General features: G+C 36.5%; 7 protein-coding genes and 3 long non-coding RNA genes across 61 annotated transcripts; 6 read left to right on the top strand and 4 right to left on the bottom strand.

Moving 5' to 3' along the window:
* Positions 1-42,696: 42,696 nt before the first annotated feature.
* On the top strand, positions 42,697-118,256 carry LOC127842428 (anaphase-promoting complex subunit 4-like). The gene is made up of 27 exons (XM_052371926.1): positions 42,697-42,718; positions 43,156-43,282; positions 43,978-44,077; positions 45,670-45,880; positions 46,912-46,938; positions 47,224-47,268; positions 49,840-49,945; positions 55,190-55,291; positions 56,813-56,896; positions 57,710-57,805; positions 59,472-59,533; positions 61,162-61,204; positions 63,216-63,292; positions 65,978-66,130; positions 67,630-67,685; positions 68,471-68,517; positions 69,342-69,407; positions 73,389-73,475; positions 75,807-75,894; positions 77,500-77,597; positions 78,324-78,385; positions 83,469-83,507; positions 86,634-86,735; positions 112,855-112,947; positions 113,479-113,658; positions 115,725-115,830; positions 117,072-118,256. Exons 2-27 carry the CDS (start codon positions 43,166-43,168, stop codon positions 117,318-117,320), a joined length of 2,496 nt encoding a protein of 831 aa, XP_052227886.1. The 5' UTR covers positions 42,697-42,718; positions 43,156-43,165; the 3' UTR covers positions 117,321-118,256.
* LOC127842429 (uncharacterized) lies at positions 103,425-103,859 on the top strand. The gene is made up of 2 exons (XR_008031620.1): positions 103,425-103,561; positions 103,718-103,859. It is a non-coding gene; the product is annotated as an uncharacterized LOC127842429 (long non-coding RNA).
* A 2,655-nt stretch (positions 118,257-120,911) lies between the features above and the next one.
* On the top strand, positions 120,912-122,373 carry LOC127842865 (uncharacterized). Its single transcript, XR_008031937.1, has 2 exons — positions 120,912-121,062; positions 121,939-122,373. It is a non-coding gene; the product is annotated as an uncharacterized LOC127842865 (long non-coding RNA).
* Positions 122,374-138,507: 16,134 nt separating this feature from the next.
* Positions 138,508-142,787, top strand: LOC127842505 (uncharacterized). Its single transcript, XM_052372036.1, has 4 exons — positions 138,508-138,640; positions 138,807-138,860; positions 140,877-141,132; positions 142,223-142,787. The coding sequence occupies exons 1-4, from the start codon at positions 138,599-138,601 to the stop codon at positions 142,615-142,617; spliced, it is 747 nt and encodes a 248-aa protein (XP_052227996.1). The 5' UTR covers positions 138,508-138,598; the 3' UTR covers positions 142,618-142,787.
* An 18,297-nt stretch (positions 142,788-161,084) lies between these two features.
* LOC127842568 (uncharacterized) lies at positions 161,085-162,421 on the bottom strand. The gene has a single exon (XM_052372132.1). It carries the CDS (start codon positions 162,343-162,345, stop codon positions 161,374-161,376), a length of 972 nt encoding a protein of 323 aa, XP_052228092.1. The 5' UTR covers positions 162,346-162,421; the 3' UTR covers positions 161,085-161,373.
* A 6,665-nt stretch (positions 162,422-169,086) lies between these two features.
* LOC127841352 (protein O-GlcNAcase-like) lies at positions 169,087-221,583 on the top strand. Of its 50 annotated transcripts, none has more exons than XM_052370131.1 (17): positions 169,087-169,313; positions 191,489-191,540; positions 191,706-191,803; positions 192,056-192,186; positions 198,711-198,879; positions 199,308-199,691; positions 200,227-200,996; positions 206,052-206,226; positions 207,073-207,126; positions 208,487-208,572; positions 209,989-210,093; positions 211,048-211,139; positions 217,777-217,969; positions 220,095-220,656; positions 220,694-220,730; positions 220,768-220,804; positions 220,879-221,583. In XM_052370131.1, exons 1-14 carry the CDS (start codon positions 169,247-169,249, stop codon positions 220,386-220,388), a joined length of 2,670 nt encoding a protein of 889 aa, XP_052226091.1. In that variant the 5' UTR covers positions 169,087-169,246; the 3' UTR covers positions 220,389-220,656; positions 220,694-220,730; positions 220,768-220,804; positions 220,879-221,583. The 50 variants fall into 50 exon arrangements, with proteins under 50 accessions (XP_052226091.1, XP_052226088.1, XP_052226114.1 ...); XM_052370128.1 differs by having other exon boundaries at positions 220,768-220,841; XM_052370154.1 differs by lacking the exon at positions 220,768-220,804 and having other exon boundaries at positions 220,095-220,545; positions 220,694-220,767; positions 220,953-221,583.
* Positions 221,584-224,619: 3,036 nt separating this feature from the next.
* Positions 224,620-235,786, top strand: LOC127842540 (caspase-3-like). Of its 3 annotated transcripts, none has more exons than XM_052372079.1 (5): positions 224,620-225,102; positions 229,495-229,684; positions 231,203-231,338; positions 231,733-231,919; positions 232,799-235,786. In XM_052372079.1, exons 2-5 carry the CDS (start codon positions 229,587-229,589, stop codon positions 233,413-233,415), a joined length of 1,038 nt encoding a protein of 345 aa, XP_052228039.1. In that variant the 5' UTR covers positions 224,620-225,102; positions 229,495-229,586; the 3' UTR covers positions 233,416-235,786. The 3 variants fall into 3 exon arrangements, with proteins under 3 accessions (XP_052228039.1, XP_052228037.1, XP_052228036.1); XM_052372077.1 differs by having other exon boundaries at positions 224,621-224,935; positions 229,498-229,684; XM_052372076.1 differs by having other exon boundaries at positions 224,621-225,102; positions 229,498-229,684.
* On the bottom strand, positions 227,908-228,783 carry LOC127842541 (uncharacterized). Its single transcript, XR_008031694.1, has 2 exons — positions 228,674-228,783; positions 227,908-228,246 (listed from the first exon to the last, which is right to left on the bottom strand). It is a non-coding gene; the product is annotated as an uncharacterized LOC127842541 (long non-coding RNA).
* A 9,245-nt stretch (positions 235,787-245,031) lies between the features above and the next one.
* LOC127842409 (uncharacterized) lies at positions 245,032-257,068 on the bottom strand. The gene is made up of 7 exons (XM_052371897.1): positions 256,971-257,068; positions 256,006-256,230; positions 254,675-254,930; positions 250,908-251,042; positions 249,588-250,242; positions 249,266-249,443; positions 245,032-248,055 (listed from the first exon to the last, which is right to left on the bottom strand). Exons 1-7 carry the CDS (start codon positions 256,973-256,975, stop codon positions 247,809-247,811), a joined length of 1,701 nt encoding a protein of 566 aa, XP_052227857.1. The 5' UTR covers positions 256,976-257,068; the 3' UTR covers positions 245,032-247,808.
* Positions 257,069-259,806: 2,738 nt separating this feature from the next.
* LOC127840874 (uncharacterized) lies at positions 259,807-272,441 on the bottom strand. Its single transcript, XM_052369303.1, has 5 exons — positions 272,341-272,441; positions 263,523-263,642; positions 262,341-262,589; positions 261,003-261,102; positions 259,807-259,992 (listed from the first exon to the last, which is right to left on the bottom strand). The coding sequence occupies exons 2-5, from the start codon at positions 263,629-263,631 to the stop codon at positions 259,950-259,952; spliced, it is 501 nt and encodes a 166-aa protein (XP_052225263.1). The 5' UTR covers positions 263,632-263,642; positions 272,341-272,441; the 3' UTR covers positions 259,807-259,949.
* Between the last annotated feature and the right edge of the window lie 10,592 nt (positions 272,442-283,033).

Here is a 283,033-nt window from a genome sequence, read left to right as displayed (position 1 = left end):
ATACTGAATACACTGTTGAACTCTTAAATAAAGTTGCTAGTATTTTTATTTTTTGCTTGAAAATAACCATTATTATTTATTTTAAGTCATTTAGAAAAGTTAAGAATTATTTTCCAAAACTAAGTAGAAACGTTAAGAATAAAATTTCAGACTTAAGAATTATTTTTGAAAATCTGGTAGTTACGTTAAGAATTTCACAAAACCTTATCTGGAGCTCTGCCAATATTCAAAAAGGGTAACTAGGCTGGTTATTGTTCCACAGTGCAACACATATTTTATGCTAACGACATTATCCTTTATAGACTGAACAATTCCGGACAAGTCATTTCATTGGCCCATAACAAAATCTCATTGCTTGAAAATCATGCACTTGTTTTTTTAAATATTTTTCAGTTAATAATTTAATTGTTCATTCAGTTGTGTGACAAGTTCTGTGATTACTGATTTGTCAAAGGAAATGTCAATTGTGATACACTTTTATTGAAAAAATAGTAATAAAATATTTAACATATTCTTCGCAGACAAACTCTTAGTATTTCTTTGTCTAAATTTAATGACTTGGTAATCACAGTTTGTCAAATGTGACTGCTAGCAACAATGTTATGCCAAGAAGCATCTACTCCAAACTTATGTACGGTACTTATTATCAATGTTGTGTGTACAATGTATAAACAATATACACATAACTGTGCAGTGATCTTGAAATCTAGCAAACAACTCCATTTCTGGCTACATTTGGAATACAAAACTATGGAAACTTAATCCTTCAATTTATTCTGATCCACGGGGATTAACCTGTTTAACCCTTTAAGAAGCTAACAGCTAGATCAGTTAATCTAAGTGAACAATTGTATCAGATGTATATCCTAAACAACACTCTTTCTAACAGTAGGAATGCAAATCTTGCTATTGAGTAGCCATGTCATTCTTTTTTGACTAAAAAATAACTAACAAAAGTAAGTCAGTCACCTTATTATGCCTAGTTTTCATCAAGGGTGCTTCTATAAGCATAACACCATCTTTTGTACTTAAATCTCTTAATTCCCTACTTATGAGGTATGGAGTTCAACAACCGATTACATTTGTCAACTGAGGTAAAAGGTGCACCAGCCATTATAAGAGGCCCCAAATTTATATACAAAGAGAACACTACAAAGCTGCCAGCAACAATGCATTATTCAAAACATCATCTTAATTACCCTTTCAGTGCGGGAACCGAATTTTGAAGGCCTTTGCAAGGCACAGAACGTGGCGTCTCATCAGGATCCAAACTGTTTGCTATTCTGATAATATTCTTTGAAAAAAAATCGAAGAAAATGCTAATTTTAGAAATTAAGCAGACGACATTTTAGCAGACGACAAATTTCCCAGCATGCAAAGGGTTAAATAACTTAAGTAACTCCCAGTCTGTTCATCAGGTTTTATACTGTTTGCTGCTCATCTGTATCTTAAATGATTGGAAATGAAGCCTTTACAACTTGACTCTAGTAAGAAAGGTCTTATATCAAATTTAACTTTATAAGGGACTACAAATGCGTCAAAATATGAATATATATATGTGGTAAAGGGATAAGACACAACAACAAGAGTCTAAGTGTGCACTTACGTCTTTGGTTGCTTACAAAGATCCGAATGATTTCAGCTGAACTTCTCCACAGAACCATGGTTGTACTTTCCACAGGCGTTCACCAAGCGCACAGAAAATAATGTCAAATATTTGTCTGTCACTGAACACACATTAATGAAATAATTATAAAATGGTGATAGTAATCTTATATTATTTTGGCAGCTAAATATTTACACTGAGTAAACAAACAACACAGTTGTTGTTGAAACACCTTTTAAAAGTCACAAGAAAAGGTCTGCTTTTACGCGTTGTTCCCGTAATTAAATGAATGTTATTGGGCAGTCTTATTTCTCTCAAGAATGAAATTATAATCGAACGTTTTCAATGATGGCCTTTACACAAGATGAAAATATCTGACCAACACCTTTCACAGAATCTTGCAAATTGTGTACTGTCCAGTCTTTATAGACTTCAGAAATCTCCAAAGGTTATCATCAAGCCCTGAATTTAACACACTATTCAAGGTTGTGTGCAATGTTTCTCCAATAAAAATATTAAGCACTTAATTATCTGTATACAACACAAGTCTTTACTAGCAATGATCTCAGGCCTCTAATTAGCTTTCTGTTCTGAAAGCATGCAAAAGTTTGTACTTTATACCAGTTTCCAGCCAATTTGCTTTCCTGAATGTTAAATTAAATTTGATTGGGTTTTAAACAATTTATGACCCTAAATCTCTTGTAAAAACAAACATTGGTGAAGGTCAGAAATATCAAAGACAAATTATACCATGGCCCCTAATAAACTGTTCATACACAGGGTGGGGATATCAGGGATTTTATGGCCCTCTTCCTGGCTGGTGCCACACTCCTGAAGTGTGGCCCCTTTCATTATTTATGACCCCTGAGATAATAATGAGGTTGATCACCAGGGGTCATATTGATAACAGAGGGATTATATATCTTATTTCAATATCAAAGAAACAAAGAATTACCTATAAAAATACAAACAGTCAACAATGCTTGTCCAAACATTCCAAATATAAATATCTTGTTTAAAGCAAATAATTGCAAATACATTTATATACATCAAAAACATATTAAAATAATGTAAAGTATTTTTTACTATTAAAAAAAAGTGTTTTGAAAGAAAGATATTTTTGATATAATAAAATATTAGATAAAAATGCATTTAATGCTGATTTTCCTCAATTTGAAGATTTAAACTTTATAAATTATAAAATTTGTGACTGTTTTTTGGGGGGATCAAAGTATTACAATTTTATTTAATTTTATATTTTCTGTGCTCTTTGGTCCATACTTAAAGTTGGTTCAAATGTGTAATTAAAAATATTCAGCATTCATGCTTAAATTTACATTTTAAAATACCATTAAACACAAATTAAAAAGCATGTATCCATTTTGTATCATTCTAAATTGTGATAAATTCTGTAACAGTGTGTACAGCCTTGTTTAGATATACATGGTCTCGTTCCCTTATAAATTTTTATATCTTTATTAAAATTAATTGTCAAAATGCAGGGCTTATCAGTGTCTCCTTTAGACCCCGTGATTATGCAATTCACAGTTTACAAAAAATAATCGCAATATGCCATAAAAAAGAGAAATATGTGCACTTGATATTAATGAGAATTTTTTAAGATCAAATCTGAAAATATTGAGAGCCGGTTGTCTGTCTATTACGTTAAAGATCTATAAATACACTAAGATTGGAATCATCCATTAACCCGTTCAGTGCGGGAACCGAATTTTGAAGGCCTTTGCAAACAGTTTGGATCCAGATGAGACGCCACAGAACGTGGCGTCTCATCAGGATCCAAACTGTTTGCTATTCTGATAGTATTCTTTGAAAAAAATCCAAGAAAATGCTAATTTTAGAAATTCTGCAGACGACATTTTAGCAGACGACAAATTTCCCAGCATGCAAAGGGTTAAGACCTATAGAAAGTATCGGAAATTCTCCCCATGAATACGAGACCTGCATCCTCTAACATTCGCTATGGCAGCTTGTTTCCAATAAACAAAATTTCACGACTTCAAAGTTCACAAATTTGAAATGAAAACATGTGAAACATTAAAATGTTCCGATATTTATAGTAGTGTTGATATAAAAATAAAAATAAAACAACATATTTGAAAAAATACGTGTCTCTGAACCAATATTAAAAGTATTTAAGCACCAATATTAATAGTATTTAAGGCCGAGTTAGCTTTTTAACAAGAAGACCTTTCAATATGCCATTCCCTTAAACTTAATTATTCTTTTTGGAAATAATGAATAAAGTATAAGTACATAGTGATATCAAAATCTATTGTCTACACATTTGTGCTTGTAACTTTAATATTTTCGCAGGTATGAAATAACAATACTTAGAGATTTTAGGCAAAGTTAGACTATTTAAAGTATATATCTGCCTTTGTATTGTTTCTTTATAAATACTTCTGATATATCATTTTAAAGATAATATAAAAATGTACACCACTACGAATTTGATTTTAACATAAATAGTCTCGAAAATCTTCATAGGCAAATCTTTGTAACATATCAGGTCGATGTTTATTTTCTAATTTGAAAGTACATATCCGCCTTTGCCTTAAACGGTGTTGTTTCTTTATAAATATGTCTAATTTATGTATCATTTTAAAGTAACAAGAGCCGTGTTAACATGGCCATCCCCGCCGAAATGTGTTTCCTTGTATGAGAACATTTGTTTTTGAGAGTAGAATAATATTTGTAAAACATGGCACCTGTGTCATCTGTGACAAAACGGATAGAAATTTACTATGAAATTAAATAAATGGAGATAAGAAAAAAACTACGGCTGATAGTCATGGTTCATGTTCACTGCACTTTGCCTAGTTGCCATCTGTTTATATGTCTAGTTTAAAGTAAATCCCGTCAATAGATTTAGAGTTATGCTCCAGACAAAACTTTACTTTGAAATTAAATAAAGGGAGATAATTCAATAACTAAAGTAGATAGAGTTATGGTTCTTAGACATTGCACTTCTCCAACTTGCCATTTGTTTATATTTTAAGTTTGAAGTAAATCCCTTCAGTAGATTTAGTGTTATGTTCTGGACAAAAATTTACTATGAAATTATATAAAGGGGACTAATTCAAAAACTAAGGTAGATAGAGTTATGGTTCTTGGTCACTGCACTTCTCCTAGTTGCCATCTGTTTATATTTTAAGTTTAAAGTAAATCCATTGAATAGCTTTGGAGTTATGCTCCGGACAAAAAATTACTTTGAAATTAAATAAAGGAAGATAATTCAAAAACTAAGATAGATAGCGTTAATATGGTTCTTAAGTCACTGAACTTCTCCTACTTGCCATCTGTTAATATTTTAAGTTTCAAGTAAATCCCTTCAGTAGATTAAGAGTAATACTCCAGACAAAAATTTACTTTGAAATTATATAAAGGGAGATAATTCAAAAACTAAGGTAGATAGAGTAATGGTTCTTGGTCACTGCACTTCTCCTAGTTGCCATCTGTTTATATTCTAAGTTTAAAGTAAATCCATTGAATAGATTTGGAGTTATGCTCCCGACAAAAATTTAGTTTAAAATTAAATAAAGGAAAATAATTAAAAAACTAAGATAGATAGAGTTATAGTAATTAGTCGCTGCACTTCTCCTACTTGCCATCTGTTTATATTGCAAGTTTCAAGAAAATCCCTTCAGTAGATTTAGAGTTATGCTCCGGACAAAATTAACTTTGAAATTATACAAGAGCTGTCAGAGGACAGCGCGCTCGACTATTTGAGTGCTTGACAGTATAACGTAAGCCATTATGGGGAAATTGTTCATATTCAATAATATATTAGACGATCTTTCAAAAACAAAAACAAAAATTTTTTTTTGGGGGGGGGGGGGGGGGGGGGGGGGGGGTTGAGATGGGGCGTGGTCATTTTTCAAAAATAAAAGGAACAACAAAATTTTTTTGGGTGGTAGGGGGAGGGGTAGGGGGGGAGTAAATGTGGGGTGTGGTAATTTATAAGATGATGTCTAAAAAAAAAACAATTTTTTTTTGGGGAGGGGGGGGGGGGAGGTTGGTGGTATTCAGGTTAGTGTTGTTTTGTCAAAGTAATAATAAAATGTAGGGATGTCAACGAATATCCGAATATTCGAATATTCGGTCCCCCACCAAATATTCGAACAGTTTTTTTCCGAATCAAATATTCGGAAGAAAAAAAAAAAAAATGAAGTAATTTCAAAGACTTTGTATTCGTGAAATTTGCTTTAAACATTGTTCGTGAAATTTGCTTTAAACATTGTTAAAAAAAGTTGTTTCTCATCTCATAGTGTTTATTCTGGTAGTCGCGATAATGCGTCGCTATGGTGATGACAGTACACATGTCATAAATCCCACTAATTGCCTACCTTTAGGAAACTTTAATTGACCAAAGACAGTCACTTTGTGTCAAAATTTTGATAGGTGCAAATCGCATCGGTAATTAAAACACCGACCTGCATTTGATCTAATGACTCGAATTACATTTAAAATGATCAAAGATTAAATGAGTAATGGAAAAGCCGACTTGGTGTAAAAAACAAATACGAACTTATGCAAAAGATTTATGATTGATGTAAATCCCGTTCTCCAATCAAAAATGTTTTTTTGCTCTAATTAAATTGAGTAAATGCGTATCGTATGGTAACAATCACGTTGTCCAATCAAAAAAAATAATTTACTCAACTTCTAATGAGTATTTGCGTATCGAAAGGTCAAAACTTTAATTAATTACTCAATATTCAATCAGGTACTTTACTTAAAGAAATGTTTTTGGTATTTCGCCCAATACGTTCAATATTAAACGTGTAAAAACAGTTTGTATCATTCAGATTTTAACAATTACATATAGCTATAAACAGTCTCAATATCAAAACAAGAGCACCGCCTTGCGGGTGCAGACCGCTCATCTGGTGTACGGAAGAAACCCCCTCCGGAAGAAACCCCCTTCGCTAAAAACGGCAGGGTGGAAGAAACCCCCTTTCATAGTTTGCATACGCGGAAGAAACCCCCTCGCTAGTTTTGCATAGGCGGAAGAAACCCCCCTCTCTAGTTTTGCATAGGCGGAAGAAAACCCCTTCCATAGCGGAACAAACCCCCTTCCCGACGATTTAGTTACATTCAAACGCACGGTAATTGTTTACAGAAATTCACTTTCATTTTCAGAAAGTTCACGGGAAGCATGATTGCATGATTCAATTTTTTTTAAAAGACGAATGCTTCGGTTATTGAAGGAAAATATGTACAAATATCTTCGTCACTATCGGCTCTGGGCGCTAATTTTGTGTTTTTATTATTTTTATCAATCTAGTACAAGTTAACGCATATAAAATGGTATAATCTCACTGAAACGAGTGCAAGACAAATTCACACGAGCATCTTATCATTAACAACTTGTGAACAAACGGCCGGTACACCTCTTTACTCAGCACATAACAGTTTGGAAAAAGATTTTCGCACCTTCATTTAATTATATAAAGCAGGGGACAAAAATATTCCTAAACTGCACTCGTCCTGCAGGACGAGTGCATTAAAATTTTCACTCGTCCTGCAAACACACGCACTCGCCCTTCAAATATGTGTGAAATAAAGATTGCAAAGGGCTGATATGACTTCTAAAGTTTCCTAAAGTATATCACTGCTAAGCAGTGAAATAAGTTACTTTATTAATGAGGAACACAATATAAATAATTTTTTCTAATGCTCGCGTGCTTTCCGTTTCGGATGTTTGAATATCGCCCTCGCCCCTTTTAAAGAACGCTCGTATGTCAGACATTTTTCAAACGAAATTCAGACTGGTTTTAAACCGTACTTCGCGCTTAAATAATAACAGTGACTGCAATCGCATGGTTCCCTGTCAACATGTACGCGCAAAGCTTACATCAAAAAGCCAATATTTACTCGGGACACAAGTCTCGCATAACAACGCGCACCTACTCTATGAAATTTACAATAACAATTTCCATTTCATTTGCATTCTACTTTCGGAATCGATATGCTTTTAGAAATTGATTTTATTTAATGAAAAATAGTCATACTGGTCAGAAAATTCATTTTTGAACATCAGCTTATTTTCACTTGTCCTGTAGGACGAGAGCTTTAGGGAATATCACTCGTCCTATCAAGATTTCACTCGTCAATACGAGCGGACGAGTGGAATTTTTGTCCCCTGTAAAGGGTCCTTTAATGTACCGGCTATTGTAGATAATGATGAGAAGTTGTGTCATGATCGGCGCCTTTGTGGCTCGTGTGAAGTTATGTACAGTTTTGTTTAATTACATTAGCATTCGGCTATATATGTGTGATTTTAGCGAATGATTTGATCTTTGTAAATAAATGTTAATATATGCCTGTTTATCGTTAATAATGCGTGTCTTTTGTCAACAACAAATTGTTTATTACTTTTTAATATATGCTTGTTTGAGATCTTTGTAAATAAATGTAAATATATGCCTGTTTTATCATTAAATGCGTGTCCTTTTTTGCAACAACAATTTGTTTAATGTTTTCTAGTATATGCTTGCTTAATCTTTGTACATAAATGTTAATATATTTCATTCTATTTTTTGTCTATTTTATCCTTCAATAATAATTCTTTCCCTCATTCATACATTATTCGTTTTATTACCATCTTGATTAATTCTTCACAGTAGCAAAAGTAGCAAGCATGCAGTAATAGAGTCGGGTTGAAACGGATGTACTGGGGAATTGTTCGAGTCGGGATTTTACTACCTCTGCGGGAAAGACTTAACACTTAGGAAGGGGGTTTATTCCGCCTCTCTGAAAACACGAAGGGGGTTTATTCCGCCTGTCTGAAAACTCAAAGGGGGTTTGTTCCGCCTATGCAAAACTAGCAAGGGGGTTTCTTCCGCGTATGCAAAATGTGAAAGGGGGTTTCTTCCGCTATGCTGTTTTTAGGGAAGGGGGTTTCTTCCGAAGGGGGTTTATTCCGGTAATCTGCTCATCTATTTTCTTTTTAAAGGTGAAGAGACTCTCATTTTCAATCACAAAGGAGGGAGGGGTGGAGTGAAGAGGGGTGTATAGTGTGGGGGTGTGGACATTCATTAAATTATCTTCCAAAAATGCGAAAAAAATGAGGGTGGGGGGGGGGGGGGACGGTGGGGATTCTTTGGTGCGATGGTTGGACGGTATTTCAAACATAAAATAATAAAAATAAAAAATTGTGTTTTTTAACCGTTTCAAAAAATAATAAAAAAATTTGGGGGGGGGGGGGGTGAGGTGGGGTATATTATAGTGTGAGGGTGTGGTGGTAATTTGTGAGATGATCTTAAAAAAATAAATAGGGGGGGGGGGGGGGGTGAGTGGGGGGGGGGTATAGTGTGAGGGTGTGGTGGTAATTTGTGAGATGATCTTAAAAAAAAAAAAAAATCGGGTGGGGGGAGGGGGGGGGGTGGGGGGGATTCTTGGGTGCGATGGTTGGAGGGTATTTCAAACATAAAATAATAAAAATAAATAGTTGTGTTTTTTAACCGTTTAAAAAAAAATTGGGGGGGGGGGGGTGGGTAGGGGGTGGGGGGGTATAGTATGAGGGTGTGGTGGTCATTTGTGAGATGATCTAAAAAAAAAAAAAAAAAAAAAAGGGGGGGGGGGATTTTGGGGGGGGGGGGGGGGAGCACGGGGGATGGTTTGGGCGGAGTCTATTGTGGTATGTCAGGTAAGAGTAGTTTTGTCAAAGTATCAATCAAATCTAATCATAAATAAAGAAGTAATGGCAATTTTAGCAAAATTTAATAATTTGACCTTGAGAGTCAAGGTCATTCAAAGGTCAAGGTAAAATTCAACTTGCCAGGTACAGTAACCTCATGATAGCATAAAAGTATTTGAAGTTTGAAAGCAATAGCCTTGATACTTAAGAAGTAAAGTGGATCGAAACACAAAATTTAACCATATATTCAAAGTTACTAAGTCAAAAAAGGGCCATAATTCCATAAAAATGACATCCAGAGTTATGCAACTTCTTTTACTGTACCCTTATGACAGTTTGCGAATGTTCCAAGTATGAAAGCAATATCTATGATAATTTAGGGGTAAAGTGGACCAAAACACAAAACTTAACCAAATTTTCTAAGTATAAAGGGCCCATAATTCAGTCCAAATGCCAGTCAGAGTTACATAACTTTGCCTGCACAGCCCCCTTATGATAGTTAATAAGTGTTGCAAGTATGAAAGCAATAGCTTTGATACTGTAGGAATAAAGTGGACCTAAACGCAAAACTTAACCAAATTTTCAATTTTCTAAGTATAAAAAGGGCACATAATTCTGTCAAAATGCCAGTCAGAGTTACATTACTTTGCCTGAACAGTCCCCTTATGATAGTTAGTAAGTGTTGCAAGTATGAAAGCAATAGCTTTGATACTTAAGGAATAAAATGGACCTAAACACAAAACTTAACCAAAGTTTTCAATTTTCTAAGTATAAAAAGGGCACATAATTCAGTCAAAATGCACGCCAGAGTTATCTAACTTTGCCTGCCCAGTCCCCTCATGATAGTAAGTAAGTGTACCAAGTTTGAATGCAATAGTATTGATACTTTCTGAGAAAAGTGGACCTAAACGCAAAACTTAACCGGACGCCGACGCCAAGGTGATGACAATAGCTCATAATTTTTTTTCAAAAAATAGATGAGCTAATAAACAAAAGTCACCCAAGATTATCAAATTTATATGAACGTTTTTAAATTTTTGACGTTATTAACACTGAACGCTTGACGTGGCTGTTACCATTCAATTCAAGAATGAACCCACCTACCTTCCAATTCGCCGATTTCCCTACACATCTTTCTTTCAATTAAAGAAAAATTCCAATTCATTTGATCGATCAAGCTTTTAAACAAATATTCACGAATATATGATCAACATGTAATAAAAATAAACAAAATCAACAGCGACTGCAACGCTGTGTCAATATTTAGTCACTTCAGGTGAACTTTTGTTAAAAACGAAAGTAGAATTGATAGAGTAATGGTACGGTAAACAAAGTTGATTTTGTTGATTTTTTTCCTACAGATGTTCACCAAATATCCGAATATTCGTTCGGAAGGATGACCAAATATTCGAATACCAAAATGGTATTCGTTGCCATCCCTAATAAAATGTGATCATAAATAAGAAGTTATGGCAATTTAAGCAAAATGTTCAATTATCTAAATATAAAAGGGGCCATAATTATGTCAAAATGCTTGATACAGTGGTCTGCTCTTGTTTATAGGTTGGGGTCATTTTGGTAAACAAGTATGCAAAATATAAAAGCAATATATCAAAGGATATAGGAAATATTTGGGGTAGTACACAAACTTTAACATAGATTTATCAATAATATGCATATTATAAGTATAAAAGGGGCAATAATTCTGTCCAAATGCTTCATACGGTTGTCTACTCTTGTTTATAGGTTGGGGTCATGATGGTAAACTAGTTTGCAAAATATGAAAGCAATATGTCAAGGGACATTGAAAATATTTGGGGTACGCAAACTTACATTTGCTGCATATTCTAAGTGGAAAAGGAGCCATAATTATGACAAAATGCTTGATAGAGTTGTCTGCTCTTGTTTTTAGAGTGGGGTCATGTTGGTAAACAAGTATGCAAAGTTTGAAAGCAATATGTCAAGGGACAATGAAAATAATTGGGGTAGTACGAAAACTTTAACATTTGCACACTAACGCTAAAGGAAACGCCGACGCCGGGGTGAGTAGGATAGCTCCACTATATATATATTTCATATATAATAGTCCAGTGTTTATGGCAATTTCGGGGCCGATATTCAGCCCCATTCCCTTAAAAAAAAAGAGAATTTTGTAGAAAATAGAAAAAATCCCCTCCAGAAATTGTTTTATTTTTTTTATTACAAAGAACTCTTGAATGATAAAAATATATCTCAAATTAATTTCATAAACAACTAACAAAGTATATAAATCAAAGCGCTGAAGGCACTGAAGATGTTCGCTATTGCATAATTTAACACGCAATTCATTTTTCAAAATCAATCGCAAGTTTGAAATGAACACTAGCCATTCAACTTTATAAAGTGTGTGTCATAGCGCACGGGTCGAGTTTTGTGTGCACTTTTTATCATCCTTATTATTTCATAGAAATAACCAAGACAAAATAAAAACAGCATGCTTTTTGGAAGTTCTGAAAGCATAGAAAGAATGATGAAAGTGGTAATGAGAACTTAATATAAAGAAAATTTGCAGTCACCATCATATTAAAGGAATATTTTTTCTAATATCAAATGACTATCTCACCAAGAATATAAATTCATAATGAAAGTTCCGTGTACAAAACTTTTGATTTTTGAAACACCATATACAAATTTAAAATATACAATAATCTTCGTATCTTGTATATGGAGGAATAAAAGTATATAAACATTGCTGTTTATGCTTTACTTGTAACCCGAGCAGTTCACACGGTGTCAACAACGCTAACATAAACATAGGTATAGAGCACTAATGCGCTTTTAGGCGAAGCTGTTTCAGTTTTCATCTTAGTGACTTATACATAAGGCCAACAGACACGCATGAATATTTTCGAATACTTAATAAGCTGATTCGAGATACAACCTCTGAATTTTTGCTACATCACTGCGTACAGTACAGCTAAAGCGGCACAAACATAATCCGCGGCTACGCCACGGCCAGATTATTAGTACGCGGCGGCCGAATCGTGTGTTCACGCGGCGTATCGCCGTGGCACTCGGCATCGATCCGCGCAACGACGCAGAGTCTGTGTTAACCTCGCGTACTTTCGCGGAGTAAATCCGCCGCATACGTACGCGGCGGATTGAGTGAAAAGATATCCACCTACATGTACATACATGCATGTGTAGCGTATAATTAATTACGCGCAACTGTTAATGTTTCGTTCGATTATCATTATTTAATATGTAATCCGAAACACACTTCCGAATTTTAATGCTAACGCGACCTTTGACAAATTCTAGCGTCAAATAAACAGTGCTAAAATATCCTTTGTTTCATAAAAAGCGCGCGAAAATTATGCAGACATGTAGAACGTCGTTTGGAAAGTTTGGGTGTATTTTGTGTTGTATAAATACATGAACATCACGTCAGGCGTAAATCGCGTGTTCAGTTGAAAAAAACGCCCCGATTAGACGTTATTTCATCATCTCTATAAATAGTAACAAATGCCAAAATGTATTTGATACTTAAGGAAATATCGAGAATGTTTGTGTATCGTAAATATTTACCAGCATTTGCTTTAAAACTGGAATATACGGGATTATCGGGTAAATTAGTAGCGATATTAACTGTATAATATGAACAAAATAAAACGTGTTTATATACGCATATTCAAACAATAGTTATAATATATTAGCTGATAATTAACAAAACAACAAATACGTCGTCAGCGTCTTGATTATTGATGTGGCTTCAAACTGCTAATTTTCTCAGCTTAAATTTAATAGCAAAATCAACATGAATTAATTTATAAATCCACCATATGCTGGAGCCTTGACTACTTGTATGTGCGAAAACATAATTACGTGACCTTGTTTATGTGTGAAATACATTCATTACGGGCGGGAAACAAACTTAATTGGAAAGACACATTAACTATGCTTACATGTATATGCTAATACAATCCGCGCACAATAAATTCATTATGATTTTAATTATTATTATAATTGTTCTTTCAAAATTTGTTAACTACATGTAACTAATTATTTTAAAAAGATTTTTTATTTCATGATGCGCATCGACTCGGCATCATGTCGCGGATAGCGGCATGCCTCGGCGGACAGATGCAAAGTTTCGCGGCGAAATGCGACTTGCCGCCGCATACTGATGCGGCTTCAACGACTGACGCGGCATCGCCTCGTTTCGCCTTGCCGCCGCGGATCGCGAAATACGTTTGTTCCGCTTTGGCTGTACTGTATGTGCTCAATTCAAAGGATGTAGCACTGTTCAGTGTAAGGAATTCCGAACTACTCTCTGTATGTTCAAACGACACAAATTGTGGCCCTGTTACAATTACGCGTCACAATCCATCTCGCAGAATTTCACTTTCGCCTCCAAGGTGAGAAAACAATCATTAGCGAAATAGTATAGTGTCAAGATAAGAGAAAATCGTTTAATTATCATACCACAATGTTTGCCGTACTTGGTCAGCACGTCTGGAAATCATTCCTTAATGTGTGGATAGGCTGCCATTATTAACAAGTTTGCTATTTTGAATTCAATTTTGTATCAAAAAGCATTGTTCTTAAATGTGGCATTTTCAATTCGCAATGAGATTTGTAATGACCCTCGTCATGTGAAAATGGGTCTTAACCATATGCGCCCATCATATAAATAGCCCACTCAGCTATCCCTCCTTCTGGTAAGGAGAAACATAACATATTGAGTGATTTTAAAGCGAACAGAATCGCCTATGGCCTGACTGCGCAAGAGCACATGTTGGGTTTAACAAACGCTTGCCGAAACGCATAAGACCCATTTTCGCATGACGGCGCTATTGACGTATGATTTAAATGTGTCGAAAGAAAGCTGCGTTTAAATCAAATATAAACATACGATATATTTCGATAGTGAAGAAAGATTCTCATAACAAGGCATATGAGGACACATATGAAGTGCTCTCCCGTAGTATATTTTTTATTTACTCAAACTTATGTGTGGTTTGACAGTGCTAACACACATTTCATGCCGTGAATATGCAGCTTACAAGTGAAAAACACAACACAATAGTTTAACTTTTGTTTAATTGTATTTAATTATTTAGAAAAGTAAATTGCTAACTTTATTTCAAAGTCAGCGTATACGCCGACTACATTTTTAAATGACATTTATTGTTATAAATATATTTAATATATTTAGTTTTTTTCGGTTTCAGCGATTATAAAGCATTTTCGAGGTTGCCTATAGTATGCCTGTAGTAATTGATGAACTCATATCCAACTGTCTATGTATTGAGAACTGTGAATATAAACAAGCTAAACCTATTACTAACCTTCTACTATTGCGTTGCTAGGACCCGTAAATACAAAAGATCGCCGCTATCTGTTGAGAACCAAAGAACGTTTTCCAGAAATACCCGCTGTAGTAGCATGAACGAGGTTATGAAACAGGTCATTCGTATTATTATTATAAATTGTTTGTTATATTCGGGTTTAGCGATTATGAAACATTTGTTTTGTTTTTGTCTATCATATCGCTGAAGTTATTGTTGAACTTATGTTCAACGTTTTATAAATTGAGAATATAAATAAGCGTCAACTTTTTCCCAAATCTCTCAATTTACGACCTGTACTACGTCATTGAGTTGTATGTGAGAGCGTAACCTATTGCGTTGTTATCGCCCGTAAACTTTTCTTTGTTTATCGACAGGCATATTTCATATCATGAATGCCAAAACACCCGCGAAAAAGAACCACGTGACCAAATAGGACGCTAAACGCAAATACCATGCGACTACGACTTTTATCATGTAAGAACGCTCCACAATTCCTTTGAAGCCGGGGCCTTGTGATTGCTATTACGTAAAGAATTGACCTCTAACTGAAGTAAGCAAAGGAAAAACAGCACGTAATTGACCCATTCCTTCTATGTGCGAAGGCGGATTGAATTTTACTAATGTATGGTTTGCCTATTATAACACACATTATAATGCGGTTAATATGCGACTAAAAAGCAAATAACACTATAATTAATTTGAATTAAGTTATTTAGAAACCAAAATTCCAAACCTTATTTCAAAACAGCAAGACTACATTTTTTAGAGAATATTCTTGTTATATTTAAATGTTTTTTAACAGTTTCAGCGATAATGAAACATTTTTTATTTTGTCTATCGTATCCCTGTAATAATTGTTGAACTCGTGGTCAACGTATTATTAATTGAGACCTGTGAATATAAACAAGCATAACCTTATACTAGTGCGTTATTCTCACCCGTACTCCCCTTTGTTTATCGCCAGCCTCAGATTTATGATTTAGATGAGCGAAAATACTACGTCACGCAGACGCAGCAGAAAGTGGACTATTTTAATCATTCATAAACAATCTCCTTCGCGACACGTACAATACAATCATTGTTTTTTTATTCTTTTCTATAAAACACCATTCGAAACTATTGCATTTAACACGATATTAATATAATGTTTCCATTTGTGAATAAACATAATTGGAGAACTCAAACTTCTTGCATAAATTTACAACTCTTTCTTCGCACGTAGTAAGCGGGAATTGGGCTAATCATACCTAGGCCGTACTGACCTGAATTTTACACTAAGCACTTTAGAAGGTTGCTTAAAAATTAATTTGATTTTGAATTATTATAAAGAGTTATATTAAATTAGTTTTTCCCACCTCTGTGGACTTTTCATATGAATTGCATTTTTCCCAAAATGGCCAGGAAAAGACAATCATGATGTATCTATATTGTGTCAATATTTATGCCCCCCTTCGAAGAAGAGGAGTTATATTGTTTTGCACATGTCGGTCAGTCATTCTGTCGGTCCGTCCACCAGATGGTTTCCGGATGATAACTCAAGAACGTTTAGCCCTTGGATCATGAAACTTCATAGGAACATTGATCATAACTGGCAGATGACCCCTATTGATTTTCAGGTCACTAGGTCAAAGGTCAAGGTCACAGTGACTCAAAATAGTAAAATGGTTTCCGGATGATTACTCAAGAATGCTTACGCCTAGGATCATGAAATTTCATAGGTACATTGATCATGACCGGCAGATGACCCCTATGGCTTTTCAGGTCATTAGGTCAAAGGTCAAGGTCACAGTGACTCGAAATCGTAAAATGGTTTCGGGATGATAACTCAAGAATGCTTAGGCCTAGGATCATGAAACTTCATGGGTACATTGATCATGACTGGCAAATGACCCCTATTGATTTTCAGGTTACTAGTTCAAAGGTCAAGGTCACAGTGACTCGAAACAGTAAAATGGTTTCCAGATGATAACTCAAGAATGCTTACGCCTAGGTTCATGAAACTTCATAGGTACATTGATCATGACTGGCAGATGACCCCTATTGATTTTCAGGTCACTAGGTCAAAGGTCAAGGTCACAGTGACTCGAAACAGTAAAATGGTTTCCGGATGATAACTCAAGAATGTCAAGGGACATTGAAAATATTTGGGGTAGTACGCAAACTTTAACATTTGCACGCAAACGCCAACGCCGGGTTGAGTAGGATAGCTCCACTATATATATTTCATATATAATAGTCGAGCTAATAATACAAGTTATTAAAGGGTATAAAGTGGCAAAAAATACCGGCCTCTGTATGGACGTCGCCATCTTGATAATCACGTGATTACCCCCTCTGGCTTTTTCATTGATAAATATATGTTTGTGGCTAGTTTTTGTAGTTTCATTATGAGTTGTCATATAATTTAATGACTGGGAAATATTTGTCATCAAAATTGCTTTGTGCTTTAAAATTTAGTCTTTTAAATTATGCAATTGATATCTCACATGTGTTCTGTTGTTTTAGATACCTTATTGATTCCTAAAAAGTATTAGTTATTTTTGTTTGTAAAAATAATTTATTTACATTCTTCAGCCATTACCACACAGCGCTCTCACACTACTTAGGGGGAAGGGGTCCGCAGCCCTTAAGAGTGGGAATTTTTTGTAAATGGGGGATTTTTATATAATAACAAAAAACAACAACTGTGTTGAATTGCTATAAACATATATTTCTATAATTGTAACTGTCTATAGTACAGAAAGGTGGACTTTTACTCAATCTATATAATAGTAATCTTATTAAAAAGATATAAATTGTCAGGTTATTCATGCATGTTTATGTATGCATTAGCATTGTTTGGCAATCTCAAAACACGCTATTTATGTACCTTATTGAAGTATGTGTTATCCATATGTTATTCATTGGTATAAAACAAAACATTATTCCATGTAAGTATTTTCAAATGGGTATAATTAAATTTGTAATCCAAAATCAATTGCCAAGTTTTATTGTTCAATGAAGCATGCACAAATTAGACCCCCAATGTACAATATGATGTCATCTTATCCTCATGGAAAGCATGGGCTTTAATAGTAGTGCATTTTGACAAACTGAGGGAGCTTTACCTCTAAATTAAAAGCAAGTAGTTTACACTGTATATAATGCGCAAAGATTGTTGAGATAGGTCAGTATTGACTTGTGACATTTACAGTTATAATTGTATACACCTTCATGTGTGCACTGGTGAGTTTCTGCAGTTCAAAGCAATTTCAAGAGAGAATGTTAACACCCCAAATGACCAGTGATCAGTGTTGTTATTGTTCATTGCAGTACACAGGTGTTACAGTGATGTACAATGAAACCAAACAAACTGGTCAAAACTGGATTATGAATGTCAGATTAAACAGAAAATTAAAGTGGGTGAAAAAAATAGTAAAATACTAGCTTGTTACTGATTTTATCTGATTATGCTCGTCACATTTTTGGGAGCCATAACCATAGCCGATTTGTGATATATTGGACAACGCAATATAACTGACAGTGATATATTGGAGTCAATTTTCAACTATAAATCAGCGAATTTTTTCTCATTTCTGAGGGGGAAAAAAATCAGTTTTTGGGGAAAAAAAAACAAGAACTTTTCAGATAGGGGACTGCCGCCGAAATTTCGGCGGCAGATTTGATAGATTGAGGGCCCTGCCACACTTAACTAACAGTATCTGAAAACGATTTTATAGGACAAACGGCACCCAGATGATCGGCACCCTATGTTTTTTTGCATACCCGGACAGTCGGCACCCTGTAAATTTGTCGACCAGGAAAATATGCAGCCGATAAAATTGTTAACCCAGACAAACGGCATCCGATTAAAAGTGATGAATAAAGCCTGTCAGCACCTTGTTGAATAGTCCTGTGGACTAAACCCTTTCCAACTCAGAGGCAAAGTTAAAATGGCTGTGTGCAAACAGCATAAAACCAGAACAGCCTGCAAGTAACTCGCAGTCTGTTCAGGTTTTATGCTGTTTGCTGCTCATCAGTATCTAAAAGTTGGAAATGAAGCCTTTAAAACTTGAATTTGGTAAGAAAGGTCTTAAATTAAATTTAACTTTCCAAGGGACTATAAACAAGTCAAAATAGGTATTTAGGTGGTAAAGGGTTAACCTATTTATGCCTAGCGTCTAGAAAAAAGGCAGAAAAAACAGCGTAGATCCAGATGAGACACCGCATCATGCGGTGTCTCATCAGGGTCTGAGCGTAGACCCAGATGAGACGCCGCATCATGCCGTGTCTCATCAGGGTCTGCGCTGTTTGCTTAAAGGAATTTCTGTAAGAAATACTCTAACAAGAGCACCGCATAACGGGTGCCACACAAGAGTACCGCATAACGGGTGCCACGCTTGGCTGCGAAAGCTTGTCAGATTTTTTTTTATTTTTTTTTAGAGGTCACAGTGAACTTGACCTTTGACCTAGTGACCCAACAAGAGATGTGTTGGTCAGAAACACAATGCCCCTACTGCGCCACTTTGAAATAAAATTTATATTTATCATTTGGCAGGTATAGAAATCATCTCCCTTTAAAGCTTATTACTTCCCTTGGATTTTGACCTCCAAACGGGGGGGGGGGGGGGGGGGGGGGGGGGGAGATTTATAATTATATAAATTACTTCCCTTGAAAATAATTGTCTCTAACAAATCTCTACTTTTAATTAAATTCCACTACCGTGACTGTAGATTCACCACTCAAAATGTGCAGCTCCATGAGATACATGCTATGTTCAATATTGAATAATTATCTCCCTTTAAAGCTTATTACTTCCCTTAAAATTGTAATTTTTACCGTAGACCTTGAAGGATTACCTTGACCTTGACCTTTTACCACAATGTGTTTGTCAGAAACACAATGCCGCCTACTGCGCTGCTTTGATTTATTTAACAAAAATATATACGTGGGCAGGTCAGATAACTATGTCTATTTAAAGCTGATTACTTCCCTTGACTTTGTTTTTTCGACCCTAGACCTTGAAGGATGATGTTCACCTTGAAATTTTACCACTCAAAACGTGCAGCTTCATGACATACACACGCATGCCAAATATCATGCTATCTTCAATATTTGAAAAGTTATGGCCAATGTTAAGGTTTTAGCACGACGCCTATGGCGTACGTCGGACGACGAGCTGGCTATGACAATAGCTCGGGTTTTCTCTGAAAACAGCCTCGCTAAAAATAGAAATAAATATACCAGACATCCCATATATTGGAAATAAATTGATCCAATTTAGAAGGATGGGAGAGTCCACTAGGCAAGGGTTAAATCAGTGTCCAACAAATCCATTGCCCGGAGCCCGGGGGCTACCGAAATTTTTCATCGGGCTACTGAAATTTCCAGCTGACGCCCGCCGGGCTACAATAAATCTATAAGAGCGGTAGCCCGGTTTATTGACAGACATACGTAGAATAAACTTGCTGACTATGTGTTTGTACACTGTGTATTGCTTATAATCCGATAACAAACTGCAATCTATTATCTAATCAGTCACCGATCACTTGCGGTAATGTCGAATATAAACAGTAACAGTGTATTTTAATCATCCAATCAGAATCAACATTTGTCGTCTGCTAATAATATAATGAGAGCCGGTTGGATAGTTGGCGCACATGATTCAACATCATTTCGCAATTGGGAATATCTTTGTTAACCGCGACAACGTTTTTGATGTCGTTAAATATCCAAGGACGCCGAACATTAAATAAATAAAAACAATAGCGGTTTCTTCAAAACGGTAATGAAACCAAAAATGAATATTAATTACAACGGTGTGAACACGTTTAACACCTGCTAATTAGTTTGCATTGTCAATTAATAATTGGATCAATCAACTGTTAATCGATAATCCCATATATGCCCAATTTATATTTTTTAAACCAAATTATGGGTGGGTAATATAGACGATAAAAGTCATAAACACAAATGTTTGAAGTTTTCAATGTGTCAAATGTTTAATTTCCATTAAAAATTTCGTTGTGAATTTCAACTAAAGTACCGGGGTATCTAGCAAATTATTTGGCATTGACATTTCCTCTTAATAAAATATCATGTTAACACGTTGTATTGTTACCTTTACGCTGTATCAGTTTCTTCATTATTGAAACAATTATTGTATTGTATACTGACTGCACACAAGTGTCGTAACATACGGATGCAATACGTAAATTCGGACAGTACTTAAAGTTGGACACAAGTAAATAAATGATTTAATACTCTCTTGATTTCTTTGAAACTCGATATTTGTTGTTAAAAAGGGCAATTGAATTGATTAACACCATAAGAGTCAATAGTATTGATCATCTAAACGATTTATTTACGTTTCCGACTTTACGTACTCTCCGAATTTCAGTACGCATACAAGTGCACATACATGTAATATCTACATGTAGTATATGATTTTCTTTTGTACATTTACATTTAAGTACACAGTGCCTGTACTGTAACATTAATTTATGATATTGACTGTGTACATCAGACTACTTGCTGTATTATGTATATGTATATGTATGTATACATATTATGTATATGTGAATGAAGAAATAAAATAAAGATGAAAACTTGCCTCTTATAATTTTGTAGGTAAATTATATGGGTTACCAAATATTTTTATTGGTAGCCCAGTTGGCTACCTGAAAAATAAGAAATTTTTCAGACACTGGTTAAATTAAAATACTTTAGGGAATGTCAACATATAATCCTCCAAGGGTGGATCTCCTTACCCAAGCCCCACTGTGGTATCATGCCAAATGTTTTTCATACCAGCCCCTATCATTAGTCAATGACAGAAGAGGGACCCCTCTATCAGCATCCATCACATAAACAGGGTCCCACGCAGCAGTCAAATACTCCTTAATTATTGCTAACAGCTGCCTTGGGATCTGGCTGTAACAAGGAACACATAAACACCCATTCAGAAATTTGTGTCTGTCAAAAATTGTTATCTTCAAGAGGAATGAGTAGTGCTACATAAATGCCATCATGCCCGTAACCAAAATGTATCCAGTATTTTATGGATTAGAGAATCTAAAATAAGCTGTGACTCTGCGGGGTGGGGAGGGGTTGGGGGGGGGGGGGACTGGACTTTATTAGCTAGCTGCATATTGTGGCATGTTTTGCAATGCCCTATGTGAGTAAAACTGTTCACTCATTTCAACGCTTGCCCACTTGGGCATCAGCCATGTAGTTTCAACTTGCCTTTATGAACATGGTCATTTAAAATGACTATAGGTATATTTGCTAAAATATTCTGCATTTTTTTGGACATAAATACTTCAATTGACCGTTATCAACACACAATACAGTGCTGGTATCTCACCAGGTATATAAATAAGGAACAAAAGTTACACTCTCCACTCTCCATATTGAATATATTGTGTGTGTTTCCTTTTCTTGTTACTGACAACTTGTTCTACTTTCCTATTTAGAGGAGATGTATGGGGTGAAGGGCTGGTGAAATAATTTGATGACCATTACCCACACTAGTTATGGAGCATGGCTTGGAATAAAAAAAAACTTACACTGATCCTCCAATTTGTAGACCAAGCCTCTATGCCCATTTGGTTGAAGGTGATTTATGGTCAATGTACATGCCAAGACATTCAAATGTGCTCATATTTAAGTTCACATCTTCATACCTACTAGGGCTTTTCTCACAATTTTTGGGAAATTACCTATACCTGTGAAATTGGACATTTTAGCATCATTTTATATGGGTGAAATTTAAAATAGCTTTGTTTATAACTTTTGAATAATAATAATAATGATTAGACTAAACTAATAAGTGAAAATACTACACACAGATATCATGTAAATGGATATTAAAACTTCAAACTGCTTATTCCTATAGATGTACTTAACAGCTTTATTAAAAACACCTGAAAGCCAAACCATAAATTGGGAATTTTGGGACTAGATTTGAGGAAAAGATATTTTTTGCAAATAGGAATATGACCATTAATATCATATTTAAATTCAGCCAAAAAAGCCCTTCCTTATAATTTACTGGCATCTTGACAAAGCCAGTGTCCGTATGTGTTTTATGCCCCACAGATTTGAAAATGCGCAGATTTGTCACACCACCGATATCTTAAAATATTAATAAAATATTAGCCTGTGACGTTATACAAATTATCAATACATTTGTATATAGATATCATGGATGTATGGAATATTCGTATTTCCAATTGACCTTTCCCACTCAGTGGCAAAGTGAAAATGGCTAGATGCAAACAGCATAAAACCTGAACAGTCTGAGAGTCACTCGCAGTTTGTTCAGGTTTTATGCTGTTTGCTGCTCATTCGTATTATAGAGTTGGAAATGAAGGCTTAACAATTCGAAACTAGAAAGAAAGGACTTAAATGTATTTGCTTTCATGAGAGACTACAAAGTTTGGTCTGAGTGGGTATGGGTTAACCCTTTCAGTGCGGGAACCGAATTTTGAAGGCCTTTGCAAACAGTTTGGATCCAGATGAGACGCCACAGAACGTGGCGTCTCATCAGGATCTAAACTGTTTGCTATTCTGATAGTATTCTTTGAAAAAAATCAAAGAAAATGCTAATTTTAGAAATTCAGCAGACGACATTTTAGCAGACGACAAATTTCCCAGCATGCATGATCAGTATCTTAGGGTTGGAAATGATGACTTTAAAACTTGAATCTAGTAAGAAAGGTCTTTTATTCAATTTTACTTTCGAAGGGACTACACATGCGTAAAAATACGTATCTGAGTGGTTGAGGTTTAACAATATTTTATTTCACTGTGTGGATTCAGCAGATATGGAGGATATTTGTTGGATGTGATGGAATATCGATTTTATTTCACGAGTGATCATATAAAATAATATTTTCACGATTGGCGCAGCCACGAGTGAAAAAATATATTTTCTATGATCACGAGTGAATGAAAATAAATATTCCATCGAATCTTACAAATTTTCTTTTTATATTATGCTTTTTTCACCGTTTATTCAAATTGTAAATTTGTTTAACTGGATAATTTGGCTGGCTTTATGAAGTCATTTCATCGAAAAAATGAAGTCATTTCACAGTAAAACAGTGATTTTTTTTCACTATTTCAAACAGTGAAATATCAGTATTATTTCATTTATATTTCTCTATAAACCACCTAAAAGCATAAAATCAATGCTCTTGCAAAAGTGAGTCTTATTATGACAAGAGGATCGCTGGCTGTCACTTATTTCTTTGTAAATCGTCACAAACCAGGAAACTGAATAGCGGTTCATTTTGCTGATGGTTAAAAGTTATCTCTGGTGCTGCCTTAACAGTAATTACAATCTAAAGTCAGGTCAAAGGTCTTAAACTGGCTATAAAAAGACGTAAATCCCACAATGCAGCTGGCTTAAATAATCCCAGACTCAATCCTATACCATCAGAGGGATTAGGCTGCCATTCACACAAATGCAAACTTCAAACTAAAGGTCAACAGAAAAGAATTACCTCAGATGCTATTTAAGAGCTTTGACATTCTTTAAAAAAAAATCAACACATCAAAAGAAATTAAATTACTGTAAACCTATTTTCCATCAGTGAAAAGGGGCTATCTAGTGGGCTCTAATTATTAGACAATTAAACTACAGTTTGAAATGAGTGACCATGACATCTGCACAGGGGGTTGAGGGCCCATTGGGAGCATCCAGAGGTCACAGTAGCTATCAGGGGCTGGCATAAGGGATTTACTGACCCCAGACAATTTAAACATTTAACAACCTAAACCATAATTGCAGTAGCAATGAAAATGTCCTTTTAGTTTAAGATGAATTGTAATATGGCATGCTTAAAGTTTTAACTAGAGGTAAACACAGTACCAGTATGTGTACTGTGGATGATTTTTTAATATAACAATTGCACTAAGCATGAACAAAAGCCCTCTGTGACAAAAAATATACACTTTTTTCATAACATTGAAACTACCGTATACTTTCGCTTATAAGACGCATTTTAAAGTTACAGTGGGGGTCTCATCTTATAAGCGAGATACTGGTGAAAATAAACAAAATTTCTCAAAAAATCGAGTTTACTGGATTTACGCTGGCCAAATTGGACACTTGTCAGTTGTTTAGAATCAGCGCGGTAGCCATTTGCATTTTCTCTTAAGTCTGTATAGGCCTGTACCGTGTACCGGAACGCTATGTTCAGTTACCGATATACTTGTAATAAAATATACCGTAATTAATTTTGTTTTCTCTTATTTCTAATTTGCATTTTGTTATTTTTGGGACGTAAGATGTTATCTTTTCTGTGATTATATATTACTTGAAAAGTTTGTATCACCTGATTGTCTGCATGCTATGTCATCAATTGTCAATAATAGATTGGCCATTAGAGTATATGTGTGAAAGCGGCGACACGATGCCAAACATGCTGAAAACAACAGCAAAATCAGTTCTCAGTTTGAAACTGTCAATTGTTAAATAAACACGCTGCTGATTACAAGTGCTACTTGAAAAGTTTGTATCACCTGATCGTCTGTGTGCGATGTCGTTAATTGTCAATTAAGACTTAATTGGCTATTAGAGCAGCGTCTGAAATCTGCAACTCGCCACATATGCTAAAAACAAAAGCAAAATTAGTTTCCAGTTTGCGACTGTCAATTGTTAAATAAACACGTGTAATCAGACGACCCCCTAATGCCAATGACACCTTATTTATTAGGGGCCAACGACGGCTGGATCAAAGAGCGACCTCATGCAGTTATGCAGGTGGCTTTCTTGTTGACACGTGATCTGGATCTGCGCTTCTGAGTCTATCACTCTATCACGGGATTGGCTAATTTTATGAAAGTAGACATTACCTTTTTTTTAATAGACACGTGGCGTAAAATTTGCATAATCAATGTAATAAAACTGAACAATTTTAAATATATCCTATTAGTTTTCAATACCTATCATACAATTCAATTATATTTACAAATTACAACTAATGGAATTGTCGAAATGAAACAAAAACATTGCGAAATTCGTATATTTTCGATCTTTTTTCTAATTTCGAAATTACTTGCAATATTTATCCTTTACAAAATAACAATTATTGAAGAAAAATTGATGATTTTCTTCAACCTTCAGCCCATGAAAACGGCAAAATTTGACCGCGTCTTATAGGCAGGTTGGTCTTAAATCCACCCATTATAAAGTCCGAAGGCGGCTTGCGTCTTATAAGCGAGGGCGTCTTACAAGCGAAAGCATACGGGGTACACCTCTCATAACTCAGAAGAAGAACACAATCTGGCTGGATTAATTGTAGGAAGCTCAAAGTTATGTTGAAACATCTTTTTTTTTCTCATTGGTCATCTGGTGTTCGGCTATCCTTTTAAAGTATTCACCTGAGATCTATACTTCCAAAAGGATCCAGACTTTAAGGTATTATTTTTCAAATATATCTTCAGTTTTCAAATTGAGTAATAAGAAGAAACAAGTCAAACCTCTGCAAGTCATTCTCTAGCGACATTTGCAATTATCTTGTTCATTATGCATGTCAAAACCAGAACAAAAAGCAAACACGAATAATGTGACCAATTTTACAACAATTCAACCCTTTAACAACTTTAAAACACATCAGAGAAACTATAAATCTGCCAGACACACAAAGGCCTCCCCCACGCTGCCTGACAGCAATTCCAACCAACCAAGCACAGTTCATTTTGTTGTCGGACTGCAAACGGCAATCCACTTCAGTGCAGCTGCTGAAGGGGCTAGGGTAAACAGACCCTTTTAAGGTTTTTAGGGCCCAGATGCCTGTCTGCACTGAGTTTTCATTAATCAAAGTATGTGCCTGCATGCATAGGCTATAATTTTTTATGGCTCTATGGTGTCATTTTACAAGATCATACTTTCCAATTAAAAATGTGGCTTTTGGTATAAACATAATGGTGAGCTGTATACAGTGCATATGCATTTCCCTGGTGTGGAACGGACCGTCATGTTTGTTTTTTTTAGTTTGTGTGCGTGTATTTAATGTGTTTCAGAGTTTATGAGGTCCTTTTGCAATAATGGAGGACCCAGAGTGTGTCAAAGCACTCCTACCTAATTAACTTAGTAGACTCATGAAAGTTGGGAGCAATTTTGAATTATTGCTGCAATTTCCAGCTATTTATTTGTTTCTCAAATTTTTTCCATTCTTGTTTTATCTGCCAATCCCGGACAATCGCTCCTACGGACAATCGCTCCTATGCTAAATTTGACAGGGCGGACAGTCGCTCCTACGATGTTTTGACAGGGCGGACAGTCGCTCTTAAAATACAAACTGCAGATCTGGTTTATTAAAATACATTGCGTTTTTTTTTTTTTTATTGAGTTACTTAAATGTGCGCCTGCTATCTATAGGCTACCTACCCCCCCCCCCCCCCCCCCCCCCCCCAATTTTTTTCAACAGATTTACGCGATTTATAAAAATGGCCTCGGCGGCGAACCAAAATCCGGAATTCCGGTTTCATCGTTCAACCAGAATTCTAAACCCTAAATTAAAGCACTTTTCAAGGCCAAATGTTCATTTTCAAGGCTGAGAACCGTACGTCAGTTTCCTTTAAAAAATGCATTTTCAAGCCAGATTAACACAGTATTATCAAACACATTTAACATTCCACAATAACTCATACATGTTATTTCTAGTTATTACATACAAATGCATGTTATCCATCCTTTACTCAATAATGAGCCTCACATATGTATTTACTTTTTAATGTTATTAAAAACAAACACATTGTCTCTTTCTATGCTCAAATCAAACAGACTAGTTCATTTCATTTTAACAGAAGTCAGTTACTATAACATTTTGTCTTTCACAGCTTTGATTTCCTTTTCCAGTTCTTTCAGCTGTCTCCTTACAACCCATCCTTAAAATATTGCTTTCTGTGACAAAAGCAAAATTTCTAGTTGCTTCAGCTTTCTCCATCAGTTTTTCAGTTTTCTCCTCCAACATGACCACATCATTCTGAAGTTTTGCATTTTTGTCTTTCAGTTCTTCAGTTTCTAGTTTCCTTTTTATATCTTTTCTTCAGACATTTTCTCTTTTTCTACAGACAAATTTGCATTGTACTTAGCATTCGAAGACTGAACTGATTTCAGCAAATCCTTAGTTATGTGAACATTCAAAACACCCACCACATAATCACATATAATATTTTGTCCAATTACAGTTTCCTTCGCAAGATTTTCAACCACCAACTCTTTATTTACAGAAAATCCCCTTTAAACATTGGTCTGACCATGGCAGAGTTGTTGTTATGTCTGTTTTAGATTTAACAGTTTTAACAATAGTAGCTTCCTGTTCCACAAAAAAAACATCGCAAGAACCCTGTTTGCTTCTCAGTTTCATGTTTTCTTTGTGGGTTTCCCCTTTCTCGTTGCTTTTCAAAGCGCTTTCCCCCATCCCCGACATCAATGGTCTTCATACAGACCTGACAATGTGCTTTTCGAATGTCATTTGTTTTCTGTACCCAGGAATATTGAGTTAACCACCCTGGATTGAAACGACACTTCCCCATCGCTGCGTGTTCACTCGCGAAAATAGATCACAATGGAGAACTTCTGACGTAGTTCACATAATCTGTGACGTGTACACATAACGTTTCATACTCAATAGTGTACAAAACTTATATTTCTTACTCAACTTTTTGCGCAAAGAAATTTATGATAAATTTTCGTAATATTTCCCTTAAGAACGATTTAAGCTTATAATTAAAGCGATGATAAAAATAATTTTGAGCAGAAATAAACATTTTCAAGGCTTTTTTTACATGAAATAAGCACTTTTTAAGCACTTTTTCAAGGCCAACCTTTATTGCAGGGCTTTTCAAGCCTAGGACTAGTTTTCAAGCACTTTTCAAGCCCTGTGCGAACCTTGGGTTTAAAATGATATGATTGGAACCAGTGTTTTTTTCACCGTTCGGAATGGGGCCCGAGTCCCTTTTGATTGGGAAAATTTGCGGCATTTTGACTAAAATTAGGAAATTAGTGTTCTTGTTATTTTGCTAAAAAAATGTTAAAAATTGAGAATACATGTGTTTTCAGTATTATATTTACTAAGGTTGAACTTATATCCATTTGGGAAAAATATATACTTTTTTCCGTTTGGAATGGGGCCAAAACCGGACCTTATTTTGAATGAAAAAACGCTCACTGAGAACTATAAGAGCAGACATTGTGACTTTGGAAAATTTGGATTATTCAAGTGCAATAATTCATAAGTATTTCAGAAAGTCTTGCTGGTTATCAAACTTGGTGGAGAAAATGATCCTGCAAATATTGTCACAAAATTGTTCACGTAAGACAGCAGACAAGGTAAAATATAAATACGTCAATAAATATTGGTATCAAGCTCTATGTTGGTGCGATGAAAAATTTGTTAGTAAAAGAGCAGACAAAAAACTTTGTTAGTAAGAGAGCAGACAAGGTTGATTTGGCCATTATTTGTATGATTCAAAAGCAATAATTCAGAAGTGCTTAATGGGATCTTCATCTTTCTAGATATCAAACTTGGTCTAGTTATGCCCACAGATATAATCACATGGTTTCATGATTATCTAATTTGAACTCTTTGAAAAAACGAGCGAACAACAATTTACTGGACGCTGCCTGTCCAAACACCAGCCTATCTCCCACAGATGTTCCCATTATACAGCCAAGTTTTAAAAGGGGCATACAAAAATGACCCAATATAATTCAGGGGCGTCGGAAGCAAATTGAAATTGGGGCGGTGAAGGGGGTGGCAGTGGGTATAGGAGGGAATATCCCCCCTCCCGTTGGTGGGTGTCCGAGGGCCTCTCCTGGATTTTTTTTTAATTTTGGCGCATTCTGATGCGTTTTTATGCCTGATACCTGACCTTATACACGTCTATTGCAGGCATATTCTGAATGACAAAAGTTGTGACAGACAAACAGACGATGGAGAAGTGATCTCTATATGTCGCAGTTTGCACTTTCTAGAAGGCGACACAGCAAAAGGGATCATGTGCTTGGAAATTTGAAATTCGTTGGTTGGTTTGGAGTAGACATATTGAAATGACACAAAAAGTGGTCAAAACATTAACTATTTTTTTAGAATTATTGATTTACTTTGAGTTATTACAATTAATGAAGGTATCTTGAGGTATCTTTAATTTTGTGATAATTAAGGACTTTTGGATATCGGCAAATTTGTTTCATGTCATACTTTCCTTTATATTTATAAAAAATAGCAAAGGCTTAGATCATACCGAAAATTAAAGATTCCGAGGTTTCATTACTCAAGAATAAAGGGATTATCGTTATAAAAGAGACCGATAAATTAACAACATACTTGACACGTACATTACAGCGGGCAGGTGATGACAATCAACAATACACGTGTCATTATCGCAAAAGCGTGATAACCTTCGTGGTAAAGATATTTTCAAATATACCGGTATTGAAATGAACAAAAATGTCTTTGCCGAAATTTCATTTTTGCCGAAAATATTGGGGCGGCGACTGCCGCCCCTGCCGCCCCAGCTCTGACGCCTCTGTAATTAGAGTTTAGGACTCTCTTAATCTGTGTTTTCAAATTAACCATTTCCACAGCTCAGGAAATTATGTTAAACAAGAAATGTGTTTGTCAGAAACACTATGTCCCCTTCTGCACCGCTTTGATTATTTTTTTGACCTTGATGGATGACCTTGACCTTTCACCACTCAAAATGTGCAGCTCCATGAGATACACATGCATGCCGAATATGAAGTTGTTATCTTCAATATTGCAAAAGTTATGGCAAAATGTTAAAGTTGGGGCAAACAAACAGACCAACAGACAGGGAAAAAACAATATGTCCCCCACTATAGTGATGGGGGACATAAAAATTGGACAGTTCCTGCAGTCAATGGCATTATCAACATCCGCTTCATCAAGATCTCTCACGCAGATAAAATATTGCAACAGTAATTCTCTTAATTGACTTTTTTGCAGTTTAAATATCAATAGGCCACTGACAAGCTATCAACATCCCTGTCATCCTCCAACATTCATCACATTGCAATCCCCTACAATTGTGGACAGGAATTTACATTACAATACCTTACCCCCAGCATTGGCTGCATTAATGAAATGTCACTGTGGACCAGAATGTCTCCCTTAGTTACAGAGTTCACCTAATAAATGATGCAAAATGACAGCAGTAACCAACATGCCACCCCCAGCAGAAACTGCACCTCAAATGAGGCCTTGTTTAATTTAAGGCTGAGACAAGAGTATTTCAACAGTAACGGTTGAGTATAATGGCAATTAATTTAGCAACTCTCACTTTCCTGGGTAAGCAGGTTAGCTATTAACTAAGTGCAGATTTTTGTGCAAGTAACAGACAGATGCCCTACCTACTTGAATCAGAGGTTGGTGGAGAATTGCTGACAGAAGGAAAGGTAACATGAGGCCGGGCCGTGCATCAAACTCATGATCCTAAGATATGTGTTCATGCACTCAACAAAGTGAGCAGGTAATACTGAAGATCCATAGCACCTCTGAGCCCAATGTTTAAAATGCTGCAAAAGCCAAGTATTTAGTGCTGAACAAAAATTAACATTGAGAGCTGCAGTAGGGCAAATCAACCACTCTATAAGGCTCTATTTTGGATTAACCCTTTACCACTTAGATAAGTATTACGTATTTTCAAGCATTTGTAGTCCCTTAGAAAGTTAAATTTCATTAAAGACCTTTCTTACTAAATTCAAGTCTTAAAGTCTTCATTTCCATCCCTACTGATACTGATGGGCAGCACACAGCATAAAACCTGAACAGAAAAATAATGCGAGTTTCTCGCAGGCTGTTCTGGTTTTATGCTGTTTGCACATAATCATTTTCACTTTGTTTCTGAGTGGGAAAGTCCCTATTGAGTAAATAATGTAGAAGTAAGAACAGAATCTCCAAAAGTTTGATTACCCAGGCTTAAGTACTTTTAAGGTATGGCAGGATGCAGATTTTTGTTTTCCTATTATTTAATATATAACCTTCGCAACTTCAACATTGGTTTCACAAAAAAAAAGAAAAAGAGAAATAACCTGCAATTTCAAATAAATAATGAGGCAGGCTTCAGATTTTAGTTTTCACTTTTTCTGTAATCATTCCAGCCACAATTTTTGTCAGAAAACAAGAGCTGTGTTTGTGAAACACTATGCCCCCAACAGTACTGTGCTTTGAAGCCATATATTCGACCTTTGATCTTGAAGGATGACCTTGACCTTGACCTTTCCCCACTCAAAATGTGCAGCTTGATGAGATACACATGCATGCCAAGTATCAAGTTGCCATCTTCAATATTGCAAAATTTGACCTTTGATCTTGAAGAATGACCTTGACCTTTCACCACTCAGAATGTGCAGCTCCATGAGATACACATGCATGCCAAATATCAAGTTGCTATCTTCAATATTGCAAAAATTATGACCAACCTTAAAGTTTTGGGACAGACAGACACACACATACAATGACAGACAGACAGACAGACAGACAATCCAAAACCAATATACCCCCGATCATTCTATCCCGGGGCATAAAAACAACAATACACACAGGGTTCTCAATAACTTTTGAGCCAACAGGCCCAAATGTGAAACCAACGGGCCTTCTAGGTGGTCCCATCATTGGATACCCACGTTCGACCCATTTCGTTACTCTCCATTTATCGACCGTGGGACATTACAAGCTCTTTTCACCGTTTTAGGGTGTGTTAAATCCAGTAATTTCATTGGATCCCTCACGGTTTCATGAGGATATTTTTTACCAATGAAACAACTCGTACTATAGAGACTTCAGGTTTGTTGTCAAAATTGCGTTGTCCGTAGCAATGGAATTTCGTCGTGCATGCGTATACTTTAAAATTAAGAATTAAAACGACTTTCAGAGTAAAAGTATCTCTTACATGGGCGCGATGTCTTTTTAAGCACTCGGATAGGTGGATGGAAAAGCTTGGTGTATTAAATCGCAATTATCCAGGCGAAGCATTGACACCTCCAAAGCGAAATTCTTTTTGTAATCTGCGATTTTGTTGGTCTAATGAAAGGTTACAGTTAAGGTCAAAACAGCGTGTATTGCTTATATTGTCCCACGGCTAATGCTGGAGAGTAACGGAATGAATTAGTCATGGGTATCTGACGATGGGGGGGGGGGGGTCCGGGGGGCATGCTTTCCCTGAAAATTTTAAAATTAAGCACTTGATTTCCTGCATTTTGAGCCATTTTATGGCTATTTTAGTGCTCAACCAGGCACTTAAATTTGAACATTTGTGTGTGCATTTTATGAATTTGAGCTTTTTTAACTATTAAACAAAAGATAAATGGAAAAAGCTCTTTATTACTTTTGTAAAATTTTAACTCAACATGTGATGAACAGAACGTCAAAATAATTTACTGCTTTTTGACCGATTCCAATATGCGCCTTTTCATTGTTGTTGTTGTAATGCGTTAAGGGAGATAATGAAGCGATGTCTTTGCCTAATAGCAAATAGGAGCAAAATTACCGAAAAGACACGCAAATTTGGAAAAGTCAATTGCCGATTTTCCAAAACTAAGCGATGTTTTAGCGGCCAAAATCTGATTTCAAACGGCCGATCTGGCCAGCGGCCGGCTCTTATTAAGAACCCTGCATACAACTGAAATAGCAAGTATATATAACAATATGGCTGTTTATAATTTATGTATTTATTTACATTTAAGGTCAATAGCACATACACATGTATGACACATAAGACATAGAAATTATCACAGATTTACATAGAATATATCACAGATATCAAGGAATTAAGACTAGGCTGATTTAAAAAAAAAGCACAATTTAAGAGCAAAAAAAAAACGCTGTAACTATATGCATACTTTTAACAATACGTGAGTTTTTTTAACAGTAGTACGTTCATATGAGCATGAATGCTGAGGACCTATGGATAACCCATTAAGCTGAAAGCTTATTTCCAATGGGGTCCATTGTTTATTCACATAATGAGTTTCATCAACCTAGCTGGAGTACTTTTTGAGTTATTGCAGCATCCAGAGTTTTTTGACATGCAGACTGATGGACAATCAACACTGAAATATCATTTTAAATTTCAATTATTTCTGTAATTAAAGCATGTATAACCATAACAAAAACATTTTTTGTCTTGTCAGATGAAAAAAACTGAAATAATGAGAATATTTCCAAATGGCCCTCTGTCCCCATACCAAGTTTCATAAACATAGCTTAAGTACTGTCATGTACTTATTGCAGTATTGCTGGATCCTAGTTCGAACAGGCACACTGACAAATCACGGGTAAACATCAAGACTCCTCTGGTTACAGTTTAACATACTAATAGTAATAACTAATAATATATTGTTTAATTAATCTTAATGTGCACTAGATAAATCATACTTTTATACAAAGTCCTTGATATAATTATTAACTGAATATATTGATAATGAATGCTAATTAAATAAGCATATTTCACCAAATAGCAAACTAACCTCTGCAATTTTTGACTTGTATTAAGGGCTTTCATTGAGGGCTTGTCACCCGTGCATGTGATAATGAAAGCAAAACTGATGCCAGAGATTTTTCCTAACCTTTGGGAGGTGGTAAGGCCCTTTACATGGGGAGTTTTATGACAAAAAAGGGAACTTTAAATAATAACTTTTTTTAAGATCTGCACAATTGCAGGTTTATTTTATTCTTTGTTACGAAAAATTAATCAAATTTTTTACCTCAAAACGCTTAATAAAATTATGATTAACTTAATTTGATGAAAATATCAGGGATTGCTGACAAAAAAGCCTCCAACTTTGTCATATTTTACTCTTTTTGTATCAAAATAAAGCTTACATTAGGAGCGGAATTTATTGGTTATTTTGGAGGGAATCCGAAAATATTTGTTTTGAGAAGGGGAATGGGTCGGTTTCGGCCTCAAATTAGCCCTCAAACTATCACTGGATGCCCAGAGTTTGTCACTATAATTTACATGCCACTTTTTGCAAAGTTTGCACAAACAGTAAGAATGGGCTGACGTGTGGTGTTTTCACCCTTCTAACTCAAATTAAAAGATAAAACCAGTCCCGGGGCATGTGAAAGTGGGGTCAGGTTATCATGGGTGAGTAGACTGGTTCATCACCAATCAATCAGCCCCAGTTGGGGGCCTCAGTCCAATGAGAATAGGGACAAACCAGTCTGGGTTGTGAATTCAGACACATGCCTAAGTGTTTGCTCTAACACCAACCACTATGAAAGAGGTCCTTCAAGTACAGGGTATCACTTCAGACAGTGTTCAATTTCACATTTTGATTTCTCAGTAGACAGGACAAAATTTTCCCCTCATTAAAGTATTGAGTGGTTTTTTGAATGCCAGAAGCTCAAGTAATAATGAAATTCTTAAAATTTGAGGGTTTCCATATAACCAATAAATTAACCTTCAAGTCAACATTGGTGTAGAAAATACAAATCATTAAAGAGCAGTTATTGTATCATTCGCAACAGGTTTACCAATGAACAGAAAAATAATGTTTACAATATGCAATATAAATTAAAACTAAGCAAGTTATGTTCATGATAACAGATTGTAACTCTGTTATAATCGCAGTATGTGGGGTCCTTAGATCGTGATTGCCACAGAGTGCAATTAAGGATTGTGCAATTAAGTACTAACAAGTAAAAAAGACCCAAAATTTCGAATCGGTAGATTTCATGATGCGATTTTTTCCATATTTTTAAGAATTTTGCGTTAATTGTCCCCCATAGGTGCTGTAGCGGTACTTTTCCCAAGTTGGCAAAAATGTGTTTACGTGCTTCAATGCATTTCTTTTGTAAGCAGAAGAGGTTTTTCTCAAGTTAGCAAAGTCTATGATTAAAACAAATTAACTAGTGATCATGCTCCTCTAATATTTAGGGGCCAAGCCACAATATATTGAGAATTGCAATATAACAGTTATTGTGACAGTGTATATGTCCAAAGAATTTATTGTGAAAAACCCAATGCCAACAGAAATTTCATAACAAAATTCCTTGACAAGAGTTCAGTTTTACCCAACATTTAGATTTGTTTTACTGAATTGAAGGTACAATCAGGGCCCTCACACTACTTTGGGGGAAGGGGTCCGCAGCCCTTAGGAGGGGGAATTTTCGCGGCGTTTCCCTTTTTGGGGGATTTTTTTACTTACTCTCTCATTATTTCATTTGTACATGTTTGCACTATATTCATTGCATTTTTCATAATTTAGTAAGTTTGAAAAAATTAAATTGAAATAGAATTGAGATATAATAATCATGAGACACATCTTTCTATAAAAAAATTTTTTTTTTTTTTTCTTTCTAGGGGGAATTTTTCCCCCCTAAAGGGGAAAAAGTATACTTTTCAGGTGGGGGACTGCCGCCGAAATTCGGCGGCAGATTTGATAGATTGAGGGCCCTGACAATTAATGAATATATAATAAATGTCTGTGTAAAAACATACTTAGGCAGGCACTCTCAACTCAGTCATTTCAATAGTAATTACATTTTTTTTATTCTAAACAAAAAAGTTATAAAAAAAAAGACCTTTTAAAAGCAATGTTTTCAGTATGTATTCAAAATGAACATCACTACAAAATAAATTGTTACCCAAATGACCTACACCCATGCACTCCCAGGAGTTAAACAGCTTTTCCCAACCATAATCATTGAATGTATATCCAAGACTAGAGCCCCCTTCATGGGGCCTGACATTTCCCATCTCTCATTTCCGACATGGCTGCACTATGCTGAATGTGGGCAATCAACCTTGAAGGTCAGTTAAGCGTTATTCCATTCAGGGTATCATAGCAAAGTAATATGCCAATGCTTTGAAGTTGGAACAAATGTCCAAGATGATAATGATGTTGTTTTCCATGGAACAAATGTCCAGAAAAACTTCAAATGGGTTTTATTACCATCACTTGAAATGAAACACTGACCATTTCAAAGACAATTTGACAAGTGACTGACCAGTTGAGACTTAAATGCATACATTTTTCATTTTTCAGTGAACTTATGTTGTTATTCAGAGACAATCAACAACTTTTTAATATTAATTTTTCTACAGCCTAAATCGCGGCATTTTGATTAAAATTGGGAAATTAGTGCTGCCGATTTTTTGCTTACAAATACTTTAAAATTGAGAATATTAGTGATTTTAATATTAAATTAACTAAGGTTCAACTATTAGAGCTGGATTTGAGGTGAATTAAACGATGAAACTTATTATAATTTTTTTTTTTTAAATCTTCAATTGGGAATTTTAAGGTCTTAATTGGGAAAAATACATAATTTTTCAATTGGTAATGTGTCCCCTACCGAAACCGAATTATAACGAAAAAAAAATCACTGCAGATATGATAGTGTTTTTTGTATTTGCCCTTGATGTATCAGACAAATTTAAAACATTACGAGTAAACATATTAATTTTAATGTTAAAAGAGAAGAGGCAATTAGACCCATACAAAAAACAAGAGATGTGTTTGTCAGAAACACAATGCCCCCTACTGCACTGCTTTGAATATTTTTTTGACCGTTGACCTTGACCTTTCACCACTCAAAATGTGCAGCTCCATGAGATACACATGCAAGCCAAATATCAAGTTGCTATCTTCAATATTACAAAAGTTATTGCAAAAGTTTAACCAAGGTTAAAGTTTGTGACAGACAGACAGACAGGCACATACAATGACAGACAGACAGGCCAAAAACAATATACCCCCGATCATTCTATCCGAGGGCATAATAAGGCCAGTTAATCTTTTGATAATATCATATACATTAATAGTTAAATCTTAAAAGTGACAACATAAAATTAACTCTTTCCCAATCAGAAGCAAAGTGAAAGTGGCTTTTGCAACCAGCATTAAACCCGAACAGCCTGCGAGTAACTCGCCTAGGAAATGAAGCCTTTCAAACTTTAATATATTAAGAAAAGACTTAAACTAAATTGATTTTCTTAAGGACTTCCAATGCGTCAAAATGTGTTTATAAGAGGTAAAGGGTTAAAATTGTCCACCAGGCCAGAATTAATTGTTTTGAAGTAACTGAAAATACAAGTGGAATAATTCTAAAGTAAACAAACTCCTCAGTTTATATGTTCTTCGAACTATACAAAGGAAGACCTGAAAGTTAAAGCTTTATAGCCCCCCCCCCACTACTAGTTATCCAAATACCCAAATACCAGTAAAAAACAATGAAGTATAATACTAAACAGGTTTGATCCTGACAGGTTATGATGATATTATTATTTGACCTTGCATAAATTAATGTATCAGATAAAAGTTCAAAGTTTTTTTTAAAGAATCTAAGAAACTTAGAATCACAATAGTGTTTTTTTCATTCAAAATTGGGTCCGGTAATCGGCCCCATTAATGCCTAATGGAAAAAAGTCAATATTTTTCCCAAATGGGAGCTAAAAATTCCCAATCGAAGGTTCCCCGCTAATGTTTTTTTTTAGATCTGAATACAATATATTTTTTTCATCTCCCATCCATATAAGTTCAACCTTAGACAAGGGACAAAATTGTCACAAAACCAGGTTTTCATTGTGAAAAAAAAATCTGATAAAGGGAGAAAACTCAAACTGAACTTTTGAAATGACCAAAAATAATTAACCCCCTTTGTAAGTTTTTTTTTTTTTTTTAAATCTATTTTTAGTCGTGGCGACCTTGACATTGGAGATATTGACGTGATTCTTTCGTGGGACACACCGTCCCATGATGGTGAACAAATGTGCCAAATGATTTTAAAATCTCACAATGAATGACATAGTTATGGCCAGGACAAGCTTATTTATGGCCATTTTTGACCTTTGAACTCAAAGTGTGACCTTGACCTTGGAGATATCGACGTAATTATTTCGCGCGACACACCGTCCAATGATGATGAACAAATGTGCCAAATGATTTTAAAATCTGACGATGAACGACATAGTTATGGCTCGGACAAGCTCATTTATGGCCATTTTTGACCTTTGAACTCAAAGTGTGACCTTGACCTTGGAGATATCGACGTAATTATTTCGCGCGACACACCGTCCAATGATGGTGAACAAATGTGCCAAATGATTTTAAAATCTGACAATGAACGACATAGTTATGGCCTGGACAAGCTTATTCCGCCAGCCCGCCAGCCCGCCAGCCAGCCAGCCAGCCCGCCAGCCAGCCAGCCAGCCCGCCCGCATTCGCCAATCTAATAACCAGTTTTTTCCTTCGGAAAACCTGGTTAAAAATATAATACTGAAAACACTTGTTTTCTCAATTTTGAAGCATTTTTTTAGCAAAACAACACTATTTTCCAAATGGATTGTCAAAACGCCGCAAATTTTCCCAATCCAAAGGGACCCGACACCGTTCCCAAAATGGTGAAAAAACAACAACTGCAAGAACAGCAATATTACAATTATTCCAATTCATGAGGCTGCTTCTTGTGTTTCATGACTACAGTAGTTACACCTTCCTGAATTAGGTGAAGAACAAATTTCTTTTAACAAAAGCAATAAACAAATACAATTACTGACAAAATAATTGACAAGGCACTTGAATTTGTCTCTGCTATTGACATACCTAAGTTTAAATAATACGTTTTTTTACAATGGCTTGACTTCAGTGGTTAAAAATGTGTGATGGAGTTTGCATTCCAGAAGCCAAACATTTTTGTCCTAGGAATTATAGGCTTTTTTCAAGAAATAAGCTTACACATTGGAAATATGTTTCATAGTAAAAGTCCTGTCACTTACATGTTGGTAGGCATGGTTTTTTTAATTAAAAACATTTTATTTCATGCAAAACTATTTGATGTGTTTATTACTTTTGAGAGCAAAATTTGTGATACTTTCAGTCTGATCAGAACAGGGTTGTGCACAGAAGTTTTGATGGTTGTATCCCTTATACATATTGATTGTATACAAGGTTAGATCTTAAGTGAACAAGACTATTGCCAAGCAAGAAAAGTCCCCTACCGGCTCCACCATTGTCAGAAATTCCACCATTGTCAGAATATTTTTTTATTTGTTGCCATAGCAACCAGAATTTTTGACGTAGGAACAAAATGAAATGACGTGCATAATGTCCATATTGCCATCTATCCATGTTCCAAGTTTCATGAAAAAATATTAAGAACTTTTAAAGTTATCGCAGGATCCAGAAAAACACCATTTTCAGCAGTATTTCTAGTCTATTTGTTGCCATAGCAACAAGAATTTTAGACTTAGGAACAAAATGAAATGACGTGCATAATGTCCATATTGCCATCTATCCATGTTCCAAGTTTCATGAAAAAAAAAAGAACTTTTTAAGTTATTGCAGGATCCAGAAAACCACCATTTTCAGCAGTATTTCTAGTCTATTTGATGCCATAGCAACCAGAATTTTTGACGTAGGAACAAAATGAAATGACGTGCATAATGTCCATATTGCCATCTATCCATGTTTCAAGTTTCATGAAAAAATATTAAGAACTTTAAGAGTTATTGCAGGATCCAGAAAAAAACACCATTTTCAGCAGTATTTCTGGTCTATTTTTTGCCATAGCAACCACAATTTTTGACGTAGGAACAAAATGAAATGACGTGCATAATGTCCATATTGCCATCTATCCATTTTTCAAGTTTCATGAAAAAATATTAAGAACTTTTAGAGTTATGGCAGGATCCAGAAAAAAACACCATTTTCAGCAGTATTTCTAGTCTATTTGTTGCCATAGCAACCACAATTTTTGACGTAGGAACAAAATAAATGACGTGCATAATGTCCATATTGCCATCTATCCATATTCCAAGTTTCATGAAAAATATTAAGAACTTTTAGAGTTATCGCAGGATCCAGAAAAGTGTTACGGACTGACAGATACAAAACCATAAGTCCCCTCCGGTGAAACCGGTAGGGGACTAAAAAGCAGGGCATTATGCCCTGCATCTTTTGGCATCAACAGTTATTGGCTGGTGAACAATATGAGCAAACATGAATAATTTGTTTAATCTGACAGGGACTTGTTTACTAATTTTCACACTTCAAATGTGATTTACTGTTTTGCGTACAAAACAGTAAATATTTGTAATAGTAACAAGGGACAAAATTGTCACAAAACCAGGTTTTCATTGTGAAAAAAAAATCTGATAAAGGGAGAAAACTCAAACTGAACTTTTGAAATGAACAAACAAAATTAACCCCCTTTGTAAGTTTGTTTTAAAAAAAAATCTATTTTTAGTCGTGGCGACCTTGACATTGGAGATATTTACGTGATTCTTTCGTGCGACACACCGTCCCTTGATGGTGAACTAATGTGTCAAATGATTTTAAAATCTGACAATGAATGACATAGTTATGGCCAGGACAAGCTCATTTATGGCCATTTTTGACCTTTGAACTCAAAGTGTGACCTTGACCTTGGAGATATCGACGTAATTATTTCGCGCGACACACCGTCCAATGATGGTGAACAAATGTGCCAAATGATTTTAAAATCTGACAATGAACGACATAGGTATGGCCCGGACAAGCTTGTTCCGCCCGCCCGCCAGCCAGCCAGACAGCCAGCCCGCTCGCATTCGCCAATCTAATAACCAGTTTTTTCCTTCGGAAAACCTGGTTAAAAATTATAACAAGGAAAAAGTTAAAATAACAAAATGCGACTGTCCCTGGGTTTCAACGAGGGTCCTCTTGAGCAAAGTCTAACGTGTTAGGACTGCACCACACACGCTTTCTAGTTGCAATTATTCAACTCTCAGCTTTATAACCCAATGGGTTGCTGAGAGTTGCAATGCGCTCTCTCTTGTCCATGGGTGCAAAATGTTATCAACAATGCAAGGGTTAAGGAACACTGAAACTGCAAGAACTTATTAAAGTTTACCTGTCTAAACCACAAACTCATCCAAATGGTACCATTAAAACAAGAAATAATTGCTTTTTATTGACTTAGTTTTTCTTTCGTACGCTGTATCCGCCATTTTGGAAAATTGACCCAATATTGGTTAGGTCGCAGTACACCAATATTTTGCACGTCTGGTTATGTGATGGAGCCTATTAAAGTCAATAACTATGTGGTATTCGATACAGAATACACTGTTTCAAATTTAAACATAAAAATGTTAGCGAGAAAAGTGTGTTGAAACATCGTCGTGTTTTTATAGGGTGCATGCAAAGGATAACATCTGTAGGTTGCCATTCAGGTAAATTTAACATGTTTATGAAGTTTATTCATTATTTTCCTCAATGTTTATGAAGTTTATTCATTATTTTCCTCAATTTGTTTCGAACGACGTCTGTTTAGTGAAGCAGCGCACGGATTCCGTGCGCTGAACTGCACCCATGTTTATGAAGGAGTGCATATGGACTACCAGAGCCGCCATAGCAAAAATTATCAAAGGCTCTGGGAGTCCGTTTATATGGACTAACACGCTTTCCAGTCTTGTTTTTCCACCATTTCGGGAATGTGGCAAGGAATTTATTTTTGGGGGAAAACCTCCCATTTGGATTTTTGGGCAGTCATTTTGGAATAAATTTACTTTTTGTGAATATTTCAGATTTCAATAAATTAAAAAAAAAAAATTGAATCTCTAATCTTTATTTTTAAATTGTCATTTTGCAAAACTGTTAACCCTTTAATTACATGATTGTACTAAACTAAGATACACTATGGATTGGGTTATTCATTCGAAGCATCAACATACTTTGATAGCTTTCCACCCTCACCCTTTTTAATTGACCCTTGCGTTGACGTGGACAAAAGGACAAGACACCAATGCAAGGGAGAAGACTCCTGTTGACTATGAACGACTTATGACAATGTTTATCCTTGACTTCAATATTGAGTCAAGGCATTTATTGCCGTGGTGATATTTTGCTTAATTATTGGTCTTACCAATACCTGGTTAAAATTAAATACTGGAAACCATTGTTTTGACAGCAAATTCGGCTTACGCTTGACAGTTACTTTGTTAACAACTTGAAATGGCCGCTTAAGATCTGTCATAAGAAACCGTTAAGTTGATTGGTAAATTACCACTGTTAAACGTAATCTCATTGGCCTAACCAGCACGAGCTGCTGAAAGCAAGAACTGCCAGAAAATAAGGGGGCACGGAATGCGGATCTAATCGTTGTTCGCGTACATTTGTATGACGTGTTTGTTAATTTTGTATTGCGCATGTACATTTGTTTTCGAAAAGTATTTATTAGGACATTCGACAATCAGTGACACCGATTTATTTCTGTCAAAATGCTCTTACTTTAACAATGACACTTATTTCGGACAAATATATTTTCGGATACGCTTTAAAATACTGTTATCTAGGTTTCTTCTTCTTTGAACTCGAACTCAGCCTAAGCTTAGTAAAGGTCCCCGTTAAATTCTGCCTTAGTAATATTGTTATAACTAAACTTTTAAACCTTTTGATTGGTATTTGTAATTCGATTTTTACCTTGACATGGCAATGTCAATGGTCTTATTTGTGCTGAATAAGATCAAGAAAAAAGTCTTTAATTAGAATCTGATAATGCAGGACTTGAAGTTTATTTTAATGTTAATTGATATTTATTGTAATCCTTTGCAGTTGATTTGCAATGCCAGAGCTAGAGGCGTTCCGCCAGGTAGATGAGAAGTATGTGTCAGTTGAGGCAGAGCTGATGGAATGGTCTCCAAAGTTTGATCTCGTTGCGCTCTCAAACATACAGGGAGAGGTGAACAATAATTATATCCAGGAGTGCAATATACCGCCTATAAACTGCAGTTTCTTTATGACCACATGAAGCTCTGAAGGAAAAAATGCTGAAGCTTACATAATTTTGTCTGCTATGTACAACTACACAATAAAAGAGAGCAATACAATGCACCAAAACACCATCAGCATAAATATTCCTTTAATTATAGAAATACATTTTAGTAATACACCCCCACAAATTCTGAAACTCATTAATAATCTTATTGCTACATTTAAAAATGTTTAACTAATTGGATTTAATAAGTTGTGTCAATTTTGTTCTGTCTATTAATAGAGCTGGGGTTTTCCCAATTTTGCTCAAGACAATCAGAAAATACATGATATTCAATGTACAGATCTAACAGTAGGCTTTTTATTGTGTACTACAGACTTATGTTTTTAAGTTTGGGTAATGGAAATTTTATTTAGTTTTGAAAGACTGGTATTTCAGTCGGACTATCTGTAGGTAAAAAAGTACGTGTTTGAATTGTGGCCGGGTATTTCAAAAAGGCTTTTGTTTTCTAAGATACAAAAAAGAGCCGTCTTGGTTTCTTGTACAAAAAATATATATCTTACAGTTAATCATTTAATATTCAGATACATAAAACACATGTGTTGAGATGACAGGTTGTTTTGTATTGGTTGACATGGCAGCTTTGATGCATCTGTTGGCAGGTTGTGTTGCACCGGTTGACATGGCAGAAGGTTTGGTCTTTGCCAGCCCAGAATGAAGAGACGAAGGTGAAAGCCATGGCTTGGAGACCTGATGGCAAAGGTAACAATCCAGGCTCATGCAAGTCAGGGTTGTCATTATGATTTCAAACAAGGGATTATTTTGGAATAGTAACCAAGTAGGCCGGGGGTCAAGGGGGCTGCCCAGGCCCCCATGTGGGTCCAGGGCAACGCCTTGGTAGGGTGCCAGGGGGGCAAAGCCCCCCGACCGAAAACAAATTCTAGACATTTTGAGGGACAAAATACTGATATTCTCAGAGCATTAAAAGTTAAAATGAGGTCTAAAAAGAAGAGAAAATTTTAGGTTTTCACATTTAAGTATACTGTACATGTTAGTAAAAGCTGTCATCTTCTTGGTCTGACTCCCCAGCCTCTTCCTTGAATATTGTAACAACAGAACAAAGCATTAAAAAACGCCTCCCCCCAAGAGTGCCTTGCAAAAATCGATGCAAAAACACAACTTGAAACAAACACTTTGTTCAACAAAACAAACTCGAAACAAGTATGAACACCCCACATTATGTTTTTCATGTTTTATTTTGTTTATCACTGAAACATCATATATCGGTTGAGAATGCACAGTTCATTATTATTTCATGAGGCGCAACGCTTTTGCAGTTTTGGGTCTGCGGCTGAATTATCGTGCAGTATGCATACGCAAGCATCTGAACAAAAGGGGAACAATAAATAAACTGTTGTGCAAGTCAAAATTGATCTCAACAGGTTTCGGTTTATGCATAAAACCGAAGTCTTCAAGACTTTTAATTTTCTTCTTCTTTGGTTCAGCCATTTTGAGAAATGTTGATTAATTTCTACGTTCCACATGATTGGCCGTATGCCGACGCGATAAACCAATCAAAAGCCATTTTACAAAACGCGGCAAGCTATCGGTGTGGCGGTAGCTAGTCAAAAAGGCCCAAGGTCAAAACGCTCTATGGTTATTCCTCGCCAATTATTGTCGGTTAGCGAGATCAAAACTTCCAATCACAATTTTAATGAATCAGGAAAAACAATCGATTTTCTGGAGATTTTAATTGTTGAATTTGATCGGCAATCGGTTAATAATGACAAGCCTGCAAGTCAGTGCAACTTTTATCCGATATTCACCAAAATTTATGATCTTATTTGTAACTATTATAATGTATTGGTCACATTCAATGACCAATAAAAACACCAAGAATTTTGTTGAAGAATTATTTGATATTGCCCTTTAAGCTGTTTTGCTTTCATAGTTTTATCAATGGTCATTACGTTGTTAGTAATTCTTATATCTTCATGTATTGACACAATTTTCCTAGTAACTGTCCTTTAGAATATTAACTCATCTCAAACAAGTGTCACTTATTATTCACCAAGGTTGATATTTTCCTAAACGAAGCTTTTAATCTTGCTGTGGAAAAAAACAGCTTCATGTGTTTAAGAAAAGTCATTAACCCTTTCCCACTCAGAAGCAAAGTGAAAATGGCTTTGTGCAAACAGCCTGCGAGTAACTCTCATCCTGTTTATGCTGTTTGCTGCTCATCAGTATCTAAGGGTTGGAAATGAAGCGGGACTACAAATGCATCAAAATAAGTATCTAAGTGGGAATTTAATGCTTACTCTTGATAAGTTGGATATTTCGCTTGCCATTGTCAGTGCTGGCAGTGGGGTACAGCAGTGGTCAGGTGGTCCTATGTTACATTGAGAATGCTGAGGTCCTTCATACGATAGAGGTCGGCAGCCAAGTGACCTCCCTTTCCTGGGTGTGTCACGCGGCCCCTAAATGCGGAGCTTCAACCCTCTCTGACCCCTATCTACAGGACAACACTGCCACCTACCTGCCCAAGCTGCATCCCCTTAATAAGAGGTAAGATTAATTGTATTTCACTTCCCTGAAAATGATTAAATAAAGGAATCATATTAAATCCAGAAAAGTATTATGCTGCCTGTTAAATCCAGTGAAATAAGTGGATAAGTTTAAATGTATTTAGGAAGTTTGGCTAGAATATGGTTCTCAGTAATATCGAGTTATTAAATGTTACAAAGTAGAGTCTGTCCATAGGCCAGGCCTTCTTGTGGTCATTTTGGGTAAAAATGCTGTTTGGGTATTGGTCATTTTTTGATTTTAGAAAAAATAATTTTATAATACTCTTTATAATGATTCAAATTTGAAGTCATATAAATAAAATTGTATAGATAAATACTTTGTTAGATGTAATTGAAATAAAATAAATAAGATATCATTATTTAAAAAAAAAGTTTTTTTATTGAAATTGAGATTATTTTTTTATGCCCATGAAGGAGGGCATATAGTGATCGCACTGTCCGTCTGTCCGTCCGTCTGTCTGTCTGTCTGTCACACTTTGCGTTTAGGTTTCGAAAAATGCTCATAATATCTATGTCCCTTGAAATATACCCTTCATATTTGGTATGCTTGTGTATATGGACAAGGCCTTTCCATACGCACACAAATTTTGACCCCTGTGACCTTGACTTTGAACTTAGGGTCCGCGCTTAGGTTTCGAAATCTGCGTTTAGGTTTCGAAAAATGCTCATAACTTCTATCAAAGCGTTTATAGGGGGCATATGTCATCCTATGGTGACAGCTCTTGTTTCAAATTGGACTGTATTTTACCATTTTGGTTTAACGGACTCGAAGATACGCCAGGGAAACTAGTAAGACCAAGTTCTCCTATGGTTGTTGACATTCAAACCTGCATTCATTGTTCATTATAGCATGAAGTTATGCATGTGTAGCTATTATTGTCCTGCAACTTTGGGTGATATTTTTTCACTCGTATACATTTTTAAAAGTGAAACATAGATCATTGTGTTAAACGTTCCTATAAGCTTGTTCCTACCTTGCTACTGATTTATTTTAGTATGTTTTCTTTGTAGCTACGGAAGTTTGTCGAAAGGAAAAAGGTATGGTTTTTCTTCTCTGCTGTAAATAAGTTGGTGTATATAATGATGTTGAAAAAGTACTAAACTTTTGTAAATTTATTGGATCTTTTGAAAGAAAAAACTAAGCATTATTTTGATACACTTCCATACAATTCCAATTAAGATAAAAGTTATACAATTTTGTTTTAATTGTTTGTATGTGTCAGCAACACAAGTTTCGTTATTATTTCTAAGAAAACTTTATCTGAATTAATTCACATCTGGCTCAGCTGTATAAACCCTTTCATGTCGGCTTTTCTACTTCAGTGAGGACAATGTAGAAGATAAGAAGAAGCTCCAAAGCCAGAAACAGTGAGCATAGTTTGAACACTTATAGCGCTGGAACCGAATTTTAAAGGCTTTTGCCAACAGTTTGGATCCAGATGAGACGCCACACAACGTGGCGTCTCATCAGGATCCAAACTGTTTGCTATTCTGATAGTATTCTTTGAAAAATAATTGAAGAAAATGCTAATTTTAGAAATTCAGCAGACAACATTTTAGCAGACGACAAATTTCCCAGCATGCAAAGGGTTAATTAACACATCAACTGTCGCTGTGGCCCTGTGGAAAGAACGTTATTTACTGTGGTCAGAGGTTTGAGTCTCACAGGGGACATGTTTTGACCAAGTTTCAATTAAATTGGCTCAAGCAGTTACGAGAAACACCTCCGGACACAAAAATGTTTTGGGCAAACTGAAAGACAGATGGTCAAGGCCAAAACTATATTTGTCCGCCTATGGCAGGGATAACATACACATACCCTTGTTACTGAATATGATATGAAAGATCCAGTGTATTCATAAAAAATGATATTTTACAGATTTGTTTATTTTTTTGTCCGGTTCTTTTAGTGTGATTCTTTTACTAGTAGTAATTGTCAAAATAATGATATAATTGCACAGTTTGAATTCTAGAATCATTGATGCTCCATTTCATTTGTTGTTTAAATCAGGAACCATAGTCACAAAAATACCAATTTATCTTACTGATATTTTTGTCCATTAAAACAATTTAGTGAAGAACACAAATCCTCAACACAACTCTGGGTAAGTAGGTTTCATTTGCATACAACAGACGGCAGGTGTTACAAATGTCAACATGAGTAGATCATAGTAAGAGAACAATAAATGTATTGTGAGTGCAGAACAACTTAGGACCTACAGGCATGATAGTGACTGACAGACAACTTTGAATGGGCTGAAACTAAATGTGTACAGACTGGAAGGTCAATTTTATTGCGCACATTTTTCATTTATACTTAACCCTTTCCCACTCAAAGGAACAGTGAAAATGGCAGAGTAACTCGCAGTCTGTTCAGGTTTTATGCTGTTTGCTGCTCATCAGCATGTAAGGGTTGGACATGAAGCCTCTAAAACCTGAATCTAGTTAGAAAGATCTTCAATTAAATTTAACTCTTTAAGGGTTCACAATCACGTCAAAATACGTATCTAAGTGGTAAAAACTTAAATCATTATGACAATAAACAAGCTGGGATATTTACGACATCCCAGTGGTATAATGGATATAGTCCACCTAGCGAGAGGTCAAGGGTTTGATCACCATTCAGGTAGCAGTATCTAGATTTTTCACAAATTCTTGTTTTACCTAGTGACAGACTTGAAAGTGGTTATATAAGCGTTTGACTTTTTGTCAAAGTGCTCATTTTAAATAAAGGAAGTAAATATTTTATTAAAGTGACATGTGCAAACATATATAGAAATAACAACAGACAATTACAAAAAAGCATGCACCCGGCCCAAGGGCCCTTGTTTGGCCGTTTTTGGGTTTTTTGAAGTGTTGAATGGTTGGTGAAAAGATCTTCTAAAATTCTCTTTTTCGTCCAAAACGACGCAAATTCCCCCCTCTAAGGGCCCCTGCGCCAATCCCTCAAAGAGTAGCATGGGCCCTGCAGCCCAAACGGGCCTATAAGTCACATAATATATGTAAAAACATTAAGCATGAAAACAGTAAGGGATTCAATGGTCATTAACATAGTCCGTACATGTATATCAAGAATTCTTGACAAGGTCATATCACAAATTCAAACATCAATCAAAATAGTCTTCATTGTAATTAGGCAAAATATCTGTGCTAAATTGTCATTAAGTAAAGTAAATGAATATATTCCTAAATAAATGTGATTAAACAATAATAATTGGAACATTGATTTACAATGTTTTGAGGACAAATGCTGCATACTGTTCTGCTTGCAGGCTGAATGTGTTGGTGGTTCTGCTTGCAGGCTGAATGTGTTGGTGGTTTTGCTTGCAGGCTGAATGTGTTGGTGGTTCTGCTTGCAGGCTGAATGTGTTGGTGGTTCTGCTTGCAGGCTGAATGTGTTGGTGGTTCTGCAAGCAGGCTGAATGTGTTGGTGGTTCTGCTTGCAGGCTAAATGTGTTGGTGGTTCTACTTGCAGGCTGAATGTGTTGGTGGTTCTGCTTGCAGGCTGAATGTGATGGTGGTTCTGCTTGCAGGCTGAATGTGTTGGTGGTTCTACTTGCAGGCTGAATGTGTTGGTGGTTCTACTTGCAGGCTGAATGTGTTGGTGGTTCTGCTTGCAGGCTGAATGTGTTGGTGGTTCTACTTGCAGGCTGAATGTGTTGGTGGTTCTACTTGCAGGCTGAATGTGTTGGTGGTTCTACTTGCAGGCTGAATGTGTTGGTGGTTCTGCTTGCAGGCTGAATGTGTTGGTGGTTCTACTTGCAGGCTGAATGTGTTGGTTGTTCTACTTGCAGGCTGAATGTGTTGGTGGTTCTGCTTGCAGGCTGAATGTGTTGGTGGTTCTACTTGCAGGCTGAATGTGATGGTGGTTCTGCTTGCAGGCTGAATGTGTTGGTGGTTCTACTTGCAGGCTGAATGTGTTGGTGGTTCTACTTGCAGGCTGAATGTGTTGGTGATAGGCAGCTGCAGTCAGGAGGTCCAGCTCTACATCTACGGGGTGTTCCCTGTCGCCAAGGTTACTGTTGGAGAAGAGATCAGTAGCGAGGTAGCATTGCGAACTTTGTCTTAATATTAGGGATGGGAACAAATACTGATAATCATATTCAAATATTTGTTTGTCATTATTGGAATATATCCGAATATTGAATTTTTAAACCTTATATATTTAAATGTCCGAACTTATGACCATCTGCAGCTATGTATTATTCCATATTGCCACTAATAATTTTTTTGTAAAGATCATTAATTATTATGTTCTTGATTTAAAATAAAAACTGTTTATTTTCATAAAATATTTCTGGAAACAGTAATTCTAATTTATTATGCTCCCCCCAAAAAAAGCATATAGTTGACGCTTCGTCTGTCCGTGTGTGTGTCCGTCCGTCCGTGCACAATTTTTGTCTGGGCTATTTCTCAGCAATTAATCACAGGAATTCAATTAAACTTTATGGGAAGCTTCACTACCAAGATGAGATGTGCATATTATCAGCCGGTTCTGGTTGGATGATTTTTCACAGAGTTATGGCCCTTTGAAATTTTCTATAAACTGTACATAAAGTGCAATTCTTGTCCCCCCAACTACTAGACGTTTCCTTTTATCTGAATATATAGTGCAATATTGTGACATCACCCGTCTCCGATGGTTTCTTGTTTCAATATTTCTAATTGATTTGGATTTCTTCCCCATCGATAATATTTATGCTTTTGTTTTCGATATTTATTCTGAAATTAAGAACCACGATGGTTTAATTGGTTAAAAGAAACAAATGCGAACTTCGACTCAATCAAGTCCAAAGATACTGTGTTATATACCACCTGAGGTTAAAAGACCTGTAAAAACACAGATTTTGAATATCAAACAAATTGAATGCTTTGCGAAACGCATTGATGTTTCACACAAAATAATTTTCATTTTCGACTGATATTCAGAAATAGTTTGTTCATATTGCATCAATATAAATTTTCAGTAAATTGGCGATCTGTCCATCGCCATATACCCTCCCGTTTGCCAATTATCATATCATTCAATTATGGCAGCTGTTATCCAAACCATGACTTATAAGGAAAGTCATCTGCACTAAACCAAAACTGCTACTTTGTACATGTACATATAACTTTTTTAGAAGTATCTTTGCATAAAAATAGAATATTCGAATATGAATTTCGGATCAGAATATGATGCAGATTATCGAATTTTCGGATATTTGGTCCCATCCCTACTTCGTACAGTGTCTTGGGGAAATACCTTTTACAATTTTGCAGAGTGTTTAATTTCTGATTCAGTGTGGGACAAGTTACTGTTGTTTTTTTAAAGGATAACTTGATGATGTGCAATTTTTGTAATAGTGCGAGGTTTCTTGTCCTTAAACTATCTCCTTGTTCGTTTGTTAAGAAGTTGCATTTCATGAAATATTTCTTTATCAATTTTATCACACTGACCTGAAAAAACACACTATGTATTTAAAAGAAGATGTTATTGGCATACAAACTGCAGTCCATAAATTCGGTCTTTTCGAAACTACATTAGTTGTCTCCCATTGGGGTAGGTATCACGAGTATCCTAGGTAAAAAGCGGTCCGTCTAAAATGCGTATATGACTCACATCCACAGATATGACCGAAAAGTGCGGATATGGACGAATATAAGCAATATCGACACTTTTTCTGCAATGTTTATTTCAATGTTTAATGAAAAATACACAATATGTATTAAATATGCAAGGTAAAAATATCTTATATTTGATTGTTACTATATATTATAGTTTATTGGTACGTAAAAATATACACGTTATTTTATTTATTCAAATGAACACAGGATATCGTAGTGCTACATTTTTATGTTTCAAGAATGATTATAACCATTATAGTTGCGCTGTTATTGAAAAGCAATGCATGTCCCGGTAAAAGTTAAGATTTTTTGTTAATATTTCAACAGTTCATTTCCAATACCCAGATAAGTTAAAATACGAAGCCTATATGTTTAAGATTAATATTACAGCTGTTACATTCACTTATAAAACATGATATTAACAAAAAATCTAAAATTTTAGCGGGACATGCATTGCTTTTCAATAACATCGCAACTATAATGGTAAAAATCATTCTTGAAACATTTAAATGTAGCACTACGATGTCCTTTACTACTTTGCGTTGAGGTAAATTTTCAGTAGGAATTTTGTTTCGGTCAACAGAGTTTGGACCGATTCCGTCTCGAAAGTGGTCGGAACAGACGCGAGTATATGCCGTTGGACAACAATTTTTCCGGCCAATTGCTATCATCCAAGCTTTTCTTGTACATGAGTCTTTAGGCAATTTATGTAATTTTACTTTTGTTTCAAAATTTACCGATTATACAGCTAAAATTATGGCATTTAACGATAGAACAGTAGTATTTCCCAATTGTTTTCCTTAATACTGGAAGTAGGTATACCTACCCGCACGAACGATAACTCTGTCAAGACGGAATTACGAAAATCTGGACACATTGTTTAAGGGTTTAACTAAAGATTTTCGCTGGGATAATGACGTAATTTCGTCAAAAAAATGACGTCATTTCACAGTAAAAAGTGAAAATCATCGATAATTTTCACTGTTAATTTTCACTGATTGAAACAGTTAAATTATCAGTTTTCATTACTGATATTTCTCAATAAACCACCGGAAAGCATAAAATAAATAGTGACAATCAAATGTAAGATATTTTTACCTTGCATAAAGTTATTATAGCACTACAAATATAGATCCTTTATTCGATAAACCACATTTGTCGATTTTATCATATTCGCGCATTTATTTTCAAGTGAAAAATGCCACAGTGACATTTCAGACAATATTTACTGCATTCATAACATTCAGTATATTTAAATGAATTCAAAATTTTGTATTCAAATTAAAATATAACCAGTGTAAAGAAACATCATTAATTACTTGTGGTCTGGCGATAATCGGCCCCAAAATACTTTGCTATTTTCTAAAGCTTATTGTATATCTAAATACTAAAGTTTTCAGACGACATCAAGAATAATAATACATTCAGTATATTATATAAACATTATGTAAACAAAACATATGTGGTGTCGGCGTGGTTATATTGTTTGTGGAGTGTAGCCCTAAAACAATCTTCTGGCACTTCTTCATGATCGCGGATATGAATTTAGAGTTGGAAAAATGATGTCTATTATATTGTTAGCTCATCTATTTTTTGAAAAAAAATTATGAGCTATTGTCATCACCTTGGCGTCGGCGTCTGCGTCGGCGTCGGCGTCCGGTTAAGTTTTGCGTTTAGGTCCACTTTTCTCAGAAAGTATCAATGCTATTGCATTCAAACTTGGTACACTTACTTACTATCATGAGAGGACTGGGCAGGCAAAGTTAGATAACTCTGGCATGCAATTTGACATAATTATGTGCCCTTTTTATACTTAGAAAATTGAAAATTTTGGTTAAGTTTTGCGTTTAGGTCCACTTTTCTCAGAAAGTATCAATGCTATTGCATTCAAACTTGGCACACGTACTTACTATCATGAGGGGACTTGGCAGGCAAAGTTAGATAACTCTGGCGTGCATTTTGACAGAATTATGTGCCCTTTTTATGCTTAGAAAATTGAAAATTTTGGTTAAGTTTTGTGTTTAGGTCCATTTTATTCCGTAAGTAACAAAGCTATTGCTTTCATACTTGCAACACTTACTAACTATCATAAGCGGACTGTGGAGGCAAAGTAATGTAACTCTGACTGGCATTTTGACAGAATTATGTGCCCTTTTTATACTTAGAGAATTGAAAATTTGGTTAAGTTTTGTGTTTAGGTCCACTTTATTCCTACAGTATCAAAGCTATTGCACTTATTAACTATCATAAGGGGACTGTGCAGGCAAAGTTATGTAACTCTGACTGGCATTTGGACGGAATTATGGGTCCTTTATACTTAGAAAATTTGGTTAAGTTTTGTGTTTTGGTCCACTTTACCCCTAAAGTATCATAGATATTGCTTTCATACTTGGAACACTAGCAAATTATCATAAGGGTACAGTAAAAGGACAAGTTGCATAACTCTGGTTGTCATTTTTACGGAATTATGGCCCTTTTTTGACTTAGTAACTTTGAATATATGGTTAAATTTTGTGTTTCGATCCACATTACTTCTTAACTATTAAGGCTATTGCTTTCAAACTTCAAATACTTTCATGCTATCATGAGGTTCCTGTACCTGGCAAGTTGAATTTTACCTTGACCTTTGAATGACCTTGACTCTCAAGGTCAAATTATTAAATATTGCTAAAATTGCCATAACTTCTTTATTAATGATTAGATTTGATTGATACTTTGACAAAACTACTCTTACCTGACATACCACAATAGACTCCACCCAAACCATCCTCCGTGCCCCCCCCCCCCCCCCCCCCCCCCCCGATTCCCCCCCCCCCCCCCCTATTATTTTTTTTTTTTTTTTTAAGATCATCTCACAAATGACCACCAAACCCTCACACTATACCCCCCCCCCCCACCCCACCCTCCCAAATGTCTTTTTTTTTGAAACGGTTAAAAAACACAAATTTTTATTTTTTTAAATTATGTTAGAACTACCGTCCAACCATCGCACACAAGAATCCCCATCCCCCCCCCCCCCCCCCCCCCCCCCCCCCCCCCCCCCCCCCCCCCCCCCGATTTTTTTTTTTCACATTTTTGAAAAATAATGTAATAAATGTCCTCACCCCCACACTATAACCCCCTCTTCACTCCACCCCTCCCTCCTTTGTGATTGAAAATGAGAGTCCCTTCACCTTTAAAAAGGAAATAGATGAGCGGTCTGCACCCGCAAGGCGGTGCTCTTGTTATATTTTGAGACAATACTAACATATTTAACACACATTGTGTTTTTTTTTAATTATGAAATAAACATTGCAGAAAAAGTGTTGATATTGCCTGTATTCGTCCATATCCGCACTTTTTGGTCATATCCGCGGATATGAGTCATATTCGCATTTTAGACGGACCGCTTTTTACCCGGGATACTCGTGATACCCACCCGAATGGGAGACAACTTATGTAGTTTCGAAAATCCCAAATTATCAGTTAAGCCCAAATTCTTTAATAAGTAAGAAAATGTACAAGCCCAAACTTCACCAGTTGAGAGCAGGTCAGTGCAGAGCTTGTTACCCCTAAGGAGCTTGTTACCAGTACAGACCTTGCATGCTTTTGCTGATTGTGATCAGTGGCAGAGCATGTAGTAAATGTTTTGTCTGCTTATTATCTAACTCATCGTTTAATGATTATATTCTGTTACATTCAGTCCGTGGAGATTGTGAATGCAGTCCTGTCAGAGGACCTGACCAGTCTTCTTGTTGTGCTCAAACAGTCCAGCAGTGGGGACCAGGAATTCACCCTGCACACGGTATGCCCAGTGGGTGATAGCCCAGTGTCTAGTCTAGACTGCAGACCAATGGTTGATAGGCCAGTGTGTATTCTAGACTGCAGAGTTCTAGACTATTCATGAAATTAATTAAATATTAAAACTAAAATGCATAAAAATGTTATTTTATAATTCCCGGCCCCTGGTTCTGAGAAATAACATAGACACTGATGAGATGTGCATTGGGAACCTTTAAATGGTTCTCTATTTTCTACACTTAAACAAATGTGTACGTCCTGAATGCTAGATAACTGGTGTTATAAAATTCTTTATTCTGATCTTTTATAAGAAAAGTCTAAGGTCAGTTCTTTATTGGTACATGTATTCACCATTGCTATTTTTAGCCTTCTGTACAAAGAATTATTTGTTATTGATGTGAGCGACATTTGTACCCGGCATTTTTATCAACGCATACATTCGGAACCGTTTTGCGTATACAATAATCAAGGTGAACATGCAACATCTACATATCACTTTTTCTACTACAGGTAGTCTGTTGAAACACTATCTACATATCACTTTTTCTACTACAGGTAGTCTATTGAAACACTATCTACATATCACTTTTTCTACTACAGGTAGTCTATTGAAACACTATCTACATATCACTTTTTCTACTACAGGTAGTCTGTTGAAACACTATCTACATATCACTTTTTCTACTACAGGTAGTCTATTGAAACACTATCTACATATCACTTTTTCTACTACAGGTAGTCTATTGAAACACTATCTACATATCACTTTTTCTACTACAGGTAGTCTGTTGAAACACTATCTACATATCACTTTTTCTACTACAGGTAGTCTATTGAAACACTATCTACATATCACTTTTTCTACTACAGGTAGTCTGTTGAAACACTATCTACATATCACTTTTTCTACTACAGGTAGTCTATTGAAACACTATCTACATATCACTTTTTCTACTACAGGTAGTCTATTGAAACACTATCTACATATCACTTTTTCTACTACAGGTAGTCTATTGAAACTTCAGGCACATTGTGTGATGTCACCGACCAAGTTTTATAACTCTGACCTGTAATTATGCAAATTTATGCCAATTGCTTTACTTAGTAAATTCAGGTTAACATTTAGTTTAAACCTAATTATTTAAGTTCATTTCCATAGAAAGCCTAATGTTTATTTGAAGTGCCCTGTTTCTTAGGACTAGAACTAGTACTTGGTGTCTCTAGGGGTGATGAACAACCTAATGGACAATCCTACAGTGGGGATCGAACCCGTGACCTCCTGTCCAGTCTTTATGAGCATTCACTGACCAAGACCTATACTTGTGACCAGCAACAAGATTTTTAACAGCTTTTTAACAGGATTTTGCCCCATGTTAAATTCTGGTTATCGTTTATTTGCAAGATGCATGCAACAAGCAAATATCTTTGTAATCACCCAGATATTCAACTAAAATCACCATATGTCTCAGGCTGTCCACCTAGAGTGATACTTCACATATTGGTATCTCTCGTTGTTCTCTTTCAGTTTGACACCCACTTGCTCACGTCACACGACAATGAGTTGAAGCTGTTGGCTCAGAAATATGGACAGATAGCCACCTTCATTCAGGTAGTGCTGTCTTAGATATCTGCCTAGGTTTTATACACAAATCTCACAAGGGAAATATTATTATCAATCTTGTTATGGTTGCCTAATAGGCAATTAAATCAAAGGATACAGATTGTCCTGTGGCCCACCTTATATATATTTTCATCGAGATGTTAAGGAATATGAGTTCTTTATTAAAAAAAAATTAAATTCTTTATTCCTACGCATCTTAATTCACGACATTTTTTGAGTGGTGAAAAGATAAATACAAAAAAAAAATGCCTAGGGCCAAATAAGTTTAGTAAAAATCATGACATATGATGATAAACACCAGAGCAAAGAAATAGAAGTGGTTAAGGCCTTGTAAACTGAAAATAATTATATGCATCTTGAAAAGTCATGATGTCTTATGAAAGAAAACAACTTATTTCAGGGAAAAATATTTTGTTTCATTATAAGAAATGCATTTTGTTTGTGTTTGAAAGCGCTTGTTGGAATGAAATCTATACTTTATGTACGCTAGGTTACTAATAAAAAGCATCATATGCTATTGCATTTACAGAAACTGTGCCATGTATACTCTACAACTCTTCAATTGTTGACATATTTCAATGCATTTGTTGTATGTTTTGGTCGGTAAGGTGATTATCATAATCAATTTTCAAATGTTATTTGTGGACTGAGGATTGTAGCAGAAAACAGTTGGATAGTTACAGCAAAAGGGTATTTTCATAGCCGAATAAGGAATTGTGTAGCCATTGTGTATGATGGTAATAGTAGACTTCAGCCTAACTATTGACTTTCATCTGTTACACTTGCCTGTTTCTCCCCCAGTACCTGGACGCCACAGTACAACAGATGCAAGAGGCGTGGGAGGACATACTGCTGGAGATGGACTCCAAACTGTACACCTTTGCTAAACAGAAACAGGTATAGGGCTTAAGAGAATTGGAGAGTATGCAATACATTGTTTTTTTAAATGAAAATCGAGGAATAATTATCCCCACGTTTTTCGGAGAAAAAGTGGGGATATTGTGGTGATGTGCGTCTGTCCGTCCGTCCATCCTGGCCACCTGCTCCTCCTACACTATTAGCACTAGAACCTTGAAACTTACATACATGGTAGCTATGAGCATATGTGGATGGTGACAGTGACCAAATTTTGATCTGACCCTTGGGTGGAAAGTTATTGGGGTTGGAGCGGGGCCGGGTCAAGATTTTCACTCATTTTTTTATGTTATTTTACATTAACTTCTTCATTTCTGCACCAGTTTACTCTAAATTGATACTGAGCCTCTCTTATGACAATACGGTCAATCTCAACTATGCATGGCCCCATTACCAACCCTGGGGCGCCCCGACCACATAGGCCACGCCCATCCAAAATTGCCTTTAACTATAATTTCTTCATTTCTACACCGATTCACTTCAAATTGATACTGAACCTCTCTTATGACAATACGGTCAATCTCAGCTATGCATGGCCCCATTACTAACCCTAGGGCACCCCGCCCACATAGGCCACGCCCACCCAAAATTGCCTTTTACTATAATTTCTTCATTTCTACACCAATTCACTTCAAATTGATACTGAACCTCTCTTATGACAATACGGTCAATCTCAGCTATGCATGGCCCCATTACCAACCCTGGGTTCGCCCCGCCCAAATAGGCCATGCCCACATAAGCCACGCCCACCCAAAATTGCCTTTTACTATAACTTCTTCATTTCTACACCAATTCACTTCAAATTGATACTGAACCTCTCTTATGACAATACGGTTAATCTCAACTATGCATGGCCCCATTACCAAGCCTGGGGTTATTATCAATCACTGTGTATGCAACTGATTTTTTAGCTGGGCTGTTTTCGGATTTTTTTTTTTTAATGATACCCCAGACATTTATGATATGCTTTAAAAACACCATAGAAAATTGCAACACAATTCTGTCGGTATTATCTTTAAAAACACTACCGAAACTTGCATCACAATTCTTTTGGTATTAGCTTTTAAAATACTACAGAACATTGCAACACAAAACAGTTCGGTATTACCTATTAAAACACCATAGAAAATTGCAACACAAAACAGTTTGGTATTACCTTTTAAAACACCAAAGAAAATTGCAACACAAAACTGTCAGTATTAGCTTTAAAAATACTACAGAACATTGCAACACAATTCTGTTGGTATTAGCTTTAAAAATACGACAGAACATTGCAACACAATTCTGTCGGTATTTGCTTTAAAAATACTACAGAACATTGCAACACAATTCTGTTGGTATTAGCTTTAAAAATACGACAGAACATTGCAACACAATTCTGTCGGTATTTGCTTTAAAAATACTACAGAACATTGCAACACAATTCTGTTGGTATTAGCTTTAAAAATACGACAGAACATTGCAACACAATTCTGTCGGTATTTGCTTTTAAAACAATACAGAAAATTGCAACATAAAACTGTTAGTATTAGCTTTAAAAACACCACAGAAAATTGCAATACAAAAATGTCGGTATTATCTTTAAAAACACCACAGAAAATTTAGCCATGAAACAGTTTGGTATTTACCGGTATTCACCCGTTTGCAGGCGTCTGGTGCTGGGACTGTGAGCAATGACTTCCTGGAACTGCTGCTGTTTGGGGTGCCTAGGTAACAGTAACTATGGTTACCTCTGTAGACAAGGCTGGTATTTCACCATTATTTATGTGATCTTTGCTTTTTTAGAACTTAAAAAATGACCGCTTTGTGATTGTCAACAATTAAAGTAACCAAATACTTTCAGCCATTTTATGCAAAAATGGGTTCTATGCCATATTCAGCCAGTGTAGCTCCATACCAGCCTGCGTAATGGTGCAGACTGGTCATGAGCTACCCCCCAGCCTGCGTAATGGTGCAGACTGGTCATGAGCTATCCCATTTGCTTATGAGACCACAAAACCTCGTGTTACTTTAGCAACAGCGTAGCTCCAGAACAGACTGCTCAATTGCCAAATATGGCATAAGACCATTTTTCGCATGATGCAGCTCAATTAGTACAGGAAGTCTTTGAGAAGTACTGTTAGCCTGATGTAAGCATATTTCACGGCTTCATACTCTTCAGCATTACAGTACCACGACTTTGTTTTTGTTTAACAATTTTACAACCAACCACTAAACTGTATGAAAATGTTTGCAATAATGATATATCTGAAGAGTTCAATACCAGCCACATTGCATCAGAAGTCGATTAATAATGGGCATTGGAATATCTGAATTTGTATAATTTTACAACTTGTTCAATGTGTGGGGCTATGTTATCATAGACAAGGCCAATTATAAAAAACGAACTCCATGGGAACTGCATAATTATCGCCTTTAATGAAAAAAATAGTTTAAATCATTTTTAACAGTTTCTACTTCCTAATTACAGTTTTATGCTACCCCAAAATTTTTGGGGGGGAGCATATAGTCGCTGCTTCGTCTGTCCGTGCGTGTATCCGTGTGTCCGTCCATGCACAATTTTTGTCTCGGCTATTTCTCAGCAATTAATGACAGGAATTCAATTAAGCTTTATGGGAAGCTTTACTTTTCCATTAACTGTACATATAGTGCAATTCTTGTCTGGACTAATTCTCAGCAACTAATGACTGGAATTCAATGAAACTTTATGGGAAACTTCACTACCAAGAGGAGATGTGCATATTATCAGCGGGTTCTCGTCGGATGATTTTTCACAGAGTTATGGTCCTTTGAAATTTTCCATTGTACATATAGTGCAATTCTTGTCCGAGCTATTTCTCAGCAACTTATTACGGGAATTCAATGAAACTTTAAGGGAAGCTTCACTACCAACAGGGGATGTGCATATTATCAGCCGGTTATGGTCGGATGATTTTTCACAGAGTTATGACCCTTTAAAATTTTCTATAAACTGTACATATAGTGCAATTCTTGTCCGGGCTATTTCTCCCCAACAACTGACTGGAATACAATGCAGCTTTATGGGAAGCTTAACTATCTTGAGGAGATGCGCATGTTATTTGTGGGTTATGGTTAGATGATTTATTTAGAGAGTTATGGCCATTTGAAATTTTTAAGTTGCTAAACCATCCATTGTATTATTTTGTCCAAAGTTATGCCCCTCAAGACGTTTCCTTTTATCTGAATATATAGTGCAATATTGTGACCAAAAAACCTTTGGGGAGCATCACCCGTCTCTGACGGTTTCTTGTTATCAATTTGTTCCAATGCCAGACCAAACACAAGATTTTCTGAAAATGCAAATTGTAATTTTTCAGCCCAGAGCTGCGGACCTTTCTGCTGTGTGAGCTGACAGATAAGGTACTGGTTTGCAACTGAATTTGGACACTTAACTCTTCTTTCCCCCATAAGGAGCAAAGTGAAAATGGCTTTTGCAACCAGCATAAAACCAGAACAGCCTGCGAGTAACTCACAGTCTGTTCAGGTTGTATGCTGTTTGCTGCTCATCAGTAACTAAGGGTTGGAAATGAAGCCTTTTAAACTTGAATTTAGTAGGAAAGGTATTTATTTTAACGGAAGTTTCTAAGGGACTGCAAATGCGGCAACATACATATTACAGTGGTAAAGGGTTAAATTTGCTACTGGCCATGAATGCTCACAGTTATCTGCCCATGAATGCTCACAGTTATCACATTGGTGTAGTGAATAGATTTACTCATTGTCTGTTTTTGGTTCTTATGCTATTGGAATGCTATGGTGATCATTATTATATATTTTTATCAATGAGTTTATTGTGTGTTTCCATGCATGCATCTTCTTCACATTGGTTGAAAATGTGTTAGTGTTACATAAAATATGAAACATTGCAATACCACATTGAGAAACTAATGCAAACCGACCATTTTGAATTGTAGAACTTATTTGGAATTGTGTCTGCCAAGGGAGATAACTGTAGAGCGTTAAATTATACTGTTTATATGCAACATGGGGATGATTATTGCATTTAGAATATAATAAAACTGGTAACGCAAGCCGAAGTCACTTTCATAATAACAGTGGGCTAGCTCAGTTGGTTAATTGCTGGACTACATGTCTGTGGATTGTGGGATCGATACCTCACCTGCCCACATAACAATGAGTTATGATTTTTTTCCTCTGCCAATCTCCCCCTACCTCAAGTTGAGTACTGGGAAACCAGATGACTGACTACCCTACTTCAGCTGGGCAATTATCTTGCCCTATGAAATTCCAATTGTTTCAACCCTTTTCCACCCTTTCTGACAGTGAGGGCAAAAAATACCATATATTCATAATATTATTTACAAGCAATATACTTTCCTATATCTTGAAACACTGCAATTAATACCTGGTGTATAATTGCACTTGCCCGCTCGAATCCATAAGTATGATATCCAAAATATTTGCCCAAATGTTTAGATCATTGAGTGCCTTTATGCATCAAGTCGTTGTTTGAAATCAAAATGAATTTAGCTCTGTTGATCCTTGGCTTGAGATGCATTGATCACACTGTTACAGTGACCATTTTATTTTTGTATGAAGCTATTTCTTTCTTTCTTTATAAAGTAACGGAAAACAGCACTTTTGAAAAACATAAGCTTTTCCCAATTTCTGTCCAAAAAATCCCAATTGAAGGTTTAAAAAACAACAACACACACACACTTTTTAAATATATAATATACAACATTAACTTAATTTCCCTATGCAGCTCTATCGATTGAACCTAAGTAAATATAATATTGACAACACTTAGTTATCAATTTTAAAGTATTTGTTAGCAACAAATAAAATACACATATTTCCAAATCTGAAGACTTCACAACTAGTACCATTACTTTTCCCAATTGGGCAAAAACTTGTTTGCTGGTATGCCTTTGGGAGTAATACAAAATGTACGTAGATTGACAGCATTTAATCCCAAATGAATTATCCAAAAAAAGCTGCACACCTTATCTATAGAAATATCATGTCTTGTTGGGTGTGATTCTGACAAAGGTGAAGCTGAGGGCCAACTTCAAATGTCAGCTAGTAGCCCTGCAGGACTACTGAGTTATGACAGATGTTTACACCCTTGTAAATGTCAGCTAGTAGCCCTGCAGGACTACTGGGTTATGACAGATGTTAACACCCTTGTAAATGTCAGCTAGTAGCCCTGCAGGACTACTGAGTTATGACAGATGTTTACACCCTTGTAAATGTCAGCTAGTAGCCCTGCAGGACTACTGGGTTATGACAGATGTTAACACCCCTGTAAATGTTTTTATATGCCAGTAAATTGTCAGTTTTAGGGCAGTTTTTTTTTCAAGCAAATAACGGCCGCTTAAAATGTTTATGTATGATCTCTGTGTGCCAGGGCGTAAAGAAGCTGGGCCACTCTATTGGGACCTCCTACTCCAATATTCAGAAGCTTGTGGTCAAACATCTGCAAACGTGAGTACCCACAACACGGTCTAGACTTTATGAAAGGCGGCATACGAAAATAGGCCTTATGCCATATGTGGCCAGCATAGCTCCAGACCAGCCTGCGCATTCTTGCAGTCCTTGCACTTCTTTAAAGTGGACAGTGTAGCTCCTGAAAAGGCCCGGATTTGAATGCTGGTCTGCAGCAACACTTTCCACATGTTGTTATGCTCCCCCCAAAAATTTTGGGGGCAGCATATAGTCGCTGCTTCGTCTGTCCGTCCGCGTGTCCGTCCGTGCACAATTTTTGTCCGGGCTATTTCTCAGCAACTAATGACCGGAATTCAATGAAACTTTATGGGAAGCTTCACTACCAAGAGGAGATGTGCATATTATCAGCGGGTTCTGGTCTGATGATTTTTCACAGAGTTATGGCCCTTTGAAATTGTCCTTTAACTGTACATATAGTGCAATTCTTGTCTGGGCTATTTCTCAGCAACTAATGACCGGAATTCAATGAAACTTTATGGGAAGCTTCACTACCAAGAGGAGATGTGCATATTATCAGCGGGTTCTGGTCGGGTGATTTTTCATAGAGTTATGGCCCTTTGAAATTTTCCATTAACTGTACATATAGTGCAATTCTTGTCCGGGCTATTTCTCAGCGACTAATGACCCGAATTCAATGAAACTTTAAGGGAAGCTTCACTACCAAGAGTAGATGTGCATATTATCAGCGGGTTCTGGCTGGATGAATTATCACAGAGTTATGGCCCTTTGATATTTTATATAAAAAAAATCTTGTCCCCCCCAACTACTGTGCCCTCAAGACGTTTCCTTTTATCTGAATATATAGTGCAATATTGTGACAAAAAAAACTTTGGGGAGCATCACCCGTCTCCGACGGTTTCTTGTTTAATTAACTAAATAACTTAACTTGTTATAACTACCTGTATTTCTGACTTAAAATGGTAACCCCTTAATTGAAAGTACCGTAATTACTCTATGTTTACGGACACTTAAAAATAATAATATTTTTTTGTGTCCATGAATTTAGATATGAAAAATATTTATAAAAAAACAGGTGTCCGAAAATTTAGAGACAATAATTAGGTGTCTGAAATTTATTATTATTTTGAAATAAATGCAATAAATCAATTTACAATCATTTTCCTGTGATGAACTCTTCTTGTTCTGCTTTAATAAATAAATACAACTTCACAGCCTTGCTAACTCTTGCCTGAAATGATATAGAACAAAAAAGTAAAAACAGAAAACATTCTGCTTCCTTAATAGGACGACACTGTTTCAAATGCTATTGGGTGAATCAATTATTTCTACCGATAAAACATGGTTATTTATCCACAGGGATCATATTTTTTTCGGTTTTGTTGGTCCTAGTTGGATTGGGGTCATGAAAGACCGATTGAAAATCCCAAACAGTCGGTCCGATTCTGTTTGCTAAAATTCCCATGTCATGAAATCGTTAACACAGTGTACATGCTTACACACCCTAATGACATTCTTATCTCAATTAGGTGTGATAAACCATTCGCTGCAGTCTCTAAACCGGTCAGGACCGGTTTATTGCACGTCAGACCAAGAATAAAAAACTTGTGAACAGCAGATTAAAGACGCATCCGAAAAGACGCGTCTGAAAGCACGCGCTGTAACTTTACAAAACATGCCAATACATTTTCCACCAGCGTAATAATTTGGTTATAAAATTATGAATGAAAGTTGCGGATCTGATCGACAGAACAGCCAACGGTTATTTTTATGGGCGGAACTTCACATAAAATAGTACACAAAAAAATAATATACATTGTATAAATCTTTAGTAAAACCGTGCTAGAATCAAAATAATTCGTGTACTCTATACTTTGTTGTTGAATAACTCAAGACAAGAAAATTAGATGCGTGGTTTCAAATGTTTCGCTCTCGTGATTAAATCCCTATGCATCTTAACTATCGGCCGTGGGTTATTAAGGCGGTTATTTGACAACAAACTATAATGTACACGAATTATTTTTTAATTATTTGGTGTGTTATTGTCAGTAGCCAACCTACGCACAGACTTTTGTTTGGTTCAATGCATGTTATTTAGCTATTATCGAGTCAACAACAATTTAAAAACATCGTTATAGACTTATGAAAAAGTCTGATAAAACAGCACACGAAACAACAATGAAATAGCAAATGATGAAACCAGTAGAGAAAACTCGTTCCGTTAAAAAAAAATGCCTAAGGGAATTTTACTTGTACATTTATTATACCACCTTCATGAATGGCAAAAGCAATGGTATATATTTTAAGGTAATTTTTCATGATTTCGGACATAAATTTTCGGATACTTTTTCCCCATTTATATCCGGACCGATTGATGTTGCGGGAAAATATGATCCCTGTTTATCCAAGTACGCGAATGTAATGGTCCATCGCCCTTAGGCATGCACCTGCCAAGTTTTATGACCTTAATCCAGTTGTAAAATTCAATGATCGAAGTGTCGCGAGATAATCGAAAACAGGGCCGAAGTCTGTAGAATAGCGCGGTAAAATATACTCTCAGAAAATTAAGAGACATTAATTATGGATGAAAACCCTTATGTCTAATTATTTTTGCTAAAAGGAGCATGTCCGAAAAACTTAAGAGTGTCCAAAAACTAAGAGAAATTATGGTATCACTAGCATGGTCCATTTTTCCCACGTGTTCAGGGTGAGCCAGGCAATCCTATACCAGCTTGGAGAGATGAAGGGTATGGCCCAGTGCTATGAGAAGTTCGGTGTGCTGGGTGTGGACCCAGACAGGCTGCACAAGGCTCTCATGACAACCGGCTCCTTTGTGCTCAAGACAAGTGAGCTGCAACAGTAAGTATTAAAGATGGAATTCTTATATCTGTTGGACCCTGAATTATGATTTAATAAAGCATGTTTTGTCAAAGCAGGTGTTTTCAAGGGTAATATCCTCATAGTGAGTATAATCAAGGCAGGTGTCCTTGAACTTAGTATCCTCATTGTGAGTATCCTCAAAGCTGGTATCCTCAAAGCTGGTATCCTCAAAGGTAGCATCCTCAAAGGTAGTATCCTCATAGTGAGTGTAATCAAAGCTGTTATCCTCAAAGCTGGTTTCCTCAAAGGTAGTGTCCTCAAAGGTAGTATCCTCATAGGGAGTGTAATCTAAGCTAATATCCTCAAAGCTGGTATCCTCAAAGGTAGCATCCTCAAAGGTAGTATCCTCATAGTGAGTGTAATCAAAGCTGGTATCCTCAAAGCTGGTTTCCTCAAAGGTAGTGTCCTCAAAGGAAGTATCCTCATAGGGAGTGTAATCTAAGCTAATATCCTCAAAGCTGGTATCCTCAAAGGTAGCATCCTCAAAGGTAGTATCCTCATAGTGAGTGTAATCAAAGCTGGTATCCTCAAAGCTGGTTTCCTCAAAGGTAGTGTCCTCAAAGGTAGTATCCTCATAGTGAGTATAATCAAAGCTGGTATCCTCAAAGCTGGTATCCTCAAAGCTGGTATCCTCAAAGGTAGTATCCTCAAAGGTTGTATCCTCATAGTGAGTATAATCAAAGCTGGTATCCTCAAAGCTGGTATCCTCAAAGCTGGTATCCTCAAAGGTAGCTTCCTCAAAGGTAGTATCCTCATAGTGAGTATAATCAAAGCTGGTATCCTCAAAGCTGGTATCCTCAAAGCTGGTATCCTCAAAGCTGGTATCCTCAAAGGTAGTACATGTATCCTCATAGTGAGTATAATCAAAGCTGGTTTCCTCAAAGCTGGTTTCCTCAAAGGTAGTGTCCTCAAAGGTAGTATAATCTAAGCTGGTATCCTCAAAGCTGGTATCCTTAAAGCTGGTATCCTCAAAGGTAGTATCCTCATAGTGAGTATAATCTAAGCTGGTATCCTCAAAGCTGGTATCCTCAGAGGTAGCATCCTCAAAGGTAGTATCTTCATAGTGAGTATAATCTAAGCTGGTATCCTCAAAGCTGGTATCCTCAAAGGTAGTATCCTCAAAGGTAGTATCCTCATAGTGAGTGTAATCTAAGCTGGTATCCTCAAAGCTGGTTGCCTCAAAGCTGGTATCCTCAAAGGTAGTATCCTCATTGTGAGTATAATCAAAGTATATTCAAATGTTTGATAATCATGTTTCTTTTGAAATTATTTTTATTCATATCTTTTGTAAAAAATTAAACATGCTACTGGTTTAACTTGATGTTTAAATAACTGTGCCAAATGTTTAATTGCTTTATTAGCAAAATGTTTCCAAGTGTTGAAAGAACGCATATATTACAATTTATATTTAAGTTATGTTTGTAAGACATTCTAATATATTGGTTAATGTATGTATTATCAGTTTTTCCATTTTTCAGAGTCATCGATGGAAGCATAAAGAATTTCAAGGCATTTTTTAAATGGCTGTATGTAGGTAAGTGTGAGTGGCCTGGCTTGTAACTAGAATGATAATTAAATATGGACCATGCTTTGTGAAAAGGGGGTTTAATGCATATGCGTTTAGTTTCGTCCCAGATAAGCCTGTGCAGTCTGCACAGGTTGATCAAGGACGACACTTTCCGCTTTTATGGTATTTTTCGTTTACAGAAAGTCTCTTCTTAGCAAAAATCCAGTTTAGGCGGACTGCACAGGTTAATCATGGACGACACTTTACGCACATGCATTAAACCCCCTTTTCACAGAGCACTGCTCATATGTATTCTGCCTTTGATAAGGAAAGCGTTAAGAATTTCATAATTGATTCATATGCTAACAAAGACATACAGGAAGACTTACTTGTCCAATAAATTACTCCGTAACTTTTGAACAGTCAGTATTTAAGCTTGCCTGAATTGTTAGTTATTGCATGATGTTTTGCATGTGCAATTTGTATTATCCTGCGTTACAAATTACCCAAAGCTTTGCTCTTTAGATCATTCCCAAAGACATTAAGTACTGGTTCTAGGCCCAGGAAACAGACTTGAGTGTTTCAAATTAGCCTTAGTCTTTCTATATATTCAAGCTATAATAAATTGGTTTAAACTTATTCCCACTTTAGGAGCATTCTTCCAATAACACCAAGTACTGGTTCTTTCTAAGAAACAGACAAGCCGTGTGGATATATGCTTATATCTTTCAATATAACTGAGCTCAAATATAAAAAGATTAACAAACTTCATGTAAAGGGTTCAACATGTTTAATGAAATCATCGTTTTCAGTGATTTTAAGACTGTCTGATGAAAAGCCACCAGCTGAGCTTAGTGAAGTATGTTTATTAATTGTTACCTTTTCTGTTTATAAATGTTTTTATGCCCCCGGATTTAGTGATCGGGGGCATATTGTTTTTGGCCTGTCTGTCTGTCATTCTGTCCCAAAACTTTAACCTGGGTTAAAGTTTTGCGATTACTTTTGCAATATTGAAAGTATTTGGTATGCATGTGTATCTCATGAAGCTGCACATTTTGAGTGGTGAAAGGTCAAGGTCATCCATCAAGGTCAAAAGTAAAAAAAATACAATCCAAGGGAAGTAAAAAGCTGTAAAAGGGAGTTTATTTCAAAGCGGCACAATAGGGGGCATTGTGTTTCTGACAAACACATCTCTTGTTATTCATGTTTATATGTTATTTAATTTATCAAATGTGCTGATAATATACATACATATTTATGTATAGATATTTTGTGTTTCTGTGTACCCCCCCCCCCCACACACACACACACTTTTACCCCACATAAATAATATTATCTCTTTATATAAAGTAGGAGATAAGCATTTTAATGAAACTTGATACTTTGTATTCACATAATTCAATTGCAAGTGGCCTGTACATACATATTAACCATGCTCTGTGAAAAGGGGGTTAAAAGCATGTGCGGAAAGTGTCAACCCAAATTAGCCTATGCAGTTTGCACAGGCTAATCAAGGACAACACTTTCTCCTTTAATGACATTTTCAATTTAAAGAAAGTCTTCTAAGCAAAAATCCAGTTTAGGCGGTCCTGATAAGCCTGTGCAGACTGTTACGCACATGCATTAAACCCACTTTTCACAGTGCATGGTTCATAGTCCTAACTGTGTGCACCTGTTTTCCAGATGACCCAGCATGATGTGAACTTTGTTGCAGACTTCCTCAGGGACAACTTTGCTCAGTTTACAGAGGTATTCGCCAGTAGATATTTGCTAATATTTTGTTGTATTGACAAATTGTAAGTATACTTCATTGGACATTTAAAGCAGATGGTTGCATACTTTAATGAAGTTACTTTATACTTGAGAAAACGACTTTTTACAACAGGGGTGATAACACTTTGTGTGGGCTGAAAGCAAGAAGTAAAGTAGCGGCATCGTCTGTCCTTCTGTTCGTCATTCTGTCTAGCTTCTTGTGCGGAAAAACTATGGGCCAGGATTGAAGGGATTCAAATGAAGCTTTAGATGTGTCTTGTTCTGATAAAACTGGGCATAATACATGTGCGTAAAGTGTCGTCCCAGATTAGCCTGTGCAGTCCGCACAGGCTAATCAGGGACGACACTTTCCGCTTTAAATTGATTTTCGGTAAGGAGGGACTTCCTTTAAACTAAAAATACCATTAAAGCGGAAAGTGTTGTCCCTGATTAGCCTGTGCGGACTGCACAGGCTAATCTGGGACGACACTTTACGCACATGAATTAAGCCCAGTTTTCTCAAAACAAGACACAGATAATGATTGAGGGGCATTTTAGAGCTATAATTCTCTTGTGAGGATTGGATACTTGTTTAGCATTACTGTCGAAGAATTGAAGATAGTTAAACCTTTACTACTTATATGCGTATTTTCACCCATTTGTAGTCCCTTAGAAAATTAAATGTCATTTAAGATCTTTTTTAATAGATTCAAGTTTGTAAGGCTTCATATCCAAACCTAAGATACTGATGAGCAGCAAACAGCATAAAACCTGAACAGACTGCGAGTTACTCGAAGGCTGTTCTGGATTTATGCTGTTTGCATATAGCCGTTTTCACTTTGCTTCTCATTGAGAAAAGGTTATAAAACTTGGTCCATTGCTAGAGGACATAGAGAGGAAGGTTGAGTACAAGAACCACAAATCTTTTATTAGAATTTGTAGACTAATTTACCATAATTTATTTTTTGTTTTGTCAGTACCTTGTGTAATGCATAACTTAGGAATAAATAAAGGTTTTCAAATAAAACTTGATAGTAATGATAGAGGGCATTAAGGGGAAATGCATAATATAGACACCATACATCTATTTGCAGAGCTATTGCTTTGTATGTCCTCAAGTCTATACTGGGGGACATGTTGTTTTTTCCATGTCTGTTTGTTAGTTTGTTTGTTTGCGTCAAACTTTAACATTTGACATAACTTTTGCAATATTAAAAGATAGCAACTTCATATTTCGCATGCATGTGTATCATATGCAGCTGCACGTTTTGAGTGGTGAAAGGTCAAGGTCATCCTTCAGGGTCAAAGGTCAAATATATGGGGGTACATAGTGTTTCACAAACACACCTTGTTACACAATGTTTTTGTGCAGAACATAACTTCGTTTATATTGAAGGTATTTATATAAGGCTTGGTTCACAATGATTCATTGAGGACATTGAGAAGAAATGGATGGAACAATAACCATATTTCATCAGTATTTTGGAGTTTTGTACAGAGGCTTTTATGTAGAATTTTTACGAAGGGCAATAGCTATTTCAAAAATAATAAAAGCATGAAACCTCGACAATGTGCAATTAAACAAGATAATTAATACAGAAATACAAAATTTGGACAAAAATCACATTCAAAATGCACATGGGAGCTTTTAGATTTGATTTTTTTGCAAAGGGCAGAATTTTTTTTTAAATTTAAATCAATAGTGAAACATTGACAATATGGTCTGTAGCACTCGCAGGTAATCATTCTGTACTTAATTGACAAAAATCTCATGCAATATCTATAAGTTGTAGACAGGAGTTTGTGACCGAAGCTTTTATATGTATTTTTTAAACTAGGGCTTTAGCATTTATATGTAATGTTAAACAAAGGGCAATAACTTATTTAAAAGAAGGTAAAACCTTAACAATGTACATTCTGGCACTTGCAGATAATCATCCTGTTTAAATTTAACAAAACTCGCATGTAACAAGTAGGATTTTCACAGAGAAAAGTATCACACAGGCTTATAAATTTGATTAGAAACAAATGGCAAAAACTCTTTCAAAATAATGCAAGTTTGAAACCTTGATAATACGCCATGTAGCACTCAGCTTTGCGCATACAATAGTGCGACTGACGGAAGCAAATACATATCCCTACAACATTTTGAAAGAGATGATTATTTCATTTGTCAGATTTCAGTAAATCAATATGTTCTCTGTAGTACCTCTTGCTATCTTTTTAACAGTAGTTAGCAAGAACCTCTGTATTCTCCGCTAATTGTTTTTAATGTAACTGCTTTGTCATTATTGACAAATAATGCTGTAGATTGTTAATATAATATTAAACCAATATGATTAAACATTGATGTTACAATAATTTACCCATGGCATTATTACGTTGACATAAGAAACAATGACAAAAATATGCAATTAAATGATACAACATTATATCGCACTAAAAACTGAGATATCCCAAGTATAATTTGGTATACATTGGTCTTCATCTGCAAAGGGAGATATTAACCGGTAACCCTTTCTCACTCAGAAGCAAAGTGAAATTGGCTATGTGCAAACAGCATAGAACCAGAACAGCTTGTGAGTAACTCGCTGTCTGTTCAGGTTTTATGCTGTTTGCTGCTCATCAGTATCTAAGGGTTGGAAATGAAGCCTTAAAAACTTGACTCTAGAAGAAAGGTCTTAAATTAAATTTAACCTTAAGGGACTACAAATGCGTAAATATACCTATCTAAGTGGTAAAGGGTGAAATACGTATCTAAGTGGTAAAGGGTTGTGAGTGAGATACAGTTCTGTTCTGCTAAAACCACCAACATCATCAGCTGAGAACCGCCTATCAACTAGTGTTTCGGCCCTTTAATCACAGGACACTCTCCAGGCGGCGGGCCTGCAGTGTTGATCAGACACTACGTGTTGGTGGTAGGCTTCCAGCTCCTCTCCTCTCTTTTCATCCACAACCAACTGGATGGCCTTTCTGCTCTCTTCCTGTCTGCTCCTTTGATGCCCAAGGCACTGAACATTCTCCACAGCGACTGTGCTGGGAATCCTCCAGTGCCGATTTCAACAGGGTAGAGCCACACTCGCCATCCTTTCTCTCTGCACTGTTCTTGCAGGTATGTATACTTGGCCTTTTTCCGTTCGAAGGCCTCTTCACAGCGAGATTCCCAAGGGACTGTCAGTTCAACCATGATCAGACACTTATCTTTAGTGGACCACAACACAATGTCAGGCCTTAATGTTGTCTGGATAATGTTCTGGAACACTAGCTTTTGCTTCAGGTCAACAGACATTTCCCACTGATCAGATTTATCTAATACAGAACTGGTAGGCTGCAGTTTTTTAGGCGCCCTTTGTCCTTCCTTCACGAACTGAATCATTTGGGGTTTCTGTCTGGGCCTCTTCTTGGTCCTCTTGCGCTCCAACTTGTCAGCGAGTTCCTGAAGAACACTGTCGTGTCTCCACCTGTAGCGTCCTTGGGTGATGGCTGTGAAACACGATGACAGAATATGTTCCATGGTTCCTGTCTTGTCACACAATTGGCACTTGGGGTGGTCCTGTAGACCCCATCTGTGCAAGTTTGAGGGTGACGGTAGCAGGTCAAAGACTGATCTGAGCAGGAACGCTATCCTCAGTGGTTCGTAGTTCCAAATATCAGCCCAGGTCAGTTTTCTTTCTGTCGTTGTCCACTTCGTCCACGCACCTTGGGCACCCATAGCCACAGCTTTTGCTCTTCTGTCTTCTTCTTCTGCTGCTCTGACTTCATCTTGCACCATTCTCCCCCTTTCCATGTTTCCAGCAGAGCTCCATAATGTTATCTTGGAGCTGCCTAGCCCCTGTCTGCCTACAGCTGTGATGCCGACAATGTCAATGTTAAATACGTATCTAAGTGGTAAAGGGTTAAATACATATCTAAGTGGTAAAGGGTTTAGAGAGCCACTAAAGTCCAGAATTTAAACAAAATCCTTGTCTCCTATCACAGAGGGAGGAGGAGGAGTCTATAGAAGACCTTCGTGCTACGTCTCCCACGGACAAAAAACCAGGCTTCAAACTGGAGAAGGTTGGACAGGTAGGGTTGAATGGTAATATATTATATTAATGTTATATTATTATCTGCCATGTATGTAGACAATGCTAGAGAATTGTTAGATAAGTTTAGTTTAATGGAAAACTATTGATTTAAGCTCGATTTCATCGAAAGCTTAAAGCTTATTAGCTTTGCGTTTTTGGAGAAAACCCAAGGTATTGTCATAGCCTGCTCGTCGTCTGATATCCGACGTAGGCGTCGTGCTAAAACCTTAACATAGGCTCTAAAATCAAAGTGCTTCCACCTACAACTTTGAAACTTCATATGTAGATGCACCTTGATGAGTTCTACACGGCACACCCATTTTTGGGTCACTTAGTCAAAGGTTAAGGTCACTGTGACCTCTAAAAAAATAATTCTGACAAGCTTTCATTTATTCAAAACTGCACCCGTAGCCGAGCGTGGCGACCGTTATGCGGTGCTCTTGTTTTATACACTGTCGTGTCAGGTTCTTGCGTAGAACCAGTACTAGGTGTCTTTTTGGGAGATCTAAAGAATGCTCCCACAGTGGTGGGGATCAAACCCATGGCCTCCGATTCGTTAGGTTGACAAGTTTGTTTCCAATCAATAACTCGTCAACGAATTGACCCATTGGCTTGATACTTCCCATGTGCATTGGCCTTGGACAGTTGATGACCCCTATAAAAATTGGGGTCACTATGTCAAAGGTCACTGTCACATTATGTGTGAAAATAGTTTTTGATCAATAACTCGTCAACAAATTGACCAATTGGTTTGGTACTTCACATGTGCATTGGCCTTAGACAGTAGATGACCCCTATTAAAATTGGGGTCACAAGGTCAAAGGTCAAGGTTACTGTCACAATCAGTGCGAAAATTGTTTTCGATCAATACCCCGTCAACGAATTGACTGATTGACTTGATTCTTCACATGTGCATTGGCCTTGGACAGTAGATGACCCCTATTGAAATTGGGGTCACTAGTTTGATGTTTGTCATGTTGTTTTCGTTCATTCATTTCTAAAACAAAAGCAGATTATGATGGGATAAATTGAATAACATGTAAGACTTAAATATAATGTAATACCCTGACATTCAACAAAAGTAGAAGGTTCCGTAAATGTTCAGGTTTATTGTCTGAATTTGGTGAAGGTACATCGTCAGCTGATTTTATCAACTTATGCCCTGATCACTGGGATATAATTCATCGGATAACACTCGATGGCAGTGTGCAGCCACGGCTTTTTTCCCTCACAGGTACCCATTTATACTCCTGGGTGGAGAGGAGCAAGCGTGGGATTCATTTATTTGCTCAGAAAATTTCTAGAGGTCTGAGCGGGCATCGAACCATGGACCTTCCTATTCCAAGACCTGCGCCCTACCACTTGACTTCTGTTCCCATAATTTCTTCTAAGTTGCAGTGGTGTTATGGATATGATGTTGTGTTACCGAGAGGTCCCAGGTTCAATGTGTTGGGAAGTGTTCTCATGATGTTGTGTTACCGAGAGGTCCCAGGTTCAATGTGTTGGGAAGTGTTCTCATGATGTTGTGTTACCGAGTGGTCCTAGGTTCAATGTGTTGGGAAGTGTTCTCATGATGTTGTGTTACCGAGAGGTCCCAGGTTCAATGTGTTGGGAAGTGTTCTCATGTGTTACCGAGAGGTCCCAGGTTCAATGTGTTGGGAAGTGTTCTCATGTGTTACCGAGAGGTCCCAGGTTCAATGTGTTGGGAAGTGTTCTCATGATGTTGTGTTACCGAGAGGTACCAGGTTCAATGTGTTGGGAAGTGTTCTCATGATGTTGTGTTACCGAGAGGTCCCAGGTTCAATGTGTTGGGAAGTGTTCTCATGATGTTGTGTTACCGAGAGGTACCAGGTTCAATGTGTTGGGAAGTGTTCTCATGATGTTGTGTTACCGAGAGGTCCCAGGTTCAATGTGTTGGGAAGTGTTCTCATGTGTTACCGAGAGGTCCCAGGTTCAATGTGTTGGGAAGTGTTCTCATGATGTTGTGTTACCGAGAGGTCCCAGGTTCAATGTGTTGGGAAGTGTTATCATGTGTTACCAAGAGGTCCCAGGTTCAATGTGTTGGGAAGTGTTCTCATGTGTTACCGAGAGGTACCAGGTTCAATGGGTTGGGAAGTGTTCTCATGTGTTACCGAGAGGTCCCAGGTTCAATGTGTTGGGAAGTGTTCTCATAATCCTTCCAAAGGCATCAAGTACGGGTTCATGCCAGGAAATTAGCTCAAGTGTGTCTATATAAGCCCAAGGCATGTTATGTATTCAAACTGAAATAAATACGTTAAAACTGAACTGAATGTCTCCTATGTAATCTACTGTGACTGGTGTGTTACAGTATTTGAAGAAAGAGAGGTTGAGCTGCCCACCTGACATCTCCAACAATCCCTGGGTGCAGTTCACACGCGCCAGTCCCTCACTCAAAGGTATGTGGATAAGGCCTCACAAACAATGATAAATATGCATTGTGGCAAAAAACTACACTTACCTTGGGTATGTACCCATTACAGTAAAGTTTGTATTTAGTGACATTGTCTTTTCAGATTTTATATATTTTTCAGATTATTTTTTTTACCAAAATGTGTGTTTTAAAATCAGATACTCCCTCACTTTTCTTTTGAGACCAATATTTGTAGCATACAATATTTTTTGGGCTTCAGATTCATATTCGAATACTGTGGACTCACTAGAATTCGTATGTCACAAATGTTATGCAATGTCCATTGCGACTATATAACTTGGTTTTAAAAAAGTGCTATGGCAATTAAATAAAAAAATTGAATATGCACTGTTTGATTGATGTAACACCCAATCAGGCAAAATGCCACTGGAATGTCATATTATGAACGCTTATTGTAATAAACACAGGGGTACTTAGGTTCTTAATTCGTGAGGGTCAACATCTCAGATTCTGGTTAATAGAGGTAGTGTCATAAGACTTCGGCCATGGGATTCCAAACGACACCTTTTTGTTGATGGCATTCACTCTTAAATTTAAGCTCCACATTTTGGCACGCAAATTCTTTACTCAGTTTGTCAACTTGTGAGAAGAAGGTATTTTCCTTGCGTTTATTGCCAAACCTTATGTTGCAAAGAACATGTTTATGCTTTTATATTTTAGAATACATTCCCATGTTCATATCAGCTGTATTTTCATGTGTTTTAGCAGACCACATCCAAATTTATTGTTTAACAAAAATGTGTTGTTTTTTTTACATCAATTGAATAGTTATATTCTGATAGGTTTTTCCAAATTTGCACTTGCTGATTTCCAATAAAATGCATTTTACATAACTTTTGTTGAAGTTTTTTTTAATTTACACATAATATCTTACTTATGGATATAACACATAATTGATGTGAACAAAGTGAATAGACATAAATGAACTATTTAATCAAGGTTAGTATTAATGAATGAACATGTACCCATTTAGGAGATGACTTATTGCTAAATCAGTTAATATTTGCCTTGGTCATACATTCTCATACTGAAGGTGTGACAAAAATGGCAAACAATGGGAGCTCTGCAAAAATGATTAAATCCACAGTATTTGCAATGATCCTTTCTCATTACCTTAAGGGAAAATTCGAAAAAGGTGTTCGATTGATTTGAAGTGCTCAACTGTGAATACAAAAAGCTTTTTTTCCGTGTGAATTAAGATATTTCTATAGGCAATAAGATCTTTACCTGCACCCACACAAAGAAGGTCCACAAGTCCCCAAGTTTTTCTATTAAAAAGGAATCATAATCCAAAGTGTTTGATCAATTTTCCCACTTAAGCCACAGCCTAGCTAAAATTGATGCATTTAAGTTATATGATAATGACAGAACCTGCATGCAGTTTTGCCTGTTTTGGTTTGAACATGAAACTATTGTACCCTATTAAAAAAAAAGAAAGTACAATAGTTTCCCTCCGAACCATATTTGTCCCTTCACATATAGCAAGGTGTTGTTCTCACTGAACCACACTGTTGTCCTCCACATATAGCAAGGTGTTGTTCTCACTGAACCACACTGTTGTCCTCCACAGATAGCAAGGTGTTGTACCCAGTAGAAAGCAACAAGTCCCTTCTACAACTGCAGGAGTCCCTGGAACAGGACACATATGCAATGCTGCATAAACCTGCTGTAAGTAGGCCTTGAGGTGGAATTATGAGCAATTCTGGGCCCATAATTCACAAAGCTCACAAGAGAAATCTTATTTTATGTTGTTCTTAAGTTAAAACTTCAGATCAAGTTGTTCTTTTTAATATCAATTATGTTGAGCTCATCAAAGGATGAAATATAATTCCTGTTAAAACACTCAACAACACAGTAGCTATTTAACCCTTTCCACTTATATACATATTTGTACGCATTTGTAGTCCCTTAGAAAGTAATAAGAAAGATACATTAAATTAATTACCTTTCTTACTAAATTCAAGTTTTAATGGCTTCATTTCCAACCCTTAGTTACTGATGAGCAGCAAACAGCATAAAACTTGCAGGCTGTTCTGGTTTTATGCTGTTTGCAAAAGCCATTTTCACTTTGCTTCTGATGGGGCAATGGCTTAATGCAGGAATTTTACCCATCAATTGTTGCCCACATTTGTTTGAATGACACAACATTATATGTGCGTAAAGTGTCATCCCAGATTAGCCTGTGCAGTCCACACACAGGCTAATCAGGCACACTTTCCGCTTTAATGGTATTTTTCATTTAAAGGATGTCCCTTTTTACCGAAAATCTAGTTTATGCGGAAAGTGTCGTCCCTGATTAGCCTGTGCGAACTGCAAAGGCTAATCTAAAGAACACTTAACGCACATTCATTAAGCCCAGTTTTCTCAGAACAAGGCTCAATTAATATTTTACAGCTGACCATAGGCAAGTCAGTACAGTGCGTGTCCTCCCTCTACCTCTTCTCCACATGTCCCAGGTAAGCACTGGATGCTGGCATTCGACCATTGCAGGTTGTTTAAATATCATATTTGTGTGTCATCATGAAAGGTCTGCAGCATCTTATTTAATTGTGTGCCAACAATAACTTGTAACAGTTATGTGCATTAGGGAACCATAAGAAGGCCTAAAGGAAGGCCTAAATGAAAGTTGAGTTTTGGACATCAAAGCTCTTAGAGTTTTTGAGTTATTCCACAGCAGTGGCCGCTCTCTTATTCAAATAAGTTTTTTATCCGATCTTCACCAAACTTGGTCAGAAGTTGTATCTAGATAATATCTAGGGCAAGTTCGAATATGAGTCATGCCGGGTCAAAAACTAGGTCACGGGGTCACTTATTGCATTTCAAGGATTTAGCATGGTGTCTGCTATCTAATTGAAGAAGTTTTCATCCGATCTTCACCAAATGTGGTCAGAAGTTGTGTCTAAATGATATCCAGGTCAAGTTAAAATATGGGTCATGCCGGGTCAAAAACTAGGTCATGAGGTCACTTAGTGCATTTCAAGCATTTAGCATGGTGTCCGCTCTCTAATTGAAGTAGTTTTCATCAGATCTTCACCAAATGTGGTCAGAAGTTGTATCTAGACAATATCTAGGTCATGTTCGAATATGGGTCATGCTGGGTCAAAAACTAGGTCACGGGGTCACTTAGTGCATTTCAAGGATTTAGCATGGTGCCAGCTCTCTAATTGAAGTAGTTTTCATCCGATCTTCACCAAATGTGGTCAGAAGTTGTGTCTAAATCATATCTAGGTCTAGTCCAAGTATGGGTCAAGTTGTCCAAAACCTTCAAACGGGCGTATCTTGTGACAGTTTGGCACACTTGTTTAACAATATTTTGGCTTCTTTTGCTTATAATAGAAAACGATACAGTTACACGGTTCTTTCGGTTTATGACAGTGAATCCGCATTTATAATGGTCTGGACGTGACTTCAATGACACGTGAAATTTTTATTTAAAAATACATCCCTATGAATGTAATATGAACGGTCGGATTTACTGATTGTATGAGATGCATGTGTAAACAACAATTCTATCGTTGATAAAGTAAAAGATTTAGTAAAAAATAGTTAAGAAATTATATCAATTAATAAGACATTATTCTGTATTATTTAGTAGAAATTATTTATGTTATTATGCTTAGTTAACGGCAATGAGCCTTTGTTTTATACTGTGTGCTAACAACTGGGTGGGGGTAAAAGTGTTGATCCAACAATAGCGGTCACTTGTCGACAACTGTCACAAGGTCCATTTCCCTTGACTGACCTGTGTTCTTAGTTTTGACTGTATTTGATATAAACACAATCACATTAGCTTTCAATACCAAATTGTAGCAATGGATAGTTTTACAAATATGCTGTTATTATAGAGCTGCTCTATGAACAAGCCATGTGTTACCATGTATTCATGTATGCATTTCCCATAGTAGTTATTTGTGTGGGAAGAGTATACCTTTATATTTCTATGTGTCCCCTTTTTCCTTGAATTAAAAAGTACTGTAATAATTTGTTCTCAATCCTTCTCAAGAGCACTGATTCTGTAGCCTAATGCAAAGGAACATACAGTGAAATTTTCTTATATTTATTATATCAAGAAATAAAGCTGAAACAGGTCGCCATGGCGTATTGGGTATGGTGTCCGCCTAGCGATCGGGAGGTCATGGGTTCGATCCCCACTGTGGGAGCGTTCTTTAGATCTCTCCCATAGGCACCCACGAAATGGACTCGAGAGTGTTTCAAATAAGCCTTAGGCTTTCTATTCAATCGAGCTTAAATAAATAGGTTTGAAAAAAAAGAAAAAAGCTTAAACATTGTTTATACAATGCAGTTGTCAAGGGTCAAGCAGTTGTCTATATTAGTCCTTTAGAAACAGATTTTTGAAATAATTCTTTATCCAAGTTTACCCATTTAATTCAGAATTCCTGTTATTTTGGACATTTATACGGGGTTTGGGAAGAAAAATGTGTAGCCAATCAAACTTTTCATGAGAAAAAGTTTCTTCTTTGTAAATATTGGCTGATTTGTGCAGGCAGCATATTCCTGCAGTCAGTCAACAACTTTTGTTTCAGTTTTGATAGCAATCTTCCATCTTGTTAGAGTTGCCTGTGTGCCACAAACATGTTACTTTATTGTTCATGGCAGGCTTGTTGAACAAATACATAAATATTTGAATTTAATAGAATCCAGCAAAGTTATGCTTGTTGTACTTTTCTGCTGAGCAGATGTGGCCATATCTCAGCAAAACATCTGTGAATATAATGAATGCAATTAGTTTCAGTTTTAATGTGCGTTATCTGTTGTAGATAAGGTCGTGGTAATGCCTCTCTTCAAACTTAATTGCCTCCCAAGCTGTTGATTGATGTACATGGTAGCTTTCCACGTACAACCAAACAGTCCCAGCCGGAACTGCGTTGCATAAACTTTCACCTATATTGCCTGTACTGTAGTCAGCAATCACGCGTTACAATATACATGTAAAGTGATCCCCAAGCTGTTGATAATATACATTGTGGCTTCCCACGTGAGTTCCAGTCAGTCTCGGCTGCATATGCGTTTTACAAACTACTTTCATCTACATTGTCTTAACTGTTCCCCACAAATCACTCCTAAACAAGTTCCTGTCAATCTGTGTTCTTCGAGTTGCTTCCAAACTATATCCCAGACATTGCTCAAGAGAACTAAGAAAGAACATGTTAATATACAATCATGTTCTGCCGTTTGATGGAAAATATGTTGACAGTAGTTTTATGCAAACGTTTGCATTATATGTGTGATATCTTAAACTACACAAAGAATAGTGGTATGGTGGTAAAAAATCATATGAAACATATTACAAGTGGTTTGTTTAACACACTTATAACAGAGATATACTTGTAATGGATTATGCACATCACTGTCTTGAACAATAATAAACACCAATTGTTCTGCCAAGGCCAGGAAATTGTGATTTTATAACAGAGTTTTCACAAATGTCGCAAAAGGTCTTGTTGCGATTTATGTCACACAAAATGTGTTAGACTTATGGTCAAAAATGTGGAAACAAAATTGGGGAGGAATATCAAATTCCTTTAAGTTTACAGAGTATGAATCGAACTTCCTTTTTAGATCTGCTTTCTGATCATATTTAAGGGACCTTTTCACGTTTGGTAAATTGACAAAAAAATTAAATAGTTTAGAATCGCAAAGTTTTCGTTGTAGTTACGATATTCTATAAAATATCCATTATATGCATCTTTTGCAAATTAAAAACCTGAAAATTATAAAGCGGTGAATGTGAAACGATTGAATAATTTGGAGAGTTATGTTGTTGTCGTTATATTTGTGACACTAAAAGGATTGCTTATATAAAATATATAACTCATTGTATGTGCATGAATGGTTGAGTGGTCAAAGCATTAATCTTTTACTCCAGGGATCAGTGGTTCGAGCCCAGTTGAGGGCAGGGATCAGTGGTTCGAGCCCAGTTGAGGGTTACTTTTTATGCCCGCCTTCGAAGAAGAGGGGGTATATTGCTTTGCTGGATGTCGGTCAGTCGGTCTGTCAGTAGACCAGTTCGTTTCCAATCAATAATTCGTCAACAAAATAACCAATTGGCTAGATACTTCACATGTGCATTGGCCTTGGGCAGTAGATGACCGTAATTGAAATTGGGGTCACTTGGTCAAAGGTCACTGTCACAATAAGAGTGAAAATCGTTTCTGATCAATAAGTCATCAATGAATTGACTGATTGGCTTGATGCTTCATATGTGCATTGGCCGTGGGCAGTAGATGACCCTTATTGAATTTGGGCTCACTAGGTCAAAGGTCAAGGTCACTGTCACAAAAATGGATTTTTTTTTTCAATCACTAACTCGTCAACAGATTGACCGATTGGCTTGATACTTCCCATTCCTATTGAAATTGGGGTCACTATGTCAAAGGTCATGGTCACTGTCACAATAAATGAGAAAATCGTTTCTGATCAATAACTCATCAACGAATCGACCGGTTGGCTTGATACTTCCCATGTGCATTGGCCTTGGGCAGTAGATGACCCCTATTGAAATTAGGGTCAAATGTCAAGGTCACCGTCACAATAAGTATGAAAATTGTTTCCGATCACTTACTCGTCCACAAATTGAACGATTGGCTTAATACTTAACATGTGCATTGGCCTTGGACAGTAGATGACCCCTATTGAAATTGGGGTCACTAGTTGAAGCCTTGTTTGGGGGGCATATGTCTCCGACCACGGAACTCTTGTTTAGTAAATGACTTCAAAAATCATCTTAGAAACAGCAATGGTCAGGGTTTATAGTTTGGTGAGCAACATCATATAACTGTCCTCTACCAAGTGTGTTCAAATCATGCCTTTGGTGTCTAAATTGGCCCAGACCATGGTTTACCTGTTTTCCTTGTATGTAAATAGTGAAAATAAAATGTCTCTGAAACCAGTAGGATGGTAGAATAGGTATTTTGCATGTAACATTGTATGCTGGTCCTCTACCATGTTTGTTTTACATCATGCCTCTGGGATCAAAATTGACCATACTGTAGGGGGTCACTTAAAAAAAAAATGTATAGTGAACACTTAAAACAATACCGATATTCTCTGCAACTGCAATGCTCAGGGGTTTGGTGTTCAGTGTTCGGCTTCATATGGCGGTTCTTGACCAAGTTTGATTTGGACAAGGACCAACAAACTTAAAACAACAACATGTTAAATGCCTCGATGGTAATTAGCCTTGTCTTGCGTTATGTGGTTACATTGTTTTATGTTGATTTATATACAATAATAACTTTAAAAAAAAACTCTTTCTGAAACCACAAATCACACAGCATTTATATTTGGTATGTGATATCAGACTGTAGTCAATTACAATGAATTTTCCAATTTTGTACCTGGTTAAAGAGTGTCCCCCCCCCTCTATGACACGGGTTGGTGATGTAGTGCTATCTTTACTCTTTACTCTTTTGTCTCTTATATTTAAGAATTGTTCGCTAGAAGTAATTAGCATGATTAAAGTCTAATGTTGCCATTATATTTAATACCAATTATAATTTTCAAATTCTTGCTTTGCAGAGAGGATCATTCAAGACATGTCACTCCAAAATTCTCCCAGTAAGTACAAATGTGAATTTTATATTTTATTTATATACTGCATGTTAAGCACAGAGCAAATAAGAGGAATTCTAGAACAATCAAATACATGTATCTTGTTTTGTCATGATATCAACACTAAATCAACAATACAATGTGCAGTAATCCAGAGAAATATCAGAACTAGGTGTAGAAAGTTGAGAGCTAAATGCACAGTGCCGTCAGAATATGGGGAGCTACCTTAAGCCTTTCCCACTCAGAAGCAAAGTGAAAATGGCCATGTGCAAACAGCATAAAACCAGTTACTCGCAGGCTGTTTAGGTTTTATGCTGTTTGCTGCTCATCAGTATCTAAGGTTTGGAGATGAGGCCTTAAAAACTTGAATCTAGTAAGAAAGGTCTTAAATTAAATATAGCACTTTCTAAGGGACTACAAATACGTGAAAATACGTATCTAAGTGGAGCAACCATAACACTATATAATAGTTCAACAACCATTAATGCATCATGATATGAACAGAAGAACACAGTTTAATAATTTACATGCTTTTTGTCCATTGAAATCTATTGTGTAACAAATAAGAATTACAAGTATTATTATACTTTTAGTGTTAACTACTGAACGTAGCACAAGACAATACCGGTCTGAACATAAGTTGAAACTACCATTCAAGACTAGTAGTCACTTATATACGCAAACACTTTTTATTAAAAATATCACACAAACTTCAGTTTTCTCTCTGTAATTTCCAGGAATATGTGCATTATGTATGTTTATCACATCTAATACTATGACAATGTATGTTTATCACATCTAATATGTGCTGATGACAATGTATGTTTATCACATCTTATATGTGCAAATGACAATGTATGTTTATCACATCTTAAATGTGCAAATGACAATGTACTTAGCTAATAGGAGAGTTATGACTTCAACACATTTTGGAAAACCAACACATGTTCTCTTTGTATACATGTGCCTTAAGTATGAAATCACTGTGTTCACAGATTCACCTCAGGCAATTTGCACCTGATGTTCACTGTTTTTACAGATTCACCTGTGGAAGTTTACACCGGAAGTTCACTGTGTTCACAGCTTCACTTCTGGCAATTTACACCTAATGTTCACTGTGTTCACAGATTCACTTCTGGTAGTTTAACCTAATGTTCACTGTGTTCACAGATTCATCTCTGTCAGTTTGCTTCTGATGTTCACTGTGTATACAGATTCATCTATGGCAGTTTACACTTGATGTTCACTTTTTTTCACATATTCCCCTCTTGCAATTTACACATGATGTTCACTGTGTTCACAGATTCACTTTTGGCAGTTTACACCGGAAGTTCATTGTGTTCACAGATTCACTTCTGGCAGTTTAACCTTATGTTCACTGTGTTCACAGATTCATCTCTGTCAGTTTGCTTCTGATGTTCACTGTGTATACAGATTCATCTATGGCAGTTTACACTTGATGTTCACTTTTTTTCACATATTCCCCTCTTGCAATTTACACATGATGTTCACTGTGTTCACAGATTCACTTTTGGCAGTTTACACCGGAAGTTCATTGTGTTCACAGATTCACGTCTGGCAGTTTACATCTAATGTTCATTGTGTTTACAGATTCACTTCTGGCAGTTTATACCTAATTTTCATTGTGTTTACAGAATCACTTCTGGCAGTTTACACAAAATTTTCACTGTGTTTACAGATTCACCTCTGGCAGTTAACATCAGATGTTCAGTGTGTTTACGTATTCACTTCTGGCAGTTTACACCTGAAGTTCACTGTGTTTACAGATTCACTTCTAGCAGTTTACACAGGAAGTTCACTGTGTTCACAGATTCAAATTTGACAGTTTACACGTAATGTTCACTGTGTTTACAGATTTACTTCTGGTAGTTTACACCTGATGTTCGCTGTGTTTACAGATTCACAACTGGCAGTTAACGCCTAATGTTCACAGATTCACTTCTGGCAGGTTATACCTAATGTGAACTGTGTTCACAGATTCACTTATTGCAGTTTACACCTGATGTTCACTGTTTTTACAGATGCACAATTGGGTGTTTACACCTAATGTTCGCTGTATCACAGATTCACTTCTGGCAGTTTACGTGAAATGTTCACTGTGTTCACAGATTGACATCTGGCAGTTTACAACTGATGTTCACTGTTTTACAGATTCACTTCTGCCAGTTTACACCTGATGTTCAGTGTTTTTACAGATTCACCTCTGGCAGTTTACACCTGATGTCGCTGTTTTTAATGATTCACTTTTGGCAGTTTACACCTGATGTTCACTGTGTTTACAAATTCACTTCTGCCAGTTTATGCCTGATATTCTCTGTTATTACAGATTCACTTCTGGCAGTTTACACCTGATGTTCACTGTGTTTACAGATTCACTTCTGGCAGTTTACACCTGATGTTCACTTTGTTTACAGATTCACTTCTGGCAGTTTACACCTGATGTTCACTGTTTTTACAGATGCACAACTGGCAGTTTACATCTAAATGTTCGCTGTGTTCACAGATTGACTTCTGGCAGTTTACAACTGATGTTCACTGTTTTACAGATTCACTTCTGCCAGTTTACACCTGATGTTCAGTGTTTTCACAGATTCACCTCTGGCAGTTTACACCTGATGTTCGCTGTTTTTAATGATTCACTTTGTGCAGTTTACACCTGATATTCACTGTGTTTACAGATTCACTTCTGGCAGTTTTATGCCTGATATTCTCTGTTATTACAGATTCACTTCTGGCAGTTTACACCCGATGTTCACTGTGTTTACAGATTCACTTCTGGCAGATTACACCTGATGTCCACTGTGTTTACAGATTCACTTCTGGCAGTTTACACCTGGTGTTCAATGTGTTTACAAATTCACTTCTGGCAGTTTACACCTGTCAGATGTTCACTTTGTTTACAGATTCACTTCTGGCAGTTTACACATGGTGTTCACTGTTATTACAGATTCACTTCTGGCAGTGAACACCTGATGTTCGCTGTGTTTACAGATTACCTTCTGGCAGTTTACACCTTCATATTTTTTTTAAAGATTCACTTCTGGCAGTTAACACCTGATGTTAACAGATTTACTTCTGGAGGTTAACACATGATGTTCACTGTTTTTACAGATTCACTTCTGGCAGTTTACACCTGATGTTCACTTTGTTTTTGTCGGAGTGCCAGCCCAGTGACAGACTTCATGTGCTGTTCCAGCCTACAGATGCACACAGGTAACTTGCCTGTGTCAACTAACCCCAAGGCACATATTTATAAAATTACTGCCAGTATTGGACCTGCTACTTCAGTGTTTTTTAATTATTTGGGGTATGGGGCTGGGTACCTTTGCAATGGGAAAATTGGCAGCGTTTTGACCTTAATTGAGAAATAAGTGTTGTTGCTCTTTTGCTAAAAAAATGCTTCAAATGGATAATAGAAGTGTTTTCAGTATTATTTTTACTAAGGTGGAACTTATATTCCTGGATGGGAGATGAACAAAACATTGAAATCCTAAAAAAAAATTTTTTTTTGGAAACCTTCAATTTTGATTTTTTAGCTCCCATTTGGGAATTTTTTTATCCTTTTTTCCTCTGGGAATGGGGCCAAATACCAGACCAGATTTAAAAAAAACAAAACACTGTCATGCTATAGTAAAAGATTTTGAAATAATGTTATTTTGTTTACCGAAAGCTATTTGTTTCTATGTTCTCGTGATTTAAAAACAAACTAACTATGTATGCAATGTTTCATGAAATAAACATGCATGTAATTAAGGACTGCTTATTTAAGTCCATACATACATCATTTTACTGTAGTCCACATACGCTGTTTTAGCATGCACGTGGACAAGACTTTCATATGGTTGCACATAAAAGGGTTATATGTATCTGATTCAGAACAAAACTAGTCGATGTAGCAATTAAGGAACTGTTCACAAAACAAAAATATACTCATTATTAACCATAATTACAAGCTATCGCATGAACAAACTGTAACATGTGTTACTTAGTCATCAAGGGAACGTCATTTTGCAAAACTGTATGTTAAATGAAACATTTCAACCTGATCATAAGTTTCAAAGTTGTATTTAATCGATTTTAAATGAATCCAACAGCTTTCCAGGACAACACAAAATGGTGTATATCAAATTGTAAAACTTGAAAAGAAACTTCATTTATAGCTATCTATAATCTGGAATATGCAAATGAGCCTCACTCCACACAGGCTTATCAGGGAAGACACTTTCCGCCTAAAATGTATGTTCGGTAAGAAAGACTTCATTTAAACAAAAGATACAGACTGCATCTGGGACGACACTGTAAGCAGATACAAAACGTCCGTTTTTTTATTACGGCGAGGCTAAAATGAACATTCTGTTTATTGTTAAACGAAAAACAAATAAGCACATTACACCAAAACATAAAATCTCACAAAGAACAGAGCTTAATTACACATGATGTCAAATGTACTGATTCCTATACAAATGAAGGTTTGTTGTTACAGTGGAACCCCTCTAAACCGGACACCCCCGGGACCGAGAGCAAATTCCGGTTTAGAGAGGATTCCGGTTTAGAGGGGACATTGACTTTCTTACTTTCAGAAGGTCAATTACATAGCCTAACGTGAAAAAAAACACTTTCAGCAAATTTTCGTAGTGTATTGTCCCCTACCGGTTTCACCGGAGGGGACTAATGGTTTGCGCTCTGTCTGTCTGTCTGTCTGTCTGTCTGTCTGTCTGTCTGTCTGTCTGTCTGTCTGTCTGTCTGTCTGTCTGTCTGTCTGTCTGTCAGTCACATTTTTCTGGATCCTGCGATAACTTTAAAAGTTTTTAATATTTTTTCATGAAACTTGAAACATAGATAGATGGCAATATGGACATTATGCACTTCATTTCATTTTGATCCTACGTCAAAAATTCTGGTTGCTATGGCAACAAATAGACTAGAAATACTGCTGAAAATGGTGGTTTTCTGGATCCTGCGATAACTTTAAAAGTTCTTAATATTTTTTCATAAAAAACTTGAAACATGGATAGATGGCAATATGGACATAATGCACGTCATTTCATTTTGTTTCTACGTCAAAAATTCTGGTTGTTATGGCAACAAATTTTTAAAAAAATTCTGACAATGGTGGAATTTCTGACAATGGTGGAGCCGGTAGGGGACTATATTGCTTGGCAATAGTCTTGTTTACATATAACATTAATTCATATTGCATCAAATAAGAAAAAACATGTCGCTTAACCTGTTGATTCGAAAGCAATATCAGTTACATTGATCAAACAGTCCACCCTGAAAAACAAACAATTTTAAACCTGCATGCATGTTAAGGTGAATACAGTACCTTTTCACACTGAACAACATGTACGCTGACTTTTTTTATGCAAGATATCCCCGATCGTCGACTTTCCTACCCGATATTTCTCTGACAGCATCTTGAGTGTAGGTTTTGGCAACATCTCTGACTCTTTTATCATTTTGATTTTGTCTTCTAGAGACAATTCAATGCGCCATCGCTTAGGAGGTGGTTTGGACATTTTTAGCTCATCTATTTTTTGAAAAAAAATTATGAGCTATTGTCATCACCTTGGCGTCGGCGTTGGCGTCGGCGTCCGGTTAAGTTTTGCGTTTAGGTCCACTTTTCTCAGAAAGTATCAATGCTATTGCATTTAAACTTGGTACACTTACTTATTATCATGAGGGGACTGGGCAGGCAAAGTTAGATAACTCTGGCGTGCATTTTGACAGAATTATGTGCCCTTTTTATACTTAGAAAATTGAAAATTTTGGTTAAGTTTTGCGTTAAGGTCCACTTTTCTCAGAAAGTATCAATGCTATTGCATTCAAACTTGGTACACTTACTTACTATCATGAGGGGACTGGGCAGGCAAAGTTAGATAACTCTGGCGTGCATTTTGACAGAATTATGTGCCCTTTTTATACTTAGAAAATTGAAAATTTTGGTTAAGTTTTGTGTTTAGGTCCATTTTATTCCATAAGTATCAAAGCTATTGCTTTCATACTTGCAACACTTACTAACTATCATAAGGGAACTGTGCAGGCAAAGTAATGTAACTCTGACTGGCATTTTGACAGAATTATGTGCCCTTTTTATACTTAGAAAATTGAAAATTTGGTTAAGTTTTGTGTTTAGGTCCACTTTATTCCTACAGTATCAAAGCTATTGCTTTCATACTTGCAACACTTATTAACTATCATAAGGGGACCGTGCAGGCAAAGTTATGTAACTCTGACTGGCATTTGGACGGAATTATGGGCCCTTTATACTTAGAAAATTGAAAATTTTGTTAAGATTTGTGTTTTGGTCCACTTTACCCCTAAAGTATCATAGATATTGCTTTCATACTTGGAACACTCTCAAACTATCATAAGGGTACAGTAAAAGGACAAGTTGCATAACTCTGGTTGTCATTGTTACAGAATTATGGCCCTTTTTTGACTTAGTAACTTTAAATATATGGTTAAATTTTGTGTTTCGATCCACTTTACTTCTTAAGTATCAAGGCTATTGCTTTCAAACTTCAAATACTTTCATGCTATCATGAGGTTACTGTACCTGGCAAGTTGAATTTTACCTTGACCTTTGAATGACCTTGACTCTCAAGGTCAAATTATTAAATTTTGCTAAAATTGCCATAACGTCTTTATTTATGATTAGATTTGATTGATACTTTGACAAAACTACTCTTACCTGACATACCACAATAGACTCCACCCAAACCATCACCCTTGCCCTCCCCCCCTCCCCCCCTTGCCCTCCGCCCTCCCCCCCCGTATTTTTTTTTTTTTTTTTTTTTAAGATCATCTCACAAATGACCACCACACCCTCACACTATACCCCCCCACCCCACCCCACCCCACCCCCCAAATTATTTTTTGTTAATTTTTTTTTTTTTAAGATCATCTCACAAATTATCACCACACCCTCACACTATACCCCACCTCCCCCCCCCCCCCAATTTTTTTTTTTTAAACGGTTATGTTTGAAATACCGTCCAACCATCGCACCCAAAAAATCCCCCACCCCCGATTTTTATTTATTTTTATTTTTTTCGCTTTTTGTGAAGATAATGTAATAAATGTCCACAACCCCACACTATACACCCCTCTTCACTCCACCCCTCCCTCCTTTGTGATTGAAAATGAGAGTCCCTTCACCTTTAAAAAGAAAATAGATGAGCGGTCTGCACCCGCAAGGCGGTGCTCTTGTTAGTCTTAGTTATCTTAATTACCAATTTGAAAATCTAAATGAATATCTAAATGCAACTGCTTTAAGAACTCTGCAAATCACCATTTTGTATGACACTAAATTAGCAATTGTAATAAACAACACAAAATTAAAAAGCATAAAGATTATTAAAATTTAGCACGACTTAAACAAAAACAAAACACACTAAAGAACTCTATGTTTGTTATCAGCAATTATAATCAATATTATCACATCTATTGAGCGATATGTACATCACATGACAAGTATCTTTAAATTGTTTTGCGATTATTACAGTTTGCACATTTTTCGACCACCTTTCTTAATTTCACGCGTCTTTAATCCGCTATTCACAACTTTTTGACACTAGGTCTGATGTGCAATAAACCGGCCCTGAGCGGTGAAGAGAGGTACAATTATGTATGGAATTACCCAATTTGATCCAAAGAATGAGCGGTATTCGGAAATGAGGGGATTCCAGTCTTGAGGAGATATTTTACGCATGGTTTTATAGGGAAAAAAATGGGGTCCGGTTTAGAGAGGATTCCGGTATAGAGAGGATCCGGTTGAGAGGGTTTCCACTGTATTTAGCAAAACAGTATAATATGTGATAAACCTTTACCATTTGCATATTAAAGAATCGGATACTGTCGTAAACTATTGATTTTAAAGACAAACATTGAATAAGTTTGATCCGTTTTTATGCTTGGTGTTTTAATTTATAATATGCAACCATTTTCAAAGTACATTCATCTGATTTATGTTTGCAAGTGCGCCATATGACAAAACGTCGAGTGTTGATCATAAATATGCCTTCATACAGAAAGATGCATTGGGCAAAGGAAAAATGTTCCTCTGATGTATTAGAGAGTGTTTTCTCTTTTAATGTGATTATAGTGTTCTGTAAACAAATATATTCCTTTCATGTGCACTTTCTCATCTGCTTGTTTATTCTTCATGCAAAAACATAAATTTTGTAGTGACAAAGTAGAGCCACATTTATATTTATTCGATTACATTTCAAATGACAAATGTCGTGCCAATCATCGATAGCAAAACCTCTAAGCATACCTACATCAATATTCACAAGAGGTTGCCTTAACCCTTTTAGTGCGGGAACCGAATTTTGAAGGCCTTTGCAAACAGTTTGGATCCTGATGAGACGCCACTGAACGTGGCGTCTCATCAGGATCAAAACTGTTTGCTATTCTGATAATATTTTTTGAAAAAAATTGAAGAAAATGCTAATTTTAGAAATTCTGCAGACGACATTTTAGCAGACGACAAATTTCCCAGCATGCAAAGGGTTAACAAATTATACTTTAACATAATGGCATGTCAACTGTCCACGTAGAATCGATTTGTATCTTAGCATGTTTCAAATATTCTTGTTGATGGATATTCAATGGAGAGAGCAATAGATTGAAGTGTTCATCTATTTGGAATAGTTAGTATTTAATTATGTTTTTGATGGATTTGAATGTGATAACTTAATTTTATTTAAGGCAAAATAACTACAGTCAACTGTGCAATCTGGTACAGTAACAACACATGTTACAAAGATGTATTTGTCTGATTGTGATATTTCAGGAATAGTCAAATGTAATTACCATCGTTAAGTCTGACTAACAACATATGTCGATACATTTGAAAGCCATCAGTTTATCTTAATTATCAGCGGAGAGACATCTGGAAGCTCTATTCCCATGTGGAAATGTTGTGCATGTTCAATTGGTTTTGTAATTTAATGCTATTGGACAGGATATGTTCAAAACCAAGTCTATTGTGTTTGAAATGATTCAAATTGGTTTTTGAGAATTATTTTATCCGTGTAAACGTATTGTCTGGGTCAAGCGAATTTCGTGCAGACAGCACAAAAAAGAATTGTATGAATTGCACAATGGCATTACTATAAAGCATAGGAATAAAATATTTAGTTCATAAAAAAATTCAAACTTAGCAAAACTTAATTCTGTTTTTTTTTTAGAAAGTAAATGAAAACAAATCAAAGTATTAAATGCAACATCATTTTCTGAATGTGTAATATTAATGTTTACTCCTTAACCTTTTGAGCACATTTACGAGTTTAATACCGTCCTTTCACTTTTAAGATTTATTTCCAACATTCACTTGCACGAGTAAACGAGTATAGGGTGCAAGCCTGCAATGACAATACAAAAAATGCTTCAACTGAAATTATTTTAAAATTTACCCCAGTATACAAACTACTAAAACAGTCTATGTTGTGTAAAAGCAATGTTATAGCTTAATTGCATGTATTTTTTAGCTAGACTTTTCGAAGAAAAATGACAGGTATTCTACTCGCCCCGGCGTCGGCGTCGCCATTGGTTAAAGTTTTTTATAAAGTTTAATAACTTTAACACTATCAAAGATAATTAACTCAAACTTGGAATACTTCTTTTTGGCAACGAGACAATTGTGCATGTTAAGTTGCATAACTCTGTCAGCATTATTTTTAGAGTTATGCCCCTTTTTATACTTAGAAAATTGAAAATTTGGTTAAGTTTTGTGTTTGGGTCCATTTTACTTGCAACACTTACTAACTATCATAAGGGGACTGTGCAGGCAAAGTTATGTGCCTCTGACTGGAATTTTGACAGAATTATGGCCCCTTTTATACTTAGAAAATTGAAAATTTGGTTAAGTTTTGTGTTTTGGTCCATTTTACTCCTAAAGTATCATAGCTATTGCTTTCAGACTTTGAACTCTCGCTAACTATCATATGGGGACTGTATAGGACAAGTTGCATAACTCTGGTTGGCATTTTGACGGAATTATGGCCCTTTTTTTACTAAGTAACTTTGAATATTTTGTTAAACTTTGTGTTTAGATGCACTTTACTTCTTAAGTATTACTATCATGAAGGTACTGTACCTGGCAAGTTGAATTTGACCTTGACCTTTGAATGACCTTGAATCTCAAGGTCAAATAAGTAAATTTTTCTTAAATTGCCATAACATTTTAGCTCACCTGATTGCTCAGGTGAGCTTTTGTGACCGGTCTTTGTCCGTCGTCCGTCCGTCCGTAAACATTTGTTCGTAAACACTCTAGAGGCCACATTTATTGTCCGATCTTCATGAAACTTGGTCAGAAGCTTCGTCCCAATGAAAACTCGGTTGAGTTCGAAACTGGGTTGTGCCGGGTCAAAAACTAGGTCAAAAAAAAGAAAAAGCTTGTAAACACTGTAGAAGTCACAATTAATGCCCAATCTTCATGTAACTTTGTCTATATGTCTTAATGATATGTTGGTTGAGTTCAAAAGTGGTTCCGGTCCATTTAAAAACATGGCCGCCAGTGGGCGGGGCAGTTTTCCTTATATGGCTATAGAGAAACCTTGTAAACACTCTAGAAGTCACAATTTTTGCCCAATCATCATGAAAGTTAATCAAAACACTGGTTTTATTGATATGTTAGACGAGTTTGAAATTGGTCCAGATCGGTGAAAAAACATGGCCGCCAGTGGGCGGGGCATTTTTCTCTATATGTATATAGTGAAAACATGTGAACACTCTAGAAGTCACATTTTTTGCCCAATTTTCATGAAATTTAGACAGAACATTTGTTTCCTTGATACGAGAGTTGAGTTGGAAAATGGTTCCGGTCAGTTGAATAACATGGCTACCGGGGGGGGGGGGGCAGTTTTCTTATATTTATATAGTAAAAAAAAGCTTGTGAACACACTAGAAGTCAAATTTTTTGCCCATTCATCATGAAACTTGGTGAATAGATTTGTTTTATATATATCTCAGTTGAGTTTGCAAATGGTCCGATGGGTCAATAAACATGGCTGCCAGGGGTTGGGGCAGTTTTCCTTATGTGACTATATAGAGAGAAACCTTGTGATCGAACACTATAGAAGTCACATTTTTTGCCTAATCATCGTGAAACTTACATTGGTTTTATTGATTTCTTGGACAAGTTGGAAAATGGCTCAGATCGGTGAAACACTTTTTAGCTCACCTGATTGCTCAGGTGAGGTTTTAGGATTGGTCTTTGTCTGCTGTCGTCCGTCCAAATTTGGTTTGTAAACACTCTAGCATTCACATTTCTCAAGCATTCTTTATCAAAGTTGCTGAAAGATCTCGGTCAAATTTGATGATGAGCAAAATCACATAATTAATGCCATAATTATTGCCCTTAGATTGTCCAAATTTTCATTATATTATACAAAATCCTTGTAAGCAAAGTTTGATGTTTGGTAAGGGGGGTCAACTCAAAATATAGGTCACCATTTCAAATCTTACAAAAACAAAAACACTCCCTACGCCAGAGTTTTGGTTCAATAATGATGAAACTTGACCAGGATGTTTGTCTGGTCAATATCTAGGTCATGTTTGACATTAGGTAAAGATTGAATGAACCGACTCCTCTCAGGTGAGCGAACTAGGGCCATCTTGGCCCTCTTGTTTATTTAGGATCAGATTTGATCCATATTTTGACAAAACAACACTTACCTGACATACCACAATGGACTCCACCCAAACCTCCCCCCCTTGGGGGGAGGTCATAACTTTTGCAATATTGAAGATAGCAACTTGATATTTGGCATGCATGTGTATCTCATGGAGCTGCACATTTTGAGTGGTGAAAAGTCAAGGTCATCCTTCAAAGTCAAAGGTCAAAGTTTGCAATATTGAAGGTAGCAACTCGATATTTGGCATGCATGGATATCTCATGGAGCTGCACATTTTGAGTGGTCAAAGGTCAAGGTTATCCATCAAGGTCAAAGGTCAAATTTTGCAATATTGAAGATAGCAACTCAATATTTGGCATGCAAGCGTATCTCATGGAGCTGCACATTTTGAGTGGTGAAAGGTCAAGGTCATTCTTCAAGGTCAAAGGTCAAATTTTGCAATATTGAAGAAAGCAACTCGATATTTGGCATGCATGCGTATCTCATGGAGCTGCACATTTTGAGTGGTGAAAGGTCAAGGTCATTCTTCAAGGTCAAAGGTCAAATTTTGCAATATTGAAGATAGCAACTCAATATTTGGCATGCAAGCGTATCTCATGGAGCTGCACATTTTGAGTGGTGAAAGGTCAAGGTCATTCTTCAAGGTCAAAGGTCAAATTTTGCAATATTGAAGAAAGCAACTCGATATTTGGCATGCATGGGTATCTCATAGACCTGCACATTTTGAGTGGTAAAAGGTCAAGGTCCTCCTTCAAGGTCAAGGTCAAATTTTGCAATATTGAAGATGGCAACTCGATATTTGGCATGCATGTGTATCTCTTGGAGCTGCACATTTTGAGTGGTGAATGGTAAATGGTCAAGATCATCCTTCAAGACCAAAGATTAAAGGTCAAATGTTGCAATATTGAAGATAGCAACTCCATATTTGGCATGCATGCATATCTCATGAAGCTTCACATTTTGAGTGGTGAAAGGTCAAGGTCATCTTTCAAGGTCAAAGATCAAATATATGGCTTCAAAGCGGCTCAGTATGGTGCATTGTGTTTCATGAACACAGCTCTTGTTTTTTCTTATTTTTAAAATATCTAATGATCTTAATGACCACGCCCCTACATTATTCCCCCTCTCCACTTTCCCCCCACACAAAAAGATATTTTTTTTTGAAACATGGCAAAAAAAAAAATTAAAAAAAAAATTATTTTTGAAAGACAGTCCAACCATATCACCCAAGCTATTGCTATCAAACTTGAAATATAATCTTATTAGTTTGTTTCATGTTTTTAAAAATGTTCAATAGATTGTGGAAAAAAAATGAACTCAGAATCGTCTATAATGTCCCACTTCTTTAAAACATTAGTGATAAGTTTGTTTCAGTTATGGTCCTCTTCCAGTTAGAATATGACTATATTACCTTGACCTTATTGCATATGAAGAATTCCCCATGATAGCTTACGTTATGCTGTCAAGCACTCGAAAAGTCAAGCGTGATGTCTTTTGACAGCTCTTGTTAAGTTTAACAGTTTATGACTTAATACGACTTTGTTGTTTATCAACCTGAGCATATTCTCATGGTAAGATTTTGTGATTGCTTTTTGTACGTCGTGCATTGTCTGTCGTGCGTTGACAATATTTTCCTGGTTCCACTCCACAAACCACATTTATTGTCCGATCTTCATGAACCTTGGTCAGAAGATTTGTCCTCATGAAATCTTGGCCATATTTGAAACTTTTTTACATGAGGTCATAAACTAGGACACTAACTAAAATTATAGAATAAGCTTGACCTTTCATTTATTTCCAATCTTCAGGAAAAGGGGTAAAATCATAAATGTTAATGATATCTCAGCTGAGTCTGAATAGGATTTCGTTTCGTTGAAATGTATGGAGACTAGTGGACTGGGCCGATTGTCTTAAATAGCTGTAGTAGAACCTTGTTAACACCATAGAATACACATTTATAGTTTAATCATCTTGACATGTGGTTGATACATTTGTTCTAATGATATAACAGCTTAGTTTAAAAATGGTTCCGATTCATTTAAGGACATGAAGGCCAGGGGGAGAGCAGTTTTCATGTCCCTTGTATGTCTTTAGTAAAAACACTATAAGTCATATTATTGTATAGTCTGTTTGAAATTCAATAAAAACATTTGTTCATATCTCAGTTGAGTTTGAAAATGGTTGCGGTCTGTAAACAAAACATGGCCGCCAGGGGGCTGGTCAATTTTTTTAACCACGGTAGGGTGGCATATAGCAGTTGAACTGTCCGTCAGTATGTGTGTATGTCAGTCTGTCTGTCCGTCCGTCCGAAAACTTTAATGGCCATAACTTTTTCAATATTGAAGATAGCAACTTGATATTTGGCATGCATGTGCATCTCACGGAGCTGCACATTTTGAGTGGTGAAAGGTGAAGGTCAAGGTCATCCTTCAAGGTCAAATGTCTAATATATGGCGTCTGTCCGTCCAAAAACTTTAACATTGGTCATAACTTTTTCACTATTGAAGATAGCAACTTGATATTTGGCATGCATGTGTATCTCATGGAGCTGAACATTTTGAGTGGTGAAAGGTGAAGGTCAAGGTCATCCTTCAAGGTAAAATGTCAAATATATGGCGTCTGTCCGTCCGAAAACTTTAACAATAGCCATAACTTTTTCAATATTGAAGATAGCAACTCGATATTTGGCATGCATCTGCATCTCACTGAGCTGCACATTTTGAGTGGTGAAAGGTGAAGGTCAAGGTCATCCTTCAAGGTCAAATGTCTAATATATGGCGTCTGTCCGTCCGTCCAAAAACTTTAACATTGGCCATAACTTTTTCACTATTGAAGATAGCAACTTGATATTTGGCATGCATGTGTATCTCATGGAGCTGAACATTTTAAGTGGTGAAAGGTGAAGGTCAAGGTCATCCTTCAAGGTCAAATGTCAAATATATGGCGTCTGTCCATCCGAAAACTTTAACATTGGCCATACCTTTTTCAATATTGAAGATAGCAACTTGATATTTGGCATGCATGTGTATCTCATGAAGCTGCACATTTTGAGTGGTGGAAGTTCAAGGTCAAGGTCATCCTTCAAGGTCAAAGGTCCAAAAAAAAAAAAAAAAAAAATTCAAATTGGCGTTCTCATGAAGCTGCACATTTTGAGTGGTGGAAGTTCAAGGTCAAGGTCTCAAGGTCATCCTTCAAGGTCAAAAGTCAAAAAAAAAAAAAAAAAAATTTTCAAAGCGGCGCAATAGGGGGCTTTGTGTTTCTGACGAACACACCTCTTGTTATTATTATATTGTTATGATGAAACCTTGTTAATACTCTAGAAGTCACATTGATAGTCCAATCTTCATGAAAATAAGTAAAATGCTGGTTTTGTATGAAATCTTTGATGAGTTCAAAAATGGTTTCGGTTCATTAAAAAAATGGCCGCGAGGGGTCTCGCAGTTGTGCTTATATGGCTAAATTTAAACCTTGTTTATAGTCTTGAAGTCACATTAATTGTCAAATCTTTGTTTAACTTGGTAAAAATATTTGTTTTAATGATATCTTAGCTTAAAAAATGGTTCTGGTCTGTTGAAATAATAGCCCCCAAGGGGCGGGTCAGTGTTTGTATTTTGTATATGGCTATAGTGAACCCTTGCTAACACTTACCGTAAATATGCGAATATAATACGCCCTAGTGTATAATACGCACCCCCCAAGTTTGGTCCAAATGTATCGGTAAAAATTGAAAGTCCGAGTAAAATACGCACTAAAAAAATTAGTGTCCATTATTTGCCATTTCCGAAAAACTGTGTTAATATATTTTTGTGTTGTGAAAATGGAAAATCAATTTTGCGTTATCAACCATCTGTTTTGCCGTCAGGGTTTTTTTTTAGAGAAAGGGGAAGACGTTGGACGCTGGGTGAAAGGGGAAAAAAGAGTGCGAAAGAGACATATTAGGGGAAAAATAAAAACTGTTCATTTCAATGTCTATAACTCATCAAAAGAGGCTTGTCTCTGTCCTTTTTGTTCGTAAACACATTTAACACGTATTTAAGTCAAAGTCCTTAATAAAGTTGCAGGTGTAGATCTAATAATGGGAAATGTTTTCAACTATATTTCTGTACTGGGGCCGGGGGACGTTGTCAATTTTGTGATTTCAATTTCATGATGAATGGGTTGACAATCTTGATCTGCTACAGTATTGGAAGGGAAAGGAGCGGCAGCTGCCGATTGTCTACTTTCACTTTCACAATTTTCGATGTTGATTACCTCAGAATCCTGCTGGGTTAGAACGGTTTTCAATGATTCTTTCTTTAAAAATGCCTCGATGCGTTCAGTATCTTCCGAGTCCGAATGTTTTATTTTGTTTGTGTAAGAACGCCAATTGTGAGACATTTCTTCTGTTTTCACGTTTATATCTTGGCTTGCACATAGCCCGGATGAATATTCGACTGGTTTCCGGTAATTAATTGACAAAACACCCTTCTCGCGCAAGACCGGTATCCAGTAAAAAATTCACATGATTATTACGATTAGTTGCCCAGTTTACATGAGCTATATTTAGAATAACTGGGATTCCCAGATTTTTTGTGTTCGTCTGGAGAGATCGTTGTACATGGTGCAAATTGGATAATTGTCGAATGCCCAAAGGAAAAATAAACATTTCTTTGAGAGAAAATATTATAATTTGGTGAAAAATGATATTTTTGGTGGGGAAATTGTATTTTGAGGGGAAAAATTCTGGTAGGGGAAGACGCCGAATATCGGCGTCACTTTCTTAGTAAAAAAAAAAACCTGGCCGTTGTCATGACGATTGCATAATAAATATCTCCGTCTATTGTTTATATTACCGTTGATCAGGGATCATATTTTTTTCGGTGTTGTCGGTCCTAGACCGATTGGGGTCATGAAAGACCGATTGAAAATCCCAAACAGTCTGTCCGATACTGTTTTCTAAAATTCCCATGTCATGAAATCGATTACACAGTGTACATGCTAACACACCCTAATGACATTCTTATCTCGATTAGGTGTGATAAACCATTCGCTGCAGTCTCTAAACCGGTCAGGACCGGTTTATTGCACGTCAGAACAAGAATAAAAAACTTGTGAAAAGCGGATTAAAGACGCATCCGAAAAGACGCGTCTGAAAGCACGCGCTGTAACTAAACAAAACATGCTGATGCATTTTTCACCCGCGTAATAATCCGGTAATATAATTACGAATGAAAGTCGCAGATCTGAGCGACAAAACAGCCGAAAGTTATTTTTATGGGCGGAACTTCACATAAAATAGTACACAAGAAAAATAAAATACATTGTATAAATCTTTAGTAAAACCGTGTTAGAATCAAAATAATTCGTGTACTTTATAGTTTGCTGTTGAATAACCCACGACCGGAAAATTAGATGCGTGGTTTCAAATGCTTCGCTCCCATGATTTAATCCCTACGCATCTAAACTATTGGCCGTGGGTTATTTGACTACAAAATATAACGTAAACAAATTATTTCGTAATTATTTGGTTTTGTTATGGTCAGTAGCCAACCTACGCACAGACATTTGTTTGGTTCAGTGCATGAATTGTCGAGTCGACAACGATTTAAAACATCGGTATAGACTTACACAGATTAATAATATTGACAACGATGAAAAAGTCTGATAAAACAGCACGCGAAACAACAATGAAATAAAAATGATAAAACTAGTTGATAAAACTCGTATGCTCCGTTTTAAAAATGCCTAAGGGAATTTTACTTGTACATTTATTATACCACCTTCATAAATAGCAAAATCAATGGTATATATTTTAACGTAATTTGTCATGATTTCGGACATAAATTTTCGGATACTTTTTCCCCATTTATATCCGGACCGATTGATGTTGCGGGAAAATATGATCCCTGCCGTTGATTGTTACCGATAACACACAGGCCACCTGCTGACACCAGGGTCAAGCAGTCATAATTGCAAAAGAAAGAAACAGAGACGCTGTTTTTTATAACATTTAATTGCATTTGACAATATTCAAGACGATAATAATAATAATAAAAAATCAGTAGACAAAGTGGTTACTTCCGTTTTTATAGTAGACTAGATGAATTACTCTTCCGAAGTATTACAAACTCCATACTTTAATTAAACTTTAAATGCAATTAAACCACTCGTGTTGTTCTAGTATCCCTTTAATTAAAATACACTGCTGTCGTTAAGGATGGTTTGGGAGTAAAAAACTAATTAATTGATTATCACCTTTCAATTTCATTCAGCAATCGGCAGAAAGGTGTAATATTAGCGCCATATAAATCATTGTTTAATTATCACTCTTTAATTCAGATCAGTAAATATTCGGTAGAAAGAGAAAAAGTGGTCAGATTAGAAATATTCATTTACGGGTATTGTCACGTTGTTTTTTTTCATTTGCTTATCTCTTTATACGACTTTGCGACGGGCTGCTATTTTGTAGGCAGACGGCGATATTAACTGTGTATTCTAAGTATACAGTGTCTGCGCATGAATGACCCAATATTATCCCATAGCTCCACCCGTTCTCACGTTTCATTCAACAGCGTTATGTCATGTGTAAGTGAGCTCAATATTGATTGGCCAGCTTCTATGTTCACTTCAATAACAATTGGGTCAAGCGATGTCTAATCGTGTACAGACCGGGTTTTGTTTACTGTTTGAATTGCAAACACTTTCATTGAAACAAAGAGACCAATATATAGAAAACCAGTCAGGATTAAAATGGCGGATGTTTTCAACGAAATTTACTAGATTTTCGCATTTTCACAAATAAGATTTTTCTTGAGCCAAATTCTCAATATTTTTGCAAATGGCTCAAATGACAAATGACAGCTGGAGCCCTGTTGCCCCCCTTTGATGTAATGGTGTAATTCAAAATGGCTGACACGCAGCAAATAACAACGATTCAGTTGAAAATTTCACAGGAAAAATTTTGTTCTGCTCTACATTCGTATATAATACGCACCCCCTACCTGAAGATAAATTCGGCAGGTAAAAAAGTGCGTATTATATTTGTGTATGTACGGTATGTTAATATTTGGTGTGAAACATCATCTGGTGGTTCTATATAAATGTCAGGCAAATCATACCCCTGGGGTCAAAACTGGTAACACCAAAGGGTCTCGCAAGTAATGTAGACTTATATAGGTAACATAAACAAATCTTAGAAATAAAAGCAGGAAGGTGAAATATTTATCATGTAACATATTACACTTGTCCACCTTTAAGAGTTCAGATAACCTGAGCTAAATGTGCTCATGTTGAGCTTTTGTGGTCGCCTTTTGTCCCTGCATTGTATATCATGTGTTGTCAGTCATCATCATTTACCTTAGAATCTTTCATTCTTAATTCATTGCTTAATCATCATGAAAGTAGGTCTGAAGATATAATAGCTTGGCCGAGTTTGAAACTGGGTCATGTGAGGTCAAAAAGTACATGTAATTTGGTCAAATTAAACGAAAAGATGGTTAGCACTCTAGAAGTCACATTTATAGTACAAAATTCATAAAACTTCAGGGTCAGTACTCATTCACTATATCCTCTGGGGAATTATAATTGACTATCAATAAACACAGTTATGCTTTCAAGATGAGAAAACAAACACTACCGAAATAGTATAGTGTCATGATAAAAGGAAAAGCGTTTATGATCCAACCACAAATGTTTGCGGTACTCTGTCAGCACGTATGGAAATCGTTCCTGAACGCCTGGATAGGCTGCCCTTGTTTGCCAGTTTGCTATTTCGAATTCAATTTTGAATCGAAAAGTATTGTGCTAAAATGTGCCATTTACAATTCGCAATGAGATTCTTCGACCCTTGTCATGCGGAAATGGGTCTTATTTCATATGTGCCCATCATATATAGAGCCCACTCAGCCTGTCAATTGCTCAGTCTGGTCAGGAGATACATAATGAGACCATAACACATTGAGTGATTTCATAGCGAACAGCATTGCCTCTGACCAGACTGCTCAAATGCACAGGTAGGGCTTAAGATACGCTGGCTGAAACACATGAGACCCATTTCTGCATGACGCGGCTATGAAAGTGTGATTTAAATGTGTTCAAAGAAAACTGCGTGTCAATCAAATATAAAAATATGATATATTTCGATGGTGAAGAAATACACTCATAATAAGGCATGTGAGGACACATATGATGTGCATTCCCGTAGTATAATTTTTATACGCCCGTATAAAATACGGGACGTATTATGTGAAACCCCTTGGCGGCGGGCGGACGGCGGGCGGCGGGCGGAAGGCATCACTTTGTCCGGACTCTAATTCAAATTGTATTCATCCGATCTTCACCAAACTTGGTCAGCAGTTGCATCTAGTTGATATCTAGGCCAAGTTCGAATATGGGTCATGCCGGGTCAAAAACTAGGTCATAGGGTCAATAAGTGCATTTTCAAAGGGGCCACTTTGTCCGGACTCTATTTCAAATTGTATTCATCCGATCTTCACCAAACTTGGTCAGCAGTTGCATCTAGTTGATATATAGGCCAAGTTCGAATATGGGTCATGCCGGGTCAAAAACTAGGTCATAGGGTCAATTAGTGCATTTTCAACGGCGCCACTTTGTCCGGACTCTAATTCAAATAGTTTTCATCCGATCTTCACCAAACTTGCTCAGAAGTTGAGTCTAGACAATATCTAGGCCAAGTTGGAATATGGGTCATGCCGGGTCAAAAACTAGGTCATGGGGTCACTTAGTGCATTTCAAGGATTTCATGGTGTCCGCTCTCTAAATGAAGTAGTTTTCACCCGATCTTCACCAAATTTGGTCAAAAGTTGTGTCTATATGATATGTAGGTCAGGTTTAAATATGGGTCATGCCGGGTCAAAAACTAGGTCACGAGGTTACTTAGTGCATTTCAAGCATTTAGCATGGTGTCCGCTCTCTAATTGAAGTAGTTTTCATCTGATCTTCACCTAATTTGGTTACAAGTTGTGTCTAGATGATATGTAGGTCAAGTTCGAATATGGGTCATGCCCGGTCAAAAACGAGGTCACATGGTGCATTTAAAGCATTTAGCATGGTGTCCGCTCTCTAATTGAAGTAGTTTTCATCTGATCTTCACCAAATTTAGTCAGATGTTACATCTAAATGATATCTAGGTCAAGTTCAAATATGGGTCATGCCAAGTCAATAACTAGGTCTTGAGGTCACTTAGTGCATTTCAAGCATTGAGCATGGTGTCCAAAACCTTCTAACGGGCGTATCTTGTGACAGTTTGGCACTCTTGTTATCTTTTTACACTAATGTGTGGTTTGAAAATGGTTTGGTCAGAACATTTCATGGATGTTAAGAATACATGACAATCCGATTGGGTGACTGAAATAGACGAAAATTGTGTTAAATTTGTGATCCGTGTTCTACCAACTGCTTCCAGCGATACTTTCTAAACTGGTCCCAGAAATCGTTCAGGAGGACTTAGAAAGTCCATGTTTATGTCCATTGGTGAGCAAAAGTTACCTTATTCACACCCTAGAGGCTACAATTTTTTATGTCCCCCACCACTATAGTGGGGGACATATTGTTTTTGCCCTGTCTGTTGGTTTGTGTGTTTGTTTGCCTCTAACTTTAACATTTGCCATATTTTTTGCAATATTGAAGATAGCAACTTGATATTTGGCATGCATGTGTATATCATGGAGCTGCACATTTTGAGTGGTGAAAGGTCAAGGTCATCCTTCAAGGTCAAAGGTAAAATATGGCTTCAAAGCAGCGCAGTATGGGACAAGTGTTTCTGACAAACACATCTCTTGTTTTATCCTTCTTCTATTGAAAACATAGACCCAATAAAGCATGATCGAATAAACTAGTTGATCTCCAGCAGTACCTCGCGTGACCGCGTTCTAACGTAAGTACGTATTCCTACGCGCCGATTAACATGTTCTTATGTTTGACCTTTTACAAAATGTATCTGTGAAGTGCCTGAGAAATGTTTTGTCTAAACAAAATGATAGTAAAAGTTATAAATGTGTATTAAATTTAAGCAAACATATGACAATGGAGATATCAATTTTGCCATTAAAGTTACTTACTTATTACCTTTAATATACAGCATTTCTTTATATAAATAGAACGGTTAAACTCCACTTATGCACACTTATTGTCCCCTACTGGTGAAACCGGAGGAGACTTATGGTTTGCGCTCTGTGTGTCAGTCAGTCAGTCTGTCTGTCTGTCACACGTTTCTGGATCCTGCGATAACTTTAAAAGTTCTTCATATTTTTTCATAAAACTTGAAACATGGATAGATGGCAGTATGGAGATTATGCATGTCATTTTATTATGCCCCTGGTAGGGTGGCATGTAGCAGTTGAACTGTCAGTCCGTCTGTCTGTCTGTCTGTCAGTCCGTGATTCCGTTCGATAACTTTAACATTGGCCATAACTTTTGCAATATTGAAGATAGCAACTTGATATTTGGCATGCACGTGTATCTCATGGAGCTGCACATTTTGAGTGGTAAAATTTCAAGGTCAGATCATCCTTTAAGGTCTAGAGTCGAAAATACAAATCCAAGGGAAGTAATAAGCTTTAAATGGAGATATTTATCTGTACCTGCCAAATGATAACTTTTTTTAAATAAATCAAAGTGGCGCAGTAGGGGGCATTGTGTTTCTGACAAACACATTGTGGTAAGAGGTCAATGTCATCTTCAAGGTCTAAGGTCGAAAATATAAACCCAAGGGAAGAAATAAGCTTTAAAGGGAGATAATATTATTCAATACTGAAGATAGCAACTTGATATTTGGCATGCATGTGTATCTCATGGAGCTGCACATTTTGAGTGGTGAAAGGTAAAGGTCAAGGTCATCCTTCAAGGTCAAATGCCAAATATATGGCGTCTGTCCGTCCGTCCGAAAACTTTAACATTGGCCATCACTTTTTCAATATTGAAGATAGCAACTTGATATTTGGCATGCATGTGTATCTCATGGAGTTGCACATTTTGAAAGGTGAAAGGTGAAGGTCATCCTTCAAGGTCAAAGGTCAAATATATGGCATCTGTCCGTCCATCTTAAAACTTGAACATTCACCATAACTTTTTTATGCCCCTAAAGGGTGGCATATAGTTTTTGAACTGTCCGTCAGTCCGTCCGTCCGTCTGTCTGTTCGTCAGTCAGTCTGTCCATCTGTCAGTTCGTCCGTCTGTCCGTCCGAAAACATTAACATTGCCCATAACTTTTGCAATATTGAAGATAGCAACTTGATATTTGGCATGCATGGGTATCTCGTGGAGCTGCACATTTTGAGTGGTGAAAGGTCAATGTCATCCTTCAAGGTCAAAGGTCAAGATCAAAGGTCAAATTTTGCAATATTTAAGATAGCAACTGGATATTTGGCATGCATGCGTATCTCATGGAGCTGCACATTTTGAGTGGTAAAAGGTCAAGGTCATCCTTCAAGGTCAAATTTTGCAATATTGAAGATAGCAACTCGATATTTGGCATGCATGGGTATCTCATGGAGCTGCACATTTTGAGTGGTGAAAGGTCAAGGTCATCCTTCAAGGTCAAAGGTCAAATTTTGCAATATTGGAGATAGCAACTCCATATTTGGCATGATGCGTATCTCATGGAGCTGCACATTTTGAGTGGTGAAAGGTCAAGGTCATCCTTCAAGGTCAAAGGTCAAATATATGGCTTCAAAGCGGCGCATTAGGGGACATTGTGTTTCACGAACACAGCTCTTGTTTTGTTCCTACGTCCAAAATTCTGGTTGCAATGGCAACAAATAAAATTTAAAAAAATCTGACAATGGTGGAGTTTAAATGGTAGGGGACCATATTGCTTGACAATAGTCTTGTTTTCGGTAGTTTGCAATTGATTGCCTTTCAGCATAAAACCTGAACAGACTGCGAGTTACTTGGATGCTGTTCTGGTTTTATGCTGTTTGTACATAGGCATTTTCATTTTGCTTCTGAGTGGGAAAGGGTTAAAGAACATTGACTTACTAAGACCTATATCAGTGACTAGCTTTTTAGCAGGATTACCCATACTGCGTAAAATAAACATGCAAGTTGAAATTTAGATGAAGAATTATGTGCTGCCAGTACATATCTCTGTAACTACTACATATTTGAACTTCACACATGTTAAGAGAATATTATGCATATTCACAGAACGACATCTACAACTCTTAACTGCAAAAAAGCAAAAATAATTATGTTTCTTTTCGGTACTTTGAAAAATCAGGTCAAGATTCCCATTGAACATGTCCTATCTTAACCCTTTGCATGCTGGGAAATTTGTCGTCTGCTAAAATGTCGTCTGCAGAATTTCTAAAATTAGCATTTTCTTCGATTTTTTTCAAAGAATACTATCAGAACAGCAAACAGTTTGGATCCTGATGAGACGCCACGTTTTGTGGCGTCTCATCTGGATCCAAACTGTTTGCAAAGGCCTTTAAAATCCGGTTCCCGCACTGAAAGGGTTAAGCATTTTCTGTGATACATTTTTGAGCGATGCAAGTGTCTTAGAATTTTTACTGTCGTTTACTTTTGCAGGAAGTCAATGTTAAATATGTCTTTGTGTTGATTAAATAAGGTAAATGACAGAAAACATACATAATACTATCACAGCAGAAGAGTTGTCAAGCAGGTTGTCTCTTGCCATCTCTTGTTCAACATTTTATTTTTTGCTCACATGAGCACAAGCTTTTGTGATCACCTTTTGTCTGTTGGTGTCATGCGGCGTAAATATTTGCCTTGTTAACACTCTTGAGGGCACATTTATTGTCCGATCTTCATGAAACTTAGTCAAAAGATTTGTCTCAGTGATATCTTGGATGAGTTCAAAATGGTTACATTAGCTTGAAAAACATGGCTGCCAAGGTGCGGGGCATTTTTCCTAATATTGCTATATATGACTATAGTAAAATCTTGTTAACACTCTAGAGTCCACATTTATTGTCCAATCTTCATGAAACTTGGTCAGAAGTTTCATCCCAATAAAATCTTGGACGATTTAGAAAATGATGCCGGTTGGTTGAAAAACATGGCTGCCAAGGGACGGGGCATTTTTCCTTATATGTCTATAGTAAAACCTTGTTAACACTCTAGAGGCCACATTTATTTTCTGATCTTCATGAAACTTGGTCAGAAGATTTGTCCCAATAATATCTTGTTATATCAGGTGAGCGACTTTGGGCCTTTCAGGCCCTCTTGTTAAATGGTTCAAGTAGGTTAAAAACATAGACCCCAGCGGGCGTGGCATTTTTCCTTATATGGCTATAGAAAAACCTTGTTAATACTTTAGAAGCCACATTTATTGTCTGAGCTTCATGAAACTTGGCCAGAAGGTTTTTTCCAATGATAGCTTTGACTAGTTCGAAAATGGTTTTGGTTGGTTGAAAAACATGGCAACCGGGGATTGGGGGTGGGGGGGGTGTGTATTTTTCCTTATATGGAGATAGAAAAACCTTGTTAACACCGAGATGCCACATTTATTGTCAGATCTTCATGAAACTTGGTAAGAAGATTTGTCCCATTGATATATGTGACAAGTTTGAAAATGATTCAGATTGGTTAAAAATCATGGCTGCCAGGGGGCAGGGCATTTTTCCTTATATAGTTAAACCTTGTTGACACTCTAGAGGCCACAATCATTGTCCGATCTTCATGAAACTTGATCAAAACATTTGTTCTAATGATATCTTGGAGGAGTTTGAAAATGGTGCTGGTCATTGTCTTACGTCTTACATGTCCTATGTATGTTGTTTTGCTATGTACTTGCCAATAAAATTGACTTGACTTCACTTGTTGAAAAACATGGCCGCTTATAGGGGGCAGGTCATTTTTTCTTATATGGCTATTGTTAAACCTTGTTCACACTCTAGATGCCACATTTATTGTCCGATCTTCATGAAACTTGGTCAGAACTTTGTCCTAAAGATATCTTGGTGGAGTTCGAAAATGGTTCTGGTTGGTTGAGAAACATAGCTGCCATGTGGCGGGTAATTTTCTCTTAATATATGGCTATAGTAAAAACTTGCTAACACTCTAAAAATCACATTTATTGTCCTTTCTGCATGAAACTTGGTCAGAACAATTGTTCTGATGATATCTTGGATGAGTTTGAAAATGGTTCCTATTTGTGGAAAAACATGGCTGCCAGGAGGTAGGGCATTTTTAGCTCCACTGGCCAAAGGTCAGTGGGGCTTATGTCATGGTCCAGTGTCCGTCGTGTGTGCGTCCGTGCGTTAACTTTTTTTTAAAACATCTTTTTCTCCTAAACTACTGGTCCAATTCTGATGAAATTTATCAGGAATGTTCCTGTGGTGAACCTCTTTCAAATTTGTTCAAATTATGCCCCTGGGGTCAAATTTGAACCTGCCCCGGAGGTCAAAAAATTGAAAATTTGCTTATATAAGGCCTATTTTTTGCAAACTTGATAAATCTTCTTGTCCATAACCATTGGGCCTAGGGCTACCAAATTTGGTATGTATTGACATCTTATAGTCCTCTACCAAGTTTGTTCAAATTATTCCCCTGGGGTCAAATTTGACCCTGCACCGGGGGTCAAAAAATTGAAAATTTGCTTATATAAGGCCTATTTTTTGCAAACTTTAAAAATCTTCTTGTCCATAACCATGTGGCCTAGGGCTACCAAATTTGCTATGTAGTGACATCTTATAGTCCTCTACCAAGTTTGTTCAAATTATGCCCCTGGGGTTAAATTTGACCCTGCCCGGGGGGGGGGGGGGGGTCAAAAAATTGAAAATTTGCTTATATAAGGCCTATTTTGTGCAAACTTTAAAAATCTTCTTGTCCATAACCATTGGGCGTAGGGCTACCAAATTTGGTATGTAGTGACATCTTATAGTCCTCTACCAAGTTTGTTCAAATTATGCCCCTGGGGTCAAATTTGACCCTGCCTCGGGGGATCAAAAAATTGAAAATTTGCTTATATAAGGCCTATTTTGTGAAAACTTTAAAAATCTACTTGTCCATAACCATTGGGCCTAGGGCTACCAAATTTTCTATGTAGTGACATCTTATAGTCCTCTACCAAGTTTGTTCAAATTATGCCCCTGGGTCAAATTTGACCCTGCCCAAGGGGGGGGGGGTGGGGGTAAAAATTGAAAATTTGGTTATATAAGGCCTATTTTGTGCAAACTTTAAAAATCAACTTTTCCGTAACCATTAGGCCTAGGGCTACCAAATGTGGTATGTAGTGACATCTTATAGTCCTCTACCAAGTTTGTTCAAATTATGCCCCTGGGGATAAATTTGACCCTGCCCCGGGGGTCAAAAAATTGAACATTTGCTTATATAAGGCCTATTTTGTGAAAACTTTAAAAATCTACTTGTCCATAACCATTGGGCCAAGGTCTACCAAATTTGGTATGTAGTGACATCTTATAGTCCTCTTCCAAGTTTGTTCAAATTATGCCCCTGGGGTCAAATTTGACCCTGCCTCGGGGGATCAAAAAATTGAAAATTTGCTTATATAAGGCCTATTTTGTGAAAACTTTAAAAAAATTCTCATCCATAACCATTGGGCCTAGGGCTACCAAATGTGGTATGTAGTGACATCTTATAGTCCTCTACCAAGTTTGTTTAAATTATGCCCCTGGGGTCAAAGTTGACCCTGCCCTGGGGGGTCAAAAAATCCAAGATTTGCTTCTATAAGGCCTATTTTGTGCAAACTTTAAAAATCTTCTTGTCCATAACCGTATGGCATAGGGCTACCAAATTTGGTATGTAATGACATCTTATAGTCCTCTACCAATTTTGTTCAAATTAAGCCCCTGGGATAAAATTTGACCGTTCCCCAGGGGTCACAAAATTGAACATATGCTTATATTGGGCCCATTTTGTGCAAACTATAAAAATCTTCTTGTCCATAACCATTGGGTCTATTTTTACCAAATACGGTAGGTAGTAACATCTAATAGTTTTCTACTTAGTTTGTTCAAATTATGCCCCTGGGAACAAATTTGACCTTGCCCCAGGGGTCACAAAAATGAACATATGCTTAAATAAGGCCTATTTTGTGCAAACTTTAAAAATCTTCATGTTCTTAATTAAAGAGCCTAGGGCTACTAAATTTGGTATGTAGTGATATCTGATAGTCCTCTACCAAATTTGTTCAAATTATTCCCCTGGGCTCAAATTTGACCAGGCCCCGGGGTCACGAAACTGAACATATGACGTTTACCAGTGGAGATTACTGCGGCCCTTTGGCTGTGACCAACAACAACATCAACATCTTGTAAACATGAGATAAAACCCTGTCATTTAGTGCCATTTTAGGTCAGATGGTGACTGCTTACAAAGGCATTGAAGTAAGAACATGTGTTATGAATGTTTTTCTTATAAACTGAAAAAAGTCGGGTTTTATTTAAATATGTCGAAAGTGACCATATATCCGGATGAAAATATTTTGGATGACATGTTAATTTCATGTCTTTTTTGTAGTGTTTAAACCAGTTTAATAATATATTATTGATTTTAAAAACACAACTTCCATGAACATAATTATTTCAAGAAAAGTCAATATATGATACTGCACGGTAAACTCAAACTTTGTATTGAAGAGGAGGTGTTGAAATTAATGAAGTGCAATGTTCTTAACTATCGTATATGCTGCTTTTTTTTAACTAATGATTAATTGTTCCATTTGTGAATCGTGACTCATGAATTGTGGATATTATTGTTAATTGCTCAACAATCCATATATATTTCTGACCATTTTATAATTTTCTTAATATAAGTTATGAATTGATCTTAGAAGTCAAATGTATTACTTAATTAAATACATTTATAAATATAAAGAAATAATCTTTAGATTATCATAATATTCTCAGGCCTGTTGGTCTTAGGTATGTGTGGGTTGATGAGTAATTTCTCCTTTTATCACAATTATTTCTACCCTACCTGATCATTTCCTTCATATTCCATTTTAATTTAATTGACGTCTGCAACCACTTTCAAATTGGGAAAGTCCAAAATGTGTTGTTTGGTAAAGGGTTAAGGCGTTTTGATTCCTATGGGTCTTGTGAATCTGTTTCAAATCAAATGCGTAGATTTGATCTTCAGCATCTAAAAATATGTGAAATAGAAAGAACGACAATATCTTTTGGAGAGATAAATGTACCTACGTTATAAGCAAAGGACCTGTGCAACTTTTCCCGGGCTTTTAAGTCTGTTTAGTTAACACGGTAGTAACTTTTTCCATATATAAAAATGCTCACCCTTCCAACTTTTAACGCCCAGTGGGACGAGGGATAGAAAGAGAAAGTCACATGCTTGAGTACATTTAACCCATGCGCATTGCACGTTTTTTTCGCAAAGAAAAAACAGTGGAGCGATACAGGGCCATCATGGCCCTCTTGTTTCTTATTTGGCTTATGTAAAACCGTGTTAGTAATCTGAAAGTTACATTTATTGTTCACTTTTCATGAAACTTAGTCAGAACATTTGTCCTAATGAGAACTTGGGCTTAACAGAACAGGTCAAGTCTTTTGTACCTCAGGTGAGCAACTTTGGGCCTTGCAGGCCCTTCGTTCTATAATTCCTATAACATGGGGGATTCATCACTCTTGTAACAAGTTTTAGTTTTACATCTGAAGCCTGGTCATTCACAGAAGCATGAATCTGATATAATGTAAATGTGTCAGTCTCAGTGTTCATATACATCTGTGTGTTTTTGTTTGCTGCAGTGTGGATGGTGGAGTAAAGATTGTCTCTGTGAGGTTCAGTTCGCTACCGAGACCTGAACTCCTCAACTGCAGCAGTGAGTCCAACTCAGAACGGTAAGAGATGAGTCGCTTTCTAGGAAAACTGGGCTTAATGCATGTGCTTAAAAAGTGTCGCCCAGATCAGCTTGTGCAGTACAAAAAGGCTGATCAGCTGAAACTGGTTTTTTGCTTAGAATAGTTTTCTTTTAAGCAAAAAATACCTGAAAGTGAAAATTGTTGTCTTGGACGACACTTTACGCACATGCATTAAGCCCGGTTTACCAAAAAGAGATTTTCATGTAGTGAATTAGTGATGTGATCTTACTTTTCTGCAACAGATAAACATCTCTTTCATAAAAACGACAAACACTCTTAAGATTCTATGATTCTTTTAAGACGAAGAACTAAAGCAAGGTATTGATAAAGGAGATTTGCAGTAACAGCAGTTTTGTGGTTATTAGTTGTCTGTTTTTTCCCTATCTACCTGTGTATACGGATAATATCCTCATATTCTTAACTTCCACCAATTAGCTGTTTTCGCTTTTCTACCTGTGTATGCCTGCACAGTCTGCACTGACACCCATATCCACTTTCCCGACCCCACAGGAGTGATGCTCTACGGGTGCTGGATGTGGCCTACTATGATGAAGGTCACATGACCTGCCTGCTGGTGGAGGACAACGCTGACCAGACCCCTGCCCTAGTCAAACTTGCACTTGGTCCCCTGGTGACCGGGCCGTGCACTCAAGTCACAGCCACCGTTGATGTGAACAACTGCACTGACATGTGGGTTGCAATTACTTTCAGATGTCTAAGGTTTAACTGGTATATTACTGCAGCCCCTGCAAATGTACCATATTTATGTGGTGAAACATTACATTCAGTATTCAGGGGTGAAACTGGTTTATAAATATAGCCTCTGCAAAAGTCCCATTTCCATTACTAGACAAAGGAGGGGGAGGGGGGGTAAATGACTTTCATAAGCTCCATTTGACTGCTTACTTGTATTCAGAACATGTTATGATATTTTAACCCTTTGCATGCTGGGAAATTTGTCGTCTGCTAAAATGTCGTCTGCAGAATTTCTAAAATTAGCATTTTCTTCGATTTTTTTCAAAGAATACTATCAGAACAGCAAACAGTTTGGATCCTGATGAGACGCCACGTTTTGTGGCGTCTCATCTGGATCCAAACTGTTTGCAAAGGCCTTTAAAATCCGGTTCCCGCACTGAAAGGGATACTCTTGACTGTTTATGTGATAGGCTATTATATTCAATGTTCATGGGTTTCATTGAATATTTCTGCAGCCTCTGCATAGTCCCATAGCCATTAATGGTTAAAGGGTGGAGAAATTTTTAATTTAATTTTTATTTTACAACTTTGCATACGATTAATGAGACTGGTAAGTTGCATTTGAAGATCTGACAGTATTATGTTGGTGGTCATTATATTCAGTTTTGAGTGGTGTGAATGCTATATTATGGCAGCCTCTGCAAGTCAAATTTCCACTATTGGCCAAAGGGTGAAGGGATTTTTAAATTACTACTTTGCATAAGCTCCGTTTTACGGATAAATTGTATTCAGATTATTTTACGATGTACATGTAGCCTATATGTTTACAGTATATTGCCAGATGTATTTGTGTTTTGGTGTCAATGTCTAATTCCATGTCTTATACCTGAGTGATTCCATCTTTTTTTTCAGTCCAGTTGTTACCTAGCTTGATCATGTTCTTATTTTGTCGAGCGGTAGGTGTGAGTGACTTACAAAGCTCATGTTGTTGTTATTATCCCCCGCCATAGGAGGAGCGATATTGTTTTGGCGTTATCCGTCCATCCATCCGTCCGTTTTTCCATCCTTCCGTCCGGCACTTTTGTGTCCTGAGCCATATCTTGGAAGTAATTTGGGGGATTTCCTTCAAACTTGGTATGAGTATATATATGGATAAGAGGATGATTCCTGCCAAATGGCATTGTACACCATCGGATAATTACAGAGTTATTGCCCTTTGTATCTTGAAAAAAATCTTTTTTGTGTGTCCGGAGCCATATCTTGGAAGTGCTTTGACAGATTTTATTGAAACTTGTTATGATTATATATATGGATAAGAGGATGATGCGTATTGGCGTTGTCCATCCGTCCAGAAAACTTTTGTGTCCAGAAGTATAATACCGGGTGATATCAATTCAACGAATTTGCTTGTTGATTATACAATAAAACAAGTGATACTTACTACTTCAGTTTAATTGTGGACTTCAGAGACTCACTGACTCCATGTTCTATTTCAGTCCGGTGGTAGATGTATGTGACTCACTGACTCCATGTTTTATTTTAGTCCGGTGGTAAATGTATGTGACTCACTGACTCCATGTTTTATTTCAGTCCGGTGGTAAATGTATGTGACTCACTGACTCCATGTTTTATTTCAGTCCGGTGGTAAATGTATGTGACTCACTGACTCCATGTTTTATTTCAGTTCGGTGGTAAATGTATGTGACTCACTGACTTCATGTTTTATTTCAGTCCGGTGGTAAATGTATGTGACTCACTGACTCCATGTTTTATTTCAGTCCGGTGGTAAATGTATGTGACTCACTGACTCCATATTTTATTTCAGTCCGGTGGTAAATGTATGTGACTCACTGACTCCATGTTTTATTTCAGTCCGGTGGTAAATGTATGTGACTCACTGACTCCATGTTTTATTTCAGTCCGGTGGTAGATGTATGTGACTCACTGACTCCATGTTTTATTTCAGTCCGGTGGTAGATGTATGTGACTCACTGACTCCATGTTTTATTTCAGTCTGGTGGTAAATGTATGTGACTTACTGAATCTATGTTCTATTTCAGTCCGGTGGTAGATGTTTGTGACATGGAGGATGTTCAGTATCGCTGGCTGCCCAATATGAAGGCTCATTCTTTCGCTGTCAGTGGAACACGACACACTGCCACTGTGGTATGTACAGTGCTCAGATGTGGAAGTGTGGAAATTTTAAATAAATACGTGTTTGTTTATGTCTGTTAAAAGGTAGAATTAAGTAGTTTTATCCGGTGTTTTTGAAAATGCTTTTTTTGTTTCATTTTCTGCCCTATTTTGTTGTGTGTGATTGCCTGTTTCCATTTTAAGGAACAATAATTGTTTCTGCTTTTAAATACAATTCATTAAAATTCATGTACACTGCACATTTATCCATGGAGGAGCATTAGATATGGAAATATTTATATTAAATATTGTGTATCACATGTATCCGTTGTTATGGCCTTCTGTATATATATATATACACCTATGGTGTTTAAAGATAAAAAAACATGTGTAAAAAACATTCTTGAGTTAAATGTATATTCATGGACGTAAAAACTTAAAATATTTAAAATGGGAAATATTTTGCAAAATCATGCGCTACATTTAGCTCCCAGTAATATTCCATCTCATTTTCACTATTTTTCATCAGTCTGGCCCATCTAAATGGTTTCTAGAGAAAACTTACTGTTTAATGAAAACAGTAAATCATGTCAGTGACAGAATGATTGTCAGTTAACCTTAAATAAATTAATACAATACAAAAATTTGTAACCATCAAATGAGCAGCAGTCCGCACAGGCTAATCAGGGACGACATTTTCCGCTTTTATGACATTTTTTGTTTAAATGAAGTCTCCTCTTAGCAAAAATCCAATTTAGTCAAAAAGTGTTTTCCCTGATTAGCCTGTGCAAACTGCACAGGCTAATCTGGGTTGACACTTTACGCACAAGCATTATGACCAGTTTTCTCAGAACACGACACGATTTTTTGGTAGACTTGGTAAACTCCAGGACAAGAGGGAAAATGAGAACAAGAGAAATCTACATTCCTAGTAAAAGAAATTCAAAACAGTTATAACAAGAACAGAAGTCTAGATGAAGTGGTACCAGAAAATCAACACAGATCTATACAATTGCAAGTTATGTTCATTTGTACACTCAAAACTCATTAATGCAAAAACGAAATGTACACCATTGGAAAATGCCCCACTGTTTAGTTCACATGACACATAGTCACAATTTTAAGGTTACAACAAATGTTGTTCAAATGAATGTATTGGCCAAAGATTGAGAAAAAAATTTAAATTATATATATAGCCAATTTAAGCAGGTACAACTGTTTCCCTTTTAACTTGAGGTAAATCCACTACTTGACTCTTGTTTTGTCCAACACAGCTGTTCTCATCTCGAAGAAGAGTCCGAATCTTCCTAATGGACGCAGATCAAGACGATGATGATGACGAAGATGACGTAGATGGTGACATCACAGCGGACCAATCAACTATCAACCAATCGGCTTGCAGCTCTAAAAATAGCACCCAATCAGAGATGCAAATGCTGGTAGATGGAAGTGATCTGGGAGTTGAAGGTGAGGACAAGGAAAACAGCAGTAGACGGACCAGTAACGGGGAGCAGGCTACTTAGAGGCAGTTACCATGGCAACCAAACTAGGTCACTTGACATTGTTATATGACTGCTCTATTTAGGTTGATCGGAACCAGACTAGGTCACCTGGAATTGTTGTTTAACCAGTCCGTTTGGATCTATAGCTACTAGACCAGACCGGTCATCTGGCAGTGTTATATAACCAGTCCATTTGGGACGACAGGAACCAGACTCTTCTAAAAAAATAGTGTTTAATGATTTGTTTGTAAGTATAGCAACCAGATTGTGAGAATTATATTGTGACCAGTTTCATCACGTGCACGTTGTATGGCCATATAAGATGTCTGTTTGGCCCATGTTATAGTTGCATTTCTGTTATATTTTCAATGGCATAAGTACCTTTTTTTCTGAGTCCAGTTCAAAATTGCCAACAATTGCAAAAATAATTGGTTGGTTTAAAGATATTTGGCTATTGAACTATTAAGTTTTGAATCAAATAGTTTGATGTTGTAATATCCATGTAAGTGGTATCTTTACTTTTAGTATTTTGTGTCAGTTTTATCAACAATTATTCAAATTTTATAAATCAAGCAATAGTAATTATTTACCAATTAAGTTTGAATTGGTGCTAAAATTCAAAATTCACAAGTTTACTGGTAATTCATATAGCCAAAGATGTTGAAAAAAGCCATATAGGGTGAACAGCTTTATTAGAAGTTTTCATTCAGTGGAATGAGAACAGTGTACTAATGTGATCATTGAGTCTGACAGTGACACAATTGTTAAAGGTACAGAGAAAATTGTTTAACCCATTTATGCCTAGTGGACACTCCCATCCTTCAAAATTGGATCAATTTATTTCCAAAATTAGGGATGTCTAGTATATTTATTAGCTCCACTGGCCAAAGGCCAGCGGGGCTTATGTCATGGTCCTGTGTCCGTTGTGTGTGCGTGCGTGCGTGCGTCCGTTAACTTTTTCTTTAAACATTTTCTTCTCCTAAACTCCTGGTCCAAATCTGATGAAATTTCTCAGGAATGTTCCTGTGGTGAACCTCTTTCAAATTTGTTCAAATTATGCCCCTGGGGTCAAATTTGACCCTGCTCCGGGGGGTCAAAAAATTGAAAATTTGCTTATATAAGGCCTATTTTGTGCAAACTTTATAAATCTTCTTGTTCATAACCATTAGGCCTAGGGCTACCAAATTTGGTATGTATTGACATCTTATAGTCCTCTACCAAGTTTGTTCAAATTATGCCCTGGGGTCAAATTTGACCCTGTCCCGGGTGGTCAAAAAATTGAAAATTTGCTTATATAAGGCCTATTCTGTGCAAACCTTAAAAATCTTCTCGTCCGTAACCATTGGGCCTAGGGCTACCAAATTTGGTATGTAGTGACATCTTATAGTCCTCTACCAAGTTTGTTCAAATTATGCCCCTGGGGTTAAATTTGACCCTGCCCCGGGGGGTCAAAACATTGAAAATATGGTTATATAAGGCCTATTTGTGCAAACTTTAAAAATCTTCTTGTCCATAACCGTATGGCATAGGGCTACCAAATTTGATATGTAGTGACATCTTATTGTCCTCTACCAAGTTTGTTCAAATAATGTCCCTGGGGTCAAATTTGACCCTGCCCCGGGGGGTTAAAAAATTGAAAATTTGCTTATGTAAGGCCTATTTTCTGCGAACTTTAAAAATCTTCTTTTCCATTACTATTGGGTCTAGGGCTACCAAATTTGCCATGTAGTGACATCTTATAGTCCTCTACCAAGTTTGTTCAAATTATGCCCCTGGGGTTAAATTTGACCCTGCCCCGGGGGGATAATAATTGAAAATTTGCTTATATAAGGCCTATTTTGTGCAAACTTTAAAAATCTTCTTGTCAATAACCAATTGGCCTAGGGCTACCAAATTTGCTATATAGTGACAACTTATAGACCTCTACCAAGTTTGTTCAAATGATGCCCCTGGGGTCAAATTTGACCCTGCCCCGGGGGTTTAAAAAATTGAAAATTTGCTTATATAAGGCCTATTTTGTGCAAACTTTAAAAATCTTCTTGTTCATAACCATTGGGCCTAGGGCTACCAAATTTTGTATGTAGTGACATCTTATAGTCCTATATCAAGTTTGTTCAAATTATGCCCCTGGGGTCAAATTTGACCCTGCCTCGGGGGGTCACAAAATTGAACATATGCTTATATAAGGCCTACTTTGTGAAAACTTTAAAAATCTTCTTGTCCATAACCATTGGGCCAAGTGCTACCAAATTTGGTATGTAGTGACATCCTATAGTCTTCTACCAAGTTTGTTCAAATTATGCCCCTGGGGTCAAATTTGACCCTGCCCGGGGGGGGGGGGGGGGGGGGGGGGGGGGTCAAAAAATTGAAAATTTGCTTATATAAGGCCTATTTTGTGCAAACTTTAAAAATCTTCTCGTCCATAACCATTGGGCCTAGGGCTACCAAATTTGGTATGTAGTGACATCTAATAATCCTCTACCAAGTTTGTTCAAATTATGCCCCTGGAGTCAAATTTTTACCCTGCCCAGGGGGGTCAAAAAAAAAATATTTGCTTATATAAGGCCTATTTTGTGCAAACTTTAAAAATCTTCTTGTCCATAACCGTATGGCATAGGGCTACCAAATTTAGTATGTAATGACATCTTATAGTCCTCTACCAAGTTTGTTCAAGTTAAGCCCCTGGGATCAAATTTGACTGTTCCCCAGGGGTCACAAAATTGAACATATGCTTATATCGGGCCCATTTTGTGCAAACTATAAAAATCTTCTTGTCCATAACCATTGGGCCTATTTCTACCAAATTCGGTAGGTAGTGACATCTAATAGTTCTCTACTTAGTTTGTTCAAATTATGCCCCTAGGAACAAATTTGACCTTGCCCCAGGGGTCACAAAAATGAACATGTGCTTAAATAAGGCCTTTTTTGTGCAAACTTTGAAAATCTTCTTGTTCTTAATTATAGAGCCTAGGGCTACTTAATTTGGTATGTAGTGATATCTTATAGTCCTCTACCAAATTTGTTCAAATTATTCCCCTGGGCTCAAATTTGACCCGGCCCCGGGGGTCACAAAACTGAACATATGACCTTTACCAGTGGAGATTACTGCGGCTGTTTGGCTGTGACCAAGAACAACATCAACATCTTGTAAACATGAGATAAAACCCTGTCATTTAGTGCCATTTTAGGTCAGATGGTGACTGCTTACAAAGGCATTGAAGTAAGAACATGTGTTATGAATGTTTTTCTTATAAACTGAAAAAAGTAGGGTTTTATTTAAATATGTCGAAAGTGACCATATATTCGGATGAAAATATTTTGGATGACATGTTAATATCATGTCTTTTTTATAGTTTTAAAACCAGTTTAATAATATATATTTATTGATTTTAAAAACACAGCTTCCATGAACATAATTATTTCAAGGAAAGTCAATATATGATACTGCACGGTAAACTCAAACTTTGTATCGAAGAGAAGGTGTTGAAATTAATGAAGTGCAATGTTCTTAACTATCGTATATGCTGCTTTTTAATAACTAATGATTCATTGTTCCATTTGTGAATAGTGACTGATCATGAATTGTTGAAATGGCCATCATGGCCCTCTTGTTTCTATATTTAGAATTTTTCATACAAAAATTCCTTTAAGCAAACAGTGCAGACCCTGATGAGACGCCACATCATGCGGCATCTCATCTGGGTCTACACTGTTTGCCAAGGCCTTTTTTCTAGACGCTAGTCATAAATTGTTTAAGGTACAGGTATGCTTTTGACATTTTATACTGTTTGTCAGTGAGTGCTGATTTTGTTGCTCAACAATCCATATATATTTCTGACCATTTTTTATAATTTTCTTAATATTAGTTATGAATTGATCTTAAAAATCAAATGTATTACTTAATTAAATACATTTATAAATATAAAGAAATAATCTTTAGATTATCATAATATTTTCAGGCTTGTTGGTCTTAGGGATGTGTGGGTTGATGAGCAATTTCTCCTTTTATCACAATTATTTCTACCCTACCTGATCATTTCCTTCATATTCCATTTTAATTCAATTGACGTCTGCAACCTCTTTCAAATTGGAAAAGTCCAAAATGTGTTGTTTGGTAAAGGGTTAAGGAATTTTGATTCCTATGGGTCTTGTGAATCTGTTTCAAATCAAATGCGTAGATTTGATCTTCAGCATTTAAAAATATGTGAAATAGAAAGAACGACAATATCTTTTGGAGAGATAAATGTACGTACTTTATAAGCAAAGGACCTGTGCAGCAATTCCCGGGCTTTTTTGTCTGTTTATTTAACACGGTAGGAACTTTTTCCATATATAAAAATGCTCATCCTTCCAACTTTAAGCGCCCAGTGGGACGAGGGATAGAAAGAGAAAGTCACATGCTTGAGTACATTTCAACCCATGCGCATTACACGTTTTTTCGCAAAGAAAAAACAGTGGAGCGATGCAGGGCCATCATGGCCCTCTTGTTTCAATATTTAGAATTTTTCATACAAAAATTCCTTTAAGCAAACAGTGCAGACCCTGATGAGACGCCACATCATGCGGCATCTCATCTGGGTCTACACTGTTTGCCAAGGCCTTTTTTCTAGACGCTTGTCATAAATTGTTTAAGGTACAGGCATGCTTTGGACATTTTATACTGTTTGTCAGTGAGTGCTGATTTTGTTGCTAAGAGTTATGTGTGATTCCACATAAGGGACACAATTAGCAAATACACATGTGAAAAAACGACAATGGTGTACAAAATTTAAATTTAATACTGTAATAACAATTGTGTACGACGTCATCACTACAGCATCTTATTGAAGTAAGTTTAACTTAGGATACATGCAAAAAGAGACAGGTTTTATGGTAAAAATTTCACATAAACTAATCATTTGAAAAAGGCGTGCTCTATAGGGTACTCATTCTTTTCAATAAAATTTAGTTTGACACGTGCAGTTGCACACTTTAAGATTTTTGCTTATGATTATTTATATGGATAATAAATGAGGTTGGATTATTACATATTATGGTTAATAAACGGTATATGTTTGCATGAAGGAAAGTACAAGATGTGTTATATTTTTAGTTCACCTGAGCACAACATTTTCATAGTGTCTCTGTGATCTTCTGTTCGCATATGTCGGCAGTCTTCCATTGTCCACATACGCATTGGGGAAAAATTTAGAGGCTGCATTTATTTTCCAATTTTCATGTAACTTTGTCAGAACTTTCGTCCCAAATATGTATTGTCCAAGTTCAAAACTGGGTCAAGTACCATAAAAATAAGTCATTAGGTCAACCTTAAAGAAAAGCACTATAAAAGCCACATTTTTGTCTGTTCTTATATTAACCTTGCTCGAAATATATATCCCATTTATTTGCAGAATCGATTAAAAAACATGACCATCAAGGGACAGGGCAGTTTTACCAATATGGCTATAGTGAAACCTTTAACTCTTTAGATGTCACATTTTTCCCAATAATCTACTTGTTCTGAACGTTTGTTCGACATATATGTATATGGTTAGTTTGGAATAGTGCCATTAGGAGTGAAAATCTGTCTTGGTGTGAAGCCTTTATAGACCGCACGTTACTATTGCTTCTTTCTTGCCTCATAGTTCAACAACTATGCTAATTTCTGATAGAATATCGCGGATATTGTCTGATGACTGTAGATTGACCTTGTCCGATATCAGCGAAACGTTAGCGCACTGTCTGAAATAGTGATATGTGTTTATACATTTAAGTCTTAGGTAAAATTGAGTAAAAGTCATTAAACAATAGTTTATTTTATCAAGGACTAGCACCACTGCTTCATTCATTCTCTAATCTAAGCTCATACTAATATCATCTTGGATTAATCTCATGGCTATAAAGAACAATGATAAATGTTCAAATATGTATTTTTAATGAAACGTTGAACAATTAGTTGGATGAGATTAGCTAGAGTTATCATGGGCTTTAATGTTATTGATAAGCTGTCAATTTAGAAACTTGTTTTGTACTTAGTCCCCTACCGGTGAAACCGGAGAGGGACTTATGGTTTGTGCTCTGTGTGTTTGTCAGTCTGTCACACTTTTCTGGATCCTGCGATAACTTTAAAAGTTCTTCATATTTTTTCATGAAACTTGAAACTAGGACAGATGGCAATATGGAGATTATGCACGTCATTTCATTTTGTTCTTACGTCAAGAATTCTGGTTGCTATGGCAACAAATAGACTAGAAATATTGCTGAAAATGGTGGATCCTGCGATAACTTTGAAAGTTCTTCATATTTTTTCATGAAACTTGAATCATGGATCGATGGCAATATGGAGATTATGCACGTCATTTCATTTTGTTCCTACGTCAAGAATTCTGGTTGCTATGGCAACAAATAAACTACAAATATTGCTGAAAATGGTGGATCCTGCGTAGGTTGGGGATTTTTATTACTTGGCAATAGTCTTGTTGTATCTATTCTGTGATATGAGAAAAACGACATTATGAATTTATCATTCTGATATAACCAGCTCCTGGTCGACAGACTTCTTACCCACCTGTGACTTAGAGATACACATGTATTGCAGCACACTTGAGTATGGTCCTCACAGAATAGCTTTACTTTCTTGTTAGGGTGTACGTCACATTTCTCAAGAAGGTCTAGAGTGACGCTAGGTACAGGTCACACTGCAATTTCTTCCCTTCCATTCACTCTGTGTTTTAAACAGCTGTTGATGTGGCATTGTCCACAATAAAACTTCCCACAGTGTTTGCATTAAAACTCTGCCTCAATATTAGTTGCAGCCTCTTCGCATGGTGAGCACCGATATTCATTAATAACTGCATCTGAGCCTTTACTTAAACATTAAAAATCATTGGAAGCCATTGTTAATACATACATGTGATATATTTATTAAAGCTAATTAACTCGGTACTCAATACAGCTGTGATGAAGACATATGATCTAAATGTCCTCATACGAAAGCCAGATAACAAGTTTATCATGTTAAATTGAAATCAAATGATACATGTCCTGTCCAGGGATGCACGTCTGTTCGATAATGATTTGATGTTGTATATTAGTTTATACATGTATATTTAAATATGGTTACTATCTCGATGCTTTAAAAGATATTGCTCCATCAGTGCAAAAACGTACCGTGTGCCTTTTAATGTCAAAGTCACATGGTACCTTTTTGCACCGATGGGGCGATATGGTGGATGTCCTTATTTTGTTTGGGGAGATTATGGGACACTCCACTTCCATTATGGACAACAATGAATCTTTGCGTGATGGTGCTCTGCGTTTAGAATCCCTCCCCTCATCACTGCAAGAGTGTCGAACTCTATGGCTCGAATGGGTATGAACCAAGCTACTGGATATCAACCCGTCCCGCTGCGAGAAGCCAGATTACAGAGGCCGACCTCACAGTTACAGGCGCCAGGTCTAGGCGGAGGAAACTACGATGCAAGGAAAGCTCTGTGGCAGTCTTAAGGACCTGCAACACAGAATGCATGCGTATCCCCCTGAGCGATCGGCAAGCAGAAGAAGAATATGAGTGAAGATAGATAGTAGTTATATTTATTGTGTAATGAACAAAGCTTATTATATTTCTACCATATATTGGTGTGTGAATGATTCCAGGATGTGGTTATTCGGTGAACAAATCGCGTGAAAATCAGGAGTTCTTTTGTTTAATGATAATTCATTAATGCTAGCATTTACTTGATATAAATTATGTTTTATCAACTAATCAAAATACAAATCTTAAAATAGCACATCAGAGATGCAGATGCTGGTAGATGGGAGTAACCTAGGAGTTGAAGGCGAGGACAAGGAAAACGGCAGCAGACGGACCAGCAATGGGGAGCAGACTTCGTAGAGGCAGTTGCATTGGGAACTATATAGGTTACTAGCATTAGTTATATAACTGGGTAATCTAGGTCGATATGAAAAAGACTAGGTTTAGCAATATTTCAACTCAATTAAGAAAAAGTGATGCTAAAATTCCAAATCTCATGGGTTTCGGTAATATATCTAAAATGTTGAAAAGAGTCATGTAAGTTGAACAGCTTTGTAAGGAGTTGTCCTTAAGGGAAATGAGATCAGTGACCTTATGTTTTGGTCATGTTTTGCAGACTTATTCTTAAAGATAATATTTTATTATGAGCATGTTTAGTACGTAACGGCAATGACATATTCAGCTTTTTTCAGATGCGTCATGTTCAAGATGGCTTCATTGTGCATAATATGTAGTTCTACACCGCGTTGGTTTAAATCAATACAAAATACATGTAATTATTGAATATTAAACGTATGGTTCGACACATAATGGATTTATATAGTCTGATATAAAATGTGTAGATAATTTTCAGTAATGAGAGTTTCTCTTGGATGTTGTGGCTGAAGTTTGGCTGGTCACATAGTGAACTAAAAGGGTATGGTTTAAAGTAAAAAGTCTTAACTAAGCATGAGAATTGGACACATCCACACAAATTTCATCTGAACTGAAGCTATTTCAGATAGTTTAAAATCGTTTGTGTAATCCGGTCTTGTTTAAAAATGGGATCTTTGATGCGAAATTTTGTATTCTATTAAGCACCTGTACAATAACAATAATAATTAAATCATTATCATCCAAACACGCATTTTGCATGCTCAAAATGTGGCATAATTGAATAACATGTTTATTAACAGTTACTGTAATTGCGAGCATAACATAAGCGTTATAACAATATCGATTGCATAGTTGTAATGAGATACGTGTAACTGCAATGTTGCACTGTGTATTATAAAGCAATTTATTGAAAATGTAATAAAGCGTATCTACATATGTTTTATTCTCGCTGCCATCAATTTAGGAGAGATAAATATTAACATTCAATATGCAGTATCTTTGTACAATGTGATATATTAAACATTAGGGATATACTAGTTGTATTCTAAATAACAGACCCTAATCAAGTTGATCCAAATGTGCAAAAGTTCTTAAAATGTAGTGTGTAGTTCATAATATATAGGTAAATTTTCCATTTTGATAGCTAATTATTATTACAAGGTTATCATCATATTTTACTCATGTTCTACCTTTACAGAAAATGGCACGCTTATAATACACCAACATACGGCTGCCTAAATTTCAAATGAGGATTGATATTAATATCAACCACATTGAAAACAAAGAATTGACAGCAACATATTCGCTTGAATTTCACCAATTATTCATGCTTTGTTTTACCAGTTAATTATGTTGTTCCAGTTTATAATGTTGTGTCTAAAATTGAGTTTACAGTGCAGAATTTATTGGTATTTCACTGCATGGTTATTCTAGTGTACACTATTTCAAACAAATACCGATTGTATATGCAGAATATAGACTACAATCCGATGCACACAGTCTATGCTTGGAGCAGTATCAAAATGGAATATACATGTAAACAAATCGTTCACACGTAATTTAAAGCAATGTCTAAATGAAAAAAAAATCTTACAAGGTTTAGTTTGAGACAAATGAATTTATATTATACTAGCTGGAAGCTGTATGACAGTTGAGGCAATATTTTCATTGTTTACCCAGCAAACACATGAACTAAACATATGTGTAATTGTAATTATAAAGCAGTTGACATCTGTCATCGCCAGGGGCGTTCCTAGGCATACGGCAATACGCCCGTGCGTATAATTCAGTTTCACACTGAAAAAAAAGAAAACTTTAAATTCAAAAAATGCAATAACAAGTGAGGGCTAAGGGGGGTAAGAGGTTTAATGAAATATTTCCTTTTATCGGTCTTTTTCAAGCAAGAAATTGATGAATAAAATAACCAAAACGTGGCTGAAAGATAACACCAAAACGTACCATATATAATGAATTTTTCAAAACATTTCTTGGGGGAGTCCCCCAAACCCCATCAGCAGGAGGGGGAGACCACCTCCCGCACCTACCCCCCACTCGCAGCTTCGCTTCTCGATCGTGTGTATAGCTGAAATAGCCCCAGGAACGCCCCTGATCGCAATGGCTTATTTTGATCGCACTAACTGTAATAATTATGCCCCCCTTCGAAGAAGAGGGGGTATATTGCTTTGCTCATGTCGGTCGGTCTGTCGGTCCGTCCACCAGGTGGTTGTCAGACGATAACTCAAGAACGCTTGGGCCTAGGATCATGAAACTTCATAGGTACATTGATCATGACTCGCAGATGACCCCTATTGATTTTGAGGTCACTAGGTCAAAGGTCAAGGTCACGGTGACCAGAAATAGTAAAATGGTTTTTGAATGATAACTCAAGAACGCATACGCCTAGGATCATGAAACTTCATGGGTAGATTGATCATGACTTGCAGATGACCCCTATTGATTTTGAGGTCACTAGGTCAAAGGTCAAGGTCCAGTGACCTGAAATAGTAAAATGGTTTCCGGATGATAACTCAAAAACTCATACGCCTTGGATCATGAAACTTCATGGGTAGATTGATCATGACTCGCAGATGACCCCTATTGATTTTGAGGTCACTAGGTCAAAGGTCAAGGTCACTGACCTGAAATAGTAAAATGGTTTTCGGATGATAACTCAAGAACGCATACGCCTAGGATCATGAAACTTCATAGGTAGATTGATCATGACTTGCAGATGACCCCTATGATTTTTAGGTCACAAGGTCAAGGTGACCCGAAATAGTAAAATGATTTTCGGATGATAACTTAAGAACGCATTTGCATAGGATCATGACACTTCATAGGTACATTGATCGTGACCCGCAGATGACCCCTATTGATTTTCAGGTCACTAGGTCAAAGGTCAAGGTCACAGGGACAAAAATCGTATTCACACAATGGCTGCCACTACAACGGACAGCCCATATGGGGGGCATGCATGTTTTACAAATAGCCCTTGTTTATTACATGGTTTCGCGAACATAACTATTATGAAATGTGAAATGTTACATTTTTTTTTAAGTGATACATGACATTCTTTTTTACGCAATTTAAAAACTTCCATGTGTAAATAAACATAAAGCGATGATAACATTATTATCATGATAGCATGAACTAATGATTTTTAGCGAGGCTGTTTTCGGAGAAAACCCGAGCTATTGTCATAGCCAGCTCGTCGTCCGCCGTAGGCGTCGTGCTAAAACCTTAACATTGGCCATAACTTTTTAAATATTGAAGATAGCACCTTGATATTTGGCATGCATGTGTATCTCATGGAGCTGCACATTTTGAGTGGTAAAATTTCAAGGTGAACATCACCCTTCAAGGTCTAGGGTCGCAAAAACAAAGTCAAGGGAAGTAATAAGCTTTAAATGGACATAGTTATCTGACCTGCCCACGTATATATTTTTGTTAAATAAATCAAAGCGGCGCAGTAGGCGGCATTGTGTTTCTGACAGATTGTGGTAAAATATCAAGGTCAAGGTCATCCTTTACGGTCTATGGTAAAAAATACAGATTTAAGGGAAGTAGTGAGCTTTAAAAAAGGGAGAAAATTATTCAATATTGAACATAGCCACTTTATATATTTGGCATGCATGTGTATCTCATGGAGCTGCACATTTAGAGTGGTGAATCTACAGTCACGTTAGTGGCTTTTAATTATTTGCTACTAAAAATAGAGATTTGTTAGAGACAATTATTTTCAAGGGAAGTAATTTATATAATTGTAAATCTCATATTATATATTTCCTTACAAAGAGTTCTTTTCACAGTTACTGTACAGATTTATTATTTTGATTATTTATAACCCAAATGATTGATTTTTCTAAGTTTTTTCTTTAAATGATATAATTATAATTTCTTTGATGTTCATTACATACCTGTGGACTTATGTCCATAGATACATGATCAACTTGCTAATCAATCACTTAAAATATTTCAAGATGGCGGCATACGCACTGTTTAGTTGCCATGTTGTAAGATTTTCGGAAAGTAGCGAAGATTTTCCGTTCGTTTCCGTTCATGTCTGTGCCATCCTCTAACCAATCAGAAATAAATTACTGCCGAATTGGGTAGCCCGGATTTACCGCAAGTACCCGGATTTCGCAGTTCGTCGTCGCTATACTTCGTACGGCTAGTCGGCTACGTTATTTGCACCCCAATATTCATTATATTGATATTGACTATCGTTTAAACGTTTATTGTTTTGGTACACGTTTATGAGCAAAACACGAAACGCGACCGTTTAAACGTGATAGCCTTAGTGGTAATACATTATGTAGGAGAACTTTACCTGAAAATTTGCGGCGTGAGAACAGATTGACAGACGCTCATGGCTATTTCAGTGTACAATATATATTATACACTGCTGCACTGTTGTTCAAAGCAGTTTGCGCAACGCAGATCCGGCTAAAACTGGCAGGGCCAAATTACATGTATCCGAACACGGGACATTGCAAAATGACACCAAAGCGTGGCGTCAGCATGACATTAAAATAGATACTGATTGCATACATTTTTTTCAAATATAATTTTAACTACATTTAAATTGACAATTTGTTGCATTCATAATGTTCATAGATTTGATACTGAGATACCGCCACATCTGCTCGACAGTTAACTACATTTTAATGGACAATTAATTGCATTCATAATGGTCACAGATTGTTTACTTAGATACTGTTCACATCTGCTTAATAGATACGTTCATTCTCGCAAAATCTAGACAAATAGCGTCGCTGATACTCAAACTACATTAACATTATTATTAATGTTCGAATATATACAAACACGCTTGCTATCAAAGTGAAACAAATATTATGTGCATATGCATACATAGATTGCCATATATGTGTGTCTTGGATACCACATGATCATGGAAAAGGGCCATGTGTAACTATTTAAAAAGCATCATAATGCATAGCAAACATATCAATGACAACTTATATCATTATTTTGAAGTCGGCTATTTGATACATATACATTTTTATTGAATATCTTGCATATCCCCAAAACAGGAAATATTGCAAGTTGTTTTTTTTATAACTGAATTTAAGTTGCATCTCATAACAAAACACTATTTTTTATAAGCAATCGGGTTATCATACACACTTATTTTTGTTACTTAATGCCGTACCATTTGGGTCAAAGTAAAAATACACCAACAGCTGAAAATAGATATCAACGCGGTGACAAAATTGTATACGCGGTGACAATTTGTCACTGCGGTAAGAATTTTGTCACCGCGGTGATATCTATATGTCATTGCGGAACCAATTTTGTCACAGCGGTGACAAATTATAACTGTTGGTATATTTTTATGCCTGCTGTTACATTTATTTGTTTGGGTAAGTTTTTAACCAATCATTTTCCCCGTAACAAACCTAGATTTTTTCAAGAAAATAATTAAATATTTAGAAATAGTTTAAAATAAAATCAATACGGATGAATAAGGATAGTTGATAAGTTTATTCATATGTTTTTACATATATTTTTGTCCTTAATTGCTTTTAATAAGTAAAATAATTTGAAATATAAATATTGACCCCGAAGTAAATGCTATATTCGAAGAAAATGGCGGCGCAATTCGTTCAGAGAGCAAAGAAACTATTTTATCATGCGGTAGAATTCTACTTGGTGGTCAAAGTAGTAATGTTTTAAACGGCTCTGTCCTTAGGTACCATTAATTCGTTGTTGTTGAATGTTAGGAGAATGTTCACCGAACATACAAGGATGGAAGAACTTTCTAACATCATTGTCCGTATGATTGAATCAATAGAGCAACATAAGAAAACGTGAGTTTTGTTGTAATAAATTGAATAAATGATTATATAATTATAAGTGTTGGCACATATTTAAAGTAACAATGCACATGGGTGTGTGAATAGGTCTCATAAAAAGGTCACTGAATATTTTAATGACCTTTATTTCAAATATATTGCACACAGTGTGAATTATGACTGTACTATGTCTGTAGCCTGTATACATGATATTTGTTTGTTTGGGTAGCATATTAATCTTATTTCATGAGTGATCATAGAAATTATTATTTTCACCAGTTGTTGCTTAACCGTTATATTAAAGATTTGCGGACGTTTCGCGCACAGGATTTTAGCTCACCTGAGCTCAATGTGCACATGGTGAGCTTTTGTGGTCGCCTTTTGTCCGTCGTCCGTCGTGCGTTGTGCGTCGTGCGGCGTCAACATTTGCCTTGTTAACATTCTATAGGCCACATTTATTGTCCAATCTTCATGAAATTTGGTCAGAACATTGGTCTCAATAATATCTTGGATGAGCTCGAAAATGGTTACGTTTGCTTGAAAAAACATGGCTGCCAAGGGGCGGGGCATTATTCCTAATATGGCTATATATGGCTATTGTAAAACCTTGTTAACACTATAGAGGCCACATTTATTGTCAGATCTTCATGAAACTTGGTCAGAAGATTCATCCCAATAATAGCTTGGACGAGGTTGAAAATGATGTTGGTTGCTTTAAAAACATGGCCACCAGGGGGTGGGGCATTTTTCCTTATATAGCTATATATGACTATATTAAAACCTTGTTAACACTCTAGAGGCCACATTTATTGTTCATATCTTCATAAAACTTGGTCAGAAGATTCATCCCAATGATATATTGGACGAGTTCAAAAATGATGCCGGTTGGTTGAAAACATGGCCGCCAGGGAGCAAGGCATTTTTCCTTATATTGCTATATACGGCTTTATTAAAAACCTTGTTAACACTCTAGAGGCCACATTTATTGTCCAATCTTCATGAAATTTGGTCAGAAGATTGGTCTCAATGATATCTTGGATGAGTTCGAAAATGGTCATGTTTGCTTGAAAACCATGGCTGCCAAGGGGCCGTTTATTTTTCCTAATATGGCAATATATGGCTATAGTTAAAATCTTGTTAACGGTCTAGGGGCCACATTTATTTCCGATCTTCATGAAACTTGGTGAGAAGATTAATCCCAATGATATCTTGGACGAGTTCAAAAATGATGCCGGTTGGTTGAAAAACATTACCGCTAGGGGGCGGGGTATTTTTCCTTATATGGTTATAATAAAACCTTGTTAGCACTCTAGAGGCCACATTTATTTTCCGATCTTCATTAAACTTGGTCAGAGAATTTGTCCCAATGATATCATGAATGAGTTCGAAAATGGTTTCGGTTGCTTTTAAAACATGTCCATCAGGGGGCGGGGCATTTTTCCTTATATGGATATATATGGCTAAAGTAAAACCTTGTTAAGACTCTAGAGGCCACATTTATTGTCGAATCTTCATGAAATTTGGTCAGAAGATTAGTCTCCATGAAATTATGGATAAGTTCGAAAATGGTTATGTTTTCTTCAAAACCATGGCTGCTAAGGGGCGGGGCATTTTTCCTTAAATGGCTATATTAAAACCTTATTAACACTCGTGAGGCCACATTTATTTTCCGATCTTCATGAAACTTGGTCAGAAGATTTGACCAAATGATATCTTGAATGGGTTCGAAAATGGTTTCGGTTGCTTGAAAAACATGGCCACCATGGGGCAAGGCATTTTTCCTTATATGGCTATATTTGGCTTTATTAAAAACCTTGTTAAAACTCTAGAGGCCACATTTATTGTCCAATCTTCATGAAATTTGGTCAGAAAATTGGCCTCAATAATATCTTGGATGAGTTCGAAAATGCTTATGTTTGCTTGAAAACCATGGCTGCCAAGGGCATGGCATTTTTCCTAATATGGCAATATATGGCTATTGTAAAATCTTGTTAACAGTCTAGGGGCCACATTTAATTCCGATCTTCATAAAACTTGGTCAGAAGATTCATCCCAATGATATCTTGGACGAGTTCAAAAATGATGCCGGTTGGTTGAAAAACATGGCCGCCAGGGGGCGGGGTATTTTTCCTTATATGGCTATAGTAAAACATTCTTAACACTCTAGAGGCCACATTTATTTTCCGATCTTCATGAAACTTGGTCAGAAGATTCGTCCCAATGTTTTCTTGGATGAGTTCGAAAATGGTTTCGGTTGCTTTTAAAACATGACCACCAGGGGGCAGGGCATTTTTCATTATATGGCTATATATGGTTATAGTAAAACCTTGTAAACACTCTAGAGGCCACACTTATTGTCCAATCTACATGAAATTTGGTCAGAAGATTGGTCTCCATAATATCTTGGATAAGTTCGAAAATGGTTATGTTTTCTTGAAAAACATGGCTTCCAAGGGGCGGGGCATTTTTCCTAAAATGGCTATAGTAAAATCTTGTTAACACTCTAGAGGGCAAATTTATTTGCGATCTGCATAAAACTTGGTCAGAAGATTCATCCCAATAATATCTTGGACGAGTACAAAAATGATGCCGGTTGGTTGAAAAACATGACCGCCAGAGGGCGGGGCATTTTTCCTTATATGGCTATATTAAAACCTAGTTAACGCTCTAGAGTCCACATTTATTTTCCGATCTTAACGAAACTTGGTTAGAAGATTTGTCCCAGTTATATCTTGGATGAGTTTGAAAATGCTTTGTGTTGCTTTTAAAACATGGCCACCAGGGTCGAGGCATTTTTTCTGATATGGCTATTCATTGCTTTAGTAAAACCTTATTAACACTCTAGAGGCCACATTTATTGTCCGATCATCATGAAACTTTGTCAGACGATTTGTCCCAATGATATCTTGGATGAGTTCGAAAATGGCTTTTGTTTGTGGAAAAACATGGCCGCCAAGGGGGAGTGGCATGTTTCCTTATATAGCTATATTAAAACCTTGTTAACACTCTAGAAGCCATATTTATCGTACGATCATCATGAAACTTGGTCAGAAGATCTGTCCTAATGATATCTTGGACAACTTAAAAAATGGTTCCAGTTGCTTGAAAAACATGGCCACAAGGGGGCGGGACATTTTTCCTTCTATGGTCTTATGAATCTTCATGAAATTTTGTCAGAATATTTGCTTCAATGATATTTTGGATGTGTATGAAAATGATTCTGATCTTTTGAAAAACGTGGCTGCCAGGGTGTTCACTAGTCATGAAAGTTGGTAAGAACATTTTGTTCTTATGACATATTGGGCTTTCAGTTCCTTTGAATCTCAGGTGAGCGACTTTGGGCCTTTCAGACCCTCCTGTTTCACATCCTTGGCGTTTCGCTCCCAAGATATATCCCCCACGTCGTTTCGCCCCATTTAAAAAAAAAGATACTTGTAGTTTCACGTCACTATTGGAAATTTAGTGTGTAGTGTTATAACACAAATCGCTAATTGTAAGCAATATACTGGGTTACTTAAGTACAGGTGGTCTGAACAGTTTTTGACATGCATTCAGGATGTCCATCCAAACGTACTCGGTCATCTAGCGCTTTAGTTCGTTTTCTGGATAAGATCGGGTCATTGTTACATTACATTTTCACTCTCATATATCAAAATCATGTCAACCTTTATTTTGTTGTCGAGTGTGGACTACAAATGTATAATTACTCATACATGGATTTTTTTTAAAAATAACAAAAAAACAACAATACTAAAACAAAACCTGATAATTTAATCATATATTTTAATGTAAATAGAGTTAAATATATTGCTGGATCAATGGTAATGATGTTAATTTTTCCTGATAAATTATTTAATTGGCTTTCGAATACAACCGGTGTGTAGTTGATTCGTTAAAAATTGTTCAAGTTACATGGTTGACAGTAAAGATGGTATAGTTTTACGGCAAACGAAGTTGCCACTGCTACTCCTGCTACTACTGCTGCTACTGCTGTTACTTCTGCTACTGCTGCTACTGTTGCTTCTGCTGCTACTATTGCTGCTGCTGCTACTCCTTCTGCTTCTACTGCTGCTACTGCTGATACTGCTGCTACTGTTGCTACTGCTGCTGCTGCTACTGCTGCTCCTACTGCTGCTGCTTCTACTGCTGCTACTGCTACTGCTGCTGCTGCTGCTGCTGTTACTGCTGCTACGAGATGCCGCCATTTTTGTACTTGTAGCTTACAAAAGTTACTATAACACCGTGCTTGCAGTTGAAAAAATTACTCCCACACCGGTCGACATGCGACACTTGCGCGATATTTGCTCGATATATCGCGCGAGTGTCATATCGTGCGTCGTATCGTGCGTCGAGCAAATGTCGCGTGTCGACCTATGGAATTTTAGGTCGACAGACGACATTTGCGTCCTATCGTGCGTCGCTCAAATTTCGAGTGCCGCGCTCGAAGGTCGACACACGACATTCAAGCGACATTCAAGCGACAGCCAAGCGACGCACGATATAACAGTCAACAACTCAGTCGACAGGCAAGATTTTCTGCAATATTTTTTTTTTCTAAAACCCAGCGCGGTATGCGACACTCAAAATTTGATTGTCGCATAATTGTTGCATGTCGACTTCAAATGTCGAGTGTCATATCGTGCGTCGCTTGAATGTCGCTTAAATGTCGTGCGTCGACCTCGAAGGTCGACACGCGACAATCAACTTGGCCATATCCGGATTCCGTAGGAACCGCATGTGGCATTTGGCGGAGTTAAATATCATCGCGAAATGATTGAGATTGAAAAAGAAACATTAATTGCATATACATGCTTATTTCGGTTCAAGATGGTGTATAATTTTATGGTAACTGAGACAGAATGAAGACAATAACTTTCTATAATCATGTGCAATTAGTGTTACATAATTAATGCTTCTGAAGTTGACTAAAACTCAATATACATGAAGAAACGTTTGCTTATTAATTAAGGCGTGTCATTACGTGATGAGTGTTTAACAATCCAGAATATGTTCAAATTGCTATTTGTAATACGTATTAAGAAGCAGATGTTGCCTGAAAATTACAAATAATGTATACGAATAACGTATATGTATTACGTTTGAATGCATACGAAGTATTAAACACATATATTATTGATGAATGCTGATATAGATGAGCACAAAATATTCATATTTCCACTTAATTGGTGTGCCTGGTTATCAGTTTCTCTAACAAATCTACCGAGTATTTAACAACATGTTTGACTGTATCACAAATAATCACATTTATACAATCATGAATATAATATAAGCATGCTCAATTTGGCAATCCGAAGATTTTGATACAATTTGCACAAATATTTTCTTTAAAACAACTCTCCGACCAAAATGCAAAATAACTTGACTCTGTTTAACGGTCAATAATAACGAGTTGGTTCACATTGCATTTCCAATTGTTGAATGCAACATCTGGTTATAAATTTTACACGAAACTAAATGGCATGTACATATTTTGAATGCAACATATTGAACATTTACTAAATTTAGTGTATTTGCTTTGGTACAAAGCGTTCTAAAATATAAGTTAAAAGTACATTTTAGTAAAAGGTTACGGTATTACATCGTCTAATTTTAGATTTACTAATGTACACTTACTTACACATAATGTACAATTTGTATATTGTAATATTTATTTTGTAGATACATATTAGCTATAAATATATACAATTCATTTAATTCAGACTATCTTTTCATCATTAATAATTTCAATGTCCAATGAAATGCATAAAAGAGTTAACGCAAAATAACTACAAGTATATACCTTAGCATATACAAGATTAATAAATAAAAAAAGTGCTCATGATGGGCAAATTTTGAAGGTGACCTTTCAAAATAATTAAAAGATTAAAATCATACCGTTGTGGTCGCAACTTTCCGCGCCCCACTGGTCACATAATTTATGCAGACTTTCATTGTAAATGACTTAAACAGTCTTTTTTAAACGTCAAGACTCAGATTATCAATATTTCATTGTGTAACATCATCTACTGATCCTCTAAAAATAATGTTCCAATCATGATCCTTGGGTCATAAGATTTTTTATAAACTTACGTTATTTAAAAAAAACGTATTCTCTCAAGCCGCTAAGATCTTGGAGTTAATATTTTATTTGTAACATCATTTAGTGTTCCTCTAATACATGTTTTCAAATCATGTCCCTAGGCTCAACGATTGCAAGACCGAGAGGTTGCATACGTTAAACACACTTAAAGTAAATAACTTTTTCCCTAACTATGCTACTTCATGGTTCTCATCAAGCTTGTTGAAAAATGATGTTTATATAAAAAGAGACAGAATCCAACAAAGCAATTATTCTCACTAGTCTATGTCAGTTATTACATACTGAATAAAGTTATCTATTTAGCAGATGTGGTAGTGTCTCTTTAAACAAACTGTGAAAATAATGAATGCAATAAGCTGTCAATTTTAATGTCGGTTATGTTTGAGCAGTTGTGTCAGTATCGCAGTATATGAGTCATGCTGATGTATAGTTTCAGACTTAATTGTTGCCAAATGTGTAGCTTCCCATGAACAGCCAGCCAGTCAGTCCAAGCCAGTCGCAGATAGGTCTTTATTGTAATGCTGATGCATAGCTTCAGACTACCAAGACCCGTTTGACGATAAGTCACGTGGCCGCAGAATTTCAGAACGAGGCTGAACGTGATGCCTTTTCTAATTGTGCCATACAACGCTGCATCTGATTTCTACCATTCACGCTTTTGAATCTTCGGTAAACGATATTGAAATGGTAAGCGGACACAACAGTTCAACACTCAACTCTCCAAAGCAACATATTTTGTGCATGTAAGAACAACAGAAGCAGTCAATATTATTCACGCTTTATAATTTGTTCATTATATAATGATTACTTGTATATTCAGTGTGAGTCAGATTTGTGTTGCTCCCTGATGTACATTGCTCTTGTATATTTTCAATATGTGACACAACGTTTGAAAATTGTCATTATTACAATGTGTTAAAAAGTTCATCTAATAATTGCTATAAAACTCGTATTAAGAACGTAAAAATTATATAGTTGTATATAATAATCGCTTTTCTATATGCAAAAAAAAAATCATCTCAAAATTTATATTTCAACATTAGTCAAGAGTATGCATTTATCATGTTTTTCAGTTCGAACTAATTGTGCAACACGCTAACATTTGCATTTATATATAACTGTGTTTTATATTAAATTTTCATGTACATTCCTATATTTTACATGTTTTTGTCCCAGACTTTATCTTAAACGAGTGTCAATCAGCCATGATTATGAAACCGACTACAATACTATCGCATGTAACAAATATGTGACCAAACAGATAGTTCAGGTTCTAGTAGGTCTCGGAAGGTAAAAATAAGATATGACTAACTATGACTATCAATCCCTTCGATTGGTTGAGGTTTATAAACGACAGCTTGTGCGTAATTGCGATATAATTTATTACGAAATATTATAAAGTACCTTTTATAATACACGTGTCATATAATGTATTAGAGAGGATTCGAGTATATAATTGGGGAGTAGAGAGAATATCTCACTGTGGCGAACATTTATGTTTGAGGAAATATCAGAGATGAAGTTATCAACGTATCTTGTAAGTTAGTTTAAATATTGGTTTATTAATTTGGTAATGACTGTATACAAATAGTATCGTTATTTAATATGAATAATACATGAACGTACTACTACTGATACTGCTTCTACTTTTTCTGACAGCTTGTAAAACAAGTTAATTAGTATATCTTAAAACGCTTTTTCAGATTTTGGTGTGTCATTTGCATCAGATTGTTGCCGACGTTGACCCACTTCAATTGGTGAGCTTGATTTTTTTTTGTTATTGGGATATGTAACGGATTTATATGTATGAGATACGTATGCAATTGACCTTTCGACAGCGAGAGTGAAGCCACGCCCCCCGATTTCAAGGGAGGTCACTCCGCCGAAGTCCGTCATAAAACTGGCTACGCGAATCGGTACGTTGGAAGATATTCACAAAGATTTCGGTCCAAATTACATGAAATGTTTCTATTGCTATCATGTTTTATTTAAAATGTGTTAAATGTAATGTATCAAATAGGTGTTTAGCTCCCCTCAAAGATATAGTACCAGAAAGGCCGTTTACCAAAAAGGCTTCCCAAAAAGTCCGCATCAGTGAACCAAAAACGCCTCATGGTATACCAGAAAGGCCATACAATATTTTTATTATCATTGAATAGTTATGCTGAATATAATTATCATATCTATGAAATAGTCATAACTTTTTTATAAGTCTACTTAAAAGTCGTTAATCTATAGTCAAAGTCGGCCAATTATCGCAAATTATCACATACAGTATGCATTGTCGTTTGTCACAATACTTTTCATTGAGTAATAGATGTTTCAGTTTTTTAATTAAAAGCCGTTAATTTTGCAACCGATGGCAATATTGCAAATGTGGCAAAGGTAAGTAAATTTATTATATAAGAAGACAAAGAACGTTATATTGAAATCCGATATAACACATATCTATAATGCGTTTGGTCAAAATGACCCATGAGCATTGTTATAATCGTGTAACATAGTCAATGTCGTCAAAAAAGTAACATACACAATATATTATTAATTTCCTCTTAAACTATTTTTTGCAATGTTTAAAATATAAGAAGTTGAAAGAATTTTCATGTACAAAAAAAAACACAGTTTGCGGCATCTGTTTTGATAACGGATTAGTAGAAAGCCCACATATGGTGTAAAATGACATTTATTGGCAACTATTGATAATTACATGCGCATTTTAAAATAGTTCCTTAACTTTTAACGATATACAACTAGCTACATTAAATTCGGAAGATTTAAACCGAAAAAAATAAAAATGCTCTATTTTATGTGATATTATTAAAAATTATAACTGATTGTCTTTATTATTACACATTTCATTAGCATTAATAATCTAGTTAGCAAAGTTTAGAATATTTTTTTATTAGCCGACTGCATTAGAATGTCAAATTTATTTAACGTTAGCCACCTTTGAAAATATGGTTTTAAATGTTCCTTTCTAATTTCTCTATATAGAAAACAAGTAAAAAGTGATACTCGTTTTCTATAGCGTGTCCGGTGCAAAACTTACATATTCTATTTTCGCGTAGTATCTTATTATGACGACCTTAGAACAAACGTCGAGGTGTTTTGCTTTCGGGCGATAGCTTAATATGTTGAGATTAAGCTGTTCGTTGAGACGACTACAAAGACGAATCCAACGTTTGCATTTTTTAAGATTAGTACCCGGTTAATGGAACGGAAAAACGTAGTTCCATCTTTTAACCGTTCTGGATACATTGTGTCTGAATAACAAGTGCCATAACAGCACCTTTTAACCATTTTCTTTGTTTAAAACACAGCATTACGTATAAGCTTATGTGACGAACAACGGCGAGTTTGACGGACAAAATGGCGGATAGAAACGGGCCTAATCTATGCAGTAATCTGATTGGTTAATAAGCCTGTCAATCAATCGGCTGTCGAAAGGTCAATTTTCTACTGTGTCGATGTTATTAATCGGTAGCTGAAAGAATTTGTGTTGCTTTGTTTACACGCTTTAATTTGAAAAACATACATTTGAAATTTTCCAAGGGCCTTCCTAATTAATAATTATGACTATACGATAGTTATATTAAAAAGACATATGTAAGATAGAATTCTGTTAAGGTTTTGCAAACAATGAAATGTTACAATATTTAACATCATAACACAGTTTTGCATTTTACTAATGGATGTAATGGATGTAATGGATGAGCAACTAGTTCATTAATATTCGTGTTCTTTTTTTACCCATCCCGACGTACATCTATCAGATCCATCAGACCTTAGCAGCTCTACAAAGCCAGATTGACATCTATCAGGTCCATCAGACCTCAGCAGCTCTAAAAAGCCAGATTGACATCTATCCGATCTATCAGACCTCAGCAGCTCTACAAAACCAGATTGACATCTATCAGATCCTTCAGACCTTAGCAGGTCTACAAAGCCAGATTGAAGGTCAAGAAACGCGGATAAATGCTCAACAATTGCAGATACATGCTCTACAGAAAGCTGTTCAAGAGCAAAACGGTAAAGACGTTTGCTTTTTTTCAAGTACTGTGAAACCATTTATTTTCGTCGGCACAAAATTTCGCCCATTTCATAAAAATGACTATTTCGTCCGCTCTTAAATTCGTCCATTTCTGGTTTTGAAAAAAAAAACAAAAAAACGTCCGATATGTTTGTAATACATGTAATACGCGGTTGCGAAAAAATCGTGCTGGGGAAAGAGAGGTGACACTTGGTAGTCACTTGCAGGAGACGGGCCTTGTTTGGGCTATGCCAATTAGCAAGTCTGTGATTTTAGGTGATAGTAACTGTCCCTTATTATTTAATGTCATTGACACGTTCTTTGTTATGATTAGCGGATAAGTGGGACTGAATAATCGTTAACGAGTGTTTTAAACAACGAAGCCAATTGCCATTTACTAGTATACGCTTATATTGCATTTTTGTAAACTAAATGTGTAAATCGGGGCTAATCCTAGTGAAAAATCTTTAAATCAGAAAGAGATTCTTAATCTATGTCATCTACCATATCAGAAAGAGATTCTTAATCTATGTCATCTACCATATCAGAAAGAGATTCTTAATCTATGTCATCTACCATACAAGTTGACACAGTTTACATGCTCAACGTAACACTATAGAGGTTTATCAATTGTTCAAAACTTGGGTTGCCATCTTGGAACGGAAAATAATTGGGCTTTTGAACCTGTTGTATGATACTTTGCATCTATTTAGTCAGCAGACATTTAAGTTCAACAGAATCAATGTAAATGTGTTCAACATTTGCATTACCCTATGCTTTCATTTTCGTAGTGTGTGATTAAAATATATTATCAGAAAACTACTTTAATATTTCATTTGTGTATTTTACTTTTTGATTTAACATTAAAAATATTTTTAAAGTTTGCAATTTGTGATGAAACGCTAGTTCGAGAAAACTATTAACATTTTGCTTGATAAATAAATGGAAGCGTACAATTATATAATAAACGACCAGTTGAACGAGATGATTTTGCAGAGTTTGTGTAAATTTCTTTTCACCAGTTGATGTATGAAATTCACGTTGCTACAATTGCAAGCAACATTACGGATATCATATTTTTTCTTACAGGTAGAAAAGAAGCATTTACTGCTGTGAAAACCAAAACGCAAACAAACATCGGCCGGAATGACATGATTGTATTCGAAACCGTTGTGTTCAACGAAGGCAATGCGTATGCCCCAAATCAAGGTTTCGTAGCTAAAAGCGCTGGCGACTATTCGTTCACTCTAACGGTAGCGCACGATAGTCACCCTGACTCGTTGCATGCGGGAATCATGCTGGATGGCCAGATTATAGCGATTGCTCAATCGACTAAGGGGATGTTTGACCAGGGCAGTCAGACGGTGATCGTTCATATGCATCCTGGACAGCGTGTCTGGGTGCAAAGTCTCGATTACTCGAATCAGTTCGTCTATGGAGATTTGTACAGCGCGTTCTCGGGCTTCCTGCTACAACGAGATTAGAAGATGCATATTCTCTGAAATGGAACCCTCTTTTTGTAAATAAGCATATGCAGCAAACGATGTGTAATTATAGTGTAAAACAAAGATTTTTAAAAATATTCTTATGACTTTCACGAGCCACAATAAACATGACAACCTTTATTGTGAATAATGTATAAGACAAAATTTAAATCGAGACTTTATTCAAGAAAACTGTCCAATGCAAATATAATGTAAATGTAATAGATTTAATAGATTGATAAGACTTTGTAAAAGTATGCGTGCAAAATGCTGGGCTCTGCATTTGTATACGAAGCATATGATATTACTGTCAACTAGGTACATATTGTCTGTGTCTTATTGATATTAATGTGTGTATGTATAATTTAATGACCTATAGGTAATGAATACTTTAATTCGTTACTACATTAGTTCATTAAACATTTGCAATCTATTAATGTGTTTTGCTTGTTTTAAACGACATTTTTGAATGAAACATATAATTAGATAAAAACTCTTCAAGTACACAACATTACTAATTGCAACGAAGAACCATAATCGACAAAAATATATTACTTGTAATTAAATATAAAATAAACTTTATACTATTTTCAAACATATATCCAAATACATGTAGTTACAATCATTAATTCGTCGATTGTTTTTTGCAATCATTCAATGTTGAAATCTTTTATCATACATTCATTTGTTTGTGTGTAATTCGTTCGTTCGTTCCTTAATTCGTAAACATTTCTGAAAAAGCGAATGGTGCAATATGGTACGCAGTAAATCTTGTATACGCCGTGGACCGCTGACTCAACTTCACCTTAACCCTTTGCATGCTGGGATATTTGTCGTCTGCTAAAATGTCGTCTGATGAATTTCTAAAATTAGCATTTTCTTCATTTTTTTCACAGAATACTATCAGAATAGCAAACAGTTTGGATCCTGATGAGACGTCACGTTTTGTGGCGTCTCATATGGATCCGAACTGTTTGCAAAGGCCTTTAAAATTCGGTTCCAGCGCTGAAAGGATTAACACAAACGAATACATATTTGTGTTTTTTTAACTCATACAATTTTAATCAACAATAATGTGGCCGATTGGCTAAAGTGCGGACAACGAGCCACTGAAACGGCTAAACTTCTCGTCTTAAAAGTAAGCAAACCGTAGCTGTTTCTGGTTAGCATAAGAATGACCTTGGTCTACCGTATAATTAGTGGATTATCTAAAGTAAAATTAAGATCTTTCCTTAATAACATCTTACTAATTATTTTAACAATCATTTGAAAGAGAGAAATATATGTTATAAAAGGGAAGGATGTCTTGTATGCATTAGTTTCATTCATACTTTCTTTACACCGACTTGCAACTGAAACAAGTAGATACACCACTACACTTGAAAATAAACAATTTTGTCTTGTTCTGAGAAAATTTGGCTTAATGCATGATCGTAAAGTGTCGTCCCAGATTAGCCTGTGCAGTCCGAACAGGCTAATCAGGGACGACACTTTCCGCTTAAACTAGATTTTCGGTAAAAAGGGACTTCCTTTAAACGGAAAATACCATTTAAGCGGAAAGTGTCGTCCCTGATTAGCCTGTGCGGACTGCACAGGCTAATCTGGGACGACACTTTACGCACATGCATTATGACCAGCTTTCACAGGACAAGACACAATTATTCAAAACATGTACGTTGCCCACTGTAGACTCTGAGCTTCATTTGAATTTAGTTTATCCCATATACCGATAAGTCAGAAATAATCTTTTTAAGATATCATATTTAGGACGTTATGATACTAGGAATCTTATTAAGAAAATTTAGAGAACGAAAGAAGTCTTACCTCTGTATACGACTGGGACAACTACTGGTATAAGCGTCGTCTTAATAATTTAAAAAAAAAATCTGGACAGTTTGATGCGCAAACCGAGCAGCATACGATTCTACTCGAACAAATCGAGGCCGTCGACTAGGTGATATATTGTGGTGTTATGTCCGGATAAATGTTATTTACTGATATTTTCTGGTTAACTATGACTGTTTATAGTTTGTGTCTAAGAACATAATATGTAAGTTTTAATTGTCCTATTTGCTGTCTAATATTTGCACCGTACGTTTATAGGAACTCATACGATACAGTATAAATTTATATCGAATCACAAATTACCCAGTATATTGTTAATTTTGTAAAAACGAGTTAGAAAGTAATTATATGAATATTGTAATTTGTTTAGCAATACCAGGGACATAAGTAAAATGAACAGATCGTTAAAGTTTCCCATAAGATAATTGGAAAATGACAAAACGAATACAAATGAGCCGGGCTCTGTGAAAAGGAAGTTTTATGCACGTACGTTAAGTGTTTTCACAGATTAGCATGTGCAGTCCGCACAGGCTAATCAGGCACGAAACTTTCCGCTTTAATGATATTTTTTCGTTTAAAGAAAGTCTCTTCTAAGCAAAAATTAAGTTAAGGCGGAAAGTGTCGTCCCTTATAAGCCTGGGCGGACTGCAATGGCTAATCTGGGACGACACTATACTCACATGCATTAAACCCCCTTTTCACAGAGCATGGCTCATATTATTCTAGGTTTACCATGTAGAATGCAACATGTTACATAAAGGGTTACAACTCGTAAAGCATCAAACCGCTCTAATCACTAATTGGATACCGTAAAAGCTAACTTCCCCTTAATAATTAATTGCAAAATTAAGGTCCTACAGTTTGATTGATTGTGTTTTTTTTCGATGATCATGTGATACTACTTAATTTACAAGTGTTTCTTGTACCTCTGTTATTCATAAACGCATTCGATTGTGCGTTTGAAAAAATGCTTTGCAAACTTATCTATAATGAAATATGCATGTTGCTTTGATAACCTAATTGTTACGTAGCATTATAAAACCTAAACGATGATTTTAAAAGGCAATCTGAGTATCGCAATTGGCTCTACTTGACCTCATACCGAAAATGATACAAAGCGTTTATTTATAAATCCTCTAATGGGACACGACGATATTTCTCTCGGTATTTAATAAATGTTCGTCAATTCCTTTGCAGCAATAACTGCATCAGAATTACGAATAAAAAAGTATATACAAAACCAATTTAAACAATTAAAAGCAAGCAAAAATAAGAACTTAAACATGCCTTTGCATGAACTCCAGCGTAGGTCCTGTGAACAACTTTGACCAAAAAAATCGACTGAACAGTTACGTTACATAACATGATAATCGAAATGCGGGTAGGAAAATATGAATGGAATGTGAATAGATGATAGCAATTTAGGTACGCAAAAGTATTGATATCACAGTTTTTTCGCCCAGTGATACACGTTGCTTCGATACTGATTTAATGTTGTGGATGAGTCTGTAAATATAAATTGTTTACCTAATACATGAGACGTGTGTGTATTTAGTGTTATTCTATTTCAACCCAGTTAAACAATCCTATAAACTTTAGATGCTTGTAACTTATTTTGTAAATCACATTCTGGAATAAATATGTTTAAAAAAACACGGCTTTATTATACTAATTACATGTTCTATTTCGGTCCAGGCTTACACATCGGTAATTTACCAATATCTACTAAATCAGTCAAATGGTAAACGTAAGTGAATTATTGATTCCGTCCGCTTTTGAAGTCTGATAGTTGATGTATATGACTCGGAAGATTTGCATCAACGTTGAATGGCCAACACTAAGGCTCATTCTATTGCTGTAAGAAGAACGCGACACACTGCCACTTTAGAATGTACAACGCACATACGCAGCAGTCTGTTATTGATGAATTTATAACTTGTTTAATGCCCGCTTTAAGAGAGCAGATAAGATTGCACGGCTAATTCCTATACGTGCTGTTTGGGTTTGAGTGCATATATGACCCCAGGTGCTATGCAATCGGGAGTGTAAACTCCTGAAAGGGCTTCCCAAACAACTCTCTTTCAGGCTAAGAGGTATGAAAAGTTTCACTCAGACAGCAAACCCAAGGGGGTAAGACGCTCTTAAACCTTGGCCGGCAAGTCTCATACGACAAGGAAAATTCGGAAAATAAATCACTCCTTCAGACGGATGCACTGTGTGGGCGCATTACGTCAGTGCAACACTTCTTTCCAATGATGGACAATAGTGGGTCTTAGCATATTGGTTCTCTGCCGGTGGAGTCTCCTCAGACTTTAAAAGTTCCGAAACACATGCTTCAAAGTCAGGCCACAGTTAGGTCACCACGTCCCGCTGCAAGAGGTCATGCTACGGAGACCCACTGCAAGACGGTTTCAGGTACAAAGTCCGGAAGGAGGAGACCACGATGTAAGGGAAGCTATGTGTATTATTCTAAGTGGAGCAGAAGAGTACATATAGGATCTTGCATGAGTGGTCGTTTTGTATTGAATTTATTAAACGAGTCATCTAAACAAAGATTAAAACGAGGCTTGCCGAGTTTTTATCCTTATTTAGATAACGAGTTTAATAAATTCAATACAAAATGACCACGAATCTAAGATTCTATTTATAACATGACCAACAATTTTTTTCTTTATTTTATGCTCTTTTCACCTTTGTATTCACATTGTAAAAGAGTTTAACTGAAGAAATTCACTGGAATAATGACGTCATTTCGTCACAAAAATGACGTCATTTCACAGTTATATAACTAGTGTAATAACACCCGTGTAATAAACAAAATTGAGCGTTACGTTATTTCACTCCTTAAACGTAAAGTCATGTTATAAATATAGATATTAGTTTAATCTGCATGGTGTTATGAATAAAATTTATTCTGTTTCTGCCTTTTATCGTTGTGAGTTATTTTAGTATTGTGTTTTGTGTTGAACAAATAGCGTGACATCAAGAGTTCTCTATTAAAATACACTTCAGAAACGTTAGCATTGAAATGATGAAAAATACTTGTTATTTTACATTCGAAATGGGAATGACGTGGACGGTGAAGGCGATGATAAAGACAACACCAGCAAGTTAGCCACCAACATGTAGCATGGCACGTGGAGGTATGGTTGTAAATAAAGTTTTGGCAATAACAACTAAATATATCTAGGTTTCTAACTATCAGTAAGGTTTGGAGCAATTCACGTGAACAGCAGAGTAATGATATTATGTTTTGAGGGTGTCAGAACGACATTATAACAATTGGGCAGATGAGAATAAGTTGCTATCTCTTACAGAGAGGTTCACCTGATAGTGTTATATTAGCACTCGTTTGGGGAAATGTCAACCAGTCATTGTTTCATGGAATTGTTGTGTTGTTATTGTTTGTGACCATAGAAACCATAACAATATCATGGAATGGCTCCAGTTCATTACAGCTATTTAATTTCGACCATATTGTTTGACCAAAGGATATAAACAGCTCACTTGAATATTAAAACCCATTTATTTAAGCTCGATTGCATAAAAAGCCGAGATCTTATTTAGACGCTTTCTAGTCCGTTTCCTGTGTAGAACCAGCTCTTGATATCTTTTGGGGGAGATATGAAGAACGCTTCCTCAGCGGGGATCGAACCCGTGACCTTACGGTCGCTACGCAGACATTATATTTGCTAAGCCATGGCGACCATTTAAGTACTTTGCAGTTACCGTGTTTTCAGTTTGTTATGGTACTTGGCGGACACAGTTGTTTTATGTGCATGCTGTTCGGAACGTTTTATGTTTGTCTGTATATGCCAATTCCAGAGTGAGTTAAGTATTGTAACAAACAGAATACAAGTATTCTTTATGACGACGATAACGATAACAATTGTGTACTATTGCATTGCTATAGCACCTGGTTTTGGTTAGGTTTAAACACAGATTTAAGAAATACCCGCTCAACAGTTATTATAGCGACAGAACTCATGAATGAGCAAAATAAATTATTTATAGCTGACTTACACGTTTCAACTTACACTTTACATTTTATTTATAAAATAAAACATAGTTAGTTAAGTTTACCATCACTGTGTTGAGTGGAATGATAGGAACAAACTTTTTTATCAATCCTGTGTATAAGTTTGTTTTGAGCATATTTATTATGCTGTGTGGTCAATGATCTTTGTTATTGATCAATGTTAATAAAACATCGAGGCATACATGGAAGAGAGCACACACAATGGTCTGTTTGGAGTTTTTTAAAACGTTATGGATATAGCGGGGCCGCAACCATTCAAAGGCCAATAGTAAATAATTCATTTAATAGATCTATATTTTACACCTATAATGACGCACACTAGTTCCACTACGAGTATGGGTGACAGATAAGGCCGCATTTGGCGTTAAGACTCGAATGCACGTGAATAACTGCTGCCCGCGAAGACATTTATTGTAGTTTTAATTCTCCGAGCTCAAACTTTTCACATTTCTTGTCATATTTAAGTATTACCCTGACATCATCAGAATCAATTGGTTTAACAAACAACCACAGAAACTATGTTTCCCTGATCAAGGTTTATAAACACCCGCATTAGTATCAACTTGACTGTGATCCATAGTTTTATACAAAAATAGAACAAGGTCGTCGTGAGGCGCAGACGGATTTTTCTCTTGTCTGAAACATTAGTTATTTTAGCACGAAAAACAACACTTATGATATCCGATATTAATGTGTTGTTTTGTATAACTTTGTGTGTCATGTCATACTTTCTTGGCAGTAGTCTTTAATAAAGTTTGAATATATACAAAATGTAATTGACAGATGTCAACAATGTAACTTCCGTCAGACGTGCACCAGTACACGGACATATTTATTCACTTATACCAAGCCGATGTTCCACACTAAACGATGCATTCTCCATTGATCTCTATTAAATATGTATCCATGACATGGGCCTTGCCTTTACTACAACTTACCGTAGCTTCCCCATCAACATTGTATGCACCAAATCTTGAAAGGTACGATGACTATCATCCTGATTTAGGACCAATCTATAGATTACCACTCGGCGAATTTGAAAAGCCTTGTAAATATAACTAATATTTATTGCATGTGATTCCCGTGACCAGTGGTTTCAGGCAAAAGTATAAACATGCAGCTAACAGTCTTCCAAGACAGACACAAATCATCAGCTTGATTTGCTTTTGTTGCGGACTTCCAAAGGTCTCCACAACACCATTTGAAAAAACACCCTTAATTAAGTGTGAATTGGTGCTGAAATCCCAATATCAGCTGTTTACTGGTAATTCATATAGCCAAAGGTAGTTAAAAAAGCCATATAGGGTGAACAGCTTTATTAGAAGTTTCCATTCAGTTGAATGAGAATAGTGCACTAATGTTGTGATCATTGTGTATGACAGTGACAGACATTTTTTAAGATACAGGTATGCTTTGGACAAGTTATAGTGTTTTTCAGTGAGTGCTGATTTTGTTGCTAAGAGTTATGTGGGATCCTACACAAGGGACACAATTAGCAAATACACATGGGAAAAAACGGCAATGGTGTACAATATTTAGATTCAATACTGTAATAACAATTGTGTACGACGTCAGCACTACAGCATCTTATTGAAGTAAGTTAAACTTATGATGAATGCAAGAAGAGACACGCTTCGTAGTAAAAATAGCACATACACTTATCATTTGAAATAAGACGTGCTGTATAGGGTGCTGATTCTTTTAAATAATGTTTTGTTTCATGCATGTTTAGTTGCACACTTTTGATTTTATTGATACAAGAGGAATTGTGTTTAAAAAAAGGTTGTACTTATGATTATTTATATGCACAATAAATTATGTTGGATTGTAACATATTATTGTTAATAAACTGTATGTTGGCATAAAGGAATGTGTCATATTTTTAGTTCACCTGAGCACAACATTTTCATAGTGTCTCTGTGATCTTCTGTTCGCAAATGTCGGCAGTCTTCGATTGTCCACATATTCATTGGGGAAAATTTAGAGGCCGCATTTATTTCCCAATTTTCATGTAACTTTGTCAGAACATTCATCCCAAATCTGTATTGGCCGATTTCGAAACTGAGTCAACGATACAAAAACGATACAAAAAATTGGCCCTAGGGTCAACCTTAAAGAAAAGCCCTATAGAGGCCACGTTTTTGTCTCTTATATTTTTCTTGCTCAGTGTTATATCTTATTTATAGGCCTAGTTCAAAATTGGTTCTTTTCCATTAAAAAAACATGGCCGTCATGGGTTGGGGCAGTTTTTTCCAATATGGCTATAGAGAAACCTATTGAACTCTCCTCAAGTCACATTTTTTTCCAATAATCTACTTGCTCAGAACATTTGTCTCTCATATATATCTGCTGAGTTTGAAAAGCATAGGCCATTAGGAGTGAAAATCCAAGGCGCATGGTACAATTAAAGAAAAAGCTTTTGAACACAATCTTGAGTTCTGATAAAATTGGCAATTATAAATAATATTTGCTCTTAAGGTTTGTCTTAACCCTATTTTTAACAAGTTTGAAATGGGTCAAGTGGTATCAATAACTATGTTTCTAGGTCAAATTTAAAAAAAAGCGTGTACACATTCTTAAGGCCACATTTTACCCAATTTTCATGAATCTTGATCATAACTTTTGTCTCAATTAAATTACGGTGGAGTACGAAACATGGACATGTGAAATTAAAACTACGGTAGGTGAAATAAAGATACCGCATGAAAAATCTAGAGACTACAGTCCTTTATTGCCAAAGCTAACAAACACTTTACCAGAATACGTTAACTTAATATACCTCTACCGAGTTTTAAACTGAGTATAGTGACAACATACCTAAATGCACTGGGATGTCTCTATATACCCGTGCATAACGTTATCAATAATAGTGTGTGCTTGTATATACCACACCGTTTATTGTTAAGGAAATATTCGAACTTAATTGAATATAATTTAATTGCGTTTGACCTTGTATTAATACCCGAAAGATGTTCAACAAACGTCCTTTGACCACAGAGAAAGATTATTAGCATTTGAAGGACTCTGCGTGGAAACATACATATTTATCCGAATAAAGCAAATGCCACGACCCAGTGACTTCTCACATTCATCTGTCAGGTTTTATGGCCGTTATCAGGATTTTAAACACGTGTGTAATGTGTTTATTGATAAACGCAAATTGGTTTATATCTGATACAAATGCAACTGTCTGAAAATTTAAAGTAATTAAATGATGGAGAAAATATGGGTGTCCGAAAAATTTGAGGCAAAAAAATATCTTGAAAAGAGGGTTCAAAAAACTAAGAATGATTAAGATAGATATTGGAGCGACTATGGTGGTTCTCAGGTCGCAGCTAGATAGGGGCGACATTTAGATATAGGAGCTACGTGTTAGATAAGCTTAGCTTGCCCGAATAAACACATAGTTCTAAACCAGCTTGCGGTGTTAATTACAAAAAGGAAGAGAACACACATGTTTTAAACCTCCTTTTCACACAGCACGGCTAAAATAGACGCTCTGCTCTAGATATGTATAGAATTTTCAGTATCGACTTTTAAAACTTCACGTAAATGAGAATGCTACTTAGATAAAGTGCAAACGTGTCTTCGTTTGTGAGTTTTAAACTTTAAGGCTTCTGTAAACAAAGGTCACAATTCGACTTAAAGTGAACGGTTTTGGTTAGCAATGCTATACCTGTATGCCCGTTATACAGCATGTTTCATTTGTACAAAACGCGGCTTTACAGGAACGGTAATAACTGGCGCAATGTACAGAATGTGTTCATTTGTATCGATATGTTTGTTATGTAATTTTAAAAATGGTAGAAGCGGAGGAAAATACATTTTATCACATATTAAAGTATACAGAATAAAAATGTTTATGTAAAAAAGAATACATACAAATATATCCTCAGTATTTTGTCTTTACTGTCTTGACTCATGCACTTGCAAAATGTACTTTAATATGGCTAGCATAATACCAGTTGAGTATTCGCCTTCTAATAGAAAGAAGGTACAACATGTTTTATCTGCTAAACTGCCTACGTATCATTATGTTCACAAGGTTACCAAAAGATCAAATTCGAAAGTAATTCACACACTTAAAAATATATTTGATTGATTCCATGCAGCTCGGCAGAAAATTGATTTATGATAGTGTTTAAAGCAGAAAATCGAAACGCTTCATACCGCGTCTATTTGCTGAAGACTGGTATTTCATTATTCAACGCTCTTCTATTTCCACCTGACGATGAAAGTAAATATTGATATAATTTAGTTGGGTTATGTCGCAATCAATAGAAATGATCATTTAAATAATAATTCCGTATCAAATAATGCACATTTGTTTTGGTTATTTAAGTTAGTTTTCCTTACTACATGTGTATTTTAAGATCATAAATATTTCTTCTTAAGACAAACTTAAGAATAGTGAGATTTTGTTCTATAAATTCAATTAATACATCTGTACCTTCAATTTTTCTGGGTTAGGCTACCCCCCATTTACCGTAATTACTCGTATTTTTCGGACACTAAACATATAATATTTTTGTGCCGGCAAATTAAAAAGCTCTAAAATATTTCCAAAAATACAGTGTCCGAAAAGAATGATGAAAAAATGACAATATACCTTAATGCATGGGATGTCTCTATATTCCTGTAAATAACGTTATCAATTGTAGCGAGTGCTTATATATACCGCCCCGTTAAGTTTTAAGGAAATCTTTGAACTTAATTGAAAATAATCGAATTGCGTTTGACTTTGTATTATTATTGCGTTTGACTTTGTGTTATTAATAACCGAAATATGTTCAATAAATGTATTTTGACCACAGAGTAAGATTATTAGCATTTGATGGACTCTTCGTCGAAACGTGCCTATTTACCCAAATATAGCAAATGCAACGGCCCAGTGACTTCAAACATGCATCTGTCAGGTTTTATGGCCGTTATCAGGATGTTAAACACCACTCTGGATCAGCAGACGATTTGTTTCATAAAATCAATCTCTGGGTTAATGGTCGCCATCTTTCGAACTACTTTCAAAAGTACAACAACAACAATAACAGTAGAAGACAATTTTAATTGCGAAAAGTTGAAAAATTGAGTACATTCAGTGATTCATTTTGAAATCTACATCAATGAGTCCCTGGGACTCGCATGTTTTGAAACAATGGGTCCAATCTGAAAACAATGGGTCCCAGATTGTGTCTTTGTAAATTCGTTACAAATCATATACTTAAAGCGGGTATATACGATTTTTTACATGTGTTTATTTGTAATATATTGATCAAATATGTTACAATTACACAAAATAGACAAGAAAAAGTATGCATTAAAGCCGAATTTCATAAAATGCAGCAAAGACAAATTAGCGGCCCGAGCCGATTGTGACAAACATATTTTCCTACAATAACCAAAGCATTCGTTTTTGTATTAGGATTGGAGTTAGTGTTCGTGTGTCGTATGAATAGATATCGTTGCAGAAATAGCGAAGCCAAGAGTATAGCCCGAGCCACATCGACTGAAATTTGCGATCTTTTTTCTTTTCCGATTTTTCTTTAGAAACAATATTATCATTGATGTCTACGCTGGATGTGTCATTTTGGAGTTCTTCGGCCGCGGAACTGGTGTTTTTTAAGAAAGATGTCAATTTACATTGTTGCGGATCGATTTTGAGAACTTTTTTGGGTGGCATTTTCTTTGTTTACCATCCGGGACAGTCAAGTAACCGTCCAACGAACTATTAATAAAACGCCGTAACTGATTGGATAATTTATATATTTCGACCAATCGAAATACGCGTTTTACATTCCGAATGTAGTGATATGACTTCCGTTCTATAAGTCAAGACGGTGTTGACATGTGTTTCGGTTATCTCCACGAATCGAAATCGGTTTGTAAAACTTTGACGATGTTGAAAATCGGAGTTTTTTAACAATGCGTCCCGAAGACGCACACGTTTGAAAAGTATGCGTCCCCAGGAAAAAACGTGCGTCTGGGACGCGGGACGCACGGCAAAATGAATCACTGGTACATGTGTCACGGTTGTTGAGTGGAATAGTATTATTTTCAACTGTGTACGAAGCATTTGAACTGGTAGTGGAATAACCGAATTGTTGGTGGAAATAGAATTTAGAAATATATCTAATAATTCATCATCGTGTAGAATTATCATCAGCATCATTTCTGTGGAACATTGCAATATTCAAAATACAAGTGTTTCATAGCTATGGTGCTTTTGACATAGTTCACTAACCATCAAGATTCATGCACACAGGTAAAGTAAATAATTGAATTTGTGCAGAATGTATATTTTTTACAAATTATTATTTAATTTTACCAATTTATTTTAGATAGATTGCACTGAAACTCAAAGTCTAAAGCTTAGTAAGACACTTAAGCCAGTTTTCTGAGAAGAAACAATACTTGTTCAGAGTATAGCAGGCTCATGCTGCCTCTGGTTTATTTATTTGGCCTTGGCCTTTAACCTGGGTCGCTTTGATTTCAGGTGTTTAGCCCCCATATCAACAAGGCTCTCGACCTATAACTGTTATTCATATTGTTTAAAGATTTTGAGAACCCTCACTCGGTGCCAGTGGGGATAAAACAGGGACCTTCTAATAGTTAGATGAATGCATCAAATATGCCAGCAACACTTTATAATCAATAACTTTATAATTGATGATTCTGTTCTTTTAACTACATTACTTATTTACCAAAACAATGTGAAACACATTTTAATGCCCCCAAAGGAGGGCATATAGTGATCGCACTGTCCGTCTGTCTATCCGTCACACTTTGCATTTAGGTTTCGAAAAAATGCTCCTAACTTCTATGTCCCTTCAGATGTAACATTCATATTTGGTATGCATGTGTATATGGACAAGCCTTCCCACACACACACAAATTTTGACTCCTTTGACCTTGAACTTAGGGTCGGCGTTTAGGTTTTGAAAAATGCTCATAAATTCTATTAAAACGTTTATCGGGGGCGTATGTCATCCTACGGAGACAGCTCTTGTTTTTGCTACTGTCCTCTGCACAAACCATGATATATCTGCATATATGCATCCAACCAAATCAGTAAAACTATTTGTCACTTAATAACAGTAAACTTATTGCATGTTAACTTTTCAACAATATATATATATATATATATATATATATATATATATATATATATATATATATATATATATAATTATATGTAACAGATCTTGAAAAAACACACATCAAACTTCAAATTGTTTTAGTAAATTATAGGCTTTAATTGGTATTGTGACATTGACACCACTCATGCATGCGACTATACAATTATACAACTATGGGACACATCATTTATGAGAAATTCCAATACATCAACATATCGTCTCAGATTTAAGGCAGATAATCTAGTGCTTTTTTGCTGCCATTTTTACTATTACACATTTTATGTTATGATGCATTGATCTTGTTTCTAAATTAACCAAGCAATCATGTTAAACTTGTGAAGAAAGATGTTGTGTGATAAATAATGAAAATATAATCACTACAAAGTGAACAAAATTCAGTTGAATACTGTGACCAAAGAGCAATTCAGATCATGATTTAAATTAAATACAAGTAATATGAAAGTCTGCCTATTGGATCCCAGTTAAGACTTATTTGTCAAATCTGCACATTGGCCATGTAGAATAAGGGACTAAATACCATCAAGTCATGTAAAAATGAGCAGGGTATAGCACGCTGCTATTGATCTCTTGAGCTTTCACATTAATTTTACGGGTAATTATCATACAACAAATGGTATTATATAGTGTAATGATAAAGCATTATGAGCACAAATTATATCTCTTACTAGTAGTGCAAAAATCATTTAAGTGTCACATTTCAAAAGAAAATTTATACAAAAAGGTATTATTAATTGTTAAAACGTTATAAAAGGTTATTTCAATTCACTAAAGCATTTAATTACAAGAACAAGTGCATTTTATTTCCATTACAATACATGTAACAGTATTGGCATTGTATTTATCTGCATTTGATGTGCATTTAATACACTTAAAAATGCAGACAAGACACACTAATAACAGAAACAGATGCATTTTTTTCTGCATTTTTCCAGCATTAATACTCTTCAAGTGTATTTTTTATCATCCCAAATACACTTTACCAGGAAAAGGGTATGTTAAAATGCATTTTTAGTTTGTTTTAAGTATATTTTCAAATGCGTTAAGACACTCTTTTGCAAAAAATGTTTTAAAAAAACTTAAAAAAAATTTAATATACTAAAGACAGTGTAGTAATAATTAAAGTTTTGTATGCGCATCAAAAACAGTGTCAAATTCATACCAGTGCCTATTTAGTAGCAGTAGGCCTTATATGGTCTACTTGTGGTAGAAATAATGCATTTTGTATAATACAACATACATAAATTAAAAAATATAGCTGCCCATACAGTTCAATACAATGTTCAATTAACTACACTATGCAAAGTTGAAATATGACATCAAGCTTGGAATAATCTTTTCAATAATGTATAATATGCTGTTTTAATTGATAAGTGAAATAGACACTTGCATATAAAAACTGATTTTACATCAAAACTAAATGTTTAATTTGACTTTTAGCTCCACTGGCCAAAGATCCTGTGTCCATCGTGCGTCCGTGCATTAACTTTTCCTTTAAACATCTTCTCCTAAACTACTGGTCCAATTCTGATGAAATTTCTTAGGAATGTTACTGGGGTGAACCTCTTTCAAATTTGTTCAAATTATGCCCCTGGGGTCAAATTTGACTGTGCCCCGGGGGTTACAAAATTGAAAATTTGCTTATATAAGGCCTATTTTGTGAAAACTTTCAAAATCTCCCGTCCATAACCATTGGGCCTAGGGCTATCAAATTTGGTATGTAGAGACATCTAATAGTCATCTACCAAATTTGTTCAAATTATGCCCCTCGGGTCAAATTTGACCCTGCCCCGGGGGTCACAAAATTGAACATATGCTTATATAGGGTATATTTTGTGAAAACTTTACAAATCTCATACATAACCATTGGGCCAAGGGCTACCAAATTTGGTATGTAGTGGCATCTTATAGTCCTCTACCAATTTTTTTCAAATTATGCCCCTGGGGTCAAGTTTGACCCTGCCCCGAGGGTCACAAAATTGAACATATGCTTATATAAGGCCTATTTTGTGAAAACTTCAAAAATCTTCTTGTCAATAACCATCCGGCCTAAGGCTATCAAATTTGGTATATAGTGACATCTAATAGTTCTCTACCAAATTTGTTCAAATTTAATCCCTAGGGTCAAATTTGACCCTGCCCCGGGGGTCACAAAATTGAACATATGCTTATATAATGCCTATTTTGTGAAAACTTAAAAAAAAAATCTTGTCCATAACCATTAGGCCTAGGGCTACACAATTTGGTATGTAGTGACATTGCATAGTCCTCTATTAAGTTTGTTCAAATTATGCCCCAGGGGTCAAATTTGACCCTGCCCCAGGGTCCACAAAATCAATTATATGCTTATATAGTGCCTATTTTGTGAATTTTTTTTAACTCTTCTTGTCCTTAACCATAAGGCATAAGGCTACCAAATTTGGTATGTAGTGACATGTAATAGTTCTCTACCAAGTTTGTTCAAATTATGCCCCTTGGGTCAAATTTGACCCTGCCCGGGGTCACAAAACTGAATATACGCTTATATGGGGCCTATTTTGAAAAAAAACTTTAAAAATCTTGTTGTCCAGGGCTACCAAATTTGGTATGTAGTGACATCTAATAAACCTCTACCAAATTTGTTCAAATAATGCCTCTGGGGTCAACTTTTACCCTGCCGCAGGGAGTAATAAAAATTGAATAAACGCTTATAAAGCGCCTATTTTGTGAAATCTTTAAAAATCTTCTTGTCGAAAACCATTCGGACTATGGCTACCAAATTTGGTATGCAGTAACATCTTATAGTCCTCTACCAAGTTTGTTCAAATTATGCCCTTTGGGTCAAATCTGATCCTGACCCGCGGGTCACAAAATTGAACATTATATACGCTTATATCTTGCTTATTTTGTGAAAACTTTGAAAATATTCATGTCCTTAACTCTTGGACCTAGGGCTACCACATTTTGTATGTAGTGAGATATAGTAGTCCTCTACAAAGTCTACTCAAATTATGCCCCTGGAGTTAAATTTGACATCGCCCAGAAGGTCACAAAAGTGTACATGTGCTTAAATAGGGCCTATATTTAAGTATTTGCACAGGCAGAGAAATTTGTTTCAGCCTTTTTTTCAGCAGTGGAGCGATACAGGACCATCATGGCCCTCTTGTTTAAATACTCAAAAAATGAAACCGTGTTCATGCTTGCATGAACACAGTTTATAAATGCTGTCAGAATTATTAAATATGCAATTACTATAAAAACAAATGCAAGGGAAAAGTGCTTTTTGTACTAAAAATTTGAATGAATATTACAATAATACATACATTCTGAATACTTTAGTATGTAATTAACAGTTTTGTCTGAGAAAATCACTAAATTTTATATATTTATTCAAATTCACATAAATCATATTTCAAAAACACATAATTACTTCAAATCCTTTCACACAATACTGAAAAAAATGCACAGTTTCTGATTGTTATTGATTCTTTATTAATTTATACATGTACCATTTTTTAATCTTGATGCATCCTCAATTGTATTATGCACATCTTAAAAAGATTAAGGCTGACTCAGTGGGGCGAGTCGTTATGGGGCGAGTCGTTAAGGGGGCGAGTCGTTAAATTACCGACTCAGTAAAATAATAATCTATGATTTCTGCAGTACTTGCAGGCAAACTAGGAATATTGCTGTGATATTATCTATCAATCTAATGGGATATTAATTTGGCTTCAATAGAAAAAATCAAAGCATACACATGTATATAATGTGTATGTATATATATATTAAAATTAAAATTTAAAAATTCTACTTTAAAGTAATCATGATAATTTAGATTATTTTCAGAATATTGAATGATGATAATGATACAATTATATATTACCTAAATGATAAAAATAAAACATGTAATGTTAATTTATGAAAAAAATGTTTTAATTTTATCAATATCATGGTAATTACAACTAGATACAGGCAATTAGATGAGAAACGTGCATTAATTATATTAATGATCAACCCAGACATTTGTAGTAATTTATGGTCACTGTTTTGATTAACGTTCTATACATGACCTGCCATAAAGGTATTTTTTAGCCAGTACTACAATCGGCAATGATAGTCTGTATTGCATACATATTCCACCGTCTATTATCGATTCGCTTCCTCAAACTGAACAAATAATTAATGTTTACATCGCGAAACGTAATGCATCCAGTTTTACTTTCGGTTTGGTTGGTTTTGTAAACACCATTATATCATCTTAAAAATTGGATGATAGGGTGATTAAATAATAATGGAAAAGTAAATCACTTTGATAATAGGTCAAAATGAAACACAAATGAACGTTAATAGTGCTCTTAATATCAAAGTTTCGGTAAAAAGTTTGGCGCTAGTTCAACGCGCATCGTATACAGCCTCATAACAATAGACTGACAACCTTTTGGGTAGTAAAGTAGTAATACAAGGCAATATGGCGACCGTTAGCCACGAGGCCTATCTTACGGAGGAATCCGAGATAGCCGATGTATCACGGAGGAATCCGAGATAGCCGATGTATCACGATTGGTTAAACACGTGTGTAATGTGTTTACGGATTAATGCAAATTGGTTTATATCTGATACAAATGCAACTGTCTTAAAATTGAAAGTAATTAAAAGATGGGGTAAATATGGGTGTCCGAAAAATTGGCTTGAAAAGAGGGTGTTCAAAAACTTAGGATTAAGATAGACATTGGAGCGACCATCAACAACCTAGTGGTTCTCAAGTGGCAGATAGGGGCGGCATTTAGATATAGGAGCTAGGTGTTTGATAAGCTTAGCTTGTCCGAATAAACACATAGTTCTGAACCAGCCTGCGGTGTTAATTCAAAAAGGAAGAGAATCCCAGTATCAACATCATGCACTCGAATGAAGAAAGAGTAGGACACAAGAAAAAAGAGTTAGAGAATGTTTTGCATGTACACAGCATCAATATCTGCTGCAAACAAAAACACACTTGCGAGAGGAGAAAAGCGGGTTTAATGCATGTACGTAAAGTGTCGTCCCAGGTTAGCCTGTTGAGTCCGCACAAGTTAATCGTGGACGACACTTTCCGCTTTTATGATATTTTTCGGTTACAGACTTATCTTCTTAGCAAAAAGCCAGTTTAGGCGGAAAATGTCGTCCCCGATTAGCCTGTGCGGACTTCGCTTGAATGAGAATGCTACTTGAATTAAGTGCAAACGTGTCTTCGTTTGCGTATTTTAAACTTTATGGCTTCTGTAAAAAAAAGAAAGGTAACAAGTCGACTTAAAACGAACGGTTCTGGTTCGAAATAGTGTACATGTATGCCTATTCTTCATCATGATTCAAGTCGGCTTTACAGAAACGGACATAACTGGCAAAAATGAATAGTTTGTGTTCATTTGTATCGATACGTGTGTGTTGTGTACTTTAAAAAATGGTAAAAGCGGTGATAGAGAAAAATACATTTATTACATATTTATAGATACAGAATAAAATGTTTATATATAAATATAATACATTAAATATATTTCCTGTATACTTTCTTTACTGTTTGGACTCGAACATGCACAATGTACGTTAATATGGCGAGCATATTACTAGTATTCGCATTCTGCTAAAGTGCCTACATATCGTTATGTTCACAAGCTTACCAAAAACTCACCAAAGCGTTTCGATGATGTGAATAACACATTCTGTCACTGTAATTATACTCATGTTTTGCCAACATGTAATGCTATGCTAATCACGTCGTTTACTAAAAATGTCATCTCCTTGCAATTGTGTAAGCCATTTATATCCGTGATCTTTCATGAACGACATTATTGTGTCTCTGTGTTGATCCGTTTCTATGGTGAAGACATCAATGTCAATTTGGTTCCAGTCTATGGACTCCAGGATGTACAATTCCGCGCCTTCAACATCCAATGAGAAGTAATCCACCTTTTTAGTTCCAATCACGTTCAGAACTTCGAAGAGGCTGTAACATTGAACGGTTACGGTTTTGTTGTACGTTTTGTCATTTTTAAAATTGTTACTTTCGCTGTTTATTCTATTCCTGTGACGTGCAGTTATGACTGCATCTGCACTGGAAATCATCCCGGCAAGCGTAAATGTCAAGGACGAATTCGTATATCCAAGGCAACAGTTAATAGCATAACAATTTCTGTTTACAGAAGATATGAGAGAAAACATGTGTGGATTGGCTTCAATTAAAAGTCCCGTCCAGTTGTTCTTCATTTCAAGGAGTAATGTGTTCGATAGAAACTGTCCGTCATACGCTCCGATTTCAACAAAAAACCCATTTCTTTTCGACCCAAAGTGGCTGCTTAGGTACTTGTCTTGCCCATACTGCGAAAAAGAATTTTTGTTACGAAGATCTGGGTGCAAATTATAACTGCCGTTTCCATGAATCAGTACCTTCCGAATGCGATCGCTGACTGTACCTGTGTGATCGCTGACTGTCTCTGGGTGATCGCTCACTGTACCTGCGAGATCGCTTATTGTCCCCGCGGATATCGCTGTTTTGTCAGAAGATACCTTCTCATCTGCCTGCCAGCCGAGTTTGTCCGATTTCGGTATTGGGTTTGTTGAGCTATACACACTGTCTGTTTTAATCCGCAACACCATCGCCACGACCGAAAAGAGAAATGCACAAGTACAGAATCCCACAATAAACGGCTTCAAGTTGGTGCGCAACGTTTTCGCAAGCATTTTGAATTAATCAACACCTTCAATGGCGTGTACTCCAGTCGGCAAGTATAACACACAATGAACGTTTATTTAAAGAAGAAAGTCGATACTCGTCATATACAATCGCCGCGCAGAGATTTGACTGGATCCAGTATAAAATTGCATGCGCACATTCATTAATCCAATACCTCGTTAAAGTAGATACAAAGATAAAAAAGGCAAAATAAATTATTTATAGCTGACTTACACTTTTCGACTAACACTTTACATTTCATCTATAACATAAAACATAGTTTAGTTTACCATCACTGTGTTGAGTGGAATGATAGGAAAACAATATTTGATCAATCCTGTGTATAAAATTTGTTTTGAGCATATTAATTATGCTGTGTGGCCAATGATCAATGATGTTATTGGTCAAGGTAAATAAAACATCTATGCATGCATGGAAGAGAGCACACACAATGGACTGTTGCGAGTTTTGACGAACATTATGGATACAGCGGGTGCGCAACCATTCGATATACCAATAGTAAATAACTCATTTAATAGATCTATATTTAACAACTTTGTACACGCAAGGAAACGCTTCTCTTTTAAAGTGATATTATGGGCATCTAACAGTATATAACCGTTGTTTATTTTTGGTGTTTTCACTTCATATACACCTATAATCGTTAATGCAGCATCAACATACTAAAACAATATCCCGGAAAGACAAAAATAATCCATTTGAATATCAACCGTACTTTCGTTTTGACAAATGACGACAGAAATGATTCGATGTACGACGTGAGTCTAAATGTAGTTTTCATGCAGATTCGTTCATACGACACAAGGACACAATTTTGTTTTACGGATCATTTCGGCTTAGAGGACTGGGTGAGTCATGTAAAATATCGAAAATAATATATATTTTTATAAACAACCGGTAGCAAAAAGAGTTGTAGATAATTGGTCAGTTACCACATTTTAACTAATTATTTTGACCTGTTAATTCTTTTCAGCTCAATTCAACAGTGAACAATGCCCATAATATCACACTTTAAAGGTTTATGAACACCCACATGGGTATCAACTTGACTGTGATCCATAGTTTTATACAAAAAGGACAAGGTCGTCGTGAGGCGCATACGGATTTTTGTCTCGTCTGAAACATTAGTTATTTTAGCACGAAAATCAACATTTATGATATTCGATTTGTGACATTAATGTTTTTTTAGGTATCACTTTGTATGTCATCTCAAACATTCTTGACAGTTTTTTTTCATAAGCATGTCCGTGTTTCGGCGATATTCGCGCCCCAATTCGCCTGCCTTAACGATATGTGATCGCGGGTACTCGGAGTTTCACATACTCTGCCGGTTTCCAGCCAGATGGGGTTTTAATTCTTACTGCGTCCCCTGGCTGAAGATTGTCCTTGCTCTTCGCGTGTTGGTCGTAGTAGAATTTTTGCTTTTCACGAAATTCTAACAACTTCGGTGCGACATTTTCACTGGTTGTTTCGGGTTGTCGCAATGTTTGTTTCATAGGTATAAGTGTTTTTGCGCGTCGACCCATCAAACGTTGCATTGGTGATCCGATGTTATCGCGTGGTGTGTTTCTTAGTTCTAACAGTGCTAAGTAGATGTCGTCTCCTGTTTCGCTACACTTTTTTATTAGATTTTTCACGGTTTGAACAGCCTTTTCGGCTAGGCCGTTTGTTTGTTGGTGCAAAGGCGATGAAGTTATATGGGTGATGCCATATTTTTGGACGAATTCTCGGTATTCAGCACTGGTGAACTGTGGACCGTTGTCCGAGATGATTGAGTCCATGATTCCATAACGAACCACGTTTTGCTTGATGTGTTTTAAGATGGTGCTCGTTCGAGTGTCCCTTTGCAATGGTGCTACTTCAATGAAGTTGGTTGGATGATCATTGGCTCCTTTTGGCTCATTTTGCAATGCATTAAACACGCACTACACTTGCCAACAAGATCTTCAATTTGTTTGTTCATGCCGGGCCAAAATACTAACTCTCTCGCCCTCTTTTTACAGTTCACTACCCCTAAATGCGACTTATGTATCGCTTTCAACGTTTCTGTTCTCATTTCTTTCGGGATACACACGCGTTCCCCTCGGTACAGAACTCCATTGTATATTGATATTTCATCGCGGTAATCCCAAAATGGAACGGCTTCCACGGGCACTTCGCACTTCGTTTCTAGCCATCCTCGAATGATTACCTTGGCCAGTACTTGGAATTGTTCATCCGCTTGTGTTGCGCGTGCAATTTTGTCATGGTTTGAACACAACAGCGTGTCGAGCTTCAAAACCATCAACTCTTCATCGATAGTTTTCTCATCTTGATTTTTTAACGGTAATCTGCTGAGACAGTCTGCTAGACCCATGTCCTTGCCGCTTTTGTGCACGAGGTTGAAGTCATACGGTTGAAGCTTCAGAATCATTCGTTGAATCCTTAGCGGAGCTTTATGTATTTCTTTCTTTAGAATCGACTCGAACGGTTTGTGATCAGATTCCACTAGGAAAGTATCTCGGCCATATAGCAGTTTGTGGAGTTTTTCACAGCCATATACAAAGGCTAGCATTTAGAATCGACTCCAACGGTTTGTGATCAGATTCCACTAGGAAAGTATCTCGACCATATAGCAGTTTGTGGAGTTTTTCACAGCCATATACAAAGGCTAGCATTTCTTTTTCTATCTGAGCGTACCGTTGCTTTGTCGGTGTGAGCGCACGTGACGCATATGCCACAACACGGTCCTGTTGGATTATCGCGGCTCCCAGGCCTCTCATTGATGCGTCTACTGTGAGTGTTACGGGTTTTTTCAAGTCGTAGTACTGGAGTACTTTTGTTGACGCAAGAGCTTCTTTTATTTTATTGCACGCGCGCTTCGCTTCGTCACCCCAGCTCCACGTTTCTATCCTTTTCATATCGCGCAGTGGTGCATTCAACTCATTGAGATTTGGGATGAACTGAGACACGTACGATAACATGCCTAACACAGTTTCCAGCTCACTGAAGCTTTCTGGCTCTCTCATGTCTGCTATCGCCTTCACTCTTTGATCTGTTGGTTTAATTCCGTCTCCAGTCAGTTTGTGACCTACATAGTCCACTTCCGGCTTGGCAAACATACACTTTTTCTTATTCATCTTCAGGTTAATTGAACGTGCCTTTTGAAGCACCGTTTCCAAACGCCTGTTATGTTCTTCGAGTGTTCTACCATGAATCAAAATGTTGTCAACAATTATTTCTACCCCGTCAATGTTACAAAAGTTCTGTTCCATGGACCGTTGGAACACTTCACTCGAACACTTCACGCCCATCGGCATCCGCAGGCATCGGTACCTGCCGAACGGAGTATTAAATGCTGTGAGCTTCGAGCTCTCTTCAGTTAATTTTATTTGGTAATAACCCATATTCGCGTCTAACGTTGTAAAGTATTTACCCCCATTCAATCTTGTGGCCACATCATCAAAACTGTTCATTGGATAATATTCTCTTCGGATTGCGCGGTTTAAATCTGTGGGGTCAATGCATATTCGCACTCTTCCGTTTTTCTTTCTTACGCACACCAAACTACTGACCCATTGCGTAGGTTCTGTTACTTAAGCAATAATGTTGCATTTCTCCAAGTGTTTCAGTTCAGCTTGCAATTGTTCACGAATCGCGACTGGCACCGGTCGTGGTGCATGAACTACTGGTTCTATTGACTTATCGATTTTTATCTCGTACTCGCCCGGTATACACACAATCTCTTCCCCAAGGACGTCACTATATTTCTCAATGATAGATTCTGTTTAAGTCTTGCGGTGTGTATTCTCATGATCAGCCCAAAATCAACTGAATCATCCCGTGCAAGCAAGTTTATGCCTCTTGGAGTGTTCATAATCTGGAAATTAACCGAACGCTTGATATTTTTATGCTCGCACAGCAATGTAATCATTCCTAGCGCCTTCACTGCTGGCCCATTGACACCGCTCATAATAACATCACTCCTTGTGATTGGCGCGACCTTTTCAAATAGCTTCGCTGTTCCATATGACATGACACTGCACATTGCGCCACTGTCGATTTCAAATTTTACCGTTTTACACCCTATTTTCAAGTTAGCGGACCATTCGTGATTATCTTCACTCGATGTCGCGATAAATACGTCGTTCACATCCGCATGTTCAAACTGGTTAAACATTTCCTCGACCTGTTCTTCCTGGGCTTCTGTGTAGTTGACACGTCGTTGACCACCACGGCCCCGATATCCACGGTGGATTTCCCGATCACTTCCGCGATGACGCGGTCTACGCCCATAGCCATGTGCCCCTTTGTGTGATATCCCCTTTTGTTGATGCGATGCCCCACCGACTGCAGGGCATTATTTGGATGCCTTAAAATGCAAAACTCACCGCAATTGTCACACTGTTTTTGATAGGCGGGACATTTCCTTATTTCATGCTTTCTGCAGCACTTGGCACAGTATTGTTGTTGCTTGTGAGGGGTTTGATGCGTTCTAGCCATGCTTACATGAGGGCTTTCGCCCAGTGATTTGATGTGAGATGTGGTCAATTCTATTTGCCTACAAACCTGCACGACACGTTCGATGGTAAGTTGTGTAACTGGTATCTCCCTTAGCTTTTCACTACACTTTGTGTCATTCACACCATTAATGATCATAACGCATATTAACCCTTCTTTTTGTTCCCCATATTGACAGTGTTCGGCCTTTCTTTTTAATTTTGAAATGTAATCCACTATTGACAGGTTACCACGTTTTGTGTTGAAGAACTCTTGTCTTTTAATGTTACGGTAATTATGCACTCCGAAATGTCTGTCGAATTTGGTGAAAACCGTTTCTAGATTGTATTTATCCTCGGCTGGCACTGCCGCGATTCCAGCATCCTGACTGGCAACAACTTCCGGCGCCCACGCGAACGAATCGTAAATTTGTACGCACTCTCGTCCCATGTTAGCAAGTAGAACACCAACCTTTCTTTTTCCAGGCTTGTCGTCCAGACCTAGCGCGTCCAAATGAATTATGAAGTCCCGTTTGTAGTCTTCCCAACTTGATGCACTTTCCGACGGGTTAAATTCCGGTAATGGCCAGAGTGTGTCTTAGAGTGGCATGTGGAGAATGGACCAACAAAGAATTGGATTTCGACTACGCTCAGTTTACGACGTTTGACTACACCAATCAACCCCCGGACCTGGAAACTAGCTCAGGACCTCCACCTGCGGGATATATGGCTGGCCAGCAAACATAGAGCACATCCTTTCTTATTGCAGAACAGCATTTCCGACGGGAGATGGCTGCACGACAAGATCCTCATCGAGATTGCAGCCAGCCTTGATGTGGCACGAAAGAAAAATCAACAAATGCAGACAGGGCCATACTTCACCAATATAGTCTTAGATGGAGGATCAGCACCTAGAAACAATATGTCTACATATTCAGGCATCCTAGCTTTGACAGCGAGAGACTAGGAACTGATGGTAGATCTGAAGATGCAGCAGCTGTGATTCCCACTAGACGCCGCCATCACCACTTTCCGTCCTGACGTGCTATTGCTGTCAATAGCAACGAAGATTCTTCGTCGAAGAAGCTTGTTCTTCTGGAACTGACTGCCGTGGGAAGAACGAATCGAGGAAGCACACGAGAAAAAGAATGCCAAATACCAGCCGTCACTTGATGAGTGCCAACATCAAGGATAGAAGACCGGAAACCTCAAGTGACTGCATCTGAAGAAGAGACTGATGCATTTACCTAATCCATTGTTTATAGGTAATCCCTAAATATTCAAAGTCAAAATTAAATTCTTTAAAACATGTCTGATTGAACCCTTGTGTTGTCATTTAGTATGTTTTTTCACACAGAATACTCCAGAATAATGTAATAACTACGGTAGACTGTCAACAGAAAAAAGGTTTCCCGCGAAAAAGAAAACTGCTTGTAAACACTAGTTTAACTCTATTAGGATATCGAATAAGTGAAAACCTTGCTACCCACCAAAGTAATGTAAAACATTTCTATTTAACTTACAAACATTATGAAAACTTGGGACATCTTTAATAATTGAGTGCATTTGGTAGTGTTTTTTTTTAAAAACATTGTTACATGTATGATAGATCCATTTTTCTATCGAAAATTAAATGCACCTCAGAATATTAAATGATAGTCGAAGCAATATGAAAATTGATAGGTATTTTTCCCTACTCATTTTTCAAATAAATAGAAAATTCCAGTTTAAATTGTGAAACATAATTGTTTTATTAAATTTGAAGTGGGGTGCATTACTGTATCGTGCTGTTTAATAGAGTTGCTGGTGACCGTTGAATGTACCCTACATACATGATGTAGGCCTACAGATCATGCACAGTAACGTAAACAAACTTTAGCATGTTAACACTTGGTATTTAAAAAAAACTTGTGTTGGTCAAATATTTGTTTTGAACTACCGACATTACTTTAATGTACTTTTCTTTTCATTTTATGATAATTAATTAATAGGAGCCTTACACCGTTGAAAATACCGCCACACCAGGATAACTAACCTTTAGCCGTCTCCATGAATGTTAAAATCTATAGTATTCATTGTATAAAAAATAAAAATAAAATTGTTTTCCTTTTTATATCAACATACTTTAACACGAATAATAGTGAAAGGGCGAATCATCATTAAATAAGGGGGTATAGGTATGAAATTATGCGCGAGTCTTTAAAAGAGCGAACCGTGAAATGAACGAGTCGTTATACCTAACCGGTTAAAGCCCGTTCGATGTTTTCACTACTGAGAGATACGAGGAGAGATTTGAGACAAGTCATAACAAAAATATGCGCTAAATTGTATGTTATTACCTCCATTCTTGTGAAAGTGCCAGCAGTAGAGGAAAAGCAAGTCTTTTATCAGTATTGACTATTAACTTTAAATGACGGGATCGACCGAGATTCTGGATAACCAACCCCGTGGAAAATTTGTCTGCGGTGTTGTTGAAGGTAAACATATTCAAAATGGCCGCTGACATTTTGCTCCCGTGGTTTACCAAATGTCGTTTGTACAACCAGAATTTCAACATTATAGTATGCAAACTCTTTATCGAAACTAAAACTTTAAATCTCAAATACAAGCATGAAAACCGATGCAAAAAGTAAGCCGCCACCACCTGTTAAGTTCTGGTTACTGTCAGTGTCAGTTTAGATAGTCATAACTTGAGTCAAATGTCGCTTAATTTATTGTCTGACATTTCTGGACCTAAAGTAAACCTTTTAGCAAACTCTACAAGTATTTGACTGTTTATTGAGAGAAAAAAAATATGACATGTATCCAGAGCTACAGATAAGCTTTTTGGGGTAATCGGGTAATACCCTTCAAAATAAGAATAAATTGGGTAATCAGCGTTTTTTTTCCTTCTTTAACTAGTACCAGGGAACGGTACCTTTCCCAAAGCCTACCGGAGGCTTCCCAATTTTAGCACCGGACCTTTCCCAATCTCGATATCTACCGTTCCGAACGATTTTAGGTGCCGTTCCCAATAGCCAGTGCCTTTTATTTTCGCTGGAAATATCTTTTGATATTGTCGAGCCTTTCATTTTCGGCCATTTATTTTCGCCAGACATTGTTGCGTAGAAAGTAAACAAAACTTTTCAAATGGGGCGCAACTCTAACCGCTGTGTAATATGTGAATGGATTACATAACCGCGACGATTGATCGATATTTCCCGTGAAAGAATTCCATCGCTAAGACCAGTCTTCCTTACATCAATAAACTTTCTCAACACTAATTTTTCGTTGACATTAAAAAAAAAACGTAACCGTATTGAGTTAAATGCGCATATTACTTCTATGTATAGTTTTTTAAATGTTAAATCTGGACAGTAACTATTCGGATATGGATATAAACAAATAAAAGTTTTACATAAAATTAAAAATAATGAGACATGGGTGTAAAATCCTATAGTTATTTACAACATATACATAAGCATTTAATGGCAGATGATCTTAATATCTTATTTGATGATTTGAAAAAATATCAAAACAAAATATAAGACTTACCTTTGAAAATTATTGTTAAAGCATTCCACTCTAAAAACTCATTTTGGTTACGTGTGACTATTCTCACTGTCTATTGTTAAAAGATGTCAAACCAGTACAAGATCCATTGTTGTTGTTTTTGTTTAGTTTTTAAGATTTAATTTAACTCACATGAAACATTGCAGGGCTTGTAAGACTTTTAAGGGCTAAAACAAATTTATTAATATTATTTTTTTATGCAACCTCAGTGCTTATGCCTATCACTGGAAGATATTTTTTTCCAATTGACGGGCACATCCTAACTCAGTGCTCACTCTGGCCTTCAGAAAATAATAGCCAAATTTTTTTTACTTAAAAAAATAATAGCCAAAACATATGCGGACTTTTCCGCAAAACGGAACTGAACGCAAAAAGAAAGAAAAAACAATGAATCTCATTTTATCTATGTTTTATTAAATGTATATCTATTGGATTAAAGTTATAATATAAATATACCGGTACACTTAAAAACAAGCATAATATCAGTGTGTCATTTTCTTATAAAATATTATCATGGCTTTACAATAAAGAATACAATCAATGCTGTGAGTGTGACTTAACAAACCAGATCTCAGCTACAGTTACATACACATAAGAATTAAGGGCAGAGGCCCCAACCCACCCAGAGCCCTTACTAATTATACAATTTTTTATAGTTTTTCCAATTGCAATTTTTGGTGAATACAACTTGAAATATTATAATACAACTTGAAATATTATAAACCACACCTTCCGTATCACCACATGTGTATTCGTCATTCTATTTTTGCTATTATGAACTTCGAAAATAAATCATAATCGACGAAAAAAATACAGTATCCGAAAACGGTAATCCGAATAATTGTACGGTTTTGCACATAAAATATGCATAATATCAAATATTAATATGCATAATCTAAAATGTGCATATCGTTCGACTACTTTATCTCTTAATACGATGTTTGCCATCGGCCGCAATATTGTAGGCAGAGGCCAATATCAATTGTAAATGATTTACTCCAAAAATAACACTTTGGCAATGCCGATCATGTTTACATCAATTAACGTCACAGCGTGTGAGTTAAAATACACCACCTCAGTGTAATTCCAAACACGTGTGTGCTGGTCATGGCATATGCCGGGTCCCTTTGAATTGGGAAAACCAGGTTACCTGGTTAAAAATTGAAATCATTATGTTAAAGCAGACAACAAACAGCGGTAATTACGGGGATAATTAGTTGATGGCGATTAAATAATTATTTCATCAAGCAATGTTCAACGTAATCTTATTGCAGAAAAAACGGCGTGAAAAACAAACCAGCCGACAATATAAGCAGCGATTTCATGACGATTAAATAATAATTGGCGAAAAATTAGCAAAGATCTAACAGTTACCGATAATTGGTAAAGCACGGGGAGATTAAAAACGTTTTTTTCCGAAATATATCACTGCTGTCGGACACTGATTGAGAAAAACGCTCTAGGCCACAATGTCGCAAAAGTTATTGACGCGTGTATGACAATACACAGGGTCGAGTGTGTACACAGGTAATCTCGTTATCGATTTTTCCTGCTTGATGGCCCGATTTGCAGGCGTTTCGCATTCGCTGGACAACATTTAGAGACACTTTGTTTTTTGATGTAGGAGGATAAAATAATCGCCATTTTTTCTAGACAATTTTATGAAATAATAGCCAGTTGGATAAAATAATCGCCATTGGCGATAATGTCTGGCAGCAGCGTGAGCACTGCTAACTGAAGTGGCGATAACACAATTTTCACATGACATGATACGATAGTCAAAATATCATAACCGTACTGTAGTTTTTCTGTCAAAACCTAGAGTTTACAATGCTTTGTGATGCAGAATATAGCGCCTAATGAGAGATAACATGCATTTTAAAGGTTCCCAATTCATCAATTTTGCGACTCGAATTTTTCCCAATTCATTGATTTCGCGACTCCTTTTTTTCCCAATTTGAAGATTTCACGACTCAAAAAATTCCCAATTGTAGGGGTACAGGTACCTTTCCCCTTTGGGGAAAAAAAACGCTGGTAATGGAAAACGTGATTGGGTATCCAAAAGTATGATCGGTCCATACAATCACCTAAAAGCATCGAAGAGCACTGAATAGCAGCGAAAAGCACTCAATTTCTCTCTATATATGCAATATATCGTTTCTAGTGTGTGTTAACGGGTTTAATCAGTTATAAATGGTTATATCAGTGTATGTCTATACTACATTGTGCCCAAAATGGTAAATATCGGCAATATACCGACCGAAAAGCACTTCATGTGATGACCGAAAAGCACTCAATTTCTCTCTCTATATATGAAAAATTGCGTGTCTATTGTGTGTAAACAGATTAAATTAGTTATAAATGGTTATAATTCATGCATATTTATACTACCTTGTGTTAATTATGAGGTATTAATGTCCAAAATAGGATAAATATCCGCAATATACCGACCGAAAAGCACTTCATGTGAATACCGAAAAGCACTCAATTTCTCTCTCTATATATGAAAAATTGCTTGTCTATTGTGTGTAAACATATTAAATTAGTTATAAATGGTTATATTTCATGCATATTTATACTACCAGGGCCCTCACACTACTTTGGTGGAAGGGGTTCCCAGCCCTTAGGAGGGGGAATTTTCGCAGCGTTTACCTTTTTGGGGGATTTTTTTACTTACTCTCTCATTATTTCATTTGTACATGTTTGCACTATATTCATTGCATTTTTCATAATTTAGTATGTTTGAAAAGATTAAATTAAAATAGAATTGAGATATAATAATCATGAGACACATCTTTCAATTAAAAAAAAAAATTTTTTTTTTTAGGGGGGAATTTTTCCCCCAAAATGGGGGAAAAAGTATACTTTTCAGGTGGGGGACTGCTGCCGAAATTCGGCGGCAGATTTGATAGATTGAGGGCCCTGACTACCTTGTGTTTATTATGAGGTATTAATGCCCAAAATTGGATACATATCGGCAATATACCGACCGAAAAGCACTTCATGTGAAGACCGAAAAGCACTCAATTTCTCTCTATATATATGCAATATATCGTTTCTAGTGTGTGTTAACGGGTTGTATTAGTTATAAATGGTTCAATGAGTGTATGTCTATACTCAGGCCTTGACACTAACTTTTTTGACAGGGTACCCGGAGGGAACCCTACTTTCAACTTTTGGTGGCCCTCACCCGAACTAGGGTGCCCTCTTGTTTCAACACTCATTCGGCATAAGGGCAAATAAGTATAAGAAGCATACTAGTACATATTTGTATTTCCTATATTCAATTCTGTTGCCATTTAAAGCAGACCTATTAAAAGCTCATAACCTTGTCTTGTAAACGTTTAATATCATGTATTTCATCAATATCATGAGCATCGTCATCCTTGTCATAATCATCTTCAGCATAATCATCTTCAGCATTGTCCTTCGCCGCCAGAACTTAGCGTTTCGGAAGTTCTTATTATAAACTTTTAAGAAATAAAAGGTAATTACGCGCATTCAGGGGTTTCACTGGCCCAACAAAACTTGTTGCAACTTTTTTGCGCTGTGAAAACTGTTGATTATTCCAACCTTATTAATAAGAACAATCATTTAAAGAAACCTTACTACATTAATGTCATTGCCTATATTATCACTTTAAAAAGTATATGATTACATAAAAAACAATAAGTACCTTAATTAGTCATACCTTCATAAGTCTTAATAAGCTTTATTTGTATATAAATACCATTTTTGTCAACTTGATAAACAACACAGATAACCAAAATAATATAACAATATTACAGTACACTCCACGCGTTTTCCCCCAAAAACGCGCTCCCTCCGCAGTTTTTTTCTGCTAGCGAGTGTTCACGCGGCGTTGGAAGAGCGAGGTGAACTCGATAAAACGCTCGGCGTTACGCCGCGTTCGCTAATTCCCGCGGCGTGTATTACTTTAGGCTAGTCGGTAAATGCAGACACCTTCCGTTCTTATCAGTGATCGCCGCGCAACGCCGCGTTAGCAGTGTGCTACTGAGCATGCCAAAAAATAAAAACATTGTTATAATAAATTGTTTAAATACTGTAGTACATGTATAAAAAGATAATTGTATAGAAAATTAATAAGTATAAAAATTATGTTTTTTAATTCACAGGTACGTCTACAATATGAATTAGTCTAATATAATACATTTGACAAATTAATATTTAAATCATAACACATACGACACAAGAATAAATGTTCCGTAAAATTTCCAAATGAGAATAATAATTAGTAATCCGAAACACACTACGATTTTTAATTGTTAACACGACGTTTACAAATGCTTCCAATATACAGTCATGTATATTTCCCGACAAAAGCGCGCGAAAATTATGCTGCAATGTACAAGGTCAAGGTACAATGTATACTCCTGCAAAGCGTGCGTGTATTGATTTTTTTTATACAAACTTTGTAGCGCAGAGAACATTGTTGATTTCGGTTAAAAGTTTCTTTGGTATTTATTAACGAAATTATATCGCGAATAAGTTGATATTTCCTCTAAAATAATTTCAAATCCAACACGCCGAATCTTTATCGTTACGGTATTTTAGTAGAGTAATTATTTTAACACTAATTGTACTGTAAACTGATTACAGAAGACATCTGGGCGGAACTGGATTTTAAGTGTTTGACGTTATGAAAACACGCAAAGCTTGTCTACTGACCTATTGTGTAGACTGCTGTATTCGGTGTTTTGACAAAAGGGATTAACATGTGTGAATGTCACTCTGCCGATTTGGTCCATAATTACTGGTAAACATTGTTTAGAATGTCGACGCAACAAGAATACAACTGTGAATATTAAATGCAATTATCAACTCAATAGTAACCACCTTTTAGCAATCAATGGAATAACCTACAAACAAAGAGAAAATCAATGCATTAGCGAGCAGAGAATAGACTTTGTTCCGACAATTAAAACCATTCCTTATGCATTCGTTGAACGTGTTTACTTGAGTAAGTTATGCCTTTAGACAGGAAGCGGCTTTTCTTTGATTACGTCAAACTGTCAATTCACACAGATTTGCGAGATTTTTAGGGTCCTTGGTCATTTGTATACATGTTCATTATAGAAAATCACCTGCTAACATGAAAACTTTGGATTAAATTATCAAAATAAAAACAATATTGCAAACTGTGTTTATATTAATTGGTAAGTATTAGTTAAAAGACGACGTTTTGTGTGTCGTAAATCAACGAGTTTTCTATACAACCACAACTACTTCTACAACCACGTCGGGATCGATCTATCTTGGTTGTTTTTTTTAATTGTAAATATTATACTACATGTACATGTATGTACTTGTAATAAATGTAATTTTATTTGAAAATCAGGAAGTCAAACAAAATTAAATTGATCGTTATCTCGTAAAACGCGGAGTTTCCCCCGCGTTGCCAACGCCGAGGGCCGCCGCGTCGGTTTATCAGTTTTGCCGATCATTAACCGCCGCGTCCAAAATCATGCAAACGCCGCGTATAGCGGGATTTTCTTAATCTCCCTCCAGGTCGAAACCCGCAGAGTATGGAGGGATATTGGGGAAAACGCGTGGAGTGTACTGTAACTTTAATGTATTAAACAGTATACTGCCTAAATGTTTCAAAATTAATTATTTAAACATAGAATCACACCAATTTACATCATTCGAAAGGGAAAAAGAAATATAAAACATCAGAAAATAAATCATCTCACTTAATTTGTTAAACAGTTATATATGGTCATTTGGACATGTCATACATCAGCTTCTGTTGTTAAAACGTTTTCTGTTAGTGGTGGATGATTTCCAGGATCAATTAAATTATAGTTTTTCACGCCTATTTCCTGACAGAAAGGCCCAGATAATTACCACCATCTATTCTAGTTGCCTGAAATAACATAAAGCTTTTTTTTATACAAACTATCAACAACAAACAAACACATACATGTCACTATCTTTAAATGTCCGAATTTTAACATATCCGAAATATACTACACCAAGTGAACGATATACTTTTTATTTCAGAAATTGTTGGTATCTTAATCAAATTATATCCTTCCAAGGTCATTATAATAATGGAACTATTAAACAGAAATGCTCACAAATACCTGTAGAAAAAAGTGTATACCGGCATGTGTTTTTGTGGAGAAATTAAATGCTTTTGCCAGCCCGATCGCCTATGGTTTTGATTAAAGAAATAGCGGCCCTAATAATTATTATAATTACTGATCGTCATGACAGTTTGTCCCAGTGTTATTTTTTTTTTTTGGCTCAATATCATTAAGGAGCCATTAATAATCCGATAATAACCCCCATAAAACATGACAATAGCAGTAAAAAAAACGTTTGTAACACTTACACGCTTCAGTGATTTCAATATACTCTCTGCACTGTAGGCCGCTTACATTGTCGAAAATCAATATTTACAACTGACAGACGCTGGCCGCTAATGCTCAGTCGCGTGCTTTCGATTCGCAGTACATTTTCGGATAAGATTTTACAGATATTTTTTTATACGCCGCTCTTTAAATATTGGAGGCACTTTTAAAAATTCAAATGGTCAATCAAGACAAAGTGGTTCTATAAATTAAGGGTTCCCGGAGGACCACCCAGCTTGAAAGAACTGGTGGTCCTCGCCAAAATCTGGTGACCTCGGGTCCCCGGATTACCGTTAGTGTCGAGGCCTGTCTATACTACATGGTGCCCAAAATGGTAAATATCGGCAATATACCGACCGAAAAGCACTCAATTTCTCTCTATATATATGAAAAATTGTGTGTAAACAGATTAAATTAGTTATAAATGGTTATATTACATGCATATTTATACTACCTTGTGTTTATTATGAGGTATTAATGCCCAAAATTGGATACATATCGGCAATATACTGACCGAAAATCACTTCATGTGAAGACCGAAAAGCACTTAATTTCTCTCTATATATATGAAAAATTGCGTGTCTATTGCGTGTAAACGGATTAAATTAGTTATAAATGGTTATATTTCATGCATATTTATACTATCTTGTCTTTATTATGAGGTATTAATGCCCAAAATTGGATAAATATCGGCAATATACCAACCGAAAGGCACTTCATGTGAAGACCGAAAAGCACTCAATTTCTCGCTATGTATATGAATATTTGCGTTTCTATTGTGTGTAAAAGCACTCCCGCGACAGCAGAGAATCACAGAAAAGCACTTAAGTTCTCTATATATACATGAAAGTTAACTATAAGGGCGATTTTAATGGATTGAAAAGATGTACATATTTATTTAGTCAATAATGACTTCGTTAAATAATGATTTAAGTTTAAATATAAAGCTCAATACTATTTTGTGGCCACCAAAAAGCACTCCCCCGACAGCACAGAATCACCGAAAAGCACTCAATTTCTCTATATATACATGAAACTAAGCTATAAGTGCCGTTTATGATAGATTGAAAAGATGTACATATTTATTTAGTCAATAATGACTTCGTTAAATATTGATTTAAGTTTAAAGATAAAGCACAAGCACTCAATTTCTCTCTATATTTAATATAGTCAATGATGACTTCGTTAAATATTGATTTAAGTTTAAAAATAAAGCACTATATACATGAGCCGCGTTCTGAGAAAAATTGGCTTAATGCATGTGCGTTAAGTGTCGTCCCAGATTAGCCTGTGCAGTCCGCACAGCTAATCAGGGACGACACTTTTCGCCTAAACTTGATTTTCGGTGAGGAGTGACTTCCTTGAAACTAAAAATACCATAAAAGCGGAAAGTGTCGTCCCTGACTAGCCTGTGCAGACTGCGAAGGCTAATCTGGGATGACATTTTACGAACATGCATTAAGCCCCGTTTTCTCAGAACACGACTCATATATACATGAAGTAGTTTGCCAACATAATGAATATGTTGCCCAGCTCTTGCCTCGTGGAGGCCACCTCTTGTAAGAGCCAAATTTTGAAAAAAAAGGCGTTTTGTCGGAGATGTCGTGTACAAAGCACATGGGTTGCCTCATGGAACGCGGTTTCAACTGCTTTTACAAGAGCGCGGCGTTCGTCGTCACTGCCAATGACTAGGGAGTAGAGTCGAGCCGCATAATTTCATTTTCAGGGTATTAAAGAAGTGGCAGTACGACTCAAAGTCACTATTATCATGAATATAGATTGGACCTAAAGTTGCATTAGCAGGAATTGAACATGTTTCTACCTTTGTAACTTTAATATCATCACTGAGTGGAGAAACATCATTTACTAAAATTTTGTTTGCAGGAATCAATGTCACAAAATCGTTCAGTTCTAGGATGATTATCTCCGAGCGAGACATTTGAGACCACATTATTGTTATATCAGGTGACATGTCTTTACATCCCCTACCCACAACACGCCGTGTTAAGACTTCGGACGTATAGTCCGAGAACGGCTGAGGCGGATAGTACGACTTAATGCATTCTTTGATTACTGCGCTTACCACAAAGATTAGCTCGATGCATGATCAAATGTTCATAACTATAACATCATGCAACAAATTTGAAATATTCCTCCTTAAGTATTCTGTCATCGGCGAGGAACTGATCCGATTTGCAGTAACTTTCGTTTTCAATAAGTTCAAGAGCAGATAACAATCTCAACAAAATATGTTGCTCTTCACTACCATTCAAACTTTTTGAAATATATCTGAACAGACAGTTGCCGTCAACGATTGGTTTTATAGGTGTGTAATGCCCTATCATTGCAGGATGAAATTTGTGCAGAATATTGATCGCCTTCTTTTCTGCGTCTGAAGACGGGAACATAACATCCGTCTGCTTGAATCCCACATTATACGCATCTAATAGTTTCCTTTCAGACTTAGCAGCATTTAGGGTCAATCCCTGAAAAGTCGGACGTCTTTAAAAGTCGGACAGTTGACAGTAAAACACATAATAAAATATACAATAACCGACTTGAAATCCCCAGTAACACGCATTTAGTGACACATAGCCATTCACTTTGAAAAATACATCTGCACAGTATGTGCATCGACACCGTTTACGTAAACACAAAACCAATGACGTGCCACACACAGGCTTATGACGATACGCATTGTTTCCAGAAAGGCGGGCAATTTGAATGCTAAGGTTCTTTCAGTGATTTTCATTACGCAACTGCTATACGATTGTATATTCATTAAGATATTGATTGTTTTATTGTTTAAGGAGATGAAATTTAATAGTTTTATGAAGAATATCTGAAAATTTATTATGTATTTGACGAAATTAAAAGTGTCCGACATTTAACTACATATTTTGCATTGCAGTTAAAACTTGGACAATAGCAAGGAAATAACACAAAAAACGAGGCCACTTTGCACAAAGTTATCAATCATGACTAATTATTGACAATAAATACTAAATACAGCAGTAAGCCTGTACAGTTCGTAAATGTTATAATGAAATAAACACCGACTGCCCGGCTATATCATTGGTTAGCACACTCGATTATCACTCAGGCGACCCAGGTTTGATACCCGCTCCCGGCGCATATGAGTTCGGTTGGTGGTCAGCTGTTTTCCCCACAGCACAAGACCACCTCAATATTATTACCTAAGTAAATAGTTAATCATTGCATATATAATTCAAATTTTGTTCAAACTTTTGTAAGTTTAAAAATCTGATTAGGTAGTTGCGCGGAAGGACCTAATAAACTTCGAAATACACACCGTCCCGCCCGCACGCCCGCATGCATCCCCCACCACACACATTAAGTATTGATTTAAAAATTGCGTTGAGGCCATTTCATTTGCATTTTAAAATTATAAATCTTTAAAGGCAATGAAGAAAGTCATCATTGAAGGTCTATATGCAGTCGGCATGCATCACCATGGGCAAAGGGCTCTCCAGGTTGCCGCCCAATACCGTGGAAAACCGGAACCGAAAAAATCTTTTGACCGACATGCCATTGCCATCCACGCACACCCTTCAGATAGATTGTGTGCCTATTTGCGTCGCCAAGACACTCTTTTCACATTGGAATTTCACAGACTCAATTTCATAGATGGACATATTTTAATTAAACCGAAATTTGAGCCTGTATTCCGTGCCCGTGTGGGTCCATCTCAACGATGTAATTTGGGATTTTACGCGAAGGATGAACATGTAGCTTCCATCCAGATATGTGCTCGTAATCATGGCATGCCTGTGCGCTTTGCAGATTAACATGACAAGTGTTATGTATTTTAAAATACATGTAGATTTATTAAACATACATAGTTTCAGATGTCCGTTTTGTCTTTTATTTTATTTCCATTTTTATTGCATTTATTCGATTTGTTGTAATCTCCAAAAGTCATCTTAGTAGGTAAGGAATCGCACAGTGTAAGCACGGTGTGCGATCTTACATAATTGCCAGTAATGAGGTTCAAGCCTAGGAGGGGTTAAGGTCGTACGCAGTCTTAAGTAGCCAAATATTATTTTTTTATACACAAAGTTTTAAAATCATTTAAATTATCATTTTTACTTAGACAGCATCAAACGCAGCAAAATAAGGCAGTACTCAAATGAAGGAGGTTGCACCCTCCGTGAAAAGCTACGTAATTGATAGTTTTATGTAAAGTGCGCACATGTTGGTGAACACTTATTTGCATTAATAATTCTTCATTGAGATGATCAAAAACGTGGTTTTATTCATCATTATCGTCGCCATCACCATTGCTTTTCATATTTGGCTTTCAGCTATGGCGCGGAAGCATTAAATAGTACAGCACACGTAAAATACTGCTACATTCAAATTAATTCATTTTACTGTAAATAAATGAAGTTTGGTTCAATTACTGTTCCACAGTCCGAGATTTAACTACGCAAAAATAACTGTCCGAGTTTCGGCTACAGTGTGTCCGAGTTTCGACTACTCTGTCCGAGTCATAGCGATTCGCATCAAGCAACATTTTCATAATGTAAATCGCGGTGTTTTCACATAACATCATCGATGTCACCAAAATTCGAAACTACGCTCATTTGACTTTATAAGGGGAGGTAATCCCCAAAACGACTCGTCGTATGTTCTATATAATGATACAATAGCTTTGGGATATAGAGTGTTGTCCGACTTTTCACGGATTGACCCTATCAATGCATTTTTCTTTTTTTACTGTAATGCGGCCCGAAGTCTGTAAAAAGAGGGTGTCCCGAAGAGTTGACTAAATTTCAACAGCTAACATTAAATCAAGCGCGTAAACTTCACAAAACACGATATTTCCTTATTTCCGTTCACATTTTAAAAATGTTTGTATAAATGGGTTACTAACGCTCGATTGGTCATTGTCGGCTCGGTAAGTAGTTCCCGAGCCGACAATAACCAATCGAGCGTTACTAACAGTAAAACACCCAACAGCGGTATAATGTTATAGATTTATTTTTGCATTTACATAAATTCAAAACATTTTTAGTTCATAATGTTATTCATGTTAAATAAATACATCAGTTCTTCTTTTCATTTGCATCAAATTTAAGGTTAAAGTCCGATTGTTTTTAAAAAAAACCTGCTTTTTTATGAATATATCAAGCATGTACACTTAACAAAAACACGTGATGTTTAAAAATTTTCTTAAGTGCGCGTGCAATTGAACGTTGAGTTAAGCGAGAGTTGCGAATTAAATTACACATAATGAAAAACTGATACTATTCCGTCAGGTTGATTTATATATCATGTTTCATCGTGGCAATATGTTCATTGTTTCATTAATTTTTTTTACTTAAATGATTGAAAAATTATGTCAGAAAACCAGCTTTTCGCATTAAATGACCTTTAACATAACGCCATCAGACCCGAATGAATACACGTCATTTATTCCAAGCAGATAAATAACAAATACTAAAATAAAACAGGGGAAATCTACACTGTGTATTAGCAATCTGCTGTGGTGATCTTATCAGCTCAATACACAGGAAAATGGCTACTGTACTGGAAAAATTGGATTTACAGCCAAAATAACTGTTTTCATTTCAGTCTACACTGTGTATTAGCAATCTGCTGTGGTGATCTTATCAGCTCAATACACAGGAATATGGCTCCTGTACAGGAAAAATTGGATTTACAGCCAAAATAACTGATTTCATTTATTGCTGAAGTGGTGTGTACTTTAACAATTAACAACGCGAATTGATCCACCTCACCGTTGCACATTTTTTATTAAATTAATTAATTTACTGAGTTAATTAAAGACGGCGCTAATAAAGTGTGAAGTTGGAAATTAAGAAATAAGATCTATTTTCGCATGCCACTGAATAGACATGATACATGGATATAATATAAATAAGACACATTTGAATATTTCATTTCTCAAAAAAAATTAGCACGCAGTCAAATATATATATAATAGATTAAAGACCAGAAAACAATATAAGTAAGACACATTTGCATCTTTCATATCTTAAAAAAGCAACATGTGAATCTAAAGCAATACATTTATTACTGACACTACCTTTTCTAAAAGTAGGCGGACAACATAAGTTCAAAGAAGGAACCACAATTAAATAAGATCCATTTTCGAATGATACTGATTGTATAGCAAGTAGTCACATATTAATTCTAGCTTGCATTAGTTAAAATAATTTTGTTAATTAAGTTCACATTAATCTGTTCTTTAAATAGAGATTAAAAGGGTTTAAAGACGGCGCTAATTAAGTGTGAAAGTGCGCGTGCCTTTGAACGTTGAGTTAAGGGAGAGGTGCGAATGAAATAATTAATTGAAGGTGCGAAAATATATTTCCAAACTGCTTTGTGCTGATAAAAGAAGCGTACCGGCTGTTCGTTCACAAGTTGTTAGTGATGACTTCAGACTTTTTTCTTTTTTTTGTCTTCTTAATTAGGATCGGAGTTAGTGTTCGTGCGTCGTATGAATAGATATCGTTGCAGGAAATTAAAATGATCCGTAAAAATTAAGTTTTAATCTGAACAGACATTTCCGATTTCAGAATAAAGTATATGGCTTATTTCGTATTTTTCCACACATGTTCTTCTTAACTTTAATTTAATTTATATTGAAATATAAGTATAATAAGTTAACAAGTGGTTTAGTTATGGTTATATTTCATGCATATTTTTCATATATATAGAGAGAAATTGAGTGCTTTTCGGTCTTCACATGAAGTGCTTTTCGGTCGGTATATTACCGCTATTTATCCAATTTTGGGCATTAATACCTCATAATAAACACAAGGTAGTATAAATATGCATGAAATATAACCATTTATAACTAATTTAATCTGTTTACACACAATAGACATGCAATTTTTCATATATAGAAAGAGAAATTGAGTGCTTTTCGGTCTTCACATGAAGTGCTTTTCGGTCGGTATATTGCCGATATTTACCATTTTGGGCACAATGTAGTATAGACATACACTCATATAACCATTTATAACTAATTAAACCCGTTAACACACACTAGAAACGATATATTGCATATATATAGAGAGAGAAATTGAGTGCTATTCTGTGCTTTTCAATGATTGTATGCACCCAAGTATGATACCCGCTCATATAAAAAATTAATTGAGTATTTGTACCAAAACAAACAAGTGAATTGGGTAATTGCAATAAAACATGAATTTAGCTTCTCAAAACCGTACCTACATAAAGTCACTGTTATGTATTCAATTGCAGTATAGGTTGTTCGATCTTTCTGCTACCAGATTCAACAATCTGAAGCTAAGGAAATGTGTTATTGTTTTTAGATAGAGCTATGTATTAGCTACATCTAAATGCCAAAGTTGTTGATTTGTATTATTTTTTGGCAATGCAGCCGGACTCTGATTGATGGCTGTCAGTAAAAATTTTTTTTAGTTGAAACCCTTGTTACTATTATTATATTTAAAATTATTTTTTGGCATTTTCGGTCTAAACACACTTTATTATACTATTCCAACACCGTTCTAGCCCCCTGTGCACCCCATCAACAAGTTCATCTAAAATACTACCGCAGATGCCCACGCAGGGCTTTTCATCCTTATATAACAGAGGCCGATATTCGGCTCCTTCCCAATTCTAAAAAGCCTTATTTTTTCCCAACTCTGGCTGAAAGACTTCCCAAAAAAAACGATTGAAATTCCCCTGAAAATCAAAAAAATAAACACAGCGGATAGTGTTTTGTAGCCAAGTTACTATTCGGTATAGTTTTACTGGTCTTGTAGATGATTGTAATTTCATTGAAAGCTTCCACGAGCGATAAACAAAGATGAAGGTTTATTTTGCGTAATTGTTGTCTGGTATCGATTTTTTCGCTACCAGTTCAGTTAAGGTATTTCCCCACTACCGCTAAGCCGAATTTTAATTGTATTTGTGTACCAGTCTAGAACAGAATATTGCGTAGTACGGGTTTTATTGTCGGTTTTTGCACGAGGGCCGCAAGGGAGGTCACCAGTGTCATCGCTGAATTTTCAGTTTGAAAAGTTTAAAAATGCAAAACAAAGGGAAATGGCTTTGTGAAGTTTTGAATTGTGTGACTGTGACAGAGTCTGTCATAACGAAAAAAGAGATAACTTTTAGTTTACTGTTCAAAAACTGCTGTTACCTGTTGAAAAGTTTATCTGTTTGAAAATATAGCTGGCCAATCTTTGAAAAGAACATTTCCAGGTCATTAATTCATAACAAAAATAAAGTTCAAACCATTATTGTGACTGTTTAAAATTGATTAAATGATTTACCTGTGATGAAATGCTTTAAAAGTTTTTTTCCCAAAATGGCCATTTATCGCGCTTAAATTTCCCAATTTGCAAGGCTAGGGCTTCTTCCCAATTTCCAGATGAAAAGCCCTGCTACGGAACAAAACATGGAGTTAATAATGTCATGAACCATGTCCTTTGCAATTGTTTTAGATTTATTTACCACGACAAAGGAATTTATATGTTGTTTTGTATTTTTTACGGAACTTTTCGTCTGCCGAGACGCCATTTTGTTTGACTCGCATGCGTCATCATCTAAACGATTGGTAAATACGTAACCAGATAAAACAAGCGCTTGTCGATTAAGACTCTAGTCAAAACAGCCAAAACAAAACGGGACTTTTCATTACGCATAGAAAGCGACTTGAATTGGGTATCGGCGATTTGTTTTGCGTACCGGTAGGCACATGTTTGAAAAAAATTGCGTATCCATCTATTTTTGATAGCGTATTTACGCAAATACGCAGCTTATCTGTAGCTCTGCATGTATCTGAAATGATTCCAGAATGGCAAAAGTATTATTTTTTTCCAATTGTTACTGCAATAATTAGGCCACGACTTTTATATTTCTTGGTTTACAAAACCGCCGACCCTAATTTTTGGAAAATGGGGAAAAAAATAAAATCGTAAAATCGTCTTTTTTATATATTTTATTCCTGACCGCACTGAAAAACTAGCGAAACAAGAAAAAAAACGATCCGGTTTGAGTACGGTTGCGAATTAAATCAAGTAAGTACAATCAACGATTGGTTGGTTTCCTGTCTTTTCTCCCCCTGGACATTTCTTCCCTGGTCTTTTCTATAAGTACTTCAGACTGATTGAAATGTTTGATGTCCAGTGATTAAAGACACAATTTAATTAAATTATCACATTCCTGATTGATCTGGAATATTGTTGGTTGATTTATTCTTCATTTAAATTATTATTTCATACAAATTTTTTTTTTATTTAATACAAAAAAATGTCTTGGCACAGATATAACTTCTGAAATTATATTATTGTAACAATTATAACACATTCATAGTTTTTTATTCATTTTAATAATATTTAAAACAAAAAAATATATTTTAACTTTCATTAAATGTTTTACAAAACTTAAAATTGTGTTTGATGTATACCATAATATGATGAGTAAAAATTGATGATTTGAAATAAAATTAATTAATTAGTAATTGTGTTGTGTTTCTGTTTCTGTTAAAAATATATTTAAACTTTCATTAAATGTTTTACAAAACTAAAAATTGTTTTTGATGTATACCATGATAATTTATTATGAAAAAAATGATGATTTGAAATAAAATTAAATAAATTAATTAGTAATTGTGTTGTGTTTCTGTTTAATGATCAGTTAAAAATGAGCTAAGATGTTGATTGGCACATTCTTTCAAATAAACAAGGCTGACACATTCCAAAGGATGACACATTCCTGAGTAGCAAGACTTTTTCACAAGAATGTCTCAGGGATTCACACCTGACTATTTCCACATCCTGTCCATATCCTGCCCAGTCCCAATCATTAAACAAGCTAGTTTTGATTTGACTTTCATTTGTCCATGGTCATTTTGAAATTTATATTTTACAATTTGGAAATATTTATTTTAAATTCAAAATTAATAATCAATATTCAAAATTTGGGTTGCTACATATTTAAATCACACACTTATTGTAGCAATTTATTTCAATTTGCTATCATTTATTGTGTGATCTAAATCTTAAGCAGTTTAAATTAAATAGTTTTATTTTAGTAACTTTTTAAATTGTGTACATTAATACTTTGGCATTAGTAAATAAAAAGTAGCTTAGCATATGTTTAAAAAAAAGTACATACTTAATTCAAATTAATAAATTGATTTATTTTGAAATATAATTTTTAGGTACTTTATTGTTAATAATTTTTAAGTATTCGCTAATAAATCTTAACTGTTCAAAAATAAAAATATACTTAAGTCATCAAGTGGATTTTTTTCAGAAATGCAAATAAGACTGAGTTTTTTGTTTACTCAAATATTTGGGTCTGGTTATGTAGTATCAATTTTATCTAAATATTATTAAAAAAAAGATACAACATAAAAATACTCAATTTCAAATAAATGCAAAGACTCTTTAAATAAATTTAATATTATAATGTTGAAATGACATAAACACACTCAATCTATTTCATTGACAAATAATGAAAATGAAGCAATGATAAACTTCCTTTCTCTATTGATGAGCTTGATTGAACACTGATTGAATTAATTCAATCAGTGACTAATCAAGTATATCAATAGAGGTGTTAAAAGTAGCAGATTAATCCCCACAGTATGGATATACTGGGGGGAGAAAAGACTAGGGGGAGAAAAGACTAGAGGGATAAATGGTCAAGGGGGAGAAAAGACCGTACACCGATTGGTTCACATATATTGCAGATATCGGGCTATTTTTCAATGTGACACATTATGTACCAGTCCTTTTATGGGCACTTTTCAAAATTTATTTTGGGTAAAAATTACAGACAATAGGAAAATCATCGTCAGTAAAATGTCGACCCCATCAAAATTTATTTCCGAGTCTGTGACGCAACTATATTGTTTAACATGTTAATTATATTAAACAAACCGGATATTATAGTAGATAAAAAAGTATTACCTTGCAATTTGATAATTAGTATAAATAATCCATTTAAACACTGCCATTATTTACGATATATGTGTTTAGGAATTTTGTAAACACGTCCTCCATAGTTTATAGGAACTGTACAGAAAGTTTGGAAATCGGAACAAATCAGTATATCTCGGAAAATCATTGATAAATGTATTTGTCGTTTCAATGCTTAGGGCCGAGTAATTTCGTCAAATCGGAACTCATCTTGCGTAAAACACTAGCTCAATTAACCGTTAAAATCTGCCTCCGTTCTCTGCAAAAGATTTGAAGGCGGAGCTATGCACGTGCTATTATTAAATTGGAGGATTGCATTTGAGAAACAAACACACGATTGGTTCGGCATGTTGATAGCTAGACAAAGGAAGCCAATTTTGTCGGCGCGAAATTTGTCGCTTTATTGCTTCAGACAGAAAGCGGCTTTCCTTTGATGACCTCAAACTGTCAATTCACACAGACTGCACATTTTCGGAAGACTTAAACTGACTCCTTGTTTACAATTCCAGTAAAAAAACACTTGCTAACATTAAAATTTGGATTAAATTATCAAAATAAAGCAAAAGCGAAGTTGACAAATATGATTAAATTAATTGGCGTTGGTTCAAATAAGACGTTTTGCGTTGTAAATCAACAAGTTTTCATGACAACAACAACTTTTACAAAATTACCGTGACGACGCAGGGATCAATCTACCTCGATTTTTTTTTCATGGACGATCTCATAAGTCGACTCAGTCGAGTAAGAGCAAACACATAATTTGTGTATGAGTAGTTTATCTTATATAAGATTTATGCAACGGGCATCGCATTGCGTAATGGTGCGCATCGAATTACGGAAATGAAGCACAGTTTTTCGTTTTAATGGGAGAAGAACGCATGTCTTGTAATGGAGTGTTTAAAATTGCCTGATGTTACAAAAGGTGCTTTTAGGACTCATTTCATTTGAAGATATAGATGTGTTTCATTGCATAATTTGATTTTTTGTCTCTGTGTTAAAGTCACTATAACGCTCAAAATCAACGAAAATTTCGTTAAGTGTTTCGTTAAATAAAGTCAACACCTTAACAATCAGTGTTCCTTATAGCTATAGCCAAAATTTTAACGCTAGATGTGGTATGATTACTTAGATATTTGTAGATACAAAATGCTCGTTTTTATACGCCCGTCTATGACGGGACGTATTATGGTATACCCCGCGTCCGTCTGTCCGTCCGTCCGTCTGTCCGTCCGTATGTCTGTTAATGTCGTACGCTACGTCAAATATCCTTCGATGGATTTTTTTCAAATTTCAACACAATCTTAATATTGATAAACCCTGATCCCCTTTCGTTTTTGACGGAATTCTGAATTGTCGTTCCAGAGTTATGGGACTTTGTTCGTCAAAATTTCGTTATTTCATTGAATGTCCTACTGTAGCTATATAAAAATGTTAAAGTTGTTATAACTTTGGTATGCTTGGACCTAGAGTCTTGAAACTTGACATGAAGGTTGGCCAGAACTAGTAAGTAACCCCTGGACATTTCAAGGTCATTCATTTGAAGGTCAAGGTCACTGTGACCTTGAATGTAAAAATGTTAAAGTTCTTATTTCATGTTATAACTTTGGTATGCTTGTACCTAGAGTCTTCAAACTTGAAATAAAGATTGGCCAGTACTAGAAGATGACCACTGGTCATTTCAATGTCATTCATTTGAAGGTCAAGGTCACTGTGACCTTAAATGTTAAAATGTTAAAATTGTTATAACTTTGGTATGCTTGGACATAGAGTCTTCAAACTTGACATGAAGGTTTGCAAGCACACTTAGATGACCACTGGTCATTTCAAGGTCATTCATTCTAAGGTCAAGGTCACACAAGGTCACTGTGACCTTAAATGTTAAAATGTTAAAATTGTTATAACTTTGGTATGCTTGGACATAGAGTCTTCAAACTTGACATGAAGGTTTGCAAGCACACTTAGATGACCACTGGTCATTTCAAGGTCATTCATTCTAAGGTCAAGGTCACTGTGACCTTAAATGTTATTGTTGTTCATGTATCCTACCGTAGCTCAAATATCCCCCGATGGATTTTTTATACGCCCGTCTATGACGGGACGTATTATGGTATACCCCGCGTCCGTCTCTCCGTCCGTCCGTCCGTCCGTCCGTCCGTCCGTCCGTCCGTCCGTCTGTTAATGTCGTACGCTACGTCAAATATCCTTTGACAGATTTTCTTCAAATTTTAACACAATCTTAATATTGATAAACCCTGATCCCCTTTCGTTTTTGACGGAATTCTGAATTGTCGTTCCAGAGTTATGGGACTTTGTTCGTCAAAATTTCGTGATTTCATTGAATGTCCTACTGTAGCTCAAATATCCTTCGATGGATTTTTTTCAAATTTCAACACAATCTTAATATTGATAAACCCTGATCCCCTTTCGTTTTTGACGGAATTCTGAATTGTCGTTCCAGAGTTATGGGACTTTGTTCGTCAAAATTTCGTGATTTCCATGCTCATGTACTTATAAAATAAACCATGTATTCAAATACAAATAAACTGAAGTAAAAAAATGATTCAAAGGGTTATTTATTACCTTACTACTTCATTGGCGAACGACGGGCGTATCATGCGCTCATGGCGCAGCTTTTATTATTTATTTGTGGCCACAATTAATTCCGGGTGTGTAGAAATACCGAAATCCCCGTAATTACCGAAATCCTCAGAAATCCCCAATAATATGTATTATTTATCAAAATACTGCGGATATTAAGATAGAATATTGCAAAATACAATCTATTCACTGATAAAAATTGTTTTTATCCATGTTTGGTAGTGAAAAACTAAAATATATACATAATTATTGGGATTCCGAGTATGAATCCATAGTGCATGTTTTCACAGGCACGATCAGGTACAGAAATCCCTGCTGTAAAGCTCTTCAAGTGTCAAAAAATCATCTGGGTGGCTTTTTGATATTAGAAAGAAGAGGTACAGACAAAAACTTAACAACAATATTTACAGCGGGGATTTCTGTACCTGATCGTGCTTGTGAAAACATGCACTATGGATTCATACTCGGAATCCCAATAATTATGTATATATTTTAGTTTTTCACTACCAAACATGGATAAAAACAATTTTTCATCAGTGAATAGATTGTATTTTGCAATATTCTATCTTAATATCCACAGTATTTTGATAAATAATAAATATTATTGGGGATTTCGGTAATTACGGGGATTTCCGTATTTCTACACACCCGGAATTAATTGTGGCCACAAATAAATAAAAACGAGCATTTTGTATCTACAAAAATCTAAGTAATCATACCACATCTAGCGTTGAAATTTTGGCTATTGCTATAAGGAACACTGATTGTTAAGGTGTTAACTTTATTTTACGAAATACTTAACGAAATTTTCGTTGATTTTGAGCGTTATAGTTACTTTAAGACTATAAAAGATATGTTGTCTTTGTTCTGATGTTATAAGTATTAACTTTTTTCCTATGATGTTTTTGTTTGTTTGTTTTTTTTGACCGCCGGATGAACCATTTTCAAAATAATTTTTGTAAACCAATAAAAAAAAGTCGTGGCCTTATGGTCAATATTACTTTTCTATTAGTCAGCAGAAAAGTGCACAAGTAGGCCATAGGAAGTCCATACCCCTGTCTTTTTTTGTTGTAGAATAGACACATTTCATTGTATCTTTATGATGGATATTACAGCCTGCTATGGTTATGTCTTGTGTTAATTGTCTTACAGAGATTATGCATTTATTTCCAGGTTTCTATGGGATACCATGGACTACAGAACAAAGAAAACTTCTATTTCAATGGTGAGACTTATGATTTTGCATAACTGTTTACTACACATACATATATTATGGCATTCAGTTGTTTTGACTAGTTTTTTTACGGACTTATACTGTCTATATTTTGTCTTGTCTTGAAATAGTTAGTGGTATATTGCACTTTTTCATGTCTTTATTTGTGCATTTCAGGATGAAAACAATGGGAATGACCACATACATGTATGCACCAAAAGATGATGCGAAACATAGGGCTTTCTGGAGGGATTTGTATTCGGTTGAAGAAGCAGGTGGGCTGACATTTATGTGGACTTACAAAATATTTAACATGGCAGATTGACCATCTGTCAATCTGAGTGATGTCAAAACTCAACATCACATTTGTTACACAATAAACAAAATTGTTTGATATTTCACATCAGTTCATGATTGAACACAAAACGTTACTTTTGTTATTTTTAACTTAATTTGGTGCATGTGTCTGGCGTTCTTATTTTGTTAAGAACCATGGGTTATTTAACTCTGTTTCTGCTTGCTTTTAGACAATCTCACCAGCTTGATTGAAGCAGCAACAGAAAACAACATCACACTGGTGTATGCCATCTCGCCAGGGCTGGACATCAGTTTTTCTAGTTCCAAGGATGTGCAGTGTCTGAAACGTAAATTGGAGCAGGTAAATTAAAGCTGTGTCATGCAAAAATGAGTCTTATGTGGCCTAAGTAGCTCCAGACCAGCGCACATATTCGCACAATCTGTTCAGGAGCTACCCAGTCTGCTATTACATTAAAGTCACACAAGATTTTGCTGTCTCTTAGTATTAGTAGTTTGTGACCAGACTGGGCAAATAGGAGGCATATTGCATTAGACCAATTATTGCAATGAAGATTGTAGAATGTATACTATTGGAACTTCTGAACTGTTAACATCAGAATAAAGTAAAATTCTTTCAATTTAAAATTTAAATGAACGGAACATGTGGTAACATTAGGTGTAGATGAACAGTGCCCCAGATAATTATTTGGGAAATAGGGTTTTCACTCATTGATTTTGAAAAATAGGATGATTTTATTCTTGAAATAGGGTGAAATGAGTTATGATAATGCATACCTTAAAATCATTGCTTAATTACTTCTGTTAAAGCTGCACACTTGTATTGATTCAATAAAACTGTAAACTATTATAATTAACTTTAATAAACTGATGTTTTATAATTAACTTTAATAAACTGATGTTTCATAACATCTTTAATCCTTGAAATGTTATAAACTTTGAACTTTAAAAATAAACCTGATGTTAACTGACATCTTTGTAACTGTCAACTGTATAGACAATCGCGCGCGTCTTTCGACCTCTTTTAGACATTTTTTTATTTCGCATCGTAATAGAAACTGACAGTACAGACGCTTACAAATACATGCACAATGGTCGACGGATTATGTCAGATTGAAAACGCATGTATGTCGTCGTAAATAATTTGGTCAGACGCTTAATTTTACTATGAAATCTAGTCTGCAGAGGTTTTGAATGACTTTGACTGTTTTCCTGCTTTGTCATCCAGGCGCTTGCTGAATAAAACTGTCGCGGCGTTACGATAATATTTCCAAAGAGAAAATACCGAAAATGAGCAAAGCATTTTCGTTCGAAGTTATTGTATCCAGGGCCCTTGCTACACTTAGGGGGATTGGGGCCGGGGGCCTTAGAGGGGGGAATTTCGCGTCGTTTTGGGCGACAAGGGGAATTTTAGAAGATCTTATCACCAACCATTCAACAGTCGGGGATCTTGCCCGATTGGGAAAGTTGGGAAATCCCCTTTTGACTTTCCCAATGGGGAAATATTGATTGAAAACTTGCCCGATCAGGCGAGAAAACAACCATTTTTCATATACCTTGGCAAAACGTGTCCGGGCATCACACAACTCATCCAAGGTACAAATAACTGAATCCAATCTTAAAACAATTATCTTTAATTTGACCGAAGCGATTTTTAAAAAATGTCGTTGTTCGTCAGATATTCAAGCCCAAAGTTGAGCAACTTTTAGCATCTATCAACATTTTCCGCACTTGCCTGTTTTGAACACAAACTTGCCAGAAGGAGCAAGTCGTCGAGGTTACATTATTTAATCAATTGCCCATTTCGAATTTGAATTTCCCGAACCATTTAATAATCTGGTAAATCATTGAATAAAGAATATCTGATGAATTCATGGTTTGTATGTGATCAATGTTTGTTTTGTGCAAACAATGAGATTAAATCGCCATATCCACATATTATCTAGGGAACGAAACATAGAAAGTTAAGTCTCTAGTATATAAGGATTTAATGCGTTTTAAGGTCAAGTGGTCTAGCTTAGTCTCTGTAAGCAGTAAAACTGACAAGACTAATAATACTTATCCAGCATTTTTCATATTAAATGTCATCAAAGTAAGGTCAATATTTCGCTAGAATATTTAATTAATTGGGCCGGTATTACCCGTTAAAACTTCAGTCGGAAATCTTTGTTAGGAAAATCTTCAATTGATCGAATCTCGCTTTTTGACATCGAACAAGTTTCACTCTTTCTTGATAAAGTTCGCCTTCAAAGGCTTTTTCAAAGTGTTCTTTTACAAATTGGCTACATTTTCTTTATTTTACTCGACAAGTTGTAACGGACTATAGGATCAAGGAATCGCACACTTTAGTACATTGAAATGTAAACGCCATTGGTGCACGTTAATATTTAAATAGTGCAGGCTTTGAACTTTTTGTCACAACAAAACAGAACAGTGGACTTCAGTACAAAATGCAAAGCAAAATGCAAGAACCCAATCGGCAATATAGAACTTAATATGATACAATATGCTGTATTCTGCACCATAATGACATATAGAACGTATGTTCGCCGTAGAGGCTCGTGTGGTCAATGAACCAGTTATGTGCAGCTGCAAAGAAACTTAAGCGCGTCTGCGACCCTCTTACGTTTTTACCGCGTTGCTTCTGTTTTGTTGCGTCATTCAATGACTGCTTCAAAGAAGTTTGCAATATTTTAAGTTTGTCAAAAAATGCCTTAAATTGAAAGGTTTAAGATCCAGAACCGAATAGCTGAAATATTATAACAAGAATAGAATTAAAGAAAGAAAACGGAAACAGTCCCCAACTGGAATCTTTCATTTGAAAGGTCTTTCATAAGAAATCTCGGCTTGTTACATTTTGCTTTGCATTTTGTACTGAAGTCCACTGTTCTGTTTTGTTGTGACAAAAAGTTCAAAGCCTGCACTATTTAAATATTAACGTGCACCAATGGCGTTTACATTTCAATGTACTTAAGGTTGCGATTCCTTGATCCTATAGTCCGTTACAACTTGTCGAGTAAAATAAAGAAAATGTAGCCAATGTGTAAAAGAACACTTTGAAAAAGCCTTTGAAGGCGAACTTTATCAAGAAAGAGTGAAACTTGTTCGATGTCAAAAAGCGAGATTCGATCAATTGAAGATTTTCCTAACAAAGATTTCCGACTGAAGTTTTAACGGGTAATACCGGCCCAATTAATTAAATATTCTAGCGAAATATTGACCTTACTTTGATGACATTTAATATGAAAAATGCTGAATAAGTATTATTAGTCTTGTCAGTTTTACTGCTTACAGAGACTAAGCAAGACCACTTGACCTTAAAACGCATTAAATCCTTATAAACTAGAGACTTAACTTTCTATGTTTCGTTCTCTAGATAATATGTGGATATGGCGATTTTATCTTATCGTTTGCACAAGACAAACATTGATCGCATACAAACCATGAATTCATCAGATATTCTTTATTCGATGATTTACCAGATTATTAAATGGTTCGGGAAATTCAAATTCAAAATGGGCAATTGATTAAATAATGTAACCTCGACGACTTGCTCCTTCTGGCAAGTTTGTGTTCAAAACAGGCAAGTGCGGAAAATGTTGATAGATGCTAAAAGTTGCTCAACTTTGGGCTTGAATATCTGACAAACAACGACATTTTTAGCCGGATTTTTTTCGAAAAAATCTCGGCTTATAGATTGATGTTGTCGGGCGGGCGGGGGGGCGGGCGGGGTGGCGGCGTGCTAGAAAATGTTAAAGTTCTTATTTCATGGTATAACTTTGGTATGCTTGGACCTAGAGTCTTCAAACTTGACTTGAAGGTTGGCCAGGATTAACAGATGACCACTGGTCATTTCAAGGTCATTCATTTGAAGGTCAAGGTCACTGTGACCTTCAATATAAAAAATGTTAAAGTTGTTATAACTTTGGTATGCTTGGACCTAGAGTCTTGAAACTTGACATGAAGGTTGGCCATAACTAGTTAGTAACCACTGGTCATTTCAAGGTCATTCATTTGAAGGTCAAGGTCACTGTGACCTTGAATGTAAAAATGTTAAAGTTCTTATTTCATGGTATAACTTTGGTATGCTTGGACCTAGAGTCTTCAAACTTGACATGAAGGTTGGCCAGGATTAACAGATGACCACTGGTCATTTCAAGGTCATTCATTTGAAGGTGAAGGTCACTGTGACCTTCAATATAAAAATGTTAAAGTTGTTATAACTTTGGTATGCTTGGACCTAGAGTCTTGAAACTTGACATGAAGGTTGGCCAGAACTAGTAAGTAACCACTGGACATTTCAAGGTCATTCATTTGAAGGTCAAGGTCACTGTGACCTTGAATGTAAAAATGTTAAAGTTGTTATAACTTTGGTATGCTTGGACCTAGAGTCTTGAAACTTGACATGAAGGTTGGCCAGAACTAGTAAGTAACCACTGGACATTTCAAGGTCATTCATTTGAAGGTCAAGGTCACTGTGACCTTGAATGTAAAAATGTTAAAGTTCTTATTTCATGTTATAACTTTGGTATGCTTGTACCTAGAGTCTTCAAACTTGAAATAAAGATTGGCCAGTACTAGAAGATGACCACTGGTCATTTCAATGTCATTCATTTGAAGGTCAAGGTCACTGTGACCTTAAATGTTAAAATGTTAAAATTGTTATAACTTTGGTATGCTTGGACATAGAGTCTTCAAACTTGACATGAAGGTTTGCAAGCACACTTAGATGACCACTGGTCATTTCAAGGTCATTCATTCTAAGGTCAAGGTCACTGTGACCTTGAATGTAAAAATGTTAAAGTTCTTATAACTTTGGTAGGTAAAAATGTTAAAGTTCTTATTCCATGTTATAACTTTGGTATGCTTGTACCTAGAGTCTTCAAACTTGACATAAAGGTTGGCCAGTACTAGAAGATCACCACTGCTCATTTCAATGTCATTCATTTGAAGGTCAAGGTCACTGTGACCTTCAATGTTAAAATGTTAAAATTGTTATAACTTTGGTATGCTTGGACCTAGAATCTCAAACTTGACGTAAAGGTTTGCAAGCACACTTAGATGACCACTGGTCATTTCAAGGTCATTCATTTCAATGTCATTCATTTGAAGGTCAAGGTCACTGTGAACTTAAATGTTAAAATGTTAAAATTGTTGTAGCTTTGGTATGCTTGGACCTAGAATCTCAAACTTGACGTAAAGGTTTGCAAGCACACTTAGATGACCACTGGTCATTTCAAGGTCATTCATTTGAAGGTCGAGGTCACTGTGACCTTGGATGTAAATATGTTAAAGTTGTTAATACTTTGGTATGCTTAGACCTAGAGTCTTCAAACTTGATATGAAGGTTGGCCAGAACTAGTAGATGACCACTGGTCATTTTAAGGTCAAGGTCACCGTGACCTTGAATGTAAAAATGTTAAAATTCTTATTTCATGGTATAACTTTCTTATGCTTGGACTTACAGTCTTCAAACTGGACATGAAGGTTGGCCAGCACTAGTAGATGACAATTGGTCATTTTAAGGTCATTGAAGGTCAAGGTCACTGTGACCTTGAATGTTAAAAATTAAAAGTTGTTTTAACTTTCGTATGCTTGGACATGGACTTTCCTAATTGTCAATTCAAGTTCATATTTGTGACCTTAAATGTTATTGTTGTTCATGTATATGCATGCATTCAAAACATAACACAAGGTTTGCTCATGCCTTGAAAAGTACTTACATTTCATTTTGACCTTTGAACAATATTTCAGTAATTTAAGTATTGCATTGACAAAAACACGAAAGGTACTTTCCTGTCATATAAATAAAAAATCCGGCTTCAATGCGGTCATCTCCGACCGCGGAACTCTTGTTAAAAAATCGCTTCGGTCAAATTTAAGATAATTGTTTTAAGATTGGATTCAGTTATTAAAGTTGTTCCTTGGGTGAGTTGTGTGATGCCCGGACAAGTTTTTCCAAGGTATATGAAAAATGGTTGTTTTCTCGCCTGATCGGGCAATTTTTCAATCAATATTTCCTGATCGGGAAAGTCAAAAGGGGATTCCCCAACTTTCCCAATCGGGCAAGATCCCCGACTGTTCAACACTCAAAATTGCTATATTTTAATGTAATTTACATAAATATACATGTAATCAAAGGTTCATAGCACGATACCAGCTGGCAACATAGGTATAACAGTAAAAAAAAAAAAGTTATTTGGAGGGGGGAATTTTTAGTTGAAATAGGGGAAAAAAGTATACTATTTTAAGGGGGGATTGGGGCCGAATTTCAGCCCCAAATACGGCCAAACGAGGTCCCTGGTATCGTACGTTTTAAATTTGGCGAATTTGCGTAAATGTCAAATTGATTGCGTTTTAAATACGCATGATATTGTATTTCTTTGCGTTTTTAAATATTTTAATAGGGTGAAAGACGCAGATACGCAGCTTACCTGGGGCACTGGATGAACATTTTTTTAAATACCTTGCTCAGAAATAAGAAGTTGAGATGTGCAATTATAAACAATATATTTGTTTTGCTAAGGTTTTCATAATATTTTTTATGCCCCCAGTAGGGTGGCATATAGCAGTTGAACTGTCAGTCAATCTGTCCGTCCGTCTGAAAACTTGAACATTGCCCATAACATTTACAATATTGAAGGTAGCAACTTGATATTTGGCATGCATGTGTTTCTCATGGAGCTGCACATTTTTTAGTGGTGGAAGGTGAAGGTCATCCTTCAAGGTCAAAGGTCAAATATATGGCTTCAAAGCGGCGCAGTAGGGGGCATTGTGTTTCTGACAAACACATCTCTTGTTTCACTATGCTTATGCATCTGACAGTTTACTAATGGTTTGTTCATTCCCGTGTTGTTGAATTGACAGGTTGCTGCATTTGGTTGTCGTGCGTTTGCGCTGCTGTTTGATGACATTGACCCAGAGTTGAGCGTCTCGGACAAGAGTGCCTTCCAGTCATCGGCCTGTGCGCAGGTCTCCATCACAAATGAGGTGTATGAGCACCTGGGACAGCCAGAGTTCTACTTCTGTCCTACAGGTAACTGCATCACATCTATGTTTCTAGAGTAAATATTATTGATGAACACATTTTGTACAAAGATTGGTTAAAAAATGGTGAGAAATGTATGTTTGCATAATGGTATACGTTAGTGATTAAGAACAATTAAGACTAGCTAGGAGTTAAATTTTGTTGTATGTAGGCAACATGAAATGTTGTTGCCTTTAGGCTTGAACAATCTATGAATTGGCAATTGTTCTTAATTTTAAAGAATTCCTAACAGAGAAACTCCGGTTAGCGTGCATTGCTTATCTCTGTTTGAAGTACAATGTACAAGAAATTATAATCTTATGTTAGTTTGGAAAAATTAAACATGTCATATTTTATGCATTCTATAGGTAGATCAAAATTTTACGAAACTAAAACTGTACAGTTTTAATAGTTGTTTGTTCATTTGAAACGTTCAGAGTACTGCACGTCGAGGGCCATGCCGACGCTGCTCACATCCGGCTACCTGAACACCGTGGGGTCCAAGCTCCTGAACGACATCCACATCCTCTGGACAGGGGCCAAGGTGATCAGCAAGAGACTGACCATAGCCGAGCTGGAGGAAGTGGCCACTGTGTTCCGTCGTCCACCCACCATCTGGGACAACATCCACGCCAACGACTATGACCAGAGGAGACTGTACCTTGGTGCTTATGATGGCCGGTCAACTGACATCATTCCCTACTTGCGCGGTGTGCTCACGAATCCTAACTGCGAGTTTGAGGCCAACTATATTCCCTTGCACACACTTGGGCAATGGTCTCAGTCAAACCAAAATGCAGTCAAGAAAGACCTCATTGCAGGTAGGTTTGGACTGCAAAGTTTAGAATAAAGCCAAGTTCAAAAGAAAATGTTTCCAGTTAGGTATTAACTCTAACCACTTAGATACGTATTTTGACGTGTTTGTTAATGTAGTCCCTTATCAAGTTATATTTAATTTAAGACTTTTCTTACTTGATTTAAGTTTTAAAGGCTTCATTTACTGATGAGCAGCAACAGCATTAAACCTGAACAGACTGGTTTTATGCTGTTTGCACATAGCCATTAAACCTGAACAGACTGGTTTTATGCTGTTTGCACATAGCCATTAAACCTGAACAGACTGGTTTTATGCTGTTTGCACATAGCCATTTTCACTTTGCCTCCGAGAGGGAAAGGGTTAATTGTCTTGCTAAAATGAAATGAAAGAAACACAAAAATATATATGCTTCTGAAACTCCTGTACAATCAATTGTTGTATTTTGATTAATAGATTTAATAAGATTTATTATTATGCTATTATGCATTTGAACTTTGTCAAGGTGCATTTGGTCACTTTGATATCAATGTTTCTTGCAGAGAACCGGTTAAGTCCAGTAATATCCGATATCAAGCTAGAGAGTGAATGTGACTTTGCCTCTGATGAAGACATCACCAACTTTGACACCAAATATCAGCCGAAAGTGGCCCTCAAGAACGCCATAGCAGACTGGCTGGTGGAGCTGAACAAAGCTAGGAATCCCCCCAAGTCTGTAGCAGTGGCCACGACACCTTGTGCAACCACCACCGCTGGAGCCCTTGTACCCAACATGAATCTACAGCCCCCAGTACAAGCCTATAATGCATTGGCAACAACAAACCTGCCTACGACTACTGTGAACCCAGTGGATCCTTCATTCCTTAATCCCACCTCAGCCGTCCTAGTGAACAGTTTGGTAGACCCTCTGTCCTCACCGGAAGGGTCTCCCGTCCATCAGCAGGAATTCTCGGACTCTGATTGTGAAAACGAAGTGAAGCCTGAACCCATGGACTGTGTTCCATCAGCTATCACAGACAGTATTAATGTGCTCACAAACAATGGAGTCCTACCCAAGAATGGCTCCACTGACAGTCTCATGCAAGTAGAGGCTGCACCGACCACCTCTAGTTTGGTTGAGGAGGTTAAGCAGACAGCGATGGAACTTAAAGAAAACAATGTGCTTACCGAGGGAGACCTAGAACTTCTTATCAGTTTCTTTCACTTGCCCTTCGAGTACGCTGCAGTTCCCGTTCAGATGTTACAGGATCTTTACTGGCTCAAGACAAATAGCCATTACCTGGCTGGTTCATCATCACAATCATCCACTACGGTATGTGTTGTTACGATGTTAAATATTGGTGATGTTTATGCTCTCTGTAGGGTGCCATATACATTAAGCATCCGCGCTGTTGATCCGTCTATCTGTCCGTCCGGCAATCCGTATTTCGGAGGGTTTTTTACCCAATGCTTTAAGAGATTGAGATGATTTTTTTGGTATGCAAGTCTAACTACATGACCTGCAGCAAGTCTAACTACATGACCTGCAGCAAGTCTAACTACATGACCTGCAGCAAGTCTAACTACATGACCTGCAGCAAGTCTAACTACATGACCTGCAGCAAGTCTAACTACATGACCTGCAGCAAGTCTAACTACATGACCTGCAGCAAGTCTAACTACATGACCTGCAGCAAGTCTAACTACATGACCTGCAGCAAGTCTAACTACATGACCTGCAGCAAGTCTAACTACATGACCTGCAGCAAGTCTAACTACATGACCTGCAGCAAGTCTAACTACATGACCTGCAGCAAGTCTAACTACATGACCTGCAGCAAGTCTAACTACATGACCTGCAGCAAGTCTAACTACATGACCTGCAGCAGTCTAACTACATGACCTGCAGCAAGTCTAACTACATGACCTGCAGCAAGTCTAACTACATGACCTGCAGCAAGTCTAACTACATGACCTGCAGCAAGTCTAACTACATGACCTGCAGCAAGTCTAACTACATGACCTGCAGCAAGTCTAACTACATGACCTGCAGCAAGTCTAACTACATGACCTGCAGCAAGTCTAACTACATGACCTGCAGCAAGTCTAACTACATGACCTGCAGCAAGTCTAACTACATGACCTGCAGCAAGTCTAACTACATGACCTGCAGCAAGTCTAACTACATGACCTGCAGCAAGTCTAACTACATGACCTGCAGCAAGTCTAACTACATGACCTGCAGCAAGTCTAACTACATGACCTGCAGCAAGTCTAACTACATGACCTGCAGCAAGTCTAACTACATGACCTGCAGCAAGTCTAACTACATGACCTGCAGCAAGTCTAACTACATGACCTGCAGCAAGTCTAACTACATGACCTGCAGCAAGTCTAACTACATGACCTGCAGCAAGTCTAACTACATGACCTGCAGCAAGTCTAACTACATGACCTGCAGCAAGTCTAACTACATGACCTGCAGCAAGTCTAACTACATGACCTGCAGCAAGTCTTACTACATGACTGCAGCAAGTCTAACTACATGACCTGCAGCAAGTCTAACTACATGACCTGCAGCAAGTCTAACTACATGACCTGCAGGGGAAGTATACAATTTGTTCCAGTCCATTGATTTTTGAAAAGTTATGGGACCTTGGACTGACCTTAATTTTTGCCAAGGAAAGCAATAAGTTTTAAAAGAAGATACATTTTATTTATCAATTGGCAGGTTCTGTCTATTTTGAAGAAGGAAGTAATATTTTGTAAAGGGATATAATCCAAGGTAGGAACTTCTATTATTTTTATTAATGAAAAAAAAAGGCATGGAGATTTGAGACAAACGTGGATATTGAAATGTTCTCCATAATGAAATGTTATTTGGAGGTTTTTTACGCAACACTTTCAGATACTGTAATGAGCTGATTTTGGGTATGTGAGTCTACATACATGGCCTACAGATGAAGTGTGAATTCTTTCCGGTGTTTGATTTGTGGCGAAGTAATTGGCCTTGGACCGTTTTTCGGAGTGTTTTACGCAATACTTTAAGATAATGAGCTGATTTTGAGTATGTAAGTCTACATACATGGCCAACAGAAGAAGTGTGAAATTCGTTTCGGTCTGTTGATTCTTGCGAAGTTATTGGCCTTGGACTAAAAACATTTTCTCTTGAGTACAAGGCTTCCACTAGCTTTAAAAAGTTGGAAGTCTTGACCTCCAAGCCTTAAATTTTGGAGCATTAGGCTCGAAGTCCCATTTTTATTTCAGTATTTTAGTAAATCCTACCGTATGTGTTGATAGCTGAATTCATACATGTTCCAACTTCCAACTCTTATCAAATTCCTGATAATCGTGTGTAATAAAGATTTTTTTTTCAAAACCAAAATATGGCCAACCTTCAAAAATTAGACAAATGTGTTAGAATTGTATAAACACAGACGTGCACAATTCAAAGCACATGCATATAATAAGTGAATTGTGGGATTCAATTGTTGCATCAACCACATGCCATATACATTTGACTTTTTGTATAACAAAAACATTATTCAAGGTATTTTCAATTCATATAATACAATGTGTTGTCCAAAATGCATTGCTAGTTTTTATTATTCATGTAAAGAAAATTCTTGCCACAAACATTTTTCGTTTTTTTTTTTCTTGAAAACCTGTGTACTGATTTAAAGCATAGAAAAAATATACTTCATGTACAAAATCACGTCCTTGTGTAAAGCATGGACTTCAATATTTGATTGCTGAATACAAAATTTGTAGCGTATAGAACACTTAGATCTTTTCGTTCAAACAAAAATGCTGCATTCGTTTAGATAGGTCAGTATTGATCAACATTGTATAGATTTCAAATTTTGTTTTGATATACATACATGACTTTCAGATGAAGTGTGAGTTTCATTTTGGTCGATTGAATTATGGGTCTTGTTTTCTTTTAACTCTTTACAGCTAAGATACATATTTAATAGTTGCCGGGCAGCTTCAAAGTGCAATAGGGGGCATTGTGTTTCACTAACGCAGTTTATGTTTGTTGCAATTCTTTGAATAATATCAATATCTCTGCATGTATCACATTATCGTAACTTTAAATTGAACAGATTTAGAATGTTAACCCTTTCCCACTCGGAGGCAAATTGAAAATGGCTATGTGCAACAGCATAAAACCAGATCTAGCAGTATGGTCAGGTTTCATGCTGTTTGCTGCATTAGTATCTAAAGGTTGGAAATGAAGCCTTTAAAACTTGAATCTAGTAAGAAAGGTCTTTAACCCTTTCAGTGCGGGAACCGAATTTTAAAGGCCTTTGCAAACAGTTTAGATCCTGATGAGACGCCACAGAACGTGGCGTCTCATCAGGATCCAAACTGTTTGCTATTCTGATAGTATTCTTTGAAAAAAAATCGAAGAAAATGCTAATTTTAGAAATTCAGCAGACGACATTTTAGCAGAAGACAAATTACCCAGCATGCAAAGGGTTAATTTAATTTCACTTTCTATGGGACTACAAATGTGTCAAAATACATTTCTAAGTGGTAAAGGGTTTAACTGTGTAAACTCTGCTGTTCAGCAGCTTTGTAGCGTCCTTCAAAGTGTAGTGTCCTATAGAATTAACAAACAGCAGTGATGACAGGGCCCTCAATCTATCAAATCCACGGCAGAATTTCGGCCGCATTCCCCCCTGAAAAGTATACTTTTGTCCCCTTTTGGGGGGAAAAATTACCCCTAAAAAAAGAAAAAAATATTATTTTTTTTATTATTATTAGATAGATGTGTCTCATGATTATTATATCTCAATTCTATTTTAATTTAATCTTGTCAAACATACTAAATTATGAAAAAAGCAATGAATATAGTGCAAACATGTACAAATGTTATAATTAGAGAGTAAGTAAAAAAAATCCCCCCAAAAGGGAAACGCCGCGAAAATTCCCCCTGCTATGGGTAGCGACCCGCTTCCCCTAAAATGGATTGAGGGCCCTGGATGATATCAGTGCTTTTATTTTCCTATTTAGGGCATGGGGCTGGGTCCCTTTGGATTGGGAAAAATTGCGGCATTTTGACTAAAATGAGGAAATAAGTGTTGTTGTTGTTTTGCAAACAAATGCTTCAAAACTGGGAATAAGTGTTTTTAATATAATATTTACTAAGGTTAAACTCATAAGAGCTGGATGGGAGATAAACTAAATTTTGGGAAACCTTCAATTTGTTGGTCCAATTTGGTAAAAATTTATACTTTTTATGCCCCCCTTTGAAGAAGAGGGGGTATATTGTTTTGCACATGTCGGTCTGTCCGTCCACCAGATGGTTTACGGATGATAACTCAAGAACACTTAGGCCTAGGATCATGAAACTTCAAAGGTACATTGATCATGACTGGAAGATGACCCCTATAGATTTTCAGGTCACTAGGTCAAAGGTCAAGGTCACAGTGACTCAAAATAGTAAAATGGTTTCCGGATGATAACTCAAGAATGCTTACGCCTAGAATCATGAAACTTCATAGGTACATTGATCATGACTGGCAGATGACCCCTATTGATTTTCAGGTCACTAGGTCAAAGGTCAAGGTCAAAGTGACTCGAAACAGTAAAATGATTTCCGGATGATAATTCAAGAATGCTTACGCCTAGGATCATGAAACTTCATATGTACATTGATCATGACTGGCAGATGACCCCTATTGATTTTCAGGTCACTAGGTCAAAGGTCAAGGTCAAAGTGACTCGAACTGTAAAATGGTTTCCGGATGATAACTCAAGAATGCTTACGCCTAGGATCATAAGACTTCATAGGAACATTGATCATGACTCGCAGATGACCCCTATTGATTTTCAGGTCACTAGGTCAAAGTTACAGTGACAAAAAACGTATTCACACAATGGCTGCCACTACCACTGACAGCCCATATGGGGGGCATGCATGTTTTACAAACAGCCCTTGTTTCCTTTGGGAATGGGGCTAAATACTGTCCCTTAATTTGAATGTAAAAAGCACTGGATTCAATCTATATACATGTAAGACCCCGATTGATGAGTTGGGTGGATTAGTGTACTGAACTACTGATGCAAACCAGGTTTTTCTAGATGTGAATGAAATCAAATCCTTTTATTATTTGATCCTCGTTGGAGGCAAGTTGGCTTATTGCATGTGCGGTTTTGTTCCAGATTAGCCCTTGTAGTCGGCATAAGCTAGTCAGGGGTGACAATTTACGCTCATGCTGAAAGCCATGTTTACCCAACTGGATTTTTGTACTGATATAACAAAAAATTCCATATAAGTGGAAAGTTTTGTCTCTGCAGACTGCACAGGCAAATCTTGGATATGTGCACATGCAAGTCCCAATTTTCAGAGCAGGGCTCAATATAATATCTGTGTTTGCAGGCCACAGAGTGGATGGAGGTCTCTGACAGGTTCCTGGGCACAGTAGCGCGGTTCCAGAACGTCCTGCACCTGCTGAGGCGCGCTGCCAACCAGGCTGTGGGGTATTACTTCTACCCATACATGTGGGACATGCTTGGGGTGCTGCAGACCTGTGCTGGCTTCGTCCGATGGCTAGGTGAGCATGATGGTGTTGAATACACTGTCTTTTTTGAGGTTCAAGAGGTTCTTTATTACAATGTAGTTGTCAACTTTTGAATGTGATATCGACAAGAGTTGTTTTCACTTTACATTGAAAGGTTATAAGCCCTTTAGATGAGGAATTTTATGACATCAGGTGAATTTTTGTATGCCCCCGAAGGAGGGCATATAGTGATCACACTGTCTGTCTGTCCATCCGTCACACTTTGCGTTTTGGTTTCGAAAAATGCTCATAACTTATATGTCCCTTCAGATGTAACCTTCATGTATGGTATGCATGTGTATATGGACAAGGTCTTTCCATACGCACACAAATTTAGACCCCTTGGACCTTGACATTGAACTTAGGGTCGGCGTGAAGGTTTCGAAATCTGTGTTTAGGTTTTGAAAAATGCTCTTAACTTCTATGTAGCTGCAGATGTAACCTTCATATTTGGTATGCATGTGTATATGGACAAGGCCTTTCCATCGAACACAAATTTTGACCTTGACCTTGAACATAGGATCCTCGTTTAGGTTTCGAGATCTGTGTTGAGGTTTCGAAAAATGCTCATAACTTCTATCAAAGCGTTTATCAGGGGCATATGTCATCCTATGGAGACAGCTCTTGTTTTTTAATGTTTTTATTTGTTTATATTCTACTTTGTTTAAAAACTTGAAATACTTACAAATGCCTTTTAGATTTGATGAAAAAAGCTACTTGTTAGACATTTCTGGATTTAACAACTGTATGTCTGCTTTTAAAATATGTTACAGATCGATTCGAAAGCAATGGAAATTTTGCATAAGAAGCTATATAAGCAGTTCTTTCTGTGTGTTGCAGGTCTTGGTCACATTTCCAGTCCGACGGGAGTTCAAGTCCAAGGCCTCTATACATGTACGCACCATTTTAAAGCTTTGTTGATTGCAGTGAAAGTCCTGCCCAATAGTGGTGGCATACAGCAAGTTTTATGTATTGTTTTCCATGGGCAGGAAACTTGTTTTTAGGTGTCAATTTGGGTCATGGACAAAACTGCATGTTAATACAGTTTTAATTTTAACGTTCTATTCATGGGCTAACGATTCATAGAAGGGTAAAATGGAAGTTTTCAAGGTGTTTCTCTATGCGTTTTAGTAACAAACATAGCGCTAAAGTCTTATTTGTATGTTAAAAAATAAAAGTACATTTTTATGGTTTTCAAGAAAACCAGATAGCAGGACAGTCTGTATTGTATATAATACTGCAGAACTTTGTATGCTTAGAAAGATCTAAAAATAATGCAGACTTGGTACATAGCCCATTGTTCATTTGAACAAAACTATATTATAATATTTACTGTTTATATAACCTATCCAAATGATTCTGCATCAACAAGGCATTTCTAAGCACAGAATTTTGCAAGAATATTGACTGAGTGTGCCCTGACTATTCTGCTTCTGGACAAATTATATTGCTTGATACAGATTTCAAATATGGAAGCATAGATAGATGCCAATACAACAAGGGTTTGAAGAATGAAAGAAAGTTTCCTGCCTTGGAATATTTACTTTTTAGTATGAAATGATTTCCTTTGACCAGCCATTTCCAACTTCAGCATGTATTATACAGCGGCAGAGAATAACATGGATTCTAATAACATTTGTATATCTTGGGTGATCAAATTCGCTTTCAGCAAATAAAGTGCAAATTATTCATTGGCGCAAATACCAAAAAAAAATAAGTTGTATTTTGTTGTAGAAGTTGAACATGGCTGGTGTGTATACTATTAAGCAATAATTATTGATGGCTCTGTTTGTTGTATGCCACCACACTGTGGGATTGCCACTATTGGGAGCTATTTTCACATGTTTCTTTTGACGCCTGGCGACCAGACCGTGACAGCAGATCAGGAAATGCAGTGGTAACTGTATGGTTATAAAAGGTGTTGTCGGCAAGTTTTCGGATCATTTGAATTGTAAAAAAATTTAAATAATATTGTTACATATTTTTTTCATTGAATTTAAATCGGTGGCCACTTTTTGTAATTGAAAACATTAAAAAATGGCATAAATATAAATGTTATATAAATGAATTGTTTAAATGATTTCAAATTTTAATTTTTACTGTTATAATATTAAGTAATACTTTTGTAAGAAAATCCTGAGTCTCATTGCAACATTGTATGATAACGCTTGTAATAACATATAACATGATTATGCTTAACCAACAATATTGCCACGATGTCTCATGTGTTCTTCCCTTCTTCTCTTCCCTACAGGGATGACTAAGGCTTATCGGGACGAATTCTTAAGTGGTGACCAGGAGCCCTGGTGTTTCCAAGGTGGCTTGCAAGCCGAGTTTCAAGTATGTATAGCCGGGGGCCGGACATGGTTCTGCAATCACCTCCACATCCAACTGCCTTCCACATGCTTGGAAGCACCGACTCACTGGACACATTTTATTAGATTTTAAAATATGTTTGTATATATGTATATATAACCATGGAATGATATTTCTTGATAACATTTTTCTTCTTCTTTTGCAGTGCTTGTTGTCATCATCTCAAGTGTGTTATTTTACAGGATACTGGTAATGAATGCCTTACTGGTTCAGAAGCTTTCATTTCATGTGCAATCTTTTCTTCTTGTTTTGTTACTGGAAATTGTGTACGATTAACAATATTTTTTATATATTTTTTTATATAAATAATTTCAAATGAACTTCGAAAAAATTGTACAGAAAACTTTGAAAGCTTCTGAATTCTTAACATCTTTTACAGAACACGGAAGCATTTGTATACTTGATACGACAACCAGTCAAATAGTTAAATCCATAATCGTTACTGCATCATAAATAAATGCTCACACACTGTAGTGCATGCCAGCAGACACTTTGTTTGTTAGTTTGTACTATGAAATGTGCAAATGTTTCTTAGAACTTAAGTGCCATGAAAGGCCATAGAACAAGGCTGGTCAATATTGAAGTATGCACATGTGTCTGACAATAATGATAATGACAATTTTTCTTGCAGACAGCCAATGCTGTAATCAGTAATTCTTTCAGCGAAACAGCTGTAGCTTTCTCTATGGACAATGCCATTTACTCCATGCAATTGATATGCATAGAAACTCTATTGATTGGGCTCTTGGAAATCATGACAGAAAATTCAAACTTATCTCGTCTTTAGAGAAGTGAGCCTGCACATTTTATTTCTGAAATAATGGGTCAAAATGGCATTATGGGAGAAAGCCACACGCTGTTTAAGCTTCCAATAAAATGTGAAACACTTGAGAAGATGACGCATCACTGTTGCTATGACAGCTCGATAGTAGAACATTAAAAACACTGGGGGAAAATCACTTAAATTTTCATCATTAACCCTTTCCCTATCTGAAGCAAAGTGAAAATGGCTATGTGCAAACAGCATAAAACCAGAACAGCCTGCGAGTAACTCGCAGTCTGTTCAGGTTTTATGCTGCTTGCTACTCATCATTATCTTAGGGTTGGAAATGAAGCCTTTCAAACTTTAATATTTATATTAAGAAAGGACTTAAATTTAATTAGATTTCAAATGCCTCAAAATGCGCATATAAGGGGTAAAGGGTTAAATAACATTAAAGAATCTACTACTTTTTATACAAAAGCTGTCATATGAGCATGTCAATAACTGTTTGGTTTCAGAGCGTGCTAGCTAGCTGGATGGATTCCTTGCTAGGAACATCCGCGCGTCAACCACATGTTGAGCTCATTAACAACCCAGTCTATTTGTGTTTCTTGTAGCGCATGTTGCCCATAGCGACGGCCCATGATCTGCTCTACATACGCCACCCAGAGGTGATCCTGAAGAAATGTTACAGCTACAGGCCCTACAGGGCTGCAGACGAAGTAAGTCAAAACTGAATGTAGTGGGTCAGGATTTGTCCACATGATGAAATTAAAATATATAAAGTTTTCAAAGTTTTAGTAACCTGTTGTTTTTATACATTCCAATTTTACGTAAAAGTCAGACGTCAATTGCTAATCTTGGAGTCCATATAATGCGCCATATATAATATATATAGGAAAATCCTATTTAATCTGTTATTTCTAAAGAATCGCAATGTGTCCATTCAAAACTTGGTGAAAACTGGTTTAACGTCCAATTAAGGTTTGGTACAAATATGAATGACCTGAACCCAAAGTCGTGTATTGCCATTGTCATTTCAATGAAACAATTGCATATAATAGAGTAAGTAGTTTGTACCCAGAGAATAGCCCCTTTCCCCCATATTAAGCAAAGTGAAAATGGCTATGCGCAAACAGCATAAAACTAGAAAAGCCTGCGAAAATCTTCAGATTGGGAATTATGAATCTTTTAAATTGCTTGGTACATAGTGCACAAACCAATTCAAATATTGATTAACCCTTTCAGTGCGGGAACCGAATTTTGAAGGCCTTTGCAAACAGTTTGGATCAAGAAGAGACGCCACAGAACGTGGCGTCTCATCAGGATCTAAACTGGTTGCTATTCTGATAATATTCTTTGAAAAAAATCGAAGAACATGCTTATTTTAGAAAAACAGCAGACAACATTTTAGCAGACGACAAATTTCCCAGCATGCAAAGGGTTAACATGCATTTTGGCTTGAAATGTTCAGTTTCAGCCTATTTAATATGTTCACTTGCAGATAAGGCACTTTTGGAACAAAATTGACAAAAAATGTCCTTTATTTTGGGAATTGTTCAGACAGCAATTGGGAATTTTGTAGTTTTTACCTCCGTGTGGAAAGTACCTTTTACAGGTACTTTATAAAGAAGGAAAACAATCACTTCATTATGATTGACGTGAATGTCTTGCAGGCGGTTCTGTATAACATCTGTCTGCGAACATGCAATGATGGCATGGACGGTACCCAGCTGTTCCCGGCACATCCTCAGATCATTGGGGACAAGTGAGTACAAAATATGGGTCTTGTCATTTAATTTGACAACACAACTTGTAGTGTAGTTTTTCTCTACTGTAGCACAAACTGAAATATCGTACACAAAAATGAACTAATTCAGTTGATTCTTGCCAAAACCTGCTTGAACCCATTTATGCCTAGCGTCTAGAAAAAAGGTCTTGGCAAACAGTGTAGACCCACGGCGTCTCAACAGGGTCTGCGCTGTTTAATTAACAGAATTTCTGTAAGAAATATTCTAAATATAGAAATAAATATACTAGACATCCCTTATTTTGGAAATAAATTGATCCAATTTAGAAGGATGGTAGGTAAATGGGTTAAAGACCTCTTTTGGAATGTCTAGTAAAATTACCAGTTACTCAACATTGTATTGGATGTCCTTACTGAATTATAGGATCAATATGCTGATATTAAACATAAAGACTGTATTTTAAAAAATGCTATTTTTTCTGTTAATTATAGTTTCACACTGTCAATATAACTGCATTTTACACACAATTGTATTTATCTTTTTTCTCTTAAATACAAAAAGCAAACCTTTCCTTAACCCTTTCCCACTCAGAAGAAAAGTAAAAATGGCTATGTGCAAACAGCATAAAACCAGAACAGCATGCAAGTAATTCGCAGTCTGTTCAGGTTTTATGCTGCTCACCAGTATCTAAGGGTTGAGCTGCTCACCAGTATCTAAGGGTTGAGCTGCTCACCAGTATCTAAGGGTTGAGCTGCTCACCAGTATCTAAGGGTTGAGCTGCTCACCAGTATCTAAGGGTTGAGCTGCTCACCAGTATCTAAGGGTTGAGCTGCTCACCAGTATCTAAGGGTTGAGCTGCTCACCAGTATCTAAGGGTTGAGCTGCTCACCAGTATCTAAGGGTTGAGCTGCTCACCAGTATCTAAGGGTTGAGCTGCTCACCAGTATCTAAGGGTTGAGCTGCTCACCAGTATCTAAGGGTTGAGCTGCTCACCAGTATCTAAGGGTTGAGCTGCTCACCAGTATCTAAGGGTTGAGCTGCTCACCAGTATCTAAGGGTTGAGCTGCTCACCAGTATCTAAGGGTTGAGCTGCTCATCAGTATCTAAGGGTTGAGCTGCTCATCAGTATCTAAGGGTTGAGCTGCTCATCAGTATCTAAGGGTTGAGCTGCTCACCAGTATCTAAGGGTTGAGCTGCTCACCAGTATCTAAGGGTTGAGCTGCTCATCAGTATCTAAGGGTTGAGCTGCTCACCAGTATCTAAGGGTTGAGCTGCTCACCAGTATCTAAGGGTTGAGCTGCTCATCAGTATCTAAGGGTTGAGCTGCTCATCAGTATCTAAGGGTTGAGCTGCTCACCAGTATCTAAGGGTTGAGCTGCTCACCAGTATCTAAGGGTTGAGCTGCTCATCAGTATCTAAGGGTTGAGCTGCTCACCAGTATCTAAGGGTTGATCTGCTCATCAGTATCTAAGGGTTGAGCTGCTCATCAGTATCTAAGGGTTGAGCTGCTCACCAGTATCTAAGGGTTGAGCTGCTCATCAGTATCTAAGGGTTGAGCTGCTCACCAGTATCTAAGGGTTGAGCTGCTCACCAGTATCTAAGGGTTGAGCTGCTCATCAGTATCTAAGGGTTGAAAATGAAGCCTTAAAATCTTAATTATATTAAGAAAGGTCCTTAATTAAATGTAACTTTCTTAGGGACTACAAATGAGTCAAAATACGTATCTAAGTGGTAAATGGTTTGATACGTATCTAAGTGGTAAAGGGTTTAATACATACGGAATATTGAGCTAGTCATTTGTTCCAAGAGTTTGTATCACTCAAGTGGCTTGTGTGATGACGTATCACACGAGAGGTGGAGCCTCGAGTGTGATGCGAAATAGCACATGCCACGAGAGTGATACAAACATTATATACAACAACTTACGAAAACAGTTAACAAATGTATTTTTTACTTAAACAAAACTTACAAAACAATGACTAAAACGGTACGCCATAGTTTATTTAAGACGCGTATGAATACAGTTTATGTAAATTAACGTGTAAAAATTCGAACCGGGAAAACACAGGTTTCCGACACGCTTACCCTAATGCCATTGTTAATCCAATTTTTATAACAATTAAGTTGACAACTTTAATCCGATGTTTATAACAAAAACGTTTAAACGATATAAACTTCCACTTCTATCTTCCATGTCTTTATCGAAACTTAGTTTAAACCACATTATTTTATTGTATTCCTATTGAAATATGCATGTATGCATGATAAACACACACTCCAAAATACGTTTTAAACACATAGTGTTAAAAAAAAACACGTCGGACATGTCCTTACAGAGTTTAGATAAAACTATTGTGTTTTGTCACAGAAATGACGTCACGCGATGTACTACGTAATATATTTTGTAATATAAAATATTTCTATTTTCGGTACGTGTAATGTGACGTCATTAAATGGGTCGAAGTAGTCCGGATGGTATGGTAATATGGAATTGGAAACAGCGAGTAGCGAAATACGGGATTTTTTATTTCAACGATTGATACAACCTGTATTTTGTTAAAAGCATTAAACAGGTATATAATAAATATCTAAATGGTAAAGAGTTAAACACATATCTAAGTGGTAAAGGGTTAAATACTTATCTAAGTGGTAAAGGGTTAAATACTTATCTAAGTGGTATTGGGTTATATACCTATCTAAGTGGTAACGAGTTAAATACGTATCTAAGTGGTAAAGGGTAAAATACGTATCTAAGGGGCAAAGGATTAAATACGTATCTAAGTGGTAAAGGGTTAAATACGTATCTAAGTGGTATTGGGTTATATACGTATCTTAGTGGTAACGGGTTAAATACGTATCTACCGGGTAAGTGGTAAAGGGTTAAATAGGTTTCTAAGTGGAAAAGGGTTAAATACATATCTAAATGGTAAATGGTTAAACACGTATCTAAGTGGTAAAGGTTTAAACACGTATCTAAGTGGTAAAGGGTTAAATACGTATCTAAGTGGTAAAGGGTTAAATATGTATCTAAGTGGTAAAGGGTTAAATACGTATCTAAGTGGTAAAGGGTTATATACGTATCTAAGTGGTAACTGCAGGGTTGTCATTATGATTGTAAACAAAGGATTATTTTGGAATAGTAACCGATTCGGCCGGGGGTCAAGGGGGTCGCCAAGGCCCACTTGTAGGTCCAGGGCATGGCCCTGGTAGGGGGGTCAGGGAGGCGAAGCTGCCTCCCGACCGAAAACAAATTCTAGACATTTTAGGGACAAAATACTGCTAATCTCAGAGCATAAATGGTACAAAGTTAAGATGAGGTCTAAAAAGAATAGAAAATTTTAAGATTTTCACATTTTAAGTATACTGTACAATGTAAAAACATATTATATTGATAGATCTTTGCATGTTCCAATTCTATCCGTAACCCGATAATCCAGTATAATTATGATTTCTTTTATTCAAAACCAAATTACGGCCAATATTGACGTTGAATGTCGTCCGCCATTTAACGCAAGTGCATATACAAATTGAATTGTGGGATCGGGGAATTCCCATTGAACATGCTTGAATCACGTGATGCGATTTGAGAGCATTGAGAATCGTTTATATTTAGTAATTATGACAAATCAACGATTCAATCTAAACTGTTACATGTACCTCCTTTCAGAAAAGTTTGCGAAAGTGAAAGTGATTTTCTGAGAATAAAAACGCTTCTTTCTTTTAATTTTACCGAGTACTTTTTATTCTGGATCGTAATATAACTTGTCAGGTCATTTATGCATGTAGACCTATATGTATGCATAGTTTAGCAATCTCAAAACACAGGGCGGTACCCAGGATTTTTTTACTGGGGGGGCCCAACCGGGGAGGGTTTCGGAGGGGTCCCCCCTCCCTATATATATACTTTTTTAATTTGGCACTTTGCAAGGTGAATTTGAATGCTTATAAAAAACGTATTTTGTGATATGAATTAATGGAATATAACAAGTAAATCAGCACATTTCGGAAGTCTTAAGCTTTAAACATTGGTGTGAATTCACAACGCGGGTTAAAAGCTTTAGATTTCCGAAACTTACAGGTTTAAACTGACGATTATCCACATCAACTCTCGTATTGCTTCCACCATTTTTTTCACAAATCAATAACGTCACATGTTTTTTTTAATCTGATTTTTGGGAAAGACCTTGCCATTTTTGAGGAAAAAAATTGCGTGAAACGCCTAATTTTTGAGGGAAATAATGAAAGTCTTAAATAATCAATTTAACATATTTTACTGTTTTCATGCATATTCAAGGAAAGAGATAATTTAATTATACAATATTTTTCTACACTGGATCAGGTTAACTTATATAATGAGATCGATTTGTTGTTTCAATTTTCATTTTTTTTACCAATGAGCCATTAATAGGTTGGTATTACTCAATTCTCAGTACTCAATTATTTTAAATACTGAATTTTGCCAAATTCTTATCTGTTGTTCGGCAAATTTATGAATCTGTTTTTCTTTTAAACAAACATGTTAACTATCTCATCGTAGTCTTTTTCAGTGATTTCCTTTCAAAAATTATAAATACTCAGTTTTAATACCTTAGTCAGTGTTTTTGTTCCGGTTCAAGTTCAGGGCCCTATTCTCAATGCAAAAAGTATATGTTGGGACCTGAAAATTCCCAATAAAAGGTTTCCAAAACAAATACAATTAAACTTTTAGAAGGGAAAAATACGTCTAGGGCCTTCTCAAAGAAGGAAAAAAACCTGCGTCGGCAATTATCAGACCATAGTCTACGACCTCCTGTAGCAGTAGCTTCCATTCGCTGCACTTATCAAAATACATGTTAATCAACCATCGATAGATGAAGCATTCATGATCACAATGGGGGACTGATCAGGGATGTGTGTACAAGGCGATAAAAAAAAATTGCCAAGGGGCTTATCTAGATTGGCGAGCGTTAATCCCCTTGTTTATCTGGGACAATAAAACATAGCTGCTCTTTTGTTTTGAGGGAAAGTGTACTGTGGGCCCTTGCACAAGAGAAAAAATTGCAGTGGGCCGATTATTAAAAAAAATCATAGTTCGACAGCCAGCTGGGCCCGGGCCCATGGCCTGGGTACGGGCCTGAAACACGTTGTTTACCTACTTATTACATTATGTGTTATGACCATTTGTATAACAAAATGCATTATTTAATTGAAGTATTTTTAAATGCGTATAATTAAATGTGTTATCCGAAATCATTTTCAGATTTCATTATTCACGGAAAATTAAGAAAATTCTAGCAACAGAGACACATTTCTCTTGTTTTTCATGTACAGATGAAAATCATGCCAAAATTAGACTTCATGTATAACATCACGTCATTCTTCCTCGGGGAAAGCGTGGACTTAAATATTTAGAGGCTGAATAACAAATTCGTAGTGCAGAGGTCGCTAATATCTTTTATTTTGGTAGAAAATTGAAGAGCATTTTCTAATACGTGGAAACTTTTTCTCTACCTAAAAAAACTAGTTAATTACGCTCTACAGTGCTACATTCCTTGAGATACGGTCAGTAATAATCTGTGAAATGTACAGCTATTTGATACAGCTTCATGTGGGGTCAGCGTGTATTCGGCTGCCTGAGCGCTGATTCATTGACGTGCTTACCAAGAAGAATTTGATTGACAGCTGGAAAACTCATTATTGGCCACTCGCTGAGAAATTCATTGAAAACAGTAGCTCTTAGGCGGAGTTAACGGACTGACTGAATGACCGGGCGTCGCTCTACTATACTACGGTTATTCCTTGTCAATTATTGTCGGTTTGCGTGATCAAAACTTCTGTTCTCAATTTTAAAGATTAGGGAAAAACAACCGATTTTCTGGTGATTTTAAACGATGAATTCGATCGGCAATCGGTTAATAATGACAACCCTGCGGGTACGGGTTAAATACGTATCTAAGTGATAAAGGGTTACATACGTATCTAAGGGGTAAAGGGTTAAATGCGTATCTAAGTGGTATTGGGTTAAAGTGACAAGACTTAATCTGGAAAACAATTTTTAGTTGTGAGCGTTAGTTCACGACTAAATTTACAGAGCATGTTTTGCAAATCAGTATGCGCTTAGAAGCCTTAGCTAGGCTAAGAGTAAGAACCGTAGCTTACTATGCTAGGAACGGTTACTGCTGCATGTCTGCACTGCAGGCGACGAATGCTTAGGAGCGTCTGCATCTACTACTGCAGTGAGTGTATTTACCAGCTTGTAAGACAACATTTGCCAGTCTAGTGTTCATCATTGAAATCTGTACATATTGGCTGCTTTCAGAGAAAACGGGGCTTAATGCATGTCAAATAAGATTAGCCTGTGCACACTGATAAGCCTATGCAATGCGCACAAGCTAATCAACGACGACAACAGCAAACAACTTCAGTGCCTTCAGCGCTTTGATTATTTTAGCCAAATTAGCTTTGGTAAGATTAAATATACTGATTTGGCTATCATGTGTTTTATTATGAAGAAACTGTAAGAGGAACTCCAGTCTGAGTTGTCATGTTAAAGTAACAACAATATTTGGCTGCATTGAAACAAACCTGTTCCTTGTGAAAATCTCAATTCCTCATGATTTATACCAGATGGTGAACACAACATATTCATAACTCATCATTTCCTGTTTCCTGTAGGCTGATAGGTGCCATGGTCACGCTTACCCCGGAGCACTGCTTCGTTGCCGAGGACGATGAGGGTTTGATGGGATACGTGGTGGCGGCGCTGGACTCCAAGCAGCTGTGTCAGAGACGCACCATTGCCTGGACACCGGCCATGAGAGACAAGTACACGAAGCCTGAGTTAATCACTGGACTGACACCAACAGAGGTAGTGTCTTGTGGTTTAGTAGTTTACACTTTGCATGCTGAGAAATTTGACGTCTGCTAAAATGTCGTCTGCTGAATTTCTAAAATTAGCATTTTCGTCTATTTTTTTCAAAGAATACTATCAGAATAGCAAACAGTTTGGATCCTGATGAGACGCCATGTTTTGTGGTGTCTAATCTGGATCCAAACTGTTTGCAAAGCTCTTCAACATTTGGTTTCAGCACTGAAAGGGTTAAGCAATAATTATAGGCACTGGCCAGCAAGCAAAGCACTGGTCAAATTTAATTCTGGCAGAGTTCCTTCTCAGTTTCATATATGTTAGCTGGTGATATTTTCTTGGCCATTATAATGAAAGAATTGAATTTGGCTTTGTGAACTGATTATTTACATGTCTACTATTGAAAAAAAAACTGTTTTGAAATTGTGATTAGGTATAGTAAATTCTATTAGTTTACTTATTAAATAACTAGATGTTGTATTTTGACTTGTGCCATAGTGTGTGACCATACACAAAAAAGACATTTATGTTATGTTCGATTTCATTAATGGTGTAACTTTAAAGTTCCATGCAAGCACCTGAGCAGGCAAATTTTGTTAGCACTAGTTTAAATCTTTTTACCTGTCAACACAAAGTGCAATTAAGTGACTGTGTATAGCCATGCAGGAGACACATAAATTACACATGCTGCCAGGATAGCTCTAGACCAGAATGTCAGACTGATATAGTCAGTCTGCTTTAACCCTTTCAGTGCGGGAACCGAATTTTGAAGGCCTTTGCAAACAGTTTGGATCCAGATGAGACGCCACAGAACGTGGCGTCTCATCAGGATCCAAACTGTTTGTTATTCTGATAGTATTCTTTGAAAAAAATGAAGAAAATGCTAATTTTAGAAATTCAGCAGACAATATTTTAGCAGACGACAAATTTCCCAGCATGCAAAGGGTTAAAGTAATTCAAGGTTCTTCGTTTCATGTTCGAAGTAGGTGATGCATTATATTGATATTGAAAAATGTATTTGAGCTATGCTCTGTGAAATGGGGTTTAATGCATGGGTGTTTAGTGTCGTCTCAGATTAGCCAGTTCAGTCCAAACAGGCTAATCAGGGACGACACTTTCAGCACAGACTAATCAGGGACGACACTTTCAGCACAGACTAATCAGGGACGACACTTTCAGCACAGACTAATCAGGGACGACACTTTCAGCACAGACTAATCAGGGACGACACTTTCAGCACAGACTAATCAGGGACGACACTTTCAGCACAGACTAATCAGGGAGGACACTTTCAGCACAGACTAATCAGGGACGACACTTTCAGCACAGACTAATCAGGGACGACACTTTCAGCACAGACTAATCAGGGACGACACTTTCAGCACAGACTAATCAGTGACGACACTTTCAGCACAGACTAATCAGGGACGACACTTTCAGCACAGACTAATCAGGGAGGACACTTTCAGCACAGACTAATCAGGGACGACACTTTCAGCCCAGACTAATCAGGGACGACACTTTCAGCACAGACTAATCAGGGACGACACTTTCAGCACAGACTAATCAGGGACGACACTTTCAGCACAGACTAATCAGGGACGACACTTTCAGCCCAGACTAATCAGGGACGACACTTTCAGCACAGACTAATCAGGGAGGACACTTTCAGCACAGACTAATCAGGGACGACACTTTCAGCACAGACTAATCAGGGACGACACTTTCAGCACAGACTAATCAGGGAGGACACTTTCAGCACAGACTAATCAGGGACGACACTTTCAGCACAGACTAATCAGGGTCGACACTTTCAGCACAGACTAATCAGGGACGACACTTTCAGCACAGACTAATCAGGGAGGACACTTTCAGCACAGACTAATCAGGGACGACAATTTCAGCACAGACTAATCAGGAACGACACTTTCAGCACAGACTAATCAGGGAGGACACTTTCAGCACAGACTAATCAGGGACGACACTTTCAGCACAGACTAATCAGGGACGACAATTTCAGCACAGACTAATCAGGGACGACACTTTCAGCACAGGCTAATCAGGGACGACATTTAACGCACATGCATTAAACCCCCTTTTCACATAGCACGGCCCATTTGTGTTGCAGGAGTTGATTCTGGGCTTCCACAGTGATCAGCCGGAGCTGCCTGAGTGTGTCTCAACCCCATTCCCCTCTGTGTTACGTCTCGACGTCCTCTCTGACCGCATGGAGGACCGGGCTGTCACCAAGCGCCTACTGGCCTGCTGTCTGTGCGCCCTTAGGGCCCAGGGCTCCACAGGTGCACATGTGGAACTCAGCGTGGGAGACAAGTGCATGCTGGAGCACTACAGGCTGCTGGGGTTTAACGTTGTGAAACATTCCGACAATGGAAAGACGGTGTATCTTGGCAGGTTCCTGTGACTGAAATGTCAATGTTGGCTGGCTGAACTATGATGATTTCAGAAAATTGTTACGGATTTGTTGATTGTTATGTTTATATACAGTCTGGAATAAGCCAACAGTTTGGCTGTGTTTCGGTGCTGAAAGTGAGGCTAAGTATATCATCATGTCTGGGGAGGTCTACAAGTCTATAGTATATCATCTTGTCTGGGGCGGTCTACAAGTCTATAGTATATCATCTTGTCTGGGGAGGTCTACAAGTCTATAGTATATCATCTTGTCTGGGGCGGTCTACAAATCTATAGTATATCATCTTGTCTGGGGAGGTCTACAAGTCTATAGTATATCATCTTGTCTGGGGAGGTATACAAGTCTATAGTATATCATCTTGTCTGGGGAGGTCTACAAGTCTATAGTATATCATCTTGTCTGGGGCGGTCTACAAGTCTATAGTATATCATCTTGTCTGGGGAGGTCTACAAGTCTATAGTATATCATCTTGTCTGGGGAGGTCTACAAGTCTATAGTATATCATCTTGACTGGGGCGGTCTACAAGTCTATAGTATATCATCTTGTCTGGGGAGGTCTACAAGTCTATAGTATATCATCTTGTCTGGGGAGGTCTACAAGTATATAGGCTTTATTTCAACAGTGCAGAGGATACTGGTGCAAAAGAAGGACACGACATACATTATTGACAATCAGGCAAGCAGGCTTGAGTATTAATATTTTTGATACAATTTGTGGCCCTTAAAGGGGTTTTCCATGTTTCCTATTAAGATGTTGACTTTTTTGCCGGAAATTTTTCTGCTCTCATGTCTTCAATTCTCAACAATTCTATTTTGTCAGTGTTTTAAATTGAGTATTGTTTGTGAATATAACTAATACTTGTTTGTGTCATAAGATGCATACAAGTGTTTATATCAGAAAAAAGCTGTCATAATCATGTGTATTATTTGTTTTATATTACATGTATAAGGTATATAAAAGAAATCCTATATTAGGGTGTACAAAATATGTAAATACATAGTGTATACCCAACAATAAGTAAATAACGATGTTTTTCTGTTGATAATGTGCTTGTTATCGTTCATTCTGTGATGTTAAGTTATGGTTTTACTACGGCCAAATATTACACTGCGCTGTGCTGACTATACTTGTGTGTTTTAGTATTATGTTGTTAAATGTCCGATATAAATGAATATAATAAAAACATTTGTGTGTTTCTGTATTCCTTACTATACCGTGATGTAGTATCTTGTTGCAATTTAGTTCTCATATCTTTTGCAAGAATAGACGATACGTAACCATATAATATTGCATGGTGGTATGCATGTTAAGAAACTATGAAACTTCAGCCGTTGTTTATTAATGGCCGGTTTTAAAAATGTGGTTTTTTGGTGGCAACTTCTTTGCAAATCAAAATGTATTCGAAGACCATAAAGCGTCCACAATCAATAAATCGAGAATTGGTAACGATGGTTGCAGTGGAAATGGTCATTTAGTGGGTCAGTAATGTATAAGTACCTTGATACATGATATTAAAATTAACTCCCTTGTCAAACGCGTTGTGAAAGCTGCAAACTTGCATGAAAAGTTGCACAAGATGGATACCATTCGGAAACGGTTATGAGTACGACCAAATCTAAATGGTTTACTGTCGAAACGTTTTCATTCAAATCACGCTTCAACCGCCTTTAGTTTGTACTTACTAATATGGTCATAAAAAGTGGTGGATACTTAACCAGGAAAGAAGAACAACAATAATGTATCTATTAAATGAAATAAAATGTTGACTATCAAAATAAGCACGAGACAGTGACACAGATGACGCCAGCTCCGTGTTGAAAACATTAACGGGACCAACCGTTAACTAGATCTACTTCCTTCAATCTACCAAAGAACTGTTCAATCGGTTATGTAAGCTCTTCGGCAAAATTAATTCACACATTGACAGATTATATGAATATCATGTTAAATGGAATAGTTTTTAATTGATTCGAAAAAAAGTCACTTAAAAAGTTTAACTAACATGTCGCGGATAAGTACATTAATGCAAAAATAAAATAGCGCACTTTTTGCGTCATTGTCATGTGGTATTGTCGAGCAGAAAATGTAGCCATGACAAGCTATAAATAGATCAAGTAAAATCAAACTACTGTCAGTGATTATCTCCTCAAATTGTTTATAGCGCGTTTACGCTAAATATCAGTCACCTTTTTATACTGATATTATATTTTTTTAAAGGTTTTCATAAGGAACAGCTACGTTTTACAAGCACATTTTACACGCAATGAACATGATTTATAGTGTCACAATTTTGTAGAAATATCCGATACATTCATGCGGATTCATGCATAGCAACATACATCAACACTTAGGACTGATATATTTCATTTAGTCCACTCGGCTTCATTGTAGCACTGAAGTGGTTGCTCTAATCTACCTGATCGTGCCATAGAAGAGGTTGGGGGCTCATCTTCAGGTACATTGAGGTGTTGGACGTGCAATACACTATCGCATGTCGCAAGCGTTATAAGCTCTAACATTGGAAGTGGTTTTCAGCCTTTACTCTAGTTGCGCTTTTGAACAGTCGTGTAACAGAATTGACTTTGAAAACAAAGATAATTAATTGAAACATGGATCAAGAGGTTGCACCCTTGTGCAACACCGCCCTTATAGGGGTATTCCACTACGAACCGATTCCCCACGATTTGTCCCGATTTCCAATATTTTGAGGTCGGGGACATTCGAAGCTCAATCGGCGAAGTTCCTAACTCATTCGTAGCTAGTCGTTGGCCGGTCGTTAGTTATTCCTGCAACTCGTGAGCTCCCGAAAAATCGTGGCCAGATCGTGGCGTTCTTGGTCATCGTAATGGAATCGTTCGTAATTCTGGACTAAATCGGGAAATCGGTGACCACGTGATCTGTCTACGAATCAGCTACGATTTCGGCAAGACTCTTACGAGTTCACCCCGAGTGAGTTGCGAGCCCGCTAAGATTCTCGCGATTAAGTTACGAAACAGTTACGATTTTTCGGAGTATGGGTGTGGTTTAAAAACAGGGCTTTTTCAGTCATTCAGTTGTTAAGGCTTTGTATGAATAACAGGTAATTTGTTTATAATAAAAAATGGCAAGAAAAGGCAAGGGCAGCGGGAAGATGAGTAAGAATACAATCGAAGAAGAAAGCCTTCTCGTCGGTGTAAGCTATGGTCTAACCCACCAACTAGGTGCCGCTCGCCTTCTCCTCTTCCTTCTTAGTGTTCCTCTTGCCATAAACACTTGATGTTGATTTTGAAGCTATACTACAGCTGCTCTTCGTCGAACTTCCATTTTTGATTTAGCGCCAAAAAAGGAACGGAGGCCGTCTTACACATGTACATGTACACAGAAGAATGTAGGTCACATTGTAAAGAATGATCAATATCAATAGATATTGGCGCCTAATTCATGGGTGCGTTTGGTGAGGTCCTAGCTTAGTCGTGACTGATCTGCATCGATCGTAGTACAGTCGCAGTAGATTCTTACACATCTGGGGTGAAGTCGCGACCATATTCGCAAGACTTCAACCAAACCACACGATTCGTCGTAACTCAATCGTACCAGTGTCGTAACTGAATCGTAGAAATCGTAGCGAATCGTGGGCTTGTTTTCGTAGTGGAATAGGGTAAAAAATACACAAAAGTGTGGTTCACTAGCGATGTCTGTGTATCTACATAATTTGTGAGTTCAATCACTTTAGCGGATTTTAAATATATCGTTGATCATAATACACAAAGGTTTTGTTAGGCGAATTTCTTTCTTGAAATTGAAATAGCCATGTAAAAGGCGTCTGATATATTACGACGACAAGTTCATTTATTGGCTATTTCAAGTAATGTATTTTTGTTATAGTTTCAGCAAATTTAAAAAGGGGACTGTTTGTGCTTATTTGGGCTCAAGTTATCTCTGTGTGTGTATTCCAGAGTTTATTTGCAGGTCCTTCCAGCTTCTTCACGAAGTCATTATATATAAAGTCCGACCTGTAAGTTATCTCTTTACCACCCATATGATTTTAAATAGTGCAAACACATTATTTAAATTTGTCTCTTGGTACACTCTTAATAAACTTGAATGTGCTATTTTTTATTTAAACCTACGATTTGAACAGCAATTTATTTTTGAAAAATGAGTTGTGTCAAATATTGTGCAAGTGAAAATACCTGTGGTGCCTCCAGCGCTTTGATTACTGAAACAAATATTGACGCTACTTTCATGCGTGAACCAATGTTTATAATCTCATTTCTATTTATAAACCGTGATTCATTCATCGATTATACACAGTTGTGGCGTTTTATGAGGTTTGATGTATTTTAATCGCGGAGTAAACTTTACAAATGAACATGTAAACTTGCTTTCCTCATTGACAGGCGAAAATTCAATTGAAAAACATGGTTTATGGCTATGACGTATCTGACTAATGTAGTGTAATAACAATAGTAATCTGCGCAGAATTACATATACTAGTACACTTAAAGGAATACACTTGATGCGGATGACAGAAACTGAGCGGATACATACAATTTATGTAAGTGTGAAGTTTTAACAGTGTGTATAAAACGACCACGAGGTGTTTTAAAATTGTACAAGAGTGTACGTGTATGTCTATAATTGATGACACACATGCGGAGTTATCGATCCCGTAAACAGTTCACGTTATCGGTATTTCGTCTGTTGTAACGGATTCTGAAGAAAGTAAGTGCATTTTAATCATTACTGTGCTTTTATCCACAAATACTTTACATACTTTAACAGTATATATTTGTAGTATGTAGAGTATTTTTATAAATATCCCTCTGAGCGCAACGAGTTATTTAAATCAGCTTTTACCAGGGGCGGATCCAGGATTTTTGGTGGGGGGATATTGAAAGATTTGCTGTGGGTCCAGGGGGCCGCTAGGGTCCCTAGTGGGTGCATGGCAAAGCCCTGCTAGGGGGTCCAGGGCGAAGCCCCCCCCCCCCACCCTCACCCCCGTAAGCTCCACGATTTTCCGCCTATGTTTACTGTAGTTACAACTCCAAAATAAATATACACACTTATTAGATCAAGTATTCAGAAGTATTTGAAAATGGTGTCAGGTACGATGCTGTCCGGTAATCTTGCGCATTTTAGGGCCAATTGGTTTAAAAACATGTTCTTTTATAAATTGACAACAAAATATCTAAATGTTTTATGAAAAAAAGAAGAATGTGCTTATTAAACACAAAAATATCTGGTTAATTCAGTTAAGAACTGTCTTATTTGATTTCAAAACAAACATGACTCACCTCATTTTCAAACTATCACAGTGTCCGGTAATGTTGCGCACATGATGTAATGACCTCATTTAGGCAATATTGTAGACATATGGTGTCCATTTAGGGACAAAAAACATTCCAGAAAATTATTAAAAAAGCAGTTTGTAAAACCATTCTAATTTAATGCGGATATTTCGGTTTATTTGATGATGATGGTGGCATTTTGTTGACTGTAGCCAAAAATAAAATAAAAAATAAAATGATTGATTTCTAGCGTGAAAAATGTTTATGCATAACAAGTTTAATTTTACTCCGATCATGTTTCCATAGTTTACAGAAAATATAAAAACTAGGCCATTTCGCATGCGGAGACCATACCAAATTTGGATTGACAGAATGGCGGGAAATAATGACAATGTCGTCTGATGCGATATATTTTCAATTGCCAAAAAATACCAAAATTGATCCGACGGATATTGTGCAATGGAATGCTAAATTACACGTTGGATTTATGAATTCTTATTATAAAGTATGAAAACGACTGCAGGGAATGTGTGATTCATGTCGAATTTAACGTAAGTATGTCAATGCTTACGATACATGTATGATGTATAAAGATGACGCAACCGGTCTTAAAATGTAATAATCGAATTTTTATTTTGCATGGAATACGTTCATTTGAAATCCGTTAATTCTTGAAAAAGTGAAATTTCATCTTTCATCTCTAAAAACCATTCTTCGTCGCAACTGCGGAGTGCGCAAGATTACCGGACTTAACTGTATTCTAACGCGCACAGTAGGCGATGATCCACTTAATTAATCTCTTAACTAGAACCGCCCACTCTTAATCGCTGATTTACTAGAACCACCCACTCTTAATCGCTGATTTACTAGAACCGCCCACTCTTAATCACTTGATTTACTAGAACCGCCCACTCTTAATCGCTGATTTACTAGAACCGCCCACTCTTAATCACTGATTTACTAGAACCGCCCACTCTTAATCGCTGATTTACTAGAACCGCCCACTCTTAATCGCTGATTATACCGCTCAATGCCAGACTCCCGTTACAAGTCAAACTAGGCCATAACTCTGTTGTTGACAAATGGTTTGCGTTGCAATTTGGCATGAATCATCCTCTTATCCATACATACAGTCATACCAAGTTTAAATCTACCCAGATGTGAATCTAGACACACCAGTGTACTTATTTTTAAGTAAAAATGACCAAAACTCCATTATTTGCGAATGGATTGCGATGGCATTTTGCGTACATCATCCTCTTATACCTATTTGTACATACACATGTTCCATGAAATCGGCCAAAACTGTTTTTCGATATGGCTCCGGATACAAAAGTGTTCCGGAATGACAGACGACAACAAATCAATATCCCTCCGCGTATGGCGGGGGATAACAAAACAAATATAGCCGTGTATATCCATTCAATAAACTGTTATTTTAATATTGAATTAGCAGCTAGTATTATATTCTTATATTTATTCAATAAATTGATAATAAGGCAGCGAAGATTATTAAAATGAGTTTTTTTAACGTCTTATGTACCGGTATAAAGAAAACCAGGTTCTTCATTAGATGACACATTAAAATGATGTCGGTTAATTTCGAACAGTAAATATTTAATTAATCAAAAACATTTTTTAAGGAGACGCTTGCTTACTAAGTACATATTTGAATTATTCTTTAATATTATTCTAGTCTCCATATTCCGACATATTTCGACTTGCTTTTGTTTTATGATCTAAATCGTCATTTTTTGCCTTAGTCATGTCAAGTTTATCTTGGGCGTTTTTTTAAGTCGGAAAATCTTGACTTACCGGATATAGTAGAAGCTTCAGGTAGCAAAACAAATTTTGCCCTTTTCGAATACTTAGATACTTCTCTTTTTATGCGCCCGGTAGGGTGGCATATAGCATTTGAACTGTCCGTCCGTCCGTCCGTCCGTCCGTCAGTCTGTCCGAAAACTTTAACATTGGCCATAACTTTTGCAATATTGAAGATAGCAACTTGATATTTGGCATGCATGTGTATCTCATGGAGCTGCACATTTTGAGTGGTGAAAGGTCAAGGTCATCCTTCAAGGTAAAAACAAAACAAAAAATACAATCCAAGGGAAGTAATAAGCTGTAAAAGGGAGATAATTTATAAACCTGCCAAATGATATATTAAAATTTTATTTCAAAGCGGCGCAATAAGGGGCATTGTGTGTCAAACATAAATAAATCATATGATATATCAACGGAGTTTTTAGATCATTTATTTACTTTACCTATCCAATTATAAAAGCAAATACAACATAACAGCAAAATTAATACATCCCAGCTTGATACACGGTCTGGATGTTTGGCAGGCGGGTGGGAAGGAACGATGGTGACTCTGGATAGGGCTTTGGATGGCTCCATGGTTGGTTCTCGACTGATTTGTTGTCGCGCGCAGCAAGTGGGTGGATGAGGGTGCTTGTCTCGGGGGTCTTCAGCGGTTGGGTGCTCGGGCCGGGGCAGTATGCGGGCGCGAGGGGGGGCTCGGGCTCGCTCGGCGTGGGTGCGCTTGTGCGGGGCGGCGGGTTCTGCGATCTGGGAACTGCAACAATATACAACCCTTCACGACTGACCGACGACCGTAAATTACTGACAGACACCTCCTCTTCCGCTCCAGACAAATGCACAACAATCACATACCACACACTATACACAACCATACACATCACCACCAAGGAACCCGGAACGCACGGGCGTGGCGCTCTCATACGCGCCACCCGTAATGAGTGGGGGTGTGAGAGCGATACGTGTGTGTGTTCCGGGTCCTATGTACCGGGTGGTGTTGGGTTGTGGATCGCGTTGAGTGTCTTGTACATTAGTAATGTGCGGGACACTCGGCGGGATCCGCTCCGCATCACCACCTTTAGGTAGCTAGCACATTAAGGTCTCATTGGCCAACGTGCAACAAACTCTTTTAAAAATTAAAGTATTTGGCGAATACCCGGGAAACCGGGGTAAATTTGACCTACTTTGACTCTAAAATTAATCTTTTTCTCCTGAGAGGTCACAGGGGCAGGTCGGGCTACCGTAACCTCGTGAAGAGGCCAGTAGGACCTGTAAATAAACTCTGAAACACACATACGGGGCATTGTGTTTCTGACAAACACATCTCTTGTTTGGATTATATTAACAGGTTCCAATTCGAATATATTTCACTTCGCGTTCAAAGTCTCATTTATTAGAACAACTCTCCCGAAGACACTTGGACATGGCAAATTTCTTGATTTTTTTATGTAGATAAGCTTTTTTAATGTATACCTTATGGTAACCAAATACCCGACAACGCACGTAAAATGCAGTATTGGTTTTTACGAAGATCAAAAATGCTTATGCGATTTTTGCTTTATTTGAACGCCTGATAAAAGAGCGATTTGTTCTTACTTATATAAAAAAAAACGTAATAGGCACTTTCCTATTCAAGGAAAAATTACGCATTACAAAAAGTTCCCAAAGGGAAGTATTAAAGTTGCGTACATTTCGTTCAAGAAGGGCGCTATCTGCAAGTGAACTAAAATAAGCACTGAACCAGAACATTTCAGAAAAAGCACGTAAAGCCATACATTCTGATTGGTTTGTTCAATTAGGTACCATTGAAGCAATAAAAAGACCCGACTGTCATTTCCAATGTGAAGATTTCACAACGAGTATTTTACCAATTTCAGGGGTTTTGCGCTATTTTTTTCCAATTTGCGCGGTACAGGTATTATTTCCAGTAAGGCAAAACGATCTCTGTATAATGACTGTATTAATGACTGTATTAATGAGCTAATAACTTTTTTTGTTCTGTAAGCAGTAAACGAAAACGGAGATACCAAAGCGGCATTCTACTGGCGTACAAAGTTGGGTGTAAAGTGAACTGGGGATCTACATCTCATCTGAATCATGAAGGCCGGAGATCCCGGAAGTGGAACTAATGGGATTGAAATAGTTGCAGATCATCCGTTAAACGATCATAACGATGCCATTGGTGGAGAGTCCAGGTTGAAATCCTTAACTTGCATATATATAACACACATTTTGTTTGTTTTATATGGATAGTTTTTAACGGGAAAAGTTCGCATTAAGTTTGTTCAGAATAATACAATGATTTGATGCCTATGAAGAGGACCATGATGATGATGTTGTTGTTGATGATGATGATGATTCTGATTCTGATTCTGAAAACAGTGATTTTTTTGCTTGATATATTACAGCCTCTGACTTTTGGATTTGAAAAAAAGGCGTGATGAACCATGATATTGGGATAAATGAAAGACTATTAATCTAATTATAATAAACAGTATTCCAATTAGTGCATGCTAAACTGCTTTTTAAAATGTATATCGAAAAAGGGCTGCATAATTATATTTCTGTATGTTAAACTCAATAAACCCATGATTGAGTTTAATGGAAAAGTTTGGCATCTTTTTGGGGAAATTTTTGTAAGAGTTTGGGGGGGAAAATGTTACTACTATTCCATTAGGAAACAGCCTGTAAGAGGTCGTAAAAAAATCACTGGAATACGAATATGAGGATAATGATGGCTATGATGCTTTCATATGATCACTGGAATACGAATATGAGGATAATGATGGCTATGATGCTTTCATATGAGGATAATGATGGCTATGATGCTTTCATATGAGGATAATGATGGCTATGATGCTTTCATATGAGGATAATGATGGCTATGATGCTTTCATATGAGGATAATGATGGCTATGATGCTTTCATATGAGGATAATGATGGCTATGATGCTTTCATATGAGGATAATGATGGCTATGATGCTTTCATATGAGGATAATGATGGCTATGATGCTTTCATATGAGGATAATGATGGCTATGATGCTTTCATATGAGGATAATGATGGCTATGATGCTTTCATATGAGGATAATGATGGCTATGATGCTTTCATATGAGGATAATGATGGCTATGATGATGATGGCTATGATGATGATGGCTATGATGATGATGGCTATGATGATGATGGCTATGATGATGATGGCTATGATGATGATGGCTATGATAATGATGGCTATGATAATGATGGCTATGATAATGATGGCTATGATGATGATGGCTATGATGATGATGGCTATGATAATGATGGCTATGATAATGATGGCTATGATGATGATGGCTATGATAATGATGGCTATGATAATGATGGCTATGATAATGATGGCTATGATGATGATGGCTATGATGATGATGGCTATGATAATGATGGCTATGATAATGATGGCTATGATAATGATGGCTATGATAATGATGGCTATGATGCTTTCATATGATTTAGAAGATTACGGAGTTGATGCTCATTCTTAGGTGTCCTGTAATGCTCAGAGAGCTATAATTTCAATAAAAAAGGCTTCTGTTAGTGATTGCCTTTTTCGAGTTGCCCCCTTATACATGCGAATTCAGTAGACAAAGTTTGATTTTTATGGCTAATTGGAGTGCATCAAATAACCGAACCATGCAATAAAAACACAACTCTATTGCTGCTTTTACAGGGAGGGGGTAGATATGGCTGGAGCTCACGGCGTGGACGCTGGCGGAAGCAGCAGTACCGGAAGTTCTAATGCTTATGGATCATCAGTGGACGCCAAGGGTCTCTCAATATTCAATAAGAGACCGCAAGAACAGCCGGTATTCTCTCAAAGTTTTCAATTTGATAGCTATTATGGATTTTATTATCTGAAATGTACATGTTTACAATATGTGTTGGCTTGTTAGACAGGTTTACTCAGTATGCTATAAACCCAGTTAGCTAAATTGTATTTGTCTTACATTCCCCGTCTGACAAGTGCATACGAATTTCATTTGTATGAGATCAAAACAACTCGCCAATAGTAGATTCCGTTGCTGTGTATTCGTGTTTGTAGGCATTCAGCGCGCGTGGTTGCATGCTAGGAAGACACTATAGTAGAAACATGGATACGATTAGACAGTGAGTTTACTCAATCCAAAGATCTATCAACACACGTTTTTATGTATCAATCTTTGATTCCATCATGTAAGATAATAATCATGTTGTCATAAGGGCCCTGCGAGGCGTCCCCTTATCAACCTGGAGTTGGACTCCTATGACGTCACACACCGGGAGCGCGGTCACGCCCTTATCATCAACCAAGAGACGTTCAGCGTGGAACTCAACAGACGAGGCTTCACGCGGCGTACCGGCACAGCGGTGGATGAGCGCAATATCTCCCGGAAACTGAAAGCCATGGGTAAGAACCATGTGACCAATCTCGATATTTAGAATTAGTCGGGTATACATCAAGGGTAAGAGAGATTGCGATTGAGAGGTCGCGTTACTAAGTACTAAGTTAGCTAGGTATTTTATTACCGGTCATAATATTAATGAATCATATCTGTAACAGGTGTTTAATGGCTACATTTATTAAGTATTTTCATATTGTTAATATTATGACTAACAATACAAAAATTTATGACTGACAACTTGGGTTCAAGTTTGGTTTTTATTTAAAGTTGGAAACATAATGAAGATGATGACTTATTTGAACGGAGCATGTGACAAGAGGCCACATTTAGATCTTAAATTTTGTAAATAATTGAAAAGATAAGCTATCTAGATTATAAAGTGATACATTATTTAACGATACATTATATCATATGCAGATTATATCTATTTCTCAGTTTATTGTTTACCAGATTTTTAACGAAGCTGAATATCCTGGATGTTAGTTTGGGGTAGGGCGGATGGACGGCGTCCAACATGTGGGGTAGGGCGGACGGACGTCGTCAAACAGGTGGAGTAGGGCGGGTCGGACGTCGTCAAACAGATGGGGTGGGGTTGGCGGACGTCGTCCAAGAGGTGGGGTAGAGCGGGTGGACTTCGTCCAACAGGTGGGTAGGGCGGGCGGACGTCATCAAACAGGTGGTTTAGGGCGGGCGGACGTCGTCAACCAGGTGGGGTAGGGCGGGAGGACGGCGTCCAACAGTTGGCTTTTGGTTTAATTTTTGTTTGCATTTACCGATCTTCATTCCAATTGAGATAAGCAAACATTCATTACGAATTAGCAAGGGATTATATTTTGGTCGTATCGGGTTAAGGTAAAGATAGCATGATTGTCCTTATTTTTCAGGATTCCAAGTGAAGTCATACCCGGATCTGAAAGCCAGTCAGATCCGCAGCGTGTGTGCCAAGATGGCCGCTCAGGACCACTCGGATAGCGACATGTTCTTGTTTGTGATCCTTACCCATGGAGAGGAGGGGATAGTCTTCGGGACCGACGAGGGGCTCGAGATCCAAGAAGTGGCCGGCTATTTCAAGGGCGACAAATGCCCCTCGCTTGTCGGTAAACCTAAACTTTTCTTCATTCAAGCGTGTCGGGGATACAAGACAGACGCCGGTGTTCACATCAGTGTCACAGACGCGCTGCCTGCATCAATGAAGGGGAGCGACTCAATCAAGCTCCCAGTGGAGGCAGACTTCCTGTTCGCGTATTCCACGGTGCCCGGATATTACTCGTGGAGAAACGGCACAAACGGTTCCTGGTTTATTCAGGCGTTATGCGCGGTGCTAGACATGTTGGGGGACGAACCCGTGGAATTGCAGAAGATCTTAATTGCCCTTAACCGCAAGGTGGCGCAATCGTTCGAGTCGAATAATCCCGGGAACGCTGATTTTCACCAGATGAAACAAGTGCCTGCAATTTCGTCTATGCTTACAAAGGATCTGTTTCTTACAAGGAAGAAATAGCGGTAGTCTGAAAGAAAACTGTGCAGTTACATGTATACTTTTTTGTCCATGTTTTATTTGAAGATTTAAACTCATTTTTGTTTTGTTTGTCATCAGATCTGTTTTTGTTTACAGTTCATTTAGTTTTTAAAGTGTTTGTTTATTTAATTGATATTGTTCTGTTTATACGTTGTTCTGCATGAAACTGCCACATATTTGTACTTCTACAGGAAACACAATTGTACGTGTAAATTAACACATGGTATATACTCTATACATATACATGGTCCACTTGAGCTATACATGTTTTCTATGTGCATTTAGTAAGCTCATTGTTGCAGACTGTAACTTATACAACAGAAGAATGGTGGAAAGTTGCATTTTGATTGGAAAACTAAAGCATATCATATAAGACTATGCATTGTTTTATTTTAACGCAATCTGGTGGACAAAGGTTTTAACATCCCAAAACTATTATAATGACAAGCATGCTCCATTATTTCTAATGTTAGTGTAGCCGAACTTAGGTAAGCGCTGAGTTATTTGCAATTAGTGTGCGCTTTTTGCATGTATACAATCAATGTTCTTTTTGGATAATGTACCAGGGAGTTAACTGAGTTCTGATTACTTTGAATCTCGTCGCGGTTACCTCCCGTATCCACTTTGAATTAAAAAGTTTGTTGAAACTACATGATCATTTATTTTCCGTAAAACGGCATTACGCGCCGATGTATGGCGATGTGTGTTTTCCATGGCGTAAGCTTTTCGCGAAATCTGTCTTATGAATCAGATACGCCGAAGAGGCAAGTTCCTTTTATACCTTATGATAAAATATGACATTTCTGCAGTGAAATAACAGCAATGAAAAGAACAAATTGGTATTTTCACCGGTGAAAAAAACAAATTTTCGGAACTCCTTCTATTTTTAGATTATCATAAATAATTTAAAATATATTTTCTATGATCACGAGTGAATTAAAACCGATTTTCCACCGAATCCAACAAATTTTCTTTTTATTTTAAGACTTCACCGTTTATTTACATTGTTAAAGAGTTTAAACTGGAGAATTTCCCTTGTATTATGACGTCATTTCGTCACACTAATGACGTCATTTTGTGTTTTGAAATGTATTGAGGCACGCCACGGGAGAAACTCCGAGAAAGGGTAACTTTCGCCACTCGTGAAAATATATGTTCTATGATCACTCGTGAAATAACAAACGATCGTACACTGACATGAACAAGAATCCTCTATTTCTTTTATACCTAATGATAAAACATGACATTTCTGCTGTGAAATAACAGCAGTGAAAAGAACAAATTGTTATTTTCACCGGTGAAAAATACAAATTTTTGGAACTCCTTTTTCAATTTTTAGATTATCATAAATAATTTATATATTTATATTCTATGGTCACGAGTGAATTAAAATCGACATTCCACCGAATACAACAAATTTTCTTTTTATTTTATGCATTTTCACCGTTTATTTACATTGTAAAAGAGTTTAACTGGAGAATTTCGCTGGTATAATGACGTCATTTTGTCACACGAATGACGTCATTTTGTGTTTTGAAATGTATTAATTTTAAGGCACGCCACGGGAGAAACTCTGAGAAAGGGTAACTTTTCAGCTGAAGGGAAACAGCTGTTAATTATTTTCTTGAAAAAGGGGCATTACAGAAACAGAAAATTTGTTCATGTCGGTGTAAGATCGTTTGTTATTTCACTCGTGATCATAGAAAAATAATATTTTTACTCGTGGCGAACATATATTTGTTATGATAACTCGTGAAATAACAAACGATCTTACACTGACATGAACACATATCCTCTATTTCTATCTCGATTTGTCAATATTCACAACGCTAATACGTCAGTTTCTATGCGATGTTCTATCAAGAACCACACACAATCTTTAATTATTGCACTTAGTTACGTCAATCAAGAATAGGACCGTACATGAGCCGCGGCGTGCGAAAATAAATGTTATGCTATAGGAGGCTAGCGGAGCTCCAGACCAGACTTCGCGAAGTAGCTTCTTCGTCAGCTATAAAGTAAGTTTTCGTGTTCTAATTAGCGGACATATTGACTCCTCATCAGAGTATACGGGCGCAGAGGCATGTCTGGAGCTACACTATTCGGATAGGCCTGTTCGCATGACTGCTCAGAAATGTGTTTCGCCTTTTTCGTAATGTGTTTTGGGAAGCAACATTTGTAAAACATGTTTTGGAAAAAATGCCATTATCTATAACGCTATCTTTATTTAAGACGAATGACATTTTGCATCGATTTTTATAAGAAATTCTAGTAATTTGTCTTTGAATATTAAGAAACTTGAAAAATATGTTCATGGTAATTGCAAGGTTGTTACATTATATTCGCAAAGTTGTACTGTGTTGTTTTTTTATTAACCCTTTCCCCCATAAGAAGCGATGAAAATGGCTTTTGCAACCAGCATAAAACCAGAACAGCCTGCAAGCAACTTGCAGTCTGTTCAGGATTTAGGCTGTTGGCTGCTCATCAGTATCTAAGTGTTTAAAATGAAGCCTTTAAAACTTGAATCTAGTAAAGGTCGTTAATTTGATTACACGTTCTAAGAGACAAAAAAGCGTAATTAAACGTTTAGCCTTGCAGACTCGATATATTAAAAGCAATGTATATGACTACATATATATGGATCACGGCTTTGACAGTATTGCAGGCTATACAGGAGTCCCGGCGCAAACTTACATCGTTAGTGAAGGTCACCTGACATTCGCAAAATGTAAGGTCTTGCTTTCTGCCTCCTAATCATGTTATCACTTAACGGGATTAACAGACAGATCGACAATGGCGAATGTTTAGCCACGATGGGCAATACGATTTGTGGCCTTATTTTTTATAGTCTATCAAGATTGCATGTAACGGTGCATCTACACAGGTTGCAAATTTTATCAGAAACTATTAATGCTTAACCCATTTATGCCTAGCGTCCTGAAAAAAAGGACATTGCAAACAGCGTAGAACCAGATGAGACGCCGCATAATGCGGCGTCTCAACTGGGTCTGCGCTGTTTGCTTAAATGAATTTCTTTATGAAATATTCTAAATAAAGAAATAAATATACTTGACACCCCTAATTTTGGAAATAAATTGATCCAATTTAGAAGGATGGGAGAGTCCACTGGGCATAAATGGGTTAGCATGCTTATTCAGCGCTTGAAAGTAGTGCTCACATATTGAGGGCTGCAATATGTGAAATAAGGAAGACGTTAAAACTTGTATTTGATTCCTAGACCGTAGGGCTTGTGAAACAAGAGCCCTGTTAGTGATCAACATCTCATCTTCGCTTAGGGTCCCGTATGGGAAGGAGGCTGACAACCGAATTCCTCTAGACGTTTCGGTTCTGGGCGAGTCTCTCGTGCTGTTCTCGCGCTTTACCCATCTGCTTGGTATCTGCATCCAAGTCTCTATTTCTACACCGCCCTCTCTTTCTCTGCCATTTGAGAGTTCCAGGTGAGAGATTGCCATGTCGTATAGGATTCAAGCGTGCATAGGATGTTCCTTAGCCATATCCACTGTCAACGTCTCTAAATGATGTTTTCTTCAACTGACTGCTGCTTTGTTCTTCTCCATAATTCTGCCGGCCAGCGGATCTTGAGGTTCTTCCTGAGGCAGGTGTGAATTTAGACCTGGATTTTCTTTGTGGGGGTGACAGTGGCTTGTAAGGCCTCTGCTCTATAGAAGAGTATTCGCTTCACGATAGTATCGAAGATCCTAATCTAATGATGGTGATGCCAGCTGCACTGAATTCCCATATGCACTTCAGCTCATGGAAGGTTGCTCGTGCCTTACCTTCTGACGTCTGTATCCGTTCGTCCATGGTTATCCAGAATGCTGCCGAGATAGGTGAATCTGTCGAGCGCCTCGCCGTTGACTATGATGGGTTTGTCCTTGGATGTTTTGGACTTGAATACATAGCTTGTCCCTCTGTTGATGAGGCCCAGACAAGCTGAGTTGTCCGCTACCATTTTGGTATTTTCCTGCATATTTTGTTAGGTATGTGAGAACAGAGTGAAATCATCGGAAAAGTCGAGGTCATCCATCATGTTGAGTTGTTATTATAATGAAGTAACAAAGGCGAAGTTGTTACAACGCAAGGTGTCGTTGTCTCATAAGCGTATACGGATGAAGAATCCTATCTGCAACTTCACTGTTCGGATATGCCAAACGTTCTATTTTCGCACGACGCGGCTTATAATGTCATGTCTTCAGTAATTATTAAGAAATAAAGGACAACAGTTTAAAGTAGTGTGCTTCAAGTCATGTTAGTTTTGCAGACAGACAGAGACAGACAGAGAGATGGACATATGGACAAAGGAAGGGCTTGACTGACGGATATATGTAAAACGCAAACCACAATCCGTATACCGAGTTGCATGATAATTTCTTATGTACTTTCAAAGGTATCAACATGGTCCTTTTTTGTCAACAGCGCCCTGGAATTTGAGCGGCAAACTAAAAGATTCGTGTATATTCCTCACATTTCCTTTAATATGCATACAACGTCAATACTTTTTGAAAAACCGCGCTACTAAGTTTGCCGTAGGATTGACTGACGGACAGACGAACGTACTTACAAACAAACGGAGGTTCACATGTAGTCACCTTAAGAAAATTTCTTGTGTGCATAACACATCATAAAAGTCCGAAATAAGGAAAACGTTTTAATACAAAATAATAGAAATATGTGCATGTAACGTTTTATACACGCGTATGTGATATGTAAATTTACATATTTACAGTCTGAAAAGACAAAATACTTAAAAAAAGCACAACACACAACAGTCGCCAAGGTAGTAAAAAGCGTGAAATGCATATACATTGCAAACGTATTTTCTTGTTTACTCGCAAAATAACTACTATTTTTATTTGCAGTAACATTTCAGAATATACCGTTCAAAAACACTTTCGTTTATATGAGGTATAATTGTAAAGTCAGTAACAACGCATCATACGACATTTTTTTTCACATATCACATTTCTGACCGTAGTAAGATAAATTTCATGTACCACAGGTCTTGAGCAATTATAAATTTTTTACACATCGCAGTCTAGTCGTATCAGGTGTCCAAATAAGTTCCGAAGTCGAATTCCTTGACGTTTTTACATTCTTCTTGATTTTTCCGGGACATTAGCAGACCAATTGTCATTATCGCAAGAGTGTTTAATTTTTTTTTTCATCTTACTTTGCTATCAAGTTGAGATGTTTAAGACCTTCTTTCGCAATTAAAATGTTATCAACACCACACCAACCCTTGGTAAACAAATATACGGAAACGTATATGGTACATCCCAATAATGTGGTCATGCCGTAATAATTTATATCGACTTACTGTGAAATAACATGGTAGTTTTGTAGCTTTTTCCACCTTAATTTTACTCGTCATAACGACATTAAGTTGAAGTCTCGACGTAAATGTTTCCGGCTTTCCCCGAAAATATATTTGGTCGACTTGATCTAAGTCGACAAATCTACATAATTTTTGAAGTCAGGCTCTTGTGAAAATGACTTGCCATCATAGTTTTAGTCGACACGATGAGTTAATTTTTAAGCCATGACACCTTTTTCATATCATGTCGTCATTTAATTTTGACATCATCACATAATTGCAACATTGGTTCATGACTTCCGGCGTTGAACAGATTTTTAGTTTCTGGTATATTCTTTTGAAACACGCAAGGCAGTCCATTTTTACAGCAGGTGTGCTTCGTAAAAAGGTGAAAATAACATTTGCAAACAATAAATTTTAATGTGTTCGTTGGATTTGATGGGCATTTAGAGAGCTTAAATCTCGATTGATTCGTTTAGATATTTCTCTTTAACTTATACATGCAAAATGTGTGTTTAACGACTCACAACTTTTTTTTTATATTGCAGATTTGTGTCTAAGTGGCACTGATATATGTTGACTCATCGTAAGCTGTACTTTCAAATCAAGAAAGTGATGTTTGGATTTCGCGTTATCACAAACAGGGCTATACGCGTCTGGATATATGTTGATTCTTGCATTTCCTACACAACACTGTTCTCAGTTTGAGTCAACTGAAACGGATACTGCGAAGGTAAAGGTCTCAAAAGACGCAACGCGTCGTCTCCTCTTCCAGACGTTATTCGAGCGATTCGTTCAGTATATTAAAGAGTGATGGCTGAATGTGGTTATAAAACTACATGGAAACTGGTCAACACAACCTTAAATGTCAAAGTAACCCAAGAAATAACAAGATGTGTATTGAAGGTAATTGATCCTGAGGGTGTTGCTCTCATGTCTGCACATCGCCTGCGACGCAGAGTCTATACCAATAAAGGTTTTAATTTTACTATACACAATGATGCGTATGATAAGCCAAAGCTTTTTGGAATTGCTATACACGGAGCGGTAAATGGATTTTCCAGATGCATATTATGGCTGGAGGCATGTTATTCGAATAATGACCCTCGAATTATCGCGGCCTTTTTTGTTAACTTTGTAAAACGGTTAAGTCGCGTTCAACGTCTGATTCGTGGCGATGCAGGGACAGAAAACGTTCGGGTACGGGCTATGCAAATAGCGTCTGGGTTAAATGAAAGAAATAACATGTCTGGAATGAACAGTTACATGACTGGGAGATCCAATGGCAATCAATGAATAGAACGTTTTTGGGTAAATTTAAGAGTCAGTTTTACTGTGTTTTAGATGAACTATTTTAAGGATATGGTAGACAGCGGATTGATGATCCTGTGCATTTAGAATGCTTGAGATTCTGTTTCATACCATTGATGCAACGTGATCTGCAATCTTTTACCCATCAATGGAATTCTCATCGGATTCGGCAGCAAAGACACCTGTGAAAGCACCAAATGGGATACCGATTGTAATGTACTACCAGCCTGAGGCGTATGGAACCCGATGTTTTTCATTTCGGCTTCCTTGCGAATTGGAAACGATTGATATAAGAGAGATACTTTGTAAAGAAACCGCAGTTTGGGTGTAAAGATGACTTCATACCCGTCCTAGAACATGGGTGTGAAATGCAGCGGGAGCAACTGCCAGTTCCTGAATCGATTGAAAGTGCGACTTCTTTGTTCTTGGCCTTCACTGAAATATTGGATGGTTACTAATTACATATGCACAAATATATGCTTAAAATGTGGTTATATTTTGCAAATTTAATTGTTAAGTTAGTCTAGTTCAAGTCAGTTTCGTTTCGAGTTTTATTTACAATGTTTCGATAAGCAACACAAATTGATATTCTTGTTATTGGAATTGATCTTGAAGTAGTTAAACTTTGTTATTATATATATGTAATTGCAAGGTTGTTACATTATATTCGCAAAGTTGTACTGTGTTGTTTTTTAATTAAACGTTTAGCCTTGCAGACTCGATATATTAAAAGCAATTTATATGACTACATATATATGGTATCACGGCTTTGACAGTATTGCAGGCTATACAGGAGTCCCGGCGCAAACTTACATCGTTAGCGAAGGTCACCTGACATTCGCAAAATGTAAGGTCTTGCTTTCTGCCTCCTAATCATGTTATCACTTAACGGGATTAACAGACAGATCGACAATGGCGAATGTTTAGCCACGATGGGCAATACGATTTGTGGCCTTATTTTTGATAGTCAATAAAGATTGCATGTAATGGTGCATCTACACAGGATTGCAAATTTTATCAGAAACTATAAATGCTTAACCCATTTATGCCTAGCGTCCTGAAAAAAGGACATTGCAAACAGCGTAGAACCAGATGAGACGCCGCATAATGCGGCGTCTCAACTGGGTCTGCGCTGTTTGCTTAAATGAATTTCTTTATGAAATATTCTAAATATAGAAATAAATATACTTGACACCCCTAATTTTGGAAATAAATTGATCCAATTTAGAAGGATGGGAGAGTCCACTGGGCATAAAGGGGTTAACATGCTTATTCAGCGCTTGAAAGTAGTGCTCATATATTGAGCGCTGCAAAATGTGAAATAAGGAAGACGTTAAAACTTGTATTTGATTCCTAGACCGTAGGGCTCGTGAAACAAGAGCCCTGTTAGTGACCAACATCTCATCTTCGCTTAGGCTCCCGTATGGGACAGAGGCTGACAACCGAATTCCTCTAGACGTTTCGGTTCTGGGCGAGTCTCTCGTGCTGTTCTCACGCCTTACCCATCTGCTTGGTATCTGCATCCAAGTCTCTATTTCTACACCGCCCTCTCTTTCTCTGCCATTTGAGAGTTCCAGATGAGAGATTGCCTTGTCGTTTAGGATTCAAGCTAGCGTAGGGTGTTCATTATCCATTACAATTAGTTCCAGATGAGAGATTGCCTTGTCGTATAGGATGCAAGCGTGCATAGGATGTTCATTATCCATTACAATTAGTTCCAGGTGAGAGATTGCCTTGTCGTATAGGATGCAAGCGTGCATAGGATGTTCATTATCCATTACAATTAGTTCCAGGTGAGAGATTGCCTTGTCGTATAGGATTCAAGCTAGCGTAGGGTGTTCATTATCCATTACAATTAGTTCCAGGTGAGAGATTGCCTTGTCGTATAGGATGCAAGCTAGCGTAGGGTGTTCATTATCCATTACAATTAGTTCCAGGTGAGAGATTGCCTTGTCGTATAGGATGCAAGCGTGCATAGGATGTTCATTATCCATTACAATTAGTTCCAGGTGAGAGATTGCCTTGTCGTTTAGGATGCAAGCTTGCGTAGGGTGTTCATTATCCATTACAATTAGTTCCAGGTGAGAGATTGCCATGTCGTATAGGATGCAAGCGTGCATAGGATGTTCATTATCCATTACAATTAGTTCCAGGTGAGAGATTGCCTTGTCGTTTAGGATGCAAGCGTGCATAGGATGTTCCTTAGCCATATCAACTGTCAACGTCTCTGAATGATGTTTTCTTCAACTGACTGCTGCTTTGTTCTTCTCCATAATTCTGCCGGCCAGCGGATCTTGAGGATCTTCCTGAGGCAGGTGTGAATTCAGACCTGGATTTTCTTTGTGGGGGTGACAGTGGCTTGTCAGGCCTCTGCTCTATAGAAGAGTATTCGCTTCACGATAGTATCGAAGATCCTAATCTAATGATGGTGATGCCAGCTGCACTGAATTCCCATATGCACTTCAGCTCATGGAAGGTTGCTCGTGCCTTACCTTCTGACGTCTGTATCCGTTCGTCCATGGTTATCCAGAATGCTGCCGAGATAGGTGAATCTGTCGAGCGCCTCGCCGTTGACTATGATGGGTTTGTCCTTGGATGTTTTGGACTTGAATACATAGCTTGTCCCTCTGTTTATGAGGCCCAGACAAGCTGAGTTGTCCGCTACCATTTTGGTATTTTCCTGCATATTTTGTTAGGTATGTGAGAACAGATCATCGAAAAAGTCGAGGTCATCCAACTGTTTCCAAGGTGTCCGCTGGATTCCGTTCCGCTTCTGATCCGTTGAGGGCTTCATGACCAATTGTGTGGGCAGCAGGGATAGGAAAGGTGAGAGTAGCAGCCGTGCCTCACTCCGGTTCACACTTCGAAGACGTCAGTGAACTAGCTAGCAGATATACGTAGTAATAAAACGTAAACCATTATACAATGTTGAGTTGTTATTATAATGAAGTAACAAAGGCGAAGTTGTTACAACGCAAGGTGTCGTTGTCTCATAAGCGTATACGGATGAAGAATCCTATCTGCAACTTCACTGTTCGGATATGCCAAACGTTCTATTTTCGCACGACGCGGCTTATAATGTCATGTCTTCAGTAATTATTAAGAAATAAAGGACAACAGTTTAAAGTAGTGTGCTTCAAGTCATGTTAGTTTTGCAGACAGACAGAGACAGACAGAGAGATGGACATATGGACAAAGGAAGGGCTTGACTGACGGATATATGTAAAACGCAAACCACAATCCGTATACCGAGTTGCATGATAATTTCTTATGTACTTTCAAAGGTATCAACATGGTCCTTTTTTGTCAACAGCGCCCTGGAATTTGAGCGGCAAACTAAAAGATTCGTGTATATTCCTCACATTTCCTTTAATATGCATACAACGTCAATACTTTTTGAAAAACCGCGCTACTAAGTTTGCCGTAGGATTGACTGACGGACAGACGAACGTACTTACAAACAAACGGAGGTTCACATGTAGTCACCTTAAGAAAATTTCTTGTATGCATAACACATCATAAAAGTCCGAAATAAGGAAAACGTTTTAATACAAAATAATAGAAATATGTGCATGTAACGTTTTATACACGCGTATGTGATATGTAAATTTACATATTTACAGTCTGAAAAGACAAAATACTTAAAAAAAAGCACAACACACAACAGTCGCCAAGGTAGTAAAAAGCGTGAAATGCATATACATTGCAAACGTATTTTCTTGTTTACTCGCAAAATAACTACTATTTTTATTTGCAGTAACATTTCAGAATATACCGTTCAAAAACACTTTCGTTTATATGAGGTATAATTGTAAAGTCAGTAACAACGCATCATACGACATTATTTTTCACATATCACATTTCTGACCGTAGTAAGATAAATTTCATGTACCACAGGTCTTGAGCAATTATCAATTTTTAGCATAGGTGCGTTTACGCACCTATGCTTATGGTATATACCACATTTCAAAAATCCACATCCATCGGTTGCCCTTTATGAAGCCTTACCTGATCAAAAATCAGACGAAATATCTATTTAATTTAGTATATGGTCATTCTTACAATTTTTTTTTTAAACGTTTTTCTAACGTTTTCTTCCAAGAATATTGCTGACACCGTTTTTAGTGAATTTTTCTATGACCGTTTTATGTCAAAAAATCTTCTTATAACCTAAAACAAATTTCGTTCGTAAAACAATTCTATCTGCACTATAAATCTCAATCTCCTACGCAGTGGCCTCCCTTATACTAGAAGTTACTGACCGGGCGAAGCAAGGGAAGTAACTGCTGTGAGGAGTTTCTATAAAAATCTGCATTCAGAAATCTGTATTCAGAACTCAATCTGTTGTGCACGTCTGCATCTAACGCTTACCACAAGTTTTACGACAAATTCTTGACGCAGACGAATAGGGTAGCGTCTATTTTCATTTGTGAAAAGAATAGAGAAAAGAATCGATACAGATCTGTCCGTGCTTAAATTTTGAAAGGCTTGGGTAATTATTTTTCATAAGCGTTTCAAACACTGATGTAAATGGAAAGATTATCTATTTAAATAGTCTGTAATTGTTTGAAATTATTGATTTGAGAATTCGCGGATGGCGATATCAAACTACATTATACCACGTGACGCCATTCTTCCCTGTATCTTGCACCTATGCTTTTAACGCCATCGGCGCTCTCGTTTACACATCGCAGTCTAGTCGTATCAGGTGTCCAAATAAGTTCCGAAGTCGAATTCCTTGACGTTTTTACATTCTTCTGGATTTTTCCGGGACAATAGCAGACCAATTGTCATCATCGCAAGAGTGCTTAATTTTTTCTCATCATACTTTGCTATCAAGTAGAGATGTTTAAGACCTTCTACCGCAAATAAAATGTTATCAACACCACACCAACCCTTGGTAAACAAATATACTCCAGTCGACATGATCTCATATAGTCAAAAGCCACACATTAATGTATATATGTTTATTGAAAGCATAATAATACTTTCAACAGTTTCATTGGCATGTTCTAATACCGATGATGATAATAATAATAATATAACATAAATGTGGCTGGGAACGCGATTTTGACTATTCTGGTAAAAAAATGACTCTTTCAGTTAAGCACATATTATGAAAGTGTTACATCTTAATAATCAAAATCTGAAATTTGAGCATCGAATTCCTAAAAATGACGAAGTTATGCCATTTGTGTGTATCATGCCACAAACGTGAATAGCGCCGTTTTGTATGAAATGACGTTTCAAATCAAGGAGTATCATTACAAGTTATGCTGATCAGTTTGTGTTGATACTAACTCCATTGTTCGCGTATGTGGATGAACATTATTCATTACAAAGTACAGAATTAATCGCAGTATTATAAATCATTAAAATCTCATGGTTGCCATGGAAACAAAAGTATTTTGTTCATATTTATTACAATTTTGAAGAATTTGAGACAAAAATAACAGCAAAATCAACTAAATATGCTCTTGACAGATATGGAACATGGTAAATATATTCATATTATTCAAAAGGTATTGAAATTTTCTGGCAATATGCTGTGTTCAGAAATTGAACAATTTGTATAGCTTCCAGCATGACACAAAAAGAATAACTGCTAAAAATACAATTTGTGTTGTGCATCTTTACTGACATATATATATTTTTTGTTTTTTGTTCAACTATTGATCAAATTAAAGAGAAAACATTAATTAAGTTGACACTTGCTATGGAAACAGTAAATTGTCAATTGCATATACATGATGTGTTATCAACAATGTATTTATAGTCAATAAATAAACAAACTTAGCATAAGTGCAAATAGAAAAAATAATTCACTCATTGCATCATAGGGGTTCAAAAACCTCCTTTTTGACTAAGACAAAATTAAAGAAATAAACACTACATATTTAATGCAACACGTCACCATATCTTAACTTAACACAACAAAATGTTTGTTAAACGTTAAAAAATAATATACACATAACAAAAACACATACATTTACATGCACATTACATATCTTGATGTCAATATGAACTACAACAGTTTAAGTGATATTTTTAGAACACATACCTTGCAACCTTGCAATACAGTGTATTTATTATGATTTAAAGAATATTTTATAGTGAATATCACTATTATCATTAATCATAACATAGATTTAATGTATCTGATTTAGTGTACAGAATACACAAAACTGCAAACAATGTACATTATATTCCATTATGATTTAAATACTCATACTGTAACATGCTTACTACGTTTTCTTATGGATTGCAGAGTGATAAAAACAACACATGGTACGAATAGTTGATTTTATGTGCTACAAATTCATGCATATCAATCAAAATGTATTTGTGGTATTCCTTGATGAACAAGAGCTGTCACCATAGGATGACTTATGCCCCCTATAAACGCTTGATAGATGTTATGAGCTTTTTTCAAAACCTAAACGCAGATTTCGAAACCTAAACGCGGACCCTAAGTTCAAGGTCACAGGGGTCAAAATTTGTGTGCGTATGGAAAGGCCTTGTCCATATACACATGCATACCAAATATGAAGGTAATATCTCAAGGGACATAGACGTTATGAGCATTTTTCAAAACCTAAACGCAGATTTTGAAACCTAAACACAGACCCTAAGTTCAAGGTCAAGGTCACAGGGATAACGTTTTCGTGCGTACGGAAAGGCCTTGTCCATATAGACATGCATACCAAATATGAAGGTTATATCTCAAGAGACATAGAAGTTATGAGCTTTTTTCGAAACCTAAACGCAGATTTCGAAACTTAAACGAGGACCCTAAGTTCAAGGTCAAGGTCACAGGGGTTAAAATTTGTGAGCGCATGGAAAGGCCTTTTCCATATACACATGCATACCAAATATGAATTTTACTCGAATTTTAGAAAAAGATCCTTACTTTACTATGATGAACTATTAAAATTAATAAACGTTAATTTATCCCCTCACAGCAGTTGGAGGCAACCATTATAGAGCGAAGCCCTACCTTTATAGCAAAAATAACGCATTTTGTGTTGATATAGACCAGTAGCATGCTTATGAAATAATGTATTTTACAAATACATATTATCCTTTTAAATGAAAGAAAATACTTCAATTTCTTCATAAAACCTTATCCCTTTACCACTTAGATACGTATTTTGACCCATTTGTATTCCAGTTGAAAGTTAAATTTAATTTAAGACCTTTCTTACTAGACTCAAGTTTTCAAAGCTTCATTTCCAACCCTTAGATACTGATGAGCGTCAAACAACATTAAGCCTGAACAGATTGCTAGCTACTCGCAGGCTGATCTGGTTTTATGCTGTTTGCACATAGCCAGTTTCACTTTGCCTCTGAGTGGGAAAGGGTTAAATAAACAACGTTGCGGTATACACATTATTCCTATATTCCCAACAACAAAAAATTGTTACAGTCCCCCCCTCTATTAAGAAACCCTGAGCTTTATATATTTTCCCAAAGTTTTCGTTTTTCCCGATTTACCCCTTATGATGAAGTTCCCGCTTATTCCCTGCAATTCTAAACATGTTGTGTGAATTTTGTGATTTTTCTCAATATTTTCAAAGGAATTTTATTCTTTTATGATCCCCACGCAAACCCTTCTATTGTACAAATGAAAATGCTTCTCGCTGTCATTTCTTACCAATGATACCATTTTCTTTACAGGCATGTGGTATATTTTACTGTGAACATATAACATCATAACATAGCACATCCATCACCTTATTAGTCCCATGACAAGCACGACAAGAAGCCAGGGAGCGGCCATTCGCGCTGCCACCGATGTTCCGTCTTTAGGACCCGGCAGATGCTCGGAGCCGACGCAGTGATGGCACGTAAAGAAGTTCTTCGGGTCGAAGCGGAGCTTGACGCTGAGCAGACGGTCATAATTGGATCCCCAGAAGTCCTCCCTCCAGTAGGGGTTGTCTTTCCACGCCTCGTTCACGTACATCCCGCGACCGTACCTACAGATGAGAATGAATATTTCAGAGAGGTTCACACACCATGCCGATACCGAATAAGCAGACGACATTGAATATTTCAGAGGGTTGGTAAAACATGCCGAGACCGTACCTGCAGACGACGCTGAATATGTAACAGATGTGGACAAGACATGCTTCTACAGTACTTACATGCAACACAGAATATTTAACAGAGTTGTAAAGCACATCCCGTTACCGTATCTGCTGACTACACAATATGCCACAGGGGTATACAAAATAAATCTACCGTAAATGCAGACGACATAGAATAGAGGTGAACAAGAACCCGCTACCATACCAGAAAACATTGATACTAGTATGTTAAAGACATGGGCAAACCAATACGCTAACGTACCAGCAGACGACAAAGAATATGTCACAGAAGTTTAAAAGTATCCCGCTACCGTGCCTGCAGACGACATGCAGTAAAAAAGAATGCTAAGGTTTTAAAGCGATTTTAGGGCGAAACTATGCCTCAGTGCCCCACGGACAAATAACATCCCCCCCCCCCCCGTATAACTGCTTTAACATAACATTGCCATTAAGCTATTTTTTTAAATGTTAAAAATCCATCATTTAAATGATAATGTGTGGCACAACGATTCATGTCTGTTTATAATAAAACACTAATGAGCCGTGCTCTGTGTAAAGGAGGTCCAATGCATGTGCGTAAAGTGTCATCCTAGATTAGCCCGTGTAGTTCGCACAGACTCATTTGGGACGACACTTACCGCTTTCATGATATTATTCGTTTGAAGAAAGTCTCTTCTTAGCAATAATCAAGTTGATGCGGAAAGTGTCGTCCCTGACTTTCCTGTACAGACTACACAGGCAAATTTGGGACGACACTTTACGCACATGCATTAAACCCTCTTTTCACAAAGCGCGGCTCTAATACATGTAGTAATTTGTTACTGTAAAAATTCCTGTTTTGTCGTAAATTGCTCCATTCCAGGACTCCACCTGTTCCCGAAATTGAAAAAAAGATAAAATACAACGAATTCAGTAAGATATTTGAGAGAAGAGCTCGAACGTTTCACCAAGTACATAACTAACAAATTAACAGGATTACAAGTAAACGTATGCAACGTACATTTCAGGACATCTAAGACGCTATGGACCTTTAGCCCATGGCAGAATGTTAGAGGAATTAGTATGGCGAGTCTTAGCAAAGTCATGGCTAATTGCATACTTTCGGAGACCCTCTGCGAATGGCCAGAATCCCTCAATTCGCTCCTGGTCCTTGTTAGGCTGATCCAGGAGATCTTTGTCCGCGTCATTCAAGACAATGCCGCAAGATAGACTCGTTATCGTGGAGCGGTAGCCCGGATGTAGCGGGGTGCCGCCTGAGGGCTCATTGGTCGTTTTTCCTGGATATATGCACATAATTATTATTACATACTTATTGGACATTATAGCAGCGGATGTGTGATTTTATTGTAGTATTCTCTGTATTTCTGTATTTAACCGTACGTTGTTCGGAATAAAATAAAATAATGTTTCATCACGCTTACCTCCAAGAGTAGCTCCCGTGCACGCCAGGTACTCAGATGTCAAAAACAAGCCACTGTGCATAAAACTCACAAACTCCTCCGTCAATAGTTCCGGTTGCAGAAGACTGTTCGCCAGGTACGCGCGCGTTATCGGAGGATCAGCAGCGTCTTTCTCGAAGTCCCAAAAGTCGGATTTATTTGCAAACGTAAACGGAACGTTCGCAGCCGTAGCCCAGTCGGTGAATGACTTGAAAACTGCCTTTTCCGTGCCATCCCAAGCGCCAAACTTGTTGAAGTACAGACTAAGAAGCCCTCTATATTGAATGACGCTTTCGCCAACTGGAAAGGTTCCCGGGCCGTTGTTGATCATCCAGTAGCCACCCCATTGAGTAGGCATTGTTACAATAAGATCCCTAAGCAGTAGCATGGTCGCGTTGAAATAATTGATGCCAAAAGCAGGAATGTCAATAGCTATGGTGGACGCGAAGGTTACCATCCCTTTTGGCATCGGATGAAGACGGAACAGGAAGTAGACAACCACCCCGAATGAATGGCCACCGCCCCGTAGCGCCCAGAACAGGTCCCCGTTCTCGACGTACTGGAAGTTTCCGTCGTAAGTCTTAATGACTGTTCGGGACTCCGTGCACGTGGCGATCGAGCCGTCGGCGAAAACGATCTGCAAGGAACAAACAGGTACCGCGAATAATGCTTAACGCAGAATCAAACTTAAGGCTAAACTTTGAAAATAAGCCAATGAAAATGATTGTTACATTTGAACATAGGTAACCTTTGGTTAAATGGTGAGATCGATTCAATTATTCTGCCCCTCGTGACCTATCGTAAAAATAGTTATAGTATAAGTTTTTTATACTTCGTGAATGTTACATGAAACATTCAAAATAAATATATCAATACAGTCTATAATTACATTGAGCACTGGGAAATCTGGGCTCAATCGATGTGCATAAAGTGTCGTCACGTAGTAGCCTGTTAAGTTTATACAGGCTAATCACGGACGACACTTTCCAATTTTATGAATTTTTCGTTTAAAGGAAGACTATTCTAAACGAAAATCAAGTCTAAATAGAAAGTGTCGTCCCTGGTGAGCATTTGTGCGGACTATACAACCTAACCTTGAATGATACTTGACGCTAAAGCATTAAGCATGGTTTATCAGATCTCGGCTAAATTACATTTGTGTAATTATACAGAGTATGTATATAAAGCGTCTGCGCATAAGAATGACATCTTCCACAATATGTTCCCACTTATATGCTTCCTCATTTTAAAAAAAGATCGATCATACAAACGTTCAGCGTCTCAATCAAGTGCGGTCATTACCTGAACCTCGAGAAGATTGTCTACCGCGTACCCCAAAGAGCGAGACACGGGGCTGTGACCGCCTCCAAGGGTGTAACCGCCAGGGGTCACCGTGTGGGCACTTCCGCCCACCACCACGCGACTCACCGCGTTCAGCTGTAAGACATAAGTAAACTCTTAATCTCATTAGACAAATTCTAACGTTTGGCTAAATTATGTGTAGCTGTTATGATACGGCAACTTCTCATAAGAGGTCACGTTCCTCACAGCTATGGGTCAAATAGCTCCACTGCCTTGTGGATGCATTGGGAGAGGCAAAGGCTAAGGGGTGATACCCCGACAGAAAACCGCTGCTGCCTTGCAGTCCGTCGTTGGATCGACAAAGGCTAAAGGAGGGGTAACCTGACCAAAACCTAGAGAGTTAAAATCAGAGATGCTGGGCCTCTCTTAACCAACCACAGCATCATGTAATTTCCACAATGACTACACAATCAACGATGTGGTGGTGAGTCTTTGGGATCCCTCGAGTGAGATTCAGTGCCGGGCTCTGTGCCTCGACAGAGTGCACCCAAAGCTACTGGGGGTCACTCCTTCAAAAACACCAAGAGGAGAAGAACATGCTTCAACCAGCCAATGAGGATAAAAGTTCAACGTTCCTCACATTTCAGTTAAACGGTTACTTAAACCCCAAACCCCAGTTGTGTTTTTTATCCAATCAAATATCTCGTTATGTACATGCCTTAAGCATTTTCCCTACCAAGTGAACCTACTAAATACGTAATTTTGAAGGAGACTATTTTCTTGGTTATTTAAAGTCATCTAAACCAGACCTCCTATGACAAGTTATAGATCAAGTCACTCAAGTTACTCACAGGCTGTTCTGATTTTATGCTGTTTGCACATAACCATTTTCACTTTGATTCTGAGTGGGAAAGGGTCAATAGACAATCTGGTACAGCTGTCGAGATTTAATCTTTATTTATTTAAATCTTGAAAGTAGAAGGGTTAAGTATAAAATGTTCACAATCATCAACATTCAATCTTATTAAAGGTTTATATGTACATATTATTATAATAATAATAATAATAATAATAATTATTATTATTATTATTATTATTTATTATTATTATTATTATACCTGATTTGTATAGCGCTCTTTTCACACATAGTTGTGCGTTCAAAAGCGCTTCACATGAAATTACATGACGTAATTCAGTATAAAATACAACGTAACCATATAACAAGATGTATAAACATAATAGGTAAAAACATACAACACGGTTTAAGGAATTCATCTAAAAGTACTTGAATTAAAAAATCAGTTGATTAAATGTACATTCCATTGATAAAACGGACCCTTAAACAGAGCATGACATTAATTCAACAGTGGAATGTTAAAAGCTTAAGGGGAAAACAATATGTTCTGACTGGTAAAACATGAAAACGGCTAACAAAGAATATAACATGAGTTGATTTGTTTTGTGATCTAAGTGATCTTCTTGGTTTATAGATGCTAAGCAAGTTTCTGATGTAAATTGGTGATTGGTTGTTGAGTGCTTTGAAAGTATGAGTCGTAATCTTATATTTTACCCTGTGTTGTATGGGTAGCCAATGTAGATCCTTAAAAACAGTAGTCCTTGAGATAACTCTAGCTGCACAATTCTGAACCTTCTGAAGTTTATCTAGTTTGTTTTGCGGGACACATAACAGCCCATTGCAATAGTCCATCCTGGATGTCACCAGTGAGTTGACAAGTGATTTTGTGGCATCTTGTGTACATAATGTATTGTCTAATATGACCAATTTGGCGTAGCTGTGTGTAACAAGATTTACTGATAGAGTTTATATGTGCACCCATGCTCAATCGGGAATCAAACCAGGCCCCTAAATTTCTGACACAGTCGGATGGTTTGATGTTTGTGTCACCTACAATAATGAAAACATCACTCACATGTTGAGAATTGTGTTTTGAGGAGAACACGATGACTTCTGTTTTTTCGGCGTTCAATTTAAGCATGTTTGCATTCATCTAGGAAGTTATGTCTTACAAGCATTGTTCTACGCGATGAAATGTTTCAGTGCACAGTACACTTTATCCGTGTTTAATAAACTTGAAATGAGACATGAGAAAATTATCTTCTATGATGAAGGTATTTCAACATAAAAAAAGAACGACACATCAGTACATACTAGGTCAAAAGTATTTATAAACATGCTTTGCGGTGTCATATAAGAGTGCCTTATACGGAATGATAATCTATGTGAACGTGACTGAAGTACTATTTATATTTCTTAAAGATCACGAAGACATAAATCTCGTGACATTTCGTACTATTAACAATGCTGACATGAATACACAATTGCCACTTAATTTTAGATCTTTAAACTTCGCCATAAAATGAGTCAGCATTGATTACCCAAAATGACTCAAACTATTTTAAGTATCTAGAATTTTAATTATAACATGACCTACGCTTCAGAAGTGAACTAACGTTATGCTCAATTTTGTTTAATGTATATACCTGTTTAATGCATTTAACAAAATACAGGTTGTATCAATCGTTGAAATAAAAAAACCCGTATAACGCTACTCGCTGTTTCCAATACCATATTACCATACCAGCCGGACTACTTCGACCCATTTAATGACGTCACATTCCGCGCACCGAAAATATAAATATTTTATATTACGAAATATATTACGTAGTACATCGTGTGACGTCATTTCTGTGACGAAACACAATAGTTTTATCTAAACTCTCTGCAATTTAAGGACCTGTCGGATGTGGTGTTTTTTAACAGTAAACTATTTGTTAAAAAATATCGAACGAATTCAAAACGTATTTTGGAGTGTGTGTTTATTATGCTTAAATGTTGATTTCGATAGGAATACAATAAAATAGTGTGGTTTAAACTAAGTTTCGATAAAGACATGGAAGAATAGAAGTGCAAGTGCATATCGTTTTACGTTTTTGTTTTAAACATCGGAATAAAGTTGTCAACTTAATTGTTATAAACATTTGATTAACGATGGCATTAAGGTAAGCGTGTCGGAAACCTGTGTTTTTCTGGTTCGAATGTTTGCACGTTAATTTACATAAACTGTATTTATACGCGTCTTAAAAACTATGGCGTACCGTTTTAGTCATTGTTTTGTCAGTTTTGTTAAAGTAAACAATACAATTGTTAACTGTTTTCGTTAGTTGTTGTATATAATAAAAGGAATATTACGCTAGTCAATGGTTCCAAGAGTTTGTATCACTCTCGTGGCCTGTGCTATTTCGCATCACACACGAGGCTCCGCCTCACACAAGCCACTCGAGTGATACAAACTCTTGGAACAATTGACTAGCGTAATATTCCGTATTTATTACACTGGTGTTATTACACTTGTTATACAACTGTGAAATGACGTCATTTTATGATGAAATGACGTCATCATTCCAGCGAATTTCTTCAGTGAAACTCTTTTTCAATGTCAATAAACGGTGAAAAGAGCATAAACAAAATTGTTGGTCATGTTATAAATAGAATCTTAGATTCGTGGTCATGTTTATTGAATTTATTAAACTCGTCATCATAATAAAGATAAAAACTCGGCAAGCCTCGTTTTTGTCTTCATTAATGATTTAGATGACTTGTTTAATAAATGCAATACAAAATGACCACGCATGCAAGATCCTTTATATATATTTAATTTGACGATAAACAATTTCAGAATCGGTCTTGAAAACTGAACAAAAGGAGTACCGGTACTGTTTCAAATTCAACTTCAACTATATCTCACCTTTTGGTATATTTCCTGCCACTGTAGACCGGTTTGTACTTTAACCGTCCCGTACTGAGACCGACTTGAGTTGAGGTCGATCTCCATTTCATTCATTTCGGAGAGATTAATCAGAAAACTCCCCTCCCACGTGGATCTGCCCATGTAGTCGTGACCGGAACTGCGCACGGTCACATGTAGGTTGTGCGCATGGGCAAACTTGACCACCGCTTGGATGTCCTTGGCGCTTTTGACCATTGCTATTAGGTTCGGAAACCTATGCGTTACAAAGCAGGGGTAACATATATTCAACCGCAACTATTACAGGTACAATATTTTCTGCTATAATAATGCGGATATCGAAAAAAAGGGCAAAGGGATGAAAGGCGGAACATTAAGAACTATTATCATAAATCACGTTGATAAATGTATAAAATTACATAACACTTTAAAAATAACTACACGAAAGTCTGTTTAGCATTTTCATGGTAATGATAAATGCAAACGCATGTGTTTATAGTCTGATTATGATACTAGACTCATCTTCAATCGACTTTGACATGTACCCCCTCTATAAGTCGTCCTTTTAAATTCGGCGCAGTATGCAGCCGCGGCACATTGGCTTTTTTCCCTCACAGGTACCCATTTATACTCCTGGGTGGAGAGGGGAAAGGGTGGGATTAATTTTTTTGCTCAGGAAAAGTCCATGTGCTGAGCGGGATTTGAACCAGGGACCGTCCGGTTCCTAGACCAGCATCATACCACTAGACCGGTCCCACTACGTCTTTAAACCCATTTATGCCTAGCGTCTAGAAAAAAGGCCTTGGCAAACAGCGAAGACCCAGATGAGACGCCGCATGATGCGGCGTCTCATCAGGGTCTGCACTGTTTTCTTACAAGGAATTTCTGTAAGAAATATTCTCAATATAGAAATAAATATACTAGACATCCCTAATTTTGGAAATAAATTGATCCAATTTAGAAGGATGGGAGAGTCCACTAGGCATAAATGGGTTAAGTGTGAATGGTTTCTGACAAATAAATGCATTAACCTATGCGATACAAAGCAGGCGTAACACATATTCAACCGCAACTATTACACGTACAATTATTTCTGCTATAATTATGCGGATATCGAAACGAGAGTAAAGGGATGGAAAGTCGAAACATAAACCAATTATGATAATTCATGTTAACAATTTAAATAATGCAATAACAATTAAACTACACGAACGCGTTCTTTAGCGATTACATGGTAAGTGTGAATGGTTTCTGATCAATAAATGCATCACATTGAGTAGACTTTGCCTGAATACACCGCCGTTCGTTCTTTTTTAAACCATAAAGTCTACCTTTGTTCGAGCGTGTTATACATATGTGACTGGTTCCGATACTCGTCCATGGCCGGAAGTAGCAGCCGCCCTTCCATCTGCGTGTTAAGCGCCGCTAGCTGCTCCTGGGAGGGGTAGCAGTCGTCACCGGGACAGCAGCGTTCCCTGATGATGTCGTTCACGTCATACCCGGTGAGAGCTGACGCGATGGAGACAAGTACAGGAAGAAGGGAAAATGCGGGGAATCTGTGATTAAATGTAACCAGACATATTTCGGAACATTAACTTGGCCTCCGTTAACAGTATAAGCGATTTGGTATTTGTCCACTTTATAGATACACCTATAACCTGGTTAAATATGTGTTAACAGTTTTTCATGTTAGCTGATGCATACTATGTATAATACAATGTATAAAATTAACACAGATAACGGCTTCCAAATGGAAACTTACACGATTTTTCTAAATTCTTATTGTTTAACACAAACAGGTAGGTATATTGACTACTTTTTTCCGAACTAGAGCACACTTGTATAATTGCAAACAGAAGAATAAGAAGTAATGATTGTATTACCCCTGAAAAAATGAAGATAATCTATCTTCTTATATTATTGCAATAAAACAATTTTGACGTCAGAAAGTCATACAATTTGAACCTGTAGCTTTTGTCGTACAACTAATATACGGTAAGTTTTTATTATCATCAGTTACACTCGACATGTGAAAAGAACGTGGTTTATTAAACAAACAAAACAAACGTTTAATTTGCATTCCTAACCTATGAACATGTATAACAAGTAACCAATCGTGATATATCGGCTATCTCCGGACTCCTCCGTAAAATAGTGATTTATGGAATAAATCGTCTGCTGATCCAGAGTGAACAAATAACGTAATGTTAATCGACTTAATATTTTTAAGACCGGGTGATCAGTATCTCTTTCTCCTCAACCGGTAAATTTAATTAAAATGATACAAATTACCCACCTCATTTCCGATGTTGTTTTTTTATTTCTATCCTCAACCCATAGGTAGAAACTTAACCAAACATGAGCTTAAAAACCTAGTCGTGTTTACACTTTGACGAATCAAGTAACAAAAAATGCACGCTCCACTAACCCCATCACTGAAGTGGTTATATGCGATTATAACCAAAGAGAAACTGCAGATCGTCATAAATGACACGCGTTATGCGAAAATGGGTCTTATTCATTATACGACAAGCCTCTGGGGTTGCGCAGGACCATGTCCGCTAGAAAGTCACTCAAGGTTTTGTGGACTAGTTATCGGACAGGGTAAATACTGACTAGACCGCGTGGATGCGATTCAGCGAAGATTATCCAAAATGTTCAGAAACATACATTCTCAACCCATTTAAAAACGTGAGAAACTTTATAAGTTGTGGCCTGGTGGAGTTTTAAAAATCATTTCGTTGATTTTTTCCTGTGTGACGAAAACATTTCTACCCAATTCTCATCATACATTAGATGCTGCACTTACCCATTTTTCTCTTGCCGACGTAGTAGATAATTTTGCATTTTTCCAAAAAAGATGGGGCTTACATGATGGCGCTAATGATAGTATCAATTAACAGTCCTATCGCAATGACATTATCACATACATTTGATTGATCTTCTGTTCTTACAATAGACATAGCTGAATCCTCTGTTTTAACAAAATACATAGCTGAATCCTCTGTTCTAACAATATACATAGCTGAATCCTCTGTTGTTACAATAGACAAAGCAAAATCCTCTGTTCTTACAATAGACAAAGCTGAATCCTCTGTTCTAACAATAGGCATAGCTGAATCCTCTGTTCTAAAAATAGACATAGCTGAATCCTCTGTTCTAACAATAGACATAGCTGAATCCTCTGTTCTAATAATAAAAATAGCTGAATCCTCCGTTCTTACAATAGACATAGCTGAATCCTCTGTTCTAACAATAGACAAAGCTGAATCCTCTGTTCTAACAATAAACATAGCTGAGTCATCTGTTCTAAAAATAGACATAGCTGAATCCTCTGTTCTAACAATAGACATAGCTTAATCCTCTGTTCTAACAGAAGACATAGCTGAATCCTCTGTTCTAACAATAGACATAGCTGAATCCTCTGTTCTAACAATAGACATAGCTGAATCCTCTGTTATAACAATATACATAGCTGAATTCTCTGTTCTAACAATAGACATAGCTGAAACCTCTGTTCTAACAACATACATAGCTGAATCCTCTGTTCTAACAATAGACATAGCTGAATCATCTGTTCTAACAATTGTTATAGCTGAATCCTCTGTTCTTGCAATAGAAATAGCTGAATCCTCTGTTCTAACAACATACAAAGCTGAATCCTCTGTTCTTACAATAGACGCAGCTGTATCCTCTGTTCTAACAATAGACATAGCTGAATCTTCTCTTCCAACAATATACATAGCTGAATCCTCTAATATACATAGCTGAATTCTCGTTCACTACTGCGACCCGAAAACTAATTTTTACCTTTTCTGTACATGCTTAAAACATGATTGGTGGTTGAGATATGGTTACCCCGACAACACATATAATCGTTCAGCGGTATTTACCAAGGCTTTCGTACTTGAACGATTTGTATTGTTGAATCTCACCACTTGGATCTTCGTTTATAATCGAAAACAACAACAACAATATCGCGTTAATCAATGTTGGATTAACTGAGTTGTTTTGCGTTCATAGCCGTATCAAAGGCAACATTTACATGCACTTTTATATTGTATTGCGTTATTCTTATTTATTTAACACGCATTATATAAACAGTAGTCACATGCAGGAGTGTGTTATACGCGTACGTAATGAGCCGTGCTCTGTGAAAAGGGGGTTTAATGAATATGCGTAAAGTATCGCCCCAGATAAGCCTGTGCAGTTCGCACAGGCTTATCAGGGACATTATGTTCCGCCTAAACATATTTTTTCCTAAGAAGATACATTCTTTAATAAAAAAAAACATCATAAAGGCTGAAAGTGTCGTCCCTGATTAGCCTGTGCGGACTGTACAGGCCAATCCGGGACACTTTACGCACATGCATTAAGCCCCCTTTTCACAGAGTAAGGCTTAAAGGTGTTTTAATAATTTGAGGATAAATCTTCTTTTCATCGAAGATTATTTTCATAAAATATACGCTTTATTATACGCCATTGATAATCGCGTAAATTAAATATTTCAAATCCTAACGCTTAGTAAAAATAAAACCAATATATAAAATATATACATATTTTTATTACAATTAGTAAACAGCACACTTAATTTCTCACAATTTACAAAAGCAGACTGTGCTACAATGTTGCATATAAAACATTGGCTACAAAACATTAGTATATAAAAAGCAATAATTAAATTGACCGAAAAAACAACAGGCAATCAACGAAATATTAAATTTGCAAATTTGTGTGTACAATTTAAAACGTGAATTATAATTATTACGTCACGTATGAATGCAAATTCTTATTATTACACTATTTGTGAGGCGGGACATAGATATTAATAGTTTGATAATTGAAGAGCTTGCATACATTAACCCTACAATCCCCTATAAAATGTGGTGTTCTTATGAAGAATATAACAGTTTTGGTACTAGGTAAAATTGATTAATGAAAACCGATTTTTAAGTTGTGATTTACATGTATTTAGTAAATAACCAATCGTGCTTTTATGATAGTGAAATAAATACATATCAGGGTAATATTTACACACGATGATACTTATTTTAAAATTCAAACTTTATTTTTTTTGCATCACGTGTAAACGAAAATGCACTTGTTTATGACTTCGTTTAAATGCGTTTTTTTCCCAAAAGGATTATAACAACAGTCTACCAAACTAAGATTGATGCCAACATGTGCCCCGTGCGTGGAGTTGAGTAGCGTTCATTGGTGACCGAAAGCACTTTTTCCCGACAGCGGTGCTGACTTTGATCTTCTACCAATGAGTTTAGCGCCCCTTCGACTCAACAATGGGCCTCCAAGCGTCGAACCTAGCGTCGACATTCAAAATAATATTTTAACGTTTACAATACAGTACGTTTAGGTGACCGCTGAACTGTTTGGGCACATGCTGTTATTTCTCTTGGAAAGGAATTTTAAAAGAGCATTGTGAAGAATAAATAAGATTTGTTTGTCATTCGGAACAAAACATTTTATAATTTGAATGAGCCAAAATACTACTACCGAATGTGTAACAGAAAGCCTTTGTTAAAATGTTTAAAAATCCGACATATATTTTTAAAAACTGTCCGTTTCCCGAAAAATCAATAGAATAATACTGAGAAAATAGCTAACTTCCATGTTCTGAAATCACTGTACGACACAACATAAATGGATCCAAAATACATACATAACGAAATGCTCAAACTGAAGAAAAACAACCACAACAGATAATTTCATATTGTCAGGTCTTCAAATTTCAAAGTTCGACTCAAGTTTTGAACGTATCCTTTAAAGAACCGCGTTAAGATGTTGATCAATATAGATCAAGAAACAAGCTTTATCATGACGGCTAGAGGGCTGCGTTTTAAAACTAACACATTAGACAACTCTCTAAATAAATCAACATATTTTACTCGAAGGCATGTTTTACAGTTCAGACACTTGTTTTACACTTTTATTACTTAAATCAGTTCAGCTGAAGAAAATGTACGATTATTGAGGTCTCTATGTTCAAGATATTTCATTTTTATTTTGTTAAATTTTGCGTTAAATTACATATGGGCCGTGCTCGGTGAAAAGGAGTTTTAATGCATGTGCGTTAAGTGTCGTCCCAGATTAGCCTGTGCAGTACGCTTTTGCCTGAACTGGATTTTTGCTAAGAAGAGACTTTCTTGAAACGAAAAATACCATTTAGGCGGAAAGTATCGTCCCTGATTAGCCTGTGCGGACTGCATAGGCTAATCTGGGACTACACATTACGCTCATTCATTAAACCCCTTTTCATAGAAAACGGCTCATTTGTATTGATATTGATATATTGTGACCTAGAGGCTCGCACCTGTTGATGAAGGAGTCAGTGTTCCAGGCGCTCAGGTCCACGTTGCTGGTGGATGCCGCCAGGCGGCGCTGCATCTCCTCGTACAGCTTCGACAGCGGGTCTGAAACGGGGCACATGGGTGTTAAGTCTACGTCAAACTCTCGATGGTAGAACCTAACTCACGGCAGTGATTGTCTTCCCTTCGGGTTAACGGTTGCCATTGATTTCACAGGTAGAATAATTTCCAGATTTTGATGTAAATGTTACTTTTCTTGTCGTATTTCATGTTAATCAGTGCAATTGTATACATTATGAGACTTTTTTTATATAACTGCTCGTCAGTATTTGTACTCACGGATTTATAAATCACATAGCTTCGTACTAACCGTCCCAATTAGGTGATCCAAGTTTTAATCATATTATTTTTATGGTTGGTGTTCTGTTATAAAAGAAGTTGATCAGAATACAAACATTTCCCCCTAAAGATTGTCCAGAGTTTATTTTTTGCTATATGAAGATGCATGCTATATTTTAAAGTTTAAATTTGTAACTAAAAAACGACGAAACAACATACATAATCATAATAACTACGTATGTTTTTTTTATTCCTTTGTGATCAACTAAAATGTTTGCTAGAACTGACCAATTCGTGAAGAAAATTATTCAAATGATCGTTAATGGATAAAAACGATACTACGAAAAATAAAACACATTCTGTATCTTGGCTTTGTGAAGATCTAGTTACTTTGTAATAACGTCGAGCGTGTACTGGTGTACTGGTGTACTTTTTGTTTTAATTTACAACAGAGAATTTTGTGTCTGCATTTGAAATAATCGAATAAAAGTTTGTGCATGCTTTTCCTTTGCGGCAACGTGCATATGCTATGTACATTATATTACATGGGTATCATCTTACGTCTTTATCACCAAATCATATTTAATATATATGTACACAGTTCTAAGTTCATACGAAAACAGATGATTCCAGTTTTTAAAAATGCACTATGTTAATTTCGATCAGATCTCTGGTATTCTTAACAAAACAATCACATTGAAGCTTTGAATAATCAATTAAGACGAGAACACGTAGCCTCTAAAACGGAAATAGAGACACGGGCCTGGTAACTTTACAAAGCAGGTTTATGGTGTGTTGATACTGATCTTTACTATTTTCTTAGAAACCATACATTCTTTATGAGCCCCCTTAAGTGGCATGCGCCTACAGAACAAAACTTACTTTCGACGTTTTATGCCGATGTGATTTAATGAAATAAAGCTACTGCTCACCTGGTAAATGAATACAACAACAACAACGACACATAAAAACGTTGTCTTGTTATTAAGCAAAACTTTTAATACCTGGTGAAGGGAGAAGCCCGTTGTTGGGGCACTCGGTGACCTCAAAGATGGCCTCACAGCCCCGGTCCACCCACCAGCTGTGCCCGTCATCCGTGATGCCGTAGCGCGTCTCCTGAGGCTCGCACTTGTAGAAGGAGGTCCGCTTGATCAGTCGTAAAGCGAACACGAAGTGATCCGGGTTCTGTGTCGCGTAGATCTTCCGCTGCACCCTGAAGTCGCCCTTGCCCTCGAACATGAACGTGGAGCAGCCTGGCGAAGGATTCGTGAGAATATATTTAAGCTCGATTGGATCAAAAGCCTGGGGCTTGTTTGAGACTTGGTGTCTTTAGAAAAGTTTTAACCCATTTATGCCTAGCGTCTAGAAAAAAGACATTGGCAAACAAGATTCGGCGTCTCTCCAGGGTCTGCGCTGTTTGCTTAATGGAATTTCTGTAAGAAATATTCTAAATATAGAAATAAATATACTTGACATCCCTAATTTTGAAAATAAATTGATCCAATTTAGAAGGATGAGAGAGTCCACTAGGCATAAATGGGTTAACGCTCACAAAAAGGAGATCTGTTCTGGGATCGCACGAACGCTTGACGGACTCCATTTCCACTACACCACCGTCACCCCTTTCTTGTCGGTTGACCTTCGACTAAGTGCAAAACTTTAAATGTGTATAGTTTTTTTGTACCTATTATTTTAAATAATTTGTTACTTATATGTTTAAGTTTCTACCCCAATCATCCATACTTGATCTTAATTTTACCAAGTTTTACAGACAGAAATGAAACTCTGTTATGTTTGATTGGTAAAAAATAACACAATCCATAACGGAGTGAAAAGTTTACGGTAGAAGTTATTTATAAATACCATGTTTGTAATTTTTTTGTCAAATGACATTATGTGAGTCGTGTTCAGAAAAAAAATGGCATAATGCATATGCATAACGTGTCGTCCCAGATTAGCCTGTGCAGTCCGCACAGGCTATCAGGGACGACACTTTCCACCTAAATTGGGTTTTTTGCTACGAAGAGACTTCATTAAAACGAAAAATGTCATAAAAGCGGAAAGTGTCGTCCCTGATTAGCATGTGAGGGCTGCACAGGTTAATCTGGGACGACACTTTACGCACATGCATTATGCCCAGTTTTCTCAGAAGACGACTTATGTTTATCCTAAGCTAATACATGTACCATGGGGTTGTACATCCGTCGCTGCATTCATGAGTTTTGGGTGGTCCGCTGTGATTAGTTGAAGCCCCGCGGTCACCAGAATCAACGCGCACAACACGGGACTCTGCATGTTGTAATTAGCTAAAGGGAGAAAAACAAACATACCAGTGACATTTCAATATAACTTTTATATAGAAGATTATATGATAAAAAGTGACTTCACCGTAAAAACAAAACAAAATTAAAACGTTAAAACGCTGATTGCGTTCAAAGATTACAAGGGTGAAATTAATGTACACAAGCAAGTGAGAGAAGTTTGAGGTTTTATGTATAACGTTCACAATGACAATTATCCTGATAAATTAGCATTTTTGTGTGTGGCAAATAATGATGACTGTTTACTGGAATTCTGCGTCGGATCTTTTTGTTGACATCTATTCATAATAAAATGAATATACTCGAAGCAGGCATCATATATACTTGATCGGTGCGCATTATTGCATCGCTTTATTGGATCTTAACGTGTACAAAAGAAGTTCATTAAATACAGATTTTAAAATACACAAACCGAATATAGCTGATTCGCGCCAATATAATGAACACTTTTCAAACAAAAATAGAAGTTAATATAGTGAAAACGATAAAAAGCGGAAATGTCGTATACACAAATATAATATTTGTTTGTAGTTTGTTTTGTATGTTTGGTATATCTAAGCTAAACATGTTAAATGGTTATGGTTAGATGTAAGATTAATATTTATACGCCAAAGCAAAGTTAAATAAATTAATTCACAAATACTGTGGACATAAATATCCGACATGAAAATAATTCTTCCGCAACAGCGTATACTTTACTATGATTAATATATACTTAAACACTATGGGTGAAACAACGTTCAAGCACACGTTATTATTTCCCGTTGCATTTCTTGTTTGCAACAGCTATACATTTATTTAGATTGTTACTTAATGTTGGCCAAAACTACGGAACTTGTTGTCGGCCAGGATCTCCAAATAAATTGAAGAATTACTCTAGTAAAATTATATTATGCGTTCACTGTATGTATTTGACTCAGTGTTTGCAAATTTGTTCAATTAATGTGCTTTTATTGTTTATTATTATTTTCTTAGACCCGCACACTTTATTAAGAAAAATCTATAATTAAAGGGATCTTTTCACGCTTTGGTAAATTGACAAAATTGAAAAAAGTTGTTTCAGATTCGTAAGTTTTCGTTTTAGTTATGATATTTGTGAGGAAACAGTAATACTGAACATTAACCATGCTCTAATATAGCCATTATATGCATCTTTTGACGATTTTAAAACCTAAAAATTATAAAGCGTTGCAACGCGAAACGATTGAATAATTTGGAGAGTTCTGTTTTTGTCGTTAAATTTTGTGAAACTACGAAGATTGCTTATATAAGGTATAAAATACGTCAAGTGTACTCGGCGGAATAGCTCAGTAGGCTAAAGCGTTTTTACTTCAGGACTCTGGCAGGACTCCAGGGGTCACTGGTTCGTAACCTGCTCCGGGCAATGTTCTTTTCCTTTTTTTAATTTTTTTCTTGATTTTTTACTGGAGCTTTTACGATCCAATGTTTACATTTATCAATATAAAGCATTTAATGAATAAGTTAAAAAAATGCCAAAATCTGTGAAAAGGCCCCTTTAAACAAGATGAATGCGTCTATAAGGGATTATACCCAAAACGGAGAGTATCGTTTGCATTATATCTTACCAGAGTTGCAAACATTGTTTTGTTTATTTATAACATGTGCACTGTTTATGAAGGTTAAGTTGTTATTGTTCAAACGTTTTTGTTTCTGTACCACGCAGGAAAGATAAATCAATTATGATATTAAAACATCAGGGAACTTTGTTGTTGGTATTAAATGTCGTGCAATCTGCCAAATATGCAAACTGATGCATCACATTTATATTAGGAGCTTTCTAATTTAACATATCCTATGTCTGTCAGTTGTCTACTAATTACAATAAGGTAATGTTTGGCAGATATTTTCCCTTTACAACGTCAAATAGACTTAAATGATGACGCAAAAATATAAATTGTAGAATAAAATGGTTTTTGCGGAAAACACATAAAACGTTGTCTGCGTTTAAGGGCATAGTGGTTTACATGCGTCTGAAAAGAGATACAATTAAGTCGTGTTCTGAGAAAACTGGGCTTAATGCATGTGCGTAAAGTGTCATCCCAGATTAGCCCGTGCAGTCCGCACAGGCTAATCAGGGACGACACTTTCCGCTTTTATGGTATTTTTAGTTGCAATGAAGTCCCTCCTTACCGAAAATCAAGTTTAGGCGGAAAGTGTCGTCCCTGATTAACTGTGCGGACTGCACAGGCTAATCTGGGATGACACTTTACGCACATGCATTAAGTCCAGTTTTCTCAGAACGCGGCTCATTTAATCACCTAGGTGTTCCGGCTAATTGTATAAGAGAAATTTACTCTCTTACAATATTTTGCATCTTATATCAAGACAACTTATTTTGTTTCTGATAATACTTCTATATTTTTAATACGGTTATTTTACTACAAAGTTGAGCTAAACATAAAATTGCAAAAAAAAAACTTCCACATATTCGTGTGTTATCTCGTGTCATTCCGAAAAATAACTACTTTCATTTTTGTTCATTTTAATCATTTAGTAGAAAAATATTTAACTCAAATTATTTATGAATAATCATAACTTAAGACTAGATTGATAGTCGTTCTTTCCATAAGTAGAACTTACTAAAGGTATGTTACCATATGCTGTATTTGGACGTAAATTGTTTTGCTGACTCCAAAGATATCCTACAACCCTTAATGCGTTTAATTTTGTATCCTTATCTATCTATACAAAGTTAATATTTCTTTAAAAAACATTATCAATCTTTGCAATCATATTTCTTTTTCTTGTGCATGTCATACACAGACACGAACATAAACATTTTATATTCAATATCTTTTTTTCAGTACCTTGATTAAAAAAACTACTATCAGTAAAGCCGCGCTCTGTGAAAATCAGGCTTAACGCATGTGCTCAAAGAATCGTGCATATACGCCTGTGCAAACCGCATTGGCTAGTCAGGCGCGACACTTTGATTATGGTTTAGACGATACTTCCTTTACATGAAAATACCTCCATAATGCGGAATGATTTTTCCCGGATTAGCCTGTGCCGACGATACTTTGCGCGCATGCATTAAGACTGTGTTTCCAAATCTCAACAGACTAAAGAACAGGACTAAAAAGATAACCCGCCATCTTTTTCATGTATACGCTTTTCCATTACGCTACTAACTGGTAGAAGATACCGTTGTTTCTTGATCGTTCAGCTCTTGTTTACCTAAATATCTGTGACATGACATCCGAATGCAATCATATCGTCGTCAGCCCATCCTAATTTCTAACTAACATTAAATTAACAGTTTCCGAAAGAATAAGTATCTAGTCCATTAAGTTACAAACTTCGCGTATTACAAGAACTTGCGTCATTTTCTTTCCATACACTTTTTTCAGTTTTATAATGATGTGCCTTATTGAAAAGTTCGCAAGTACATACAAGATTAATTATGCACGTTGTTGGCTTAGAAATACGTGTTTCAGGAAAGCGTTTAATGTAAATAGATGACAAGCTAACTGTTAATATCTTGTTCAAAGCATTCGTAGTTCGCGACCACGTGTAAAACAACGTTCATAATATGGGGCAAGAAGTCGACTAAAATGGTAATAATTTAAAAGCACTGACAGCTACGAACAGACATCTTTAATTTATCGCTTATGTGAGTGCCCTTGAAAGGGGCCATTAGTCTTTTCAAAATGTGTTACACGTACCGTACATTTATGTTTGCTTGCTCACGCGTTTCAAAGTCTAGGTGAAATAAATGTTTGTAAACAAATTCTAGACAGATGTACTTACTCAAGAGTACTTGAAAACATAGTGCGTGTTCTGTGAATTAGGTATCCGTCCTTAATTGACTCCTTTATTGACAAATGCGCACCAGTATTCGAGTCCACAATGTCTTAGCTGACATACGTGTGTAGCGAATAAAGAACCGTATCTAATTTTATTATCATTAACTACTTAATTAATTATTAAATTTTTATAAATACATTTTAATTTTTATTTAATTATCATTAAAGGTTATCGTGTGCGTTGTGGTTATTAAATACTTCATGGTTTGAATAACATGAAAGTTAAATGTACATTATTATCAATATTAAGTATTATGCTTATAATTATTATATTGCATATCCATTTACGATTATTTGTGTCATGTGCAGTATTAGCGTTGTCTTGAAGTCAAATCTTACAGATAGTTTAATGCGTGTATATCATATTAAATTATAAATTTTTTAATACATGCAACAGCGTGCAACCGTTATCATGATTTAGTTTCAGCACTATAATTATAATCCCATCATCTCATTCTTTCATACATTTACATAAGAAAATAGTGTTTTCACTTTAATCGTGAATATCATCTTTAAGTTACAGTACAATATCCAGTGTTTATTGCTATGTGGCCTCCGGCCCTTGAAAGTACAAATAACATCGTATAACCACAACATTTCAATACACCGACAATGTAGAAGCAAACATACATATGTAATGGTACAGCTATTTATAATTAACTGCTCTTCAGAAACGCATTTCTTCTTTCAAAAGCATAACACAAGAACATAGCAGTACTCCTGATCACCTTTTCTTCCCGGGAGCTCATGATTATATTAAATTTATTTATAGTAGCGGGAGTATAGTACTTAATGGGTATATACCTTACTCGAAGGTCTACGTATGTCATGCATATTAATAGAAAATGAAATTCATTTTCAATATCAGTTTTGCAAAAAGGACAGAACCTTCGGTCCCTGTTGATATTCAGATAGCGGCCCTTTTCAATCATGAGCTTATGCGAAGAAATTCGAAAGCATACATCTGCATTTCGAAATTTACGAATTGTTAAACATTTTAAATATACCTCAAAATTAAAGTTACTTTTAAATAAATTGTATGTCTTAAGTTTTGGCGAACTATTACACTTTTCTATCCACTGCTGTACAAAATAATATTATATCTTTCAATCGTTGAGCGTAATTGAGCAAAAACCATGGTTTAATAACAACCGCTTGTTGTTTCCACACATATCCAAACCCTATGGATTGCAAGTGATTGCGCAATGATGTAACCCAGTTTACATGTCCAATGCCATCAAAGCATTTCAACATTTCATAGCACTTTTTAAATAATATGACGGGAGTGAGGTGTATCCAGTATTCGTAACCAATATTGTATAACTCTCATAGATGAATAAATATATACTGACTACAGTATCTGCCACAATCACCTAAAATAGCATTATTAACAGAGTACATTGGTGCTGACATAAATATTTTACATGCATATGTGTGAACTCTTTCTACAATTTAAAGATATTTAGCCCCCATATTTTCGATCCATATAATAAAATAGGCATCACTTTGGCACAATCTTAAAGTAACAATGATATGGCATAGGTATATAGTCGTATAGGAACGAAAGCATACATAGAATGACACGTTTTGATTTACAATACATTTTTTTCTGCCATTTTAAGCATAGACAGGCTAGACGAAAAATGAACACCTACATAATCAAATCCTTGCGCACGTTCCAATAATGCATTCTTGTAATACCATTTTTCATCCAAAGCAGGTCCACCACCATTTTTGAATACAACAATTTTGTCTTATCCACATTTACATTTCATGTTGAGACAGCACAAAATTCGTGAAGATAATTTAGCTGCTGTTGTAGACGTGAAACTGTATCCGGAGCAAGTGCTACATCGTCAGCAAATAATAGCATAAATATTTGAGCATTTTTCTGTCTGGGCATAATGCATGTGCGTACAGTGTCGTCTCAGATAAGCCTGTGCAATCCGCGCAGGCTTATCAGGGACGACACTTTCCGCCTAAATTGGATTTTTGCTAAGAAGAGACTTCATTTAAACGAAAAATGTCATAAAAGCGGAAAGTGTCGTCCCTGATTAGCCTGTGCGGATTGCACAGGCTAATCTGGGACGACACTTTACGCACATACAGTGTGCCCAGTTTTCTCAGAACACAAAACATTTCAACATAATCTGGGGTAAAGGACATGCTAGCTAAAATTTTGGACAAGTTGTATAATTTTTTAACAAGCAGAGCTTACATCTCCGCGTGTGAATGTAACTGCATATTGCTTGCAATTGAAAAACGTCTTGACTTAACTTCAAACGCCGACATAAATTACATCGCTGACGTTTGCAATGATGCGGCATGTCACGGACATTACCACTGTATGACGGAAACCACGGCAATTAGACATAATTGTGCCATATTCGGTATACCAGTACATGTAAGTAATCCACACCCCCCCCCCAAAAAAAAAATATAAAAAGCTTAAAATTGTAATTATAAACCAAAATAGAATCAAACATCGAAAATAACGGGCAGAAACGAGTCCGCCCTGTTCAAGATAATTTTTCCATGTTCTCGTACAGTAATTCATATGACTCCTATGGGTACACGAACAAAACTGAAATCGCGGTCGAAAAGATACCTATTTGGGCTGCTAGTTTTCACAAGAGAAGATCACATGGTCGAACTGCAGATAGATTTAAGAATTGTGGTAAATTCGTCTGTTGTAGTAAATTAAATTTTGATTTCAAATAAACACGATTTTAACAGCATTTCCTTTAAAACCGGAGTCAACTTCACGTCTGGTGAAAACCCATTGAAATTAAAATATTCGTTACGTAAGTTTGTCCTTTTTACGTGTGTAATGATTCATTTTGGCCGTGCTCAGTAAAAAGTGGCTTAATGCATGTGCGTTAAATGTCGTCCCAGATTACCGGTAGCCTGTGTAGTCAACATAGGCTAAGCAGGGACGACACTTTACGCTTTTGTGGCATTTTTCGTTTACAGATAGTCTCTTCATAGCACACATCCAGTTAAGGCGGAAATAATCGTCCTGGTGAACCTGCGCGGATTGCACAGGCTAATCTGGGACGACCCTTTACGCACATGCATTTAGCCGCTTTTTCTTAGAGCACGATCCAATTAAATGGCTACGTTTCGTACGTAACACAATCAATATTTGCTTTCACCATTGCGAATTGAACTCGGTTGAAAAAGGTTGTGTATCCCTTTACCACTAAGATTCGTATTTTCACGCATTTGTAGTTTCTTAGAAAGTAATATTTAAGTTAAGACCTGTATTACTTGATTCATGTATGTAAGGCTTCATCTCCGAACCTAAGATACTTAAGAGCAGCAAACAGCCGAACCTAAGATACTTAAGAGCAGCAAACAGCATACAACCTGAACAGACCAAACCTAAGATACTTAAGAGCAGCAAACAGCATACAACCTGAACAGACCAAACCTAAGATACTTAAGAGCAGCAAACAGCATTCAACCTGAACAGACGACACTTTCCGCCCAAATTAGAGTTTTGATTAGAAGAAACTTTCTTTAAACGAAAAATATAAAAGCGGAAAGTGTCGTCACTGATTAGCTTGTGCAGACTGCACAGGCTACTGTAGGTCGACACTTTACGCATATGCATTAAAACCCCTTTTCACAGAGCACGGCTTAAATGTTTTTGTGAAATGACAGGCGGATTAATGGGAAGAAAGATTAATGCATTGACAGACAGACACAAAATAACATATAGCCATTTTATTATAAATTTGCTTTATCCGTACTTTTGCATGTGTTGAGTAATAACAATATGAAATGTTGTTCCATTTTTAAAAACAGTGACCTTTCCTTTAACCTATGGCGAAGAAAGGGCATCGTTCAAAAGTCTGACATTGCTCTTTATGAGAATGTTTAGTTTCTTCTTTGTAACTTCAACAAAGATTTAGAAATCGCACGAATTTTGCGGATGGACTAACAGACAAACGGACATATGGACGAATAGACAGACAGACATGCTGGGTGGAGGAAAGACCTGCATTCCAAACTAGTGAAACCGGTTAGAGAAAGGACAATAAAAACATAACATTCGAGATATGGCTTATTATTTCTTAAAAGCCGAAAATATGTTGAAATAGTTTGAACACAAGCTTAGCGAATTCAAGAACAGATCTTGTCAATTAATTAAGGAATTTAGAGCAAAACACTATTTATGTCATTTCAGTTGTTTGTCCTTTCGAAGAATTATTTTTGCTATGACTTATCTGTCCTAGTCAATGTTGTTTTTAAAAAGGACCTTACCGTTATGTTCTTCCATTAGCTGATTCCTTTCAATAATGTGTATACATAGTCAATATTATAACAAAATATAGTTAATATAAACGATTCAGTATTTCTGTCACAATTAAATTATTACTCTTTAACTAATAACTTTATGCATTTCTGAATAAGCAAGCGGGTAAAAATATAATACGTTAACATGTGTTATTAAAGGAAGTTACCTTTTTATTAACTCATTTTAGACTTCCTCCGACCCGCCCCGAATTTACTTGGCTTTCCGCCGAACTTATCTAAAGCCTATTTTGACCAGTTTTATCCCTTATTATTCAATGTCTAACTTGAATAGTCTAATAACAAAAATTATGTTATTTATGAAATATTGAATCCACCAACATGAAAAAGGAGATAAAAGAAACTAGATTGCCCATTTAGTTGATGAACAAATAATTTAAACGATTGAGATTCAGATACATCTGAATATTATACTAATAATACTAAAATAATAAAAATTAATATATAAATATAAATGTACATATTATACCAATAATACATCACTGAGATAATAAACATTATGATCAATGCATATCAGAATAAAACGTATAACTTACTCAGTTATTTTATCACAACCTCAGGGCGAATTTAATAAGTGATCAGTATCAAAATTAAATAAGATAACGTCAACGCTACGTTAAGCGTTCACAGCGGTCCGTCACTTCGTTGAATGAAAGTAACGTTAATCAATAGCCGTCGTAGGACAAGCGTCTAGCGAACGAAAACACATCTTGAGCAATACACGTTTGACGTGCGGTTTGGTGTTATAACTATAACTGTCAGTGGCAATCGCCTATCATTATTCATAAGTTAATAGCCAATTATCAACATTGTTATAAAGACGGCCGTAAAATTGGCCAGCCTTGTCATTTACGGGGACTCGACATAATGAAACAACTTTTTTTCAGCGCATATATTTTATTGTCGATGATAAATAGAAAAAAATGATGGAGTTGAATTCGCTAGAAAAGTCAGGAATTTACTTATAATATAGAAATAATTATAATGAAAACAATATTTTAACAGTGTGTTATATCGTTTGACAAAAAACTGTTCAACATATAATGTTTTGTTACATAAATGTTATTTGCATCTGCCATATAATTGTTCAATTATGAGCATTTACAAGTCCGTTATATTACTTTCAAATGTTAAAATCAATATTACAGTATTGTAAACGTTTTGTTTGAATACACTCTTTGTAGATACATATAAATTTATTCAATGAAAAACAAAGACAACAACGTAAAACAGCAACATAACACAAACATTAACGAACAACACATCATAAATGAAGACAAGATAAATCATTATGTTAGTTCGTATTTACACAGTAAATATGACATCCCTGTACACTATTTTAATAAATAAAACAACTTTGCTTGTATGTGTAGGCGTTTGTTTAGAAATTAGCAATATTTAGTTTTAATTTGTATCATAGATTGTGTTTTAATATCGCTATGCATGGAGGGGCATGTCTTTCGGATCCCGACTTGATATAAAACAAAATCGTAAAAAGACCCCCAGATTAAACGACGACCCTATGAAATCATGTTACCGTTTTCTTTATGGTTTAATCGCGAACAAAGCACATAACGTGTGCACAAATCTGCAATAAAGTCGCAATGAAAACGTCATACGAATGACGCGACATAGGATCTGATGAATAATTCAAACCATAACCTATCTCTTGCCTATACATGGCTATGGAAGGTACATGACGGAACTGATGGACACATATGACTGAAAATTGAATACATGCGATTCGAATGTTTATTATCATGTGTTAAAGAGTAATTTGCATGAATTATTGAAAAAAACAGAGCGTACAAATTCTCAGTAAGTAAATTGTAAATGTAAAACAATTTATTTGTGTGTATGAATAACTATATTTTTGTTACTAAAACGAAGAATAACGAACTCCTTCCAATGTGCACTTACGAATAAATATTTATAGATTTACAAGTGTATGTTACGCAAAGCCATTCTGAAGGAAACATTGAATGTTCAGAAAAGATTAACACGGCTCGGTTAATAACGTAAAAAAGTGACTCATTTTTCAAATTCGTATGCATGGTTGATTGTTAGAAAATATTTTCGTTATAAAGATTTGATGTTGACAGCGTTTGGTCATCTTTACGAGAATGTGTTGTTCAATAATTTAACTATTGGACTTTGTGAGTTTACTTTCACATTTAATCCGCGTCATGCGAACATGGCTCTTATGTCATGTATGGTCAGCGTAGATTAAGACCAGATGCGCGCGCATCCGCATTGTCTGGTCTAGAGCAACTCTGTCCGCGATGACGCACACTGATCTAGATCTACGCAGGAAGCATATTGCATATCGCACCATATTCACATAACGCGCCTTATTTGAGTCGCGTTCTGAGAAATCTGGGCATAATGCTTGTGCGTGAAGTGTCATCCCAGATTAGCATGTGCAGTCTGCACAGGCTAATCAGGGAGGACACTTTCCGCCTTAACTGGATTTCGTGTAGAAGAGACATCCTTTAAACGAAATACACCATAAAAGCGGAAAGCGTCGTTACTGTTTAGCCTGTGCGGACTGCACAGGCTAAGCTGGGATGACACTTTATGCAAATGCATTAAGCCCAGTTTTCTCAGAACACGACTCATTTATTCTATAATTACGATTACGCATACGCCTGTTTTGTAGCGCGGATGATTGGAATAGCGACTGTTGATAGACAAGAAACTATACAATATTATTTACTTATCATTCAAACAAGCTATTCAGTTTCGTGGTGAGGGCGACAGTGAGTCACGTGAGGTTTTGACACCTGGCTACATTTTCCTGTGTTTCCGATTAATCAATCTGTAGCGACATTTATGGGCTATGAATAATATTAGAAGGATCGAAATCAATTAACAAACAGGTGATTGTATTCATCGCTGACTATTTACATCAACATGTAAGACTTCGGTCGCCCTAAAGTCGAAGCTACAGATGAGAACCTTGTAGCTGTGTCCACCAAAGATTGATTGATGGTCATTTTAGAGCGGTCAATTTCTTGGAAGAAAGACAAACCTGTGATGCGTGCAGCATCGTATAGCTCTGGTGGTATTTAGTCACGACCAACAGCTGCATTATGATAATCGAAACACTAATAGAGCAGAAATAAGAATAAGCGAATGAATTGTGCGCTTGAAGTAGCATATTTCGACGTTACACGACCGATTTCGTGGAATAAATTACATGAAGGCAGTAAATATATGACCTAAAAGGAGATTTTGACCAAATACTACTACTGCTTCTGTTGCTGCTTCTACAACAACAACAACAACAACAACAACAACAGCTGCTGCTGCTACTACTACTACTACTACTTCTACTACTACTACTACTACTACTACTACTACTACTACTACTACTACTACTACTACTACTACTACTACTACTACTACTACTACTACTACTACTATTACTACTACTATTACTATTACTACTACTACTACTACTACTACTTCTACTACTACTACTACTACAACTTCTTTTTCTTTTACTACTGCTTTCGGGACTTCGCAACCGTAATGCAGGAGTTGTTCCCCACGGTGTTGTCGCAAGTATCTTCAAGATGTTCTGCGTTCTTCGGGCCTTTGCCACTTCGCTCTATATGTATTGATTTCACGTCACGTTTTTGTCAAATATAACCTTCACACACGTATGATGGTCTTCACACTGGAACGAAGTATTGTTCATGATCAGTAAGCCATCGTTAACCTGGCCCTGCGACCGGTTAATTTTGAAGATGTCCAACAGCTTCTGGAGGACTTTATTGCCTATATTGATGCTCATTTCGTTTGTGTTATTGTCGGGACATGTTGGAATCTCTTTATTGCGTTGTTTTAATGCCGTCTTCTTTTAAATCATATTTTTAGTTATTATCACCGTTGTAATGGAATCATGCGCGTTGTTGTGTTTCGCTGTCCTTTCCCTTTCTTTCTGTCGGACTTCTTTATCTACTGAACTTGGTACTGTGTTGTTGTTCTCCTTTGCGTTAGCTTTAGCCTTATATACTAAGGTTATTTCTTCGAATATGAAGATCTTCTTATCTTTGATGCGCTCTTGCGTTTGATTCGACTAGTACCTCAAAATGTAAGTCGGTCGACTAACCTTTCTCTTTTAAGAAGCATTAATTACTATACATTAATTATATTCCATTATCATGAGGATATTATATAACAGAAATCTTTTAGATAATATGTTTGTCACATATCTTTGTTTTTGTGTATTTTTACGACTGTTGTCGGAAATAGGAAAAATGATCAAATACTAAACCTAAACCGAGATACCCCTAAAAAGCAAAAACAACATGAGTAACGTTCGGCACTTATTCTTAATTTCGGTGTCGGTTTAGTTCAAACAAACAACATTTAGGACTTTATGTTCGTGTAAACGTTTTTCCATGTGTAATAATGTACAATATTATTATTAATCATAAGTTCACAATTAAATATATTTATTACTTACGCAACCGCTTTACGTAAGAAGCACACAAAAGTCCGACAAGTTAAATATAATTATTATATAAGTATATAAATATGATATCCAGAACTTATAGTCGGTGCATGTCCATCAACATAATATTTAAGTGTGCCTATCCAACATAATGCCGTGTGTAGCTACATAAGAATCAACACAAGTGAACAAAAAACTGTACACAAATTAGTAGTCAATGGCGAAGATATAACAAACAGAACTCAAATACTAGAACAACGTTTATTTTTCGAAAAATACACATCATGCTTTAAATCAATAAGAAGAACTACTGTGCGGCGGATTACTGAATGAATATGAATGTGGATTAGCACTAAAAGAAATGCAAAATAACAAAAGGCCAGAATCTGATGGCATCACAAGCGAATTTATAAAATATTCTGGAAAAGCACATTTAATTAATTCACCTAATTATTTATTTAACAACGAAAACTTAACGACGCTACAAAAACAAAGTATTATATCACTCATTCCAAAACCTGGAAAAAACTTAGAATCCTTATCAAACTGGCACCCGATTAGTCTACTGAACAATGATTATAAAATTACAACTAAGAGTACATCAAACATAATTAAAAAAATATTACCATCAATCATTTCAAGATCTCAATCTGGTTTCATTAAAGGACATTACATTGGTGAAAACGTACGTCTGATACAATAATGCATAAATTATTTCAACCAACCAAACAATTCTTGCCTCATTTTCTTTGCTGACTTCGAAAAGGCTTTCGATTCACTAGACCATTCGTTTATGTTCTCTTGCTCAGAATATATGAAGTTCGGTGAACGTCTAATTAAATGGGTTAAACTATTTTATACCGATATTAACAGTATAATTATTTACAATGTCTTTTTCTCAAACATTTTTAACATCAAACGAGGGGTAAGACAAGGATGTCCACTTTCATCCTCGCTATTTATTATTTGCATCGTGTATCTATCACACTTTATCCAATCAAATAAACATATAACGGGAATATCGCTAGAGCCTGACGAAGAAATTAAACAGTCCCTATTTGCTGACGATGCAACTTATTTTTTAAATGACAGTAGTGACTCATTCAATAATCTTATGGAATCGCTTACCCTTTTTGGAATGGCATCGGGTCTTAAACTAAGCATAAATAAATGCACTGTGATACGAGTATGTAACTTTTAACAAAGTAATATTAATCTTAAAAAATCAATGAAATTCAACTGGACATCAGATGAAGCAACAACGTTAGGAAGAACCTTTACAAACAATGAACATGAAACAATTCTAAAAATAATATTGCCTACATTACAAAAAATAAAAAAAATGTTTAAAAATAGCAGCATCGTAAACTTACACTAATCGGCAAAACCACCGTGTTAAAAACGTTTGCACTCCCTAAATTAATTTATACATTAACAGTTCTCCCAAACCCACAAAATGATATTATTGAAGATATAAACTCAGAAATATTTAATTTCATATTGGATGGTAAACCTGATAAAATTAAGCGAACTCAATTAATTCAATCAGTAGAATATGGATGTATCAGACAACGGATATAGATTCATTTCTGAATGCAATCAAATGCAGTTGGGTTAAACGATACAAATTCGAGTAAATGGAAAGTATTCCTCCAGAATATTCTTAAAAATTATGGTTACTCCTTACTTTTTGAATGTAATATCGACACTAATATCGAAGACAAAATTTCAACCAAAAACATATTTCTATCGAATGTTCTATCGGCATGGTGTAAAGTTACTCATAATTTAGAAACCAAAATAAACAGTAACATCAATCTATGGAACAACAAAGACATAACTACCAACAATAAAACGTTTTTCTATAAACATTGGTTCGAACGAAACATAAAATGTGTAGATCAATTGTACGTCTACAGAATAAATGACTTCTACCCTTTTGATAATTTATGTTACATATTCGGAATACCTACAAGTAATTTCCTGATGTACTACACATTGATCAAAAGTATACCCATACATTTTAAAGCTGTCACCAATACACATAACACACCATGTACTCAAAAAACATTCGTAGAAAACATAATTGCAAACAAATATATTTTTTACACACTTCAAATTAAAAACCCTGCCGAAATCTCTAAAGCTCAAACTAAATGGCAAAACCTTTTTGGAGAAAAAGAATTTAATTGGAAACACATATTTGTCGTGTCATATAAATCAACTACTGATAGCATACCGAGAAATGTTCAATATAAATACATCAAGAGAATCATAGCTACAAATAAATATCTTTTTAAGTGCAACATATCCAACACAAATCTATGTGATATGTATAGTGAACATATTGAAACAATAGAACACCTTTTCTTGGAGTGTAAACATATTCAATCTCTATGGAATCAATTGACAACCTTTCTAGAGAAACAACAATTAAATGTTAAACTATCTCTCTTAGACATCAGTTTAGGGGTAAACACCTTTAAAATACAACAGGTTAATAACGCTGTAAATTGCATAATTATATTAATGAAATATTTTATATTCAGCATGAAATACAGAAAACAAACACCTACAATGAACTGTTTAAACAATTATTTAAAACTAAAACTGAAGATTCAAATTGAAAAAGAAAGAGTCCTAAACAATAATACACTTCATATATTTTAACAAAAATGGAAACACATCAAACTTCCATAAGCAAGTCCAGTATGCTTTCTACTTACTTTATGCAACTCATCTTTATTCAAAACTATTATGTTGTTTCTCTTTTTGTAAAGACACCTATCACAAACAACCAAAGAAAAAACAACATATTAACATGGTTTTTATCAAAAGGAAACCACGTATAGAAAATTATATATTAGCATATCTTGTATAAAATGTTTGAACATTATTGCTGCTACATGGTATCACTTTTTATGATCATATACATGGATACATTGTATGTTTCATATTGAAAAAAAAAACAAGAACACAAAATCGACAAGTATAAAATTATCTCATTAATCGAAGTTTTATTTAACACTCTAATGACATTTCATTTTTTTCCAAGAAACATTATTCAACTAAGTTGAGTAACCTTCTACTGTGTTAGAAATAATATAAATTATTTCGGTTCTGCGGTGTGTTATCAATGTGTTCGGAACTCGAAGCCCTCGGATCCTGTCGGCTCAGTTCCTGGATAATCCGTGTTTTGGAGTCTTTGTATTTGTTCGGATGAACACGGATGTGACGGCGAGTAACGGGGGATGTTCGAGTTTGCTGTTTCGACCTGTGGTAATAATGTGTTAATATTCATTAGATGAAACAGGAACACTTGTGATTTGTTTCAATGCATTTGTTTCAATGCATGTATCAAATCAAATAAATCAAGCGGATGTTTTGACTTGGTTACGTTAACATTTAGATAAACAAATATATGCAACAGGATATTGGGCAACTAATCACGTCATATCCAGGTTTATGTACAAAATATCAAAGAAATTAATTAAGTAAATGTTACGTTGCGTTTTTCATTAACAACTTATTTTTCTCCCCATCCATACTTTTTGCATGTTGCGTTTAAATTTTAATATTTAAAAGAAACAAAATCTCTGTCATATTGTTTATTTTAGCAAACAATGTAATAGCATCTTAATATCAGTAAGCAAATTCGCAAACAACGCATTTATGAATAAATTGATGAACACATTTCTTCAACAGGACTACCTACATGTGCTTTGTTTCAAACACAAATTGTATTATAATGTTGTCGTAATCTACTTTGAGCAGTCATCAAATAAAGTGCACGGCAAAAGGGAAGAGTGATTGGTGTGTTAGTCAAGTGTGAACCGTGAAATGGTATGGATTAGATTTACTGAACTTATTTAGCCTAAAGAGTTACCACTACGGCTAAATTGAATATGCTGCTGATCTACGTTTACAATAAGAAGTATTAACCCATTAATGCCTAATGGACTCTCTCATCCTTCTAAATTGATTTATTTCCAAAATTAGGGATGTCTAGTATATTTAATTCTATATTTGGAATATTTCTTAAAGACATTCCTTTAAGCAAACAGCGCGGTCCTTGATGAAACGCCGCATCATGCGGCGTCTCATCTGGGTCTACGCTGTTTGCCAAGGCCTTTTTTCTATACGCTAGGCATACATGGGTTAACAGAAGTACAATACTAATCCGATAGATAAAAAAGTCGTGATTGACATTTAAAGTTAATAATACTAAAACAACACAATATCGTGTAGTTTATTTTTAATTTTAGCAGCGTAATTAAATCAATATGTAGCAATACTTTCTATAATCATAATACGAACAGTGCAAGCATGTGTGTATTTGTAACGTTGACTGTTAAAACCCAATTGTATGTAAGTATGATCTTAGGTTCGAAATATTGTCTTAGCTATTCGTGGCTTATCAAAAGGTTACGTCGATGCAATCCTTCAAGACCTACAAATACGTACTGTTTCGTCTTGATTATAACGCAGACGATCATGACCAACAGCACCAGCAGTAGCAGACCCGCGACTGAGGCAGCAATGTACACCAGCTGACGACTGCGACTCAATTCTAAATGAAAGAGAAGTAGCGGGTTGTATAAGAACTGCTGACTGTGATATGACCGGCTTACGGACTTCGTTTTTGGATTTGCAATGTAACGTTTATTACACTTGTTGTGAGTTGTATTGTTCAGGAAGGTTTCTTGCCATTAAAAAGGGACCACATGAAAGTTTAAGGTTTATCGTCTAATAATGCAGTTGAAGTTTCACGTTGTATTTACTAGAAAACCTTAACAAGCGAGCTTGGAAGATTGGTTCAGGTTTTAGTGCTAGAAACATTAACCTATATGTATTCGAGACTTACATGATTTTAATTTTTTTTATTCTAATTATTTTCATATTGTTTCTGTCTTTAATTTGTTAACGCAATAAAAAAAATACTTGAATGACACAATAAACATTTAGTGAGTACACCAAGGCGGAAAAACAGCGAAGTGTATACGACGTGTTGTTATTTAGTCAAGGTCAGTCTACAAATAGGACAAAGAATGTTCCTTCATTATTGATACCTGATGTATCCGTTTCCTTAGTTACGTTATCATCATTTGCTTTTGTCGGCTTGTAAGTTGTTGTCGGCCTTTGGCGACAGTCCTGTCCAATCCAGCCGTCGACACAATTGCAGACACCCGCCACGCATACACCGTTGTTTGCGCACCCGCGATCGGTACAGTTATACGAAGTGCAGTTGTTTCCACGCCAGCCTATGAGGCAGTTACACCTGTAGGTACCTGTAATTTGAATGACATTGTTTACAGTAGTGTTAATTGTTTTGTGTGTGATGACATATATTTAATTTGAATTATATTCTTAACATTGGTGTTTTGTAATTAAAGACTAGCAAACTGTGACAATAATTCCTCTCCTGATCGTGTTTCTGAAGTTTCGTTATTCATAAAATCCTTATGCCAAAGCATTACAACGTAGTTCATACTGTGAATTCAACTCTTACAACGATACACTCATTTTATTTAGATACGTGGATTAAAGGCTTAGTTAATCCTTCATTATTTGACCACCACTCAACTGATGTAGAGAATTGTACCACGACGTGGTCATAGTGAAGTTGACCCTTGACCGCTGATGAAACAATGCAGGAGATCAACATTGAAATGATCGATTGTGCAGTCGGTTATGACAAAAATATTAGAAAATATAACACATTTTATGGTTGACTAAAACGCCAAAGGTAGCCTTTTGGAGATGTCATACATTCCTATAACTTAGCAGTTCATGCATTACTTTAATTACAGAGTATTGTTTGAAAACAACACAGACAAGACATAGCTTTAAAAAGATATACAGCGTTGATTGTGGTTGGTGAAAGATAAATAGAGAATACATGGTTGGTGCCGAGATGGAGAAAGTTTATCCGTGAGGCTTAGAAAAAGTAAATAGGGCAAGTTTTAGCAATAAATTTCAAAGGTCAAATATTAGAACATGTAAATCGGTGCTTAGGAATACATACTAACGGTTAGATCGCGGTCACGTGAGGTACTGCCTGAGATCAACTAGTTTATCCGACCCTGCTTTATTAGGTCGATGTTTGCAATAGAGGCAGGATAAAGAGTTTTATCCTGTCACATGCCTTTAAATCAGCCCGATAACCAGGTAACCTAATATCCCAAAAGATATTAGGCTAGATGACCAAGTGACTTCGAATATCCGTCAGTTGCTCTCCGCGCATGCGCACGCCTGTACTATTTTCTTTTCATAAAATATACTTGTTTTCAATTAAAAAAACAACACAATACATGTAAAGCACTGTTTGTTTAAACATTATTATTTTAACAGCATAATTTCGTCTTTGTGTATTGAATTAATAACGATTGACTCGATTTCTGTGTTGTTTAACAAGATGGAAGCTAGCCTAAGCGTTTTGCATGACGTGACGTAACAATGTTTTTTTTCGCGCGTGTTTTTTCCCATATTAAATATTTAAACACAAAATACTCGAAAACTAGATATTTTAGAAACATTTCAACGAATGTGACAGGATAAATAGAATAATAGGTTGGTGACGTGGATGGAGAATGGTTATCTGGCTCGTCGGAGGATCTTATCGGGTGAACCTAACTTCCTCCGACTTGCCAGATAACCATTCTCCATCCACGTCACCAACCTATTATTCTCTATATTTCAGAGAAAGCGAGTGCCTTTTACTGCGCAGTTCTTTGCTGCCTCACGCGCGAATCAATTGCGTGATGTTG

The sequence above is a fragment of the Dreissena polymorpha genome, chromosome 8 (assembly GCF_020536995.1).
Source record: "Dreissena polymorpha isolate Duluth1 chromosome 8, UMN_Dpol_1.0, whole genome shotgun sequence".
NCBI lineage: Eukaryota > Metazoa > Mollusca > Bivalvia > Myida > Dreissenidae > Dreissena > Dreissena polymorpha.
This window is presented reverse-complemented; position numbering and strand designations above follow the sequence as displayed.

Coding starts and splice junctions, on each gene's coding strand:
- LOC127842540 (XM_052372079.1), top strand. CDS start 229,587: ATGAAGGCCGGAGATCCCGGAAGTGGAACTAATGGGATTGAAATAGTT. Junction 231,339..231,732: donor AGAGACCGCAAGAACAGCCG/GTATTCTCTCAA, acceptor TGTTGTCATAAG/GGCCCTGCGAGGCGTCCCCT. Junction 231,920..232,798: donor CCGGAAACTGAAAGCCATGG/GTAAGAACCATG, acceptor CTTATTTTTCAG/GATTCCAAGTGAAGTCATAC.
- LOC127841352 (XM_052370134.1), top strand. CDS start 169,247: ATGACGGGATCGACCGAGATTCTGGATAACCAACCCCGTGGAAAATTT. Junction 192,187..198,710: donor TGAAACGTAAATTGGAGCAG/GTAAATTAAAGC, acceptor TTGAATTGACAG/GTTGCTGCATTTGGTTGTCG. Junction 200,997..206,051: donor CATCACAATCATCCACTACG/GTATGTGTTGTT, acceptor CTGTGTTTGCAG/GCCACAGAGTGGATGGAGGT.
- LOC127840874 (XM_052369303.1), bottom strand. CDS start 263,631: ATGCAGAGTCCCGTGTTGTGCGCGTTGATTCTGGTGACCGCGGGGCTT. Junction 261,103..262,340: donor CGGGCTTCTCCCTTCACCAG/GTATTAAAAGTT, acceptor GCCCCGTTTCAG/ACCCGCTGTCGAAGCTGTAC. Junction 259,993..261,002: donor ACTGACTCCTTCATCAACAG/GTGCGAGCCTCT, acceptor TGTCGACGCTAG/GTTCGACGCTTGGAGGCCCA.
- LOC127842568 (XM_052372132.1), bottom strand. CDS start 162,345: ATGCTTGCGAAAACGTTGCGCACCAACTTGAAGCCGTTTATTGTGGGA.
- LOC127842505 (XM_052372036.1), top strand. CDS start 138,599: ATGTTTGAGGAAATATCAGAGATGAAGTTATCAACGTATCTT. Junction 138,641..138,806: donor TGAAGTTATCAACGTATCTT/GTAAGTTAGTTT, acceptor ACGCTTTTTCAG/ATTTTGGTGTGTCATTTGCA. Junction 138,861..140,876: donor ACGTTGACCCACTTCAATTG/GTGAGCTTGATT, acceptor TACATCTATCAG/ATCCATCAGACCTTAGCAGC.
- LOC127842409 (XM_052371897.1), bottom strand. Junction 251,043..254,674: donor GGCAGGAAATATACCAAAAG/GTGAGATATAGT, acceptor TATGTCTTACAG/CTGAACGCGGTGAGTCGCGT. Junction 248,056..249,265: donor TTCGCAGAGGGTCTCCGAAA/GTATGCAATTAG, acceptor TCTCATCTGTAG/GTACGGTCGCGGGATGTACG.
- LOC127842428 (XM_052371926.1), top strand. CDS start 43,166: ATGCCAGAGCTAGAGGCGTTCCGCCAGGTAGATGAGAAGTATGTGTCA. Junction 63,293..65,977: donor GTGGTCAAACATCTGCAAAC/GTGAGTACCCAC, acceptor CCACGTGTTCAG/GGTGAGCCAGGCAATCCTAT. Junction 66,131..67,629: donor AAGACAAGTGAGCTGCAACA/GTAAGTATTAAA, acceptor TCCATTTTTCAG/AGTCATCGATGGAAGCATAA.